Source organism: Vanellus vanellus (assembly GCF_965231255.1).
Source record: "Vanellus vanellus genome assembly, chromosome: 19".
NCBI classification, from domain to species: domain Eukaryota; kingdom Metazoa; phylum Chordata; class Aves; order Charadriiformes; family Charadriidae; genus Vanellus; species Vanellus vanellus.
The window spans coordinates 7340163-7615548 of NC_138924.1; the positions used below are offsets into that span (position 1 = coordinate 7340163).

At 52.0% G+C, this 275386-nt stretch overlaps 20 protein-coding genes across 28 annotated transcripts in view; 6 read left to right on the top strand and 14 right to left on the bottom strand.

Moving 5' to 3' along the window:
• Positions 1-34930: 34930 nt before the first annotated feature.
• Positions 34931-56698, top strand: FOXN1 (forkhead box N1; the record flags this gene model as incomplete). Its single annotated transcript, XM_082493179.1, has 8 exons — positions 34931-35050; positions 36805-37308; positions 39862-39972; positions 45363-45490; positions 46336-46432; positions 52451-52658; positions 53221-53736; positions 56436-56698. The coding sequence occupies 8 exons, from the start codon at positions 34931-34933 to the stop codon at positions 56696-56698; spliced, it is 1947 nt and encodes a 648-aa protein (XP_082349305.1).
• A 15582-nt stretch (positions 56699-72280) lies between these two features.
• On the bottom strand, positions 72281-87504 carry UNC119 (unc-119 lipid binding chaperone; the record flags this gene model as incomplete). 2 transcript variants are annotated; one of them, XM_082493043.1, is made up of 5 exons in its annotated part: positions 72281-72393; positions 73288-73460; positions 75231-75333; positions 76507-76620; positions 87360-87504. In XM_082493043.1, the coding sequence occupies 5 exons, from the start codon at positions 87490-87492 to the stop codon at positions 72281-72283; spliced, it is 636 nt and encodes a 211-aa protein (XP_082349169.1). The 2 variants fall into 2 exon arrangements, with proteins under 2 accessions (XP_082349169.1, XP_082349168.1); XM_082493042.1 differs by having other exon boundaries at positions 75231-75369; positions 87360-87492.
• Positions 87505-88218: 714 nt separating this feature from the next.
• On the bottom strand, positions 88219-92448 carry PIGS (phosphatidylinositol glycan anchor biosynthesis class S). 2 transcript variants are annotated; one of them, XM_082493060.1, is made up of 12 exons: positions 92404-92448; positions 92157-92296; positions 91975-92086; positions 91508-91597; positions 91257-91348; positions 90890-91088; positions 90413-90555; positions 90197-90311; positions 89774-89919; positions 89553-89653; positions 88978-89188; positions 88219-88799 (listed from the first exon to the last, which is right to left on the bottom strand). In XM_082493060.1, the coding sequence occupies exons 1-12, from the start codon at positions 92438-92440 to the stop codon at positions 88524-88526; spliced, it is 1662 nt and encodes a 553-aa protein (XP_082349186.1). In that variant the 5' UTR covers positions 92441-92448; the 3' UTR covers positions 88219-88523. The 2 variants fall into 2 exon arrangements, with proteins under 2 accessions (XP_082349186.1, XP_082349187.1); XM_082493061.1 differs by lacking the exon at positions 88978-89188.
• Positions 92449-92962: 514 nt separating this feature from the next.
• Positions 92963-96962, bottom strand: ALDOC (aldolase, fructose-bisphosphate C). Its single transcript, XM_082493105.1, has 9 exons — positions 96863-96962; positions 95901-96023; positions 95605-95816; positions 95459-95513; positions 95228-95388; positions 94654-94737; positions 94391-94565; positions 94111-94310; positions 92963-93466 (listed from the first exon to the last, which is right to left on the bottom strand). The coding sequence occupies exons 2-9, from the start codon at positions 96010-96012 to the stop codon at positions 93371-93373; spliced, it is 1095 nt and encodes a 364-aa protein (XP_082349231.1). The 5' UTR covers positions 96013-96023; positions 96863-96962; the 3' UTR covers positions 92963-93370.
• A 1888-nt stretch (positions 96963-98850) lies between these two features.
• Positions 98851-107765, bottom strand: SPAG5 (sperm associated antigen 5; the record flags this gene model as incomplete). Its single annotated transcript, XM_082492925.1, has 25 exons — positions 98851-99034; positions 99133-99213; positions 99292-99366; positions 99542-99685; positions 99770-99850; positions 100087-100198; positions 100461-100584; positions 100738-100809; positions 101124-101292; positions 101469-101634; positions 101921-102054; positions 102467-102548; positions 102648-102741; positions 102812-102905; positions 103078-103212; positions 103461-103553; positions 103799-103918; positions 104226-104360; positions 104489-104581; positions 104713-104832; positions 105191-105383; positions 105475-106177; positions 106523-107126; positions 107359-107460; positions 107742-107765. The coding sequence occupies 25 exons, from the start codon at positions 107763-107765 to the stop codon at positions 98921-98923; spliced, it is 3864 nt and encodes a 1287-aa protein (XP_082349051.1). The 3' UTR covers positions 98851-98920.
• A 582-nt stretch (positions 107766-108347) lies between these two features.
• On the bottom strand, positions 108348-111893 carry RSKR (ribosomal protein S6 kinase related; the record flags this gene model as incomplete). The annotated part of the gene is made up of 12 exons (XM_082493150.1): positions 108348-108572; positions 108665-108775; positions 108849-108937; positions 109009-109098; positions 109205-109232; positions 109330-109370; positions 109544-109651; positions 110377-110446; positions 110610-110678; positions 110761-110844; positions 111521-111718; positions 111831-111893. The coding sequence occupies 12 exons, from the start codon at positions 111891-111893 to the stop codon at positions 108348-108350; spliced, it is 1176 nt and encodes a 391-aa protein (XP_082349276.1).
• A 559-nt stretch (positions 111894-112452) lies between these two features.
• Positions 112453-121265, bottom strand: BLTP2 (bridge-like lipid transfer protein family member 2). The gene is made up of 25 exons (XM_082493180.1): positions 121065-121265; positions 119803-120898; positions 119362-119553; positions 119068-119270; positions 118870-118988; positions 118576-118796; positions 118251-118441; positions 118066-118165; positions 117786-117988; positions 117145-117439; positions 116875-117032; positions 116548-116754; positions 116328-116427; positions 115950-116132; positions 115535-115656; positions 115301-115456; positions 115100-115221; positions 114834-115014; positions 114669-114755; positions 114455-114565; positions 114234-114369; positions 113889-114013; positions 113450-113551; positions 113210-113344; positions 112453-113015 (listed from the first exon to the last, which is right to left on the bottom strand). The coding sequence occupies exons 1-25, from the start codon at positions 121194-121196 to the stop codon at positions 112833-112835; spliced, it is 4860 nt and encodes a 1619-aa protein (XP_082349306.1). The 5' UTR covers positions 121197-121265; the 3' UTR covers positions 112453-112832.
• A 118-nt stretch (positions 121266-121383) lies between these two features.
• On the bottom strand, positions 121384-127074 carry LOC309679578 (bridge-like lipid transfer protein family member 2; the record flags this gene model as incomplete). The annotated part of the gene is made up of 14 exons (XM_082492926.1): positions 121384-121656; positions 121797-121960; positions 122199-122317; positions 122570-122718; positions 122813-122880; positions 122966-123090; positions 123438-123561; positions 123725-123923; positions 124136-124196; positions 124572-124690; positions 124777-124939; positions 125223-125269; positions 125541-125670; positions 127004-127074. 14 exons carry the CDS (start codon positions 127072-127074, stop codon positions 121384-121386), a joined length of 1812 nt encoding a protein of 603 aa, XP_082349052.1.
• A 316-nt stretch (positions 127075-127390) lies between these two features.
• SDF2 (stromal cell derived factor 2) lies at positions 127391-129614 on the bottom strand (the record flags this gene model as incomplete). Its single annotated transcript, XM_082493273.1, is given in 5 exon segments — positions 127391-128298; positions 129046-129242; positions 129333-129510; positions 129513-129539; positions 129543-129614. Coding segments are annotated over 5 exon segments (762 nt in total). The 3' UTR covers positions 127391-128010.
• On the top strand, positions 129598-159254 carry SUPT6H (SPT6 homolog, histone chaperone and transcription elongation factor). Its single transcript, XM_082493274.1, has 37 exons — positions 129598-129632; positions 135951-136092; positions 136578-136736; positions 136926-136996; positions 137646-137841; positions 138531-138615; positions 138986-139259; positions 140537-140638; positions 141142-141258; positions 141799-141888; positions 142958-143100; positions 143364-143515; positions 144027-144125; positions 144287-144416; positions 144523-144673; positions 145093-145247; positions 145845-146040; positions 146386-146525; positions 146604-146721; positions 147345-147421; positions 147598-147733; positions 148160-148297; positions 148609-148776; positions 149300-149427; positions 150505-150712; positions 151182-151329; positions 151574-151716; positions 152482-152622; positions 153681-153876; positions 154048-154286; positions 154591-154704; positions 155197-155321; positions 155801-155913; positions 156052-156129; positions 156218-156384; positions 157777-157964; positions 158146-159254. Exons 2-37 carry the CDS (start codon positions 135984-135986, stop codon positions 158330-158332), a joined length of 5181 nt encoding a protein of 1726 aa, XP_082349400.1. The 5' UTR covers positions 129598-129632; positions 135951-135983; the 3' UTR covers positions 158333-159254.
• A 2077-nt stretch (positions 159255-161331) lies between these two features.
• On the bottom strand, positions 161332-163751 carry PROCA1 (protein interacting with cyclin A1; the record flags this gene model as incomplete). The annotated part of the gene is made up of 4 exons (XM_082492927.1): positions 161332-161854; positions 161945-162079; positions 162183-162315; positions 163559-163751. 4 exons carry the CDS (start codon positions 163749-163751, stop codon positions 161332-161334), a joined length of 984 nt encoding a protein of 327 aa, XP_082349053.1.
• Positions 163752-165122: 1371 nt separating this feature from the next.
• On the top strand, positions 165123-166637 carry LOC309679719 (adenine phosphoribosyltransferase-like). The gene is made up of 6 exons (XM_082493106.1): positions 165123-165162; positions 165308-165448; positions 165612-165705; positions 165784-165930; positions 166048-166143; positions 166238-166637. The coding sequence occupies exons 2-6, from the start codon at positions 165326-165328 to the stop codon at positions 166363-166365; spliced, it is 588 nt and encodes a 195-aa protein (XP_082349232.1). The 5' UTR covers positions 165123-165162; positions 165308-165325; the 3' UTR covers positions 166366-166637.
• A 137-nt stretch (positions 166638-166774) lies between these two features.
• On the bottom strand, positions 166775-169628 carry RAB34 (RAB34, member RAS oncogene family). The gene is made up of 11 exons (XM_082493107.1): positions 169610-169628; positions 168860-168976; positions 168682-168773; positions 168229-168294; positions 167903-168004; positions 167764-167828; positions 167639-167690; positions 167383-167464; positions 167196-167286; positions 167002-167109; positions 166775-166919 (listed from the first exon to the last, which is right to left on the bottom strand). The coding sequence occupies exons 2-11, from the start codon at positions 168911-168913 to the stop codon at positions 166852-166854; spliced, it is 780 nt and encodes a 259-aa protein (XP_082349233.1). The 5' UTR covers positions 168914-168976; positions 169610-169628; the 3' UTR covers positions 166775-166851.
• Positions 169629-170034: 406 nt separating this feature from the next.
• On the top strand, positions 170035-172492 carry RPL23A (ribosomal protein L23a). The gene is made up of 5 exons (XM_082493151.1): positions 170035-170070; positions 170543-170723; positions 171038-171214; positions 171612-171681; positions 172426-172492. The coding sequence occupies exons 1-5, from the start codon at positions 170046-170048 to the stop codon at positions 172438-172440; spliced, it is 468 nt and encodes a 155-aa protein (XP_082349277.1). The 5' UTR covers positions 170035-170045; the 3' UTR covers positions 172441-172492.
• A 3494-nt stretch (positions 172493-175986) lies between these two features.
• On the bottom strand, positions 175987-178396 carry TLCD1 (TLC domain containing 1). Its single transcript, XM_082493302.1, has 4 exons — positions 177866-178396; positions 177595-177677; positions 177208-177290; positions 175987-176743 (listed from the first exon to the last, which is right to left on the bottom strand). The coding sequence occupies exons 1-4, from the start codon at positions 178060-178062 to the stop codon at positions 176348-176350; spliced, it is 759 nt and encodes a 252-aa protein (XP_082349428.1). The 5' UTR covers positions 178063-178396; the 3' UTR covers positions 175987-176347.
• A 983-nt stretch (positions 178397-179379) lies between these two features.
• Positions 179380-189887, top strand: NEK8 (NIMA related kinase 8; the record flags this gene model as incomplete). Its single annotated transcript, XM_082492929.1, has 15 exons — positions 179380-179426; positions 179819-180024; positions 181070-181302; positions 182039-182170; positions 182361-182569; positions 182983-183062; positions 183630-183811; positions 184048-184198; positions 185222-185298; positions 186475-186592; positions 186885-187035; positions 187265-187428; positions 187657-187815; positions 187993-188151; positions 189806-189887. 15 exons carry the CDS (start codon positions 179380-179382, stop codon positions 189832-189834), a joined length of 2097 nt encoding a protein of 698 aa, XP_082349055.1. The 3' UTR covers positions 189835-189887.
• Positions 189888-195217: 5330 nt separating this feature from the next.
• On the top strand, positions 195218-200615 carry TRAF4 (TNF receptor associated factor 4; the record flags this gene model as incomplete). Its single annotated transcript, XM_082493063.1, has 7 exons — positions 195218-195360; positions 198062-198113; positions 198447-198551; positions 198627-198788; positions 199184-199345; positions 199420-199575; positions 199983-200615. 7 exons carry the CDS (start codon positions 195218-195220, stop codon positions 200613-200615), a joined length of 1413 nt encoding a protein of 470 aa, XP_082349189.1.
• An 8938-nt stretch (positions 200616-209553) lies between these two features.
• Positions 209554-244021, bottom strand: FAM222B (family with sequence similarity 222 member B; the record flags this gene model as incomplete). 3 transcript variants are annotated; one of them, XM_082493153.1, is made up of 2 exons in its annotated part: positions 209554-211552; positions 243857-244021. In XM_082493153.1, one exon carries the CDS (start codon positions 211533-211535, stop codon positions 209967-209969), a length of 1569 nt encoding a protein of 522 aa, XP_082349279.1. In that variant the 3' UTR covers positions 209554-209966. The 3 variants fall into 3 exon arrangements, with proteins under 3 accessions (XP_082349279.1, XP_082349278.1, XP_082349280.1); XM_082493152.1 differs by lacking the exon at positions 243857-244021 and adding an exon at positions 217215-217296; XM_082493154.1 differs by lacking the exon at positions 243857-244021 and adding an exon at positions 212004-212160 and having other exon boundaries at positions 209877-211552.
• Positions 244022-245026: 1005 nt separating this feature from the next.
• Positions 245027-251385, bottom strand: ERAL1 (Era like 12S mitochondrial rRNA chaperone 1). Of its 3 annotated transcripts, none has more exons than XM_082493182.1 (11): positions 251293-251385; positions 250820-250984; positions 250591-250718; positions 250426-250503; positions 250211-250257; positions 249796-249857; positions 249225-249337; positions 248329-248721; positions 247663-247812; positions 247314-247394; positions 245027-246044 (listed from the first exon to the last, which is right to left on the bottom strand). In XM_082493182.1, the coding sequence occupies exons 1-11, from the start codon at positions 251378-251380 to the stop codon at positions 245979-245981; spliced, it is 1371 nt and encodes a 456-aa protein (XP_082349308.1). In that variant the 5' UTR covers positions 251381-251385; the 3' UTR covers positions 245027-245978. The 3 variants fall into 3 exon arrangements, with proteins under 3 accessions (XP_082349308.1, XP_082349309.1, XP_082349307.1); XM_082493183.1 differs by having other exon boundaries at positions 245027-246501; XM_082493181.1 differs by having other exon boundaries at positions 245027-246987.
• Positions 251386-255838: 4453 nt separating this feature from the next.
• Positions 255839-275386, bottom strand: part of FLOT2 (flotillin 2) — a 23058-nt gene continuing 3510 nt past the window's right edge. Inside the window, exons 2-12 of one of the 3 annotated variants that reach the window (XM_082493215.1) lie at positions 269803-269884; positions 266917-266985; positions 264918-265008; positions 260385-260508; positions 259846-259964; positions 259290-259403; positions 259080-259199; positions 258425-258639; positions 258035-258218; positions 257714-257863; positions 255839-257534 (exon numbers count right to left, since the gene is read on the bottom strand). In XM_082493215.1, coding sequence (XP_082349341.1) covers positions 257496-257534; positions 257714-257863; positions 258035-258218; positions 258425-258639; positions 259080-259199; positions 259290-259403; positions 259846-259964; positions 260385-260508; positions 264918-265008; positions 266917-266985; positions 269803-269884 — 1307 coding nt within the window. In that variant the 3' untranslated portion in view covers positions 255839-257495. Of the gene's footprint in view, positions 257535-257713; positions 257864-258034; positions 258219-258424; positions 258640-259079; positions 259200-259289; positions 259404-259845; positions 259965-260384; positions 260509-264917; positions 265009-266894; positions 266986-269802; positions 269885-275386 lie in introns of all 3 variants that reach the window. The other 2 variants (XM_082493213.1, XM_082493214.1) reach the window with 2 other exon arrangements.

Genomic DNA, 275386 nt, shown 5'->3' on the forward strand with positions numbered 1-275386 from the left:
AGCTTTTGTTCGCTTTTTGTTTTCTTTGAAATACTTGCACCTCGTTTACATGTCCTTCTAAATTACTGCTTAGCTAAGCAGGAAATGTGGAATTCTTATAACATTTCCCATCAGCCTCTCCTTCCAGCCCTTTAAAACTGTGTTATGGTTCTTTGAAGTCTTTTCTATTAGTCTACATTATTCAGAGGCTGTGGTGTGCGTAAGTACATGTAGGAGCACAGGTGCAATCTTTCCGGCGATCTCAAGAAGAAAGAAGAGAGACATCAAGCAGCACAGAGTGTCGTGGGGCCAACGCAGTAACGCTGGGTGTTCCACGTTCGTTAGCATGTATGAGCGTATAAAGGTTAGAGACGTACCAGAAAATGGCTGCAGCGAAAGTTACTCAAGGGGTAGAGCTCAGCTCAGCTTCCAGAAGACGACAGGTGAAAAGCGGTCATCTCTAGAGAGAGAAGAAAAACTAACGATAACACCAGGACATAAAGAGAATGGGGAATTTCATTAATATCTTCCACCTCGAGGTGACGGTAGTAGCAAGTAGGCACCGGGCAGACGATTGCCTCGGGTGTGTCAGAGCGCGGGACCAGTTGAGGTACAGCTAAATACAGTGTGCTTGCGCGAAAACTAGTAACACCATTAAAAACGTTCATAATTTTCTAAGCAAAGCAGGTAGAAAGTGTTTCTAAGCCCCATTATTACACAGATCACCTTTGAAGGGTGGTTCCCCATTATGTTTCCAGATATTGCCCTCAAGGAGTGGCTCTATTTCCCATTGTGCGATCAAATTTCACAATCTTCTGTGAAACTGCCGGCTCAGCACCTGTTGCAGTTAGGTGTGATTTCCAATGCAGCTCTTCATTTCAGAGTTGACACTAAGTTTGTTTTACATAGGACTCGTAAGTGATAAATTTGTTAACGAGGAGGGGACGTCTGCCTTCTTGCCTGCCTTCTCGAAAAAGCAAGTGCTCTACAAAACCACAAAATACAGGTTTCCCACAGCAGATGCCAGTGAGTAAGTGGGTGACTCGCAGTCACCTCCTCCATTTTCCCTGGAGTTACGGCACTGCCTTGCCTTGCCCTGCCCAGACACACACACGAGCTCTACAGGCACATACGTGTACATCGAAGAGAATATGAAGGACTTATCCTGGTAAAACACATTTCTATGGCACGTGACCACACCGGAAAACCAGATGAATGCTAAGCAGGCTAATACAACCATGAAAATGGTCTTCATTTGAGAAAGGCGCTTCACCAGAAACATCTTGACCGAAGTTTGTAAAGTAAGGATCACTTCATCGCTTCATCAAGCGCTGAAATCACAAACAGACTTCACAGAGCACATGGCAAGTTTAAAGCCAAGAGAGGATAAAGCCAGCACGTCTTTTTAATCCTCAAGTTGGTTTGGAGAAACCAAAAATTTGCTCCCAGTCACTTAAAAGCTATTAAAATGAACTTCAAGGAAGCCTTTTTGTATAGCACAGAAACCTTGAAATGTATCCAGATCTTACCATTTAATTCCTAAGCTTTCATTAAGAAGCAGAAAAAAAAAAAAAAACAACCACAAACCCAAAAAACCCACAAACTGCTTTGAAGGAAGCCTTATCGTATAATGGACATAAAATAATTCTCAAAAATATGAAAAATATTTTCAGAAAACAAACTGCAAACCAACAGAGACACGAAGGTCCTGTGTTTTATCCAGTAGTCATCAGCACGTATGTAAATATGGACCTTTCTCCAGAAGCTGTAAGAGCAGTTCCACTCTCGTCCCTGGAGGTAATTCCTCCCTCAGATAACTCGGGCATGTTGGCAGTAGCGTGCATCTTAGTCCAAAGCTCCAACTCTCTCCATTTGGCATATTTATTCCAGGAATACAACCCTTTGCTCTCAATTAGCACGTTGGTTTATAGCGTTTGCAAAGGCAGAGACAGAGTTTAGAATTTCTGCAACGATGAAGAGCCAAATAAAGAACAGAAACTAGAAACACAAGGACTTAGGAAATACGTAACTTTAAATCATCAAGGAATTTAGCAACCCTCAATTTTTTTTCCAACACAGAACCAATAAAACTATTTACAACTTGATTCACTGAACTTTATGATTTGGGTTAGTAATGACTGAGGTGCCAAAGTCTGGAAATGAAGTGGTTTGAATGTACTAATCACCCAGTGTCCAAAATAACAACTGTTTAATAGAACTTAATCACTACTGTCAATGCTGTGCATTTTCTCCTATTAAAGAAACATTTAATATTATTTATCCTTTAATCATACTAACAGACCGAAAACGTGGAGTTGCTATTCAGGAGGTACAGATTCCCTCGCCATGTGCCATCTAGTGGCTGCGGGCTCTCTACCGGGCCATGCCCAAAATTCCCTAATCCAGGCCAAGCACCGAGTCTGGTGTTGCTCTTCCTTGGAAAACACCCTCAAACAGCTAAGGGGAAACTAATGGGACAAGAGGAACACTTTCCAAAGGCAGACGGCGACAGCAAAGCTGCAAAATTAGAAGTATGATAAACAACCCAATTAAACAAAAATCGATTGAAATTGTCAAAAAGGAAAAAAAAAAAGCGCAAACCGAAATGCAAAGAGAGAAGGCACAGAACGCTTAATTCACGGCTTCAGTCCTTATATGTTGTTATGCACCATTTGGATCGGAGCAGATGCGACTGCTTCAAGGCTCAGTCCCTGTGTGCCTGCGTACGGTGTCCTGACAAAGCGTTATCTGTGACCAATGGCGCTGCACTCGTAATGTTAACATTAAGTATCACCATCTAAAGCATCCAAACTTTACTCTGCTTCAGGTTTACGCGATTCAGCCGACCTTAGATTAGTACTCAGGTTCTCTTGCCAACCCAGCCCCGTTACGGGGATTTCCTCATTCCCCCTGATCCCCCTCCAGCCTACGAGAAGCGGAGCGATTTCAAGTTTTCCCAATAGCCGCCACTGGGACCTAGGGCTCTCCATTCTTTGGAAGGGAAGGGAAAGCCATAGGACGCCAAATTTCATTGATTCTGCTGATCACAGAGCTCCTCGTTTCTTTCTATACAGCAAAAGGAAAAGCGGTCGGAGTTGTCCGTGAAGCTAACGCCCATATTACTGTGGAGTTGCCCCGTGTTGGAAGAGCAAGCTGTGCGCAAGGGCAGAAGGGGAACACAGTCGCGGTACAGTTAGCTGTTACGGCACCAGTTTTCCTGGTTCCTATCAAGGGGATCTTTGACGGTGTGCGGTGGTTATTCCGGAGCAGTAGTAGCAACTGCAAAAGGGAAAGTCACATTTCCCTTTTCGCTGTAGGACTATCCTGATGAGACTTGCCAGAAAATTCAAAAGGCTCCTCTTTATTTTTTAAGACGTCTGTCACCCGAAGGGAGTTTGAATTTTCTTCCCCATTCTTACCTCTGGCAACATCATTCCTGCTACGTGAAACACGCAATCATAAATCACTTGTCTGCATTGCAGATAACACGGTTGTACAATGCAGACTTCCTCACACCTGCGCTTTCTCTTTTCTCCTTAGACCTAAGCGAGCGGTGTTGCGGTGTCGGGAGCTACAACCGGTACCGAAGAAATAGTAGTTTCCGGAAGATACTACCCAGCCAGTCTGGGATAACCTCTGCAGTTCCTTTAGTGTTACATCTTTATCATTCGGGCTAGAAAAGAGTAGCGTCATCAGAATTTGTTGGGAGGACTTTGAGAGACTTGCAAAGCGTAGGGAGCGAGAGAGAACAGTTTTTCCTCTAATTAGTGGCCAAAGCCGACGACCGCAGGTAGTGCTGCCGACCCTCCGGAGGGTCACAACTGCAAGATCAGTGGATGGCACAGAAAAAAACAACTTCGTGCTCGTACATCATCTCTTCATTTAAGGTGCTCTGACAGTTGATAGAGAACAAGGTGTATGGACAAGACGAAAATCAATTTGTGAACAATATTGGGAAAAAGAGCGAATGACAGCTGCGGGGGGGGGGGGGGGGGGGCATCATGGCTCCAGAAACAAAAGCCTTTCCCCGCTGCGCGCACAGGGCGTGTGGAAGTGCAGGAGTTCATCCCGTATGTTTCTATATTTTGGCAGAGATACTCTAAGAAAAAAAAAAAAAGGGCAACAAAAAAAAATAACAACAACAAAAAAAAACCCATGCAGCTTATTTGCCTAGAAGAAAAATCTTTGGTCTGTTTACGCCGTAACCACACACCTGTATCTCAGAAACAGGAGACAATTGATGGGGAAAGGGGAGGGGACTGACATCTTTTCGCTTCCTCTGCACCAGGTGCAGGCGAGTATGCAATATCTTTCCAGCCACTATTTTGAACCAGTGCCACTTTTGGCCGACTGTACCTGCTGAACAGCCCCTGCAGGGGACGGCTCCAAAACATGCCCATGCTCTCCGCTCCCGCAGGAGCGGTTTTACCTGGAGCCCTGGCGGGTGCATACCTAAGTCAGCCAAATCCCCCAAACCATCGGAGCCCAGCTGCAGCTCCTCCCGGTCGCAGGGAGACGAAAGCACCAAATCTTGTACCCGACGATTGTATCGATTCGTTTTCCTCACAGGAGGCACCGCTTAATGTCCCGTCGCTGCCAGTTTCACGTTCCGTTTTTACGGGGCATAAATGTGGCATTAAGGAAACTTCTCGTCTCGCCACAGCGCAGCGGTGTCACGAAACATCGGGGCAGGGGACAGGGACAGAGCCGGACAAGGCGTCTGCCCCAACTCCTTTGTTCCTGCAACTACAGTAAAATCCATCTGGATCAACTGTAGCAAATCTGAGTGTTTGATTCTCCTGAATATGATCGTTTGATACTCCCGGGCAAACAGGGAAGGAGCAAAGCAGGCTATATATACAAAGAATAAATTGATTTTTTTATTATTATTTTTTTTTTTTTTTTACCAGGACAACTCGCTTTGTGTCCTGAAAACGACAGAAAAACAGGCTTCGTGTTTGTTAGGATAGCAGCCACGTGAATAAGAGCGAAGTAGCTGCTATGGCAATACTGATTCCGTGAGACCCGACCCGCCGCTGGCCATCACAACAGCAAATTTACTTCCTAACTCCATTCCTCTGGAATAAACAACATCTCTTCAGTAACGGCGTGACCCGAAATCGTTCCGAATTCGCTGAAGCAGAGCAAGCAATGCGAAACCGTTTTAAGAAAGTACGTTTTGCCGCACAAGAGGCGACAAAGCAAAAGGCCTGAGGTGTTTCCTCCACTGCTCCGCACAGGCAGCGCCGGGTGGAACCGCGCGGGGCTCTGCTCACGGGGACTCGCAGGGGCTCGAGGCTGTCGCCTTCGCCCGCACCGAAACGCGCTCAGTACTTCTGTCGCTTCCATTTCTTGAACCGGACTGTGCGCAACCCTACAAATCAGCGAGAGCAAAGCCTCTCTTTAGGAACTCGCATCTTCCTCGGGAAAGGAGCATTTAATATTCTTTGGCGGTGATTAACATGAACTCTGGGTTAGAGTTGATAAATACGGAGAGTCTTTTAATTTACACAACAAGGAGAGTAATAAAGATTAGAGGAAAGAGCTTGAGAGGGAGGGAGAGAGACCTCCATAGCGAACTCAGGCTGCTAACCCACTCTAATGACAATTAGTCTCACGACAGAGTATTTCAGGAGTCAGTACGTTGCGGCGTAAGATTTAAAAATAGGCAGGTGCCGCGTACGCCGTGTCAGCGCAAAGAGTTATCGAACACGTGCGACAGCAGAGTGCCTGGTTTCCCTTTAAATCTTACGCAGGTTATTTTTCGTCATGAAAGAAGTACCTGCATCTTCGGCAGTTGTAAAAATATCATGCATGGCACCACCTGCCAGACTAATAACAATAATTAGAAATGTAATAAACTGTTCATTGGCAAGGTAACAAATTGTCTTATCCTTTGAAAGTCACACTGGCCCGAGGCGATTCCTCACAGACATTTGCCACTGATGTCACAAGAGCCCGAGTGAAAAGCAAACTGTGCAAAAAAACAAGAGAGAAAAAAAAAAACGAGAGAGAGAGAGAAAAAATAAGAGAGAGAGAGAGAGAAAAAATAAGAGAGAAAAAAAAAAAAACAAGAGAGAAAAAAATGAGAGAGAAAAAAATGAGAGAAAAAAAATGAGAGAAAAAAAAAAAAAACAAGAGAGAAAAAAAAATGAGAGAGAAAAAAAAAAAACAACAAAACCCCAGTGGCAAAGAAACATTCAAGCAACATCGAGTAGCTGCAGTGGATTCTCATTTTGCTGAACAAACCATTAAAACCGAGGGCTTACAGGGAGTTGGCAGTGAAGGTGAATTAATCCTATCGCTTCCTACGGAACCTCACAGGCTGGAGCCTTTGGAGAGTCACATGAACTCCTAATACTCACCTAAGAAGATAAAACATTTTGAACTGAATTTAGAATTAACACTTCACTTGCAACTACTTCTTTTTACGCTCCCTAATTCTTTTCATCTTTTGTGCAACAGTCTTCCAAAAGAATAATTTGCATTGAATACCTTCTGTAGGGGGTTGCTCTGACTCTTGTATCTCACGCGTCTAATTTAAAATCTGGCAATCCGAGACCGATATTTCTGTCTCACTGAAGCTCCTCTAAGTGCTAAAGCAATCTTGGACTGTCTGCCAGAGAGAAATGAATGGCCTGTTCGGGGTTTTTACCACCCATTATCATTTTCCATTTGAACAGACCACACAATTTCACGTCGCTTGTTTTCTAAGAGAGTGTTTAAACTCATCCTCAGCAACGAAAATGCGGTTTCATACTTTCATGACCTTATAATGTTTATGACCCCCTCTTCCGTGCAATTTGTTTTATGTCTAAAAATCCATTTGCGGTCTCCGAAACGCGAAAGCCACCCCAGCAATCTCTGAACGTAAAACCTTTGCTTCCGTCCCTGCCCTTCCTCACCCACCTCCTAGAATACAGGCGGGCGCTGGAGAGAACGCAGCTGCCGGTTCCATGCTTACAGACAACTGCAGAGAGGAAAATCAAGTCATAAGCGCTGCGTAAGCACTTCTTTCTGAGGCTTCTGATGATTTCACAGCCCCGGTAAGTCATCTAGGAGGGGCCCATGCCAGGCAGCAGCCTGCTTTTGTTCTTTGCTTTGTACTAAGCAGGGAGGGACGTTGCTGAGGTACAACACTTTGAGTATTTACGTGATTCATTCCTTCTTTCATTGAATCATTTTCTAGTTTCTAAGATAATACCTCTGGGATGATTTCAGCTGCCGTTTGCGGAAGCGCGAGGTTTTCTGTTTTCCACTATTGTGTGTGAAGACAAAGATGAAGGAAGGACTGCCCGAGCAAGACGGGAAAAGCTTTTGGGCAGGATGGGGGAAACCTCTCTTGCATAGCTCTGGTGGCCGACCTGACGGCTCCAAAGCCTCGCGTACACGAGGGAGGAAGGTCGCCCCAGAAGCCTGACTAGCAGCCGGGTACGGCTCCACAGCCTTCCTGCCGAACACGCCGCGTTATGTCCCCAAATCCAAGCGACGCCCCAGATTGTGTCAAAATATTCATCGCAGGCTGTGTTTGCGATATAACCGGTTGGGGAAACCCACATACGCTATTCCTTATGAATGGCCCAGGTACACCTTTCCCACTTTCGGCTTCAAAAATCAAAGCAATGAGAGCTGGTAGAATTTGACTTAACACCTTGGAGTGGTGATATTAAGCTTTGCCTATAAACACTGCAGGTATAACTATGTTCTCTTAACGAGCTCGTAAGAAACTCACGCTTCAAGCACTAAATCGGAGTTGTATTCCTAAAACAGTTTTCCTGCAATACAACTCTACTAATCCTGATGACGCGTCCGTATTTCTCACGTTAATGTGGACGGTGCGTTTTGGGAAGCTGGGGACGAATGTGCCCCCAACGTCTTTGGAAGTGGAGAAACGCTAAAAGGGCGTGCATGTATTGGCACTGGCCGCTTATGGAGCGCTGTAGTTAGGATCATCCCAGCACACTCCAAGAAAGGAAGAAGACAGACCAGTTGTACAGGTTATTAGACATGGTTAAGGGGCTAAAAAAAATAAAAAAAATAAAAAACCAAACCAACACACACACACACACACTTCTGCCGAGCCAGTTATAAGAAGATAATCATGTGCGAGCCTCAGCCTCTGGCAGGAGTAAAACACTGTTAGCTGTCTTCTAGTTAGCTAAATATTAATCATCCTGTTTAGAACCAATCATGTCACTAACTGGTTAGAAACTTGGTTAAAGGTTGTGGTACAGAGGAGGTGTACTGTTTTGTCTCCAGCTGCAGTATTCCTAGACTTCGACGGAAAATACGTAGAGCAAGGCCACCGCGAAAGCGAAATCCCCGTTCACAAATCCACGAGTTTTTTTTTGGAAGGGGCGCAGGAGGTTCTGCGAGCTGAGAAGCGCAGCAGGTCCTGAGCGCGCTCCGCTGTTCCGAGCGCTCCACGAGACATCCTCAAACAGTTCAAAGCAGATGCTCTTCGGCTGTTGCGAAGGACCGGTGCAAGAATACGACGTTGTTTCATCTCGGCTCGCAGAGCGAGTACAGTCAATTGCTGACATGCTTCACCCGCACCACAAAGCAACATCGCATGTCATGCACAAACAAACGCCGGTTCTAAGCTCTGCCACGGCTCCAGAAAGGATGCCGCGTGCTCGTGAGAGAATGCCGGCAAGGAGCAACAGACCAGAAAATAGCCTGAGAACTAAAAGATGCACGCTGTTTGGGGCTGGTGTGGGTTATTCAACACCTTTGAAATCCTCTTGCAGCTTAAACGAAATGGAAAATAAAAAGAGCAGGCAGCAAGCCTTGGAAGCAATAACATGAAGTAATGTAAGAGCCATCGTTTCATTGCTTATGCCTTAGCGCTAAGTGGCCAAACCTGCGTAACGTATTCAAAATCATGAATGTGACAGGCTTGGGTTTGGAAGACTCATACAGTTCAAAGGCCTCACTTGTAGCTCCGCATGTTCTTGAAACTCCCACAGTCCCTCAGGGCCTTAAAACCTGGATGCAATAGCATTCTCCTTTGAATCTCGTGTGGTCTGACCTTTAGAAAGTCCTGTTTAGATAGAGGAGTTAGAGGTGACTAGACAGAGGATCCGCCAACTGTTCTTTTCTCCTCAATATCAGTACCAAAGTTTCCGGGGCCATTGTCAGGTGGCTTAATGAAACACTTCTGGGATGCAGTCATTTGTCTTCTGACGTTGGTCCCACTCTTCTACATTCTTGACTTTGGCAGAGAACGCATTCGTCAAATTCCTGGGCTCCTGAGACCGATGTAAAGTAGAGTTTCTCCTTATTACTGTCATGTCACCAAAACACCCCCAATCATCTCGCTCTGCACAACTCCGCGATGTTAGAAAAAGCCTGGCAGCCAAAAACGAAGGCATAAGACCAAACAAACAAAGACAGCCTGCCAACCTACCACTTATCCAGCAGCTTCAGGCTAGAAAAGCTTTCTCTCCTTCTGCTAACCTTGTAACAAAAAAAAAAGGGAAGAAAATCACAAAAGACTCTTTCTGAAGTGCAATGCCAACAAAGAAGGGAAAGTTGACAGAATGCTGCCAGCTCTTCACGAATCACGTTCTGTGAGACGAGAAGAAAGTTTCTGATACGTTACAGGACATTTCAACCTGGTTCCGAGCTCTGAAACTTTACGTACATACAGTCACCAGCTCCGAGGAGGAACGAGCATCCCTCCCTGAGGACAGGGAAAGGTCCGGCCGCCCCGGAACAATACAGGGTCCTCAACGTGGCATATGATACTGAATAAATAGGAACAAATAACTAAGCATAAGACAAAATAAACCGGTGAGGAGAATCAGAGATTATTACTCCATTAGCCCAGTATCTCCGTCTTAAATTAATTATCTCACTCCTGTATTGGAAGTTGTATACTAACAGCAGTCTTGTCAAAAGAAGCAACCCCAAACCCATTGCTGGATGACACAATAACACGTGTCGAGATCGCCTACCTGCGTTTCACCTAGAGCAGAAAGGCACAGAGTCAAGTCTAACGCCACGTCTTGAGCTCATCCTCGTTTCTAAAACAACAAAACAATAATAGCTTATGGTGGCTGCCACATTGCTACAGATGCTCTGCTTTATAGGCAACACTAAACCACTGGTAAGGAAACGATATTTCATATATAATAATGGTTCTTTATATTTTAATTTAAGATTAAACAATCAACAAACAGAAACTTCTGCAAATGCCAACAAAAGAGCATCTTACGGGCGTGTCAGATTTGGAGGCTATAATTCACATCTCCCCGGCGAATTTCGCCCTTCAGTCTTCCAGCTGAACAGTGCAACTCCCAGCTCCTCTAAGCCACTGCCCCAACAGGGCAAAAGACCGATACAGTTTGTCAAAAGAAGAGAAGAAGAGGCTCAGAAGGGAACGAGAACGATACTCTCCTAAATATTCTGAATGCTAAAATCGATAAGTTCACTTTACCAATGTGTTTTTCCAGACGCGTTAAACTACCAGATAAACGCACTCGGAATTATTTCTTAGGGACCAAAATGGGCTGAAGTGTATGTAGGTTAAACCAAGGTGTGTATTCCCTAGGGATATCTCCGAAGATAAAAAGCAAGCCCTGACTACTATTTAAAGGCAGCGCAGCAGACGGTTAAGTTACACCCAGGTGTGTCTTCCCTCAGGTGATCCCAAGGGAGAGATGCTCGGCCACTTTTCCTATTTAATGGTGGCAGAATAGCTGGTTAGATTACGTCTTAAGTCATTCTGTAAGCTTATCATCCAAATGTTAGGATACAAAAATTGTAAGCCTACAAAGCTATTTATGATAACAAATACTGCTGCCATCACTGCATAATAAAATATAAACAATGTATTAAAAATAAGCAATTATCCCACTACTAAATTAAATAAGAATACTTTATCAAAGGAATGAATTTATGCTCTGGCTGGGCACAAAATGAAGTAAGTTCATAGGGAGAACTCCTCACTGACAAATTTCCAGATCTGCAAGACCGTTCTTGCCAATTTTAAATAGCAAGAGGGGTTTAGAATGAGGTCAACAGTGGTTTTCCGTGTAAGGGAGCCCAAAAGCATTTTAAGCTAAAATTGATCAAACATTCTGAAGTGGACACAAAGCCTCACACGCACCTTTGAGCTCAGCTTATCCGTTTCCAGCGCTCTGCTTTGGAAAGCGGTAGTTAGTCCAGGGAAAAAAAAAAAAAAAAAAAAAAAACTTTTGAGACCAGGATCTAACTGTGGAAAATAAGAAGATAATTGTATTTTCTCAGCTTTTAATACCAAATAACCTCATATACCCTAGACGCCAAAACACACCACTAGAGGAAGCGGATGGTGGGGGATGGCTCCCCCTAGGCAAGGGGAACAAATACAGGAACAAGTTCTTGATCCCCTCATTCCGGACATCTTACGAAGACACCATGCCATGTCAGCTACGCAGACTGTCATTTCTTTGTCCTCTGCCTGCGTAGAAGTACCCGACAGCCCTGCCCCTTTAGTCATCTTCGACAGGCAGCTGAGTGCTCATGAAAGGGGACGGGAGCCATTTCCACCCGCTGACGGTGCTGCTCCAAACCGTAGCCTCAGTCAGACATCGCTGAATCAGTTCCACCGACTTGCATTTTGAATATTTACTTTGCAACTTTGAGGGTTGCGATCTTTTTTATTTTTTTTTTCCCCCCAAAAAAATGAAAGATCAAATCTGGGAACAGCCTTTAACTGTTTGGAACAGCTGCCAGTACACCAAATAAACACCTTTGTCACTAAAAGCTCAGACCAAGAGGAGATCTAAAGTTAACTCATGACAATAGTCTAGTCTGGATCTGACAAAACTAAGTTTATTCTGATGTAAGCCTCTTGATCTGTTCTTTGCTCGTGGCATACGGCTGCATCTCCTCAAGACCAAACTCTCTTAGTTTAATAAATCTCTTCAAGGTGACTATAGGACAGCTGTGAGGGAAAAACAAACAAACAAACAAACAAACGTATTGACTTCAAATTCTACAAACCTATTTTGCCCGTCAAAAGGGGAAACCCTACAAGGCAGTCCTGCAAGGCGGGCTGTGCTCTTTACATCCACAAAAAGGGGACGTTGATATAAGGCCGTGACACACATTGGTAAGAAATAGGAGAAGTCTGCAGCAAATCCTGACACACACACACCCCCCGCCTTTTCCCGAGGTAATTCCTCCTGATAGTTATCCCGGGAGAGGAGAGAGAACGCTTCCCAGTCGGTGGTTCACTTTCATTCAGGATCTTATCTCTGCACTGCGATCGACCTGTGACGCCAGCTCAGGTCAACACACCCAAGACGTTAATGTCAAAGTTCCTAACTTGGGTACCAGTAACTCCGTAGCTGCCGCGGTCGGGATTTCAAGGCAGCTCACTCCAGAGACCGGGTTAGCTCCCAGGCCATCAGCCTACTTTGGTCCTGGGCTATTGCAGTTAGTACCCGAGTTACTGGCATAAAACCATCTCAGATTTGTCTATCTCGGCCATCAGAGCGAGAATTGCAAATTCAATTCAGCACAGAATTTGGGAATAGTTGAGGAAAGACGTCGAGAGTAGCCCAAACCATCTCAGAATCTTCCCTGCCAACTTTAGAGGTATAACCCTGAGGGACGTCAAATGTGAAAGCCATTGGAAAGGACAAGTCATTATCCAGCGCTATCTTTGAGATCTTCCAGACAGGAAAGAGCATATCCACCAACACTCCATGCCCACTGTCTCTGCAAGATCCTGCAGATGAAGGCTTCGTCAGTTTATTTCTAGTATCAGAAGTTCCTGACAGAGCTACTACAATCAAACTGGCAAACTCTTGGTAGGAAATAATTAATCCCAGGCAAAAACATGTCTTTTCTTCCACCGGTCCCATTATCGCGACATGTGGATGCCATGGCAGACCTTCTCTATCACAAGCCTGTGGAATGCATTCTGCAACAGGAATCACAAAAACACTTCATGAATAGCATGAACTTAACGTGACTATAAATATGTCTTCCAAAGCAGAGAGTGTGTTTTTATCAAAGTTTCAAGACCTTATTCAGTATCTTACCATAATCGTGGGAGATAAACATGGGTGTACCTATACAATAACCTGGGGGCCGCAAAGATGTTTCTACTGTTTTGTGGAATGACGATAATTATATTTAGCACTCATTCAAGGCTTTTCATCTTCAAAGCACTTTACAAACATTAATTAATCCTCACAACACCCTATGAGGTAGGTAAGTATTATTACAGTAGGTGTGATCAGGTTTGTGTAGGGGACTGTAGAGTGTGCACAAAGCCAGGGAAGGGCGGCAGAAATACATATCCCTGCGATCGCACATTTAAACTCGTATTCCTCTCCATGTATTTGCACACAAAACCCAAACCTCTCCACATAAATACATATACGTACGTGCCCACACAAATGCGTGCGCTCCGATCTAGGTCTGTTTTTACCTGCGCTAAGGCACTCTGTGTCGGGGAAGGCGTATTACCTTGAGTACTCCGCTCTTGTAAGCGTTCTTCTGACATTTAAATGGTGCAACGCGTTTTGACGTTCTACGGTGGAGCCACAGCTCCTTTCCGCGACGGGAGTTCAGACCGTACAAACGCAAGGCAGACACCCGTTTCTGGTAGCTGAATGCTTTCTGATAGTACGGCAAAAATCCGTGCCAGGAAAGAGTGTTTCTAACAACCGCAGGTGGATAATAGGTTTGCAAAACACGGTAACAGATGGGTATTTTAAATCAAAAGAAAAACAGAGAGGTTGAGAGGGAGCACTCCCTCTCCAGACAGTTAGAGCTCAATACCTGCCCAACTCCTCTGAAGAATTACCAAGAGAACAAGGAAAAAAAAAAAACCCAACAAAAAAAAAAAAACCTGCAGCTTAGTCATATTTGTATTCTTATTAAACGCAGAACTGCCTGGGGCGAACAAGAGCTGATATCATAATTATTGGCTTGCCTAGCCAGCTGCCTTCGCTCACCTGATGTAAGATCAGATCTTTCCAGCCTTTGGAGACTCTGTACCGCTGAGCCTCCACTCTCTCTGCAGGGCTGTTTGAATGACCTAATCCTGTCCTGGAGCAGCAGCACGCCGTTTTGCTTCAGTAGAAAGGTAAGAGGAAACCTCTGACAACTTCATACAGCTTTTTAGAATTCAGCCGTGAAAGCCAAACGGAAGGGGGAGCAGAGCTCTTTTGCCTTGGCTCATCTATTTAATCTGAAGTCCCCGAGGCTGACTTTGAAGAACTTCAAGCTGAGGGAAGAGGAAGGTCAGCACCTACATCCCGTTCCTCAGCAACTCCTATAGGTATTTATCAGCCGCGAGTGGAGAGTAGCGAGAGAAGGAGTCAAGAAAACACCAGGTAAGTTAACAGATGCATTGGTCTAGTTCTGGGAGAAACGAAGACTGTAGGTGATTTCCCAAAGGAAAAAAAAAAAAGCTCTTCTTGTCTCGGGTGTATACCAGCTTAACCTAAGCTACTTTCTGCTCCATAGTTACAAAGAAAGCTGGCAGGGTTCACCAGTACCCGGGGAAAAAAGGAATTAAATAACAGAAAGGCAAACCAAGAAGAGTATTTCTAAAAAAAAAAAAAAAAAAAAAAATGTGGGAAGTCTCATGTCCCACAGATTCATAATAGATTTATTACAAACTTTTCCAATGGCAAGGCGAAAACTTGGGAAGTCATGTGTTTGGAAGCCAAGCTTGCTTTTACTGCGGCCTCTGTTTTAAGCCTGTTACTTTTGCCTCGCGTGTTTTGTAGTAGTGGATGAAAACTTGTTTTAGACTTACTCCTATATTGAAAGGTGACTGAAGTGACGTCCGGACAGAAGCTAGGATGTGTTAGCTGCAGAAATGACTGAGTTTGAGTGCTGCAAATGGAAACTGGCTTCTTGTTTCTTGACATGCGCGGGAAGTATATCGCTTTCTTTTCACTTCTTAGTTTCAGGCTGTTGGGTTTCCAGCAAGAAAGGAACTGTTTGTGTTACAAACACAATAATTATCAAACCTATAAATAACAACGAGCCATCATTCACTCTTGGCCCTCCCGCAAATCTACTGGACATCAGATTAAATCTTGGGGAATTAGACTTTATTCTCTAAACGTTTCGGTTTGGTTTATCTGAATCATATGTTTCTAACTTGAATACTGATATGAGCTAGGTTGAACTGGATGAGGTTTAGGCTGAAAATGTGTGTATTTTGTTCATAACTAATTATGAGCACAGAAAACCAAAAAATATTTAATATCTAGAGCGTGTATTTCTTAAGGAGTAGCGGATCGTGTAGTTTGCTTTCAGCCAGGTGATACCCTGCGTTATATACGCAGCCAAGAAAATACGTAACTAAGGGACTCTCTTTACCCTACATCCCGGTGAGGGGGGATGAAAATGGGTAGAAGTAGTATTACGGTAAATGAAATAAGGGACTACATCCTGGTAATTTGAGCAGCTACATTCTCCTCACACATTATAGTGTGAGAAAGTATCAGCCTGTACCGGAGCACAGCCGCTCGTATAACATTGCCGCCTTCCTGGATATAACCGGGGCCACGTGTGAGTTAGTGAGACAGGAGTCGGTTGCGTACTCCGGGGAGTAAATGGAAATATCTATGTGCCACTGTGAAAGGTGTAGTAGAGGAACCCACCAGGAACACATGAAGACTGTTGCCATCGCTGCAACGCACGGAGCTGAACGGGGGAAGCGTAGAAAAGGGGACATCTACATGAAGCAACGTCTTTCTCGCCCGTTCCTCGTAATAACGGGCTTTTTCTTTTTTAGGAGAATAGCTTGCTGCTCAAATACAGTTTTGAAGGGGATAATGAGAAAGACACATTAAAAAAAAAAACAACAAAACCAGAGAATGCACTATGTCCTCTTAGAGCATCTGTTTTGTAAAAACAGAAATAAAAAGAAAACACAATTGTTTAGGATTCCCCGTAACTAAACATTGACCGCAACAACAATGTTCTGATCTTTTGGGCTGCAAAGCCCAGAAATTTAACACGAGAAGTGGTGTCATGCAGAACTACTTTCACTCCCATAACCTATTTGCACAGGCTGTTAAATGACCAAGGACAGGGAGGCAGCAATGCGGCCTCCAAAAAGTCTGCAACAGAAATTTCCAAGTCCTGCAAAAAAATATTGATAATCGATGCCCATTAGAACCAAAAGGAGCCTTTGATTACAGCCTAGAGTGACCACAGCTAGATCTGGAGGCAGAAGTTCTGCAGTAATACACGCAAGAAAATTTAAAAGGCGTAAAATTGCAAAATAATAATTAAAAAAAAAAAAAGAAATACCAAAACAAACCACCACCCCCTCACCCCTCATGTATTTCCCCTATAAAAAGTAGGCACTCAAAGCACTAAAGAGTATATCATGAAGAATTTTTACACGTACTACTCTGTCCTGCTTACAAACCAATTACAGATGCAAAATATTCCAGCAGCTCACGCCTCACTCATGCAGAAGCTTTGGAATCTGTCTCTTTCGGACCGGCTCCATTGGAAAGTAAGGAAAAACGTTGGTTTGGATGTGGCATAAGTGAAAGAGTAGTTGGTCGGTCAGTCTGTAGGCCGTAGAAATAGTAAATGGAGCTGCCTTCCAAGCAGACAGGATTTACTGTTTGTGGCCAGGTCCCCTCTTGTTGCACAGAAAACCTGAGCTCTGAGATTCGGGTGGAACACACCCCTCTGCTCTCCTGCGCCTCAAAAATTATTAGCTCGAAATACAAAAGAGATTAATTGCGGCGATAAGGCAGCTTAAGCGAGAGGTACGAATAAAAACCCCTCCTCTCGCACATCCGTGAGAGCGGCCGGGTCCGCGCCTCTCCAAGGCAACTCTTCGCCTAGGTGAGATTGGGAAGCAAGGTGGGCAGCTCCCAGAAGCTACACGAGGTTGAACGAGGCTGGAACACCCCGAGCAGGAGCCCACTACTGAATGACCACAAGAATGGCACCATTTGGAGAATGGCATCGTTCCGCCCGCCTTGGGAGGCAGAGCCGTGAGGTGCTGCTCTTTCTCCCGAGTCACTATGGGACCGATGCCCTAACGCGGTGCTAACGACGGGATGCTGCTTACCTTGAGGACTAAAGGCAAAGTCTTGGCCAATTCTATTTCTCAAAGACACCATGCCACTTTTAATAAGATTAGGGAAATAATTAACCCTTTTGCCACGTTTCAAATAGAAATTCGAGTCATGCCCTCGTAATCATAGCCAGCTGCTCATACTGCCCTAACTGGCTCCTCACCCCATAGACGAACTGCTTTTTTGTTGTTTTCTTTTAAATCTATTAAATCCTGCACAACCCAGCCCATTTCTTGCACCCTTCGTGGGCAACTAAGTCTCCTGCTCATACACGAGACGCTACCAGCGGTTCCCTCCGCAGCGCCGAGCGAGCTCAGAGCCCGCACCGTAAGCGGGGACGCCGTGCTTGCCGGCTTCTTGCAAACACCCTCTTCCCCAGGGAGCTATAATGCCACTATTCTTCCTTCCAACCGACCCTTAAGAGAGCCACGTATTCCAAACCACTGCCATAGAATATATTGCTCCTTACTTTATTTGGGATGCAAGGCCTTTAGAGTTATCCACAGAACAGCGTTATCTTTCGCATTATATAAACAAAATAATAACGCATACGATCGTTATATGTGTTTTACCCGAATTCCCTAACATTTTCAAACCAAACTGGCATTCTCGGTGCTCTGTTAAACGTTGACGAGTATTGAGGGGAGCTGCTCAACGCGCGGTTAGCAAAGCCATCCCCGTACAGCCTGTACAAACCTCAGCAGTGTCTTTGGAGGCTCAGTAAATATATGTAAAATCACTTTAAGAGGTTTGGATGAGACAGGGCTACTGCAATCCAGAGCATTATTATCTTTCTGTTGGTGAAGTGCTCAGAAATGAATGAAGCATAGAGGGTGAGGTTCCATCAGAGTCATGTAATGAAGCTAAACATGCTGTCATTTTAACCCAATTTGTTTCCCTCTGTACTGCTGCCTCACCAGTTTGTTAGAGCCTCTCAAAGGAGCTCAGCTGGTGTCAGCTTCCAACTTCCACACCTAGCCCGTACTTTGCTCCTGGAATGGGTAGGTATCCCTGCCCTGCAAACTCTTAACTGCTGGTTCAACAGACCTGCCAGGACAGGTCCCTGCAACATTCCCCTCTGTGGGCAAATGGTAGGATGCCAGAAATATTAGACAGGAACCTGTTCTCCCAGGAATGCAAGTAATTCATAGAAGGAAATAATTTACTATTTTCCCAGCTGGAATAATTAAACAGCTCGGCACTGTCCTCCCGAGCTGCAGAAAAGAAGAACAAATGAGAGGGATAAAAGGAGCTGGGATGGCCTTCAGTATAAATTCTCTACCAGACCAAACAACCTTAATTCTGTAAATCTCTCCTCATCGCCCAGGCCCCTGACCACCCCCACTCCTCTCCCACGGATTCCAAATTGGAGTCCATTGTTTCAAAACGCAGCGACCAAAACTGGACACAAACCTTCAGCTGACACTTTACCGACGCCGAGAGGAGGTAACTTCACAAGTCTCACAGAATATACCTCTGCCAGCACCTTAGACCTGCTCGCGTGTCTGCCTTGTTGGTTATGGCACGACACTGCTGATTTCGACTCAGCTTCTAATCCATTAAAACCTCAGGACCTTCTCATGCAGAACTGCTACCCAGTCCCTCGTCCTCATTCACTGTCTATTACTCCTGCCTCGATGTTGGACTTAGTTACTATTGAACGACACTTTAGTTACTTCAGGTCGTTTTTGCTACCTCCTCTTGAACATTAATCCTGTCCTCTAAATACATATGCAAAGCCTTCCAGCTTCATGCCGTCTCCAAATTTGATTAGTGCTCCTCTCGAGTCTATCACGCAAATCATTAGTGAAAATACCAAGACGTATCAGACTCTTTAAGGAATCCACTCAAAATACCCTTTTAATTCTGACAAGAAACAGTCAGCAACTACACTTGATGTTCTATTCCACCCAGCTTCGCCTCCTCTCTACAAAAGTTTTATCTAAAATAAATTTGCTTAGCTTGCTCATGAGAACGTCGTGGCAGACAGCGTAGAAGCCTCACTCATGTCAGGCTGTATTACCTGGACACCTTCTCCTCTGCTTGCAAGGCCAGTACGCGGGGAAACGGCACCAGTATGGCAATTTCTTCTTAGCAAATTCATAATGGCTTTTAATTTTGCCTTTTTTCCCTTAATTTGTTGCTTTGGTGGGTTTTTTAAAATTTTGTACTTTTCTGGGAATTAAAGTTAAATCTGCCGTCTGTACTTCCCTCATACTTCCCAGTTTCAAGACAGGCACGATATCTATCTCCATTCAGTCTCCTGATACGGCACTCGTACTCGGCGGATTCTCAAAGACCTGCAGCTCTGCAGTGATTTCGGCTGATTCTCTCAATTCGGTAGAATGAAATAATTGGGGCCACTGAACCTGCAGACGTCAAAAAGCCTCAGCCCTGTCCTCTGGGAGGCGAGAACACACGTATTCTTCAATGCGTGAGATCAGAGGCAAACATCATTAATATTCCAGAAGTTCTCATACTCTGACTTGGCATTGCCCCGTTAGTTTTCCATTGTGCTTTAAGGTCACTAATTAACGTATGCCCTACTTTTCCACCCAGGAATAGATTTGGGCTGGGTTTTGGGTTGTTTTTTTTTTTTTTTTTTTTTCCTCTTTGAAATGCAGAGTGTCTAGAGAGCACCTGATCTGCCACGTGGGTTTGGGGTCAGCTTTGTGATAGCTGAATTCTGTTGCGGCAACACACAAGAAATACTGTTGTCCAACATCTTTTACAAGAACCTTTCAAAGCATTGAAAAATTACACGCTAGGACCAATGCTCTCAAGATTAGCCACGAGCACAAGGTACTCTGTTTGGGATAGTTTGCACATAGTCTTCTGAGGTGCTGAGCAATAATACCACTTATTTAAATCTGTTTGAAATTTACTGCCATAGGTATGTATCAGTTCAGTACACAGCATAAAATACCTGTACTCGTAGGGAGAAACTCTGTGCCTCACAAAATTTTCATTCGGCGGTTAAGATTCACTACAAATCCAGTGATGGTTTCCTGGATTTCTGTCCATTCTCACACGGGTGAGAGCACCCTACAGCCTAATTTGACGCCCACTGGGTAGCAGTACTTTTCAGCAGACAAGCTTAACAGCCAGAAAACGAATGGGGCACAGCATAATTCAGTCGCACCTGTTCTTTTTTTCCTCCCTGACCCTATAAAAATACACCGGGGGACTGCTTTTGAAAAAGAAAATAAGTCAGATTTATCGACGCATCCGCGTGCAGAGTGGATCGAGAGGACTGCTAAGGGAACTGCAGGATTTGGCTCAAAGTGGTGGTGTTCCTTAGCACCGAAAGCCTCCGCAGAAAAAGTCATTTTTAAAAAGATATTCAACAAAATTAGGAAAAGATCAGCTATACGCGAATAGAAGATTTTTCCAGATACAAAGACGCTGTTAAGCTAAAAGGTTTGAGAAAGGGTGACAAAGTAAAACTTAAGAGAGAATGAAAATGGGGAAACTGGAAAGACGCATGCACTGAAACTGAAGGTAGCACGTACCAGGAGTGAACTCCTTGCATTTAACAGTACGGATAATCAAACCTTACCGTCACAGAGTTCTGAAAAACAGGCATATGATACACATATGATACTTGCTTAAGGTTTTAGGCACTGTCAGAATCAAGTTTCCACCTTTATTTCAAAACCACCAATGCAAAAATAAGCATTCTTGCCAAAATAAAAATTGGAATTCTTGTGTACTCGCTGCTCCAGCAGCACTGAGTTTCTCAAAAAATGTAAGAGATGCCAAGGATCACGATAAGAAAAGTGACAACCAGCAGTATTTAACTTGGAAAGAGAGAAGGAAAGGAATACTTTACAGAGAACCTTTACGAAGAATTCCTTTGCCCTCGCTTAGCAAGTCAGATTTGATGATGTGTTCATTAGTGATGTCTAATGCTCAAACATGCACGTTTTCTGTAACGGACTTAGGCCCGAGATTTCCCTGACAGAAGAAACTAGGGATGTGCTTTTTATTCTTTTCCGCTGTTTTCCTGCTGATATTCCTCCCTCCGCTTTAAGCGAGCTGACCCTGCGCTGTGCAGGGAGAGTTGCACTGGATGGTCTCCTGAGGTCCCATCCAGCCTCAGCTTTCCTGTGACTCTGAACCTTTCCAACGGTATTTCTGCTAAATAGATCTCATTACGAATTAGAAACAACAGCTGCGAAAACCAGGCACCTTATAGCTCCGCTCTGGAGACTTCCAGCCACGGCCAAAAATGGTCTTCCATGACATCCGCCATAGGAAGCCACCGTCGCCACCAAACCAGTTGACAAAGAAAGCAAAGTATGAGGTTGCTCCCAGCAGCTGAGCGACCTCTTCACCAGCAAAGAATAACGAAAGCTGACAAAAGCTTCTCGTACAGAAATTCATTTCACACAGCCTCAGATAAGACTCGTCCCAAACACAAATCTTCTCCTCGACTATAAAGCCCGTCCCATGCTTCGTAACTGATAGCTACGTTAATATAAAATTCTGGGTTTCGCTGGAAAAGATATTAAATCAGAGGGCACAAACATGTGAATGCAAACAAACTAGTTCTAAAATACAACATGTTAATTCATTTCAAGACGTTACTTTGTGAATAAATACCTAAAAAGTCTCCAAGCAGCGTGCACTTCGCTCAGGACCCTCTTTTCCCTTGCTGATATTTTTTTCATTCTCCTGAATTTGTAACATTATGTTCTGCTCTTGCGTGACAGTCTATAGCCCCCCAAAATTCTGTAATATTATAAATTTAGTCCTAGACTTGTTTAGTCAACCTGAAAAAGCTAAAACACTAGAAAGAGTGAAAAACTGTATTATGCATAGAGGTCCTTGAGAGGAATGAAAATATTGAGCTGTTGCAGGTTTATGAGCGTTTTATAGAATATAAATATGTTTTAATATATAATGTCTCTTTTTTTTTTCTCCTGAAATTGCTATTCTGAAGGCAGAGTTAGCAACAATATAAAACTGTACTTCTAGTCCCTTAATGAATATTCTTTATCAGCTGTGCTTTAAGCGTTGGAAACAAACACCTATAAAAAGTTTAATTTGCATTATTTGTTATGTATAAGAAAACAGAATGGTTTTTGTAATATGTTTAGCTTTACATCTCTTTCTTTAATGTGGTAATCCCCTTGGATCGGTTAATTATGTTTTATGTATCATTGAAATTTAATATTTTAAGAGAAGAAACGAGCACAGTTTCAACCTCTTTATATCTAGCTGCTCCCCAAAATTCAAGATTCTATTTCAATAAGGGATATAATTTTTCACATTAAGGAGAAAATGGATAAAAATCCCCGTTGGGGGGGGGGGGGCAGGAGCATCCCGGGAAGAATCTTTTCTGCTTCATAAGCTGCGTGATGATGTGTGTGTGTGTGTCAAATGCGACATGAGTACAGAGGAAAAACGCAGACCTCCTGTTTCATTTTAGCCTTTTTCTTGTTCCTAATTTTCATCTCTATTAAGAGTTTCGTAACAGCATCAAGTATGTGCATATAATTCCATGCACTTGCTTCAGTGAGGCTCCCTCAATGAAACAGAGGCTTTATTCAGACTGTTTATTGCAAAACTGTGTCTGCACACACAGTTTTTTGGATGTTTGTGCGAAATTCTTTGCCTTTACGTCAGGAGCGTTATCACCTCGTGTTTTGTGGCAAAAGAAATCTCTCTCTTTCGAAAGTCACTGGGGCCTTCCTACAGGCGAGAGGTGGGGAGGGCTACTTATTGCGTAACGGAACTGAATTTCTCCTAAAAAAGCTGTGAAATTCACATTTTCTAGTTTTTGTGCTTTATTTAATCTAGTTTTAATTTATTCTTTTAAAAATACTTTGCTGTAAGATATTTTAATCAACCATAACTTGGAACAGAAAGAATTGAAAGTATATTTGTCATCTGAGTTATCAATAGAGTAGACGTGCTTACCTTAAAGGGATCGCCTCCGTAGATGGACAAACACACAAACAGACAGAATTTCGAATTTGTTAAGAAACAGTGAAAAGTAGATAAACTGTTTTGAATACATATATAGCTACTGAAGGAGATTCTCTGTTGCTTTAGATATTCGTTAAAAGGTCAAAATATTTAAGCACGGAAAAGACTACTGTCGTGGTCTCCATTTCTTGGATACCCTATTGATAGAACAGTTTTGAGATTTAAGCCCTGAAGAGGGATACACATGTCACAAATGTGTGCATTTTATTTTGCGATTTTTTTTTTTGCTGATCACAGCAACCATTAATTACTTAGTGCTGCTCTCCTGTTCCGTCAGATAATGGCCAAAAAAAAAAAAAATTAATATAAGAGCACCTCACATTTCACGAGGCAGATGGAGCTGGCTGAAAAGTTCATCCTAGATGAACAAATCACATTATTTTTGCCAAAATCCTGCACCAAGCATTCAAGTCACACTGGCTTGAACAATGTGCTTTTAAACAATCAGGAATGAAGAGAACGGTGGAAAGAAACTTAGCTTTGTTTCGCTTTTCTTGTAGGAGAAACGGTTTTCACAATACTTGAAGAATTTTTCCCCAAAGAGTTAAAACAGCTTAAGATGAAGAACTAAATAAAATTAACGTGGAAATCAAATAGCTGTTCTCGCTACTTTTGCTACAGGGAGGAAGCAGTGTTTATGGAACGGGAACAGACTTTCGGAATACATTAGGCATTGGGGAAAGAGGTGGGTGTAGCAGAGGAATGAGCACTTGGGCAGCGGGGAGGGTAAAGGGGAAGAGCAATCATTGGAGAGAGGGTTAATTGGGTGAACGAACTTTGGTGCAACTTAGTCGGCCAGATGCGGCCATATTGACAGTTTTTAGAGACTCTTATGCTGCTCTCACGTCTCATAACTGTCAATAGGGATGGGTTCAGCTGTGCCTGTTCTCTCATAACTCCCCTCATTTTCAGATTCGCTTTTCCCCCGGGAACTTCCTTTGTACTTACGTGAGCAGCTGACATTATGTTTTCCAAGACTGACAAAGAACGAACATAATCCTTCCTGGGAAGTTTAATGCCTTCATGCACGACTTCTTGTTTTGTTCACCGTATTAGATTTGCTTTTCCCTCCCCCCTTCTTTTAGTCTTCCTAATTTCAAGTCACTCGTATCTCATCTTGTTCTCGGCAGTTATTCCTTCCCAAAGGATTAACGTATTTGTATGTTACTCATTTGGCAAAACAACGCCAGGCCATATTTTCTCATAGGGTTCTTTAATCTCCAAACTGTCCCTCATTTATTCTTCAGTCTGTCTGTCTCTTGCTCCTCCTGCTATTCCAAAGACGGTGCTTTAAATTACAAAACTCAGCTCTCAACTTGATGCTGGGGTGTGAATGACTTTGTAATTTGGGGGGGCAGGGAGAGAGGAGTGTTGGGATAATCAGGCATTTGCCCTTTTATTTCTTCACCTAATTTTTTTTTCTCTCTCCCATTTCCCCAACTGGAGTGTTGGCCTCTGCGGGTAGGTAGCTATATCTCTCTGGAAATATCTTACCTTTTACACCGCGGAGAATTCATGGCATTGAAACATGAAACATTCTCTGGAATATGTGTTTAAAACAGTGCGCAGTGCAGTGCACGTCATCCTGAAAAGTGTCCGCCCCGGTGGAAACCAAAGGCCCATCTAGCCCAGTATCCTCTTTCCAGCACCGGACAAGACTAAATGCCCGGGGAAAAGTGTAGAAACAGCAAAGAGAGTTTGCAAGTCACAGACCTCTTAAGTCGGAGCTGGTGTCCATCTATTTAATAAGCCGCAATGGATTTTCCTTTCCATGAACTTGCCCAGCCATCCCTCGAATCCATGCAAGCTTTCACACCTGCAGCACCCTGAGGTGAGGCCTCGCACAGCTTCGCTATGCGCTGCATAACAAAACAGCTCGTTCTGCAAGGTTCGGATCTCCTTCCTGTTGCGCTCATTTGATGCTCTGCAACTGTTGAATGAGAAGGAGTCCACCTTCGGTCCCCGCTCACCCTCTCCACACCACCTATGGTTTAATCATAGAATCATACAATGGTTTGGGTTGGAAGGGACCTTAAAGACCATCCAGTGCCACCCCCCTGCCCTGGGCAGGGACACCTCCCCCCAGCCCAGGTTGCCCCCAGCCCCGTCCAACCTGGCCTTGAACACCTCCAGGGATGGGGCAGCCACAGCTTCTCGGGGCAGCCTGGGCCAGGGGCTCACCGCCCGCAGAGTGAAAAACTTTTTCCTGATATCTCAATCTCCCCTCTTTCCGTTTAAAACCAGTCCCTCTCGTCCCATCACTCCCCTCCCTGATCAGGAGTCCCTCCCCAGCTCTCCGGTAGCCCCTTTAGGCACTGGAAGGGGCTCTAAGGTCTCCCCGGAGCCTTCTCTTCTCCAGGCTGAACACCCCCAACTCTCTCAGCCCACTGAGAGAACATCATTCATTCTTTCTCCATCACCAATCATCCTTTTTCCAAGCCAATGCCCACTTACTCCTCACTCCTCATCTGGAAGCTGGTCCAGGCCTTCGACCAGACTTGCAGCCCTTTCCGCAACCTATCCCGTACCACTCTCTCCTTTTCCAGATACGGAGAACCAGAACTGCACGCTGCTCAAGACAGCAAAGCATCATGGTTTATACTGTGGAAAAAAATGTTTATCTGTTTCTTCTGGTTTTCCCTCACAATTCTTAACATTTGACTTCGCTTTTGTGACTGCTAATATCACTGAGCTGATGTTTTCGTGGAACCGACCATCATTATTCTTTCCTGAGTTTTAATAGTCAGCTAAATGTCTTTTCTTTGAAGAAAAAAAAAAAAAGAAAGAAAAAAAAAGAAAAAAGAAAGAAAGAAGGGAGTTAGGATTGCTTTTTGGTAAACAATATTTCTGTGCTTCTCTTTAGGTTTACCTATAAGGTTAATTGCCCCACCTGATTTTTTGTTTTTGCTGTTTCTCCGCCCAATCTTCATCATAACTATTCAGAAAAAGAGTACCATCTGGAAATTTTGTCATGATGCTTTTCACCTCTTTTTTAAGTTGTTTTGTTGTTTGTTTTTTTTTTAATACTTTAAGCAACACAAAGTCCCAGCAGACCCCTAAAGACCACCCCCGGCAGCGGTGACCTCCTTCCTTGTGAAAACCGATCACTTGCCTTTACCTTTCCTTTTCTATCTTTTAACCAAATATTTATCCGTGCAAAGACCTTTTCTGTGGATATTCAGCATTTCAGCGGATATGTCATTCCCTTAAAACCTTGTGATGAAGCATCTTGTCAAAAACTCTTTCTGGTAACCTGTGCAAATAAATTATCAGCCCAATTTCCCCAGTGTACCTCTCTGAAATACTTGAACGTGCTAACCGGTACCGACCGCCGCACATACAGAAACGACGCTTCGGTTTTGTGGACGGAAAGGCTATTGCTAGGGCTGGAGGGTGGGTTCCCTCCCGAGAAATAACGACCAGTCTCCATTACCTGTTCCTCCATCTTTACTACTTTACATGCAACATTTTTCATGCATGCCTGGGAATAGGTGTCAGCAGAATACATCACTCCAAATCAGCTGTGCTGCTGTGAGCTAGCCGAATTAGTTACTACTTGCTAGGTGGATGCTGAAAGACCTTTGATCTTAAGAAGCCAAAGTAAGAGCTTGAGTCTCGGGGTTGGGTTTTTTTTTTGTTTTGTTTTGTTTTTTTTTGTTTTTCCTTTTCAAAGGTTTCTCCAGAAACTAAACGCTTGAACTGGCGCTGCGTTACTTCTGAGTGCACGCAACTCCTTTCCTTCACCCAGAGCTTTAGAGGCCGGTGCAAACCAGACTGCGTAACCCAGGCTAAATACGTGAAGCAAGAACAAACTGTAGTTTGCACTGATTCAGTTGAATTCAATGTAAAACTAACAGAAACCGTTCCAACAAAAAGTGTAACTTACAGCAGCTTTGCCTGCTAACATTAAGGATGTGAAACAGGTGACAGCAGGTAAAATTCCCCGCTGTGTACAGGTACAGTAACCAGACATTTCCAAAGCAAAAACTCCAAAAACACTTCAGTTAAACAGCCCCTGAACTTGGTTATCTGCGTCTCTGCTGCTTCTCCACTTCACACATCACTGCTCGGTGAATCAGTCATTCAAAGATGTTATTTTTTTTTTCAGTGGGTGGTTGGTTTTTTGTTGGTTTTTTTTTTTTGTTGTTGTTGTTGTTTTAACATACTCAGCTTACGACTGTGCAAATAAGATTCCCAAATCCATTCCTCAGATCAAATAAAGGTAATTACAGAGCTTACTGTGGGCGATTCCCAGTGGGAGGGTGGGAGTGGCCGCGGGTGGGGCCGCGAGGTGAATACCGTACGGGCACAACAGAGAAAATGGGAATGTACCGCACCCATCATAAAACATGCTGCCACAGCCAGCAACAGAAACCATTAGGGTGGATCATCATAACACACCTTCTCATAAAGGCAGAAAGATGGCATGAGATCCCAAGATGAACTCTCAAGTCACAGGGAGATGAGCGTGACTCACCGCCAGGGAAAAGGAAGGTAAAACAAATTACGAGGCGGCTGAAGGATCTGTGCCGTGGGTCCCCCCCGCGTTCCCCCTACAGGATGTTCCCCAGAAGGGATTAATAGGGTACACCGCACTGCATAGGGCCCTTAAGCTACCAGTAGGTAATTCATGGGAACAGCTTACTATTAATCACGTTCATTACACCGGCACATGAGAAGGAAGGACCAGGGCCACAACGTGTTAGATGTTGGGTACGGGCAGCTGGCAGCTCCTGACCCGTGTTACTTATTGTATCATGCGGTGGTTCTCACGCTTTTTTGCAACGTTAACCAAATCTCATCTCTTAGCATTTGTCTTTAAAACCGACTGACGTTTGCCTTTCACTTAAAATTTAATGGTGAACTCGAAAAAGAGAGATCTTGTAGAAAATATTGTGGACAGCCCGTAGATCACTTTGGAAACCAGCAACTAGAGTAGCCATAGTCGAAGGGAAAGGGATACACTGGAATACACCACAAGAACTAATAACGTGATAGAAGAGGTTAAAGTGACATGGACTTCATTGCAGGGGAAGGAAAGGAAAGGAAAGAGGTTGGATAAAGCAATATGTAGAAGGAGACAACCTACACAATGACAGGAGAAAGGGACACTGAAGGGAACAAGAGATTATGTGAAACAGGGCTATAGAAAAGGTAAGAGTGAACCACTGGTGCAGGGACTGTGAGGGATACCTGGAGAAGAGCAAGGGGATAATTTCCTACCTCGAACCAGGACTTCAGTATATTCTCCTGGCTTTCAGTAATCTGCGGTTCATGCGTCTTTGAGCCAAAGAAGGTATCTATTTATCTACATTTCAATGCGATGGCTATAGTTGCTTTATCTTTGCTTCTTCCTATGATTTTTTTGTAAATCACATAATTGCACTGAGAGCTCTACTATACTTGCTGCATCTCCGCATTGCCGCTCCCCAGACCGGCTGCAGAGGAAAACTTCTCTCTGAATTCAGCCCGAAGAATTCAGTTACATCCTCGCTACCATCAGCCCGCCAACAGGCTACGCCGTTATCTCGTGTGCTGGTTTGACCTGCCAACCAAGTGGGTTATTCATGAAAGAATCACACAGCTTCTGTATCCTATTAACTACTTCAACTCTTGGAACTGTGTCTGACTTCACACCTAGATGTCTGGTAGAAAGCAATGAAATTTCATACTCCTCGTGCAGGAAAGAGCACAATCGTTCATCCAGAAAACAGGGCAGAGTTTTGAAAATGCCATCAGAGTTGCAGAGCTGGCAGGGAGAGCCGACATCTTTTTTTATTAGGTTAACCGGTGTAGTTGGAGAGATGTATTTGAGTTTATTACGATGAGGATAAAGGCACGGGGAAAACCGAGTCCAAACGACAAGCTCGTTCACCTTCTTCGCTCATTTTTTCCCCCGTGCCCGTCAGCGCCGAGTTCCCTTTCCGCTGAGCCGATTATATCGGTTCAACACCTGTGAGGGACTTCTCCTTATCAAGGGCTTCCCAAGCGACGGGTCTGCCCAGTCTACAAGAAATACGAAAGTTCTTATAGTGGCGTTATCTCAGCCATACCACATGAATTTCTGCCATGTTTTCTATTTCTGCATAAATGAATACTTCAGCATTAGTGATAAAATACAGACCCAAAATGAACAGGATATGCCATGCAGCTGAGGAGAAACCCTGCGGTCTACTTTTCTCTATTTTGAATGAATCGCTGTGTCCTTAGAGAATACCTGCTGTCTAAACACAAGGGTGTGCCTACCTCTTGAACACTACAAGTAGTTTTGGTCCTCCCGTCCCAGAAAGGTGTTGGCAGAACCAGAAGTTGCTCACGGAAGGGCTGCAGGTATAACCTAAGGTCTGCAATGGCCTCAGAATGGGAAACGGTTAAGTTTCAGCCCGGAAAAGAGGAAAATATAATAAAAATGAAGTAAATCACAAACACAAAGTCCTCTGCAGGGATAGATGGGTTCCTCCTTCCTCACAGCGGGTGTCCAAAGTAACACATGCAGGATAAAATATGAACAAAAAAGAAAAGCTAAAATGTCAGTGTAAGGATGGGAACCTGGACTAAAGACCACAGTGATAGCAACGTTGCCTGTATATTTTGCTATGTTCAGCCATGCAAAGAAATGTCCTGGCTCTGCCTCTTAAAGTGTTCCATTCCATACAATAGATTTAGGACAAATGCCTTTTTTTTTTTTTTTTTTTTTAAAAGTTGGTTTATACAGATAGTTTTAGTATTAAACACTCGCTGCGAACACTCCACTTTTCTCTCCACCTACCAGAAGCACCTGGGTGTTTTGGAGCTCCTACCCTCTCCTGCTTGAGAGCACACTCGGCCGTGGTGGCAATTACCCAAAGTCTCTGTATAGTACACAGTATATATATGTATAGATCACTTGCCTACAGGTAGCCCTTAATGAAAAGAAATAAACCATGATAATTCAGGAATGATCTCATCAAAAATGGCATCCTTCTCTTATGGGGGTTCAGTACCTTCGTGTAGGTGACCCGAAATTTTGGTAAACTTCTTAATGGCCCACGATACTGCAGACCATTACACCACCTATTGCTCATATTTCTCAGCGAATTGCTAGATCCAGGCTGCTGCTGCTTCATGATTTTTCCATTTGTCATTACATCTTTTGCTGTTTCATAATGTCACCATGTTTCTAGCATCCAATTGCTTTCAGTAATATTTGTCTTAATGTACAATCTTAATTTACTACTACATGTGGATGTCAATCATTTTACTTTCTCTCAAATCTCTAATGAAAATAATAAATGACATTAGAGTTAATCTGAAACCCTGAAATACCCCGCTAGACAACTTGCTCTGCTTAGATTTACCAAATTAAGTTCATTATTCTAACCAAGCGTCAGTTCACATAACAAGTCTCAAACCCAAACTCATATCGAATTATTCCACAACCAGATCTAATTGAGTAGAACCTACGGTTCTATGGAGTTCTGCAAACCAACGACCTACATGCAAACTTATCCAATGTTGTAACATTCGGGTTATTTATATCACTCTCAGAATAACTATTCCATAGGAATTTATTTGCTTGGGGAGATGTTGCATCATTACGGTGCAAATTATCATTTAAGGCCGGGCTGGATGGGGCTTGGAGCAACCTGGCCCGGGGCGGGAGGTGTCCCTGCCTATGGTGGAGGGGTTGGAACGAGATGATCTCCAAGGTCCCTTCCAACTTACACCATTCTATGATGCTACATCACATCAGGCAAGCTGTAATGCCACCGTAGCCAAACCCTCGTTCCTCCTCGGTCGGTACTATTGAGGGGGTAGCAAACACATCCCGCGTAATATGATGCGGAAAGGGTTCTCGTGGTTGCAAACCTTCTTCACCCATACTTGAGATTATCACTGCTCCGGCCTTGATGAATTAAGCTTGGTTTTCCACGTGCTCCCACTAAATATGCAAAATTTATTACCAGAAATAGCTGAATGTGGGCGGTAACCACTAGCTATCCATGAGAGAACCGAGCTCAGAATCGTTGAATGAGAAAGCAAAAACAGCGTAGCTACATTAAACAAAGACTCACAAACAGATTAAATTCGGAAGAGAAGAAATTGCAATCCTCAGAAGCTCTGTAAAAGCTATTATAGTATGTGTTGGACCTACTCAAAAGAGAAGCAAGAAAGCAGTCAGAAGTGGATGTGGCTAAAGCGGAGTTTGGTGCTGTGCTGTGCAGATTGAAATCCTGCTCCTGAAAATGTCTTTGGAAAACAGGGCAAGCCTTAGTGACGAGAACGTTAGAGGTCAACAAAGCAATCGTAGCTATCGCCAACCACGATCCAGCACAACCTTCGGTGTCAGTCGGGAATAAGCTTAGAAAGAAGGGTTTGCGTTCGTTGTAAGCCGCAAAAATTGTTGATTCTCATTGATAAAGTCCTTTTCTTCTGAAGTTTTCCCACATAAGTAATTACATATAGAAATACTCCTGTCTACATGGCAAGTGTTAGTCACAAAGTTTTGGTCACTTCTACAATATTTGGAACTTGACCTTATTTGGGGCCAGATTTTTAACTATAAACTGAAAGGTGGAATTCTAAAATCTCATGGCTTCTCCAACTCCTTCCTCATAAAAGACTCAGGGGGTGGGGTAAAAAAAAACAAACAAATAGTTACTTCTTTCTCGCATCGGAAAACGCCAGCATGCTTTGCAGAGGAAAACGATGATTTAGTGTTTTGGGGAGGGGGCGGAGAAGGGAGCAGATCCCACACGGCAGCGTGAGGCGAGGATGAGCGGGCTGCCTGCGGCACGCACGCACAACGAGTTATGGACCAGGGAACGTCCAAACACACCTTCCTCCCAAGAAACCTGAGCTCAGCCCCAAGGGACGGAGAGGGCATTTACAGTAACATACGGCGTTTAGAGCAGTTCATGTTCCGCAGACGGCCCAGTGCCGAGCTCTGGTGAAGTGTATCACCGGCAAAACACCCTCCAACATCCAGAAGAGACACAAAACCGAGAATTGTTCGGACGATGGACTGCTGCCACAGGACTCCAGTCATGCAGAGCTAATAGATCAGCTGCTGCTACCTGGCTTATCCGAACGCCCAGCTGAGGTTACACTTTCTCACTCTTTTCTTTCTCGAAAGATAATCATCTTATCGCAGGAGCCTCGGATCGTCACGCAACATTTACAAAAGTAAAAATGACATGGGCTGGGGAGAGGTGGTTCCAGCTACATCTGGGATAATCAGATACCCTTTTCCAAAGCAAAGCATCATTGTTTTCTTTAACACATCCGACAGCCAGGCGACCCACAATTTCCTTAAGCTGTGTGTCTCCCAGGAACAGTTTACTGTAAATGATTTGTTGTAATCCTGATTATTGACAACCTCCACTGACCGTAATTTCTTCTCTCTTAGAGAAGATTTGTCAGTAAGTGGTCTGATTTCCCTTTACTCGAATCTATATTAACAATGCAAACTGGGTTGCAGGGGGGAGTGTTATATTTTCTTTCTGCAAAATAAATTTAGTGTCTCTAAGGGACACTTTAAAAGCAAAAAAAAAAAAAGAGATTTAAAGAACAGTAACAGCAAAGATTTTTCCGTACGTTAATTTTGCAGTTTCTACTTATCTGTATTCCTCACTGGCTGTGACAAACATCAGTGAGAGTAAAGTGGCAAATGGCTTTTAGAGTGAGAAGTTTGGACTCCGTGAAAAAATTAGAAAGTCAGAAGTACGTGGCCAGAGATTTTTCTCTCACAGCAAAACATCTCCCCAGCGTGCCACTTCTAGGATCAGGAGAACTCAGAGAGGCAGATATCACGGAGCTGCTGAAGAACGCTGCCCATCTTAATGTGAAAACCCAAAAGAGCACTGTGATCATAGACTTGGGATTTTTCCCCACGTGGGACATCCCTCTGAAATGCATTCCCGACAAAGGCATTGAATAACCACCACCGAACGCAGACGATCAGCTCGACCTTCTTTTAGTACGAGGCTGCTTCTCATTTAACACTCAGTAAAACACTTTCACTACGCGGGAGGAGGGGGGGTATTTATAGTATTAAAACAGCAGCAAGACACCTCCTTTCCAGCAAAATGAAATTCATAAACAGAACCTGGCAAAAGTCTTGGAGGTGGGGGGACAACAACGATTTGGTCTTCCCGGGCCTTTTGTATTGACTGCCCAAATAGCCACTGCGCGTTGACTTTGTTTTCAGAAAGGAAGTCTGATTGCCTTCAGTAAGCAGAGCCAGACCTCTCTGACCTGTTGAATTAACCCTTTAGATAACGCTTCTTTTCATCTGGTTCTCTCGCGGATCCTAATGGCAAACATGACAAGAACAGAAGAGCTTTGGGCATTATTACACTCTGCAATCAGAGCTTCTTGACTTACCTATTTTCTTCTTTTCATTAATCTCATTTTCTTGAAATCATGCCCCTCCTCCTTCTTTATTTGTGACCATTTGTCAAGTATCTCCTGCACTGCAAGGATCGGAACTGTACAGAAAGCCTTTAATAAAATTCTAATGCTTAAGACCACAAATTTGGCGGCTGGGCTGAAAAATTGCGGTATAAAAGAGAGGGCAGATGCAGCTTTGTACAACCTGAAGATAAGTGGGGAACCAGCACTGCCAGGGCAGACAGCGTGGAACGCTTACACACGCATCTATTCCCTGGTTGTCAGTTTTCCCACCTGCGTCTTTCAAGACGAGCGTCAGTTAGAAGTATATCTCATCATCAGCCCCCAGTTCAGCTACTGGGAGAAGAGACTGTGCCCAAGACATCTCTGAACTTTATCTAACATCATTTTTTTCCTGACATACTACTACAGGTCTCATACTTGATTTCCAAGCCGCATTGTGCTTCATCCCCTCGGGCACTGCAGTCTTGCTCGTCATAAATATAGATTTCTCTTTGAAGTACAAGGGCAAAAAAAAGCTTTTCCACATTTTTAGGTGATATATCTTTGTTAACCAAACCTAATAAACCCCTTCGTTATTTACCTACCAGCCATTTAAGCACGTGGCAAAGACCTTGCAAATTAACTCTTGAAGTAAAGTGGCTTCCCCCCCCCCCCCAACTTGTACACCTTGAAATCTAAACTATGAACAAAAGGCGTCTTTACACAGGTCCACACTTGGTGCGGCATTGTGTGTGTGACACAAGGAGAGGGCGCAAATTCTCCTTTCGCAGTTTTACTGTATGATTACAGCGAACGAGGACTGGGGGGAAAAAACATGGCAGAAAACAAAATACTAGAAGATTAAATTTATTCCTCTTAATCCAAAGAATACCATCAGATATGTCTCGTATATCCCAAGATCAAAGATCGGGAACTCGAGAGGAGATACCACTAACAAAAATAGGTATGGAAGGATGAAGTTATTTGCATCTCTCAGATCCATTTACTCATGAAAAACAGAACGAAAAGGCTGAAGGGATTGGTACCAATAAAAAAAGCAAAAGTGAAAATTTTGTAATAACCATCAGTCTAAGTAACGACAGCAAAACCCCTTTTATTTTATACAGTCCCACTGAAAGCAATTGGGGTGCATTTATATAACAATCAATAAAGCAATATTGGTAAATTTGCATAACCTCAGAGCCATATATTTTTGTTAACTTATGAACCTGGAGAAAACAAAGTAATGACGTATTTTTATAAAAACTGTGTGGCAAATCCACCTAAACTCTGTATCACATCTTCCTTGTAATTGCACCTACGGAACATTTCTTTGAGAGCTAAAAAAAGATTCAACTGTATTAGGAATTCTTCAGGATGGGGTATTGTCCAGCTGCGTTATTTAACACTGTCTCATCATCTGCGTGTAACAAGATGGTTTCTTTTACTGTTTTAGAAAATATTTATTGTAATTTGATTTTGTCGTAACAGGATTTCTATCTGACGTGGATTCGGTAATGGTTTCGCTGCTCCAAGATCAATCTAATATTAAATTTTCTTCTTCGGACACTCTGGAAAGAGACCATCAAGACCTCATGAAGACACAGGGGGGTTCGGCATCCCCCGTTCAGCAAACTGTGAGTAAGATGGACCGGTTCTGTTCTCTTTCTCCAGAGGCACAAGTTCAAATACAATATTCAGCCACTGCTCTACTAAATCTCAGCATAGGTAACTGGTAACAAAGTGAACGCTGAAAGTTTTATTCATGAAGAGTAGAAACGTGAGTTATTCTGAGCTAATCTCAAGCTCCATGCTAAATTGCCTATTCGATTGCTTAAAAATCCTATTACTTTAAAAACAAAACAGGCAATCTATCTAGCTACTAATCCAGTAAACATGCTACATTTAAAGTAATTCTCATCCTGTTTCTACAATAAATAAATAGAAAAGCAGACACACAGAGAGACATCAGAACCTTTTTGTCTACTCCCTGCCAGCAGAGGATGCCTCCTAGCACTCTGGAATTCCTTGGGACTAAAATGATGGCTCTCCTGTTGCCTGTATATTCATCGTGTTTACCTTCCATAACAAAAGCACAACCGAGAATAGTGTTTTTCATGAAACAGCAGGAAAATAACCATTGTCATGCTTATATTATGAAAATTTCAGGTGGGGAATCAACAGTACAGCCATTCATACAGCTTTATATAACTAAATATAGGGGGGTGGGGGGTGTGAAATTCCCGTTTAGCAAAAGATACCATAAACACATGTATTAGGACCACAGAAGAGAGCGAGGAAGAATTAGGAAGTTACAAACTGAGCAAGTTCATGTTCACGTGAGAAGCCAGAAGCGTCATGAGGTCAGATTTGCTTTCTGCAGGAATTTGTGACGGAACAGAACATTAATACTTTGACACGCAGAGCCATGTGCAAGTGAATGAAAAAGCTGTGCCACACTCCACAGAAAGCACTGGCTTTTGTGCTAACATCGCTTTGGGACTTCTTGAAATCTGGTTCTTCCATGAAGGCATTCATTCCTTTACCTGTTCTCCTAAAATACTCTAAGACCAACTTGGATTTGGAGGGGGAAGGAGGAAAGGGACCGCTTTGATAATCTGCTCCGACTTTGCGCGTACCACACAACATTACATTTTCCCCTTCACCGGACACCAAAAGCTGCTCTTGGACTTAAGCACGTCTTCTCAAAGGGCATCCAAGCTGTTACTCACCCTTGATGTCAGGGGAAACACGCATAATGTCTAAGCTGAATGCGTTCAGCTTCAGGATCCAGACAGCAGCTCTTGCTAAGGCTTTCTCTTCTAGATTAAAGAGCGCTTCAGTGGCTTTTATCTTCTTTTTGCTGAAGTGCAAAAGGGAAGGGAGGAGATGAGCCAGGAAGGAGGTTAAAATGTCTGCCCGGAGCCTACCTGTCTGACAGAACGAGGGTGGCTATGGGAAGGAAAGGAAGCGAGGTAACCAGCGACATATCTGGCAGCTCGTAAGGCCAGCAGAGAACGAGCTCAAGCTTATTTGACTAAACTTGCACTGATCAGACTCCTGTCATTTAATCTGTCATCGCTTGATCACGCATCATCTTTTCCCTGGAACTGTCAGACCAAACAGTCAATAGTGAGCTAAGACACCCCGTTCCTCCAAGGTAGCTCAGTCTTCTCAATGCTTTTAACGATTTACCTGTGAACAGTTTTGGATACCCAGTGACCAGAAAACCCTTTAGATCCTTTAGGGCTTCTCTGCGTGAAGGTGGCTAGGATGAGTAATTTTGTACTTCTCATCGATAATATATTTTTAATGTTTTTTTTTTTAATAATAAAAATAATAAAATGTTTGCTCATACTAATCCTAAATAAATGCCGATAATTCATTGCAGGATAATCCCAGTTATAACTGCCAACCATATGAGTCAGACGGGAGGACAGAAAGGAAGAGTTCAGAGTCTTCTCACAGCCCCAGCCCTGCTTCTCCAGCCCAGGATCAAATTCATGGGAGATACCCTACGAGCCAAGGAATACACTGCGGCAAGAACAAATTTAAAGCATCTTTCAGTACTGAAAAATTCAGACGGTACAGTTACGAGGAAAGTACTGTAGGAAATTATGACAGGTTTCTCAAGAGCAGCAGAAACCCCTTTCACCCGTACAAGAGGCAGATCAGCGAAGATGTCTTCCAGGAAGCACATCAAGCCCTCCCGCCGGAAGGTTCACCCTTCAAAAACACTAGAAGCATCGATGGTTTTGAGGGTCTACCAGGATCTACAGGTCCTGACGAGTCAGAGTCATTTCCTACACACATTCCGAACATCTCCACCGAACAGCCCTGGTGTAACAGCCTCCAGTACAGCACCACAGGGCAAGATCACGGTTCACAAGTCATGGTCAGTATTTTTTCTAATTTTTTTTTGCCATTTTCAATGCCAAAAATATACTTTGGGGATTATTTTCTTATCTCTTACTGTGACTACATGGACATTTAATCTCTTGTCAAGTTGCAGGCTGGAGCTCAGGAGAGACATCCACATTTATTCGTTGAAGATCTCTATTTTATAGCCTTTCCCCACCGAAAAACAGTCCTCAGAAAGGTGCACAGGGGCAAATGATTTTCCACTAGACACGATACATGAATCCTAAATATCCAAACTCTTCCTGACAACAGGTAGTTATCATCAACTAGTATTTTCAAGGGACAAAAGGGCCACAAAACAGTATTTTTCAAGCATGAGGACGTGTATCAGGTTTGTTACGACACCTCGGCTGACCTGCATTTTTCTCCATGCAAATAGAAGAGAAACCCTAAGACACCAGTACTACTTAATATTGAATATAAGATGTGTCTATGGTATGTGCAGTGTAAAGGCACTCGGGCTAATTCACATACCGGCTAGAGGCGACTGCCTATTTATGGCATCACAGAGATCCCCGAGAAGCAAGAGAAATTACCCTCCAGAACCTCCAAAAGGTATCTCTGCTGGGATCCAAAGCGTAAAGCCTATCTTCATCATCCAGTGCAGACAAAAACTATGACTACGTCTGCCAGGAGAGGGCCTTACCCACTGGTTCTAAATGTAGGGCAAAGAATTCGTGGGTTACCAAAAGAAAGCGGGGTTAAAAAAAAAAAAAAAAATCTTAATTGGATTAAGACAATTTACCAGGGAATGGAGGGATGTTGCTGGGGTACATACCGGGGGGTTGAAGCCATTCAGGTTAAGGAGGAAATTGATCTAAATCTCTTATTTCCTGGATAAACACTCATCTAGGTCAGATGAGTTTAATGCAAAACCTATAAGCAGTTGACGAAAAAAAATTCCCATTTTCTTCCCAAATCCCCGGGTTGCAAGATGCAGAGAATGTAAAGCTGGCACTGCAGGAGCCCTTTACCAAGTAGGGGGGACTACGCAGGAAAAGACGGGTTCCTTCTTCACGTCTCCCCGCCTTCAGCCAGCACGCGGCTTCAAAGCTCTGAAATAGCTCGCACGCTGCTGGCAAGGTGACACTTCTGAGAAACTTCGTCTCACGGTCACCAGGAGAGCATGGGCATTTATTAATAGTGGATGTGGCATTTGCTCGGTGCCAGCTATCAAATCCAGTCTAATATGTACCCCTACGCTAATCTATACCATAAAAGATGGTCGTTGTGGCCTTGCTTTAAAGCAGAAGGATAAGTGCTACTAGTTCCTTGAAATACTAAGATGTCGACAGCATCAGGTCTCAGAAGGGAATTCCTGGGCACTGCTGTTAAGTGGGGGAAGGTACCAGATGTGTGGATAAGGACACTGCTTAAGACACATCCCGAAAGGAGGTTGAAGAGAGGTGGGGGTAGATCCCTTCTCCCAAGTCACAAGCGGTAGGACAAGAGGAAACGGCCTCAAGTTGCACCAGGAGAGGTTTAGGATGGATATTAGGAAGAGTTTCTTCACCAGACGGGCTGTCAAGCATTGGAACAGGCTGTCCGGGGAAGTGGTGGAGTCGCCATCCCTGGAGGTATTTAAAAGACGTGTAGAGGTGGAGCTGAGGGACACGGTTTAGTGGTGGTTTTGGCAGTCTTAGGCTGATGGTCGGTCCCCTCCAACCTGGACGATTCTATGACTCCCCGCGCTGTTCATGACCCGCCAGAGCTCTACCGAGCGCTCCGCATACCCCGCGCTGCGTTCGAACGGCTGAGCTAAAGCAGACGGCGTTACCACACACCCCGCGTGCCACACGCCGCGTTCTAGCGAAAAGACAGCGACATTTATCCTCCAGGAGCCCGAAGCCTTGGCAGAACCGAGCCCGGTGTGGAACTGGGGACAGGCAGCCGGGCAGACCTCCGAGAAATTAAGACTTGATCAGCTTCTCCCTGTTTGTTTCCACAGCTGCAGGAATAAATCACATTCGTACTCTATTTCCTATACCTTGCTCAAACCGAGCAGTCGGCCTAGTTTGATTCTTCTCCGCCACCTCTTCCCTGCGCGTTACAGACCTCACCCTCTACCTAACGACGGGACTCCAGCTTGAGGCACCGGCAGGCCGCAAGATAAAAATCACGGAGTGTGTGAAAAAGAGCGAGGCACACGCGCACACTCCGGAATGAGAGCTGGAGTATGCAGCCGGTGTGTGTAGGGGAAAAAGATAAACAGAAACCGACATTTTTCTGAATTGCTCTTTGCACGGAATCTGGACGGGGATTTCCTTTCTTAAAGTAGTAATTCTATAAACGTTTGTCCTTGTACCACTAAAATGCAAACCAAATTCTAAGTCACAGCTGTCGCGTGTAAATATAATGTAGTAAATATAATAAAATATATATAAATAATTATATATAAATATATATAATATATATATAAAATATATAAATATAATGAAAGACAAATCAGAACAGTAACTAACAGAATTATTCTTTTTTAAACAACGGAGGCGTTTTCTCTAATAACTCTTCCCTTAAATATTTCCAGCAGGATTCAGACATCAAGCTCAGGACGTCCCCGCTGGAAGGGCAGCCTGGTTTGTATTGCTACCAACCGCCAGTGCAGCAGATGTACTGCCCCTCGCATCCCTTCCACCAGGTCAGTGCAATACGTAGACCAAAATCCCCTCTCTTTCTACCACTATAACGGTGCAGCCGTTAAGGGTAATAATGCAAAAAGACAGATGAAACAGTGCCTGCTAAGTTCGCGTTTGCAGGGCCGTGGTTGTGTACGTACGTTTCGTTTATGACAACGAGATCTTAAAAGAACCAGATCTAAATGCATTTTTAAATGGTAATCTAGAAAAAAAACAAAAAACAAAAACAAACAAAAAAAAACTTGTAAAAATGGGATCTTGGTAATTCTTATTTATATTTTCACCATTACGCTCAAGCAAATTGGCTTTGAAACCAGATAAATTATGAACTTAATTCTCGGCGTTTCAGGATCTGAGGGAATTAACTGTGCTTTAACTCCAGAATAAAAAAAAAAAAAAAAAAAAAAAGTATGTGACTGTCTACTTCCAATTCAGATCAGACAGTGTCAAAGCAAAATTTTAACAGCAAGCTGATGCGCGCTTGCCTTGTGCTTGATGGCACACACGTCTCTTTTGCAATCTCTTCGCTGTTACATCATCCCCAGGGAAAGATTATTCAGCTGAAGCATAACTGACAGTAATGCTGATGCGGCATGAGAATGCACGATATTAAGGCTGTTCTTCCGTACTGTAACTATATTATTAATACTAAAAATGCCCAGGAGTAACCGACACCTTGTTTTTCTTCGCGTGTGTTCAGATGTCGTTTGAATACATGTCGGCTCCTATTTTCAAAGCAGCGCACACACAGTATCTTTGTAAAATCCCACATATACCCCTTAACCTTACGTGTGATCCCGGTACGTATATATAGAGGTTAGCGAGTGGGGTCTGCAGAGCTTTGGAAACTCAGCATAGAGGGAGGGTGTCTGTTACAGAGTAATTTTCACTACTCTGAAATGTCTTTAAATAATTGTCTTTAGATATAAACAGTGGTGCTGCTCAATGCATTGAAATTTTCCTCTTTTATGCTTAGTTATCTGCAATGTACAAAATTTTCATTAAGAAAGATGTTCAAGGAGATAAAAATGTGCTTGAAACACACAATTACAAAAAAAAAAAAAACAACACACACACAAAAAAACAAACCTCCCCCAACCTTATTTAAGCTGAAATTAAGGCAATGAGGATTTCTCAGATATACAGGCAGAAATCCGTATACAAAAATAGCACAACTACCGAAACTCCCAACCATTAGAAGAGAATTAAATTAAACTTACAGGAAATTCATACATATAAAAACATTTGAACACAAAAGCTCACGCCTGAGTGATGACTCCTTTGATCACAGTGGCTGATGAGTGATATAATGGAATCAACTGTACCATCTCATTCAACTTGCTCCAGAAGTATAAAAAAAATGCGACTAACAGAGCAGTGATTTACAAGCGTGCAAAGAAAACAAAAGTCAGGTTACCGTATGATATTTCTTTGGGATCGTTAGCTCATATGGTGTTACTAGTCTGAGTCATTGAAATAGTAATCACGCCAATCATCGTCGGGATTTAGTCCCTCATGAAGAAAAAGAAAGGTTATTTTTGGCATGATTTTCTTTAAGAGGAAATATGGCGAGAGAATAATCTCACTCCTGGCTCCTTCTTTCACTTACCACTCTGGCATCCCACTAGCCAGAATTTCTGAAGCCTTTTTTTTTTCCTCCCCCCTATAACGTAGCAGAAAGATAACCATCTTTTAAGTTCTTATCAACACCATCATAACTCATCTCCTTGTTTGTTCTTGCGAGCCCAAAACTCAGTAGAAGTGATAAAAGGTAACAATAAACTTAACAGAATAAAAAGAAAAGCGGTATTACGCCACCATCCTCACTTACAAATTGATTGGTTTTATTATGGCTATTTTAGAAGCAAAAGGTCCCAGATGAAGGATTAACTCGCCGCAACAGCTCTGCTGCAAATATAAACTCGTTCCCTGCGGGGGCGGCAGTACAGACCCCGTGGACGCGCCGCAGCACCCTTCATCTCACACGCAGCGTAAACGTCAGGTTTGCGTGCTGCTTTAGCAGAAACGCCAGTGAGCTCACTAATTCGTTTGAGTATTTTTTAATTTCTTTATCCGTTCTGAGGCAGGCACCCTCCCCCTGTCACTGCAGCTTCGATACCGGTGCTGTTACTATACATTGGCTTTAACCACATTAAAAAAAAAAAAAGGGGGAGAAAAAAAAAAAACCACCACCCTACAAAATTAAAGCTGAAATACACCTTCTGGGAGTTGCTAGGCAAGACACAACAGGCACTAAGAGGAACGTTTTCCATCCACCTGCCGGCTGGCGCTGGGACAGAGCCCTTCCGTGCGGCAGGTTCCTGTTAGACTTTCCAATATTTGCGCTTCTTAATGTCACTATAATAAAAGTCTGGCAACGTGGTTTACCACTCAGAGGGGGAAAAAAAAATAAAAAACAACGACAGGTACAAACAGCCAAAGCCACGGCAGGTAGAATTGCTGTCTGTGCGCCACAATGAGATACAGAACATGCGACAGAGAACTGGGAAGAAAGGGAATAACACCTTTTGCGTGAAACAGCTCCAGAGTGAACACTTTACGTGTCAAACGCCAGTGGAACAGTGCAGTTTAAATCGCCAGGGAGTCACACTCAAGAGAACGGGCCCCTTAGCCCCAAGTGAAGGATGCCCAAACCGCGCCTCGCTTTTCATTAGAGGGATGAGAGACACCAACTCCTTCCTTAATTTTGTCCGAACGATAAAACGGCCTCACCTTCCCCTTTGCTGGACACAACACAAAGGATGACTCACAAGAAAAATTGCTTCTTACTGACCTGAAAGAAACAGCAGACACTTACTGAAGTCGCTCACCCACCCTCCATAAAACACGGACACCTTTCATGCCAGTTGCGCGACGGTAAAACCAGCTCGAGCCTGTCCTACCGGACCATTCCCCTGCCTCTGCTGCCTCAAAAAGGGCTAATGAAACCAATAAAACAGAAATAATCCTTAAAACGCCCCTTTCCTGCCTTTGGTGATGACATCACAACCAGTCCCATCTCAGTATTCTTTCCTTTCAAAGAGCCACTAAAACCAATAAAATCCAAATTATTGTACGAATTGCCCAGTTTTCTACTCTGGTGAAAAATCGACACCCAATGCAACAAGCGCACATGGGAAGCGGCTCACAGCTGCTCCGGAGACTCCAGTTCGGCCCGGTATTTCGCTTAACGAGGCAGGACACGATTAATTATGTGCGTCTCGTTTCTTTCGCCCTGCAAACAAATGAGCGCATTCGGTGCGTTCTTCCACGTTCCATTTCAGGCAGTTCCATGTTAGAAAGATAAAAAGCGAACAAGGCAAAAAAACTCCAGCAACAACGAGCAAATTATGGCGGAACCGAAATCAATTACTGGGTATCCAGGCTAAATAAATTAACTACGACGGTGCTGCAAGCACGCGATAACCTCTCGCGAGGATTTTAAGGGGCCAAAGACCCAGAGCGACGGAAACGATTGGTCTGAAAATAGGGATGACAGCGAGAAACTGAGGAGATGCGTAAACTGATGACCAAGGAAATTTTCCCAACAAATCTCAACGCTCCGTAATAATCTTTCAGAGGAACCGCAAACACCTCACCGCACGGGACTGCTGGAGGTGAGCGGTAAAGCACTCAAAGGGGGCTCAGCCACCTCCGAGCACGAGGGAAGGCGCGCAGGGAGATTTTTCTAATAGCCGAGGACGTGACTCCCTAATTTTGGCCGTGCCCTAGCCCCGGCATCTGGAAAGCTTCCTCTGTAAGAGAGGCAGAGATTCCTCTCGCACCGAGCTCGGAGGTCACGGAGAGCCGACCGATGGTATCTCACCTGAGCCGGCGTAGTGTCTGTTTGCCCTCGAAAGTTGCCTGCCTGGTTCAAACTGCAATTTGGGGAAGAGAAGTAGGTGACCAACTGCTGTGCTTAAAAACAAACAAACAAACAAAAAAAAAAACCAAGAGCAAACCTGCAGAAACTCTGATGCAATCGAAGATATCTATGTATTATCTCCCCTCTTTCACCTATTTTTGGGGGCATATTCCCAGGCTGGTGACGGCACGCCAGGCCAGCCGGGTCCTCAGTGTGTCTCGGAGCCGGGCAGGCTCAGGGAGCTCCGGAAGAGAGAGTTCGGCGTTCCGGTCTCAGGGAGCGTCTGCGGCTTAGTCGCTGGGGTGAGGGCAGCAAAGATGCGATCTGATTTGAGGTGTCCTGGCTGTTCTTTTTAGCTTTCTGATATAGGAAATGGGAGGGGAAAAAAGAAAAAAGGAGCTGCTTGAGGTGGTGGTTACCAGCGCTTGAACACCCGGGGCTCGTGGAGAGGTCCGGTTCTTGTCACTGAGCGTGAGGGAACCTCACCACTTCAGCAAGAGTCAGGCGATATGAAAACCACCCATGAGAAACATCTCGGATGCCACTCTCCTGACGCCTGGAATGACATTACTAACTTATTCCCTTATAATACATTCTTCTTTTTTTTTTTTTTTTTTTTTTTCTGGTGCCATTCGCTATAGCTTTTGTTGTCATCTTTTTTTGGTTTTGGTTTGTTTTGGGTTTGTTTTGGTTTGGTTTGGTTTTTTTTTTTTTGAGAGCAGCAAAGTGAACGGCTGCTTTGGGCTGCTATTCTTTTGGGAGTAGCTTTTATACATTTGGAATTTTTGCCTTGTTGTATCCCTCTCCACCTAAAAAAAAAAAAAAAAAAACAAACCCAAAAAAAAAAAACACAAACCCCCAAAAAACCCCAAAACCAGCACACAAAGCCAAACAAAGCTCAGTCAAAACTTCCCTGTTTCTTCCTACATTTTTAGCGGCTCTACTTAATAGGCTTATTTTTCTACGGTGCGCGTTGTTTGAAGTACTTTATACCAGGTTTTTATTTATATAAATAAAATTACACCATCAGTTTACTCGTCTGCATAGCGCAATGTTCAGGGGGTGCTGAGCAGGCTCAGATCCTTTAACGGCAAAAGAGATGGCTGAAGGGAGATGTGCTTTAGGTCTATAAAATTGTGAATTATCTGGAGGCAATTAATAGGGTGCAGTCACTCCCGTTTTTCACACGAACTCGGTAGCACAGCGGGCAATAAGAAAAGAAAGGACCTTTTTTTAACATACTTCGGTTTGGAACACACTGCAACGGGGTCTGGTAACGGCCAACACACCGGTGAGCCCCCCCCGTACGTGCCCCATTTCTTCTACTTCTGAAGCGTTAACTGGTAATATTAACGTTTCCCAGTACCACACTTGAAAGACTTTGGGTCTGACTTGGCATAACAGCTATTAAATGTGGGCAGAGGACAACATCCTCAGAACTAAACACGTTACTGCTGTTATTAAGAAAGAAATATTTTTGAGAGCTGGTTGCTAACCCATGGAACGCCTCTTTTATTGTTCCGTCAGTATCCCTCCGGAGGCAGCTACCCCGTGACCTATATCACTTCTTCACACTACCCGTACCAAAGAATCGCGCCTCAAAGCAGTCAGGAATCCCAGCAGCCACTATTTCCCAAACCCATCTACTCCTACAGGTAATAAAATTTTTTTTTTTTCCCCCCCCCCCTCCCCGAGTCCTAATGTTACGGGAAATACACTGTTTACCCGTGGCCTATTTCCAGCATAATTTGCAATATCGTGCTTACTGGTCTTTGTCTTGTTCCCAGTGTGCTCTGTCCCGTTGGTACCAATCACGAGATGTTCCGGGCTCTGGGGCAGAGGGAGATGAAACGCTGTAAAGCATGCGAACGGTCCTGCTCGCCCCCACAAAAGCTATTTGTTTCTCTAATACAAATTCTCAGGTGTTGCAAATTTCATCAGCACGAGACTAATCGCACTCAGCTGCCTTTTCCAGGACCTGCTTTGAAACTAATTGATTTTTTTTTTTTTTCCCTCTGGTTACTAGGGCAAAGCAATGCCTAGAAAATATAGCAGATGTGCCACTCACCACACAGGTTTAGCCCCCCAAATAGCCGCGTAACAAAGTAGATCAGACAATTAAATTTTAATTATACCTTCTGCCACTGTCCGTTTGACGTTCTCTTTGTGGCCTTTACCAGTTTAAGCATTCAAACGCCACCTTAAATAAACACACACTGGCAGCATTTGAAGGCTGTGGTCTTGATTCCACCTGATACCGCTTTATTTTAAACCCGGGTGGGACCTTCTATGTGCACTTTGAGAATTACCTCTGGAAGTTAAGCAGTATAAAGAGATCGCTTATAAACAACTGAGTGGAGACTTAAAGCATTTAAGTATTCCTGCTGGGACAGGGCGAGCCAGAGTCATTACAGGCGCTGTGAAAAACGGGGTGGGTTTTCTTCTGCCTCCGGGGAGCCGAGCGGAACAGGCTGAAATACTTTTCTTTCTCTCCCCGCAGCATCCTGATCTTCATGGCGCTCAAAAACAGCAAGACAGGGAGCCTGCCAGTCAGCGAGATTTACAACTTCATGACGGAACACTTCCCTTACTTTAAGGTGAGTTCCCCAGGGAGTGGGGAATCCTCCCCCCAGTGTGCCCGGCAGCGGAGGGAGGGAGGATTCAGAGGGGATTCAGGCTATGAAAAGGGAAAATGTCTTCAGTAGATTAACGTCAAATTAATTACACGCTCCGTACCCTCACGATCACAAACTACCCGCCATTTTAGGCCTGGGTAGACGCGTGGACGTGACACCCAGTAATATCTCGCGCAAAAAGGTATTAAGAACCATTCCAACTGCGAGTTCGTGCAGGTAACGGTGGCCATTCCTCACAAACAACTCATAAAAAGGACAAACGGTTGGAAAAACCCACCCAGTTCCTTCCTCTCCGATCTCAAAGACAGGCAGGACTGGTCCGGTGGGTTCCTCTGCCATCAGTAGCACCTCTCCGGAGCGGTGCAGGAGCGGAGGTTCACGGTCATCTTGCTCTCTTCCGGAGCTGGGGTGTCCGTCTGAGCCAACTCCAGCACCGGCGTGTACTGTACAAAGCAAAGCCTACGACGCGATGAAAGGCACTAAGCTCATAAGTACTCAGTCGTGCTGGGGAAGGTAAGGGCGTACGGTTTGCAGCAGATACTATCGACATTTAAATCCGCGCTATAAGAGAATGGTTTCCCGCGCTTGGAACGCCGGTGGGAAGAGATGAGTCAGCCCACGATCCAACAGCAGAAGGATTACAGTGAAGATTTTAAAAAGGGCTGTAATAGAACTGTCGACGGAGGCCCCAACACATTGCCCATTCTACAAAAACATCTCACTGAAAGTCCAGATGGGGTGACCCGCCGCTGTTCGCCGAGCCCACGAATGAAAATATAGCGACGGGAGTCTGTCCCGTTTCCCATCGCAAATAAACACGCGGCGACTAAACCAGACTGAAAGCAGCTACAGAAAGGCAATCCAAACATTTGTATTAAGAAAAGAACACCGAGAACAACTAAAAAGAAATGCTCTGATACGATTTTGCAGTGGTTATTGACACTGAGGATAAATAATAACTGGGAAAAAAAAAAATTAAACACGTCAGTAATCAGGGAAAAAGAAACCGCATTATCGTGAAGGAAGAACTGTTGGGATCCGTTACACGTCTGTATTCCCAGATTTCCTCCCAGAGGAATCGCCAGCTCCTCTGCTATTTGTCACAAGCAAGAGAAGGGAGAAAAACTAACGAAACCCACCATCGTAACTCAACAAGTGTCCCATCACACCCTGCCTGGCCATAACCCACTGAACAAATCTGAACCACTCTGACTGTGTTAAGTCACAGGGACACAACCGATTTTTCCGCTACATGCACATGAAATTAAGTAACGACAGTAATCTAAACAGGGAAAGGAAGGGGAGAACGGCACGTGACAAGACCACAGCAGCCGTACACTTTTTTTTTTTTTTTTCATTTTCAAAACAAGAATAAATGTCAAGGTTTGTATTTTGTCCCCAAGAATATCAACTCTGTTTTCCACGCGTTCACCACAAGTTGCAAGAAATATTAATAATCCAAAGGAAATGTCCTGGTTTGAGGATTTGTCATTTGAAGATTGCGAAAAAGCTCCTGGGCCGCAACATCTCGAAATGGATATTTTGCCAAACTACTCTTCTTGGCATTACGCACAAATTATACGATCTGCAGCAAAGCAACGCATTCTTATCGGATCGCTGTTCGCGTGAGTCTCAAGCAGAGAGGGGGGAACATTAAAAAATAAGTTTTACAGGCATTTATTCACCAGGCCAGACTGAAATTCATTCTCCTTTGTCTTACCACACAATTGGTTAATACAATTAATCAGCCGTTCGCCAACCAAACGCTGCCGCCGCTGCCGAGACGCGCAGAATTCCTCAGCCGCAGGTCGGTGGCTCCGCCGGGTGTCACCGTCCCGGTCCTGAAGTTAACGTTACTCTGACACAGGGCGACACGCGTCCTCTCCTCCACTCTAGATTGTGCGGGAATACGGTGTGTTGTCTATGTTGCGATATTTTGTGTGTGTCCGTACGTGTGCCTGTGTGCACGGGTACAGGCGCACAGCAGGTATATTTCTACCGCAGCTTTAAATAACTGGTTTATACCCAATCTAAACTTTTCCCTTCTTACTTACCAAAACTTGCCTGTTCCACAGGGAGTGGGGTTTGGTGGCGTTTCCTTTTTATTTTTCAGCTCCTTGTGTATTTCTCTTCCTTCGTTTAAAAATTGCTGAGAATGAGGTTACTGCTGCCACACGCGTTATAGGAAACGAACGGCGCGGGGGGTACTGCTGGAACATTCACTATTTTGCGACAGCTTAATTTTTGCATTTTCCTTACAAATACAGTCAAATCATTGAACAGTTCCATCTGCAGGGCAGAATAAGCGAGCAAATATCATGCTTTGAGGCTCTAAGCCCCGTCTACCTCTGGTCTTTACAGCAGCCCGCAGAATTGTCAATATACGGCAAAAACGAGTATCCTCTGTCCTTCCTTTTTTGGAGAGCCCTCAGCAAGACAAAGCAATAGAAAAATCAGCAAAGAACATTGCGGTGTTGTTACCAGAAGGCGCTAAACAGCGGGATACAACAGGGGGAGGGGAAGCAATTTAAGTCGGAGAGAAGCGGAGTACAAGCGCGCACAGAGCCTTGCTGGGAGACACGAGGTGGTACAAGCCGAGTCAAATTAACCTGTATTCGCTGCCGCAGCAAATTTAGTTTCTATGATGCAACAATCTCATTTCTAGTTGAAACAGAGCAATCCAACTCCTACGTCCTAAAAAAAAAAACATCTACGCAGCTAAAGTTGAATTACTCTTTGATGTACCTCTCCCTTCTCTTGAGACCTAGATTTAAAGAGAAAGGGTTTTGCAAGATCACTGAACTCTTTAAACTTCAAGAGGCGGTCGGGATCAATGAGTCGGCACAATAATATTTTTTTGCTTGTCATCCTTTTTTTTTTTTTTTTTCCCCCTTTGTAGTGATTAGTGAGTCTAACAGAAAGCTTTAATCTTGTTAATTGGAGTTATTGCCAGCGGTCCGAGAGGTTAGGGAAGGTCTGTGGTCTGGTGGAACTTCCAGCAGCGAGTGTTCTCTTGCGGTGCCCGACTCCGCACAGCTCCGTCCGCACCACGGCGAAAGCGGCGGCGGCGGAAGGGAGCCATGGCGAGGGGATTCCAACCGCCGCAGCCGAAGCTCTGCTCGTTAACAGGCGATCAAACCTGAACTCAAAAATCTGGTGACAGAGCCGTAACGTGAACGCGCTGCTGCCCGCGCGTCCCTTCGGGGCCCAGCTCGCTAAACGACCCTTTTTTCGCCGCTCAGCCATTCCCAGTTTAACGCAAGAACCTGTTCAGCTCCCGGCAGCGCTCTCCACAGTAAATCCGTCTACTTTGTTCCTCTTACATTTCTTAAAACCATCTCCTAGTTTACACCCCCACACATTCTGAAAACCTCCGAGAAACACACGCCGCTCCCGTCCTCTCTGGTGCTGAGCAGGAACGCTCATTACCCCGTCTGGATGAGGCAGAGGTGCGCGTGGCCTCGTGTGCGGGGCAAGAAACGCGAATATTCTTTCGGGTCAGCTCATTCCGTAGCTGAGGTCACATCTCACCCAGGAGGAACGGTTTTATTTACTTTTGGAACTGCCAGAGAGCAACTTGGATACGATCTGTAAGGGAGAAAAACTGAGTCATCGTCTTTAGTATTACCTTATGGCAGAAAGAGTTTTAAAGAGTTTTTTGGGTTTTTTTTTTTTTTTTGCTGTTTTTTAAATTAAATAGGAATGTGCGTTGTCTCACCTACGGGACTGGCTAACAGCATAGGGAAATGCTGACATCAGGTGGGCCAAAAGGGTAGAAACTCTGCTGCTACGGAGGGAAAATAGTTTATTTTTAGTAAATAACACGTTATTTAACCTCCACAATTAATTAACTTTTTAAATGAAGAAAGCAAGTGTCAATATGACCCTCAAAATCTTCCGTAAGGCTTTTAACCCCTTAACCCGCAAGATAGTCCTCCACACGAAGGTAGGAATGAACAGATTTTACATTGCTGATACAAGTAGAATTTTTGTCAAAGCACGTTCAAAAATTCACGGTGTATCATGTGAAAGCAAAAATGCGCACAGGTCCACTTATAAAAGCTCTGTTCCACTAGGCAGCGATTAGGGAAACGGCCGAAAAGCAGGTTTTCTAGGGGAGAAGGATCCTTATTAATCAAGTATAAGACTGGAAAGGAAACTTAATGCGCATAAAAGGGAAATTTTCATTTTTAACCTCTTCAAAAAGACTACGGAAAACCATATTTATTTCCTGCGCTCTCTGTTCAATAATTCTCTGTGGTTGATACAAACAATTGTGAGGATAAATATCTTGCATCCATTATGAAGAGCGGCCCACAGACAACTTCCGCCGCTCGTCAGAGGGTTGTTTCATTTCTTTTGATTCTTATGACACACAGATGAGGATTTGGGGAAACAAGAAAAGAAAAAGCATTCAAAATTGATTTAAAAAAAAAAAAAAAGAAAGAAAAAAGGACTCATGTACACTAGCACTGAAGAAATCCGATGGGCTCTAAAGTCTCTCTCTCTCGAGATTTCTTCTCCCACCTCTGCAAATGCAGATCTTTCGGAAAGAATATCAGTTGACTGACACAGGTGAAGCTGCAATTTATTTATTATTTTATTAACTGGTCGTACAATGTCAGGGGAAGCCTAGCCGGACCAGCAGTTGCTATGATCCTGTTGCAGTGAAGTTGGGTTTCTCAGGTTGATTCCTACCATTACGTAGAGAGGCATTTTTTCCTGCTCCCTTTTTTGTTTTCTTTTTTTTTTTTTTTTTTATAAAGATTACCGTGCCGTGGCGATGAGCTAAGGCAGTTCTGCTCAGATATGCAACAAATCGCATTGCACAGTACCTACCAAAAGAAAAGCAAGGGAGCGACACGTCAGAGATTCACTATAGGAATCTTCCGCTATGAACGCGCGTGCTCGTTTACAAAGCCTGAACGTGACGGGCGGCATCTTCTGGCTGCATGACTGAGGAAGCAGAAATGAGTGAAATCAAATAAGCAAACAGCAGAAAAGCTGATACGGGATAAAAGGATACAGTGCCATCTCTTCAAGATCAGCATTTCAGACTAGCAAGCAAACGGGCACTTCCCATCAGAATCCGAGCAAGACCGCTTTGCTGGGTACCACCCTCCTCATCCCTTACAGCAATATTCATTTTCAAAGTTATTTTACAAGCAATCAGAGAAAAAGGAAAAAATCATAAAAAATAAATCATATAAACAGAGGGTTTGCACTAGGTTCATTCTTTGTTTTCTTGCCGTTGAATGCAAAACCGTCCTCGGGGAAAGGAGGGAATTTTGTTTCCCTCGTTGATCAGAAACGGTCTAAATAAACATAGAGGAATCATTTTAATGAAGCTTATGTGTATTGTTCAGTTTAAAAAAAAACTTCCCAGCTTCCACTACCGAGGTCAAAAGAAATGCAAAGCAAAGAGACGCAGTCATCAGGTGTAGAAACCTGTATCTTGTCTGTAGGGCTCGTGATTAAACCATTTGGTTATAGAACTGGCTGGCATACAAAGTGACACCTACCCTAGCACGCTCAAAGTCTTTTGAAGTCTGCCTGGACACTCAATTTGAGCCCAAGTAGCACGTAGTCCTTCAATTAAGTGTCTGAATTTTTTCTAGGTGTTCCAAAATAGATTAAGATAGATTTCCTGTTAGTTCGCAGATCTAGAATATAATTCTTTACACACTTAATTCTCGTGATTTGCAAATCCGCTCTTAAAAACCCATCAGCCCCTCGGACAAAGCCAACTTTCTTGCTTAGAAGATCGGTTACTATTTTATCTGATTCCTCTCTTCCCACACAACGTGACTGCAACATTTTTGTGTTTTCCTTCTAACGTACAAGTTTTGTATTGTAGAATGTATAATCTAAACGGCACTCCTTGTAATCTCACCAGTCAAAAAAGGGAAATATATTTGGGGTTTGTTTGAGGTTTTTTTTCCGTGAAGTTCCACTCTTAGATTGGATTTGTTTTTCCAGACAGCTCCAGATGGCTGGAAGAATTCTGTGCGCCACAACTTATCTTTGAACAAATGCTTTGAGAAAGTTGAAAACAAGTCAGGCAATTCTTCTCGGAAAGGCTGTTTGTGGGCTCTGAATCCAGCCAAAATTGATAAGATGCAGGAGGAGCTTCAGAAATGGAAGAGGAAAGACCCGGTTGCTGTAAGGAAGAGCATGGCAAAGCCAGGTCAGTAATCTGACAGTCTATTAGTTCTCAAACTGGGGTCCCCAGAACTTTTCTTTGCAGTAGGCACCGAGCTGTGTAAGAGAATTTACACCTGATTTGGGAAAGCATTTAAGATTTTTTCCTGGTTATAAAGTGACTGGGAAAACAAGAGAAAAAATTAAAAGCAGAATTAAATAAGATCTGGTTTTGTGGGAGTGCTTCAAAATAGGCACAAAGAAGCATCACGGAGAAAACATTCTCTGCTGACATCTCTCTAAACTCCAAGATAAAAAGAACACTGAAATAAGTACTATAGAATAAAATTTGAAATTAACTGATAAGCATCCAAACTTTAAACAGAAAAATGCAATTTATTACGTGCTCACTTGGCAATGATAATTTAGAAAAATATTTCAGGCTACGGGAGTTTTTATCACACATGGGGTAGCACTTCCGTGTGCCGTTCCACTCACCCGTTTCCCGAGGAACACTAAAACTCTAGCTGCAAGCTGTGAAAATTAGGGCTCTGTTAGGAATAAGTACGCCACTGACTTCTTTTTTCTTTTCTTTTCTTGTTTTGTAGAAGAACTCGACACACTGATCGGCGACAAAAGCGAAAAGCTGAGATCTTCCATCATGTCCTGCAGCCCGACGGGGGTTGCCAGTGCCTCCCTCTCCAGGCAGATGGCAGTCCAGCCCCATTCCTTGGTGGAACCTTCTCTTTCCTCCGGCATCCCGCAGCCCTTACACAGCATCCCCGCCTCGGGACCTCTACATGTCAAGACCCCGGTACCAAATTTGCTCGGGGGGCAGCAAACCGCCTGCTACCCGTCACCCCAGGGTTTTCCGCACATCTCCTCTACACTGATGCAACAGCCACCTGAGCCTCAGACCCTCTTTCCTTCTGGGGAGGCTCAAAGCGAGCTCGGAACTCAGCCCCGCGCCCCCCAGGACTCGCCGCTGCCAGCGCAGACCCCCCCCGGCTGCGGGGCGAGGGGGTCCCCAGCCCGCACAGCACCAGGCACGCTGCTGCAGGAGGGGGAGCTCAGCAATGACATCGATGCTCTGAATCCATCCCTGACTGATTTTGATCTCCAAGGTAGGTATCGAAGGCATTTCTGTTCTGTGGAGTCAGGTCTGTTACATCCCATCCCAACCTGCACAAGGTCATAGAATCACAGAATGGGTTGGAAGGGACCATAAAGACCATCCAGTTCCACCCCCCTGCCCTGGGCAGGGACACCTCCCCCAGCCTACGTTACTCAGAGACCCGTCCAACCTGGCCTTGAACACCTCCAGGGATGGGGCAGCCACAGCTTCTCAGGGCAACCTGCGCCAGGGGCTCACTGCCCTCAAAGTGACAAATTTCTTCCTGATATCTAATCTAAATCTCCCCTCTCCCAGTTTGAAGCCATTACCCCTCGTCCCACTGCTCCCCTCCCTGATCCAGAGTCCCTCCCCAGCTCTCCTGGAGCCCCTTTAGGCACTGGAAGGGGCTCTGAGGTCTCCCCGGAGCCTTCTCTGCTCCAGGGTGAACCCCCCAACCCTCCCAGCCTGTCCTCCCAGCAGAGGGGCTCCAGCCCTCCCAGCAGCTCCGGGGCCTCCTCTGGCCCTGCTCCAACAGGTCCATGTCCTTCTGCTGTTGGCACCCCCCGAGCCGGAGGCGGCACTGTGGGGGGGGTCTCCCCAGAGCAGAGCAGAGGGGCAGTATCCCCCCCTCGCCCTGCTGGCCGCGCTGCTGGGGGCGCAGTCCAGGAAAATGCATTTATGTCCTTCTTTTTTAATTACTTGTCCTTGCCACCGCGAAAAAGACCAGCTTGCTCAGTAACATTATTTTGCCCAATGTGGAATTTTGCACTGTATCTTTAAAAACTTTCCCAAGAAAGCAACAGATTTACATCCAAGAGTTAAAAAAAAAACAACCCTGCTTACTCTTGACTACAACTGCTGATATTAAATTCTGCAATACAGTATTTAGAATGTATTTTTTAAATTAAGACATATTTTCCACTGAAAACTACTCAAGCACAACTATCTAGTGCATATCAAGAGAATTGTCATGTGAGGGGCACAAAGAGAAACAATTTTGACTGAATTAACGTGTTACTGTTTTTCTTTCTCAATATTTATTCAAACACCTTCCACATCTCTGCTCAAAAGAATGCTATTTACTTCTTCACAGGGCACCGGTATGGTCTATGCCCTGAACAATTATATTTTCTGAGGGGCGTTCTTAAATGCTTAGTTATGTAATGCTGACAGTAAAGTTTTTTATATTAAATAATTGAATCATCTTGAATGGACAGGGGTTTGAACACTAAGAACATAGTTTTCCATGGAAAAAACAAAAAAACAAAAAAACAACAAACCAAACCACCAAGTTTATGTATATGTGTATGTATATATTTTTATATATATGTATACATATAAAATAAAATCTGCGGGTTCCCAGTGATAGAGCTCTTGCTGCAGCAAATACCACGGGAGAATTGCCTTCCTGCACAGACAAAAAGTGGTGTGCAACGCGACCTAAAAGACAGAGGAAAAAAAAAAAAAAAACCAAACCTCAAAACCCAAACACGCAGCCTCAATAACCTCCGTGACTCAGCGAACGCAACTGCCTCGCCGTTGCACTGTCCCAAATACTGCGCCACCCTGCCGTGCCCACATCGCTTCACTAACAACACCGTTGGGTTTGGGTTTGGTTTTTTTTCGAATCCTCAGCTTCTTCCTCTTCCAGGCGGGCGGGTCTCGCATTCCACTCGTTTCTCCCAACCTCTTCCCGTTTCACTCCGTTAACCTGCAGCGCGCTCAGTCGTGCCGCGAATATTCGGTCTGCTTCGCCAACACGGCACGGTTCCAGCTCCCCTCTGCCCTCGCCCTTTGCCTTGAGTTATTTAACCTTATCTAAGCTTTTTACTTTTCTTTTTTTCATAAAATTGCCAAATCTCAAATTAGAGGGCCTAGAACTCCAGACAAGGCCTGCGCGCTCGGAGCAAAATCACTATGCACACGGACTCAAAAAAAAAACCCCAAAACAAACCAAAATACATATATATATAAAATCCCAAATTAAACTTCTAGCAAAAGGGCTAAATATTATCCCATTTGATAGTCTGCAGACGGTGGGTACAGCTTTGGAGCAACAATCTCCATGCCACCACCCCCCCTGAAGAAATCTTCACAGGTGAATATGAAAAATACGGCCCTCCCCCAGTAACTTATTTAACGCTCTCCCTGCGACGGGCACGTTCAACGGCAAGACGGGAAACTTTTTGGTGCACGTTAGAAAAAAGTCACTTTTCGGATCCCCAGGTTTGTCAGGTTAATCACATACCCAGTAATTCAGTTTGCAATTCAGAGAACGCTGCACCATAATGATACGAGGAGGTCAGTCGTAAAGTAATATTATTTGCAGATTTGTCCCACTAAGTGCCTTTAGCTCTTCCGTCTCTTATAAAGATAAAAGAGGCAATTTCCTCTTTCAAAATTAGTGTTGGGTTTTTTTCCAAATTGAAGTTATGCTTCATGAGGATACATTTGCAACAGAATCTTGCCAATTATCACGTGAAATAATTTTCTTAAATTAACGCTGCTTTCCCCCAGGTTTAAATATACTACGGAGGCAGACCAATAATAACTATCCAAACCGCCTTTCTCCCCTCTCCATCCCAAGTGACTCAGAGTACCTACACGCACAGCACGCGCAGCTGTAGAATTACCGACTTCTCCTGCAAAAAAACCCAAACCCCGTTTCCAAAAGCACGTTGAACCCAACCCCTTTTCGTTTTGCTGCAGGAAACCTTTGGGAGGAGCTGAAAGACGACAGCCTCGCCGTGGACCCCCTGGTTCTCATTTCAGCATCCCCAACGTCTTCCCCCTGTTTCCCCCCCCACTGCCAACTGGAGACGGGCGCCAACGGCGGCGTCCAGAGCGGAGCTCCGCACGGCGCTCTGCCCGACCTACAGCTCACCACGCTCTACTCCGCCTTCATGGAGCTGGACACAGTGTCTCCTGCCTACCTAAGCAATCCTGGATCCAAACCTATAGCGCTAATGTGAACCACGCACCAACCGAATTATTATTATTATTGTTATTTTTGTCTAAATACAGTCCTAACCATCACACGCACTTACCTATCTGATTGATGTCAGCTGAAACCGTGTCCGTCGGAATAAGAATAATCTTTTTCCAGAGCTCGCCCGCAGGATATGTAGCTTTACTATGATGATTTTCTACAGAGAGATACTAAAAAGAAAAAGTAAATAAATGTAAAATTATTTAAAGATAATATTGTTAACGGCTGAACTGGTCAACACCATTTACCGGTCAACACCATTTTATCACTCATCTTCTGCATCTTCCAGAAACAAAAGACTACAAGAGGAAACCAAATGACTGACTTTTTTTTTTTTCTTCTTTTTTTTTTTTTTTTAAATGAAAGCTGCTTGTAAATGAACATAGAAGTCAAAGCAAAAAATAATCTAACTTATTTCCTGGAGCCATCAATGTCAACAACATCTGCCACAGACCACTAAAAAAAAAAAAAATAAATACCTGCATACTAAAACATTTATAGTCCCCTCGAAAGAAGTTTGGGGTTTTGAGAAACAAGAACGTAAACTGAAAATTCTGCAAGTATTAGAAGATAAGAGGACTAGCTGCTGACAGACTAAACCAAAGCAACAAATATACTTCAGTGACAAATCTAAGTTTTACTGTGTTTAAAAAGAAATTTAAAACTCTGCTTTTTTAATAAAAAAGAACAAAACAATTTAGTAGAATTTTTGCTTGGCTGGAAATTGTTCACATTCATTCCTCTCTTTTCATCCACGTCGGCTGAACAGTACGATGAATTACTCAACCATTAGATCAAGATTTTGAAAAATGCTAATTAAAAAAAAAAAAAAAAAAAAAACCAAACGGTAATCGTTGCGGTTAGCCAGATGCAGAGAGCATCTCTATTTTAACATCCCGCTGATGTCTGATGCACCCAGCAGGGTTCACGCCGAGGCTGAACCAGCCCTCGCGGTAGGACGGCGTGCGGTTCCTCACACGAACCCCACTAAGGCATGTCGGGAGCCCGTTTCTCAGGAACAGGAGAGAACAGTGTTTTAGTTGAAGCGAAGCAACCTAAACCCAAAGCAATCTGCAGCAGTCTCTAACAACAGTAAGGGAAATGGTCTACAAACCAAAAACAAATATCAAAGCATCTCGACCGACACCTCTATTCACGCGTTAGGGAAACTCGGGAGAAACTAAGGAGGTTAAAATTTGAGTCAGAGTGGGGGATTTACACTGTGAAAAAGCAGCAAGGAAGGACAAAGGAAAATCCAGGGCAGGTAGAACCGCGATCGTACTGGCGAAATAATCGCCGGGGGGTTTGCTCGGCCGCTCTCTCCCAGCGGGGCGGGAGCACTGCCCGCCGAGCGCCGGGCCCAACCCGGGGGCAAATCAGCCATACCTCCCAGCCCGGGCTTACCGCGGAATCAGCTTAGGGGCAGGCGGATAGAGAAGACTTAGGAAGAACGCGTGTGATGCAACTTCGCAATCCCTTTAGGCGGCTGTGGAGAAATCCTCTCTTGACTCCGGCCCCTCTTCCTCCACCTTCCCGCAAACAGGACCCGCGGAGCGAGAAACGGGGCCGGGTTTGCCGGGCTGCTCCACGCGGGAAACCGGCAGGAAGAGTTAGGCAGAGGTACCAGAGAGAGGTGAGGCAATGCTTGAGCATCCCAACATTCAGATAAAGAAAGCAGGGAAAAATTAAGTATGCCACATCACTAGAAGCGTGCGTATTAAATAAGTATAAAGCTGCTAAACATTATATTCAGTATAATTTAAGAGTTGCCAAGTTGCAAATAAATACAGCAATAATATTATTACAGCAATAATATAATAATAATATTATTACAGCAATATTATACAATAATAATATTATCCTAGATACCTTTTTTGGAAAAAAAAATAAAATATATATATATATCCCAATATAACCGTGCACTGAGGAAAAGCAAAGCCAAACGCCCCCCTGCCCTGCCCTTCGGCAGTGGGGTTCGTACCCGGTACGGTCATTAGTTATGGTCATTAAAATATGCAAACATCACTCTTATGCCAAAAATAATAACGCTATTTGGTAAATCACACCATCTGCAAATATTAGACTGCTTGCAACGGGTCTGGCTCGTGCTGAGAGTTCGGCCTCCACAGCCCCGTGCGTTTGTGTGATCTCTCTGGTTTCCACAGAATCACAGGACGGGCGGGGGTGGAGGGGACCTCTAGAGATCGTCCAGTCCAACCCTCTGTTCCACAGAGGACACGCTGCTGTGTCACCTCCCCACCGGGTGGGATCAGCTGCCCCGACCCTCCCCAGCTCCTCACGTACACGTACCTTCTTCGTGTACCTCAAACACACGTAACTTCAGCCAACGGCCACCCTGACGTCAGCAGGAGTCCCGCGCACGGCTACCTCCATCCTTAAGGGCTTTTCAGGCTGAGATTGTCGCCGTCCGGAAGTCCTCCACCGCAAACAGCGAGGAGCTGGTAGGCAGACCCAAATTGTCAGAGGCCTGAGGGAGGGAGATTCTCAGTTCTCAGCTACTTTCGATCACCATTTGCATCAAAACCTTGTTAGCCCTTTTTAAAATCCTCATAACGATCCATACTGAGCAGCACACAGAGAACCAAATTACGGCCGGTCTACGGCACGATACAGACCTGTGCAAGATATTACCCTACAGAATTAACGATCTTCCCAATATTTTATATTTAGCAGAGGGAGGCGATGACAAGAAAACGCATGAGAACATACCAGATGGAGGGCATCGGGAAGGTCCATCGCTCTAAAAACACAGCAAAATTGTAATATTTGTGGTTAAAGCAAACCAGTGGCACGTGAAAAATCCGTTAAAATTAACAGTATGATTCTGAACAACGCTTTACCACGATGAGCTAAATATCTGCTAGAGAAGCCCCCTATTCACAGGTTTTAAATCCAGAAAAGCTAAGCTTGTGTTTCGGCGTTAAAGACTTAGAATTTACGGTCAGAGCAATTCATTCATGATTTGTAAATTCACGTGTCATTCACGTCCTCGGCGACCTGCGTTCAACAGGCTGGGGCATTCGCTCAGGCGCGTCAACACCTTCCACACTTGTGACCGTACACGTGATCACGAGAGGGAGGGGAAGGAAGAAATCTGGAGAGAGAAATCCCAGTGCCATACTCAAGTCTGTATTTTTCTTGGTTACAATTCTTTGAAGAATGATCAGACCCATAGAACAAAAGGGAAAAGGACACTCTTAACATGATTTTCTTGCGTTTTGCTGGACTTTCTTGACATACTGTAGCTACACAAGAGAGGTTTGTCCTCCCTATATAAAGTTATTTATTCTAAGCACCTTAAAGTATTTTCTCCAATGCATTCCGTATTTAAGATGGTTGGACATTTCACAGAAGTTAGCAGTCATCACATGATTTTTCTTATATTAAAAAAGAGTCATGTTTAAAAAAAAAAAGAAAAAAGGCTGCAAGTTATTAAGTAATATAAATTGTCTGTGTTTCCCTTTACCCCCCCTTCCCTCCCGGCTCTTACATCTAGAATTTTATTGTCTCGTCTCAGTTTTGTTTTTTTTTCAGATTCCAGTACACACACAAAAAAAATCCCGTTGGAATGTGGGTGCATGAGGAAAGAGTCATACTAGAAACTACAATTCTGGAACTTTTTTATTTTTTTTTAAGTAAAAAACTATATTAACTACTCTTATTTAAGTTTATATAGAAGAATAATCCTTTTCTTGTGGAAGTACTTTTAACACAATTTTTGACGCAGTTTATACCACAGTAAACACTTTCTTAGAACTTGTAGAGCTGGTGACACCTTACTTTGTACCTACCATAAAATAAGTATTTTGTACACGTTGCAAAACCATTGAAGATACATTTGCATTAAAGACCATTTTAAGTATTACTCTGAAAACAGGGGGAGAAAGGAGGAAAAGAATGAAGTTTTCCCAGTCCAAGGCTAACGATGTTTGCTCAACCAGCCTAAACCAAACACATTATGCAAACTGCTATTTCTGTCTAGGAAAAAAAAATAATAATAATCTTAAGTGCATTTACCATAGAGATATCTTATTACCAAACAGAAGGAAGTATTCACTGTTGCCCTCTCCAATATAACATTAGGAAAAAAGTGCATTCTAAAGTTTGGAATGTCTTTGTTTAACTTTTTCTTATTGTATGTTTCATTCAGAAAATTTAAATAATAGCAATTTCTGCCAGAACGAGGTTTTCAAGGTCTTTTTTCTTTATATGAGCCCAAGTTTACTGTTACAAGACTCCTGGCTAAAGTGGAAGTGTGTGTGTGTGTGTATATATATATATAAAAAATATATAGATATATAAAAAGTATATGTTTTCCTGTTCTGGGTATGATTTCCTGTTCTGGGTATGAAACCATCGCCCCTGAAGCTTCGTTTGCTTTTGTGGATACAGTTCTTTTCAGACACGGTCACATCTTTGCACAACCTTTCCAAACCCCGGCACAGCACTGAGCTACTTCAACCCCACAGCGATTAACAGGTATTACGGAGCAGATAAAGTATTCAGTAGTGCGTCAGTGTTACTTTATGTCTTTGTACACAAAGCTCGAAGAGAAAAGTGCAACTGACTTAGTGGCACTCCCGAATAACTTTAAATCACTGGCTGAAACAAATATCCGGATTCCAGAACTCAGTTAATCCACGCTGATGCTGCACTTTTATACTTTAATCAGACTTCCAGATCTGTGTGTATGTGTTTGCGTTTAGATTACTAAATATCCACGAAGGCAAACACCTCTACAGAAGCTTTTTCTGACCTCTTAACCCATTTCTAGTCTAAGGCGGACAAAACCAAAGCGTTCCCTAGCTGAGGAAGAGCTACAGGGTTCTGCCATAACATAAATAGAAGCCTTAAAGTAGCGTTTCCCACGTCTGCCCATAGCGAAAGTTTACGTGAGAACTACAGATTTGTTCTCCGCTAAAATAATGAAGGATGGAGTTTGTTCATAAAAGAAAACTTAAATCCCGTCCTTTTGAGAAGCAGAAAAGGGCCATTTTTGTGTTGTCCGTGCAAAGAAACAAACACCTACAAACGTGTTTGCACTGAAAATACCGAAAACAAACAGCAGCAGGGACACCACCGATACATCTTGGATTTATTTCCCCTGGCTGCTTCGCGGTCAGCTAGCACTTTGGTGAAAAAAAATCCCAGATACGAGATATCAATACAACAAATTTTGAATGGGTTATGAACCGCCAGATTTAAACAGATACCCACCAGTGCGAAACCATCGCCGACTAAGAGCCCTCCCCGGTGGGCGGCGGGTAGTCACTGCTATTCAGCGCTTTGTGATAATATTTCCTCTGTTGATATCTCCACATCAAGGCTGGATACCTCTCTAGTACCCTTTAGTTACGGATTTCTAAGTAAATTTGGGCTCAATACAGCGTGGGACACAGCGGTAAGTAGAAGCCGGAGAGCCTAGCAGCCTCTTCTAGCATTTATCTCTCCGAATCACGAAGGGCCACAAGACGCCACCGCGCGCTGGCGCTCGGTTCCAAGAACCACTGAGTTCCCACCAACTTGGCCGCCAATTGTTTTTACACATCGACAGCGCGCGACACGCCTCGAGGGCAAGCAATGCCGGTGAGCAGATGGCACTGCTAACAAACCTCCGGAATTCCGCCACCGGAATAACGCAGCGCTGAAACGTTGCGCCGCTTAAGATGTACGGAAGACTTCCCATTCTCCATCTATCCATTGGGGTTTTTTGAGCTGGGCACGGAAGAGGCAAGGAAAGCCGTGGTGCGGTGCCAGGAAAGGCACGTTTTGTGCACCGAAAGTCAAGGCGAAGGGCCCGGCGGCGGGATGGGATGAGTAGTCACAGAATCATAGAGTGGTTTAGGTTGGAAGGGACCTTGAAGACCATCCAGTGCCACCCCCCTGCCCTGGGCAGGGACACCTCCCACCAGCCCAGGGTGCTCCAAGCCAACCTGGTCTTGAGCACCTCCAGGGATGGAGCTACAAAGGCAGCCGCTGTGGCCCTGGGTTTCCCACCGGCTTTGCTCTCCTCTGCAGGGAGGCGGATGCCCGGAAGATTCGTGCTCTTCCACTGAGCGGCTGCGAGCGGCCCCGCACCGAGCTCTCGGGTAGAAGGGGAACCAGTAACAAAAAACACTAGAGGAGGGAGTTTACGTGATTTGGATGAACAAAGAATTTAAGATCTCGCTCATCAGGCAGCTACTGGGGAATTTTAATTCCAACCACATGCATAAGCCCGGCATGCTCGTGCCTGTCTGAGGCACCAGGCTTGGATGGCTACTTAAGGCATTTGTTATACTTACCTTTAACTCCGTGACTTTAGAACATCAAAAGACACCCAAACCAAACCCCAAACCTACGGGAAAATATTTTGTACCAAATATCCAGTTAATCTAAGGAGGTAAACTGCAATGCTTTTAGTGCAAGCTTTTGCTTTGGCTGGGAAATTACTTTTCTCATTTTAACGCATCTTAAAGAAATTTAAATGTTAGCTGAAATGATAGTCTTCAAAGTTATCAAAGCGGTGACACTTGTGCTCGTGTTTCCTGCCAGCGCCTCTTGCCCGATAGCCACGGGAAGCGTACACATCCATTTGTCAGCCGCAAACACCACTCCCGGACTGTTATTTCAAATTTAGTGGATGACGAACGGCAGCGGACGAACCCCAGAGGGGGAACGTCTTCAGAAGGTGCACAACATCTCGGTGCTGAAGAGACCGGGCACGTCTGGGGCAGACAGCTTTATTTCCTCGGAACTTATAATCAGGTCTCCGCGCAGGCTTTAATTTCAGGGGACGTAGCGTACCCTCTGTTCTCCTGACTTATGAAACCGTGCAGACATCAAAGCAGTCAGCAGGTTTAATTAGACACATAATTATATATAAGGGTGGTAAGGCAGGCATTTGGGAAATAAAAACATGATTTTCAAAACTAGCTGAATGCCAGTGAAGAGAGTAGCTGTGGTACACTGCGCTGTACCTGTCACAACATCACCCATAAGGAAAATGTTTTGGGTTTAAGTTTTGGTGGGTTTGTTGTTTTTTGTTTTTTTTTTTTTTAACTAAAATAGGTTCTGGATATTTCTAGCTTTCAGGTCTGCCGCATGTAGCCCCTTTCATAGCTGAAAGAGGGTCTGCGCAGAGTAGCTGAACTATAAAGATTATAAAATAACCATATATATACATACAATTCACTCTGAAGAACCGAAAGCGTTTAGAGCTCTTCTCTCCCGTATGTATTAACTTCCTTTCGTAAAGTAAATTCCATTACGTGTCTTCTATATTACTGTTTGTAACTTCCCCCCGCCTGCTTTTATTTCTTGCTACAAATTACTTTCATATGCAAGCTTCATTAACATGGTTTACGCCCTCGACTGGAATAATTAAATTATTATTAAATAAAACAGGCCTTTGTTATTTAAGGTCCCATGTCAGTTTTCAAAATAATGGCTGGGAATCATCCAAGGGCAATTATGTGCTACCTACCCAAATTCTCTTTGTACCTTTAATTAAAATGCATTATCCAGCATGATTTCATCTCCTATTTAAAGTTCTTGTACAGCACTGGTTAAGGGAAAAAAAGAAAATCTCTCTGTAAAGCAATTACTCCTTTTCGTGGCCTTAAATAGGTAGAATAAATACCTTTGGTTTACGCCATGCAGTGATTGACTTCTGTAATCTCTAACATTTTCTTTAAAAATAAGACACATTGTCTTAAAGGTATACATGGGGAAACTCGGAATAGTTTATCACTGAGAATTGTTCTTACTACAGTTCAAGAACCATTCAGCGAATGCAAGTCGCAGACAGATGAATGCCCTTGAACAACGACAAAGGGATTAGGAGCAGGGCGCGAACACCTAAGAGTTGCCACAATAGCTGAGCAGCTGACAAGTGCCGTAAGTAATAAGGATCTGAGGAGAGGTACAGAACATCCCCAGGATGATTAGGCATATTTATTAATAAATGAGACTGACATATTAGCTAAGGAAAAAAAAAAAACGAAAAAGCATTGGTAATGCAGTATGGTTTTGGCAGACGTTTAACACTGGGAAATTTTCTCTTGAATAAAATTTGGATTTTTTTTTTTTTTTTAAAGTTCTCTTCAACCTCAGAAGTTTTTCAACCAGTCCAGGTAATCATACTCGAGCATCAAAATCAGAGACTGTTTACCTGCCTGATTTGAGTTATTAGGACTGATTTTGTTCTCTCTTCTCTTTAGGTATCCAGTGAAATCAGCACCTCCTCCTTTCAAGAATTCTAAGAAAACAGCCCCGATGCGTACAGTTGTTGGGGTAATTCCGAGAGCAAGGCTTAATCGGGAGAGAGCGTCTAACCACAGAGAGCCTCTACGGCCAAAACCAGAAACCGTCCGCTGATTCAGAAGAGCCTACACGAGAGCCGACGTCAAACTTCGGGTATATCTCCACTGGAGGTGTCAGACGAGCGGCAACAGCCCCATTGCAAACCCGCGCTCGGGCCATCGCTTGGGCATTTCACGCAGTTCCAAGTAACCGTCCAAAAGTTAAAGCCTTGAACGAATACATTTCTTCTGCAAGTTGCAGTCAGAGCAGGCGCTGCGCGGGATGCTGCGCCGCTGGGGCATCCCCAGTCGCTCTGAGCAATCAAAGCGAGTTACAGCAGGTGTTTTAAAACAAAAACATTCTACTTCTTTTCCTCGGCGAGCAGAGAGAGAGAGAGAGAGAGAGAGAGAGAGAGAGAGAGAGAGAGAGATTCCCAGGAATTTTTATCAAAGACAGCAAAAGCATCAAGACGGAATTACCCCAATGCAACTCACTTCGGCCTGAGCCGATGTTCCCCTTTACGCAGTGCGGCAGAGACGGCGATCGCGGGCGGCTCATTAATTTCAAAACCGGATTCTCCACAGCGCAGCCGGCGGATTTCTCAAAAGCAGAACCCGGTGCGTAACTGCCACCTGCGGAACTCCAAAGTTCTGTTAATGCGCTTCGAAAACAATTTATTTTAATTATGCCTCAAGATGTTGTCCCCAATCAGAAAGCTGAATCCCGTTTAAACACTTTTCACGCCATCGTTTTACTCACGTAACCACGCAAACCTCTGCGGAGTTTTCACGTGTGCAGTGCTTAGTCTATAAGCATCAAAAAGTGAAGCTACTTACATAAATTTGCACAAAACTGGAGTTCAAATACTGATGGAAGACATCTAAAAGGAAAATGTGAACGTTTTTCATGTGCTGATATAGATACTTGAATAAAATAGACAATCACCCTCATTTCTAGGATCAATAATTTATTTAGGCTTTTTTTTTTTTTTTTTTTTTTTTTACATTTTGCGATTTGTTACAGGAGAAGAAACACTTGCTAACGAAAGTGACACGTTTGTTTTTTTTTTTAACCATTTTCCGAGGTAATGGAAAAAGTTAAGCATATTCCCTAGTATGCACATTTATGACTAAGCCGCCAATATTAAATCATTTTAAGCAAGTGTACTCCCTATTTAATCCTCGTATGATTTTAGTACCCTCCTTCTCCTACAGGAAGACTAAATTGTAGCATCTAATTTTCTTGACCCCGAAGCCTCCCCCTCCGCTCTCGCTACCCACCGCTCTGCGCACGAGTCCCGCAGAGCAGTGGCTGAAGCCGAAGCCACAGCAGCGGATTCGGTGCCAACGGTCCCTTTCCCTCCTGGCGTCCTCCTCGGTTTCCTACTGTCCCAAAAGGAAACAAAAGACTCCCAGTTTTCCGAAAACCACATTCTCTGCAGGACAGCGCATCGCATCGCCCCTAAACGGCCCACGGTGAATGTTCTTAGAGGAAACAAATCAGGTGACTGACAAGATACAAAGAATTATAAATGAACTTGGTGAAAATGTTCCTAACATTTCCCCAATGGTATATTAACTAGAATCCTACTTTCCTTCCACAAAAAATATATATTTTTTTTTTTATAAATACATTTTAATACAGACAATTCTGACTCTATGCAAAAAAAAAAAACAAAAAACTTAAATGTCACATTCAAACAGGTTTTCTCAAGTGTCGCGTCACGGTACGAGCAGACATCACAGCAGGCGCTAACAGTGCTCCGAGGGAGGGGGTCCGCACAGCCTGGGAACAGGAACAGGGACTCGGACACGCGGCGTCACCCGCCGGCTCAGCCTCTCCCGTCAGTTCGGAAACAGCCGAGCCGCAACTCGAGGCCGAGAGCATCGCGCTCCTCAAATACACTTCCCGGTTTAGAAAATGACACGAGAGGGGATGTCCGACTCGTACGGGAGCATCTGTACACACGGGGGGTACGGAGGAAAAGAGCGGCTGACGGAAGGTACCAGCGATCTCCGGCTCAAGAGAAAAAGCCTTCACCCTTACCAGGGCCTTAAAGCTCTTGGTTCCAATGAGCCGGAATTAACTCTTCTCCTCTCCTTGTCCCTCTCCCTCATCTCTTTTCCCCAAATACAACTTTTCCCCCTAGAGGCAGCGCCTGTAAACCTGCCCGGCTTTTGTGCCATATCCTGGTTGCTCTGCCCCCCCCCCCCCCCCCATTAAGGGATAGCGATAATCTCTATAGTTTCATTCCTAACCGGATCTAATTAAAATTGAGCCGTTAACCATAATTTTTCCAGGTTATGAATAATTAATAGAGCATTTTTATAATACTTATTTAGTACGAGAGCTGGGTATTAGCATTTTCCTACCTCCAGTAATCTTTACACGAATGGGAGTTCCCTTTAACTTTTGTCATGAAAATCGGAATTTAGTTCTTATGGGTCAACATGCAGCTCTATTTCTCGATAAACTTTTAATAGCCTCTTTGCTCACAATGAAGGAATTCGGGACTTGGTTTGCCCCGCAGCCACCCGCCGCTTTCACACCCTCCGCAGGTTTTTGAAAGGCAACTCAAGGGGAGGACGGCGGTGGCAAACAGAGCTGCCTTACCCACCTGCTCAAAAACACGACGGAGAGAGAGACTATGACCAAGAACTGAACCCCAACGCGCTGCTTTCAAACCTTGCGCTGACTTTCTACATTTAAAAAAAAAAATAAAAAAATTCTGAGTGGATTATTCAGTCATTTCATAAAACGTCACCACATAACGGAGACATTCACGGAAACAATTTTGGTTTTTGTCACTGATCTGAGAACAAAGTTTCTGGAATTTAAACCACACTTAGACTCGATATGTTAATTTTAAAAATAAACTGTTCTCTTTTTGCCACTAAAGCCCGTGAATTCTCAGGCCGTGCAGCACAGCAGTTAACCACAAACGTATTACTGTTGCTTTTCATTAAAAAAACTGAAGTTTAGAGGCATCCAAGATTGAGAAAGTGAAAGAATGTGTTATCATTTCCTTGTCTCTCCGAAAAATTGTGTCACTATTAGCGCTCACAGAGACTTAGTTTCTTTTTCCAAGGTTAATTCACTCTGATAACACACACATAATCCTGTCTTATGACCGGCAGCCGCTCGTCACTATTAGCAGATAATCTTGGTTAGCGCTTAGATGTTTTCTTTCACTTTCAGAAAGTCAGATCCCGAATTTCCAGACTGGCTCATTAAAACAGAGCTGTAGTGCTAATTAAAATAATTTTTTAAATGAGACCAATGAAAAAAAAAAACAAAAAAAAAACAAAAAAAACCCAAGAATTATTTTTCCCAAGCCGATATTTGGTGATTTTGTAGATGAGCTTCCAAAGTAAACCCAGTAATGATTAATATTAAAATACAAATTAATAACTAGTCAAGGAGACTAACAAATTCTCCTGTGAACGATGCTGTTAAGATTTGATTTTCGACTGCTTTATCATAAGAATCACCTGCCGATTTAAGGGGAAAAAAAAAAAAATGTGGGTTTCATTTTACGACTGCCCTGGGAGCTCTCGGCTCCCTCCCACACGAACATCAAAGTTGTGCTATACAGAGAGTGGTCTTTAAATATTCCACATAGTTTTAATGCAAAAAAAAAAAAAAAAAAAATTAAGAACGCAGAAGCGGCGTGAGAACAGCAACTTTACTGCGAAAGCTTTTGAAGAAGCGCTCTTCTGGTGCTGTTTGTGTGCGCCATATAAAGTCTCGTGTCAACGCTACACATTGTAGTGCTGCGTGAACAGGTGGAAAAGGAACAGAACCTCTCCCTTGGGAAGCGACTCCCACGCGCTCCTAAACATCGGGGGTGCGGATGACCTTAAGGAAATGCTAACAAAGTGTTCCCGAGAGAAACAGGGAGATAACGGTGGTAACTGCTGCAGCGGAACACAGAAAACTTCCCACAGACAGTTTTGTTACGTGCCTCGGTTTGAGGACCAGAACTTGTTATTAGTCGCAAAACTGCGAGGACTTGGGGGGGAAAAGTAAAATTCCTCAAACCGGAAAGCCAAAGCTAAAATACCTCTCCATTTATTTTGTTGAAAACGCCCAATTTTTCTTTCTGTTTTAAAGTATCCCTAATACTAAAAGACAACAAATTCGCTCAGTAAAATATCTGCGATATGACTCACACTGAGTTTTCTGTTAGCCTGAAGGGATTACCCAGAGAACCTGAATTATCCCAACAATTAGCAGAACTGAGGCGATCCGTAGGGGATAGTTCATCCTCTGATGTTTAACCCCAAACCGACCACAAAACGCGGAGCGTCAGGAAGTCCGTTCAGCAACGCCCCTCACCGCCGGGAACAAGGTCGCCTTCTCGGGGTTCTCTTTCAAAGGGGCGTCTCTACCGCTCACGTCTGCGTTGACTACAGTAATATTTTTATGGGGATACTTTTGGGTTTGAAGTCCAAAGCCTTAAGAGGAGGTAGCTTAACAAAAGAAAAAAAAAAAAAAAAAAAAAGGAGCAGAACAGGTTATTTCAGCTCAGCAGACAGTGATGTGCTCTACGGAGAGGATCCTCACTCCCATAACCCACCAGGGACCAGAGCCTCTACCAAAGCGCAGCCGCTCTCCCCAAAATACACCCAGACGTACATTTTGAAATGTTCAACTGGCAGTCCTGGGCAAGCACTGTGGCTAGAAGTCTTTTTAAAAAAAAAATCTTACAATTCTTACAAATTTTACAAATCACAGAAGTGACTGTTACGAAGGGCAGGTGAGAGCCGAAAGGTACCCCCAAAAAACCTGTACAGGGCGCTAGTTATAGACACGCACACTCTCTTCTGTCTTCAAATCCGTCTATTTTCTCCTCCAAGAGTTGCAACAAAATTCATAAGTACTTAAACTTGCAAAATGTCACTGAATATATCAATAGTTAAATGGCCCTGATGAAAAAAAAAAAGAAAAAAAAGAAAAAAGAAGAAAAAAGAAAAAAGAAGAAAAAAGAAAAAAGAAGAAAAAAGAAAAAAGAAGAAAAAAGAAAAAAGAAGAAAAAAGAAAAAAGAAGAAAAAAGAAAAAAGAAGAAAAAAGAAAAAAGAAGAAAAAAGAAAAAAGAAGAAAAAAGAAAAAAGAAGAAAAAAGAAAAAAGAAGAAAAAAGAAAAAAGAAGAAAAAAGAAAAAAGAAGAAAAAAGAAAAAAGTAGAAAAAAGAAAAAAGAAGAAAAAAGAAAAAAGAAGAAAAAAGAAGAAAAAAGAAAAAAGAAGAAAAAAGAAAAAAGAAGAAAAAAGAAAAAAGAAGAAAAAAGAAAAAAGGGGGTGGGGGCAGACCTAGACTTTTTGAAACTATTTTCACCTTTAGTAATTATTGTGCTATAAAACTTAATGATCGGTAGCTCAAAGCATCGTACAGCTAATGAGGAAATTGTTTGTACCTCTCAAACAGGTAAGTCAGCCGTAGGCTAACTACGATTTAATACACTAGAGACGAAAACCAGTGATAAATACAAGTCTCACTGCGATAATAATTACTACGAGATATTAGCTGTGTAAAATCAGTGAACTTTAGGTACTTTCTTAGCTATCAATCTTAATAGAAAATTCTGTGCTTTAACCTAAACTCGCTGCGTTTTCCTTAGAAAACCGAATCCTCTTTCGGAAGTAAAGCGAGCCCAGCCGAACACAAACGGTGACACATTTAATAGTGACCGCAACCCCAATAAGAGCACAAAACCTCCCTGTTCTCAGGCAGACGGCTACATTTGGAACGATTTGTAGTTCTGTTTGACTTTTAGGCTGCGACTAAGAAAGATGTTAACCACAAACGGGAAATGGGATTTCATAAAAATGATTACAATCACACCTATCTGAGGCTAACATACAATGTTCCACTTAAACTCACAGAATTAGACATGGAGACATCAAGTATTTATAGAGATATCTACAAACCGCAACTGCCTTTTATATATATTTTTTTTTTTAAAGTATCAGTGAACTGACCTTCAGAGTAAGGGTTTCATGACAAGGGGTTACCCCACGCAGCCTTCCCCGGCTTTGTTTCGCGTACACTAGTTTACTCTTTCGGTGCTGCTACTTCTTTGCACGTCTGTTTTTCTAAGCAGCACACGCTGAGAAACTCGGGCAAAATTGGTCTGAAACTTCTTACGGAGTCTGAAGAGAAGCTTTGGCTAAATTTTCGCTGTGCCTTCAAGTCCCGCGTAATGAGACTTACCCTTTCGCCTGTATTAATATGCGATGCGAAACATTTTGAACAACAGGGAAACACTGTCATGACATTCTTCCAATTCAGATAGAAACGGAAAATTGGAAATTCCACTCTCCAACTGCCCCAGACAAATGAAAGCGTTGCTCTCACAAGCAGTGCTGAAGCCCTTATCTTAGTATTGAGCAGAGAGGAAAGAAAACAGACACGGAAAACGTACAGCACGAATAGGCTGAATGTTAGATATGTAAAAGTATTAAATAAAGCTAAAATCCTTCAATTTTTCCCGATTATTCTGCGATCGCTTTGCAAAAACTGCAATTAATGGAAAACGCTTGTGGAGGTTCATAGACCCTCAACGCTATTTTGCCTTCATCTGAAATGTAAAAGGACAGTACCCGCTTAAAAACAGCTCTGTCGTCGAATTACTGTCTTCATTGCGAGTTTCAGCGTTTCCAGGATTAAACAGAATATTACATAGAAGCAACAAAACTAAAGGATGAGGTACTTATTTGGAGAACTAATCTAAAGATGAAACTTGCTTTTGTAAGATGTTACGCTTGACATTTTCAACGGGATGTACAAGTTAAATTGGCCATGCCTTTGAAGCGTCCGCAAAGAGAAACAAACAAACAAAACTCTGCATTTGCATCCCGTCCACTCCCGTGGTTTCTCAGATCACATCCTTTGAGAAAACAATCACGTCCTAAAAGATACTTGAGGGCAAGAACACAAATCCACAGAATTAGGGCAAAATCCCCCACGGTCCCACAAGGCCATTTTCAAAGCAGACGCTTAAAGAACTTAGGGAAGTGGTATCCAAAGATCATTTACCATTGTAGAACCGCTCAGAGTTCTGAAGAACCGGGTCTGCTTCAAAGGTGAGGAAAAGCCGAGACTGGCAAATTTAGTCATGAAACTCCTACTGTGGCAAAGAGTCCTTGGTTTGCGGATCCTTGTCCAGTTGGCGCTGTAGGCAACCGAACGGAAGGTGTTGGTATCCCTGACGACGTCGCTAGGAAAGGGAAGGCCAGCGCAGGTGGGCTGTCCATCCTGTGCTCAAGGTCCTCCACTGTATGAATAATCTGCCTTGTTGTGCATCACGAGCTTGTTGTCTACAAAGTAGAAACTGTCCGACTGTGTCTCGTACGGATGAAGGATCATCTCCCGAACTGCAGGAGGGGGAGGGGGAAGATACAGAAATCAAAATTAACCACGTAGCCCTACTGAGACAACGCTCTGCACTGGGTTGCCGTTACCTTTAATAGCGTTGCCCAGATAGCAGCGAACTCTCAAGTGAGAAACCAAGAACAAAACAGGAACCAACCCAAACCATTCATGGACAGCATCTTTTAAAGAGCTCAAACATAATCCGAATACATTAAGGCACCACTCTCAAAGTGTAAGTGTTATACCTAGCCTCCAAACAATATCCCTCTAGAGTTTGGGGCTTGGGGGGGTTTGTTTTTTTGTTGTTGTTGTTTTTTAAAAAAAAAAAGTGATAAAACAGCAAACTCCAAAGAAATTTGTTCTGGTGTGACAGTGCAGCAGCGCATCACTGTGTTTTCCACAGACTGTAATATTAGTGCTGACATACATGATTAGGGGTTGTGAAGAATATAATTTCGCACGGATCTAGTGCTCCTGCTATTGTATCTTGGCAGAGAGGAGAGGAAATAGAAGTTATGTTCACACTAAAACTAAAACCTCTCAAACTATCAACATAGCACATCAAACAGAACACAACATTTAAGTCACCCATTTATTGTACGTCTTTTTAATCCTAGGTTTTTTTGTTGGTTTATAACACAATTATCTTTTTTCTCCCTGACACTGAAGCTTCCCTTTTATGGATTAAAAAAAAAAAAAAAAAAAGCGCGCAACCATCCGGTGCGTGACAAGATACACGCTTCTAGAAAACAAAACCTGTATTAACACAGACACAAAACTACCTGGAAGTATTCTACCCCACCCACTTTCTACAGACCGCTCTTAAGAAAGGGCTTCTTCAAAACACCTTAGATTAACATCCCTGTGCGGTAACCCCGTAATTAAAGAGAGCTTACTGAGATCCTCGGAGAGCTGGGGGAATTCATAGATGTGCTCACAAGTATTTTTGCTGCTGGGGATGCAGAACCCAAATTCAAAATCAAAACTCTTCAGCAACTGATCGCGGAAGTAGTGCCTCTCGATCATCCGGAAGTTATTAATGGGTTTGTCCCCTACTGTGAATTCCACCCTGAAAAAGAAGGATGAGATTGAGATGAGCTTTCTTCCTGAAGGAAGATTTTCAACCATTCCTGAAAGGTAGAAGAGAGCTCTTCTAAAAAAAGCCGAAAATCTAAAGCAACGGTACTAACCCAATTATCATTCCCTCTTTTTCTTAAAGCGTGCTACAGGGACACAACACAGCATTTCTAATCGTAGATTATACTGTATTTTGGTTCTTTTACCTCAGAAAAAAAGGCCACGCAAGACAATTTTACGGTCTTAACCTCATCTTCGGTGAAGACAACTATACCCGATAGGCACCTCACTAGATGTCCCTCATTGCATTGGATTCTTTATAGAAGTTATGTGAATTCTTCTGGTGGGTACTAAGAAAAGGCCAGGTCTACAGAAAAAGGTCTTTCTTCTGTTCCTGCTTTGTAGGTGATAAAGGGGGACAGGTTTCAGCCAGCACTATGCTCAAGTTTCTCTTACCAAGAAGCATGACCTCTTGGAGAGAGAGAGGTACTAGTTACGTACCACACGCTATGAGTAAGCCAGGAAGACACTGTTACTTGTTTGGCACAAATCAAAAGTTGGGTATTGACCATTTTAACCAAATAGTGGCCAACGAGGTGCTCATTGGTACATAACTTCAATTTTTCTTCCAAAACAAAATCTAAAAGGGGCACATCTTTAAGGTTAGCAGGAAACGGTGACGTGTGACCTTGCTCTAAATGTATTCTCTGACAACAAATTTCAGTTCTTTTTCATGATAACCAAATGCTGAATTTTAATCAAGCTCTCGAAAATACTTTTTTTCCTTTTTTTAAGAAAAGCTACTGTACATCGGTTCTTATGAAATACACATTTGCTTCTGAAGGGATCTATCAAACCGCGCTCCAACACGAATCCAAACTAATGATCTCTGTACGCCTGAATTGAAGAGGTTTGTGCTGGAAACTGACGCTCAATTATAGTGTTACGGACTTAATGACATCGTAGCAATGGGCATAGAGCTCTGGATTAGAAAAACAAAGACAAGAAAGAACCTGCCGTATATGACCCAATATCCTCCCAAAACCTCCCAGTAAAGACAAAGCAGCCCACCAGCCTGCTCTCTGGAGGGTCGGAAGAGGAAACGCAAGCCGAAAATTGCATCTCCCCATGCATGGTATTTAACAGCGGATCAATCTGTAGTTAGTAGTAAGTTAGTAGTAATAGTGTAGTTAGTAGTAATCACTACTAACTTTTACTAAAGACACAATACGCGCTGTCACCTGTATCACCGTAGCCATAACTTTGGCCTAAAGCTTTACAGAAAGGTACTTCAGGTGTCACGTTTTGGTGTGGTTTATTGATGGATGGAGGCAGTACTACCAGGCATGTCAAAGACCGTTCTGCTACATAAAAACGTCAAACATTCCGCCTGCATCTGTAGATTAATGTTTTTGGGCGGGAACGCAATGCGGAAGGCCGCAGACACGACTTCCGAAGGTGGCAGAGCCTCTGACAAACCATAACATGCAGAAAAGAGTTGGAATATCTGGGTAGTCTGTCCACCTTATTTTGCCCCTTTTAGCATTAATCTGTTCAACGCCATGCCTGCTCCCGAGGTAAATAAACAAGCTAAAGGGTTGGAGAAAGGAAGGCATCCAGCAGCGATGTTTGGAGATCCTCATAATAACAAAAGATCCCTATTAAATCACCTTCCTGACAGGATCACCAAGACACACCCACTTTTAAAAAGATTTCAGTTGTTTCCTGTACTAGAAAAAGTAGCACAGAAGCAATTACTTACGTGGCTCCCACTTGCCGAAGTCTGAGAAAAGCTGGGGTAAACTGATAGCGTACAAACCGTCCAGCATTGGGGTCGATGTCCTTCTTGTCGTTGTGTTCACGTTCTGGAAAAGCGCAAAGTAAAGCTCCGTCACAGTCGTCTGAGAAACAGAAACCCAGTGAAAATACTTGCAATCACACTTTATCCAGTCATATAAGCCAGGAAACTGTTCTGAGAAAGCCTGATGATGTGCTCCCCCTCTCCTACCCTCTCCGAGGCATCCACTACTGGTCACTCAGGGACAGAGTATTACAAGAGGGGCCCTTTGGTTTAATGTTCTTCTTATAGAATCATAGAATGGTTGAGGTTGGAAGGAACCTTAAAGACCATCCAGTTCCACCCCCTGCCCTGGGCAGGGACACCTCCCCCCAGCCCAGGTTGCTCCAGGCCCCGTCCAACCGGGCCTTGAACACCTCCAGGGATGGGGCAGCCACAGCTTCTCGGGGCAACCTGTGTCAGGGGCTCACCGCCCTCACAGTGACAAATTTCTTCCTAATATCTAATCTAAATCTCCCCTCTTCCAGTTTAAAACTGTTACCCCTCGTCCCGTCTTCTGGAGTGACTTACTGCTCCCACCTCCCACGCAGGATCACGGTGTGACCCAGAACACGCCGTCTCACCTGAGCACGTCTGGTTTGCTACCGCTGAGCTACAGAAAACTCCCTCTCCCCTGCAGGGAGATGGGGAAGATGAAAAAAAGAGTGCTTGATCAGGGAAAGAGCAGTTGCCCTGGGTTTTTTATTACAACTGGCAACAGGTAACGCTTTGGTAGTTATGAGCAACACCTAAAAATTATGAAGAAAAAAAAAAAATGCAGATTTTCAGTTTGTCTGATTTGTCTAGTTTCTCCCCTTTGGAAACACCATTTTCCTCCCTCCTGAGTGAGAGATGTTAGACCAACAGCTAAACTATGTACGGGGGGACTCTAGCTGATGAGCAGCCAAGAGAGGAGCACGCGGTGACCTCCTCCTCCGCTCCTGTTTATGACATCCATCTGTCCTTTCTCATCACAGATGGCAATCATGAGAACACAGCAGCAACGAGGTCTGTTCACTGTGTCGGTACAGAGGGACACCTGAATAGTCTTTCTGCTGCAAGCTGGGACTCCGCTCTTGCAGTCGAGAGCATCTCCTATTTTTGGGGACACGTATTGAGTAAAAGGAGCGGGAAAAGGCAAAAGGAAGCGGACGTTCACACTCGTTTGTGCATGAAAACAGTGTTTTGTGGGTATGCTCACCTGAAGCTGCTGGTTTGGTAATTTCGAACAAGACCGTGCCAGATTCCATGTCCCGGATTTTGAACCTGGTGAAGTCTATCTTGTAAACATTTTCCTCTGGAGTGCACAAATAATCTGCAGGGGAAAGCAAATTTAAATGAAGGCTGCCCAGAACCACCAGGTATTACTCTTTGGAGGTGACAACCAGCAGCAAGAGCAGCCTAAACGCATCTCCACTACCTACTACTACTTCGTTTAATCCAAAACTGATGTCGACGAAGACAGTCCCAGTCCCGAACACCCACACAGCCGTGCTTGGATGGGACAGAGAAAAGGCATCTCTCCCCCAGCACACGGAGGTCATCACCTTTTTCCAACCCTGTGCCAGCACCTTCTGCATCCATTTCCCCTCCGGGTATTGAGAATAGTCAGCACCTCCATCAAATCCCAGCCTTTTCGGTGTAAGAGGCTTTGCCTCTTTTAAAAACTGCCCTCTGGCAGAACGCGAGTGCTAAGCAGCTTTGCGAGCACTAAGCCTGCACTTAACTGGAACAGGAGTGTCCTCCCTTGTGCCGCCCCCCCCTATCTCCGGCCCTCCCCAGACAAAGGATGGCCTCTTCTCTCCACCATGTCCCATGCAAGGACTTCTTTTCCTCGGCACTGAAAATGGTGGTGAAGCCTTTCCCGTGTATTAGGAAACCGGTCTGGGAACAGAGCCCTTCGCGGTTTCCACCGGAGTCAGTATCTTTGGGATAAAGTCGTCGTTTCGGGCTTCAGCCTTGCTGTGCCCCGAGAGAGCTTCCCAGGCTGGGTCTCAGCCTCCTCTCTGGGGAAAGGGCAGCGCTACTTCATTTTCGCGGCACGTAAGAGCAGCTCCAATAACTTACTTTATCCTGACAACTCTAAACAAACGTTGTATGTGTGCGAGCCAGGTCAGCTTTTGAACAACTGTGCACCTGCCTGTTGCAGGGGACTTGGTTTGGAGGTTCTAAGGTGAAAGTAACACTGGGAACATTCTAATTCTAAGCCCTTTCTCGGCTACTAATTCCTGCTGACAGTCTGAGTTAATCACTTATTTCTGTCTGCTTTCCTGTTTGTAAAATTCAGATGCACCCATCCACCTAAGGCTTACTCATTCATCGACTGGACAAAAACAAGTTAGAGCGTACCCAGAGATCACACCTGCCCGTTATGACCCCTACTTCAGCCCCGGTATAACAAATCGGGCGCCTACGTTATGGTCGGGGGTTACGGCTCACGGGCAGCGGTTTGCACATCCCGTAGACGGGAAGTTCATAAAAGATGACTGCGGTGCAGCAAGAGCACATCCCAAACGCCGCGCGCTGCCGCTCCCAGGCAGCACGGCTCGCGTGCTGGGATCTGTAATTACGGAAATCGGGTCCCTCCGTGGTGAGAGACAAAGCTCGCTCTGGAAGATTGCTCCTGGGCGCTGCTGACCGCGAGCCGCACATCTAGCGCCCGCCCTTTCCCAGGAGCCTTTTATTCTTTGTAAACCTCCTTAACTTGGAGAACTGTCTGAGCGCTCGCTGGTCCAAGGGGCAGAGGTGTTAAACGTCCTCTCTGGACAGTTTTACTGCTCTCCATCGTCACCACCATACGGCGAACGCTCGAAAGAATGGGCTTTAAGAGAGAGGGCTGTGCTGGAAGCATCTCCGGCATTCGGCAGGGAGGTTTCTCTTTCTGTCAACACAGCACAAAGGAAGACCAACAGCAGCACCCCGCTATGAGGAAGAGCAAGATAGAAGCTCAACCTTTTTACTGCCATGAGAAAATGCAAGCCTAACTCTTAGAAAAAATAGCCTAAGAACTGCTCAAAATCTTCTTTTCTCTCTCTAACAGAAACAGGACAGAAGTTTAAACCAACCCCTTGCCTTAAGCCCCGACGCTGAGCAATCCTCAGGTAGACGTCCCGCAATCACATCGGCCAGCCCAAACCCTTAGCCCATCCCACAGCTTCCCCAACTCCAAGCCGCCGCACACAAAACGCAAGTCGACGGCAGCGGGCACAGCCTCCCGCAGTCCCGGCTTCGCCTCCCTCGGCCCGCGGCCACGCTCGGACCAGCAGCTCTCCACCATGGCGAGGGCCGGACCAGGACAGGCTGGTGGTCGCCTGGGAGCCCGGGACACCTTCCCTACAGCACGCAGGCAAAGTCTGAAGCCGGGTTTGTCTGCAAGTTAATTATTAAGCGTTTTTCCCTTCTGCAGAATTCCTGCCCATCCAGCACCATGGCAACAGCTTTATCCCCCTCCTTGGCAGCAGCGTTGCTGCAGTAACAGTGTCCATGACTCATCTGGAGGAGAGGAGCGCCAAGCAGAGCCACCCAAGAGGAGTAAACCCCGGGCAGAATCCCCACCAGGCTCCTGCTCATTGATGTTTGCACCCCTGCGCTATATTTTCCAACTCTTTTTTGCACAGAAAATATTTTAAACCGTTTTTCTTTTTCTTTTTCTTTTTTTAAAATCAACATGCCAGCATCTAACTGGATGACATCTGGGAAGATTAGCTGCCAGAGTACTGCAATCAAGTGTTTTTTCCTCCTCTGGCAGTGCCCGGTCTCCTAGCATGGCAGAAAAAAAAAGAAAAAAAGAAAAAAAGAGAGGGGGGGGTGTGTGTGTGTATATGTGTATATATATATATATATATATATATATATATATATATATATATATATATATATATCAGTCTGTATTAAATTTTCTTGCTGCAATTCCTGTTCAAAAATCAATCAAAGTAGCCACGTGCTGTTTTTTCCCCCTGTACATAACAGAAGCCCGCGGCTACACTGGCAGGTCTTACTGGGAATGAGCTGCTTGCAATTGGCAGATCCTTCTGCTTAGCCGAGCACTGTCAAATTTGCTAATCTCATCCCATACATACTTATTTTTAAATTACTGTAGGGCCCAGTTGCCCACACTTCCGTGACGCACTTAAATGTATCATCTGCTTTCATTATCCTAATTCACCGTCACCACAACTTGGGGAATAGAGGCAGCATCCATGTCTATTTTAGTTAGACATAAGGCAGCTCAAACCTCCATCGAGTGAAGCAGATCATTACAAGAAAAGGGGAGTTCTGGTCTCTCAGGACAGAACATTTTCTTATTTCTTCCACTTCCCCCGAAGCAGGCCGCGTTATTTCCCGTCAGGAACCAAATAATCACAATACACCTCCGAAGAAGCCCTCAGTACTCGCCCCACTCGGGGCTGACAGAGCTCTGAATGAGGGATGGACACATCAGCAGCATCTTAGGAAACCCAACAGATTGGCTTTTGTCCTGAAGTACCCACATTAAGGAGTGCAAAAACAGGTCACAAAAGAGGAGCATTTCCTACTCCTTCCTAAAGCCCAGTGAACCGCCATATCCCAGACCCAAACTCCTCCTGGAAAGAGTGCACCAACCGAGTTGAACTTGTTCTCAAAGCAAAGAGCAAACTTGTCCAACCTGCCCGATCCCAGCATCAGCTGCTACTTCTCACTCACCCATCGCTATTCCTGCAGGTTCCCCTGCAGCTTCTTTCCCATAATCTCTGTCTCGTGCCCAAAGATGCGCAACTCCCCACCATTAGAGATATTTTCTACCTTAAGACCTACCACGGTTTTGAAGAGTCTGGAAGCACAACTAGCACCACCGTGGTGGTCTCAGGAAGCAGCAGAGGCGATGGACCACCTGAGCCACACACAATGGATTCCTTCATGAATTCTCCTATTCCCTTAGTGTGAAAAAGTGCTTAAAAAAAAAAATCCAAACCCACCCCAAACAGCAATCTGTAGCAAGGCATTCATTAAGAGGTGTCTAGCTTTATTATCAGAAACCGTGGATGCTCATTCCCTGTTTACAGTTCTGAGGTGGTACCTCTGCTGTCCAATCCAGTGAAAAGCCGGTTCTCATCCGAGAAACCTTCCTCCCTTCCCAAAAACAACCCAGATTGCAAAAGAAAGGGGCAAAACAGCCTCCGCAATGACAGCAGACACTGCCCATTCTCTTCTGAGCAATGGTACACCGAGAACCCTGGTGCGTATTTCCAGCCATGTATTTTAGCGAGCGGCTGTTACAAAGGAGCACAAAAGGTGAGGGATAATACAATTGTCGTGGTCTGGTAGATAACACAAGAAGAAAGCTAATGAAGGCACTTTCTCTTCCTGCCCTCTCCTTGTTATTTCGGTTATGCAACGGATGAGATTAGGTGTTTGATCCTCCTCAGAGAAAGCTAAAAGTCCATCCTATATTTTCAGATTTCCTTCGCAACCACCCCACCAGGCACATTTTATCACCAGGAGTTCATGGGAGCAACAGGGTTCGCGCTCCTTCCGAGATCCCTCCTCCCTCTCTGCCGTCAGCAGAAAGCACGTGTCCCCTCTCACAGACGTTACGGGAATTTCTGCGGTGCTCATCGGAGCGTCTGAGCTCAGATTGGGCAGTTCCTATTTTAAGGCTTTAATAGCCCACAAAGGAAAGTAGAGTGTACCTGGGGTGAGAAAGAACTCAAAGCCTGGTACTGCAAATGGGTGTAAGTCAGGAGGATGCTGTAGAAGAAACCGATGCAACAGCAGTGACTTGTAATAGGGATGTCTCTCCCCAACACGGGCAATAACAAGAATTTGGGGAATGAGGGGGCTCCTGTAGCTCCGCGGGCCTATTTCTTAACATGCATTAGCCAACAAGGTCAGAAGCTATTTTGAAGACTACTCCCAAAGACATAAACCAGGTATGAAGCAAAGACAAAGTGCAGATGAATTGCCAGGAGCTGGAGATTAGGAGATTATCAGATTGAAGAGTCTCAGGGGGAAGCGGGCAAAAATAGCACCGAACCCCGTGAAGATGCCGAGCAGTGACGCAGGACAGAGTGCCAGACCTCGAGGGGACGGCAGGGCAAGTTTCAAGCCGTATCGATACGCCCGCTTAGACAACCGCAGTGCGACTAAAGACAAAAAAATACACCATTTTTTCCCCATGCCCTCTGCCTCAGCAGTTCCAAGTTCCGTAAAGAGAGGGGCAGAGAAGCAAGCGGAGCCAGGCAGGAGCCCCCTCCATCTCCAAAGCCACGGGTGGTGGGTAAGCCAAGACAGTGGAGGCAAACAGGGAGGGAGGCACCGGCAGCGCCCCCCTCCACCCCCCAGCTCAGTAATTAGGCTGCTGTGAATGTGCCAGAGGAAAAATCTCCCACCAGGAGGACCCCATGGGAGTTTTCCTGCAGCAGCACATTTCCCGACCGACGTTGTGAATGAAGCAGAGGGGTGCCCCCCGGCAGGCTCTGAGCTGGGGCATTTACGGAGGTCCCCATTGCCCACGGGATGATGTACCCACCTGGCAGCGTGCCGTTCTGTGGCAGCCTGCTCGGCTCTTTATTTTTACTAATTTTTTTTTAGCTAGACCTTCCAGACTTCACCCTCCCACAATTAATTTGACCGTGGCCCTCCGGGCCTTGTTAAAGAAGGATGGAGCTGCTCTTCCCCCATCCCCAAGGCCTCCAAACACCTTTCCCCGCCACCTTGTTCATGCTGATGGCACTCGAAGTCCAAAACCACGTGCACAACGTTAACAAAATCGGCTCACTTTGCTCTTAACACAGGTCTAAGGCAAAGCGATCGGGCCCTGCCCAAACCCCCCAGGCTGACTGCCCCGGCTTTCCTCTAACCTTCACCATTTCCACCAGGGATGGCCCAAAACCACAACGCCGGCAGCAGAAGGAACCCACTCAGCTGCCAGCCCGGCACCCTGTGCCACCCACACACCACGTGTGCTGCCCCTGGAAGTCTTAACAGTCCATATTGTGTCCAGCTCTGAGGCCCTCAACATAAGAAGGACGTGGACCTGTTGGACGGGGCCAGAGGAGGACACAAACATGCTCTGAGAGCTGAAGCCCCTCTGCTGTGAAGAGAGGCTGAGAGAGTTGGGGGTGTTCAGCCTGGAGAAGAGAAGGCTCTGGGGAGACCTTAGAGCCCCTTCCAGCGCCTAAAGGGGCTCCAGGAGAGCTGGGGAGGGAAGTTTTACAAGGGCATGGAGTGATAGGATGAGGGGGAATGGCTTCAAACTGGAAGAGGGGAGATTTAGATGAGATATTAGGAAGCAATTCTTTCCTGTGAGGGCGGTGAGCCCCTGGTCCAGGCTGCCCAGAGAAGCTGTGGCTGCCCCATCCCTGGAGGTGCTCAGGGCCAGGTTGGACGGGGCTTGGAGCACCCTGGGCTGGGGGGAGGTGTCCCTGCCCAGGGCAGGGGGGCGGAACTGGATGGTCTTTAAGGTCCCTTCCAACCCAAACCATTCTATGATTCTGTGTTCTATATCATACTGCGAGAATGCTAAAACAACCCTTCATCAACACAACACTGAGTTGCACATTATCACGGAGCCTTGAAAAGGTCCATAATGTACGTGGTGCTGCCAAGGAAAGGAGTCACGGTGAGAGCAGCTTGACACAGCTCTGGGATATTGCTCTGCCACCAGAAATCAGCATACCAAAATGCTTTTACACATCACAGCCCTGGACAATTCAGAACAGCGATTCATTAACCTCCTCAAAAAAAAAAAAAAAAAAAACCCAACCCGAAACAGCTAATCAGAGCTCCTAATACGGTAAGTTATCCCAATTAATTGGGGAAGGAAAGGAAAAGTCATGGTCCAGGAGCAGCTTTGAAGATTGATTTGCACACAGCAGCTTCCCATTAACGCTACAGGGAAACGGGTACCAAAGTCACCCAGGAAGGGTCTGCCGTGACCGAGCCATCGAGGCAGCCCTCTGCCAAGCCGGCCTTGAGCTAAAGCTGCTAAGAGACGTCTCAGAGAAATCCGAAATGACAGCTCGGGGAAGAGATTAGCTTCAGAAATGATTAAGTGCGTGTTCCTTATTTTTAGGTTTTGTTTTGTAATTGTTTCCAACTATGTAATCAATTATTTAACCCTTTGAGTTTGCTAAAATAAAGTAAGCTTTGGAATAAAGCTTAAAGTATAAGCTTTAACCTACTATGGCAGCCAAAGCGTACAGGTGCCTGAAGCCGTGACGAGCGGGGCAGTCTCTGAGGCTGAAGCTCGCCTCGTTACGTGTCTCTCTCAAGCCCGGTCCTATTGCACCCCGGCAAAAGGGGACGGCATTACGGGGGCTGTAATATCATCTTTCTGCCGACGACCCTAACCCCAAAGATGGAGGAAGAAATTAAAGCTCCGCTTGAATTAGCCTTGCCCTGCAGCTAAGGTGGGAGTAGCACAGCGTGACCCAGCAAAGCTGCGAGATGCAGCACGGTCAAAGACACGAGGGACAGTCCCCGGGGACAACAGGTCCCAGCTCCTCAGCTGGCTCCACGAGGCACGACACGGCATTCGCAGACACCGACATCCCAATAACTGCAGACAGACTCCTCTGATCCTCCGGCTGCTTCGGTAATTAATTGCAATTTGAACCCAGCTCTGCCCCCGCTCCTTTGCTAATCACCTAGTAAGGTTTTTCCTCTTTTTGTAAGGGCGGCCGTGTGAGCCAAGCAACAAATCTTGCTAATTGCAAAGGAAACGGTTCGCTCGCCTTACCCCTCACCCAACTGGAGCAGCGCCAGCCCAGCCAAAAAGGCCCCAATATTCCGGGGCAGCGCCCCAGGTCCGTCAGGCTGGACCACCCTGGCGTGCCCTGGAGTTGCCGGAGGATTTAACATTGAAAGGACACAGCGTATGCGGGACAGTTTGCACGACTCCCCCTTTAAGCTTATTAGAAGCCCGTTAAGAGCAGAGCCCAGCTGGCTCTTCTGGCCGGTTCCAGACGGGGTTTCTCCAGGTTAGCAGGACACGGGCTTTTGCCACAGAGCCGCATCCCACACCTCCATCCTCCCAGCCCCAGACATTTAACATTCCGCCATTTATCAGCTGTACCTATAGAAAGAGGAGAAGCCCAGCCATGCCTCCTGCTGCAAAAGCCAGGGCTTTCCCGGTGGCCAGAGCAGGGCTAACAGCCTGCCCACATGCCGCCTGGGCAGCAGGCAGCATCCAGGAGCAGCAGTTTGGCTCCACAGAGCCCCAGTTCCTCCGGGGCTGAAGGGGGAGCAGATTTGCCCAGGGTATCAGGCAGCACCGAGGAGCTCGGCAGCAGGCTGAGCAAGCGCGAGGTGGCAAAGCCCGGCTCTAAAAGAGCATCTGGAAGATCAGCACGGCCCGGGCACGCGCAGGGCTGGAAGGGTCCTCCTGGGCGCAAGCACAGTGCCACTGGCAGCCACGCTAGGGAGTCCCTTCTGTAACTGGGTCCATGCTGTACTCCATACGGCAGCTGGAACTCACAGGCTGGAAGGCCATTGAGAAACACACAGGCTACTCGTGGTGTAAGCACTTCTAAACCACACGCTCCTGCAGTACCAAGCCTGCCTCTAATGTGGTTCATCCTGGGCTCAGTTTGCTGAAGCGACGTTAAGACGTGGCCAGACCACTCCAGGTCCCCAGGCAGCACACAGCTTCTCGGCAGTCCCTCCAAAGTGCGAGCTACCGTCTTCCTAGCCCATGAGTTGGCCTAGAGATGAATTATACCCAACCTGGAAGCAGACAGGATGACCAGGACATTTCTGCTGTGACCCGACCACCAACTCCCACTTCAACTTCAAACTGTCTGGAGCTCCACGACTTTGGGCAAAAAAAAAACAGAATTGCGGAAATAAGGGTGTCACGTCTGCCCCAACTCAGCAGGTCCAAGGGAGAGGTTGGAGCTGGGGTAACCGTGAACTTCTCTCCCATAGTCTGGTCCTTCCTGCTCCCTGCAGCACCCTCCGCTCGGAGCAGAAGACTGGAATGGTTTCACGCTGGTATTTTTGGCAATCTGTTTTTAAGAGCTTGCTGTGGCGCATGGAAATGAGAAAAGGCCACAGAATACCCCAAATAATCGTTATATGTTAAGGATTAGAACAATATTCCTGTACCTTTGCTCTCTGTGTTAAACCCACCAGGTGGAAAACTGAGCTTGAGAAGGGGCGCTGCAAAATACTGCCAGGTAGTAAGATACAGCACGCTCACCGTGGATGCGGTGTATACCTCTATCCCCAAAGGCATACCGAGGATTTTAAGGTGCAGAGAGCATTTGCTGGCTCCCACGGACCCAGCAGGACAGACAAGCACTTCCCAAGGGAAGGCATCACCCAGGGCTCACCGCAGCGCCTGGCTCGTTTGGCACGACCCATCCGCACCCCCTGCGCTACCCTCGTACCAACGAGTCTCATAGCAGGAGGGGAGCAAACCATTTTACTGCCTCTCACACCTTCCCTGTGCTCCAGAGCGCACCGCCCCATGGTTGGAAGAGGCAGGAGACAACCAGCTCTGCTCCCAGCCGGGCTCTGAAGCCTGGGTGACCACCTCACCCCTGGGAACGCAAGCGCCACGCACCATCCACGCTGGCCGGAGAGATGCCGCGTGAGGTCTGGGCGCCCCGGCAGCGAGGGTGCGGGGTGGCCATGTGCCTGCAGCCCCTCCAGACAGCACCGCCGCAGGCAGGGACACGCAGGCTGCCACAAAGCCAGCACGCAAAGCGCTTCAATGCGGCCGTCGCTCGGGTTCACCATCTAACCGCTGTTCCCCGGAGTATGCCGGCAGTACACTTCAGCGCCTCCCGCGCAGCTCTTCCCTGCTACAGGCAGAGGATTTCCGGGCCTGGGCAGTGAATCACAGCGCTGCAGCCCATCAGAGCATCTCAGCTCGGAGAAGGGGACCCGAGGACCCCCCGGCATCAGCAGCCCCTCCTTCAGAGGAGCCTCCAGAACCCCTTCCTGAGGGCGAACACCGGGTCCCCGCAGGGCTTTCCTCCCCCCCTGCCCCACCACACGCAGGCCCACGGGGTGGGGGGGGGGGGGGGGGGGCTGCCGGCACGCACCACCGCTCGCAGCCGCAGCCTTTCTCTCCGGGGCTCGTCACGCCGCACAGCCCTGGCCTGCGCCACGAAACCCGCTCTAACGCCACATCGCAGAGCTCTCCCAAGGCAAAGAGAGGAGCGTGGCCGGACATCCAGGCCAGCCCCCTCCTTTATCCCCCAGCCCAACCCGCTGCCTGCAGAGAGGGGACACAAAGGTTTCCAAAAAAGGCCTTTTTTGGGAGGCAGGGGGGCAGGCCACCCCCGGGTACCGCTACAGCCAGGCGATGCCGACAGGTCCAAAGCAGCTGCCCGGTCCCGACCGAGCTGTTGTGCCAAGCGAGACGAAGCCGCCAGCCGGCACGCTCCCGCGCTTGCCATCCCCTGAGGATGCTCTGATGACCAGCAGGGCTATATCGGGGAAGGGGAAACTGGGGGGGGAAGGGGAAACTGGGGGGGGGAGGGGGGGGGCTGCAGGGTGAGTCGATAGTGAACCCCCCTCCTGCCATGCTGCAGCCATGGATGCAGCCTGGCCCCCCCACACACACCCCCACTGTGGGTGGGCAGAGGTTGGGGGCTCAGCTTGGCCCAGCCCCACGCAAAGGGGCACGGACACAGGAGAGAGGTGATGGGGAGAGCACTGGGGAGCATCTCACCACTGACCTTCGACCCTGGGGGGGGGGGGGGGGGTTGGGGGGGTGTTCTACAGCCTGTGCATCCCTGGGGGATGGGGTTGGTGGGGAGAATGTGCATCCCCAGCCCTGAGCCTCAAGTCCAGGCATCCCCTGGGGAAGGTCCTTATGGTGGTACCCAGACCCCAGGGGGACAGCATCCCCGGGGGGGTGGACCCTCTCCCCTGCGGTACTGCATCCCCACTCCTCACCCCCCGGGAGGGGACACACACACACGGGGGGGAGGGGGGGAGCACCGTCTCCCCTGTCGTGTCCCACCACCCCCCTCCAAAGGGGACACAGTCCCCATCACCCTGCGGACCCGGGTCAGCCCTGGACCTCCCCTCCAGCCTCCCCCCCCCCGCCCCGGTACGCACCGCTGGTGACCCGCTGCAGCCCCAGCACGTCGTCGGGCCCGATGAGCGCTTTGCGGCCCAGTTCCTCCTCGGTCCGCGCCGCCGCCGCCGCCCCGGCCCCGGCCCCGGCCCCGCCGCTCTTCTTCACCTTCATGGCCCCTCCGCCGCCACCGCCGGTGTGAGCGGCCCCGGCCCCGCTGCGCGCCGCCGCCGGCCCCGCCGCACCGGGAGGGGCATGGCCGCCCCGCCCGCCCCGCGGCCCGCCCCCCGCCCGGCCCAGCGCCGCCCGGCCCCGGGGGATGGCGGGGGGTGGGTTTACATCCCCCCCCCTCCTCCTCGGAGTGTTCCGAGGGGCTCTGAGCACCCCCCACACACGTCGTTCATGGGGGTCTGAGCACAGGGGTGTCCCCAGGAGCGCACACACACACCGCCCCCGGGTGTTGTGGGGAACAGACCCTATACCCGCCCCTGGGAGTACCGGGGGGGGAGGGGGGGGAAACACCCATAATTGGGGGGAAGCAATTATGCCCCGCCCCCCCCTCCCCAAGAGCCTCAGGTTAATACACTGAATGGAGGAGCCGGACCCCATTAAGGTAGAACTGCCCCCCCTTCCCCCCCCCAGGAGGGTCTGCCCCAACACCCATCAACAGAAGACAGATCCCCTTAAGTAAGACCAGCCCCCCCCCCCCCCTAGAAAAAGCCAAACCCCCTAACTGTGTTCCCCCCCCCCCCCCCCCCCAACAAGTGATTTGGGCTAAATACCTGTAAGACAGGGTAAGGGAGGGGGGCACAGGGGCAGGTGAGGGGAAGGGAGGGGGCAATGGGCACCTACCGAGGGCTAACAGCAGAGCAGGAGAGGAGGGTGACACAGTCCTACACCACTCCCCCGCACAAGTGGGGTTTCATCCTTTATTTGTACAGCAACTTGTTCCAAAAACACAGTGTAGGGCCACAGGGAGCCCCCTCCCTCCTCTCATATAGGGTAGAGGGCTCAGGACCCAAATTGAGAACATCTCCCACTCCTCAAAGCAACCTCTCTTCCCACTCCTGCATCTTGGCCGTGGCAGACCAAGGCCAGGCTGCTGCACGTAGCCATGACACAGTTCTGGGGCACCTTCTCAGGCCATGGGTCCGTGACAACGCCCAATAACCCCAGCCCCAAGGCAGGGCACCATCGCAATGGGCTCAGTCCATCTTGGTGGGCTCCTTCTTACGTTGCCGGGCCTCCCGGACAATCTTGGCCAGGGAGAGGAGAATGGGGACAGCCATGGGCAAGAAGAGCGGGATGTAGATGGCAAATTTCTGGTCATCAGGGAAGTAAAGGAGATGGAGGAGAGATGGGTCAAAGAAGGCCCGCTCCGAGGAGGTGACTGCCTCCTTGCTGGCCTGGAAAGCCGAGTGCAGGTGGCCTGCAGCAAGCTCAGCCATGGCGTTCTGCGCTGAGGCCACCGCCCGGTACACCTGTGTGGGAACAACACCGATGGTCAGTCCCTGACTAGGGAGGACCACAGGAACAAGGCTGGAGGCCTCGCTTGCTGCCAGGTCCAAGCAGCACCACACCAACAAGAGCTCATGGTCTGCACAGGGACAGCAAGACCTGATCCCCTCTGCTCCCCACCTCAGGGCGCCCCAGCCCTACCTCAGAGGCAACGTCATCTTTGATGACAATGTTCCCAATCTTGTCCAGGAGCTGGGCCAGCGAGGTCAAGGTGGTGGACACAGTGGCAATGTTCTCCACGGTGTGGGCCCAGAGCAGGCGGTCCAGCTCCCAGTCGGCCAGCCCCTCGTTCCCTGGGCTCTCCAGCAGGAGCTCGGGGGGCAGCTCCTCCCGAGATAACCCAAACAGTAACCTGGGAGTAGAGGGGAAGGTCCCAGCCCCACATCAGAAGCCTGCAGTCCCTCAGGCACTCCCTACTCTTCTCCTTCCCTGCTGCATTCGGTCTTGGCAGGGCTCAACCCACACCTGGTGGCCTCCTGCATAAGGGACAGGACAAGACAAGGCTCCCATCCCAGGAGATGGACTAGCATCCCTGGCCAGAGACGAATGCTGGCTGGTGGTCAGCACTTTGAAGGCCACAGAAAGCCACCCTCAGCCTCCCAGAGCCATTGGAGGAGTGAAAGAGCGGCACGGGTAGAGCCTGCTCTGACCCCATTGATTTCCACGTGTGCCAGGAGAGCCCAGGGAAGCCCAAGGAGGGAAGAGCACATCCTCACCGGAGCTGGGCCAGGAAAACCTCCATCACTCGCACCATGTCCACGTCCACATGCAGCGGGAGGGAGGCTTGGGGCGAAGCAGGGGCTTCAACGTTGTAAACCTGCAGAAGAGCATGTCAGTGAGGCACAGACCCTGGAGCTGGCAGGGCCACCAGCACGTGCTGGGGATGGGGAGTCACCGCCTTGTCTGAGCACTGCCAGCACCCCCATGGCCCCCGTACCATGATGCCGCCCCAGCGAGGGCTGTGGAAGGCATTGGTGCTCACTGGGGCCCCGTCCTTGTCCTGGATGTAGAGAGGAGAGTGGGAACGCTCTGGCACATATAGCAGGAAGTTCAGCACAGGGTAGAGCGAGGCAGCGCTGGAGCCTGCGGCAGGACAGAGTCAGAGAAGTCCCCTGCCTGGCAGGGACAGTGAGGGTAGACCACACAGCGCTGGGACAGAGCCCAGCCCTGCTCCTCCTTCCACAGCAAGCCCCAAGCAGAACTGCCAGGCCAGCAGGTCTCAGTCACCCCCACTCCCATCCAGGGCTGGCAGGGCATGGTGCTGCGGGGAGGGAAGTGACACAGGCCATAGGCACGGCTGTCCCCACTCCCTCAGCAGAGCCCGGCCCCATGAGAGCCAGATCAGGAGCGCAGTGCTCACCCAGCCGGGCCTCCACAGGGTTGATGACATGCGGGAGGCTGTGGGCACTCAGGAGAAAGCTGGAGGATTCCTTGTCAAAGCGTGGTGTCACTCCCAGGACAGCATAGTACAGGATCTGCAGGCACACAACAAAGACGTTGCTGGCAGAGAAGCACGTCCCGCAGCACCCAGGACAGCCAGGGCTGGACTCTCCACGCCGCCTCTCCCAGCCCTCACCTGCGAGTCAACAGAGAAGTTGGCCACCAAGCTCAGTTTGTCCAGGACAGGCTGCACGTAGCGGTTCACAGCATCCTCGATGTCCCACTCCACGGCATGGGACTTGGGGTCAGGGTTCAGCAGGCTGAAGGTGATCTCGTACCCTGCCAAGGACCCACAGAGCTTGTGAGGCACTGGCACAGCCACTGCTTGTTGATGCCGAGGCCGGACATGTGGCCACGACAGAGCTCCCAGGAGCAGCAGGACATGAGCCCTTCTCCCTGGCCCAACGCGAGCTCGTGTACCAGTGCCCCAAAACAAAGCAATCGCAGCATGGATCCCAGCCCAAAGCAACAACCAAGGGCAAAGGGAAGACCCCGGGGTCTGTTACCCAAGAAGACATCCAGGGATGCTACAGGTACAGCAAGAACAGCATCTCCCCCACAGCCAGCAGACCTTTCCCGGGTCAGGGAATGGGGCCGGGGCACACGTCCGTACCCAGGCTGGATTTCAAGTGCCGCCGGGCATCAGGGCCGAGCTGGCCATCAGGCACACGGTCCGAGAGGGCAGCAGTGATGGAGCTGGCCGTGAAGGACATCACCTGCGTTAGCTGCTGGAGGCGGATGCGGAGGGCGGCCAGGCCCCCCTCTGCCCTCACCAGGGCACTGCGGTGCTTCCCCACATAGACGCTGATGCCCTGGGGAAGGGGAAGGGATGAGGGCCAGGAGCAGGGCTGGCTCCCACCAACACACCCGAGAACAGCACGGTGCCACCTGTGACAGCCCTGGGGACAGTCGCCTCCCCCCAGGGCACCTTTGAGGGGTGAAGTACACAGATGCTGGCACCCCAGGGTGCTGCTCCCTACCTGAGGCAGGAGAGACGAGTTTTCAGGGACCACATACAGGGTCAGAGAGCCCAACGAGGCATCCTGCAGCGGGTGCAGAGCAGCGTCAGCCTCTGGGGAAGATGGAGGCATTAGCAAGGTTGGGAATTTAACTCCAATCCCTGTCCCACCCTGAGACGCAGCAAAGCCAATCCTCTGCTCAACCAGCTTCAGAAAGAGAAGCCTCCTCCCCACGGAGCTCCCCCAGCTACCACGATCCCTCGTCTTGGTACCTCCTGCAGTAGCCGCCTCCAGCGCTGCCTCCTCCTGAGCCGTGGTGCTGCGATAGACTGTCTCATAGCGGGATGTGACGGTGGTTCTCACTGCCGGGGGAGAAAGCCTGAGTGAAGTCGTTCATCCCGGTCCTTCATCAGAGCCAGGTGCCAAGAGGGACACAGGACAGCCCCACGGGGACACATGGCCACAAGGTACTTTGGGCCCTCCCAGGGCTGCCATCAGCCCTGTCCCCAGAGAGGGGAGCTGATCTCTTGGGACCTTGCTGTTCCCACTGCTCCCCTGTACTGCCAGCTCAGGATAGGACGGTGCTGGCAGATGTGGGTTTGGGAAGCTCTGGGCTGACAGCCAGTGCCAGCCTCCCGGGGACAGGAGCCACAGGCACAGCACACGAGGACACCCCGGGGAAGGACGAGGCCACCCGGGAGGGACAGAGGGGTTGGGGACAGACGGAGGGGTCTCTCACGGTTCACGGAAATCTCCATCTCCTGCACGTCCCTGAACGGCAGCGACCTCGGCAGGTCCCCGGGCACCGACCCCGGGGCGAAGACCACGGCGACGGGCACGGCCAGCTGGAACTGAGCAGAGGGGTCAGCTCGGGCACCCCAGCCCCGGGACCCGCTGTCCCGCTCCCCTCCCGGCGCTCACCGGCAGCTGTCCCAGCCCTTCGATGTCCCCGTAGGGCAGAGCGGCGCGGTAGGTCTCGGTCGTCCTCCACCACAGCGGCAGCCCCAGCACCACGGCGATGGCGGCGAAGGACAGGGCGGCCCGCCGGCCCCGCGCCCGCTCTGCGGGGACAGCGCTCAGCACCGGCCCGGCTCCCCGGGACCGGGCACCCGGGGACAGGGGCCGGGAGAGGGCGAGCGAGCCCCGCGCACCCGGATGCCGCCGATACCTGCTTCATCGGCCGCTGCCGCCGCCGCCGCCGCCATCTTCACTTCCCGGAGCAGGCGGGTGGGGCGGAGCCAGCGCCCCGCTCAGCCATTCAGAGCTCCCAGTCCTCACGATAGCCAATAGGCGCGGAGCTCAGAGGGCGGTGGTGTAGACGGGCGAGCAGGAGCGCCAATCAGAGCGCGGCACCCGCCCTGAGGAGGCGGGCTTTGGCCGCACGGCCTCTACGAGTGCCGCGGAGGGACAAGCGGTGCCTGCGCAGCGCCGAGCACCGCGGCCGAGAACCAGGGGCTGGAAACGTGGGGAGTAACGGGGAACAGGGCCTCCCCAAGGGCTCCTCACCCGCCCCATAGCCCCTAGGGAGAGCCCAGCCACCCCTCCTGGCTCCCAGAGCCCCACGATGGGTGTGGGTGGGCTGAGACCAGGCACAGCTCATTGCGTGGGTGAGCACAACAGGCTGTGGGTGGTGCTCAGAGCCAGCGGAGGGACGGGGCAACCCGGGACCGGGCAGCACACCATCCCTGGGTGCCCAGCGGCGAGGGAGGAGGCGGCACAGCGCTGTCTCTACCGTTTATTTGTTGTTAGGCTATTTGGTACATGGGGTGCACACGGCAAACACAACACAGGCGCCCCAAGGGCAGCAGCGACCGGGACTGCGAAGCTACGGCAGGGCAGGGGCACCCCCAGGCCTCCCCTCCTGCCCCCCACGCGGCCGGGGCTCCCCCCCGCCACGGCTTGGCTGGAGCCCCCCGCCAAAGGGGCACCCGGGTGGCTCCCTCCGGGGGCCGGCTAACCCGGGCCCCCCACTAAATCTGCAGACATGGCGGCGTGGGGGCGGCCCGCGTGGTGCGCTCCCCTTCCCCTCCCCGCGTGGCGGCTCCCCTGGGTGGCTGGGGTGGAAGCGGGGTGTGAGCAGTGGCGGGGAGGGGGCCGGGGCAGGGGCCGGGGCCGGTGGGGCACCCGACCGGGGCTCAGTACGCATGGTTGGCCACGTAGAGGGACTGCCCGGCGGCCCCCGAGTCGTCCCCGCTGCCCTCGTACTTGCCCAGCGCCGCCAGCCCGTTCACCTGCAGAGAAAGAAAATGTCAGCAGCCCCCCTGGGGTATGGCCCTCGAGGTCCCCCAGCCCCTGGGGACACAGCCTTCAGCGTCCCCCAGCCCATGGGGACACGGTCCTTGGTGTCCCTGTGCTCTCGCAACAACACAGCCCACGGCATCCCCCTCCCATGGGGACAGGGGCTTCGCCATCCCCCACCTCACTGGGCACAACCCTTGGTGTCCCTTGTCACCTCACAGGATGTGGCTTTTGGCATCTCTCTTCCCACAGGGACAGAGCCCTGGATGTCCCATAGTCACCCTAGGGGTGGGTGCATGGCCCATCCCGCAGGGACTTGGGCCTTGTCACCCCCCATTCCCCTGTGGGGACACAGCCTTCACTGTCTCCCATGGAGACAGTACTGTGTCTCTCCTCCATGGGGACCGTGGTCCTTGGCATCCCTTGTCCTGTGGGGCACAGCCCTTGGTGTCTCCTCTTGCCCTGTGGGACACGGCCCTCAGCATCCCCTATCCCAAGGGGCACAGTCATCAGTGTACCCCCTCCCACAGGGACACAGCCCTTGGTGTCCCCATCACCCCATTGGGACACAGCCCTTGGTGTCCCCCACAGGACACAGCCCTCAGCACCCCTCTCTCACAGGGGCCATCCCCATCACCTCTGCGCGCTTGACGAACTCCTCGGTGGCGGCGGTGGCGTTGTCCCGCTGCCCGCGCCAGGCGCTGAGTGCTGACGCCTGCAGCGCCCGCCCGTAGGAGAAGGTGAGGGCCCATGGCCGCATCAGCGGGCACGTGTTGATGGCGTTGAGGTTGATGGAAGCCTCCTCCTCACTCTGACCCCCAGACAGGAAGGTGACACCTGCAGAGAGCGGGGTTATGGCATCAGGAAGGTCACTGGGCATCCCCCTCCTGGTCCCCACCATGTCCTGGTGCCAGTACCTGGCACGGCCGGGGGCACAGTGCGGCGCAGGGCAGTCACAGTGGCCATGGCGATCTCCTCAGGGCTGTACTTGGTGGGGCAGGAGTGCCCGGGGGTCACCATGTTGGGTTTCAGCAGGGTCCCCTCCAGGTAGACGTGGTGGTCGCTCAGTGCTTTGTAGACAGCTGCCAGCACCTGGGGACAATGGGCAGCATGGAGTCCCCCGGCACGGCATGGCACAGCGCGGCACAGTGCCCGCCCTGCTGCCCGCTCCACTGCTCACCTTCTCTGTCACGTACTGGCACCTCTTGAGGTCATGGTCACCATCGGGCAGGATCTCCGGCTCCACAATGGGCACGATGCCGTTCTGCAAACACCAGACAGATGCCATCATGGGGATGTCCCTGGGCATCCCCCTGGCCCCATGGTAATGTGGGGCCAATGCCTGGACCTGGATGGCAATGCTCAGCCCCGAGGTTCAACGTCCACCCTTGCTCGTGATGCCCATTCCAGTGGGGTGATGCCCAACCTAAGAAGGTCAATTCTTGGCTCCATAGAGCAACACCCATGTTTGTGGGGTGATGCCCAGCTCCACATTGCAATGCCTCATCCCACGGTTGATACCCACCCCATGGGGCCATGCTTGGTCTGGGGGGTCAATGCCCATCCACAGGAGGTGTCACCTAGACCATGAGTTGATATCCGGCCCCATGGGGTGATACCGAGGCACGGGGACAATGCTGAGCCCCATGGATCTTTGCCCATCCCAGTGGAGCAATACGTGGCCCCTTAAGTCAACACCCACCCTACGGGTCAATGCCCATCCCATGGGGCGATGCCCATCCCCAGACACGTACCTGCTGGCAGATGCTGGCATAGCGGGCCAGGACGTTGGCATTCTCCATGATGGCGAGGGCAGAGGGGGTGTTGTCGCTGATCTTCAGCACGCAGCGCCACTTGGCGAAGTCGGCCCCATCCTTCTTGTACTGGGCACAGCGCTCCGACAGCCCATCCAGACCTGCCGGGCAGCGTGTCAGCCCCACAGCCATGAACCCCACAGCCACCATCCCCCTACCCACTCCACCTACCCTGTGTAGTGGTCTCGCCATCCGTCCCAGCCAGCGGCACAACACCCTTGTCCACCTGTGGAGAGAAAGGGAAGGAGGCGCTGAGACCCACCAGCACCCTCCAAGCACCCTCAACACCCTACATATCCACTGGACACCCCCCACACCTTGATGCCCACGACGATGCCCTTGTCCTTGATCATTTGGACGAAGGGGGTGCCATCATCAGCCTTCTGGTACATGGTCTCGTGGAAGAAGATGACGCCCCCGATGCATTTCTTCACCCGGCTGTCGGCGCTGAAGAGGATCTGGCGGTACAGCCGGCGGTTCTCCTCCGTGTTCTCCACCCCAATCTGGTTGAGGCGCTTCGCCATGCTCCCTGCGGGCACCCAGCACCCTCGTCAGCCTGAGGCGTGGGGGAAAAGGGGTGGCGGGACAGATATCCCCCACCACCACCACTGACCTACGGACTCATCGGCGGCCAGGATGCCCTTGCCCGGGGCCACGATACGCAACGCGATATCCGACAGCTCCTTCTTCTGCTCGGCCGTCAGCGCGGGGTATTGGTGCGTCATGGTGGCGGTGGCTGCGAACAGACGGGGGCTGAGTCACGCGCCGGTGAGGTGGCCCCCCCATCCGCCACGCGCCTGTATCCTGCGGGGACCGGGGACCCCCACGGGGCTGGCACCCCGGTCCTGCCGGTCAGTGGGGCCGAGGAGGATGGGGGGGTGGGGGAGGGCATCAGCAGGCAGCTGCCCTCACCCCGGGACGGGCAGGGCCTCGTGGAGGATGCCGGGGAGCTCCCAGCCATTTTGCTGCCTGCTCGCCCGCCCCCAGCCCAGCCATCTTGAGGGAGCGCAGCTCCGCGGGGGACCGGGACAGGGAACGGGGCGGGGGGGGGATGGAGGTACCCGGGGAGCGGGGAAAGCCCGGGTGGGAGATAACGCGGGGGATGGCCATAGACCGGGGATACCGGGGGGGGGGGGGGGATGGAAATACCCCGGGAATGGCGCTACCTGGGGAGAGTGTGACACCCCCCTCCGCGGGCGGCACAACCGGGGCTGGGGGTACCCGGGGGTTGGGGGTACCCGGGGCTGGAGCCGCCGCGGGGACGGGGATGTCCCGGGAGCCGGTGCTCCCCCCCACCCCGGCCGGCACCGCCTGGGCTCGGGCTGCTCCAGCCCGGGGGGTGTCTCCGGGCTTCCTACCCCCCCCCCAGCACCCCCATGCCCGGGGCTCCATCTGCCCCGGAGCCCCCCAGCCCTGCCCGACCCCCGGGATACCGGCGGCGCCGCATGGAGACACCCCGGAGCCCCGGCGGGGCTGCCGCCTCCCACCGTCGGGGTCCCCTCGGCTGCACCCCCCCCCCGGCCACCCTCCCCTCCCCTCCCCCCCCCCCGCCCCCGGTTCCCGGTTCCCCCTTACCGTGCAGGGCGGGCGGCGGCGGGCGCGGACTGCGGGCTGCGTGCTCCGGTCCCGCGGTAAATGGGGCTGCGGTGCCGCAGAGCTACGTGACCGACGGGGCGGCACCCGGTAAGACCGCCTCCCCCCCCCCCCGGGCCGCTCCTCCCCTCCGCCACCCCCCCCTCCCCCGGCGCCGTCGCACGCACCGCCTCCCCCCCCGGCGAGAATCCCCGCCGCTGGTCGGGACCCCGAGGCGACAACCCCCGGGGCTGCGGACCCCGCTGTGCCCCCCTTTTGCGACCCCCTAACTGCTGGTGGGGACCCCTCTATGCCACCCCCACCCCCCATCCAGGGGTGCAACTGAATTACCCCGTCATGGGTAGGGACCCCCATGCCATCCAGGCACTATGCCACCCCAGTGCCACCCCATGGTGCTACTGGAGACCCCTCTGTGCCACAGGTCCTGGGAGTGGGTAGGGACCCCTCCTGCCACCCCCCTGCCGCTGCTGGGGACACCGCTTTGCCACTGCAAACTAGACAGGGACCTTTCCCCTCACCAACTCTGGGCCAGGGACCCCCCTCTGTGCCACCCCCAGCCTGGGGACCCCACCATGCCACCCCAACCGCTGCTGTACCAGGGACCGCGGCCGCGTCACCTCTGCTACCAAGCTCCAAGCGGCAGCAGCGCAGAGCCCCGGGACCCCTGGGATAGGGTGGGGGCGTCCACAGGAGACTGATCCCCCCCATGAAAAGCCACCCGGAGCCGGCACGGGGACAATAGCGGTGTCCCCGCTCACCCCATGGGGCCAGCTGCCAGGGCCGTGCTCTGCTGAATCCCCACCGTAAAAGGAGGGCTCAGCCACCCGGCATGGCCCTAATCCAGGGAACGCATCTTCCCCCACATCCCAGAACCGAGTGCAACCCGGGGATGGGGGGGGGGGGGGGGGCATTGCCAGCCCTTCATCTCGGGGTGGGGGCCGTATCCCACCCCAACCCCCCTACCAGCAGGGTCACAGCCGCAGCGGGGAGGGAGGCGATGGCAAGGGAGCAGCGAGTGCTGCTTCCCCACAAACCACCCACGCAGCCGGGAAAGAGAGGCGCAACCCTAAACACCTCCATTTCCTGGGTGCGGGGGTAAATAAAGGTGCCAGCAGCCGGGGTGTCACGGCACCCGCCCTGCACAGGGTGGCAAGGCTGGGGCAGAGGGCAGGGGAAGGTGATTTCCCCCCCCCCCCCCCCCAGCAGAAGAAACAGGCCATTAAAAACCAGAGCACTTGTTGGAACGCTGCTATTTTGGGCTGTGTGGGGGGAGGAAGGGAGGTGGCGCATGGCCCCCATGGGGGCAGGGAGCATCCTTGGGGTCGGGAACACCGGGAGGGGGATCCCACAGGAGATGCCCTAAGCAGGGAAAGAGGGAGGCGAGGCTGGAGCTGTGCTGGGAGCAGGGGTGGCCCCTGAGGGAGCCCCCCCTCCTCCCTGATGCAGCAGCGGGTGCCAAGGGGGGGGCTGGGAGCTGGAGCTGGCAGAGCTCCCAGTGCCGGGCAGGCAGAGCTCGCCGCGACCCAGGGGATGCTGCTGCATGCCGGATCCACACCGGGAGGGGAACCATCATCCCCACGCAACAGGCGTGTGGACCCACGGCCCCGTGATGGTGGGGGGGGTAGGGGGGGCAGGATGCAGCCTCCGATACCCTCCGCAGGGGGAGGCAGGAGGGAATCTAGGGCAGGAGGAGGAGCGGGGGGCCCGGGGAGGAAAGCTAGGTCAGCCCGGGTGCTGCCGGGGCTGCGGGGTGGGAGCCTGGGGAACGCGGCGCCTTATTGAGAGCAAGCAGTTGGGGGGGTGGGGGGGGAGTATGTGTGTCCCCCGCCAAGGAGGAGAGGCCCTGAGGTGGCAGGGAGCCGTGCCCGCGGCCCCGTGACGGGGACGGAGCAGGCAGAGCCGGCACAGGCTGGACGAGTTGTCCCCACCCAGGGCACCAGAAGCTTCCTGCATCCACGCACCAGGCAGGGTGAAAAGCCAACAAAACTTTATTCAATGCGTAATTACAGCATTAAGAAGAGGAAGGTTTCAGGCTACAGGCTATAGCGGCTCGGCAGCTTCCCTGCTGCCACTGCCCGGCTTCAGGCCCAAGTACCGCAGCAGGCTGGGGAGCTCCTGGCAGCCCGCTGCCACGTCAGGGATGGCCGACAGGACCTGGGGACGACAGCAGCGTTTAGCGACAGTGTTTGGGATGAGGGTTGGCGTTGCTGCAGTCACAGCGAGGGTGAGAGCGATGAACCACAAAACCTCACCTCTTTCATCTTCTCCTGCATCTCCTCGTGGGTCCTCAGCACTTTCTGAGCGTGACGGAGCCTCAGCTCCAGCCCTCGGACCTGCGGCAGGAGATGCCTTGTCATGAGCCTGCCCCAAAATTGGGCAGAGGGGGACTAGAGCCTCAGGGCTCCCTGTACCTGCTCCTGGTACTTGTCGGAGAGCAGCAGATTCTCATCCTCTTTCTCCAGGAGCAGCAGCCGCAGTTTGTCCACCTGCAAAAAGATGCAGCACCGCTGAGAGCTCACCGTGGGGCAAGAGCCCTGGGGTGGGGTGGGGTGGGGGGTCTCCCCTGCCATCCCGCTGGTTGCCTGCTTGAGGAGCGAGGTCCCCTGTTCACAGGGAGGTGGTGACAAGAAGCCCTCAGCCCCAGTAGCCCCCCTGCCTCACCTCCTGCCGCAGCAGGACTCGTTCCTGGACGTAGGTAGCGTCCACCTTGGGCTCCTGCCCCCGCATCTCCTCCCACAGCACCTTGGCCTCTGTCTCCGCACGCTGGAGCGAGCGCTTCAGCTGGGAGAGCTCTCCCTTCAGCCTCTGCGGGGAGAAAGGAGATGCTGAGAGGCGTCCCATGGCTGGCACCCCCCGGGCACGCAGCCCGGCCAGGCCCCCGTCACACACCGTGACTTCCCCGCTCTTGTCGATGAGTTGCAGCATCTTCTCTTCCTGCTGTTTCACCACGTCCTGCAGCTCCTTCTCATTCTGGGGGGGGAGGGGGGGGGAAAGAAGCAGCATCAGGCAATGCCTGACCCCGCCACCCCTAATACCATGGGGGGGGAGTGGGTTTTCTCATGTTTGAGAAGGTCAGACGAGCCAAGAGCACCCATGGGGCATCACCGGAGCCGGTCACCCAGATTTCTCCGTGTCCTAGATCAGCGTCCGTCCCAGTTCGGCTCTGCCCTGGAGTGAGTGTTGGCCCATTTCTGGCACCGGCTCACCTCTAGCTTGCCCCTCAGTGCCTTGTTCAGCTTGGCGATGGTGGCAGCCTGGGCGTCCATCTTCTCCTGGCTCTCGGCTGTCACTGTCTCCAGCTGGAGCTGCAGGTTGGAGCTGGGAGAGGACAGCGGGGCTGAGCCAGTGGGGAACGTGGTGCCCGGCACCAAACCCCTTCCTGGGCATCCCACCAGCCCCGTGGGCAGGAGAGGCCAACCCACTGGAAAAAGCCCTTCTAGCCATAGCAGGAGAGGTCTAATCCAGAGCTGGGGTGAGAGGCAGACCTCAGACAGGCTTCCCGCAGGAGATACCATGCCCAGGAGAGCATGCCCGGCCATGCCCATGCCCGGCCCTCGATGCCAGCCCCTGCTGAACTCACATCTCTGTCTGCAGCGCCCTGAACTCGCTCTGCTCCAGGTCCTGGATGCGGGAACTCAGCATGGCGAGGTCGGAGACCACTGCTCTCAGCTCCTTCACGCTCTCCAGCAAACCATCCTCGGGCACTGCGGGCAGAGCAAAGGCTCATGAGCGGCACGGAGGGAACATCAGCCCCAGGGGACACAGAGCCAAGCAGGAAGGCATGGCTGCTCCTCCCCCCGTGCAGGCGGCCCTGCAGCTTCGGAGCAGGGTCCAGGGCAGGGTGACAGTCCCAGTACCTGTTGGCTTTGGCGTAGAGGTAGGTTTGTCCCTGGTAAGTGCACTCCCACCTCCGGCGGCTTCATCAGCATCTGCAAGAGGAGAGGGCAGAGGTGCTGTGCGCAGCCCTGCATGACCAGAGCCCACCCACGCACCCATCCACCCCGGGGAGCTCAGAGAAGACCCTGACTGCTCGCAGGACCCGTGACCCAGTCCATGGCCACCATAAGGGAACAACTGGGGAATCCACAAGGAAAGGCACAGGAGTGGTGAAGGCATTGGGATCAGTGAACGGCACTGGGATCTTCTCCTCGCCCAGCACCAGCGCACATCCCCAGCGTGGGAGGGAGCGATGCCCATCCCCGCACAGGGACCCTCAGGAACCAGCCAGCGGGTCCCAGCTCACCTTTCCCCGACACTGCTTTTAGGACACTGCCCACGAAGGAGTCCCCGGCACGGTACGGGGTGCGGCACGCCGGCGTGCGGCATGCCGGGGTCCAGGCACGGTGGGGTGTCTGCCAGCTCGGTGTCCGTGGAGCCGGGGTCCAGGCTCTGCTTCTTGATGGGACATCGTCATCCTTCAGAGGGGAGGGAGAGCACAGCACCGGAGCACGGCTTGTGACAGCTCTGCACTGCCCCGGTGACCAGGAGGGTCCTCAAAGCCACGCCGTGGAGAGCCACAGGGGTCTGACACCACCCCACCACCCCCCAGGCCACCTCCTCGTCCTTGTCCCCGGGGCAGGGATCCTACCTCCTCTTGCAGAGCAGCCCTGAGGCAGTCAGCGAGCTCCTGCAGCCTCATCTTGCTCTCGGTGATGTCCGTGGAGCACCAGGAGACTTTGTCCCTCTTGAGCTGCAAGTCGCGGAGCTCGGCCTTGGTGCTTTCCAGCTCCTGGCTGAGGGCAGCCTGCTCCTCCCTGCGGGGTGGCATCAGCCTCAGTGGGAGCAGCGTTCCCCCTCCCCAGCGTGGCACGGGGACGTTTCACATGCCTGCCTCCCACCGTGACCCAGGGGGGTGCAAACCCCACAGATTTAGGCAGCTTCCCCCAAGATGAGATGTCTGCTGGGCTTCCCCACAGCCTCTTCCACCCGCCTGGGCAGCAGTGACTGGAGCCATGTCCCCCGGGGTGTCCCCAACACGAGGAGGAGCTCGATTTCCCAAAATAGAGGGATTCAAGCGGAGGCGGTGAGCGGGGTCAGTACCGCAGGCGCTGGTAGGAGTCCATCAGCTCCTCATACTGCAGGTTGCGCTCCTGCAGGGCGGCCAACGAGGACTTCTGCTTGGCCTCCACCTCCAGCAGCTGCGTGCGGGACATGCGGTTCTCCTGGTCGAGGAACTGCAAGAGGGTGGGGGGACGCAGCCATGAGCAACCAGCCGGAGACCCAACGGGGGCCACTGGGACCCCCAGCACTGTCCCTCCCACACCTCGGGGTGCTGTTTCCAATTAGGGGCAGCTTTGCCTCTAACAGACCAACCCCAGCGATTTACTGGGGACACAGGACAGCACCATGGCTGCAGTCAGGGGAATTATCCCTGAGAGCTGTCATCCCCCACCCTGCCCGGGAATCGCCGCCGGGCAGGATGGAGAGCAGCGCTACGTGCGGGATGTCAACCGCCCTCGCGGCGCTCATCATCCCCCCCACCGTGGGAGGGCTAATCCCGCTCCTGGCCGGCCGCCAGCGATCCCGCCAGGCCGTGACGGGGACCGGCGGCGCGTGATGGCGTGGGCAGGGTCAGGCAGCTCCTACCTCCCGGCACTCGGTCGCCTCCCGCAGCTCCTGGAACAGCCCGTTGCACTCCCGCTGCAGGTTGTCCCTCTGCTGCGCCAGCCTGTGGGGACGGGACGGGGTCAGGGGGTGTCGCGTTTTGGGGACAAGGGGTGGCAGGAGGTGGGGAGGGCAATGCCATGCCCCGAGGGCTCAGACCCACCAGGCCATCTCCTCCCACTGCTTCTCGTTCTCCTGCTGCAGCGCGTCCCGCTCCTGCTCCAGGTTGGCCAAATTTGTCATCAGGGAGCTCAAGTCTGCGAAGGGCAGAGCCATCAGCACGGTGGGGACGGGGGCAGCTTCAGCTCCATGTCACACCCCTCCTACCTGTGCTGAGGCGCGAGTTGGCCACCGTCAGCTGCTCCAGCTGAGCCACCGCGTCCCGCAGGGCCACAGATGTCTCCTCCAGCTGGCAGGACGCCTGCAGAGACACCATCCCCTCTGGGCTCACTTTGGGCTGCTCTTCCCCATGGGGTGTTCCCACACCAAGCGATCCCCCCCATCCAAGTCACTCTGTGCCTGGGGTCAGTCAGGATGCAGGAGGAGCATTCCAGACACCCCCAGGCACAGCTCAGCACTGGGCAACCCCATACCTCCTCCTTGGCTTGAAGAGCTTCATCCGCTTGTTGCCTCATGGCATCCCGCTCCTCCAGGCAGCCCCGCAGCTTGCCGGGCACGTTCTCCAGCACAGCCCGGCACCGTGACACCAGGGTCCTCACCTCCTCCCGCTGCGAGGGGGGGTAAGATGGCACCAGGCAGAGCTTAGCATGGCACTGCCAGCCCCAGAGCCGGGGCACCACAGCCGTGCCAGCTGGTGGCACTGTCCCACTGCGTGGCCAAGGATGGGTCTGGTGCCCACCATACCCGGGGCACAAAGGGCTCCGAGGCAGAGTGAAGCGGCACCAGCCTACACCGCACTGGCAGGGAGGTGAGGGGCTCCGAGCCCACCTCCGGCCCCCACGGGGCCACCCCTCACCTCCGTGTCCAGGGCTCTCCTTTCCTCCTCCAAGTTTTCAAAGGTGACATCTATGAATTCCCGGAAAGACTGAGCCTCGGCAGCCAGGGATGCCTGTGGGGCGGGAGAGACAGGTCAGAGCTGCCATGGTGGAAATGCCACATTCTACGGCTGTAGAGGGAGGTGAGCGCCAGCCCCGAGGGCAGATCCGCGGCAGCTTCCCAGCAGCAGCACCAAGAAACCTCTGGTGGACCCAAGCCCATCACAGACCATTGCTCAGAGCATCACCCAAGCTCAGGACAATGGGGATGCCCTTCCAGCCCCCCCAGGTGGGACGCAGCTGGAGGTGCCCTCTGTACCTGCTGGTCGATGGTGTCCACCAGCAGCGTGCCCAGCTCTCGCTGAGAGGCCAGGCTCTGGTCGCGGGCGCTGATCTGGGCACTGGCATGGGCACGGAAGGCCTCCAGGAAGCGATCTCCCTGCCGAGGGAAGAATGCTGCTCTGGGCACGGTGTCTCAACGAGGAGCAACTCCCAGGAGCCATCTCCACATGCTGCTGTTCCCACTCCCAGCAGGACACAGCCTGAGCCAAAAACCCATCCCGAGAGCTCCAGCCACCCCCAGGCAGCCACAAGCACTTCCAGAGCCACACGGGGCTTTTCCCCCAGGATGCCAGGGAGACCTTCACCCTCAAGAGATGGGCAGACACAGGATGCCCCACCAAAGGCGTGGGGACAGCAGAGCCTGCCCTGACCCCCCCCCACCACCCAACTGGCTGCCCCCATACCTCCTCCTTGGCTCGGAGGGCTTCGTCCGCTCGCTGCCTCATGGCATCCCGCTCCTCCAGGCAGCTCCGCAGCTTGCCAGGCACGCTCTCCAGCACAGCCCGGCACCGTGACACCAGGGTCCTCGCCTGCTCCTGCTGCGAGGGGAGACAGCACCATGAGGCACCGGGTATAGCCGATGGCTGCCGTGTGTGCCGGCAGCGCCAGTGTCTCCCGAAACCCAGGGGAGGTGGGGGGGGGTCAGCCTGGCTGCACCAGGGCTCACCTCCTGGGAGAGGGCTTCCTGCTCATCCTGCAAGCTTTGAAAGGTGGCATCTGCGAGACCCCGAAACAAGACGCACTGTCTGCTCCAGGCGCTCTGGGGAAGGGACGAGGGCATCGGCGCTCAGGCAGCGCTCCCGGGGCTGGAGCAGACAGCGCCGGGCACATGTGTGCCCTGCCCGGCTGAGACCCGGCGCACTCATCGCACGCCAGCCAGCCAAGACGCACCATCCCCGCAGCGGCCACCGCCAGCTCCCGCTGCAGGTCCTGCTCTGCTCCCCGCTGCCGCTGCAGAGCCTCTGTTTTCCTCCGCAGCTCAAGGTAGAGGTTGCGGTAGATCTCCTCCTCCTAAGGGCATCCCGGCAGAGCAGAGGGGGCTTCGCACCGGCCCCACTCCACCCTGGGGTCCAGCGAGAGCCACTTGGCTGTGACACCTCCCCCTGACACGTGTGCCAGGGATGTTTCCCCGCACAAAGGGTTCAATCCAGCAAACTCAGCGGGTTGAGCCGAGCGCGATAACGCGGCTGGAGCAGCACCGAGCGCGTGATGCTGTGCGCCATGCTGTGCCGCAGCAGCACCGCTTTTACTTCTGCTCCGCCGGGCTGCGGTGCAGCCAGGGCCACCGTCCTGCCGGCGGTACACGGGCACCGTCACGGCACCGAGGCCGCAGGGAACAGGGTGGCACCGCCCTGGCAAGGACTCTTACCCCTTTGGGGTGGGTGACATCCGTCTGCGTGAGCGCGTCCCTCTGCTCTGCCGGCCCCACACCGGCCAGTGGCCGCTGGCTCTCCTGCCAGTCACGCAGCCGGAGGGAGAGGGCTTCCATGATGATGAGGGTGCTCTCCAGCCGCCCCTCCAGCTCTGCCCGCGGCAGGGACTTCAGCTGCTCCCGGGGACAACTGGGGACAGAGAGAGACGGAGCTTGGGGAAGGGACAGCCTGCGGGTGCCACAGCCCCATCCCGGGGCGGGGGACAGGTCCCCACACTTACTGCCAGAGCAGGGAGTCCGTTTCGGCAGCGCTGTCCTTGGCGCAGGGGGGGCCACCCACAGACGTGTTCGTGCTCCTCTCCCGTAGGTCCCGGGGGGTCATGAAGGTGCCAGTGACCGCAGTGGGCATGGGGGTGATGCTGGTGCCGGTGGCCATGGTGACCACGGGGGTGATGCTGGTGCCAGCAACAGTGGTGGCCACGGGGGTGACGCTGGTGCCAGCGACTGCGGTGGCCACGGGGGTGACGCTGGTGCTGGCATCCCGCCACGGCACGGGCAGGGGCAGGCTGTGCCGCAGGGACTCCAGGAGGGACGAGGCATTGAGGCTCTTCTCCAGCCAGACCAGCGGCAACACCCAGGACACAGCACCCGGGGCCACCTCGGGCGAGGGGACGGGGGTGGCCGTTGCCTCCAATCTGGCATGCTCCGACCTACCGGCCTCGGTGGGAGGAGGTTCGGGGGGACCCTGCTCTGGGGGGGCAGGAGCTGGGGACTGGGCCCCCTCAGGGGTGTCTTGGCAAGGTGAGAGACCCGCACTCCCACCTCCAGCCGAGGGGTCGGTGGCCACGGGGCTACAGGAAAGGTCGGTGGGCACCATGCGCCAGCCATGGAAGGGAGCTTCCTGCGGGGTGGAGCTCGTACCGGGGGGTCCTGGGGTGCAGGAGGCCAGGCTGGCACTGCCAGGGGCGGCAGGGGTGCAGGGTGCTAGAGTGATGCTGCTCAAGGAGTTTGGGGTGCAAGGCACCGAGCTGATGGTGCCAGGGGGCCCAGGGGTGCAGAGAGCTGGGGTGATGCTGCCGGGGGGCTCCGGGGTGCTGGGCCTGGGGATGGGGCTGCACAGGAGAGCCGGCACGGCGCTATCGGGGGGGTCAGGTGTGCACGGCCCCAGGATGGAGCTACACGTGGGGGCTGCCACGGGGCTGTCAGGAGACTCCGGGGCGCTGAGCCCTGGGACAGGGCTGCATGGGGCAGCTGGCACGGTGCTGCTGGGGGGCTCAGGGGTGCTGGGCAGTGGGATGGGGCTGCATAGGGGCGCTGGCACGGGGCTGCCAGGGGGCTCAGGGGTGCACAGCCCCAGGATGGAACTACACATGGGGACTGCCACGGGGCTGCCAGGGGACTCCGAGGTGCTGGGCCCTGGGATGGGGCTGCATGGGGCAGCTGGCATGGTGCTGCTGGGGGGCTCCGGGGTGCTGGGCAGTGGGATGGGGCTGCATAGGGGCGCTGGCACGGGGCTGCCGGGGGGCTCAGGGGTGCTGGGCCCTGGGACAGGGCTGCTTGGGGCAGCTGGCACAGTGCTGCTGGGGGGCTCCGGGGTGCTGGGCCCTGGGATGGGGCTGCATGGGGTGCCTGGCACGGGGCTGCTGGGGCACTCCGGGGTGCTGGGCCCTGGGATGGGGCTGCATGGGGCAGCTGGCATAGTGTTGCTGGGGGGCTCTGGGGTGCTGGGCCCTGGAGTGGAACAGCCAGGGGGCTCCAGGCTGGTGCTGCTGGGGGGCTCCAGGGCATCGGCCACCAGGCTGGGATTGCTGGGGGGCTCGGGGGCACCAGGCTTCAGGGTGGGATTCCCAGGGGTCTCTGAGGTTCTGGGCCCCAGAGCGGTAGTCCTAGGGGGCCTCGGGGTGCAGGACACTGGGGTGGCACAGTCATGGTCCTACAGGGCATTTAGAGGGGGTGGGGGGTCAGGGCCGCCCTGCCCTTCCCCCCAGCATCCCGTCGCCGTTTCCCCTCGGTCTCCCCACATCCCTCACCCCAGTGCTTATACCCGCCCCCCCCCAGTATCCCCGGTTCCTTTACACCCCAGCATCCCCTCCTATTACTCCACCCTCCCCCCGCCCCAACTCTTCGTGTCACCCCCCGGTTCCCCCCCCCGTCCCCACACCGACCTTGAGCCGCAGGCGGCGGAGCAGCGGGGTGAGGCTGGTGCGGTCGGCGCCCGGCTGCAGCCGCAGCTCCTGCAGGGGGGCGCGCCGGGGCCGCTGCTGCGCCTGAAGGGGGGGGGGGGAGCACCGGGGGTCACCGGCGGCACCACCGGCAGCACAGACACACCCCACACACCCCCCAACACACATATCTACCAGGAGCGCTGCGGTCCCCACGGGACCCGCCACCCCCCAGCCACCTCCGGCCAACCGCGCACGGTCGGGGCCGCCCCGCCGGGACTTCCCCCGCCGCCACACCGGGACGCCCAAACCGGTGCTCCCACCACCACCCGTCGCCTGCCCTGTGCCGAACCCCCCTCCCCCCCCCCCCCCGGGGCCGCACTCACAGCGGGGGTCTGGGCCGCCCGCATGGCCCGGTCCGTCTCTCGGCCTCGGTCCCGCTCCCGGTTTCGGCTCCGGTCCGGTCCCGCCCACTCCCCGCGCGCTGCCGCCACCGCCCGTTTGAAAACGACGCGCCGCTCCGATTGGCTGCTGCGCGCACGCGTCACTCCTCCGGGGCGGTTGTTAGAGGCGGGGCTATGACCGATGGTGGGCGGGGATAGTGGGCGTGGCCTCGAGCGAGGCCCCGCCCCAACGGCGCTTGTGCAGCGCCGAGCACGGCGCGCAGCGCTTGAGGCCGGGGGGGAAACGGGGAAGGGCTCAGCTCTGTCCCGGGGGAAACCAGCACTGCACCGTCCCCCAGACCCACCCCGCCCCCTACCCGAGGGAAGGGGGGGATCAGTCCCACACACCCCCCGGGGGTCCCTCAAGGATTCAGCACAGCACCCGCAGCGGTGCCCGCGGCTGTTGGGTTTATTGCTCCCGCGGGGAGAGGTACAGCGTGGGGGTCAGGGGGACCCGGCCCAGCAGGGTCTGACCCGCTGCCGGGGTGTGTGTGTGTGGGGGGAGGGGGGATGTCCCTGAGCGATGCCGGGGGTCCCGGCCGTGGCGGCTCAGCCAGGCCAGGGCCGGCCCGGGGGGGCGGCAGCGAGGTCGCAGTCGAAGTCGGCGAAGGTGGCGGGATCGGGTGGGGGCTGCTCAGGGGGACGGGGGACCATGGCCACGGCCACCGGGTCCTTCTGCAGCAGGTCAGCGTCGAAGGCCACCCCGCGGAAGAAGGGATGGCCCTGGAAGTGGTGGAGGTAGCGCAGGCGGTGCAGGGGGTTGTGGCACAGCAGCTGGGGACAGAGAGAGGACAGTGAGTGGCAGGGACCCCGGCATCCAGCCTGGGGGGGCAGTGAGGACCCTGAAACCCAGGTGGGAGGGTTACCTCGGCAAGCAGCCGGGCCAGTGCGGGGCTGACCGTGGGTGGGCTCTCGTAGCTGCTCTGCTTGACACGCTCCAGCATGGCCACGTGGTCCCCCGCTGGCGCCACAGGGAACTGGGGGTGCAGGGAGCAAATTCAGGGGCTCCACAGGGTGCCTCTATTCCCGCCCCCCTGCCCCAGTCCTCACCTCCCCACTAGCCAGGGCAAAGAGCAGGACTCCTAGGGACCACCAGTCGGCCGCATGGCTGTAGGGCCCCCCGCTCAGCACCTCTGGGGCTGTGGGGATGAGCAGATGAGCGCCTGGGGGGGGCTGTGCCCCCCACCACAGCCCCCCACTGTCCCCTTACCCATGTACTGCAGGGTGCCACAGATGGTGTGGGCTCGCTCGCCCCACCGCAGGTGCCGGGAGAGGCCGAAGTCGGTGAGCTTGAGGTGTCCTGTGGGATGAGACACTGCGTGGGGGCCCCCATGGATGGGATACCCCCTTGGACAGGGCATCCCCATGGATGGGATGGCCCCACACCAGTGCCACCAGACTCTTACCTCTCTCATCCAGGAGGATGTTCTCCATCTGAAATGAGACAGGTACTGGGGTGGCCTCTCCATGCCGGCGGTTTCAGAGACCCTCCCACCCCATCCTACAGCCCTCCAGCCCCACTACCACCCACCTTCACGTCCCTGTGCACGATGCCCAGGTCATGGAGATACACTGGGGAGAAAACGGAGCCATCAGAGTGGTGTGTCACCTCCTGGCATGGTGCCCACTGTCACCCCTGCAGCACCCAGCAGGCAGCTGCCCACCCCCGGGGATGGCTGACCCCGCCTGCAGGTCCCTGTTGGCGGGGACAGCGGTGGCTGTCCCCAGTGTGGCAGGCCACTCACCCAGCACCAGCACCAGCTCGGCGGCAAACAGGCGGACGGTGGCCTCGGCGAAGCACCCGGCGGCACGCCACAGTGCGTGAAGGTCTCCGGTGCTGCAGTAGGTGCACACTGCCAGGACGGTCGACGTGCTTTACCGATGGGCTGGCACGAGGGGCCAGGCTGGCGCGAGGGGCACGGGCACCAGGGTGGCATAGGTACAGGGGGGCAGGTAGGTCACTGGAGCCACACGCCAAGGTGACATGGGCACCAGGGCCACATACCAAGGTGATGCAAACACCAGGGCCATAAGGGCTGCGAGGTGGCACAAGAACCAGGACCACACTCACATCAAGGTGGCACAAGATATAATATGGGCACCAGAACCACGTACGCAGGTGACATGGGGTCATGTATCACAGTGACACAGGCACCAGAGCCATATGGGTACTGGGAACACACAATCACCAGGGCCATGTGAGCTCCAAGGTGGCACAGGCACTGTGGCCATACAGGTACCAAAGTGACATGGTCCCTGGGGTCACACAGGCACTGGCAACACGCAAGCTACGTGGGCACCGAGGTGGCACGGCCATCGGGGACACTGGGGCCAGGCAGGCACCAGGGCCTCATCCACCCCGACACCGGTCCCTGCCCCACCGCAGCTCGTCCCCATCCCTGTCCCCTTGTCCCCATGGTGGGAGCCAGCAGCTGAGCGCCCGGATCCCCGCAGGGCAGCGGGCAGCGCGGGGGGAGCGTGCGCGTGTGCGGGGACACGTGTGCGGGCGGCAAGGACACGTGCGCCAGTGAGGAGGGGGGGGGGGCTGCGGCGAGCCCACGGGCAGATGGTCACTCACTGATGAAGAGGTGGCGCTGGCCCTGCCAGCTGTCCCCCAGCCCGTGGACAAACGGGTGCCTGACCTGTCTCTGGGGACACAAAGCAGAGAGGGTGAGCGGCCCCTGGGGGGGGGGGGGCAGGGGGGGTGCTGGGGACCCTGCTCCTGCCACCCTCCCTCTGCAGACCCAACCGCCTCCACGGCCACCCCAACCCCCCCTCCATGGGCTGGGGTCCCCCCTGGACCCCCCTCACCTGGATGCTGACTTCTTCCTTGCACTGCTTGAGGGTGTCACGGCGCAGCACCTCCACTTTGGGCACGACCTGGGGGACGGGGGGCGAGGGGCTGTCAGTGGGGTCAGAGGCGGGTGGGGGGGCACCCATGGGCCCTGGGGACAGTACCCACCTTCACGGCGCAGACCTTCTCCCGCCCGCAGTCCAGCACTTTGAGGATGGTCCCGAAGGAGCCTTTGGCCACGAATCCCAGGATCTGGGGGAGGGGGGGAGGGGTGTGAGGGGGGAGAGTAGGGTCTGAGCACCCCACAGAGACAGGATCAGGGTGGGACAGGGTGTGGGGTCCCGCGTGGGGTGGCACAGGGCACCCAGGCCAAGCAGTGGGGACCCATGGGGAGCAGGAGGACCCAAGAGGGACCCCAGTGGGATGCATGGGGACCCAGTATGAGGGGAATGGGGGACAGTGACACAGGGACCCCAGCACGGCGGCTGTGGGTGCCGGCAGGGTGAACGGGACCCCGGTAGGATGCACGGGGACCCCGGTAGGGTACAGAGGGACCACGGTAGGACGCACAGAGACTCGACACGGGGCACGGGGACCCGGCGGGGGTAGAAGGGGACCCGATGGGACGGACGGGAACGCCGGTAGGATGCGCGGGGACCCCGGCACAGCGTGCGAGGAGAGCTCCGGTAAGACGGTCGGTGGTCCCGGGATGGCGGCGCGGGATGCACGGACGGCGCGGGACGCACGGAGCGCTGGGGGGGAGACCCCGGTAAGACGTGCAGGGACCCCGGTACGGGCTGCGAGGGGACCCGTTAGGGCGCTCGGGGCTGCCGGGGCGGGATGCACCGGCGCCCCGATAGGACAGTCGGGGACCCCGTTAGGATGCACCGGGACCCCGGTAAAAGGGTGGGGGTCCCCGGGACGGCACCTTGAGCTGCTGCTGGCGGGCGGAGGGGCGGACGGGGAACTCCGGCAGGAAAAGCGAGACGAGCTGCGGCAGCGGCCACCCGGGCAGCGGCGGCTCCTCGGCGGGGCCCCGCGGGGCCAGGGCGAGCCCCGACCCCGGTACCGGTACCGTCCCGGCGCGGCCCAGCAGCGCCCGCACCCACGACCCCACGGCACGGCCCTGCAGAACCGGAGGGGGGGGGGGGGGGGGGCGGACAGCGTCAGCGGGGCGGTGGGACCCCGGGGCGGGGGACGCCCGGAGCGATGGGGACCCCCGGGGCCGCCGCACGCACCTGGGGGCGCCGCACCGGAGCCGGAGCCGGGGCCGGCCCGGGGCCGCTGCTCGTTGCTCCCATCACGGCGCCGCCCGGCCGCGCCCCGGGACCGGGCCCCGGTAATCCGCCGCTTTACATAACCCCGCCGCCCCGCCCCGCCCCGCCCCGCCGCGACCACCCCCCCGCCCCGGGGACGGGCACCGGGCCTCGTCCTTGCACCGGCTGCCCGCCCCGAGACACCCACCCGTGACTGATCACCCCCCACTTCTGGGGCAGGGGACACCCACCGGGACCCCCCCTCCGCCCCTCTTGCACACTTTGGGGTTCCCCCTTCAACCAGTCATCCTCCCTTTGAACTCCGCTCGCCGCAGCCCCCCTGCCATGGGGCAGCTGGTGGGGTACCGGCAGCCCCCGCTGAGCCCCGGGAACCAACGGGATCGGGACAAGCACAGCGGCTGAGCCCAGGGACACGGAGGACGGTGCCAGGGAGCCCCGAGCCCCCAAAGCGGGTGTCCCCGGGGAAGAGCAGGGGGGGATGCCACAGTAAGGAGGGGTGCTGCTGCCCTGAGAGGGGGGACGGCGCCGAGTGCAGCACTGCAACACAAACGAGGAGGTGAGTAATGAGCCACTGGCCCAAGGCTGTTCCAAATTAAAAATTCTTTTTATTTAAACTCTCTCCCGTTCCCCTTTCTCCCAGCCTGGAGCGATCCTGCTGCTTCGCCGAGCCCAAGGGCCGGGCCCAGCACCCACACAGCAGGGAGGGGGGAAGCTCACGGGAGCCCTTGGCACGGGGGTCTGTGCCCCACAAAGCGGCCCCAGAGCACGCTGCACCCCACAACCCCATGCTGCTGCACTCCTGTCCCGCAGTGACAGGGCTAATGAGGGCCTGCACATGGCTAACCCCAGCCTCGGGCTTCACCGCGCCGAGCAGCGTGGCCTCCCCCCCCGCCATAGGGGTGCTCCTCCGGAGAGGGGAGCATGGGGCACCCCGGTCCCTTCCCGGCCTGCCGGGTGCTGCCCTCATTTGCGCCTGCCGAAGATCGACTTCTTGCTGGGGTTCTTCTCGCCCACGCTCAGCCCGATGAGCAGACGCGCCTTCTCGTCCTCCTCCTGCTGCTGGATGGTCCCGTCTGATTTGTTCTCCAGCTTCCCCCGGGCTTCCGTGCCCGCCGCCGGCTTCAAGCGTAGCTTCTCTTTAATCACCTGCCCCAGAATTTAGGGGGCTCAGCACCCCACGGCCACACCCAGGCCCCTTGGCGTGGGCGAGAGCCTGAGCTGCTGAGCCAGTGCGGCTGCTTCCCACTATGGAGAACGTGCCACCTCCATCCTGGGCAGAGCAGCTCCAGCAGCCTCCCTGTGAGCGGGACGGAGGCACTGCAGGATGGGATCCCACGTACCTGTGCCACCAAGGCTTTGCGGCTGTCCCTCTTCACCGCCATGGCAAAGTCCAGCCACGTCCATGTGTTGTTGTGGTACTCCAGGCACGGCAGCACCAGGTTCAGGTCGCCCCAGTCCACACTGTTCTTCTCACCCTGGGTGAGAGGGGTACCAGGCAGCGTGGGACGATGGCCCGGGCCACCCCCCGCCACAGGGGCCATGCCCTATCCCCAGCACACCCCATCCCACCGGTTCCGCACCTTGTAGCTGACACAGAGTGGCACCTGCGGGATCTTGATGTAGATGAAGGAGTTGTTCATGGCCGCGCGCTCCTTCATCTTGTCGATGTCATCCACAGGATGCTGGGGACAGAGCAGGAGCCATGAGCAGAAGGGAAGGAGAGGGGACACAGCCAGGAACCAGCAGGGAAAGGAGAGCTGGGCACTACGCCATGGCATTGCTTCACTGGGGGGAGGTGAGAGCTGGCATGGTGTTAGGAAAATGAGATGCTGCAGGGATCCCACCAAGTGTGCAGGTGCTTGGTTGTAAAGGATGCAAATCCTCATGGTAGGAGGGAGCAGGAGAAAATGGACAGGCAAGTGGGGGAGGACATGGCTGCCCAGCCCTGCAGCCAAAGGAAAACAGAGCGGCTCTGCAGCAGAGCTCTCCCAGATTCCCCCTCAAGGCAGCAGCGGGTACCTCGGGTGCTTTACGGAATGATCTTCTGACCCCTGATGTCCGATTCAGTCCCTGAGTGACTCCCTTCCCTGGGCCCAGCGAGTCATCGGCCACGATCAGCTGCCGCGGCTTCACCACGGGGATCCCTGGGACAAACAGTGGGAGGCGGTGGCTGGTGTCCGGCTGGGGGTCAGCCATGACCCAGATCCCCCCACAACGTCTCCCTGCCCACAGGGGAGACCACAAGTCCCTGGTTCCTCAACACGTGGACCGCCAGCAGCTGCCCACAAACATAGGACAGGCAACCAGAGCTGCTCAGGGACATCCCTCAGGTGCCAGGGAGGACAGTGACCATGAGCCTCTCACCTGTTGTCACCAGCTTGGACTTGTCTTCCTCATCCCCCACCTCCTCCTCTTCCACATTGCGGCCGGGGAAGAAGAAACCCATCATCCTGTGGAAGAACTGGTGGGTGAGCTGGATGGTGAGGGGTACCACGTTCACCTGCGGGAGAGAGGTGTGTCAGAGCTGGGCACATGCTGTCTGCACCCCGCGGGGACCCTGCCACCTCCCGGCGTGGCCCTGACACCTCAAAGTGCTCCTTGATGGAGATGCCTCCCACGGGTGGCCGGACTTTGCTGAAGATCCTCAGTGCCAGCTGCCGGCCAGACTGGCAGGAGCTCTGGGGACGTAGCACCACCTGCAGGGAAGAGGATGGGTGGCTGAGGTGAGGACAGGCCATCCTGGCCAGGCCACTCGAGGGTCCCCAGGGTGCAGGGCTGCTCCCCCAGTCTGCCACTTGCCTTGTACACAGCGTTGGGCAGGAGGTTGTTCATCGTGACCCAGCCCAGTTCCAGCAGATGCTCAGCCGTGTCATCAGATTTGTTGACCTGCGCAAACAGAGCCATCAGCATGGCACGTCCCAGGTCCCACTCAGGGGCTGCAGGTGCCACCGCCCAGCTTGGTACCTTGCTGTAGAGGAAACGCTGGAGCTCCAGCTCGGCTATGCCCAGCTGCCCGTCCTCCTCAGTCAGGCGCCAGCGTGCCTGGGCAAAGTAAAACTCAGTCCGCCGTGCCACGCTCACGTCCTCCGGCTGCTTTCGCAGCTCCATCTTGTTGGCTCGCTGCAGCTGGAAGTCCTTGAAGCACCTGCAGCAGAGAGGGGAGCGCTGGGATGTGGGAGCCCTGGAATAAGGGGGACACAACGCTTGGGGAAGCCAGAGATGGCCCCTACCTGATCAGTATGTTCAGCTCCTCGCTCTCCAGCTGCAGGTCAGCTTTCTCCTGGCTCAGCTGCTGCTGCAGCCTGTGGTTAAGGTCAAGCAGGCTCTCGTTTTTGCTGTCATCCTGCAGGGACTGAAGGACAGACAACTCTCAGCACCCTCTGCCCCAGAGCAGGGACCCTGGGGAGGGTCCTGCCTGGATGCAGGCCCACCTTCACATTGGAGTACATCTGCTTCTCCAGCTGCCGGATCTGGGCAACGTGCTGCCTCACGGCCTCTTGCAAGTGTAGGATGCTGCTGCGCTGCTCCTCGGGGTTGCTGGAGATTTCCAGCTGGAAGCGCACCCGTTGTTTCTTCTCACTATGCTCCTGGGCACGGGGATAGGAGAAGGTTAGGATTGCCTGAGGTGCAGTGAGTGACACGGTGACCTGAAGCCTCATGAGTACCTTGCGTTTGGGCTCCACGTGCAGCAGCAGGTTGTTGACTATGTCAAGGATCATGGCATACTGTGCAGGGTTGGTGGAGATCTCCAGGTCGTGGTGGATCAGCGTGAACGTATCCACAGCTCCTGCAGGGACACAAAAAGAGCAAGCGGGACCTCAGCATGGCCAGAAATGGGATGCATGTAGGGGCCAGCCAGAGATGGAGAGGGATGGGGAATGAGCCAAGGTGGCTACACTGGCTCCAGTAAGCACAGTATGTCCAGTATCATCTGGTGCACTGCCACGTGGCTGGGGACCCCTCCTGTATGCACCCCTCCGATCTCAGCAGGGACAAGACAGAGCATCCCTGGATTCAGCTGGCACCTGTGGGTCAGCCTAGAGCTCCACCCCCTGCGACACACTGCTTGGAGGTACCCACCCTCCTGCTTCTTCAGCAGATCCTCCTTCTCCTGGTTGGCGGGAGTCTCAGGGGGCTTTATCTGCGTGGCCAGCTCAGGGTCAATGTCATGGCTGTAGCTGATATAGTACATGCGGCAGCTGCAGCGAGAGATGATCCTCTGCACCTGCTGGGTCTGCTGGGCTTCTGAGGGCTGGTTCCAGTCTGGGGACAGGCAGGGGGACCACAGTCAAAGCCCCACGTTCTGGCACTTGGGGGACCCCACGGTGCAGGGCTCAGAGCATCAGCCAGCTCCTGGAGCCATCCAGGGACAGGCCAGGGGCCCTCAGCTTCACCAGCCGGGGGGTCACAAACAAGTGGGATTGGGGTAGGCACAGCAGCCGGCTCTGAAGGCAGTACCTGTGGTGGTGCTGACCATGCCCCCCACTGCCTGCCCGCTCTCCATCAGCTCCTGCACCGAGTCCAGGCTCCGTTGCCGATGCTCCTCAATATTTTTCACCTGGGGACACAAGGAGACACCACTGGCTGTCCCTGCTCTCCCTGCCCTTGCCAGGACACCAACAGTGCTGCCTGCCCCTGCCATATCTCACCCATCACAGCCCCTCCCTCAGCCACTCACCTCCAACCAAAGCTGCCCGTGCTCCCTCTCAGTGGGACCGCTCTCTGTCGTGGCAAAGTACTGCATGCCGTCCAGCAAGCAGGTCCAGGATGTCTTCTGCTTCAGCGTGTCCCCATACCAGGCGGGATGGTGCTGGCACTGGAGCAGCTGTGCCTTTGCGGCAGACACAATCACACAGCCCTCCGTCTCCGCACCACGCAGCACCATCTGCGGGGGAAGAGACCCCGGGGGTCAGACGAGCCCTTCTGGGGCAAAGCCATTCTTGCAGCAAAGCCATGGGGAATGGAGAGCATGGGGACAGGCAGGCTGGCCGAGGGGCGCAGGTACCTGGCAGTTGACCAGCTCGATGAGGCAGTTGCGGTTGTAGATGTCGTCGGTTTGACAGGCGGCGATGCCGCACAGCTGCTCGCTCGCCCCCGACTCCTCCTCCGTGAAGACCACAAACTTGTCCGTCTCCTCAATGAGCTTCTGCAGCATGTAGGCCCCTGGGGAAGGAAAAAGGGTCAGTGCGAGGCTGCGGAGGGCTGACTGGGGGCAACAGGGTGAAGGCAGGCATGGCTTTGGGTTTCCCATTGCCCCCTTCCCTGCTGTACTCACCACCCGATGAGGCTCTCTCAGGACGACCACTGGTGATGGGAGCAGTCACTCTGGCAGGAATGGAGTGAGCAGAAAGCGGTCCCCGCTTCAGCTTTTTGGCTTGTAGCTGCGTGTCGATCTTCAGCCCCTTCAGGGCCTCGGTGGACAGGTTGCGCTTGAGCACAGCCGCTTTCTTGTAGCCATCGTAGAGGCCAAAGGCGATGTCCCGGTTGGTGGTGGTCCAGGACGCCCGCAGGTCCACCAAGTGCAGCTGGTGCGTGTGGAAACCATCGTCCCCGTCCCGCAGGGGCAGCTCCTGGGCACAGAGGGTCAGAGCCTCAGCACGGCAAAGCCATCCCCAGCCCACGGGCCTCACACACAGGGGCTGGGAGCCCTACCAGTCCCTGCAGGCAGAGCGTGGGGACCAGAGCCTGGGGGACAACCCCAGAGCCCTCAGCAGGGACCCATACCAGGGATGCTGTGGCTGGAACAAGGCATCCCTTTGACCTCAAGGGAAGTCAGGAGATCAGAGGCCCTGCAGGTCTGTCTCCTCTCCAGCCAAATCCCTCCCCCGCTGCACCCAAAGACTGAGGTCCCCTTGTCCCAGGCGGATGCCATCAGGTCACCGCAGACTGCCATGCCCTATGTGTTTGCAGCGGTACCTCCTCAGCTGTGCGGTTGCTGTGCCGCTGGTAGGTGAGGGAGGACAGGCTCAGCAGATGGGTTTTCTTCACCAGGGTGTCGAGCCGGTGGTCCGCACTCTCATCGCAAGTGGAGGCCATGAGGTGCACAGTGACCTGGCTAAGGTCGCTCACCATCTGTGTGATGCTCCACTCCGAAATAAGGCGTCGCATCACTGTGCCAGCTGGGGGACAAGGAGAGAGGGGTCAGCCAGGGCCCTGCCCTGCCAGGAAGCACTGCCAGCAGGGTGCCCCTGCTCACCTTGTGGGATGAGCCGCTGGGTGCCACGAGTGAAGATGTGCCCCTGGCAGCACTCCACCTGAATCCCCCGCTGCTGAGCAAAGGAGGCCCAGTAATGTACCTGCAAGGGAACAGACAGCAGAGGCTGAGAGCCCAGTGCAGCCAGGACGGGGAGGTAGCACCAAACCCGCATTCCCAGGACTTGCCTGCAGCCGGGGGAAGAGCGCAGTGTAAGAGAGCTGTTTGTAATGCTGCCCCAGCTTCTTCTTACTGGGTTTCATGTTGTTGAAGAGCTTCCCACGGCAGATGGGGCGCGTCACGCTGGTCCACGTGGCCCAGAAGTTCTGCATCCAGCGGAGGGTGCTGCTGTAGAGCAGGATCCGGGGCTGGGAGTGCTCTGAGAATATACCTGGCGTCAGCCAGCACTGCGGGGCAGGAACACGGCAGCACCCAACCCACAACCGGTAAGGATCGCTAAAACCAGTAAGCACTGCCATGGCCCCGAGGGATCCCCGGGGCGCTGTCACCCACCCTCACTGGGACGTGTCAGGTCCATCCGGATGGAGAGGTTGAGGTTCTCGGAGCGGAAGGCACGGTAGGAATCATATTGTTGCCCCACCGGCACCTCAGGCAGGAACTCGGGGGAGCGCAGCACCACGCCGTGGTGGTCATGGGGGTTCCCATGGCACAGCCACTGCAGGTCCAGCGTCATGCACAGGTCAGGCAGGTGTAGGAAGCAGCAGTCGTCATACCTGAATGGAGAAAAGGACCCTGGTTACCCCCCGGCACCGGTGTCAGCCCCCATGCTCCCAGGCCCACACTCACTTGGAGGCTGTCCGGACATTGATGTCCAGGTTGCCCTTGAAGACGAACTGCCCAGGCTTCCAGTGGAAGGAGAGGTGGTTCCACTCCCAGTGCATGTTCTCTGTGGTGTTGTAGGGGTCCTGTAAGGACAAACATAGGGAGAGGAAGGTGTGAGCCAGCCCCACGCCACGCTCTGCTCCCTACCTCGGCAACACCCACCTCGGTGGCTAGCTGGTGCAGATTGGCCTGTTCAATGTCCATGTGCCAGTCCCCGTGGAAGAGAAGGCGGCTTTTGTCCCACCAGGGCAATGGGGCGCTGGGGTCCTCTGAGGGCTTGGTGAGGAGATCCACACACTGGCCGATCAGGGTCCAGGCTGGGTCCCAGCAGGGCCCCCACACGATGGTGTACTGGGAGATCTCAGCTGGGGACACAGAGGTTGGCTCAGCCCTTTGCATGTCCCACGCAGCCCCGTCCCCACCCCAGCAGAGTCCTCCTGCCGCTTCAGCTCTTACAGTGGAAGTCGTGGTAGAATTTCAAAGGTGGCATGTTTCTCTCCACTGTTGCATCCCCCCAGGGCAGCCCCAGCTTCAGGACCTGGCGGCGCCGGGAGCAGGCCTGGCCACACTGCTCGGCTCCGATCAGCCGGCCCGAGAGCTGCCAGTTCCGGATCTCAAAAAGGTAGCGAGGGTAGTCACGGATCCGCACTGCAGGGCAGAGGAAGGGCTGAGAGATGGGGCAGCAACATGACACTGTACCGCTCCCCCACTCTGGGCCACGGCAGGAGCCACTGTCCTGTCACATCTCTGCTCCCTTCCCAGTCCCTCAAACCTCCAAAACCCATTTCCTCTGCTTGGTTACACATCTCGTGGCACCAGTAGGTCCCTGTCCTGGAAGCCCAGACCACACAGCCACCGTGCTGTCCTCCACAGGCACCCTCACACGAAGCAACTCACCAAAGAAGCTGCCAACTCTGCCCTTCATCATGCGGCACCACTGGGTGACCATCTCCAGACCCTCAGGGGGGAACGGGCTGACACTGTCCAGGTCCCTCATCTGCTCCAACACACGCTCCGTGCCGTGGAAGGACTCGTCAGCCATGGCCACCAGCTCCAAGTGGGCCAGAGTCCAGGTGAGGAGGGCCCTCCGCATTGGCGTGTTGGCATAGAGGCGTCGTGAGCGCTGGATGTAGATCTCTATGTTCTTCTTCTCCAGCGAGGCATAGAGCTCCTCGATCTTGCGGGCAGGCAGCAGCTCACCATGCTGCTTGCGCAGTGCAGCCACCTTGGCGTCCAGCAGCTGCAAACGCTTGGCGCTCTCCTTGCTCTCATCCTTCATCAGTTCATAGTTGTCTCGTAACTTGACCTCGAAGACGTCATCCAAGAAAACCCAGGAGAAGTGCGTCACTTTGAGCAGGAGGTCGGGGGGAAGCGCTGTGCTGGCAGGGCGCCCACGCCGGTGCAGACCTTTAAGCCACTTCTGCACACCCACAGCAGCGTCCAGTGTGCGGGAGAAGTCATACTGGTAGGGGAACTCAATGGTCACGCTGGCAAAGGAGAAGGCCCAGCCGCGGTTGCGGAGGGTGCGGAGGGTGGGGAAGGCGCAGCGGTGCAAGATGACCTCCTCCAGCTCTGGCAGCAGCTTCACCTCCACCTCCTTGAAGCTGAAGATGCTGTGTCCATCAAAGCCGGCAGCCAGCTCGGGGCAGTAACCATGCAGGGCACCACCGTGCCAGCTCACAGAGGTCCTTTCGGCAGCCAGGCTGATGTAGTTGGCCTCAGAGACAAAGGCTGTGAGCTTGGCAGAGCTCAGCTCCAGTGACAGGGACAGGAGTCTTTTGGGGGGGGTCCCATCTGGTTGAGGGGGCCCTGCTGTCTCAGCAGGGGTGGCCGGGTGGGATGCTGGGCTCTCCGGAGGCAGGGAGGGAGGCGTCCCGTGGCCAAGGGCACTCCGCAAGGCTTCATGGCACTGCAGGGTTGCCAGGGTGTGATGGTACAAGTGCATGTGGTCGGGCGGGCTCCACAGCACTGCCAGCCCCTCGCCGCACTGCACCTACAGTGGAGAGAGCGAGAGGCACCAAGTCACTGCCTGGTCCAGCACAGCACCGTCCCACTCTCCTCTCCAGGAGCTTTCGGTGCCAACCAATCCTTCCCCCTGCCCCATCCATCCCAGTCCCACCAGTACATGATAAAGCAGAGAACCCAAGACCCATGCCAACCTCCAGAGAGCGGATGCTGCTGTGGTAGGTGACGGAGAGCATGGAGAGGTTGGCCACTGGGTTGGGGATGGCAGGAGCTTTGCAGCATGGCTGCATTTTCTCCGTGATGCTCTTCACCAAGGCCAGCACCATGCCCTGGACGCTGACCGTGCAGCTCTCAGCACTCCCCAAGACGGTCAGTGTGTCCAGCCGCAGCTCGAGGGCACCTAGAGAGATGGTACATCAGTGCTGGAGGTACAGAGGAGGCACACCACGACAGGCCAGGTTCCTCTGACTGCAGGGGCTCTTCCAGTACAGCCATCTGGGTTCAGCCTGGGTGCTACTTACCCACTAGGGCCGAAAGTGTGAAAAGGTTCACATCCTCCACCTTCAGATCCACCTTCCAGAGCAGCCCCCAGGGCTCACTTGAGGCAGAGGGCGGCTGCTTGACAAGCTCAGCTCCGCTGGGCTGTGGGCAGAACAGGGGCAGGACCCTGGCCAGGCACTCGGTGCAGGTGTCCGACGACTCCACTTGCAACCCCCGGATGGTGCAGTCCAGGAAGAGCGTGTCCGACTGGGCGCTGGACATGCCCAAGGGCTGGTTGTAGCTGCCCTGCAGGATAAACAAGACAATCACTCTTAGGCTGCAGGGTGACCCCATGCCACCACGTGTCCATGTGCCATCTGCGTGGTGTTGCAGACAGGTAGCTCCGCACTGAGAGCCACCCCTCACCCCCTCGGCTCATCCCTCACCTGCAGGTTGAAGGAGTCGAGGATGAGGGCTTCTCCCCACACGTGCATGTTAGGGGGATGCGGGGCACGCTGGATGTGTGAGTCGTTACCCACACGCCAGCAGAGATGGTCCACGGCCAGCACCGCTCGCTGGTGCACGCTCTGTGGCCGCAGGTGCTGGTAGTCTGCAGGCAGAGGGAAGGGGCGAGTGCAGGCAGGGCTCGCCGCTGCCTGCTCAGCTGCCCCCGAACAGGGCAACCCAGACACAACCAGGCAGGGGTCCACATCCCCTGGGCAGACAGACATGGGCAAGCACAGAGGTGGCACAGCCCTCCCCATTCCCATCCTGGCGCCTCTCTGGCAGAGCCGTTGACCCCCAGGAAGAGGCCAGCAGCCCCCCTGGTGCCAGCTGCCAGCCCGTACCTGCAGAGATGGAGTTGAAGCCCAAGGCGAAGGGTGGCGTGTCCCCCAGCTGCACTGACACATTGACGTTGGAGAGCGAGGCACACAAGATGATGGGTGCTATGATTTGGGGATAGCTCCTGCGTGGGACAAGCAGGGACAGGCTGTTACTGGGGCACTGTGTTATTGGGGAACTGCCAGGGAGCAGGGCCAGAGGTATGCCCTCTCCACAGGGGCCACCCAACCGCCCGCTGCCCTCTGTACCAGCCTCCCCATCCCACCCGCTGTGCACAGGGCAGAAAAGGTGCTGGGTGCCCAGGCACCCTGCCAGAGCACAGCAGGCAAGAGGAAACAAGCTGCGATAACAGCAGCTGCGCTGAGCCTGAGTTTACCTTCCCTTGTGCCCTTGGCTGGGGACAGGCACCGGTCGGCACCTGTATTCCTGTGCCAACAGGCCCAGCCAGTGTGAAAACTCTTGGTGGCGGTAGTGGATGATGCAGGTATTGAGCAGCACAGCAGCTGAGAGGTCAATGGCTGTGACCTAGAGCAGGGAGAGGGCCAGGTGGCAAAAAGCTCGTGCCAGGAGCCAAACCAGCCACCCCCGGGGGACAGGAGTGTGCCCAGCACTCACTCACCTGCACGCTAGTCTTCAGGGAGTTGAGGCACACGATGCGCTGGCGGCTCTGGGATAGGAGAAGGCCATCTGGAGAGAGAGAGGAACAAAAGCGAGGGGTGGCGGAGTGCAGCGATGGTAGCCCTGTCCCACAGGCACCCTCCTGACTACTGACCCTCCAGCTGGAGGTCTACACTCATTTGGTCCAGGTCTGAGGCAGGTGTGAAGTTGCGCAGTGGGATCTGCTCCTCTTCACGCTGATATAGAAACTGCAGCAGCTTCAGGCTCCAGGTGAGGTGCCTGTGAGAAACACGGAGTCACTGCCAGAAGGGAACTGCACCATCATGTCCTCCATCTCCCCGTCTCTCATCCCCAGCTGACCGGCACAGACAAAGACATCAGCCAGTGCCCAGCTGCAGCCCAGCCCAGCGCTCTCATCCCATCAGCAGAAGATCCCATCAGGCCGTTCTACTGGAGAACCAGCTCACGTGCCTTCCTCCTTCCCCAAGAGCCGAGCCTCAGGCCAAGCTCAGTCCTTCCCTTTGGCAGAGCAGGGGATGAGCAGGGAATGGCACAACTGTCCCCACGTCCTTGTCCCCAGCACCGATCAGGGCTAAGACAGCCTCCCCCTCCACCTGTCTCCTTACCTCTTCTGGCTGTTCATAGACAGCACCACGCTAGTGTTCTCCAGCTTCACCTCCACCCTCCTGGGGATGAGCTGCAGCGTGTCCCTGCTCAGCAGAGACGGGGACTTCAGCGGCTCCCCTGTGCCTGTACAGGGACACAAAGAGTCACGGGAAGGCTCCTGCCCAGACCCCCAAGCCCTGCAGTGGGCAGCAGTGATAGCACAGCCAAACCCCTCTGGTTTCAGTGCAAGTACAGGGGCTGCCAGTCCCTGCCCTGCCCAGAGCTCGTCCCTGTCCCCGTCCCTCACCTGCACTGGGCTGCTCCCCTGCACTGCTGCGCTGTGCCCTGGCAGTGACATGGTGCAGCAACGGGCTGCAGAAGAGCCCTTCATGCAGCTCTGCCTGCAGGGTCCGGATGCGCAGCCTGACGCCCACCAGCCGCCGCTTGCTGCTGATCTCCAGTGAGAGGGAGAGTGCCAGGGCCAGCTCCGCCAGGCAGGTGTCATCCTGTATGGGGACACAGGCAAGGAGTGCACAGGGAGTCACACAACTCCCTGCCGGTGACACTGCAGGTGAAGCGCTGGGCACAACACAGAGCACAGAGCCTTGCAGGAGCCTTGTAGCATTGCTCAGCCTTAGGGATGTGCTGGAACAGGTCCTTGGGGGGGTCCCAGTGCCAGGGCCCAAAGCGCTGAATTTCTCCCTTCCCCAGCACTCACCAGCTGGCTGCTCCGGAGCACTTTGCTGTTCACCTTTGTCAGGCTCACCTCGCAGGTCAGGCTGGGGAGAGCAGAGAACAGATGGAGGCTGCAGGCCCTGCTGCCTCCAAACCAAGCTCCTGCCCTCTCTTTTCTGTGGGACACAGGGACCCCAAGTCCCTGCTCCAAGTCCTCCCAAAAGCAGAGCACATCCTAACTCTGTGCACAGTGCAGTAACCCATAATTTCGAGAACACATAACTCGAGCTTCCCGCACAGGGAAAAGGGACTAGGCCAGCCTCTGAGGATGTTAACGTGTCACATCACAGGTGACAAGGGATGCTACTGAGTGGGACAGAGAGAGGTGAGAGACCAGGTTGGGGTTGGAGGAGCGTCTCTGCCCCCTGGGACCTGGGGCCAGGCTGAGGAAGCAGAGCAAGGCATGAACACAGCGCTACCTCTTCCCGTTGCCATTCAGGAGGAGACGGGTCTTGCTGGCCTGGATATGCCAGAGAGACTCTGAGGTGGCCACGTGCAGAACCATGATGTTGATGGAGTCGACGTGGATGGAAAACAGCTGGGGGGAAGGTGCTATCGTGAGGGATGTCTGACAGCAGTGCAGCCCACAACAACCAAGTGCCTCTCACCAAGCTAGTGCCTCACCTGGCTAAGAAGCCTCAGCAGGGAGGGTTTAAGAGTCAGGTCTGCCCTGCTTTCATTTCTATCAGCTTCTCTGGAAGCCTCTGGGATGGACGGCTGGAACACAGGGCCCTTCTGGAGATCCGTGCGGATTCGCACCTCGCCAAAACACAGCTCAAAGTAGCGCCTGCAGAAGAACAGCACAGGCAACTCTTACAACAGCTCGCACATGGCACACCCTGCCCCATCACCAGGGGTGCCCCCCACCCTGGGGACATGCAGGACCAGCACAAGGGCATCCACAAGACACTGCCACCTCAAAGAAGAGTGATTCACTCCCACACAGAGCAGATCATGGGGAAATTGGGACTGCAGAAAGGTATAATGGCAACAGAACCACAGTCAGTGGGTCCAGGGATGAGCCAGACCCCCGAAGAGAACAGGGAGAAAGCTGGGGTGGGGGTACATACGGCAGCTCCCGGCTCAGTTTACTGGAGATCCAGATGTTGTCAATCTCCTGCAAGGACACACAGGTTGGTCAGAGAACAAATAATCTGGCTCTGCCTTGTGACGCTCATCCTGATGTTCCCGCTCTGCTCCCAGTGCCTGTCATCATGCAGGGAGCAGCCAAAACCCCCAAGTTTGGCCATGGGAGGAAGGGCTTGGCACCAGCTATGGGGCTGCACGACAGGAGCTTGGCTGCAGGGACTTGCTGCCAGCCTGGAGGTGACCGCAGCCACCCTGCCTGCCCTCGTCTGCCAGTGACTGCCCCTTGCCCGGGTACCCACCACAGTCTGCTGCTCCTGCTGGAACTTGAGGCTGATGTTCTGGGCCCAGAAGAAGCCGAAGGAGCCGATCTTCAGCTCCGCATGAAGCTTCTGCCGGCACCAGGTGACAGCCAGGCGACATGCCAGCCACCTGCAGGGACAGGCAGAAGGTCAGGGAAAGCCTCCCCACTGGGGCTGGGAACCCTCCATGCCCTTTGAACACCAGCTCCAGCACCCACAGCTGGATGGGAGCTTCCAGGGCCCAGTCCTGCCAACACAGGTGCCCCAAACTGGGGCAGGGACCCTGCAGGGTCACCCCCCCACAAGCCCTGACAACCCCCCCGCCCCCAAGCCCCAAGGACCCTCTTTGACACCCGACACCCCCCTGACACCCATGCCCACCCCTGCAGGCTCCCCTGGACTCCTGGAAGCCCCCAAGCCCCTGACACCCTCCCACCCAGCCCCGTGGGCCCTCCCAAAGCCCCACAGCCACACCACGCCCTATACACTGCTCCCCACACCCTTAGGACACCCCCCCCAAACCCCTGCAGGTTCCCACACACACCTCGACACCTCTCCCCCAGCTCTGTGAGCCACCCCAAAATCTCGACACCCCCCCAAGCCCTCTTTGTCCCCCTTAACTCCTGCTGCCCTCCCCACAAACCCCTGACACCTCACCCTCAGCCCCGGGGGTCCCCCACACACCCTGGCAGCCCTCATGCAGCCCCATGCCCCCCCATGACTCCCATGGGTCTCCTCCACCCCTGACATGACCCCAGCCAGCCCTACCATCCCCCAAAACCCCTGCAGGTCTGCAGAACCCCCTGACACCTCACTGCCAGTCCCATGAGCCCCCCCAAACCCCTATAGGCCCCCAGAACCCCCTGATACTTCACAGCCAGCCCCATAGGACCTCCTTTCATCCTTGCAACCTCTCCCCACCCCAGTAGAGCCTCCCCAAACCCCTACAGGCCCCCCAAACCCCCTGACACCCCACAGCCAGCACTGTGGGTTCTCTCTTGACCCCTGCGCCTACACCCGTCACCCCACTGCCACCCAATCCCATGGGCCCCCTGTTCACCCTTGCAATCCCCCTCCAAACCCCTGCAGGCCCCCCGAACCCCCTGACACCCCACTGCCAGCCCCGTGGGCCCCCTCTTCACCCTTGTGAGCTCCCCCCACCCCACCAGAGCCCCCCCCAAACCCCTGCAGGCCCCCAAAACCCCCTGACACCCCACAGCCAGCACTGTGGGTTCTCTCTTGACCCCTGCGCCTACACCCGTCACCCCACTGCCAGCCCCATGGACCCCCCCCTTGACCCTTGCAGGCCCCCCTCAGCCCTGTCACCCCCCCAAAACCCCTGCGCCACCCTCGACCACCCCTTTGCCAACCCCATACCCCTCCCCACGACCCTCCCCCAGTCTTGTCACAAACACACCCCCCCCCCCCCCCCCAAACCCCCAGGCCCCGCCCCAGGCCCTGACCGCGCCAGCAGCCCGGCGAGCAGCGCCACGACGACGAGGCCGAGCAGCACGGCGGGCAGCGGCGGCGGCATGGCGGCCCCCGGCCCCCGGCCCCGGTGTGTGTATGTGTCCCCCCCCTCCCTCCCGCCCGCCCCTGCCCCGGCGCCACCGCCGCCGCTGCCGCCCGTGAGGGCCAACCGCCCGCACACCCGGAGTGGCGGTTGGGAGGGGCGGGGCGGAGCGGGGCCGGCGGCGGGGCCGAGCGGCGCTTTCCCGGAGTGAGCGGCAGCAGCAGCGCCCCGCCGGGGCCGGCACCGGGATGTGGCACGAAGGGGGGCACCGGGTCCGCTCATCCCCACGCCCCCATCCCCCCCACCCCCTCCCAGCACAAACAGCCACACCACAGGGGAGGATTCAACTCTTTTATGGCCCCAGGACCCCGCTGGGTGCGGGTTGGGGTACACCGTATTGGGGGGGTACAGGGGCGCAGCTCCCGGGGGACAATAGCCCTTTGGGGGGTCCTCAGCCAGAGGGGATGGGGATGGAACAGGGAGCTACAAGGGAAGGGCTGGAGAATTTGGGAATCTGCTCTGGGTCGGGTCTGGATGTTCAGCTCAGCTTTGGGTCAGGTCTGGGTGTTGGGCTCAACTTTGCGCTGGATTTGGGACATGGGGACCTGTGTCGTGCTGGATCTCAGATGCTGGGCTCTGCTTTGGGTCAGGTCTGGACACGAGGATCTGCTTTGGGCTGGATTTAGGACATGGGGACCTGTTTCGTGTTGGACCTTGGGTGCAGGGCTCTGCTTTGGGTCAGGTTTGGACAGCGGGATCTGCTTCATGTTGAATTTGGGACAGTGGGCTCTGCTCCACATCACATTCAGGACGTTAAGATCTGCTTTGTGTTGGATCTGGGGCTCTGTGTCCTGGTGTGTGTCAAAATCACATGGGGACAGGGGCTGTCCCCTGGGTTGAGTGGCCCCGAACACTGCAGGGCAGCGCCCAGAGGCTCAGTGGCAGTCTGTCTGTCCATCACAATTCAGCGTGGTACCGCTCCGCTTTGAAGACCTCACTGGGCTGCATGAAGATGCCCTCCATCACCTTCCAGTAGTTATTCTGGCTGGAGGCGGCCATGCCATGCACCTCCTTCTGCCCATGGATAGGCCGTCCGTACTGCTCCCCCGTCACTGAGAGGAAGACGTCAGTGGAGGCGTGCTGGAAGCGCACCTCACTGTCCCGTGACCAGTAGGTCCCGCTGCACACCACCGTCCAGTCATCCAGGTAGTCACCCTCGCCAGCCTCCCCAAAAGCGCTCACCTCCTGCAGGTGAAAAGGAGCTCATTTGGGGGCTAGGATGAAGGGGGGGGTGGGGGTGGGGTGCTCAGGGGTGTTGAGTTTGGCCCAGAGGGCAAGGAAGGGCCGGGGCAAAGGGCTGGGGGACAAGGTGGAGGACCTGGTTGGGACTGAGGATCTATTAGGACTTGGAGGGTCTGGTTGGGACTGGGGGCCTGGAGGGGCAAGGGGAAGCTGGTAGGGTCTGGGGAACAAGGTGGGACTGGTAGGGACCCAGTTGGGACCAGGGAACAAGGCAGTGCTGGTAGGGACTTGTGGGACAAGGGGGACCTAGTTGGGACTTGTAGGGACAGGGAGAACCCAGTAGGGACATGGGGGCCAAGGGAGACCCAGCAGGGACTAAAAGGGACAGGGAGAACCTGGTAGGGACTGGGGAACAAGGTGGGGCTGGTAGGGACATGGGGGACCTGGTCAGGACCAGGGAACAAGGTGGTGCTGGCAGGAACACGGGTGACAAGGGGGACCCAGTTAGGACTGGTAGGGAAAGGGAAAACCTGGCAGGGACACGAGGGACAAGGTGGGACTGGTAGCAACCTGGAGGACTGGGGAGCGAGGCAGGGCTGGGACATGGGGGACAAGGGGGACTTAGTCAGGACAGGGAGAACCCGGTTGAGGCCCAGCAAGGACAGGGTGACAAGGGGGACCCGGTTGTGCCTAGGGAAGGGGGCTGGGTCTGGGGGCCAAGAGGGTGTCCCGGCCGTGCCCGGTGGGTACCTGGTTTCCGGAGAGCGGGGAGGCGAAGCGGTGGCTGTGGAGGTTGCGGCCGGTGCCCAGGTGGGTGAGGCGGATGGCCTGCCCGCAGCGCACCGGCGTGCCCCGCTCACACACGGCCGCCGTCCGGCCCCGCACCCGCCAGTAGCTATTCCCGTCATCCGCCGCCGACACCCCGGTCACCGACTGCTGCCCGCTGCCTGCGGAGGGGGAAAACCGCGCTTAGGCCCGTCCCGGTACCAATACCGGGGAGGAAGGGCCGGTGGGGGGTTGGGGGGGTGTCCCGTTACCGGAGCCGTAGCGCACGTCGTGTGAGTGCAGGCGGACATTGTGCCGCACGTTGAGCAGTTTCACCACCGAACCGCAGGTGACGGGCCCGGGACCGCCGCGCACCGCCGCGCCCAGCGCCAGCACTAACACCGGTACCACAACCGGCACCCACCGCCCCGCCACCGCCGGCCCCATCCCGCCGCCGCCGGAAGCGGAAATGGCGCCGCTCACGCCCGCCCGGAGGTCGCCGCTCGTCTGCTCCGCCCCCCCTCGCTCGCCGCCGCCGCCGCGGAGGCCTCCATTTTCCCTCGGCGCCTCGGGTAAGGCCGCGACGGGCGGGACGGGGGCTGCGACGGGCCGGGTGGGGGGGAGTGGAGGCGGGGGGGAGGGGTCGTAAGGCTCCGCGTCACCCCGGTACGAGCCGGGGGGGGAGCGTTGCCAGGGGAACGGCGGGCCGCGCAGGGCCTGGGGCGGCTCCGAGGCCTCCTGGGTTGGGCGGGCCTGGGCCCCGGTAAGGGCGTCCCGGTGCTTGGTGTGGGTCTGGGCCGTGAACCCCGGTTGGGCCTCTCCGCTCCCGGTTGCTGGCCGCGGGGAGGGGGGGGGAGGGTGTGGGCTGGCGGCAGAAGGAGTCTCCCGGGGCGGAGACCCCGGCTGGGGACCCGGGCGGGCAGCGCCCCGAGGGGGGGGGGGGAGTACGAGGGAGAAGGCTCGGCGGTGGGCAGGGGGCCCGCGACCGGAGTGGGGGGGCTGCTCCTCCGGGGACGGGAGAGTGTCGGAGCCCCCCACCCGCCGGAGCGGCCCCGGGGGCTGCGGAACATAACCGACACGGTAGGAAAAGCTGTGGTGGTGATGGATATGGCGAGCGTCGGCCTGTTTTTCGGGGAGGGGGTGGGGTGTCTGACCTTCGTTTCTCAGGTACGCAGGCAGCCTGGATCGCCCCGCTCCGCGGGTGTGATTCCCAGAGCACCGCGTTTGGTTTTGGCAAACTTCTGACAAGGGTCCTCCATGAAAAGCCGAAGGGCCTTTTGGGGATTAATAACTGACTAAAGGGTGGCAAAGAAAGGGTACGGAGTGAGGTTACTGTGGAATTTCACAGTCATCTCTGCTGCTTTATTTTTTTTCTGAATATGGTGATGGTGATGTGGGGAAGGAAAATTTAATGCTAAATTACTTAGGATAGCTAAACCGGACTGTGGGAAGTTGCAGAGACCAGTAATGCTGAGTGCTGGTGTGGTAAATGAGATACAACAGCAATGGGTGTAACGAAGGTAACAAACACCGCAGCAATTGACTCTACATCAGCTTTGACTATTCACGAAAGAGCTGTTGGTGTCTCAGCAATTGTTTCTTTTAAAACATCACTTCGACACCCTGCCATAGCTTAAAAAGTATATTTTGGAATTACTTTAAAGGAGCAGAGAACAAAGCGGAAAACATCATTATGCTGCTGCATAAATCATTGGCAGTTTGTGCCCTGACTACTGCTGGCAGTTCTGGTTAGCCTGTCTCAAAAGGGGAGCACTGGAAAACGTAGGGGCAGGAGCAGCGCAGACGAGCAGGTTTCTGGGCAAGCGAAGCCTCCGTTTCCTCACCTTAGGGGAGAAGCTTGCTGACAGGAGATACGATGCAGGTGTGTGAAGTCATGGGCAGGTCAGGGGAAGCAAGGAGGGAACGTCAATTTTCTGTTTCTTACAGGAAATTATGATGCAGCACGTCTAAAATAAACAGGCGGAAGTGCTTTTTCACACACAACATGCTATTAAACTGTGGCAGTCTGCCACAGTATGTTCCACCACCCGATAGCATCAGGGGTGGTGGGACTGACGGGGAGCGTTAAAACTAATGAAGCAGGTATGGGAAGTTCCTGAACGACAGTGGCTGGCTGCCTGGACTTTCCCTGTCACACTGTCGTTCGTCTCCAGTCGTCGTTTCGTCCCTATGCTCCTTCACACATGTACCACCAAGAAGGGTGGGCGTGTCTGGTTTAGGTCCTGACTTCAGAAATTTGTAAAGCAGCTATAAAAGCTAGATAAAAACTTACATGTTGCTGATACCATACCAGGCCTGGCAGGCCTCAGCGGGGATAGGCTCTACAGTTGTCCCTGCCTGTACCACGGAGAGGCTCTGAGGAAGAGCTCAGTGCTGACGAGGTGCCCATGAGGGTAGTTTGTTCTGGTGTGAGTGCCATACAGTGCTTCACGGGGATGTTTTTGTTAGGCTCATAAGCTTCAAATTAAAAGATGCCAATATGATCTTGTCTGAATTCTGTGGTGGGACGCAGCCTGGAGATCATTGCTTAGTGATTAGTGTTAAATGCACACATTCTGGCTCAACCGTGGCTTTTTTTCTTTTTTTTTTTCCTTAAGAAAACCAAAATTGATTTCATTTTGAGAGCTTCAGGGAGTGAACGGTGGCGTTACCTTTGCAGTTCGTTTGCGTTTTTCCTAATGAGCCATTTGTCAGTCTTTTACTCCTGTGGATGTATTCAGGCCATGCTAAAATTAATTTTGTGAGCATTTCATTGACAAAATGAATAGATTGGGCTTCCTTAGGCTCTACATTTTAACTGCCTTCCCAGCCTTCTTATTCTCAAAGAGCTTTCTGAATTCGCTCCAATTTAACTTTTCTCTTTGAAGTGTAGACATGAGAACTGAACAAAACTGTTCAGTGGTGGGTTTGGTAATGTGGTTCCATGGACCTATATGATCTTAAGTGGACTGTGAGTTGAACCATGAAATGGCAGATGTTAAAAACATGCCTGTCCAAACCCTCTCTACCCCCAAAATAAAAACCCACAAAACCAGTATTAGCGTGTGTCAGGGCCTTGATATATTTTCTCCCATGAAGGATGGGGAGAAGTCAGGACTTGCTTCTCTTCAGCACCTGTGCTGTAGTAAAGCCTAGATTAGGACTTGTTTTTGCTGTTTTGTGCATTGACATTGATATCCTAGGATTGATTGCTGAATAATAAATGTACCTCACTACGGGGACACTCCTTAGTTATTCTGGAGCAGCGCTGAGATCTCATGCCTTAGTTGTCGTCCCTGTGCCTGGACAGCATGAGATGCTTCTGGTTTCCCTCAGCCCACACCTGCTCAGGCCGTGGAGCTCCTGTGGGGCACTGTCATTTCCGATGCCGTCCTGCATGCAATGGTGTCCCTGCCTCGCAAGAGTTGCCACCATAGCTGGGAAGGCACAGGAGCTTTTCCTGTAACATATTCTGATATTTTGCTGGCACTCGCTGTGTATTTCCATTTCTAAACCTGATGAGTTAAATTTTGCTGGTGTATGGTGTACAAAGCTGTGTCTGCCTCCAGTACTGTGATGTTTTGCAGTCCTGAGCAGCCAGCAGGTATCTGGATGCATGGCCAAGGCTTTACAGGTATTTGAACGTCTGGTTTTCAGAATTCTCGGGTCCATTACAAAGCAGCGCTTGTTTTAAAGGTGCTGCCTCGCCTAATGAGGGAGACAACCTGCAGTGCCTGCAGCCGATGGCCAGCCCAGTCCTGCTGATCTGATCAGAGATCTACAGTCGCGGTATTGACAGCGAAGGGAGGTATCTGCTCAGGGTCATCCCGGTTAAAAGGAGCTGCGGACTCTGTACAATTGCCATTGTGCCCTTGAGCTGAGCAAAGTGCGGATGCCCCTGGTTGAAAGCAGAGGTCATTGCTCAGCCCTCAGCTGCTCTAGTGTTGCTGCCGATCGGGAGAGGCTGTGCTCGAGGTGCCTGGCTCGGTGCGGAGGCACTCGTACTCCCTTCAGCTGCTGCCTTGGTGCCGTTGCGGCACTGCTCGCTGCATTGCCGTAGTCTTTGGTCCATCTTGGTCAGTGTCTAGTAGCTGTAGGGTATCTTTGGGGTAAAGCTGCGTATGTATCACCTACAGGAGCATATCTGCTTGTGTACAAGTGAACATGCAGGATTAGGCACGGTATCCCTGCCTTTTTGGTGCTCTAGTGCAATTTAGTACTTGCTCCCGTGCTGCAGCAATCTCTGATCCTCTCCTGGGAGTGTTACAGGAGCAGGGATGCTGCTGAGCTGCTCAAAGGAAGGGCCCATAGTGTGATACAGCTGGGCTGGCCCAACACTCCTCAGTCTGGAGACTCTTAAACCCTCCCCAAGCCAGAAGAGCAGTGCTGCTTGAGCAGGGCTTTCCTGGTGTAACCAACTGCTCAGGGGTCTCCCTCCGGGCAGCAGTGCTGGTCTGAGCCCTGCCTCTGCACCTCCACCTGCACTGGCTGCAGTCCCTGCCTGCCTCCCTGCCCTGTTTTATTTCAAATGAAGGCATCTCTGGTGCAGAGGGTGGGAGAGGCATCTTTAGTCCATATCTGATTCAACATCTCCTTGGTAATAGCTACTCTTGCTTCCGTTTGCTGTGCGAAGTGACATCCCCGCTGTCCTGAGGTGGATTTCACTGGAGCTGAAAGCACCCGGTTTTGTGGGTGGTTGCCTCGTGTGGAACCTGCTCGGCTGGATTATTAAATGAGATGGGTTTCCTAAGTCATAGCTGTTCCCTGTGTCCAGACAAATTTGATTTGACATGAACTGAAGTTGCCAGGAAATGGTAGAACAAGTGATGAGGAACAAAGTTGGAATTGTGAGCGAAATGCTTCCCTGGCAGAGCATAGTAAAATCGCATGTGGTGCTGTGATGAGGGGTTTTCTTTCTTGCTGGATTTGTGTGTTGATCATGGACAGGACAGAGGTGAGGTTATTAGACTTAGAAATGGAAATGGTCTAGTAAAAGCCACTTAGCCTGCAGTTTTATGCATGTTAATACACCCTGATGGGTATGTGTAGAAGAAGAATTGGTGAGAAAGTGTGAAGTTGACATACACAGGCTGGTAAACATAACAATTCCCCTTCCTTTACTGTGCATAGTTACACAATTCATCAGTGGCATTTGTTTCGGGAACAAATTTGTTTATTTCTGAGCAGGACGCTTAAATCAATGTGTGTGGCTTCTACAGTGTCCTCTCAAGGACGGGGATCACCCCATGCCCATGCACCCAGCCAGGGCAGCGATGTCCTGTCTGGGTGCAGAGCAGTAGCCTTGGCCTGCCACGATTTCTGCCTGTCTGGAGCATTGTAGATAGATGTTGGCCACAGCCATGTAGTCAGCAGCCAAGGAGCATGAGGCTTGTGTCTGAAATCTGGCGGAGGTCTGTCCCTTGTCTTTGTTGTGGGTTTTCTTTAATGAGATATGGCCGACACATTCCTTTGGAGCTATTAGTATTTTAAGACTTGAAAGATTATCCAAAATCGGCCTTGTGCTTTTTTTTTTTTTTTTTTTTTTAACTGAGAGGTCCCTGTTTGTGTACCAGATGTGTGGATCTCGGGGCAGAACAATAAGTCCTGCACACGAGAAATATCATGGCAAAGCCTTGATCAGGTTGTCCCGTGTGGGAATAATTTCCTTCAGCTGTTTGTTTGCAGTGGGGAAATGATTCTGGGAACATTTTGAAGCGTGTTTGTTTAGATATCGATCCCTGGCATATGGAATTGTTTTCCCATATTTTCTCTCTTTTTTTTTTTTTTTTTTTTTGGTGTTAAATTACATCAGATGTAATTTAACATGGAGGGTTTGGCTTTAGATCTGACACCTCCTCTGAGCTTCTTTTTGTACCTTCTTAAAGGCTGGTTCTTCTTCCTGAGCTGGCGTTTTCATCTTCACAGCCATTTGAGGAATTGATTTGTTTTTTTTCTTGAAGCTGACTTTTGTAAGCTTCTGTTGTTTTGGAATATGTAAAAAGGAACTAAAAAAAAATCCTTTGAAAATTTTAAAAATGACAGCAAGTTTTGTAACCACAAGAGTTACAGTGTGAAGTTACAGAAGTGAAAGGCTCAGAGAGACAGAACTTGAGCCATGTCTTTATGGACACACACGGTTCATTGTGCCAAGCTTGATTTATATTGCTTCCAGAAACCCCAGTTGGGGAAAAGCATCAAACAGAAAGTTCTGGATATAAAAACCACCCAATTTCTGTAGTCTCTTGTTACTTCCTAACAAGAGAGGTCTCTGGCCTGGAACGTCCCTGCTGTGGCTTCAGCCATACAGGGCAGTGGAGTCGGGCAGCTCCGACCCCGCAGGACCCCCCAGGCCTCTCTCCTGTTTGCTCTGTGGGGGTCCGCAGAGCCTCGCTAACACTCTGCAGTTGCAGCTCAGCCAAGGCCCTTTTCAGGGTTGCCCTGGCTTCATTAACTGAGTGAGGATTAATCATATTAAGATCCTAATTGGTTGGACTGTGTCCCTGACACTGTGCAGCGTCAGTGGCAGCGTGGAGTTGCTTTCCTGGCCGCGTGGGAGGGTATGGACAGGATGAAGGGCTTTGGCTGTGTGCACCATTTCAGCCACAGCCGGGAGCTCAGCTGTGTAACAAATGCTGCTGTGACAGGTCCTGTCCTGCTCGCTGAGACACGGGTTGACAGGAGCTAGCGGTACTCGGCTGCTGGCTACACTTGCCTAATCTCTGGTGACAGGGATGTCCAGGCAAGGTGGACACTGGGTAATTCAGAGCCTTGATAGATAATTTTAAACCCTCTTGCCTTAACTGCCTTCTCTCCAAAACCCAGTAGGGGGATGAGCTTGTGTTTTGCTTGCTTAGCTCATACAATGGATGTCTCGTCTCCTCTTTCCTCAGTTCCTGTGGAGCTGTGTGTGAGACGCTGCAGTCATGTCTGACTTCGTAGAAAGTGAAGCGGAGGAGTCGGAGGAGGAGTACAACCAAGATGGGGAGGTTGTGCCCAGAGTAACCAAGAAGTTTGTAGAGGAAGATGAGGACGGTGAGTCTGTCTGTCTGTTCTGAGTTTGCTGAACTGTTTGTGTGCCTTGCTGCTCTATTTTAAATCCTATGACTCTGCAGATGGAGCAATAACTGTGCTATAATAGCATGGCCATCTGTAGTCGATAATCTCAGCTGTTTAAGTGCTTCCCTTCCTCAAAGTGCTTAGGTGGTTTTTATATTTGGCAATAGAAAGTACACTGCCTCACCCCAGTGGGACTTCCAGTCTCACAATTTGATAGTAAACAGTAAAAGCAGAGGAATTCTCCCAGTGCGACCACTCCACCTGTTCCCTCTGCAGAGAGCGCATGAGACAATAAGTGGGGTTCTGGCAAGAGCAGCTGGCTGGGTTCTGTGTCAGTAAATGTGTTCCATTAAAACTCTGCATTTATAATGTGAAGGAAGATACCATTTGCACAGAGCTGAGAAGGAGTCTCGGCAGATAACCAATGAGTAAATATCTTAACACTTGCTGCTCTCCACCAGATGAGGAAGAGGAGGAGGAGAATCTTGATGATCAAGATGAGCAGGGGAACCTGAAAGGATTCATTAACGATGACGACGATGAGGAAGAGGAAGAGGAGGAAGAAGCCAGCGACTCTGGAGACTCCGAAGACGATGTTGGCCACAAAAAGAGAAAGCGCAGTAAGTTTTATGATGATTGTTCATAGCAGGCCACAGGGTAATGCTCTCACACTGCCCTGCCGGAGACCAGAGCTCTCCCTCTGCCCTGGGTGTCTGCATGAGCTGGATAAACTATTCCCTTCTCACTGGTTGGTCCATTCCCAGATTAGTGAAGGGAGAGCGCAACTCATCTCTGCTTTCTTCTCTTAGCTTTTGATGACCGCCTGGAGGATGATGATTTTGACCTCATTGAAGAGAACTTGGGCGTTAAAGTCAAAAGAGTGAGTTGTGTTCCCATGCTGCTGTTAACGGTGTGGTGTGCCTTTGCACGAAGCAGGGTGGGTTCCCACCTGGAGGGAGCGAGTAGTGCCTCCCGTCTGCTCCTGCCCTCTTGGAAAGGGTGAGCTGAGTGCTTAAAGGAAGCAGGATCTCTCCCTGCCCAGACAACTGGGAACTGGCTTCCTAGAGCTTGCAAACCACTTTCTTCTGGTTCCTAAAGTCTGCTGTACACCTCCCCTCCCACCTCTGCAAGACAGTCTCAGAGGAGCCCATCTTCCAATAACTTTCTCCTGCATGGTGCTAACTTCAAAGTCAGCACAGGCTGTTACGGGCTCTGAAGCTCCTTCTGTCACACTTGCTAGAGGCACATGAAGCCAGGCTAACGCTGGTGGTGACAGCATGCAGGTGACACAGGCCTGGACGCGGCACAGTCCTCAGCAGGCAGTTATGTTGTGTGCACGCTGTGCCCAATGAGCACGGCTGCTGAGGGGGTGGCTTTTCTCCCCTGTGTGCCTGTGCTGGGCTCCATCCTGCTCCTTCTCAGGTGCCACCTGGGGAGCAGAAATGCAGTTCTGGCCTGGCAGAGGCCACACTGAGCTTGAGTGTCTGCGCCAGGAATTATGTGCACTAGCAAGCCATTTTTACTTGCAGCAAAAATTCAGGCGTGTGCGAAAAATGTCCGACGATGAGGATGACGAAGAGGAAGACTATGGAAAAGAAGAACATGAGAAAGAAGCCATTGCTGAAGAAATCTTTCAGGATGGCGAAGGCGAGGAAGGAGGGGAAGCTGTTGAAGCACCTGTTGCTCCGCCAGAAGAGGAGGAGGAGGAGGAGGAAGATGAATCTGGTGAGTATGGATGGTCAATTACATCCAAAGTTTGTCCTAGGATTAAAGCACAGGAACCAAGTTAAGACTTTCCCTGAGTAACCAAAGGCTGTAGCCCTGTTGTGGTCAAGCTCTTGCTGGTCTGATTAGCAAAATCTCTAGAATTAAATGTTTCTGGGTGGCAGGTTTAGTTTGGCTGTCTAAACCACTTTGTCCAGAAGCACATTACATGTGCTGAGGTGTTGAACATCTCCTCTAAGCTGCCTCCAAAATAGAAATGCTTCAAAGGGAGGAAATCGAGGCACTGTTTAGGACCTGGTAGCACAGTGCATGCCTGCCCTGCTTCTCTTCAGCATCAGCCTGTTACCACTGCTAGTACCATACTGAAAGAGTTTCAAGAATTCTTTGTCTACTGTCCAAAGGCAGCAAGGCCTTTTCTGACTGTATTTTCACTGCACTGAGCTTCACATAGTTGCCAGATGGCTTTGCCTGTGTTTAGAAGTTCATTCTAGCTTGTTATTGTGGTTCAGACTCCTGGAATGTCTGAGGTTGGTGTAGGAGATGCTGTGGGTAGCTGGGCAGACTGACAGCCAGTGGCAGCCTAAGTCTGTGGTGGAAACTTATAGTTGCACTGGCTCAGCTGAGCTTTGTCAGAGGTACCAGTTTAATATATGAGTGTTCTGAGCATTAAATTGTTTCTCAATGTCCAGACATCGATGACTTCATTGTGGATGACGATGGACAACCTCTGAAGAAGCCAAAATGGCGAAAGAAGCTCCCTGGATACACAGATGCGTAAGTATTGATTGGAAGTTGGCCTTGAAAACAGTGCTCAGCGTACTTGATTCTTGCAACTGCAGCGTGATTCAGCTTGTGGTTGGATACCGCTGGGCTTTTTCCCCAAAGGAACATGATAAATTTAAACACGGGGCTTTTGGCCTGTTATTTTTTAAATGTCTGACTCCTTCCTTTGTCCCCTGGATTTTTTACAGGGATACGAAAACCAGTCTCTTAAGAGAAGTATTTGCGTATAAAGCTCAGAGTTGTGTACCTTTCCATGAGTTTTTAGTGTAGGTGCAAAACTAAAGCTTAGACTTAGGTGCTCTGGCCACCAGAAAGTCTCTGAACTGCACTGTGGGGCTGAACTATAGTTTTTGCCTTCCAGTGCTTTGCAGGAAGCCCAGGAAATCTTTGGTGTGGACTTCGACTATGATGAGTTTGAGAAGTACAATGAGTACGATGAGGAGATGGAGGAGGAATATGAGTATGAGGATGAAGAAGCCGAAGGGGAGACCCGTGTACGACCCAAAAAGACTGCCAAGAAGCGTGTCAGTCGGCGTAGCATCTTTGAGATGTATGAGCCCAGTGAGCTGGAGAGCAGTCACCTAACGGACCAGGATAACGAGATCCGCATGACAGACATGCCTGAGAGGTTCCAGGTGAGAGAAGAGGGTGCTGGTGTGCAGGCAGAAAGCATTTCAGCTCCCACTGAGTACAGCAGGCCTGGGACCTGCAAGCCGACTTTCTTACCTGGCTGCTGGATGGATTTTGGCATCTCTTTTTTCCTCTTTGAAGATCCCACCTGTCAAATGTATAGGCTGAACCCCTGCATTCACACATCAGTGACATTGTGATCTGTTCTAGCTGTGCAAGCCCGTTTTTAGCACTGGTCAGAGTTTCTCTTTGGCCACTGGGTGCCAGTGTTGCACTCCTGGGAGTGGTGGAGGGTTTGTGCTCTGCTGAGATGTCCGTTATGCTGGGTGCTGTTAGTAGTCCCATGAGTTGTATCTCTAGATTGCAAGAGTGAAGCTGCAGTGCCGGAGAAGGTTTGCTAGGGTTTTCTACCCTAGCCGTGTGCAGCCAAGATATAACTTTTTTGTACAAGGTGTTTCTGTAACACACTTTAATCCAAGCACTTGGGATTTGTACTGCTCTCGATGTGGAGTCTTGTTTGTGCTGCTAGGAATTGTTCTAGTATCTCATATTTTTGTCTTAATTTTACCCTGTAATCAGGTTTTCCTTGAACAGTGTGTTCTTCAATCTCCCTTAAGTGTATGTTAATGTAATTCTGTGCAGAGGTTTGTTACCCTGCTTTGTAAAGTGGGACGTCTGAAGCTGCCAGCTTTTCCAAAGGACCTTTTTTCCCCATGCCAGTGTGCACAGCACAAGGAAACGCTGTGTGTAATGTCTTCTGGCCATATGTAGCCTGTTCAGACATTTTGTCGTCTTCATGGATGTCAGTGATGATTAGAGCAGGCCTCCTGAAAGAGAATTGGCTGGGCCTAAATTCCCAGAGAGGGTTTGGAGCTGCTTTATGTTCTGTTATTCTATGGCCGCAGCAAGAAAAGTGATACCAAGGCTAGAACGGACACAGATAGAGTGAAACTGCAGAGGGTTCTGTAGCTGCAGAGGGTTTGGGAGTCTGGTAGGAACTTGACTTGATCATCATGGAAGATTTCTCACTATTGCAGGCCTTTCCACAAGCCTCTGACAGAATTGTTAGCTGCCTTTACCTAGTGTAAAGCTGATGTAGGTTTCCTTTATGGTCAGAAGATGCAGACGTTGAAGTGCTGTCCTCAGCAAAGCCATGTGGGAGGTACTGAGACCTCATAAGCAACCTGCAGCTCAAAACAATAATTTCCAGGCTTCTTGAAGACATGGTAGCACAAGCCCTGGTGTTGCACATGCCTCTGCTCATCCTATTGTGTTTTCACAGTTGCGATCCATCCCAGTGAAGAGTGCTGAAGATGATGAGCTGGAGGAAGAAGCTGACTGGATTTACAGGAACGCATTTGCGACACCCACCATCTCCTTGCAGGTAAAGGACTATGCCTGGAACTTCTGTCCTAAGAGGACTGAAAGGTGCTGCAGATTTCCAGCCTGGAGATAATTGTTCCAGGAGTCTGCTCAGAGGAATGTGGTGCGCAATGTACCTTTCTTTCTGGTTTTGAGCAGGTCATTTAACATGCACTTGTCTTCATTTTCACATCCATAAAACATGACAAAAAGGAACTCAGAGAAGTTGCAAGAATAATTGTCAAGAATGACTGAAAGATCTCTGAGCCACTGTGCTCTTAGGGCTAAACTGGTATTAGCCATAATCTGCTTTTAGCCATCAGTTACCTTGTCCAGATGCTGCTTCTCCGTTATCCTTAAGCCAGTGAGGGCTAGGATGATTTTCTGTGGTCTAAAATCAGAGCGTGTACCCTAAGCCTGTGTTCCCAGCTAACAAAAGGACCATCATTTTCCAGCCTTAGCTTGGGCTGCTCTTTTGGGGGTCAGCTCAGGAATACAATCAACACAATGTGTTTCTCCTTTTAGGAGAGTTCTGACTACCTCGACCGTGGGCAAGCCAGCAGCAGCTTCAGCCGCAAGGGGCCCAGCACCATCCAGAAGATTAAAGAAGCCCTAAATTTCATGAGAAATCAACATTTTGAGGTAATTCGCAACTCGGCTTCATTGCCAAGATAAGGATGCTGTCATCTTATCCTGACAGGATTAGCAGAGGGGCTGCTGGAAGTGTTTAGGGTAGCAAACTAGAAGGGGCTGAGATACCATACCTGGTTGCCTCTCCTGTGACAAAATGGTGCTTCATTGGAAAGTGCAGCTCATCCTATGTGAGCTGTGGCAGCGTGGGTTTTTAAGGCCTGTTTGTTGGGCTTGCTGTCGTTGTATTTCCCTGATCCTGGACAAATTGCTGCTAAATGAGGTGCAGGAATTTCAGAGTATCCTGAGCTTTGCTTGGTCCGTTCAACCTATTCTCTGAGGTGTGCCTGATGTTGCAGCAACTTTTTGGTGTATGTGGTGTATTCTTTGGTGGAATGGTCTCAAGAGCTGGGGCATGGCTTGGTACATCTCCCACACTGCTGCCCTGTTAGCTTGTTCTCCCACATGGAACAGAAGCACTCTCTGGACTCCTGACTGCCAAGAACAACCCGGTCTCCTGCATGGTGGTGATGAGTCTCATTTCTGACCCAGGTCCCATTCATCGCCTTCTACAGAAAGGAGTATGTGGAGCCAGAGCTGCACATTAACGACCTGTGGAGGGTCTGGCAGTGGGATGAGAAGGTGAGGGGTGTTTTCACTGGTTGTTATCCATCAATATTTAACATGTTGTGGTTTAACCCCAGCTGGCAGCTGGAACCATGATACCGCTCACTAACCTCCCAGTCAGATGGGGGAGAGAATCATAAGAGTAAAAGTGAGAGGAAAAAAAAAAAAAAACCAACTTGTGGATTGAGATAAAGGCAGTTTAATAGGTAAAGCAAAAGCTGCGCATGCAAGCAAAACAAATCAAGGAATTCCCTGCTTCCCATCAGCAGGCAGGTGTTCAGCCAACTCCAGGAAAGCAGGGCTCCATCACATGTAACCATTACTTGGGAAGACAAAAGCCATCACTCCAAATGTCCCCACCTCTTCCTTCTTCTTCCCCCAGCTTTATATGCTGAGCATGACGTCACATGGTATGTAACAGCCCTTTGGTCAGTTGGGGTCAGCTGTCCCGGCTGTGTCCCCTCCCAGCTTCTTGTGCCCTCCCAGCCTGCTCACTGGCAGGGCAGCGTGAGGAGCAGAAAAGGCCTTGAGTGCTTAGCAACAACTAAAACCATCAGTATGCTATCAACACTATTTCTCATCCCAAATCCAAAACAGAGCACTACACCAGCTTCTAGCAAAAAGATTAACTCCATCCCAGCTGAAACTATGACACACGTCTTCCCACCTAGCCTGATACAGCAGATTTTGTATTGGCTGTGGAGACCTTGTGTGCTTTTTTTTGCATGCTTGGTATCATCTGGTGGTAAAGGGTTATCTGACAAAAGAGGGTTCAACACAGTACTTTCCCTTCACCAAGTTCCTTTTGTGTAGTTACCTTTCCTGCAAGGAGTGCATGTTCCTTCTCTACTGTCAGGTAGATCCAAACCTTGATTATTTTTTTTTTTCTGTTAATATAATCCATCTCTAAGATGAGACCTGCCACACGTGTCACATCTGGGTTTGGCTGTGGATGAAGATTTTGATGATTATTTCTATATGACAAATATCTCAAGGTCCTGGGAGCCCCTGTTTGGGAAGGGAGGAGTCAGATGTGACACACAGCTATGGTGCATTTCACTGGAAGTCTTTGTTCTCATATTAGTGGACCCAGCTGAAGATCCGCAAGCAGAACCTGACGCGTCTCTTTGAGAAGATGCAGGCCTATCAGTACGAACAAATCTCTGCTGACCCAGACAAGCCCTTGGCGGATGGAATAAGGGCCCTGGATACTACTGACATGGAGAGGTATGGTGCCATGACTTTCTTATATTCGTTTCAAAATGACTTAAAATGTGCCTTAACTTGCCCAAACAGCACAGGCTCTCTGGCCACTGTAGTGCATTGACTTTAGCTTCCCCACAAAGACAGTAATGAGAAATATTTAAAACTTTCGGAAGGTGAGCCCAAGTGCTCACTCTGCCTGACCTGTACCAGAGCAGGTTCCTTGAGTGCTCTGACCACAGCTCAGCTGCAAGCGGGGTGTAACATGCTGGCTTTGCATGCCATAGGCTGAAGGACGTGCAGTCCATGGACGAGCTGAAGGACGTGTATAATCACTTCCTGCTGTACTATGGGCGAGACATCCCCAAGATGCAGAATGCTGCCAAGGCTGCTCGAAAGAAGCAAAAGCGTATCCGAGAGGATGGTGAAGAGGAGGAAGGTTTGTCCCCAGACTTGATAGTCTCCTAATTGTGGGCTGTTTGAAAATCCTGGTTTAAATGAGTAGTAAGAAAGTTTGTTGAAAAGTCCATTTGTTTGCACAGAGCATCTCTGCTGTTTGCTTCCACCTCAAGTTAGTCCCAGGTCTTCCAGGCATCTCTGAAAATGCTTAAAGTTTGCCACACAAGGTGCTGATTTTCCAATGGACTGAATACCACCCCTTATGGCAGGGGCCAAAGCAAGGATCAGCCACCTTGATGTGTGTTTTAATGTGCAGAGATACTGCTATTAAAACTGCTAAAGAGTGAAACTGAAGAGAAGATAACCTTTTCAGGGTGTTTTCTAACCTTGAATAATTTTAAGGCTATTGTGACCTTTGAGGTGTATTTGTGGAATTTAGGGACTCTTTGGACAATGTAGGTTGTGTTTGATCCCTTTGCTGTGCTTCTGATACCCTGCAGCTGTCTGAATGCCTCTGTAAAGAGGCCTTGCTAAACATATCCTTCCTATAGGTGAAGGGGAGGATGCAGAAGATGATGAGCAGAAAGGGCCTGAGCTGAAGCAGGCTTCCCGTCGGGATATGTACACCATCTGTCAGACAGCTGGGCTGGGTAAGGGCTGTGCTCTGTCACACTGACCTTGCAGTGGCCTAGCCCATGTGCTCTTCTGGGTGGTGTGCCTTACCTGTAGAAGGAAGACTGGTATTTTTGCTCAATATAAGGTACAGTACCCCATCCTCATCGTTTTTGTGTTTTTTTTTTTTTTTCCACAGACGGCCTGGCTAAGAAGTTTGGTCTGACACCTGAGCAGTTTGGAGAGAATCTCCGAGACAGTTATCAGCGTCACGAGACAGAGCAGTTCCCTGCAGAGCCCCTGGAGCTCGCCAAGGATTATGTGTGTAGGTCAGTGGGGGAGGATCTTTGTGGAGGTTCTGCAAATGTGACACAGGGGAGGGGATCTGGGGGCATTCTCAAGTCCTAAGTCTTCATGTTGCCTTTTTTCTTTTAGTCAATTCCCAAGCCCTGAAGCTGTGCTGGAAGGAGCCCGGTACATGGTGGCTTTGCAGATAGCCAGGGAACCTTTAGTCAGGCAGGTCCTGAGACAGACTTTCCAAGAAAGAGCTAAAATCAACATTTCGCCAACCAAAAAGGGGAAGAAGGTAAGGAAGGGAGCTCTGACTCTGTGGGTCAATTCAGGGAAGGATCTAAATAACATACAAATGCTCATTTTTGCATCTGAAAACTTCTCACATGTCACTGGCAACCCTGAATAAATCTTAGAGCAGCATGTGAGCTAGGCTGTTGCAGAAGCCAGCTCAGCAGCGTGTTGCGTTTTTAGTCTCAGCATTTTATCAGACCCGATTCTTGCTGTTGAGGTGTTGCCTTCAATTACTGGAACAGTCTCTGTTTCTCTGGGACTGGGAATGAGTTCCACTGTGTCCTGCTGGGGAAGCAAATGCAGACTGGCAGGCATAGGGGTGAGGGTGTATTGAATAAAAACCATTGTCTGGTACGGTATACAGAAGGGTCTTTCTTCATGAACACACTGCATGCATGCTGACTCTGTCCTCTCTCCCAGGATATTGATGAAGCCCACTATGCCTATTCCTTTAAATACTTGAAGAACAAGCCTGTGAAGGAGCTGCGAGATGACCAGTTCCTGAAAATGAGCCTGGCAGAGGAGGAGGCACTGCTCACGATAGATATCAGCATTGACATGAAAGGAGTGGAGGGGTGAGTCCTCACTGGCTGTGCCATCCATGCCTCGGCAGAGCTCGTTCATCCAGTGCCGCCATGCTATTAGAGTTCCTCTGTAATCCAAACTGCTCCTGGAAGTCATGGCCTGGTGGTTTCCTGCACCTTAAAGCCAAGCAGCCTCTCAGGGTCTTGCTTTTTTCTTCATCTTAATGAAGACTTAAGAAGACATCTGGCTTATTCATTTGAAGGCAAACTCTGAAGCCTTCAGGATTTTTGTGAAAGACGATGCTTGTTTCCCAATCCCCCTCACTGCGTGGCTCCTTGGTTCCTTTGCTGCATATCTGAGTAGCCACACTGTGCAATATGGGTGTGCTGGAGTGGCTGTGGGCTGTCCAGTGTTGCACTGATCAGGCCTCTCTGTGCTGCCAGCACGGCATTCAGCTGCAATTTGTCTAGCAGCATAGCTTTTGCAGCTAATGGAGTGTTTGATGGGAGGACTGGCTCTTCTCTAAATTTTCCAGGCAGCTCACTGAATCTGAGGTGCTGCTATCACATCTCTGTGCAGGAATCTGCCAGTGGTGGTGTCAATGCGGATGTTTGGAGCTGTTCTGTATCTCCTTTCATTTTTTACAGTTATGGTAGCGACCAGACGTACTTTGAGGAAATCAAACAGTTCTATTATCGGGATGAGTTCAGCCACCAGGTTCAGGAGTGGAATCGGCAGCGTACGATGGCTATTGAGCGGTCCCTCAACCAGTTCCTCTATGTGCAGATGGCTAAAGAGTTGAAGAACAAGCTGTTGGTGGAGGCCAAGGAGTATGTCCTCAAGGTGAGATGAGGGACAAGTGGGTTTGAGTCACAGCTGGGTTACAAATGCTAACAGTCCTGCAGCATGCTGGGGACAGCTACTGACAGGCCATACACAGGCTTTTGGGAAGAAGGAGGATGCAGGCAGGGGTCTGAGTCTGGTTCTTTTCCAAGGATGGAGAGAAGAGCAGATACCTCAGTGGCAGGGAGGATGGGCTCCATGGTTCTGGAAAGCTTGTCCCAATCCTGGCAGAATATACTGTCATGCTGCCTTGAGCAGTCCATGAACTTTCCTCTGGAGAAGGGCTATGCCAAAGCACCTACAGTTCATTTTCTCACTCCTCTCTCCCTTTCTCTGTTCTACCAGGCTTGCAGCCGGAAACTGTACAACTGGCTAAAAGTAGCTTCATACCGTCCTGATCAGCAGGTGGAGGAAGATGATGATTTCATGGATGAAAACCAAGGGAAGGGAATTCGGGTACTAGGCATTGCATTTTCCTCAGCCAGGTAGGAGGAAAGGAATTGCCTCTGGATCCGTGTTCAGCTTTAGCAGTCCTCCATGTCTGAGTGATCTCTGTTTCGCAGGGACCACCCTGTGTTTTGCGCCCTTGTTAATGGAGAGGGTGAGGTTACAGACTTCCTCCGATTGCCACATTTCACAAAGAGAAGGAATGCCTGGCGTGAGGAAGAGAGGGAAAAGAAGGTGAGCCTTGGTGCACCTATTGTTGAGATGAATGCCTGCTTTTGGTACTGTGCAGTCCACTGTGGGCTGGAGAGGAATAGTCAGTCTGAAGACAGCTCAGGCCTTCTCACTCTTGCGTGCAGGAATACTGCCTTTTTCCCACCCTGTAATTACTCTGATGGGACAGTTGCTTCCAGTTAGATTCTACTTCGTCTCTTCTGCTCCTATTATGGGGAGTGACAGGGCCTTGCCATTCCTGAGTTCTGTCAGTTTTGGGGTTTTGTGAGTTTCTGTGGTCCCAGCTACAGAAACTTTCTCCCCTTTCCCTGATAACATTATAATAGCAAGAGGTTGTGGGACCTGCTGGAGCTTGGAGCAAGCTTTTGACTTCCATTCCCTACCTGTGCTGATTTCCTGTAACGCCAGACCATGAGGCCATCAGTGCTCCCTCTGCAGAGCCTTCCTGTTTGTCCTTACAGTAGTCAGGCGCTGCAAATCTGTGGAGAAGGCATTTAGCCATGGTCCTGTCGTGGTAGCAGTGGGGGAGGATTTGCCCTATGAAATAGGAACCCAGGAATGGTTGCTAGCTCAGTACAGAAACTCTCTAGCTTTTTCACTCTGACCTGCCTCACTTTCCTTTCCAGGCCCAGGATATTGAAACTTTGAAAAAATTCCTCCTGAACAAGAAGCCTCACGTGGTGACAATCGCAGGCGAGAACAGGTCAGCCTTTGTGTTCCTTCCACTTCCCAGTCTCTTTGCAGTCCTTTCCTCATGCCTGTCCACATCTCACTGTTTCTGTTTATGGTGCGAGGTAACCCATTGGGGTTATCTCCCTAAATGATTCCAGGATCCAGCTTTGCACTCTTCCCTCAATTCCCTTGGCTGTATCTCCCTAGGGATGCTCAGATGCTGATGGAGGATGTAAAGAGAATTGTTCATGAGCTGGATCAAGGGCAGCAGCTGTCCTCTATTGGAGTGGAGCTGGTAGACAATGAACTGGCCATCCTCTACATGAACAGCAAGAAGTCTGAGGTGAACCTTCTGTTATTCCAGCTATCCCTTAGCCTGTTGCTCATTTGTGCTGTCTCATCCTCCATTTGTTGCTCTGGCCCTGCCTTCTGTCATCCGCTGCCTCACGTAATCCATCTAGATAGTGATGTACTGATCTTTGGGTCAAGGCAAAATATCTTATTTAGGCTCCCCTGAAGAGAACAGCACCAGCAGATGTACAAAGTAGATATTGATGTAGTCTGAAATGAATCTGGCTGAGCTGAGTGGATGGGGTTGTCTCATGCCTAGTTGCAGCAGAGTTCCTGGGAGCATTTGACCTCAGCTCTCTTTCCCCTGAGCACCAAATACTTCCCTTGTTCCAGTCTCTGTCTGATGTGTCTTTGCTACTTGTGCTACAAAGTGTGAAAACACCATCAGGGTTCCCCCTGTTCCTCTGGCCTCTTGCAGAATGAGTTCCGTGATTACCCACCTCTGCTGCGTCAAGCTGTCTCCCTTGCTCGCCGCATTCAGGACCCCCTCATAGAGTTTGCCCAGGTCTGCAGCTCCGATGAGGATATTCTCTGCCTAAAACTCCACCCTCTGCAGGTAACTTTGCCTTGTGGGATCCTTCTCTGCAAGAGAAAGTGGCCTGGGAGGCCTAAGACTAAGTTTACTGTCGCAGAAAAGTATTCCAAGTTGAACTGGTGCAAGTTCTGCCTGTTCTATGCCATACTCAGTCTACAAAGCGCTTTTTTTTTGCCTCCTTTAGCTCATCTGCCTCCTGCCTTTAGGCTGTTCTCAGGGGTAACTCTGAGGTGCAGTACAGCTCCTGAGAGCTGTTGTTTTTGGCTCGGCTTCCTTATGGCAAAGCTTTGCACCCGTCTTCTTGCAAGGCTAACACCTCTGCTTTCTGTCAGGAGCACGTGGTGAAGGAGGAACTGCTGAATGCCCTCTACTGCGAATTCATAAACCGTGTGAACGAGGTGGGAGTGGATGTCAATCGGGCGATTGCTCACCCTCACAGCCAGGCTTTGCTGCAGTACGTGTGTGGCCTGGGACCACGCAAAGGCACTCATCTGCTAAAGGTAAGGAGGCTTCTTATGGAATGAAGCAATTCATCACCAATAATGTGCGAGTTGGCTTGATGGCAGTTCTGTTACAAGATGAGTCAGGGTCCCATGTGCCAGATGCAGCTGACAGCTCCATTGACGTGTATTTTAGTATGTGTTATCTCACTGCGCTTAACCCTGAAGCTGTGCATGGACTTATGTCCTTGATAGACCCAAGCAACTCAGCAGATCTGTCAATCCTAGCTAGCTCCTGAACCCACGGGAACAGGTGTGCTGTTACAGTATCAAGACACCTCTATACTGTAGAAAACACAAGGCCAAAAGCCAACGCTTTTCCTGAGAGTTGGAGCTGTTCCATGTGGAGTCATTTTCTTTCATACAATGTTGAGACACAGGCAGGGGGCAACGATTTATGAGTTGTGATGGGCTTGATTATGTCAGATGCTTTGAACACTGCGGTGTCTGGTGTGAGTCCTCTACTCTTCCTGGAGAACCCTTGTGTTTGAATAACAGGGTTTATACTGTTACCTTTCTCCAGATCTTAAAACAAAACAACACGCGTCTGGAGAACAGGACTCAGCTGGTTACGATGTGTCACATGGGACCCAAGGTGTTTATCAACTGTGCTGGCTTCATCAAAATTGACACAGCGTCGCTGGGCGACAGGTGGGTATTGGGTTGCATTTGATGTCATATGGGTATGGAGTTAGCATGAGCAGCAGGCTGGAGCAATCTTGTTCTGCGGTGTCCATGTTCCCAGGAGCTTCTGTGTGGCCTCTCTGATGACTGGCCAAGTTCAGGTATTGCTGGTTATTAATCTGATTCTTGTGGGCAGCTAAACTCGCACAGCGATGTCAGCTGCAGAACATTAATTATATAACTTGCTATGGTTTGAAAGGCCCTTTGTGGTCAAGAGGAATTAAACTAAAAACAGTTGTTCCCTAACATAGTCGTCATGTATGTTTGTCGTGTGCTTTTTCATAGTTTTTGCCTAGTCCCACCATCAGTATTTTATTTTCCTGAAGTTTCAAACTTGAGGCATAACTTGACAATTTAGCTTCCTCTTAAACTAGTAGCAATATTGGGAGGTTTGTAGAGCATTAGGTTACTGATAACTAAACAAGAGATGTGTGTTTGGAGGATAGTGGTAACCTAGTTTCTAAATCTCTAGCTGCCTGCTTTGTGTGTAAGGGTGACCTGTTGGAAACGTGCTTTCTCTGCGGCTGACACGGTATCCTTCTTGCCTTTGAAAAGCAGTCTGAAAAAGCACACCTGGCCGAATCCTTACGCTCAATGAACCAGCCCCACTAGGTGCCTGGTTCTTGCAGGATACAAATCCCAGACATGCAGGGGGCAAAGTGTAGATTCCTCCGAACAGCTGGATGCAGATGGCTGCACTGCCAGTTGGCAACACTTAATTTGTATGAGGAGAGAAACTGTAAAGAGCTGTGTGCTCATAGAGTCATCAAATCTGGATAGCATCCAGAATGCCTGGCTGTATCTTTGCTGTGCAGGAGCTGCAGACTGGAATTTGTCATGTCTTGCCTTGAATCCTGTTGACTGAGCAGTGAAGAATTCATTGGGTCCTTTTTAGAGTAGTTTGTTCCACTGAGGGCAGTGGTGGCAAAAGCAGCCACACAGCCAATAGTGATGCTCAACAACGTGATTTGTTGTTGAGCTAAAGGAGGTGACTCTGGAACTCTGCAGAGTCCTTGTCTGAACATTGCTTTGGTTTTATTTCAGTACCGATTCCTACATCGAAGTCCTAGATGGGTCTAGGGTCCATCCTGAAACCTATGAATGGGCAAGAAAAATGGCAGTGGATGCCTTAGAATACGATGAGTCAGCAGAGGACGCTAATCCCGCAGGAGCTCTAGAGGAGATCTTGGAAAACCCTGAGCGTCTGAAAGACCTGGATCTCGATGCCTTTGCTGAGGAACTGGAAAGACAGGTGCGCTGAGGTTCCTGGTGCTGAGAAGCAGAGGGGAAGCTCTACTGTCCAGTTCTGTTTCTTAAGTTTTATAGCTGGTGACCCTTATCCTTTTTAGGAGCGGAGCATTTAGCTGTTGCTGTTGTAAAATGTATAAACAGCCATGATGAGTATTCAGTGTCTGACAATGGCATGTAGTAAATGCTTACAGAAAGTACACTTAGGGCAGAGGGAGGAAGGAGGCAGGAGACAGTAATTAGACCGTTTAAGCTGTCCGCCCTGAACTGATCTAACTTTTTTCTGAACATATCAGTACTTTTGACGACTTCAACACCCTGTAACTGAGTTCCACAGGTTGATGGTACCCCGTGCATTCCTCTTTTTTTAAAGTTGCTGTTTGATAAGTTCCTTGAGTTCTTTCACAACTTATGCTGGATTCCCTGTTCGCCTTCTTCCACTCATGTCTTTATAACCTTTGAATACCATACAGGGCTACGGTGACAAGCATATCACTTTATATGACATTCGAGCTGAACTAAGCTGCAGGTACAAGGACCTAAGAACCCCATACCGTTCTCCAAACACAGAAGAGGTCTTCAATATGCTGACCAAAGAAACTCCAGAGACTTTTTATATAGGTACATCCCTGGTTTCTGTCATCCTAAGTTGACTGAGGATGTGTAAAGTGGGGCTGTGAGGGGTCTTGGTGAGGATAGTGTTGGGACCGTGCAATGTTTGCATGTATGTGGAGCAGCTTTTCAAGTACCTGGGTAGTCTCCTAACACCTTCTTGCACAACTACCTTAGATCGAGGGAACTGCCCAGCTCTGTAGTTGGCTTTCAGTTTTTCATCCTTTCCTTCTCTTCTTCCATCACACCACAGGTAAAATGATCATCTGCAATGTGACTGGGATAGCCCACAGGCGGCCACAAGGAGAAAGCTACGACCAGGCAATACGGAATGACGAAACTGGCCTTTGGCAGTGTCCTTTCTGTCAGCAGGATAACTTCCCAGAGCTCAGCGAGGTGGGGCTGCTTCTCCTAATGGGCCTGACTTTGTCAGGAGTCTGTTATCTGCAGGCTTGAGCGTTTTATAGGGTTTTGGGGAGACAAGGTATCAGAGCCAAGATTGTGTCTGCAGTGCCCCAGGATCCCAGACTGAATGTGGCCTTTGGCTGCAAATATAATCTGTTCCATTTTTGACTAATTGCTTCAGTATAGATTTGGCAAGTCCTTTATAGCTACGTTATAGATTTTAGTGAACTGGGCTACAAATAAAATGGACCTGGGGCTAAGCTGACCAGTTGTTTGCAGATACATAAAGCAGGCTTGTTTGTGGTCTAGGATTGTGTTTTACGCAGAGAAACTGCCCGTGACGCTGAGAACAGAAGCTTGTTTTGCCACCTGCTCAATTTTAAGAACTTATCTGGCCTCCCTGCTGCTTAATGCAGCTGTACTTTAGGTCTCTTCTAAACATTGCTGAATTCCAGCCTTGATAATCCGTGACTTTAAAACCCTATAGCGTTCAAAAAGCCCTAGCTGCAGGCTTGTGTTCAGCGTCTAAAAATGTTCTGACCTTCCTGGTTGCAAAGCCCCATAAGCTGAGCAGGACTGAAGCAGGAAGACTGCATTACTGGGTAGCATTCGTTGAAGTCCTCTGTCCCTTGCCCTTCCACATGTCTCTGTCGGCTGCAGCGGTTTGCTGACACAGCTTTTAGACTTGTTTGAGTGTGAGCTGCCGAGGCTATTTTGTTTCCATGCTGAATGACTTTTACTTTTGCCTTGCTCAAGGTTTGGAACCACTTTGACAGCGGTTCCTGCCCAGGTCAGGCCATTGGAGTGAAGACCCGTCTGGATAATGGCGTCGCTGGCTTCATCCCAACAAAATTTCTTAGTGATAAGGTGGTCAAGCGACCAGAAGAAAGGGTGAAGGTATGAAAGCAGTGGATTTTCACGTATCCAGCAAGAGCTGGAAGAGCGCAGAGCCAATACCAGAGTCAGAGTTTGGTTAATAACACTGTTCCCTAAATGACTTTTCAAACCTTGTTTTCATTTAAGGACTTTAAATCAGCAGCAAGTTCAGGTTCTGGTTAGTGTCCTCCCACAGTGCAAATCTCTTTTGGCAGCTGGTGGGAACCATGTTAATCAGTTAACATGTTGTACTGCGGGAGGATTTATTATAGTCTGGCTGAAGTCTGGGTTTAGGAGACCAGAAGGCATTCTAATGCAGAGCTGCCCTTTGTTTCTGGCTTTCTAAAGAGTTCACGGAACTGCTGTTAGATATGCAAGGGTCACTTTCCTTCTCTCATAGCTTTTTCTTCTGTCTCAATTCCTTTGTGGAGGTCATCGGAGTTACTGCTCTTGCTCAGGCCAGGGATTGGGGTTCTGAAAGAAAGAGAATCATATTTTTATCACATGATAAAATAGAGGTTTAACATCTTTGCTGTCTTTTGGGGTCCCCCTGACAATCCATGCAGGTGATGGATAATCCTGTAAGCTCAGAGGTCTCAGCATTTCTTTAAAGAGTCATTAACTTCAGCATGGTTAGCTGGACTAAGACACTGCAGTTTTTGTGGTGGTATTTTCTGTTTCCCATTTAATTAGAGCAGTCCTTTGGGTGACTTCCACTCTTGTTTCTGAACAGACTTAACTGTTATCTTGCACATCATGAAGTCCAGTTTTGCTGCTGTCATTGTTAAAGATACATAAAATAGCAAACTTAGTTGTCCTCAGCCTCCAGACATGCAGTTTACTGTGTAGTATGGGGCATAGGGAGTAGACATGCTGGAGAACTGCCCACTTTTCCTTTCATCTCTTTTGATTCTAGTCATCTTGGGGGTAATTTGTAAAGGTTGTATCAGTCTGAAGCAGGTGAGGTAATTTGTACTTCCTTCCTGGCAGTGTGACCCCTCACATATTGCTCTGTAGCGCAGGGAGGCTGGCGTATCAGCCCAACCTGCTGATCAGCTTTGCCTGCCCCTCTCCTGTAGGTGGGAATGACTGTTCACTGCAGGATTATGAAGATCGACATTGAGAAGTTCAGTGCAGACCTGACCTGCAGGACCTCAGACCTGATGGATAAGAACAATGAGTGGAAACTGCCTAAAGACACCTACTATGACTTTGACTCCGAGGCAGCAGATCACAAACAGGAAGAAGACCTGAAAAGAAAGCAGCAGCGGACAAGTGAGTCTCTCTTTTTTTTTTTTTTTTTTCTTTTTTTTTTTTTTTTTTTTTTTCCTCTGCCTTGTAATGCCAGCCTTCTCAGGGTGCTTCAGGAGAATAAGCACAATTAGACATATACGTGGAATAAAGCAGTTCCTCTTGGAAGCCTAAACACCCCTTTTTGTCCTCTAGCGTACATCAAGAGAGTAATTGCTCACCCGTCATTCCACAACATTAGCTTCAAGCAAGCTGAGAAGATGATGGAGACCATGGACCAAGGGGATGTGATTATTCGGCCAAGTAGCAAAGGGGAGAACCACCTGACTGTCACCTGGAAGGTGAACGATGGGATTTACCAACATGTGGATGTCCGAGAAGAGGGCAAGGAGAATGCCTTCAGCCTCGGCTCCACACTTTGGATTAACACAGAGGTAAGAGCCTTGCAGAGCATGCCTGGCAAGGAGTTGGTGGGGAAGAAGTACTTATTTGGCAGGGACAGGTTGGCACAGCTTTCCTGTCCTTGCAGCTGCCTTCAGGCTGTTGGAGACTAACTTCCACCGCAGATCCCAGATTCTTAGACAATATTCAGCTCTTCTTTTTCTTCTTTTTTTTTTTTTTTCCTCCCTCAAAGCATCTAGCCTTGCTGTGCAGAATGTATGACTGAGCTGCATACTAGAATCAGAGTTCCTTATTATTAAATACCTCTTCAAATGTTTTAAATGTGTTTGTTCAAAGGAGTTTGAAGACCTGGATGAAATTGTTGCTCGCTATGTCCAGCCAATGGCTTCTTTTGCCAGAGACCTGTTGAATCACAAATACTATCAGGACTGCAATGGTGGAGACAAGAAGGTGAGCCTGTCCCAGGCTGTGGTAGGCTGTGTGGGAGATAAAGGAGCATAGTATAAGTTTCTTTAATCAGAGTCGTAAACTCTGAGTCTGGCATGAGCTGCTGCTGGACTGAGCTCTCTGATCTTTCTCTTGTTGCTTGGGGCTTGGCAGTCACTTTCCAGCTGTAGATCTTAGGGAGATTCTGTGTGGGAGCAGTGGAGTTAGGACATGGGAGTGTGGTGTGCTCCAGTGGTGCGCCAGAGTAGCAGAGGGTTGCCCTGCCAGCAGGTATCGCTGAAGGGAGAGTATTGGCTTTCTCTGACCTGGTGACATTTGTGCACCAACCCTGTGCAGAAACAGCACAGTTGGTGGTCCTCGTTGGATCACTGGCATCAGGGCTGGGAGGAAAAAGGGCTGACCACAGCACAGAGGGAGATATCCGTAGGCCCAGTGTGTTGCTAAAAATGCAGGCTCTCCTTGAGCATTTCTCTTCCCCTTTCTCTCTCTAATTAGAAGCTGGAAGAGCTGCTGATAAAGACCAAGAAAGAGAAGCCAACATTTATTCCCTACTTTATCAGTGCCTGTAAAGATCTACCTGGCAAATTCCTCTTGGGATATCAGCCTCGAGGCAAACCGAGGTAAGTGAGAAGCAAGCCCAACAGTACTGCCAGTACCACACCTCAGCTTATTGCTGCCAGTTTTTCTTCCAGCTCTGTCAGTATCGCCATAAATCGTGCCTCCCCTTACCCAGGGTTTGGCTTCTTGACACTAGAGGACCCGTGTCTAGGAGTAAATCTCACTCAGGAGACTCCCGTGTTTCTAACCAGCTGGCTGCCACAAGCAGCACTGCCCCGTGCCGGGGCTGTCACTGGGGTATGGGCAATGATTGATAGATTTTGCATGGGAAGGCATGGTATTTTGGAGCACTTGTTTGAAAACAAAATTAAAGTGACTTAGGTAGGTCTATCTGTTTATTACCAGTATGGCCATTGCCTGAGTATGTAGGTCTTGCCTGTTGTGACTGACCTGTTTGTGTGAGGGTGCTGTACAGTGGCAGGTATGGCCCTGAAGCAGTCTGTCATCTCTTGTGCTCTCCTGCATCCGCTGCTCCTCACAGGATAGAGTATGTGACAGTGACGCCAGAAGGATTCCGCTACCGGGGCCAGGTCTTCCCTACTGTGAACGGACTCTTCCGATGGTTTAAGGATCATTATCAGGACCCTGTTCCAGGTGAGCACCCCAAAATCTGAGTGCCTCAGCTGTTTGTTTCATAGGTGTTACACAGTAGGAGCAGTTAGTAAAGGACAATTCCGCATTCTTTGTCCCTGAAATTTTATGCAGGTTCTTTGTCCCTTATATTTTATGCAGGTATTACCCCCAGCAGTAGCAGTCGGACCAGGACTCCAGCCTCCATTAATGCTACTCCAGCTAATATTAACCTGGCAGGTCAGTGCAGGCCTTTCATGGTTGGAACTGGGACACAAGCTCCTTTTCCAGACTCTGCTTTGTCTAATGTGATGGGTTTTTCTTGCAGACCTGACCCGTGCAGTGAATGCTCTACCGCAGAACATGACCTCCCAGATGTTCAGCGCCATCGCTGCTGTGACAGGCCAGGGGCAGAACCCAAATGCCACCCCTGCGCAGTGGGCGTCCAGTCAGTACGGCTATGGAGGCAGTGGAGGTGGCAGCAGCGCGTACCACGTAAGCATCACGTAAATTTCTGAGAGGAGGTGCTGCATGGCTTCTCCTGGCTGCTAGAAACTATGCCATGGGCGCTCCACTGGGAGCCTGAGGAGTTACTTATTACCTGGGATCATCCAGTCGTAGTTGTGTACCTGTGGTGCTGCACAGGGGAGCCTGGCTGGATTCTTGGACCAGGTTTCTTCTTGCCTGCTGTGGCTGAGGAAATGAAGCACATTAATACAGCCCTGCGCTGGGGAGAGTTGAAGCGAGTAGCAAATTGGTCTGGCCCCCCAAGGAATGTGGCAGGGTGGAGAGGCGGGATCCAGCGGTGAGGGCGCACAACCTTCTGATTGTACCCCTGAATTGGCAACGTGAGCTGCCAGTGGAAGAGATTAGCTGTGAAACTATGCGCTGAGTTTGCAGGGCTTTTCAGATCAGCGTGCTAATCTCCAAGCTGCACCGGCAGGTGAACACCTCAGCCTGACCGAACACCCAGAGGCTTTGCAGGGAGTAAGATGGAATTGGACAGTTTCGGCTCATGCTGAAGCTTTTCCTCATGTGTGTTGGTGCCTACCTCCTCCCAGCCCATGCTCCCAGCTCCCCAGCTGATCCCGAGGCTAAATCCAGCTGCAGAAGGACTGAGGTGCCTGCGTACAAAAAACGCACCCAGCCATTAGAGACCTACCTAATGAAGAGGTGCTGCAAGACAGGGCTTGCAGGGAGGAGTGATCCTCTTTTAGACCACCTTGGGAGGCTTTCATGGAGTTTGGCATGGTAACACTGAGCTGGGGATAGGCAGGGACTGTGGATAACCCAATGTATTAATCATCAAGACAATCTGAAGGAAAAGGGAGGTGAGCACCAGGAGGCAAAGAGACTAAGCAAAAAGACAGTGAGCCAGCCAGCTTGGGGTGTAGGAGGGAGCCATCTCAGGAGCTGCTGCACCTTCTCTGCAGCCCACAGGGGAAGAATTCATCTGTTCTTCATGCCCACTGCAGGATGTCATTTCTGCTAACTTGCCCCAGGTGTCTCATGTGCCCACCTCTTGCAGCCCTTACCTGTGCTTGGTTTAAGATTCTCCCCTTGTACCCTGTGGGGGGAGAACAAGGAAGGCAGGCTGTGGCGGTCCTGCTGGCCCAGGTTGGGTGGGCCATCAGGGGCGATCAGGGGAACAAATGTCTGTGCTCGGCAGGGTGTTGCTCCTTTTGCCATGCAGCCCCCTATTCCCTGGGCAGTGGTCATGGCAAATCTCTCCTTGCCCAGATGAGGGGCTCCAGCAGGGCTGGGAGTGTGCAGCAAGGCTGGGCACCAGCCTCCTGGGCGAGTAGGGCAATGAGAGCGTGCCAGACCTATGCCCCACAGCCTGGCAGGGTTTGCCCTCTGTCCCTTAACACTCTCTGCTCTCTGCAGGTCTTCACGACTCCAGCACAGCAACCGGTGGCCACCCCTTTGATGACCCCCAGTTACTCCTACACTACCCCCAGCCAGCCGATTACAACGCCCCAGTACCAGCTCCAGGCCAACACCACACCCCAGTCCACCCAGTCCCAGACACAGTCACAGCCATCGTCCAGCTCCAGGCAGAGGCAGCAGCCAAAGTGAGTGACTCCGGTGCCGGGTGCATGTGTCCATCTGTGTCCCATCTTGATTGCTTTCGTTGATTTTTGTGGACCCAGTGTGGCGGGGTTGCCTTGCACCTTCCCGCATGGGATGCTTGGGGAGGGAGGTCAGGGAAGCTGTCCCGCTAGCGTGACTCACCTTCTGCCTGTGTCACTGCAGGACCAACAGTCATGCTGCAATCGACTGGGGGAAGATGGCCGAGCAGTGGCTCCAGGAGAAGGAGGCTGAACGGAGGAAACAGAAGCAGAGGTTGACTCCTCGCCCATCTCCCAGCCCCATGATCGAGAGCACGCCCATGTCCATCGCTGGGGACGCCACACCGCTGCTGGATGAGATGGATCGATAGGCCATGCTGGACCTGACCCATAACCTCCGCTCTCTCCTCTAGGAAGGGGAAGGGAGAGTGAACAGTTGAAAGCAACTTTCCTTCCCTTAGCCACATAACTCCTGTTATATATGTCGTGAGATAGTGGGAAATGACTCTTGGTGACGTGCACCTGAGCGAATGAATGGACTTGACGGGGCTGGTCTAAATATACATACTATATATATATAAATATATCATAGGAAGGGATGCTGCAGCGGCCTCTGTGCTCCAGGCCCTGGTTCACCACTTCGGAAGCTTGGCAAAGTAATTATGAGGTCAAACGAGTCTGTCCTTGTACAAGCACAGCAATCTGCTTTCACCGTGAAGACTAGGAAGCAAGCGTAGCGAAAGTGCAGACCATCAGCCTGGAGTGAGCCGGTTCCATTTGGATTCTCCCAAACCCTGGCTGTCAGCTCTCCTTGTCCTGAGAGCACAAAGCAAAGTAACAGGGGTTGTGAAAAGCAAACCGGAGTTCTCAAAAAGCTTATGTTGTTGTTTGCTCCATGTTTTCGTGAGTAACGGGCTCTGCAGAGTCTGTGCCGACCCCCAGCTGTGTTCCTAGGGCTCTAGCACAGCAGCTCTGGGACTGGGGGGGGTCTTGCCGGAGAGAAATGCAGCTGTCGTACCGAAGACTTGCTCTCTCCTCTGGCTTCTTTTGGAACAATATTTATTTAGTTTTGATTATTATTTTTTTTTAATCAGACTGCGAAACAGAATGCCAGCCAACAGCAGCTTTCCCGAGCGCGGGACAGACACGTGGGCTAAAAACGCTGCAAAAGCAGCCGCTCCTATGGTCGGAGAATGCGAAGCAGATGGGAGCGCATGGCATCCTCCTCTGTATCCGCTTAACCCTGCCCGGTTGTAACCAAGAGGGGTGAATAAATAACAGTGTTTCTACTGAGCGCTAGTTGAGAGGTTTTCTGCCTGCATCGCGTGCTGCCTGCCTGCCCTCTCCTCTGCCTGCCCTCTCCTCTTAGCGATGGATTTGCTGAGAAACAGAGTTCAGTGGTGAAAGTCGATGCTCCTTCTTCCTTTGTTGCTTGGAGTTGGCCTCTGTGTGCTGAAACTTTCACAGAGAAGCTGATTGCTGTTGAGCTGATAAAGAATAATGTTTTGGTTTGAATGCATCACATAGAGACATCTCACCGCCATCCCGGGCACCTCCGGGAGGTCCACCTCTCTCACTGGCTGGGAGAGGTACCGGGGACTTGGGAGGGAGAGGGGGGCAGATAATGCAGATCATTCCGGTCATGTCAGAAAGAGCCCACTGCAGCACTGCAGAGTGACTGCCAGCGCTCGGAGCCGGATCTGAACTGAAAAAGTTCCTGCTGCACACATTTTCCTCTCTCCTGCTTTGTTAGTAGGGATTTTCTATGGAAGCAGAGTCTTTGTTCCTTCCCAGTGCTCCGGGTTAGCCTCCTCTCCTAGGAAATGAGCAAGAACAGCAGATCTTAAGAAACAAAGGTCTTTTTTGCATGTAAATGCTCCTGAAGAATGGCGGCAACCCGGGAGACAAAGCAAAGCTGTTTCCACAGAGAAATACAGGTTCTGGCTTCCACGCCATCTCCTCAGCCCTACTGGGGGGCTGATGCAGTCCTGTTCCTCCCCTACAACCGTGCGGGTCGGGCCGGAGGACCCGCCGAAGGTTGCAGGTGTACTAACCTTATGTTATTTGTTTTATTTTATGAAACTCTGTATGATGGGAATTTGACTGGGAGCAGCTCCTTACATCGGACCCGTAGGGGGAGGGGTTAGTTGTGCGTCGTCGGCTCCTTTTTGGCTGTCTTTGTTTTTAGTTTTCCCTTACTGTCAATAAAAATTCTACTTTTGGGAAGCTGCCCGCATGCCACACGTCTGTGCTTCCTGTGGTGACGCTGTGGTTGCCGCAAGGACTTTGCACCCATTGGCAATGCTCGAGAGGGTGCGATGCCTCACTACAACCTTGGTATTCCCCCCCCTTCCCCCCCCCCCCGGGCTCTTGTGGTCTGCTTATTTCAGGGATTTGGGATTGCACCGCACACTTCTCTGGGAACAGTGGGGTTTGCGTGGGGCAGCTCCAACTCTCCGGGTCTCGGTGTTCTCTGATCTCCTGACGCTGTGTTGTGGCAAAACAGGAGACAGCGCTCAGCTCCTCTCGCTCCAGCTTTTTCCCATTCTGGAATTGGGGGCTGGTGTGGGAAGATCTTTCTACCAGCCTCAGCAGGGAGGAGAGGGGACACTGTGCCATGCTCCTCACTCAGAAGTTGGTGGTGGCCGTGCCCTGCCTCTGGGCACTGCTCTCAAACTCTTTGCTGCGGGAGCCCAGTTATTGGCGAGGGGAACGAGTTGGACTGTGATCACCGACCGCCAGGCAGGGACACAGCAGCATCTGCCTTTGTCCCAGGGCTGGAAAAGCTTCTATTGTCCTACTCCAAAGAACTCTAGTATGGTATTTGAGGAGCCACTGGGGAGGGACAAGGTCCCTGCTCCTCCCCGAGCAGCCCCCGCTGGTTGCTGCCATTGCTGGGGGCTGGAGAAGGAGTCAGTGCTGGCGTGGGAGCACTGTGCTTCTCCAAGCCTGGGAAAAGGCAGTGGAGGGAGTTGGGATAATGCAATTCATTAACTGGTCCTCCAGAGAAATACACCCCTGGGGAGCTGGAGCTCAACCATCTGCAGCAACGGAGCTAAAATTGGGGCTCTGCTCCATGCCAGCATGGGGACAGGAGCTGTGTCCCCAGCCAGAGCAGTGGCTCAGCCATCCCTGGTGCCCAGGAAGATGACATGAGCCGGTGGGAGCGGAGCTCAAACCCACTCTATACCCACCCGCCTCCAGGCTTTTCCCCTCCGGTGCCCCTACAAGCAGGATCCGCCCCGGGATTCCCCCTGGAAGCTGCCGCCCGCTGGTGCAATCCTTCCTTCCCCATGGACACGGGGCCAAGGCTGCGCTATCTGCTCAAGCGACCAACTTTATTACACAGCCAAGACCCGCGAGGGGGGAGTCAGGGCCGCAGCTCTCCTGCGGGCTCTGCCTCAGCTTTGCTTTTCAGCCTCTTCTTTCTGTTTCTTTCCTTCCTCCTCCTCTTCCCGCTGGCGGTGGGGACCGGGGATGGGGGGGCCGGGGCCACCTCCCTGCCCAAGCCCTCCCGCACCGGGGCATCGCTCAGGACGGTGTTGGCTGCTTCCCCCAAGTCCGGCAGCAGGGCCCGTGGGTCCTGCCCCATGGAGAGAGGGGCTGCGGAATGGCTCAGTTCCCCATTTTTGGAAGGGCCTTTCTTTTTCAGACCTTTCCCCTTCTTTTTCTTGTCTTTCTTCTTCCTCTCTTTCTTGGCTGCCTTGGGGGGAGGTAGCGGGCGGGCGGGCACCTGATACTCCGCTGGGACGGCTTCTCCACCCACACTGCTCCATGGGGGGCTCAAAGGGAACCCCCCGGGTCTCGCTGCCCTGTCGATCAGCTCCCCACCGAACTCATACAGCACCGGCTCCTTGGGCACCGCGATGGCCACCGTGTTGTACGCCTTGCACCTGCAGAGAGTGAGGGGGCACGGGGTGAGCTGAGCCCCGGTGGGGCTGAGCGGGGGGTCAGTCCCCACGGCGGAAGGGGGGGGCACTCACCAGACGTAGAGGTAGGGCTCCACGCACTCCTCCTTGTAGGTGAACTCGAAGCAGGGCACCTGGATGACGTTGAAGAAGGCCTGGCCCACCACCCGCGAGGCCGTGTCATTCACCTGCCGCAGGCACTCCTTCAACCTGCCGCGGGGCACAGCCGGGGTGAGGGGGGACAGAGGGGCTGCCCCCCCCCTCCCAGGATGGAGGGATGCTTCAGGGCACGGCCGGGCACGGGGCTGCTCACCTGCGGTCACAGTCGCAGTGGCTGATGGTGTGCCAGCGCAGGTTGCGGTACCCGTAGCGGGCGGTGAAGGGGTGGATGACGTGCTGGCAGTGGTCATGGTCCCGGCAGCACCGGTCCGTGTCCCGGTGTTCCCCTGCAGGGAAGGCATGGGGTGCAGGCAGGGCTGGGGGGGGCACACGCATGGGCTGGGGCCAGATGGGGTTGGGATCAGGGCTGGGGCTGCACTGGGCTAGGACTGGGATCAGAATTAGGTCGGACTGAGACAGGACTGGGATCAGGCTGGGATGGGTAGGGGCTGGGACTAGACCAGCACTGGGATGGGGACTGGGGCTGCACCAGCACCACAGTGGGGAAGAGATTGGAACTAGGCTGGGACCGGAATGGGCACCAGGAATGGACCAGGAACAAAAGAGGGATTAGGCTGGGATCGGGATATGGACTGGGAGTGGAACAGGTTGGACCAGCACCAGGATGGGGAGCAGAATGGACCAGGGACCAGGCTGAGGACAGAGAGTGAATCAGGACTGGACCAGCACCAGGGTGGGGACAGTGACCGGACCAGTGTGGGGACTAGGATGTACCAGCCCTGTGATGGGGACTAGACAGAGGTGAACTGGTGGACTGGGACAGGACCAGTACTGAGGTGGGGTCTGGACTGGAACCGACAGGGACTGAACTAGCACGGGGATGGGGATGGGAGTGGACCAGCACGGGGATGGGATTGGACTAGGATTGGTGGGGAGTGACTCGGGACTGGGATGGGAACTGGGACTGGGCTGGGGTGGAGCAGCACTAGGCACGGGAAGGGAAGGGAAGGGAAGGGAAGGGAAGGGAAGGGAAGGGAAGGGAAGGGAAGGGAAGGGAAGGGAAGGGAAGGGAAGGGAAGGGAAGGGAAGGGAAGGGAAGGGAAGGGAAGGGAAGGGAAGGGAAGGGAAGGGAAGGGAAGGGAAGGGAAGGGAAGGGAAGGGAAGGGAAGGGAAGGGAAGGGAAGGGAAGGGAAGGGAAGGGAAGGGAAGGGAAGGGAAGGGAAGGGAAGGGAAGGGAAGGGAAGGGAAGGGAAGGGAAGGGAAGGGAAGGGAAGGGAAGGGAAGGGAAGGGAAGGGAAGGGAAGGGATGAGGTGGGAAGGGATGAGGTGGAAAGGGATGGGGTGGAAAGGGATGGGGTGGAAAGGGATGGGATGGGATGGGATGGGATGGGATGGGATGGGATGGGATGGGAAGGGAAGGGATGGGATGGGATGGGATGGGATGGGAAGGGATGGGATGGGATGGGATGGGATGGGATGGGATGGGATGGGATGGGATGGGATGGGATGGGATGGGATGGGATGGGATGGGATGGGGGGTACAGGTAGCAGTGGCCCTGCCGCCCTTACCCAGTTGCTCGTAGTCATCCGCATTGCTGCCCGCGCCGCACCACAGCGTCCCGGGATAGGTGAGCCCGCGGCGGGCACGGGGCCGTGCCGGTGGGGTCGCTCCGGTGCCGGGGGCCGCTCCGGGAGCGGCTGCCAGCGGCAGCAGGAGGAGGAGGAGGAGGAGGAGGCGGCAGAGCAGCCCCGGGGCGCACATGGCACCGCGCCGCCCGCCGCCGTGGGGCCGCCTTATAGCTCCGCGCAGCCCGCCCACGCGGGGCGGCTCGCCACGGCACGGCACGGCACGGCACGGCACGGCACGGCACACGGTGCGGAGGGTCCCGGAGGACCGGGGTGCTGGAGCCGCTCCCCGGAGCCGTGGCTCACCCCGCGCCCCGCAGCCCGCGGGGAAGGGGTTACCCCTCCCGGTGGGGCCGGGCCCCGTTGCTGTGGCAGCCGGTGGGGTGATGTGCCGGGACCGGTAACGCGCCGGCCCCAACGCGCCCGCCCCGTGACGCGCCGGCCCCCGCACGGCCCCGGAGCGGCCCCCGACGGGAGAAGGATTCTCCCTGCGGCACCGTGTCCCGTCCCACGGATGCTCCCTGCAGCCCTGCGTCTCATTCCATGGATGCTCCCTGCAGCCCTATGTCCCCGTCCCACAGATGCTCCCTGCAGCCCCGTGTCCTATCCCATGGATGCTCCCTGTGTCCCAGCCCACAGATGCTCCCTGTGGCCCTGTGGCCCATCCCATGGATGCTCTCTGCAGCCCTGTGTCTCATTCCATGGATGCTCCCTGCTGCCCCATGTCCCCATCCCACTGATGCTCCCTGTGGCCCATGTCCCCATCTCACGGATGCTCCCTGTGACCCTGTGGCCCATCCCACAGATGCTCCCTGCAGCCCTGTGTCTCATTCCATGGATGCTCCCTGCAACTCCACGTCCCATCCCATAGATGCTCACTTGCAGCCCCATGTCCCCATCCCACAGATGCCCCACGGTGCCTTTCACAGGGGCAGCCCCAGTCTGCCGTGCCCGGCCCGGGCTGGCAGCCCACAGGCACCCGGCAGCTCCCAGCACAGCTGCCAGCGCTCGCTCCCCTTGGCCGGCTCCCCGGTCATGGAGCCCATTGGCAATCCGGACACGGCTCTGGTACGCTGTGTGGCCAAGAGAGCCAGTGCTCAGAGGGACAGGACAGTGCCCGGACACCCCAACGGGGACGTGCATCACCTCAGAAGGTCCCTGCGCTGCCCAAGACCCCAAAGACCACGGGACTGCACCCTGAGCATCACCCTGGCTCGCTGACCCTTGCACCCACGGGGGTGCCAAGGGCACCGTGCCTCCCGCACCGCTCCCTGGCACCGCTGGTGGAGGCAGCTGGGTGCTGGGGACACCCACGCAAGGTCCAAGCACCCCAGCCCTGGTGCTCCCCACCACGCAACCGCCTGGCCGGGACAGCGGAGCCCGCTGCGGGCACGTCGCTGGCCCCACCTGGCACCGGCCCAGTGCCCGTCTGGCCGAGGGTGCTGGCGGGGCCCCAGCACTGCGGGGGCTGTCCCTGCTCAGCTGTTGCTGTCTGTGACGCTCCCCGTGACGGTCCCGCTCGGATCAGCCTTGCCGCCGGCACCCAGGTACGGAGCCGACCCAGGCGTGCTGGACCCCAGTGTGCCCACATGGGGGGTGCAGACGGGGAGGGTGGGGGGCACTGACCCGAGGGAGCCTTGTGGGGACAGCGGGTGGGGAATCTCACCCTCGTTACATGCTCGGTGCTCACAGCGCCTGCGGTCCCTGCACATGGACCTGTGCCACGTCCCCACCAGCCGAGAGAAGGGCTGGTACCTGGCGCTGATGGCCCCCAACGTCAAGGGTCCCAACTACGCCTGGCTGGACCCCTCCCGGCTCTACTGCCACCCGCAAGTACACAGTGCCCAGGGCTGGAGGGTACCTACGGGGGTGCCCGGGTGGGCTGCAGCTCCGCGGGGCTGTCAGGGACACCCGGCCGTACCCACAGGCACCTGCACATGGGCTGCAGGTGCCCGTGATGGGCTGCGGGCACCCAGCACCTCCCCTCTCTCCCCAGGGCTTGCAGGACTGCCTGGCCGACCTGCTGCAGCCCTTCCAGGGAGACCCCATCGACATGGTGGCAGGTATCGACGCCATGGGATTCATCCTGGGTGAGCATGGATGCGGGTGAGCACAGGGTCCCTAACCCTCACCCCCGCGGGGCTTGACTGCGCCATGCCCACCCCCAGGTGCTGCCGCTGCGGCCGTGCTGCGGAAAGGCTTCCTGGCCATCCGCAAAGCCGGGCACCTCTGTGTACAGACGCTGACTCAGCCCTACACCGACTACTCAGGCAGAGAGAAGGTGATGGAGGTCCGCACCGATGCCATCTCACCGGGTGAGCCAGAGGGGTGCTCCCGTCGGGGGTGGTGGTGGGGGGAATGCTGCCAGCATGGGCACCAGGCACTGGGCACCGGGAACTGGGCACTCAGCCGCAGCCTCTGCCTCCTCCCAGGTCTGCGCATCCTCCTCGTGGACCAGTGGGTCGAAACTGGGGGCACCATGCGAGCGGCCATCCAGCTGGTGGAGCGGATGGGGGGGGTTGTGGCAGGTAGGAGGGGGTGCACCCATGGGTGCAGTAGCAGCATTGTCCCCGTACCCCACAGTGGTCGGTGCTGAGCCCCCCACCCCACCTTGTCCTGCAGGCATCGCTGCCATCTGCATCGAGGACAGCGAGGGCGGGCGGTGGATCCGGGAGCGCTACAAGTGCACCCACTGCGTGCCCCCCGGCTTGCAGCCCCGCTTCGACCGCCACCAGTTCGTCTGGGACTGACAGGGGGCTGCCACCCCCCGTGTCCCCCCATGGGGAGCAGGGCTGCCGGCTCTCCAGGGCAGGGATGCCCAGGACATCCACCACCGGGTTTGGCTTTCACCGTACCCAAGATGCTCACCCCTCCTCGGCAGCAGCCAACCTCCCCTGGCTCCATCCTCCTACCTGCCCGCAAGCCTTGGGGGGAAGCTGTGCCCGGGGGGCAGGGGGAGCCGCAGCCAGTCCTGGCCCCCAGCCCCAAATCTTTCTTAAAAAGCATAAAAAAAGTTTTATTAAGAAAAATGCAAGCCCAGGGGCATCTCCCCCTGGAAGCAGTACCTGGATTTGCATAGCTATGGGAGCCGCACGGGCGCTCCTGCCCGCTCCGGCTGTGGGTACCTGGGCAGGCGGGGGGCCGGGGGGGGCGGGGGCAGCTCCTCGGGGCCGGCCGAGGCCACCCCTCTTTGGTCCAGAGGTGTGAGCACAGGGGGGAGCTGGGGGGCTGCCACCTCACTGGCAGCACTTGGGTTTCTTGCGAGGCGCCGACAGGTACAGGTCGCTCTCGTTGCTGCTGATGCCTGGAGGGACAGAGGGGTGGGAGGGGGGAGGGTGGGGGGTAAAGGGGGGGACACCTGCGTGGAGCCAGCCGGGGGTACTCACGCACGGTGTCGCCGATCTTGCGGGCGCTGCTGCGCTCCAGCTCGGCCAGCACGCTGCTCTCGAAGGTCAGTGCCGCCACGCGGAAGAAGAAATCCCGCACGTTCTCCCCTGCCCCGTGGGATGAGACCCCCTGAGTGTCCCCTCACCCAGCCGCACACTGGGGTCCACATCCCCCCACCCGACCAGGGACCCACCAGTGAGTGAAGAAACAGCCCAGTACTCCGCCTGCATCTCCTGGGCCACCTTCAGAGCATCCTTCTCCATCAGGCTGTACTGTGCTGGCGTCTGCCAACCGAGCCAGAGGGGTGCGTGGGTGGGTGGTGGGGATGACCCCCTCGAGCTGGGGTGCAGGGAGCCCATGGGAAAGGGGCCATAACTCACGCTCAGGTCCTTCTTGGAGCCCACCAAGAAGAGGATCACGTTGGATGGGTCGTTCTCCTTCAGAGCATCAGCCAGCCACTGCCTGAGGGGACCACAGTCACCAGCCAGTGGCCAAGCACTACCCTCTTGCTCGCACACCACAGTGTTGCCAGCAGCCCCATGACTTCCTGCCTGGCTCCCACCTCTCTAACCAGCCCCACCACCTCCTGTGCTTGTCCCCAGTCCCACCTGGGGCCCTTGGCCATGCATCACCTACCGTGTGTGCTCCAGAGACGCCACATCATTGACATCGAAGACGATCACGATGGCTGGAGGGGGTGGAAGGAGGAGTAAGATGGGGATGGGGACAGACGGCATGGTGGGACGCGGCGGAGACCTCACCTTGTGCTCCCCGGTAGTAGGTGGAGGCGATGCACTTGAAGCGCTCCTGGCCGGCTGTGTCCCACCTGGGGAGGGTGCAGGCGGTGAGGGGGGGGTGCAGGGGTGCGGGGAGGGGTGTGGGGGGCTGGCACCTACTCACAGCTGCAGGCTGAAGGGCACCCCCAGCACCTCGAAGCGCTCCATCTCAAAATCCACCCCGATGGTCGCCTTGTAGTTCTTGTCGAAGGTGTCCTTGCAAAAGCTCGGGGAGGGGGGAGGGGGGTGTCAGCAGCCCCCACACCGCCCACACCGCCCCACCCACAGGGGCTCAGTGCCCCCCACTCTGGGAGATGCCCAACACCAGAGAACGGCTGGAGCCAGGATCAGCCCAAGGCACTGCTGCCCTTTTTGGGGGGGTAGGGGGTGTCTCTCCCCCTGCCCCCCCCGCAGAGTCTCTCCCCTCCCAGGGTGGGGGGGTCCTGTTACCGGTTGATCAGGCAGGTCTTCCCCACCGAGAGGTCCCCCACCACGATGATCTTGGAGATCTTGAACCTGCAGGGCAGGGGGATGCGCGGCTGCTCAGCAGGGTGGGGGGGTCCCTGCCTGCACCCCCCCGCCCCGAGCCAGCCCCCCAGGCAGGGGGGGTTCGTGCTGTGCGTGGGGGGTGTCACCCCCACAGCCCCCCGTGTCCAGCAGCACCCTGCAGCCCTCCTCTCCCACCCCACCGCCAGCCACAGCCCAGACCCCCGCGTTCCCCCCGCGTTGCATTCCTGCGCCGTGACGCAGAGCTCGGCACACGGGCAGCGCCGGCAGCCACGCGGCGCCCGCGCCGGGGACCCCCCACCCGGGGCTGGCGGGGCCGTGGGCTCCTTGTCACACACACCACCCCACATTCCCCCCAGCCCTGGGGTAGGGGTCCCCGAATCGCCCCAGACTCACCCCACAGTGCCCGTCCGCTGCTCCTGGCAAGCGTTGGCCACCGTGGGGTGGAAGGCGGAGCGGGTGTGCAGGGCGGCCTCCTTCCGAAAACACTGGGGGGGGGACAAAGGGGGACACTGGTGAGCACAGGGCTCGGCGAGGTCACCCCAGGGCCAGTGTTGTCCCCCCATCCGCTCACCAGGGGCAGGTCGGCGATGACCCTGTCCCTCCGGACCGGAGCCAGCACGTTCATCGTCCCGCAGGGCCGCCTGGGTGGCCGGGGGGAGCGGGGACGGGCCGAGAGCCACCACGAGACCTGGCGACAGAGGGAGCAGGGACCGGCGATGTCCCTGTGTCCCAGCTGTCCCCACATCCCCAAGCACAGCATCACGGAATACGGCTGCCCCAGTGTCCCCAAGCATGGCTGTCCCAGCCACCCCGAGATCCCCGAGTGTGGCTGTCCCCATACCCTGGGGTGTAGCTGTCCCCGTGTCCCAGCCATCCCTATGTCCCTGTGCACAGTTGTCCCCTTGTCCCCACATCCCAAGTGTGGCATGCCAGGGTATGGCTTTCCCCATGTCCCCAGCCATTGCCACGTCCCTGCACCCCGAGGTACCACTGTCTCCATGTCCCAAGTGTCCCCACATCCCGAGTGTGGCATCCCAGTACACAGCCATCCCCGTGTCCCACTGATCCCCACATCCCTGAGTGTGGCTGTCCCCATGTCCCACCCATCCCCACACCCCCGTGCACGGCTGTCCCTGTGTCCTACGGGTCCCCACGTCCCCCCGTGTGCCTGTCCCCGTGTCCCCACCCCGTGTCCCCCACCGTCCCCAAGCACGTCCCGCCCCCCCCGCCGCATTCCCGTCCACGGCCAAGCCCTCCCCGCCCCGTCCCGGTCCCCTCCGCGGGGGAATGGGGTGTGGGGTCGGGGAGGGGTCCCCGTTACCGTGAACCTCCCGGCTCCGGTAGCGGTGCTCGGCGCTGCACGCCCCAGCCCCGGAGGAACCGGCGTCCTCGCTCCTTTCCCGCCCCTCGGGGAGGGGCCAGGGCGCCGGTTCCTCCGGGGATGGACCACCGCGCTGCGACCCACTCGACGGAATCCCGGTAAGCCCCCCACACCCCGGGGCTAATCCCGGCCCCCCGCCGTCGGGGCGGCGGCGGCGGGGGGGGCAGCGCGCAGGACTACAACTCCCATGAGGCCCTGCGGCTGCGGGAGGCATTTGCGCATGCGTAGATGAGGCAGACAACGACTACTACCATTCCCGTCGGGCCTCGCGGCGCCGCGAGAGTTGGGGCGCAGGGAGGAAACTCTCGCGAGATTTGGGGCTATAAGCCCGTGCGGTGCGGCGTGGGCAGCCCCTTTCGGCTTCCGCCTGGCCAAGATGGCGCCCAAGGCGAAGAAGGAAGGTGAGGGCTGGGGGCGGCGTGGTCTGTGTCGGGGGAAGATCGTGCTGAGGCGTCCCCTGGGGTGCAGGTGTAGGAGGGGGAGCCGGGCTGAGTGGTGGGGGGGGAGCTGCGGCCCGGTGCTGGGCCGCGGGCACGTGGAGGTGGCGGGAGAGGCCTGCACCGGCGGGCCCGGCCCGGTTATCTGAGGGAGGGAGTTGGGACTCTTGGGGTCTGCGGAGAGTGAGGGAGCTGGGGAGGGAATGAGTTCCCCCGTCCGTTGGTGAGGTGGGAGACTGGTTTGTTATGGGGGAAACGGGAATTTTCAACCCCGTTGGGCGTTTTAGGGTTGCTTTTGGTTGGATGAGGGAGGGCGGACGCGTGGAGGAGTCCTGTTGAGTTGTGTGGCAGGGGAAGCCATGGCTCGTTGGAGCGGGCAGGGGAGTGTATATTGGTCCTGCAGAACCTGGTTGTGCTGACTGAGTTCTTGTCGTAGCTGTGCCTCCGAAGACAGAGGCAAAGGCTAAGGCGCTGAAGGCCAAGAAGGCCGTCCTGAAGGGGGTACACAGTCACAAGAAAAAGAAGATCCGCACATCACCCACCTTCCGCAGGCCCAAGACCCTGCGACTGCACCGGCAGCCCAAGTACCCCCGGAAGAGCGCTCCACGGAGAAACAAGTACGTGTGGGGTGCTGGGCTTTGCCCTGCTGGAGGGCTTGCAGGTTGGGAGCAGCCCCATACATTGGCTGGTATGGGGACCTGTGCCCCGCTTCAGGGTGACGCTTTGCCAGCATGTTGCCCTGTGAGCTGAGTCCGCACCTTGGTGGCAAAGTGGTGGGCATTTGGGGTGCAGGTGATGATTTCAAGCGACCAAAGCCTGAGAGTTCATGATTATAGCTTTTATAGCAACTGATGCACCCTATAGAAAACCCCTGAAGTGCAGGGACAGCTTCTGCCAGCCTTCTGTTAACCACAGGGTCTCTCTCCTACAGGCTGGACCATTATGCCATTATCAAGTTCCCTTTGACCACAGAGTCAGCAATGAAGAAGATAGAGGATAACAATACTCTGGTTTTCATCGTCGATGTCAAGGCAAACAAGCACCAGATCAAACAGGCTGTTAAGAAGCTGTATGATATTGATGTGGCCAAGGTCAACACATTGATTAGGTGAGAAGTGGGGGACAATAGGTCACCAGTGGGTGTGAGATGCTTCAAGAGCCTGGAATGGTTTTTATCAGAACATGTGAGTTTCAGAGTTGTGGGTACTCTCAAGAGGTGTGGGATTAAGCTCTGTGGTGTTTTCAGTGTTAAAGTTTTGAGAAATGCAACTTGTGACTGAGCACATCTTTGTGGAAGTGGGAAATGTTGGCAGACCAGAGGGTCAGCTTCATCAGGGAGCTCTTCTAACACCCAGGGAGTGTTGTGCAAATGATGTGAACTTTTTTTACCACTGAGTAAAGTGATGTTTCCAAAGGAACCACTGATGCACACTGCTGTAGGAGGAACATGGAGCAGGTGGGAGGAGTTGTGTGCCTCTGTACTGATGCCTCCTCTTCCTCTCTAGGCCTGATGGAGAGAAGAAGGCTTATGTCCGACTGGCTCCAGATTACGATGCGCTGGATGTAGCCAACAAGGTGAGAAATCTTTGAAACTTTGCAGCTCCCTTTGTCTTATATCTCCTGCGCCTGGCTGTTCTTCCTGATATACGGGTGAGATCCTTGTGCTTCAAGCACTGTGGAGTGTCCTTGTAGTTAGACAGGATCCAAATGTTCAGAAGCTAGACTACATTGTCTAGCAGAATGCAATTCTGCCTGGGAGATAGTGCAGTTGGGTGGGAAAAGTTACTGAGAGAGAATTGCTGCTGTTCTTCAACTCCTCCAGGGAGGGGCTCCACTCAGTAAGACTACAAGAGCTCCAGAGCATTAGTGGGGAGAAAGCAGAAACCGCCCTGCAGCTTCTTGGTTGACACAGTGTTTATCCTAACAGCGTTCTTGGCCAGTGCTGTTTGTAGCTCATTTAACAGGGGCAAATTATGCCGAGGCACTGCTCTGCTGTTACCTGGGTGAAGGAGAGGTTTCTGCAGTGCAGGTGGCTGGAAGCAGCAAGCAGTTTAGTCCTCGATGTGGTTGAGGTAGACAGGAGGCAGTGGTGGTACATACTGGAGCAGGGGAATGTGGCTGTGGATTAGCACAAGGATCACCATGGAGTAAGTGTTTAAAGGAGTTGTGAAAAGCACCTGGGCAGGTCTAGGAGGATGAAGCCTGTCCTCAGAGGACAGGAATCCTGGGGAGATGCAGCCTGAGCAGTGATGTCTCTGGTGGAGGCTGTACCTTTCTGCCACCATAACATCTGTTTTAACATGCTTTGCTTCTTTCCAGATTGGAATCATCTAAACTGCATCTACCAAGGACTGTACAGACAGGATAATAAACCCTGTGACACCACTGAGGGGCTCTTGTGTTTTGTGACAGCGTGGACCGTGCGAAAGAGAGCACCCAGGAAACTTTTGGGGCTTCCTTTCAGTAAAGGGGTCCCTCCATCCCTCCCTCCCTCCCACTGTAGCCTGGTACTAGGTGGGCAGATCTGACTGTCCTATGAGAGTCTCATCCCTTGGGTCTCCTGGATCACTGACCTGTTCTCTTGGCTGTCAGTAAACATGAGGTGACACTGCCCCAAATCTCAAATATCTCTGTTTACCCGAGACCTCTGGTATCCTGCATTTGGTTGCCCTGTGTAATTAGCAAGTGTTTGTGATCAGTGTTCTCAGTGTCCTACATAGCTTCCTTCTGGAGCGTACCGCAGGCTGATGAGTGCCCAGGAGGTAGGTAGAAACCACAACAAAAACCTGTTTATGGTTCAGATCTGGCATGAGTGGAGTGTCACACCATTTTGCGAGCGTGTCAGCCATTTGCTGATGCTGCAAGCTTCATGTGAGGAAGCCCTCAAGCTAATGCCGTCGCAGGGGGCTTTGTGTGTTTTTTTCTGACACAATCCCTATTCCCCGTGCTGCAGCATGCGATTTGCAGTCTGGTTTCCCTGACACCATTCCTGTTAACTTTGCCTGTAACTTCACGGGGGTTCATGGCCCTCATCAGAGCTGTTTCCAAACTAGCTGCTGTTGCTTCCTCAAATTTGTAGATAAATGTGGCTTTTCGGAGCACTTGGAGAGTCACAAGTGTGTGGAGCACTGGGTGAGTGGGGAATGGAGGTGAAGTATAGATAAGCCTTCAGGGGTACTTGATCTTAAGTATGAAGTTACACTCGACTGAGATGGTGAAAGCTGTGACCAAATATTGATCAGGGTAATTGAGCTCTTGGGCAGTGGGACAGTGAGTTCCTTTGAGTCTCTTGCAGAGGGTGGCAGGGTCCTGCAGTGGTGGTTGGTGAAGGACGGTGGTGTAAAGCTCATGGGGACCGTGGGGTAAAGATCTGTGCTGGGTTGCATTGCTCTTGGCTTGAGACTCTTCACCTGGTGCTCACAGCTCCAGGCGCTGGGGAAGCGTGCCACAATCTGTTGGGCACACCGCAAGCTGCTGGTGACAGGATGGTAGTGCGAAGGCACCAGGCAGGCTGTGGAGCGGCTGTAGGCGTGGGAGGACCCAGGGCTGTGGTGATGGTGGTGTGGGAGAGGCCGGCTGCCATCACAGCCTTGCCCTGTCCGAGGAGGGTGGCTTGTGGGTATCACAAAGTCTGTGTGCACATCTTCATGTAGGCAGAGCTTGGCTGCTCCCAGCTGGCTTCTGAAACTGGTGTTGGAATTGGGGGCTGCCTGGATGAACCCCTCCTTCTCCCTGGGCCCCACGGGATGCTCATCTGGGAGGGGAGGCAGGAGATGTTCCCTCCCTCCCTGCTGTACGGGGTGAAAACTGCCTGGAGAAACTGCTTCCCTGGGTGCCAGTCCCTCCCGATCAGAGGGTGCTGTGCAGAGCTCTGCTGGCACCCTGGGCACAGGCCAGTTCAGGCTCTCGCCCCCCACCCTGTCCAAGCCCACTTCAGCGACTTGCAATTTGGAGAGCCGAGGGCTGTGGGCAAGCTGTGCGGGGCCAGATAAAGCTGCCTGTGACAGCCCCGCTGCTGGGAGTACAGTGATGTGAGGAGCTGGGACAGCCCTGCCCTGGGAAAGCCACATTTATCTACGAATTTGAGGAAGCAAAACACTGCTGAGGCAGCAACAGTAGCTAGTTTGGGTTTGATGTTCTGCTGGTCTATGGGCTTCAGGGCACCAACCCAACCTCCTGCCCTTGGCCTGGGCTCAGGCTGGGAAGGGGATGAGCAGCGGCAGCAGCCGGGGCTCTGTGCAGGTACGTGCCGCAGCGTGGAGGCTGGGGAGGGATTTCACATCAGCATGACTTGCAGTCTTGCCCTGACCCTGCCTCAACTTAGCTCGGCGGCTGCTGCTGTCTGGCACTTTGCTTCCCCGCGCTTGCCTCTTGCTCCGGGCTGGCAGCCGGCCCGACCCACAGCTGCCCCAGCCCGGCCAGCGCTGCGCTGCTGGGAGATGCTCCGGCTGGAAGCCAGGAGGGGAGAGGGAGCTGGGCTCTCCGTGCTTTGGGAAGCTTTGTCATGCCTGACCCTTCCATGCCGCTGGAAGGGCGGTGGGAGCGTGGGCTGATCCCCCTGAGCCTGTGACCTGCTGGGGCAGAGAGACAAGGGGAAAGGTGCAGCGATTGGGGTGAGGGGAGACCAAGATTAGGGCTGATGGTGTGGGGCATTTGCAGACGGAGTCAGTGCACAGAGGCCACAGGGTTTAAGCTGCAGCTGGGAAGATGTGTAGCTGTTGAGATGTGCTGCTGAGGGTACGGCTGTGCCCTGCTGGGTCTGAGCTCTGCTTTGGGAGAGGGGGGGGTGAGGCAGATGGTTTGAAGCTGATGTAGGTCCCTGCCCACGCAGCATCCCAAGTATTGCATCTCCGCTCTGGCTGCCAGGCTGTTCCCGGCACGCACCCTCTGCGCTGTTGGTGTGAACTGGGGAGCCCCAGCAGGATCCTGGCCCTGTGGGCTGTTTCCCGGCTCTCTGGAGGGAGAGAGGGTGATTCCCCCACCGCTTCCACATAATCACCAGCTTATTTCAACCGCAGCGCCTGTCTCTGCCTGAGCTGGGCTGGTGGTGGGGTTGGTAGGATGGATCCTGCCCCAGAGCAGGGGCTGGGCAGGAGTCCCTCTAAGCCACACTGTTTTCTGCCAGCCCGGTAGGATCCCAGAGCTGTCACGTAGGCAGGATTTGCCTTCCCAGTGCTCCGGTGCTCTACAGGACCGGCTGGGCCGGTTCTGGCCCTGCTCCCCCAGGGAGCTGAGCCCCCCTCTTTCCTCCCACTGCGAGGGGGAGAGGGGGGGGCTGCTGGAGGCAGCTTGGTCCTGCTGCTGCAGGAGAGGGCTCAGCACGCTCACAGGAGGCTGAAGCTGCCCTGTGCCAGTGAAGATTGTGCCGGGGGGATGTGAGCATGGAGCAGTCTTCCAGGAAGAGCCCATGGCCTCACATGGCTTTCCCATGCCAGCTCCACTTCACGTGGCTGCCGGGTGAGTCATGCAGCCCTGCCAGGCTCCTTGCCGCCAGGCTGGAGACAGGCAGGTCAGGGACTGCAGTAAGGCTTGGTACCTCTCCTGGCTCCCTTCCCCTGCTCCCTACACAGCCCTGGCTCTTGGGAAGAGCAGATGAGTGAGGAGGAGCGGAGTGACCCGTCCGTGGGAGGGATAGGGTCTTGCTATTCGAGGCTCAGCACGGTGCAGCTGGGCTGGTAGGACCCAACAGGTTTGAGTGTATCCCTGGAGGGTCCCTAGAACAAAGCAAGTGGCAGAAATGTGCCCTCTCCCTCCCTGAGGACCGCCAGCCCTTCACTGGGAAGGGGGGCACATCCTTTCCCATGGCCCTGTCCCCCCCCCCCATGCTCCTCCCGATCCTGCTCTGCCCCACAGAAAGGCCAGCCCAGGCGTGCTGCGGCAGCAGTAAACAGACCAATTTTAATGCACATAACACCCAACATCACCACAGGAAGGACTCGTCCCTTCCCTTGCAACCCTCTCAAGCCATCAGCTGCGAAATGCAGCCACCCCTGGCCCTCCAGCTGCCTGCGCGGAAGCTGGCTTGGGCTGCTTCTCCATTGGCCATGCCCCTGGCTTCAGCGGTGTCCCCGCAGCTCGGCGAGGCTGTCAGGCTGGTCCAGCAGGGAAGCACTTTTAGGCAGCAGAGCGGGTGAAGGCAGGCCCCGGGGCCAGGGAGCGAGCCCTAAGGCACATCAGAGCAGGTTTGGAGAGCCCAAGACCTCCAGGAGCCACAGCCCGAGTCTTCCTCGGCGCGCACATCTCAGTCTATCAGAAACTTCTCACCATCCACATCTCTTTCCGCAGAGCCCTTGCGCAAGGAGGGGAAGAAATCGGAGCGGAGGAGGCGGGAGAAGTACATGAGGATCATGGCGTCGAGCATCAGGAGGTTGGCGGTGAGGAAGGCACCCTGGCCCTGCACCTCCACATAGCGGAGGAAGTACCAGGTGAGGTAAGCCTGGGGCGCCAGGCGGAAGGCGAAGTACATCACCAGGTTGACATACTTGTTGGCCTCGTAGAGCGCCGGGGAAGGCACGTTACTCATCTTCAGCAGCATGCGGACGGTGAGGAAGATGTTGCTCACCTCCACCAGCAGCAGCAGCATTGCCGCCACCAGGAAACGACCCGTGATGATGAGTGAGACGAAGGCAGAGATAGCCTGTGAGTGGGGGACACACACACAGCAGGGTCAACTCCTTGCCCCGGTGAAGGTAAGTCCTTCCCCACCAAGGTTTGGGCATACGTGGCATGGCTCCCTGCCACCCAGATATCTCAGCAGCCTCCCAGGCACCTGGGCCAAGGGAAAACCAGTCTGGAGAGCCAGTTTCCCTGGGTACCGTCACACCTCCCTGTGTGAGGAGCTGAGACCAGCCTCCGGCTCTTTCCTTGCCCAGCGTGGCAGCCTGTCTGGCTCCTGGTGCTTGGAGCTGACGCTGGCAGGTGTCCTGCCCCGCTGGGTGCCCTTGCCTTGTTGATGTGCAGCCTACCTGGCAGCCAGGGCAAAGTGGAGGGAAGGGCTTGGGCTTGCCCCGCTGCAGTGCATGAAACCTGCATGGGCTGAGCACCAGGATGCATGGTAGCCCCCACCATGCTGGCCCCTTGCTTCCCCAGGGCCGTACTCACCATGGCATGGTGCACCAGGTACTCCCAGGACGAGCGGGACTGGTGGTTGAAGATGATGTCAAGGCTGTCATGGATGAAGTAGCCTGCGGGATGAGGGAGAGCATTGACAGGGGTCCAGCTTGTGCACCGTCACCCGCTGCGGTAAGGGGGGGGCAGCAAGGAGGGGCAGGGTGGTGTGACTGTGCTGCAGGTGTCGGAAATGCCTCTGCCCTGGCTGGGCGTGGGGAGACAGCCAGGCCCCAGGGGCTGGCAGCCTGTGGGCTCCACGCTCGTGATTAAGGCGGGAGGCACGGAGAGTTGCCGGGGGCTCATCCCGGGCGAGGCTGAAGCAGGAGCGGGCAGAGCCCAGTGTGGTAGCCATGGCCATTGCCCTCCCTGGCTTCTTACCCGAGGAGAAGCAGACCAGCAGGTGCCCTGAGATGCTGTAACCGTCCTGGATGTCGGAGAGCAGCTCCGGGGAGTGCCAGAGGCTGGGGGGAGAGGAGAGGAGGGAAGGGGGTCAGCCTGGGTGCTGGGACGGGGGGGGAATACGGGGATCCCCAGCATCCCACCCTGTACCATCTCCCCCGGGGTCGTGATCCCACGGGGTCTCGGAGCCCCCCTCCCGCTTCTCAGGGTGTGCACCATGTCCCTACCCCGTTCCCTCCCTCCCCGGTACCTGAAGAGGGCCCATAGCCCGGCCAGCACGGAGTGTGCGAAAGAGACGAGGAGGTTCCGCCAACGCCAGGCGCGGCCGGGGCGGTTCCGCACGGCGGCGGGCCGGGGCACGGCCAGTGCCGCTCGCCGCAACCCCCCGAAGATCGCCACGCTGCCGCCCACCAGAGCCGCCGAGGCCGCCCGCCAGCCCGGGCCCATCGCGCCCAGCTCCGGCGCACCGGAGCCGAGGGGCGGGGCGGGGGATGGCCACGCCTCCTCTCTGGCCACGCCTCCCCACGCTAGCAACACCACCCCTATGACCACGCCTCATCATTGGCCACGCCTTCCCGCGTCAGTCACACCTCCCAGTGACCACGCCCCCTCCTCTGACCACGCCCCCGCGCCTGCGCGGGGCTCGCACGTGTGTGCGCCTCTACGCGCCGGAACGGCCACATCTTTCCCAGTGCTGCACATCTGTCCGGGGCACCCTGTGCGTGTTCCGGCCACGGTGTGGCTGCCCCCGGGGCGGGCAGCACCTGGCATGGCGGGGATACCGGGAAAACTGTCGTGCCCGGGAGAAAATTGGCACCGAAGGGACGGGGACCGCCGCAGCGAGCACCCGCAAACAGCCCGCGCGAAGCCGGGGGGGGGGGGGGGGGGCCGGGAATGAGGAGGGTGGGCAGATGTGTGTCGTGTCCCCCCCTCAAAAAAAAACCTCAGCCGGGGTGAGGCCGGCTCTGTGCGCACTGCGACGCGGCTGAGTGCTGTTTACTGCTGGGGGGGGGGGGGGGGGGTGTCCTGCCCCATCGCTGCCCCCCTCCTCGGTGCAGGACACTGGGCGCTGGCTGGCGGAGGGGGGTGTGTGTGAGTGTGAGACACCCCACCCCCCATACTCCGGTGAGCCGGGCTCCGTGTCGCTAGATGGCAGCATGGCCACGTGGTGTGGCCTGGGGGTGGCACTGCCACCGCTGTCCCTGTCCCCTCTCCACGACAGGGGCAGCCACCCCTGGGTGCAGGGCACGGAACCCCTTCCATGCCACCATGGCCGGCCCCAGGGTTGCTGGTGGTCCCGGGGGTCTAAAGCGGGTCTGGGGGGGCAAGGAGGGGACCCGCGCCCCTTGTCCCTGGCCGTACAGCAGCACAGCCCCCCCGGGATAAGTGCTCCCCCAGACTCGGGGCTGCGGGGCAGGAGGCTGCTGCGGGCACCGCCGCTCTCTGAGGGTGCGGGGGGTCCTGCGGGCACCCCCCAGCCTGAGGGCGGATGGCTCGGGGCACCCCAAACCCCTCTCCCGGGGTGCTGCCCTGGTGGACATGGCTCCCTGTGGGACTGGGGGGGGCACCCAAACGGGGGGCCCAGCCAGGGCCCCTCGGGGTGCCGTTACCCTCTCTCCCAGCCCCCCTCCCCCGCAGGCCTTACACACAGGGAAGGGGGGAACGGGCGCGGCCCACGGTATTTTGTCCGCCGGCGGTCGCCGTAGCGGCTCCCGGAAGTGTCTCCATGGAGACGGGAGGAGCCCGGGCCCGGCCGGGGTAGTGATGGAGAAATACGAGCGGATTCGGGTGGTGGGGAGAGGGGCCTTCGGGTGAGGGGGGCACCGGGCAAGGGGGGGCCACCAGGCCTTTTTATGGTGGCAACGCGGGGGGGTGGTGGGTGGGCGCCGGGCGTATGGCACCCGCGGGGTGGGGTGGGAGACCGCAGGCCGCGTTACCGTGGCAACAAGGTGCACAGGCCCTGTCGCCATGGCAACACGGGGGTCAGCCGGCGTGTGGCACCCTGAGGGGGGGGGGGGAGAACAGGCCCTGGCTGTTGCCATGGCGATGGGGGTGACACAGCACTGGGTGTGTGACACGCGGGTGGGGAGGGGGGGATTGCAGGCCCTGTTACCGTGGCAACATGGGGAGTAGAGGCCATGTGTCACCCCAGGGTGGTGGCCATGCCCTGTCCGCTCACTGGGGCCCTGTCCCCATCCCACAGCATTGTGCACCTGTGCCTGCGTAAGGCCGACCAGAAGCTGGTGATCCTGAAGCAGATCCCGGTGGAGCAGATGAGCAAGGACGAGCGGCTGGCAGCACAGAACGAGTGCCAGGTCCTCAAGCTGCTCAGCCACCCCAATGTCATCGAGTACTACGAGAACTTCCTGGAGGACAAGGCGCTCATGATCGCCATGGAGTATGCCCCAGGTGGGCCCTGGTCTCCCCCAGCCCCTGTTAGCTGGTTCCTCGGCAGGTCCAGGTCATGCAAGCCCTCAGCTGTCCTTGGGTCAGGCTGCTGTGGCCCCATGTTGTGCTCCTTGTAAAGTTCATGTGCTTCGGACCCCCAAAGGGTCCAAACACATCTGTCTTGAACAGACATTTTCACAGAAGAGCATCTGAGGGTCCTGGTGGACACCAAGTTGACCATGAGCCAAGTGACCAAGCACTGGCACAGGTTGCCCAGAGAGGTTGTGGAGTTACCATCCTTGGAGATATTCAAAAGACAGGTCATGGTCCTGGGTAACCAGCTGTTGGTGGCCCTGCTTGAGCAGGGGGTTGGACCAGATGACTTCTCGAGGTCCCTTCCGACCTCAACCATTCTGTGATTATTTGCCTTATGCCTACTAATCATATCCGAAACAAAGAGATTTCTAACACCTCTGTTGCTGATAAGTGTGCTACCATCTGCCCTTGGCTTAGGTTTCACATACATTTCCCTGTGTCAGCTCCTGGCCATGCTGTTGGTCCCACGGCTCTGTGTGGGAAGGTGTGATTTCCAACAAGATTTGCTGTGGAGTTTAAGATTAAATCAACGTTTGCATGAGGGTTTGTTAAAAGTTGTACGGGAGCCCTGAATCTGGACTTCCCTTTCTCGATAGGGGCCTCTCCATGCCACGTGGCCTCTTGGACTGCAAGAATTCTCTTTTGCAGAACAGGCTTATCTTGTTCTGCCATCGAGGTTTATGTCCTCCTCCAAGAGCTGTAATTTTAGTGTTTCTTTTCCTGCTGCCTTTGACAATATGTCAACAGTAACTTCTCTCTTGCTGTTTCTTCGTCCCACCAACTGTGCTGCCATTGTTCTCCGCACAGTCTTGGGAGCATTAGAGGACGTGCTGCATATCCCCCGAGGATGTACTTTTTCCCATGCACTTGGCTTGTTAAGATACCGTGGCTAAATCCCCTGGCTTTTAGGCCGGGTTTGCACTGCCCTGTGCAGCCATCCTTGCCGATAGCCCTTCGTTGTTCTTTGCAGGGGGCACGCTAGCGGAGTTTATTCATAAGCGTTGTAACTCCTTGCTGGATGAGGATACCATCCTGCACTTCTTCGTGCAGATCCTCCTGGCTCTTCACCATGTGCACACCAAGCAGATCCTGCACCGCGACCTGAAGACTCAGAACATCCTCTTGGACAAGCATCGCATGATTGTCAAGATCGGAGACTTTGGCATCTCCAAAATCTTGAGCAGCAAGAGTAAAGCCTACACGGTGGGTGGCCTGGCTTTGCAGGGGAGCTACTTACCACCATGGCAGCAGGCTGGAAACTCTGGATTTGCCTCACGATAGTTTCTTGGAAGCTGCTGAGGCAGCAAGGTTGGATGTAGTATGTTTGCAGCAGGTCACATCCGCATGCCACAATGCTGCTTTGCTTCTTGGAGTTTATCCAGGCTGATGTCTTCACGCCCAAGTTTGTTACAGCTCTGTGGACTGCAAAAAGGTGACAAAGACCTGCCTGCCCAAGCTGGGGAGAGCCTCGGTGTCTGGGCCCACTGGTGAGGGTAGCCAGGGTTCCTCCCACTGTCCCAGTGGGAGGGGTGGTGTTTGTGCACTCGTCTGACACATACTTGGCAACTGAATTCCTGTGTGTGCCCCACCGTCCTGCCTTGTCTCTGCTTGAGACTTGGGTATCATTCCCCACCTGGTCTAATCTGACTAGACGTTTCTATCACGCTTGTTGCTCTGGGCTCTGATTCTCTCAAGTGGATAGGAGCAAAATTAGACGTAATCTCTGTATGTGTGAGGAAGGTCACCGGAAAGACAAATCCTCATGTTTTTTACTGAGATTGTCAGGCAGATGTTGACACCAGTGGAAAAAAAGCTCCACTAAGCTTTGGTTGGTAGTGTTCTAGCCAGCCTGTGCACTGAGCTCTAAATTGAGCCTTTCTCTTTCCACCTTGCTGCCCCAGTTTCACAGCATCATGGTAAATTTCTTTGTCGCTTCTAGGTTGTGGGAACTCCTTGCTACATCTCCCCAGAGCTCTGTGAAGGGAAGCCTTACAACCAGAAGAGTGACATCTGGGCTTTGGGCTGTGTGCTGTACGAACTCGCCAGCCTCAAGAGGGCTTTCGAAGCTGCGGTAAGAGAAATATGGTTTACACGTAGCGCAGGGAGCCGTGGCCTCTTACAGAGGTGAAAATGTATGCTTGGATCACTCTTCTCACTGAGCCTGGAGGTGTGAAGGCCGAGGGCAGTGCTGATGCTCTTGCTCCTTGGTCTCACCTCTGACTGCCCAGCCACTGTATGTCTCCCTCTTGTTTTCTCTCCAGAATCTTCCTGCCTTAGTATTGAAGATCATGAGCGGGACGTTTGCCCCGATATCAGATAGATACAGCCCTGACCTGCGCCAGCTCATCCTCAGCATGCTGAACCTGGATCCTTCCAAGCGGCCCCAGCTGAATGAGATCATGGCCCAGGCCATCTGCATTCGGCCCCTTCTGAACCTCTACACCGATGTGGGCAGTGTCAAAATGAGAAGGCAAGTGATACTGCCACCTTAGCGTCCCTTGGGAGGGCCTGCTGCAGCCCACAATGTGTCTGACTGGCTCACTGTCTCTGTTACAAGCTCCAAAGAGAGCATCGTCCCCATGCAACTCTCCTGTGTTATCCAACATGCAGCTGCTGTGGGCCGAGCCTGGCCCAGTGGCTCAGGGCCACAGCAGGTGTGGGCTTGTCATCGCAGTAACAGCGAGTAGAGAGTTGTGAACTTAGGGGGAAGCGAACCGATGCCAACTCCCCTCTATCAGGTGGTTTAAAACACCTACTGAGGCAATTCTGTGAGCTATTCAGATGTAGCTTATGCTGTAGCTCTGCCCAGACCTTCTGTGATCCAGGGCTCCACAGGACCTCTGGGCCTGAGCTGACATTAAGGACTGGATTTTGGTTTGGCAGGCCTGAAAAACCCTTGGCTCCAGTGCCAACAGTGACCCACAGCCGGACGGGGGGACGAGTGAGCAGTGCCAGGCCGAGGGGTGAGTCCTGGCACAGTGTGTTCAACACAGCTCCAAATGGAAGGACCCTTTTCCTTGGATTTCAGGGGGTCAGAGAGGCACCCGAGCTTCTGGAGAGAGGAAGTTAAGAGACGTCACCTTCCCTGTGCCCTGGAGGAGCCCATGGGCACCTTGGCTCTGGGGACGAAGCAGTGCTCCTTCTCCAGCTGCCTCTTCTAGGTTTTGAACCTTTGAATCAAGTTTCTGCTGTTCCCAGCAAAGGCTGGGAACCAGCTGGGGATGCTGAGGGGGGATGTCCCAGCGCAGGGCAATGCAGCTGGCACTGGTAACAATTAGCTAGAGCTGTCGTGGTGCCACTTCCCCCAGTTCTGGGATAAAATACAAGGAGCTGTTCCCATGTGCTTCTCTCAGCCCTGGCTGGGAGCTCCCCAGCAGCCCCTTGCCAGCCTTGGACCGGTGCTGGTCTGGCTCTGCTAGCCGGCAGGCAGCTCTGCTGGCACCCAGACTGGGTGGCTGCTGTCATTTCCCTTCCTGTGGGAGGAGTCAGGGCTCTGTGTTCATGATTTCTGTGTTCTCTTTGACCCATAGGTGTTCGAGGTGGTTCAGCCAGGACAGGAATCCCTCCTCCGCTGTCGTCCATCTACACTTGGGGGAGCGGGATCACCACCCCCCTCCGCCTGCCCATGCTTAACACCGAAGTGGTACAGGTGTCTGCTGGCAGGACACAGAAGGCTGGGGTCACCAAATCGGGGCGGCTCATTATGTGGGAGGTGAGTAACAGGGAACCTGGGGCAGGCAGTGGCTGTGGAAGGCTGGGGTATGAGATTTCTGAGGAGGAGACGTTTCTACTCACTGTATAGGCCCTGCTGCTGCATGCGCCAGGACCACAGTCCAGTCCAGGGTGTGGGTAACACTGCTCAGCCTGTGGGAAGGGGCTCATCTGTGTTCTCCAACTCAGCTCTTGCTGCACAGAGATGCAGCAGCTGATATGGCTTCTCTCTGCCAGGCTCCCCCGATGGGTGCTGCAGGAGGCCCTTCTCTCCCAGGAGCCACCGAGCAGCTTCAGCCTCAGTTTGTGTCCCGCTTTCTGGAGGGCCAGTCTGGCGTGACCATCAAACACGTGTCCTGCGGTGATCTCTTCACAGCTTGCCTCACAGGTGAGCTGCTGCCTCCTGCCTTCGCCTGGCTGTGTCCCATACCCCTCTGCATGGCAGCTGGCTTGCAAATGCAGCGTGACTGCCTGGGGAGCCTGCTCAGAGAGGAACCCGAGAGATGCACTGGGCTGGGGTGACACGAAGGCCTCCGTGGCCTCTCACGTAACATCAGGTGGGGGTCAGAAATGGCAGGCATGGTCCTCCTATGATGCCACCCTGGTCAGCTTGGTCCTAGAGGTCTGTCTGGTGTGGGAAGGGCCACAAATCTCCCGTTTATTGTCCTGGCTGCACTGGTGTCACCTGAAGCCAGAACTGGGCTTTACAGTGGGGACTGCAGTGTAAGGAGTGTCTGGGGAGTTCAGCCTTTCTCTGTCACATACTCTGTGAGTGTGACGCAGACACAAGCAGTGACCAGTGGTGACTGGCATTGCAATGAGTAGTCAGCGTGAGCTCCTGCATGGCCGGTTGTCCTCAGCTGCAGGAAGGCAGGGTCTGAATCCCCCTTAAAGTGGGCCAGGAGGCGTTCTAGCTGGGAGTGGAGCACGCACACCAGCCTGAGGCTGTGTTTGTGGGGCAAAGCCCTCCCAATGGTCCTCTGGGAGCCCTGTTTGCACTTCTGCTGGGGATCAGGGCAGCAAATGATAGATATGCAACTGGCAAACTTTGTAGGTATGTGGTTTTCCTACCTCTCCATGGCGTTTCCTGCCACCCCTCCGCTGGGCTGCTTCTCAGTGAGTGCCTCTGTGTATTTAACACCTTGACAGACCGTGGAGTTAGCAGCTCCTGCGTACACAGCTGCAATAATGTTATCTCAGCGCTCTCCTATCATCTGCTGTTTGTTTGGTGAGTTGTTGCAGCACATCAAGGCTGCTGCTCTCTGGAAGCTCGATGAACGCCTCTGGCCCCCTCAGCAAGTTATGAGTCAGAGTGGGTCCAAGCAGAGCCGCTGTCCTGGGAGCCACGGGCTGTGCGTGCCTTGCAGGGCCTCACGTGTGCCAGTAGCATGACTTCTTTCTGCTTTTCCAGACAGGGGGATAATCATGACTTTCGGCAGCGGCAGCAATGGCTGTTTGGGGCACGGAAACTTCACGGACGTAAGCCAGGTTTGTCGTGAGGGTGCTGGGCGCGCTGCTCCCCCAAGGTAGAATATGGATCTTCTGCTTCACGTGAGAGGGCTCATCCCAGCTCCAGGGATGTGCATCCCAGGCATGCTGTGGCATCCGACCCCCTCCCCCTCCTCTCCCTGTCACTGCGGGTTTTAAAAGACCCAACCTGCCTCTCTCTTTCTCTCTCCCCCCCTACACAATGATCCCTTTGAGCGTGGGGGAAGTCAAGAGCTGCCTTGTGGTTGCTCTTGGCAGGCACCCAGCTTGGAGGCTGCCTCCAATCACACACCTGCCTGCTTCACTCTTGGCCTGCAGCTGCCAGGGTTCACTGAGAAAAGTTATTTTTCAAAAGAGCCAGTATTTAAAGAAGAGCTGTGTGTTTCCGATTGGCTCGGAGCACTAGGGCTGAGGGCCTGTTGCTCCCTTCCAGCTTCTTCCTTGCCTGCCCTCGGACGTGGCAGCAGCCGATGGCTTCCAGCCGAGCTTGGGGACTGGTGCCATTTGTCACAGTGGTCAGCTTGCTCGTTTATTCCTGCTCCGTCCGGAGCTGAGCTGCTCTGTGCTTATTGCTGGCAGGAGGGAGGAGAGCAGTTGGGAACAGCAGCCAGGTCCCAACAAATGGTGCTTTTCACTTGAAGAAGATAATGAGAATGAGACTCACTGTGGCAAGGTGTCAGATCTAACAGCAGGTCACAGCAGGGGCTGGGCAAAATGTGAAGATCCTGGTCTCTCCACACCCTAACGAATATGCAGCCGATAGCTCACAGCTCCTCTGCACAAGAGCCTTTCAGCCAACGCATCCTGCACCAAGCCCCTGCCTGCTCAGAGCGTGCGTTAACAGCCCCTGGCACTTCCCACATGGGCAGGGGGGCGAATCCCAACCCTTCGGCTGAACCTATTCCCTCTCCAAACCATTGTGCTGGCTGCTTTCTTCCGCCCCAGAGATGTTTGCATTATCTTCTGTGCTATGTGCACGTAGCCTCTAAACCCTTTGAAGACTGTTTGGAACAAAAAAAACCCAAACAACAAACCAGCTTCTCTGGTGTTTGTGTTGGATAAAAACTGGGATGCTGCCAGCGTTGTGTTGAGACTGGGGGGGACGGGTGGGAGGGATGGGAGCAGCCGGGCAGGCTGGGAGGTCTCGGCTGACGGCTGCTGCTCTTCCCCTGCCAGCCCAAGATCGTGGAGGCCCTGCTGGGCTACGAGATGGTGCAGGTGGCCTGTGGCGCGTCTCATGTCCTGGCGGTTTCCAATGAACGGGAAGTGTTTGCCTGGGGCAGGGGGGATAATGGTAAGAGATGTCTGCTTTGCAAAAGAGGGCTTGTGCTTTCCATTGCTTGTTCCCGCTCCCCTTGCTGGCCCTGCTTGCCCACAGTCCTTTCCAGATGTGCTAGGCTAGGTGGGTGTGGAAGAGTTGCAGCTGCTTCACTGCATACCAGGGCCCCCGTGCTTTGGGTTTCACTGCCTTCTGTGGCGATAGGTCCCAGGCTGGGCTCTTGCGGCAGCTATGTCAATGCCATTGCTCATGGGGTTTGCTCAGTTTATGTGTTGCCATCAGCATCCCGCTCTGTTCCTCCTGCCAGGTCGGCTTGGGCTAGGTACCTTGGAGTGCCACAACTCCCCCCAGCAGGTCACAGTCCCGCCAGAGCATGAGGCTCAGAGGGTCATCTGCGGCATCGATTCCTCCATGGTCCTCACAGTGAAGAACCAGATTCTTGCTTGTGGGAGCAACAGGTAAAGGGGTGAGGGTCTGTGTGCCAGAGCTTGCCTACAGCCTCCTGGGACTGTCTATCTGTGTCCAGCCCAGGAAGAGGGAGCAAGGGGCCTTAGAAGACATCTGTGTGATCCTGCTCCTCAGCATCTTGCTGGTGGTTGTGCGGTTATGCTAGGGCAGGATTTGTCTGGGGGGTATCTGTGCCAGGCTGCATTCGGCCAGCTCTGAACTGTGCTTTTCTCCGTGCAGGTGTAACAAGCTGGGCCTAGATCGGATCAGCTCAGCAGAAGAGCCTTCCCCAGAGGACCAGGTGGAAGAAGCCACCGTGTTCACATGTGCCCAGTCAGCCCCCCTGAACCAAGAGCCGATCGTGTGTGCTGACATCGGTACAGCGCACTCGGCTGCAGTCACAGGTGAGGGCTGTGTGCCCAAATCCCTGAGGGGGGACCTGCATTTTCGCTGTCCTTCTCCTGCCTCCGTTTCCTGTGGGCAGAGGCCTCAGAGAGGCTCAAGAGACACCCTGCTCCTGTTGTTGGAGCTCTGTGGAGCAGGATGTTCCGCATGGTAGGTAGCAAAGAGCTTCAGGGGCTTCAGTGAATCCTTAGGTGGCACCCAGTTGTTTCTCTCATCTCTGTTGTCAGCTTCTGGCCAGTGTTACACCTTCGGGAGCAACCAGCACGGGCAGCTGGGCACCAACTCCTGCCGCAACAGCCGCGTACCCCACCTGGTTGTGGGGCTCCAGGCAATGAAGGTCACCGTGGTGGCTTGTGGGGATGCCTTCACTGTGGCCATTGGAGCAGGTGAGGCTGAAGCCCCCGTGTCCTGGGCTGCAGCAGACCCTGGTTTTCCTCTGCCTGCAGTCCATGCTGTGGCCAAGGCAAGCCAAGGGCAAGATAGCCCAGGGCAGAACTGGGGAGATGAGAGGCCTGTTTGCTGGTGAGCTCTGCGTGCAGCAAGGGGTGTCTATCCCTCTGCAGATGGCGAGGTGTGCACGTGGGGGAAAGGAGCCAGGGGACGCCTGGGCAGGAAAGACAAGGAAACGGGAGCACCAAGGCCAGTGCAGCTGGAGGAGACACATCCATACCTGGTGACCTCCGTAGCCTGCTGCCACGGGAACACACTGCTGGCAGTAAAGCGTGAGTAGAGGCTTTGTTACTGTGATTCCTGCTATGAGGGCCCAGCCAGACACAACGCCTTGTGACTGGAGCTGTACCAAGTAACCCTGGCACATAAGCTCTGTGTTATTCTAGTCCCTCTACAGCTGTAGATGAATAGAAATAACTTGAAGCCCATAAAAACTCCCCTTCCACTGCCGCTTCCACTGGGCTGGGGGAGCAGAAGGACAGCAGAAGCGGTCTTGCGCACTCCCAGGCAAGTGGGCTGGCCAAGCTGTGGGCAGTGGCGAGCTGGTGTGCTGGCGGTCCACTGAGTATCCAAAAAGAGCAGCTCTCTAATTGGTGCTGCTGAAATAGAAGCTGAGATTTGAGGCGTCATTTTGGCTGCTGGCTTTCCATTGTGGTTTGGAAAAGATAGCGATGGTTTTGTGGTTCTTCTCTCCTTGGGCCAAAGGCAGCATCGTTGCGTGGTTAAAACGTGCCCATGGGGTGACCTGCCCTTCCGTTGCCTGGATGTACGATGGGAGCCTGGCCCAGATTGCTGGAGGGGCCTTTCTTCCTCCTCTGCAGGGCTGATTATGGCCTCAGTGCTGGGCTGAGGGATTCCAGTCCCAGCCCACTTCAAGGAGGCTAATTACACCCTGGAGGGGAGGAGGCCCAGCTGACTGCCCCAGCACAGCAGAATCAGCTGTGGCTCCCGTTCCTGCCCCGCCAGTGCCGAGCTCTCACGTGATGTGCACTGCCACGTGCAGGGGACAGGGAATGGCTGAGTCCCTGGGCTCGGGAACAAGTAAGGCATTTGTCACGGGAGTAAAAGGGTTTTGTTTCTGCAGGAAGGCTGCAGGCTGCTCTCCCCTTCCGCTGCCGGAGTCACCCTGCACTCCGTGGCAGCTGGTTTGTGGGCTCCCACCTGCAGCACTGTAAGAGCAGAGACTGAGTGCGTAGCCCCCACCGTAGCCCGACTGCTGTCCCTCTGCACTGCCCAGTCCAAAACTTCGACCTGCCTGTCCCGGTACAAACTCGGCAGCAGTGGTGTCAGGGCAGCAGCCTTGCCTGCTCCAGTGTCCCTCAGTAACCAGAGCACAAAACACACTGAGAGCTCTGTAAAAAGCTGAGGTCTGACTTTGGGCTTTCACGCAGCTCAGTCTGCCTGGAAACTTCTCCAGAGAGAACACAAGAGCCAGTGACACATTTAATGTCATTGCTGCTGTCAGCTCTGGCTGTGATCTGGCCCGGAGAGGGTGCTGGCACAGGCGAGCAGTGCTCCACCTTTGGGGCAGCAGTTCTGCACCGCTCTGCGGTTTTCTCCCATGCGGACAACAGTTTTTGACTGGCTCGGGCTTCTGCCCACTTTATCATGAGGTTGCTGCTGCGCCCTTCTCTCAGTCCCACTGCAAACACAGGAATAACTGAGAGAAGCCACGTGTGATGGAGAGGAGGAGGGCACAAGCCTTGAAAGATTGCATTTCCTCCTGCTTGGGCTGTGTTTGCTGGGCATTGCCTCCTGCTTGTGCCACTACTGAGGCCTTGCAGCCGCTTCCTGAGGGTACGGGACAGGGATTGCAGTGCCCGTCTGTTGGGTATCTGGCCTGTGCGGGGCAGGGCACTGCTCCCTGTAGCTTCATCAAGATGGTGGCTTACAGCTTATTCTTGGTCCTTGCCCTTTGTGTTTCAGCTGCCGTGGAAGAGTCGCCTTCCCAGTGAGTTTGAGTTGAGAGGGGCCGTATCCAGCCTCATCGTACAGATGTGGGAGCACCTCTGGCTGCCTGGCATGCCTGTCCTCTCGCTGCTGCCCGCTGCGGCCTGGCTCGGACCTGCATCCCCGAACACAGGAGCTCCTCAGCTGCGCTCTGAAGGCAGCAGTCTGGAAACAGTGAGCTCTTAACGATGGTTCCCACGGAACCGGAGCTGGTCTCATTTACCGAAGCAATGAGGGTCACTGTGAACCACCAGTGCCCGAGAGCTGCTACCCTGGACATGCCACGGGGCAGATGTCCCCAGAGCTCTGGGGCTGCATGCAGGGGGTCACACTGGGGCTCTGCCCCTCCCCGCTAGAAGTGCCTGTGTAGAAGGGTGAGGAGCACAGAGGTTGTTTTTCTCCGTGGAAACTGTCTCTGGTTACAAAGCCCAGGCTGACAGCTTGGTGTCTGAGAGAGCTGTCAGCCTTTGCACAGCAGTGTCTGGAGTTAGGGCCCCAGGCGCTACGCTGGGTGACTAAGTGCAAACCTCTTTTCTAATTAGAGAAGTCTGTCCTTTCCCATCCCCCCCTTAAAATATTTCGCCCATTTGTTGAGCTGTTCATCAGGCTTTTGAGGGTCCTGGCCTGCATGGCTGGCTGAACCCGGCACGAGCAGCATCTCTGTGCGGTGCAGCCCGGCTCGCTCTCCTGAAATGCTGCCCGGAGCTTTCCAATTACAGCCTCCCCCAGCCCCAGGAGCTCACTGGAGGATCCTCCAGCTGACATTTGTCCTCAGGCCCCTAAATCCTACTGCTGACCAGCTCGCTGGCTCCCGGCTGAGCTGGTGGAAGGCAGCAAAACACAGTGAGCCATTGTCAGTAATTGAAGTTTTTTAACCCAGATCTCTCCAGGGAGATGATGAATTTTCACCGGGGATCCTTTCTGCACACGGGAGGGGGTATATCACCATGTCACAGGCAGGAGTTATGTTTTTTATCTCCAGAAGGGTCGTTTCCTTTCCTTTTTTTTTCCCTCCTCTTCTTTTTTTAACTTACATCTGCCCTGGGCCATTTTTTGATGAGCTTCTGTCTCTGATCTGTCTGACATTGCAAATGCTCTTGCCTTTCACATCCATCTTTGTGCTGTTGCCAATCTGTTGTGTATAAAGTCAGGGCTTTCATAAGCTGGCTGAGATGAAATCTCTCTAATTATTTTTGTGATTCTTTCCTGTTTTCAATGAGGGAAACCTCGACGGGCTCTGCTAGAAGCTGACTGATCCCTCTGTCATGTGAAAGGTAATGAATTTCTGCAGGTCTCCTGCTCTTTCCTCCCTCGCCTCCCAGGCTCCGGCTGGGGAAGGGAGCAGGTCCCGTCCAGCCAGGAGAGGCGTGTGCGGCCCTGACTGCAGACGCGGCCTCCCTTTTTGGCTCCTGGCAGGGTGGGTGCATGGGTTTTTCCCTGCCGTTTTTGTTTCTTGTGGAGCTGCCTTTTGGGGCGGTTACACCCTGCTATCCCAGGAAGCTGACTTGCATTCAAAGGCTCTGCTAGTCCCTTGGCACTCGCCTTGTGCTGCAGGTTATGGGGACGGCTCCGTCAGCCCGGTATTGGCGGAGGGGAAGGTGTTCTCCTCTCCCAGAACAACCTGGGCACCACAATAATTGCAGGGCTGGGTTAAATTGCCTTGAAGCCCCTCTGGGCCGCTGCCTCTCCTCCCTGCGCTGAGCTGGCGGCATTATCATCAGCTCTTACAGCAACAGGCTCCCCTCGCCCCGTACCACGTGTGAATACACCCCATAAGAAGGGGCTGGTGTTCCTGCCACAGCCTTGCCGGGGCTGAGGGCTGGTTGGGACAGCAGGCAGGCAGGACAGAGGTCTCTCCCACCTTTCACCTTGTCACCAAAATGCCACCGCTCTAGGGGACATGTGCAGCCCCAAGAGCCAGGCTCTCCCTGCTCCAGCTGGGCTGCCAAATGCAGGGGTGAACCCACTGGCGTTAGGTGGGTTGTTTTATGTCTTAATGATGCCTTTGCATGGCACTGCTGGGGCAGGAGGTGTCACCAGCTTGAATATCGGGACCCTTCGCTCTGGGCAGGGGAAACCAGTATGGACCAGTGTGCCAGTGTGCTTTGTGCTGGGCTGGGGGCTCGTGGTGAGGGCTGGAGCCCTCGGGATTTCACAGCCTGCGCGCTCTGGTGCAGGAGTTCAGCTGTGAAGCCCAGCGAGATGATTTGAATAATTTAATACCGGGCTGTGACCAAGCCTGGCGAAAGGGTAAAGGAAACAAAGAGGCCCCCAGCCCCGAGCAACAATAGCTCTTGAAACGACAAGCCGAGGCATGTCCGTGCTGCCGGAGGCAGAAAGCAGCCCGGGCAAATAGGCCAGTTGCATTCCTCACGTCTGCTGCTTTGTTTCCCTGCAGAAGCTCCCGGTGAAAACTGCAGGTCTCGGGGCTTCTCCTTGTTTTGTTCCCGTGTCCTGCGGAGCTGATGGTGGATCAGCCCCGTCCCTGTGGCTCTTCCCGCTAAGGAAGTCAGGGCTGAAGGGAGCGGGTAGCAGAGGTGATGAGGGGATGAGGCTGCCTGGTGCATCCCCACCGGTGCAGGTCCCCTCTGGTCATTGTCACCCAAGGAAAGCCCATCCCCATTCCCGTGCTTGATAACATCCCGCTGACCTGGGGCCAGCACTGTCAGCAGGAAACAGCCCAAACCGCCTGCTGATCCCAGAGCTGATTTGATTTGATTTGATTCCGGCACCTCTGTTGTGGTCGTATCCCCGTTCCCACGAGGCTTGGCAGAAGGTGCGGCTGCCGTCCGTCTGTCCAGCCAGCTCGTTGCCCTTACCCCCCCCCCCTTTCCCTGGGCACAGTCCCCAGAAGTCACCTCCTTTCCCTGGGGCGAAACGCTCCACCTTAACTTCTTTAGAAGCCGGAGCGCCGGTTTTCTGTCCCTCCAGTTTAAATTAAACACAAGGCAGAAGGATGGAGCCGGGGTACAGGGCAGGGAGAGGCCGGGGGAAGAAGGCAGGAGGTCTCCCCGAGCCCAGATGGGTTCAAGGACTGATCTGTCATGGGGGACGGAGAACATATCGCCTGCACAAAGGGAATTGCCCTGCCCGGAGGTTGAGCGTCGCCTTTGTGTGAGACAAACGCCTGGCTGTGATGTTGAGTGCAAGGAGGGCGTTCGTTAGAGCGAGGGGAAAAGGAGGGGATCTTTGTTTGCAGGGTCTGACACCTCCCAGCTGTCCTGCTGGCACAGCCAGCGCCTTCTGATGGCTTTGTCAGCTCCTGGCTAATTAGCGGAGATGCTCTTTAGTGAGGTTAGGAAAGCAAAATTTTTAAAACATCAAAGAGAAGCAGTAAATAGTGATAAAACTCAGCTCTGTTTCATGCCTGTCATTGGAGACACGGCCTTTCCAAGCTGGCAGGAGTGCTGTGTCCAATGCTTGCTGCGGGGGAGGCCTTGGGAGTCCCACCGCCCCGCAGAATGCTGACACGTGGGGCCGAGGGCCTGTCCTTTTGGCTCAAACCCGGCCCCGTAGTGGTGCCCAGCGATGGTTTTTAGACAGGGCCAGCTCACAGCGTGTTGGGGCGGGTGTCTGGCGTAGTGCCGTTCCCTTGTTGGGAGGCGAGCCTGGCTCCGGGGCGTGCTGTGACTTAGCGGCAGAACCAGACGGACAGCGGGGGCTTCTTGTAGATCCTGCCCGGGGGGGTGTGTGTGTGTCACAGCTCTGAGCAAACCCGGCCAGGAGCATGGCAACCCCAGGCTGTCCACCCCCATGACAGCTCAGAGGTGCCTGGTGCACCCCACTGCTCTCTGGACGGTTGCCCACTGTCATTTGATTTTACATTTTGTGTTTCCAGCCTCTCTGGGAGCTGGTTAAAGTTTAGCTGGCTGCTCTCTGCCGTCCGAGCAGGCTGCCGGCTAGTCACATCCCTCGGAAAAGACCCCGCGGTGGCTGTTGACGCTCGACGTACACCGGTACAAGCTTCCCCGCTACTTGGGTGTCAGGAGCTAGAGCCCTGTTACAGCTCAGGCTGTGGTAACATGTTATCCCTCAGGGTAACCCCAGAAATCAGCCACCCATCCCCTTCTTGGCGGCTCCAGCAGCAAGAGCGGGCAGGCTGCCTGCCTTTTCCCCCCTCGGGCTGCTGGAGGATTTTATTTTAAGCAGAGCCTCTCGGGGAGAAGAGTAACGTGAGCTCCTTGAGTGACAAGTGATAGAGCTTGACTTGCTTAGCGTGTCCCCCAGGAATCCCTCTCCTCTGCCATTTGCTAATTGAAAACTGCTAACATTTGGGTCTGGAGCAACTGCCGCCCTTAATGGGGAGCTGGCTGGAGCGTGCGTTGGTGGGACTAACACATGCTCGCAGGCTGTCATCTGCTCGTCTCCATCTCTAGGGAAAGGGGCAAATACTCCCATATGCTGCTCTGGTTTCTGAAAGAGTGAAGTGGGGGCTGGAGCCAGACAGCTTGTTGTTGTTATTTTCTTTTATTCTCCCTCCTCCAAGCCCCTGTTAGGAGGTTAGAAACCACGGGCCGGAGGGCTGCTGTTGGCGGCAGCCTGGGGCATGAGCGCAGAGCAAGATGAAGCCACGGGAGCACACAGTCCCCCTCTGCCTGCAGCATGGGGGGGGGGGGGGGGGGGGTGTGTCATGGCAGACCTTCCATGTCCGCTCCACCGTTGCCCAGCCCAGACCCTACCGTGGGTGGTGGCTGGGACACGGGTCCCTCTGCGTGGCAGGGGCGGGTATGGGAGCCGTGTCCCCCCCCCAGGCCTCGTGTGGTACCCCCTGGGACACCCCACTGCCAAGGAGAGGACTCAGGGTCAGCAAGGACAGCGTGCTGTGTGCCCCCCACCCCGGAGACAGAGCCCAGCCCTGGGTCAGGGGAGACTGCGGCCAGGCAAAGGGGGGGTCTGCAGGTTGTGTGTGAGCCCCCGGGGTGGCTGTGCCCGATGTGATGCTCCCCAAACCCCCGGGTGGCTGTCCCTGGTGTGGAGAGTCCCAAAGCCCTCCTGGGCAGCTGTCCCCAGTGCGGTGGGTCCCAAACCCCCCTGGGATGGCTGTGCCCGATGTGATGCTCCCCGGATCCCCGGGGTGGCTGTCCCCGGTGCAAGAGGGTCCCAAAGTCCCCCGGGGTGGCTGTCGCCTGTGCGGTGGGTCCCAACTGCCCCCGGGGTGGCCGTGCCCGAGGCGCTGCCCCCCGAGCCCACGGGGTGTCGGGGTCGCCCCAGCCCGGTGGCAGCGGGGCGGGGAGGCGGAGCCCGTCGGGAGGCGGTGCCGGTGCCCGTCCCCCGGGTGCGGGGCGGTGTCAGGCCGGTTCCACCGCCCCGTCCGGCCCCCGGGCGGAGCCGGGCGCGGAGCGCGGAGGAGGCGAGCGGGGAGCGGAGGAGGGCGAGCGGGGCGGCGGGATGCCGGGCTACGACTACAAGCTGCTGGAGCGGCCCCGGCGGCGGGTGCTGTGCCCGCTCTGCGGGAAGCCCATGCGGGAGCCCGTCCGCGTCTCCACCTGCGGCCACCGCTTCTGCGACACCTGCCTGCAGGAGTTCCTCAGGTGAGCCCCGACGTGAGGCCACGGCCGCCCCGTCATGGCGACACGCCGCGTACCCCTTCCCTTGTGGAGCCACCCCCCGTCACCCCCCGATCCGGGGGTCCGCATACGACGGGGGGGCAGCGGATGCTTCATCATTCCCCCCCCCCCAACCACCACCCCCGCCGGACCGGAGTGCGGGGTGCCCCGAGGGTGCGGGGGCCCCGGGGGTGCCCCGGACCGGGGAGGGGGTGCGGGGCTCGCCCAGCCCGTGACAGCCGCCCCACGGGGTGCAGCGGCCCGTGGCCCCTCTCGGTGAGGAGGAGGAGGAGGAAGAGGAGGGCCGGCTGAAGCCCGGAGCGGCGAGTTTCGAGCGCTTGCAAAGATTTGTGCTTAACCCCTTCCTGCCCCGACCCCGCCGGTGGAAACGACCGGGTGGGGGAAATGGGGCTCCGGCCACCCCCGTGCCCACGGGTGAGCGCGACCGGGCCGTGGGAGCTCGGTGGGACCGAGAGGACGGGACCCTTCCCCCCCCTCCCCTCCCCCCGCGTTTTGGCAGCCCCGGCCCAGCTACCGGTAGCCGACGGGGCTGCCAAAACGCGGGGCATATACCGGAGCCGGTGCTGCCGGGTTTTTGGCCACCGTACCCGGTGCGGGGTCGGGGGATCTCACGGTGGCACAGCGTAGGGGGTGTCCGTGCCCCCCCCCCCCCCCCAACCGGGGCGGGCGGGCGGTGGTTCCAAGCGCCACCCCCTCCCCCGTGGCCCCGGTTTCCGCCGCCGCCTCCGGCTGCGCCTCGCCCCGCCGAGGAGACCTTTGCCCGGGCCGGGGGCCCCGCGGGCACGGCCGCCACCGGCTGGTTTCTGCGAAACCGGGCGTTCCCCGGGGACCGTGCCAGGCAGCGCCTCCGCTCCCCTCCCGCAGCCGCCCCGCGGGCACCTCGGCTCTACCGGGACGGCCGGACAGTGAGGGGTCCCCTCCCCCCCGACAGCGAGCCCCCCGCCCCGTTTGCACCGGATCAGGTTTGGGGATCTCATGGGTTGAGCCGTCCAGTCCCGGGGTGGCTGCCGGGGGGGTCCCCCGCCCCATCCCCTCGGGGTGCCGGGGGGGTCCCCCGCCCCATCACCTCACTGCGCCCCAACACGCCACGAAGGTCAGAGGCAAAGACGGTCCCCCCGGGCGCTGCCTCAGCACATTCCCTGCCCGGCCGAGCGTGAGGAATGGGGAGGCTTTGTCGGGGATTACGCGCTGCCTTTGGGTCATCGTCCCACTTCCCTGCCAGCCCCGGCACCCCGACACCATGCACGGGGTGCAGGCAGGGCCGGCTGCCCCCAGAAAGGTGGCAGGGTGATGCCAGCCGTGGGGCGATGCTGTGGGGTGATGCCAACCATGGGGCAATGCCAGCCGTGGGCTCCCCGGAAAGGGCTGGGTGCCCAGCCCTGTCCGGGAGCAGCCTTATCTCAGCGGGTGCCTGGTGACTCCCATGGAAACACCCGTGGCAAACAGATCGGGCACGTGGCAGGGCTGGATACGGCCGTGCCCTGCGGGCTCGCACCCCACAGCACTGGGCTGTTTTTTCCTAGGGGTCCCTTGGCACCCCAGCACAGGCATGGTGGCTACAGGGGATGTCACTGCGCTGTGCCGGGGCATCCCGAGCCAGCACGTGCTGGGTGGCACTGCTGGCTCTGTCGTGCCGTCTCGCATCCACTTGGCAGCCCCGGTGGAGGCTGCGCCGGTGCCTGCCAAGGGCGCGCGGCGCTTAAACGTGCAGGAGCTGTGCACGGGCAGGGTGACCTGGTAGCCTTGTCCAGAGCCACCTCAGGGACACCAGAGCCCTGGAGTCCCTGCATGTCCCTGCTGTGCATCCCCGTGGGCAGCACCCACAGCTTCTCACTCCAATGTCCGTCGGGGCTGGCATATCAAGTGCCACCATCGTCTGTCCCCAGGCATGGTGTCGTGGGGGCCGGGGGTGATGGTAGCTTCTGGTCAGCCGTGTCACAGACTGGGCTGCCCGTTCGGCTCCATCCTCATCCCTCCACCCTACGCTGCCCCTCTGCAGGTCAGGGCTGAGCGGGACCATTCCCACCTCGGGGACGGGTCTCAGGAGGAGGACCCCGTCCTGGGGGTCCAGCAGGATGGGGCCCCCTCTAGGGCAGCTGTTCGTCCCCTGTCCTGGCTCACCGCAGTGGCTGGTGGGGCCATTTCCTGCGCAGCGGGAGCCCCCAGGGTTGTGCATCCGGGCTGCACATCTGGCATCCAGCTGTTGCCCCCCCACCCCCGGCCTTGGCCAGAGCACCTGGGGCTGTGGGTGCCCGTGGCTGCTGCCGGCACCGCTCCTGGCCAGCTGCCGGCACCCTGCCTTAATCCCAAGGGACCGGGCTGGGCGAGGGGGCTGCCGGGGCTCCAGATGGTGCCACGCTCATGGCGGCTGGCCCAGGCCCCCGGGGACCACGGCTGCCGTGCCTGGCTCGGGCGGGGGGAGGACTGCCTGGGGGGTGTCTGGCGGGGGCATTTCCCAGCTCAGACAGATGGAGCGGGATTAGAGCTGCAGTTCCCAAAGGGCCGCGGGTGGATTTGGCGCAGGGTGAGCGCTCGGCGGTGGAGGGGCAGCACTGACGCCCTGGGGTGGGATGGAAGGGGACCCCATGGGACATCATAGCTGTGTCACTGGTGACACACCGTTCCCCAGTCCCGAGTGGTCCTGACCCCTCTCTGTGTCTTGCAGCGAAGGCGTCTTCAAGTGCCCGGAGGACCAGCTGCCCCTGGACTATGCCAAGGTGAGCGCGGCACATGGATGGGGTACCCCGTTCCGAGGGGACGTCCCCATCACCTGTGCCCCCCCGCCAAGGGACTGGCCCCGCGCTCCGCACACCCGCCTGGCACAGCCGCGCCAGCCTGGCACGGGCGCCCGTGCGGAAGCAAGAGCCCTTTGTGCTGCGGGACCGGGGAACGGAAACCCGCTCCCGACAAAGGGCACTTGTTCGTGTGCCAGCGGGGGGGATCCGGCCCCGGGCAACGTGCCTGCGGCTCCCGGCCAGGCTGGGGTGGGGGGTCCCTGTGCCCCCGCAGCCCGGTCTGGGATGCTGATGCCCCTGGTGCCGCCTCCCCAGATCTACCCCGACCCGGAGCTGGAGGCGCAGGTGCTGAGCTTGGCCATCCGCTGCATCCACAGCGAGGAGGGCTGCCGCTGGACCGGGCTCATCAAGCACCTCCAGGTATGGTCCGGCAGGGTGGAGGGGGGGCCAAGGCTGTACCCCACGGCTGCCCCTCACTGTCTCTGTGGTCCCCAGGCCCATCTCGGCACCTGCGGCTTCAACGTCATCCCCTGCCCCAACCGGTGCAGCGCCAAGCTGAGCCGCCGCGACCTGCCCGAGCACGTCCAGCACGGCTGCCCCAAGCGCCGGGTCAAGTGCGAGTTCTGCGCCAGCGACTTCACGGGGGAGGCCTTCGAGGTGGGCAACGGGGACGCGGGTGGGGGGCACGCTGCCAGGGGTCATGGCTGCGGTGGGGGACACTGTTGGGTGCGATGTGGGGTGCAGTGTGGGGACCTACGTGGGCTGCAGGGCATCATGGGGACGCAGCCTGGCCATGGGGACAGAGCCTGGATGGAGGACACCATGGGGGGACAGCATCGCCATGGGGACAGCCTGAATAGGGGACACCATGGGGGGACAGCCTGGGGACAGTACAAGACACTATGGGGGAGGGCACAACTTGGGGACAGAATCTGAGTGGTGGACACTATGGGGGCCACAGCCTGGCCATGGGGGGCACCATATGGCCCCATCCCTGGCAGGGGTGGCCCATGCGGGCAGCTGGAGGGTGACGGTGCTGCTGCGGTCCCCAGGGCCACCAGGGCACGTGTCCCCAGGAGAGCGTGTACTGTGAGAACAAGTGTGGGGCCCGCATGATGCGGCGCCTGCTGTCCCAGCACACTCTGGCCGAGTGCCCCAAGCGTACCCAGCCCTGCACCTACTGCTCCAAGGAGTTCGTCTTCGACACCATCCAGGTGAGGTGGGGCCCATGGGGACCCCTCGTCCCACCAGCTCCCAGCCCAGGCTGACAGACACTCTCTGTCCCCAGAACCACCAGTACCAGTGTCCCCGGTACCCCGTGCCCTGCCCCAACCAGTGCGGGACACCCAGCATCGCCCGGGAGGATGTGCCCACCCACCTCAAGGAGAGCTGCAACACTGCCATGCTGTTGTGCCCCTTCAAGGAAGCTGGCTGTAAGCACCGGGTGAGTGTGTCCCTGTCCCCATCCCGCCATGGCATCCTTGTGCTGTCCCCACCATGGCGTGCCTGTGCCCCGTGGCATCCCCACACCTCTGCCCTGCCATCTGACCCATCCCTTGTGGTGTCCCTGTTCTGTTCCATCCCATCCATGTGGCGCCATGGTGTCCCCGTCCTTGTCCCGCCTCACCCCTGTATCGCTTTGCCACCCGAGTGTCCTCACGCCATCTCAACCAGGTGTCCCATTGTACCCATGGCATCCCTGTGCCATCCTCCTCCGGTACCCCCATGCTCCAACGACATCTCCATGACATCTCCACAGCATTCTTCTCCTGTCCTGTCCCACCTTGTGTCCTCCCCCACTGTCCCATGGCCCTGGCATCACCCCGGCTGATGGTCCTGTTGTCCCCACAGTGCCCCAAGCTGGCCATGGGCCGGCACCTGGAGGAGAGCACCAAGGTGCACCTGGGCATGGTGTGCGCCCTGGTGAGCCGGCAGCGGCAGGAGATCCTGGAGCTGCGGCGGGACGTGGAGGAGCTGTCGGTGAGCAGCGACGGGACCCTCATCTGGAAGATCGCCGACTACGCCCGCAAGCTGCAGGAGGCCAAAGCCCGCAGCAACTACGAGTTCTTCAGCCCCCCTTTCTACACCCACAAATACGGCTACAAGCTCCAGGTCTCGGCTTTCCTCAACGGCAACGGGAGCGGGGAGAGCAGCCACCTCTCCGTCTACATCCGCGTGCTGCCGGGCGAGTATGACAACCTGCTGGAGTGGCCCTTCTCCTACCGCGTCACCTTCTCCTTGCTGGACCAGAGCGACCCTTCGCTCTCCAAGCCCCAGCACATCACCGAGACCTTCCACCCCGATCCCAACTGGAAAAACTTCCAGAAGCCGGGAGCTTCGCGCAGCTCCCTGGACGAGAGCACCCTGGGCTTCGGCTACCCCAAGTTCATCTCCCATGAGGACATCAAGAAGCGGAACTACGTGCGGGACAACGCCATCTTCATCAAAGCCTCGGTGGAGATCCCTCAGAAGATCCTGGCCTGAGCCCCGGTGCTCCCGGGGGTGACAGGACGTGAGCCGGGCACCCATCCAGGGGTGCCCCAGATGGTGCTGAGCCCCTGCCCGCAGCCGGTGCCCCCGGCTTGGGGACGCCGCCGTGACCGCAGCCGGTGGCTCTCAAGTAGGCAGGGGCTGGGGCTGCTCCCCCACGTCCCTCCCGGGGCTGGGACCCCCCCTGCAGCCCCGGCTGCCCCCCCCCCCCTCAGGGCAGCCCCTTCTCAGGTGCCTGGGGGTGCTGGGGGGCTGGGCCCCCCCAAGCCCCTCACCGGGGGGGGGCCTGGCAGCCCCCGCCGGCCTCGCTGGGGACCCCGCAGGACCCCGCAGCCCAGAGCCATATTTTGTAAGCTGGTGCCCCCCCTGCGGGAGCGCTGTTATTTATTACCCCGGGCCGGGGCCCGCTGCCCCCTCCCCGTCTCTTTTTGTTGTTTTGGTTTTTGTTTTTGTTTTTTCTTTTTTCAATAAACTTTTCTTGTATTTATTACGGCCGCCTCAACATCCTTCCTCCGCCTGGCCGGGGATGGGATGGCGGGGGGGGGACGGGGACACAGGGCAGGGGGGGTGTCACACTGCAGCTGTGGGTGCTGGGGACGGGGGAGAGCCGGGGCTGGGCTGGGGGGCACGGGCGGGGGGCGGGGGGGGGGTGGGTAATCCCTGACCCACATCCCGACAGCAGACGGGCTCAGATGGAGCCGGTTAATTCGGTAATCGCCGGCAGAGGGGCTGTGCTGGGGGCTGGGGGGGGTGGCACCAGCCCCGGGGTGCTGTTGTCCTGCAGCCCCCCCCCCCCCTCCCCCCCAGCCTCTCATTAGCTCTGCGGTAATTACAGCCCCGGGGGGAGGCAGAGATTCAGAGCAGACGGGGGGGGGGCACTGGGGCTGTTTTGGGGGGGGGGGCCGGCTGGGTCAGACCTCAGCTGTGTGTTCCACCACCCCACCCCCCCCCCCACCCCCCCCAAAATCACCCTGGCAGCGATGGGGGTTGGGGGGTGTCGCCGTCTCTGCAGGCTAATCCCACAATTGCATTAGTGCTACCCCGGCTTAACACAATTAGCCCCTAATTAGCTGCACCCCGGAGGCTCGGGGGGGGTGTGGTGGGGACAGTGCTCCCGGGGTGTCCCCCCCCCCCCCCGAATGTCCCCCTGGGTGGGTCCCAGCCCAAGCTGGGGGTGGCCCATCGCTGCCCGGGGTGGTGGCACAGCCCTGGGCTGGGGGGCACCGTGGGACCCCGCGGGCACCAGTCGGCCCTGGGGAATGGGGAGAGCCGCCTGCCCAAACTGGGGCCCAGTGCCAGCCCCAAACGATGCCCGGTTCTCGCCCATACTGGTGCCCAGTGCCACTTCTACACTGGAGCCAAATGCAAGCTCATACTGGTGCCTGATGCCAGCCAATTCTGGTGCCCAGCATCAGTCTGTACTGGTGCCCAGTGCCAGCTCATACTGGTGCCCAGTGACAGCCCATACTGGTGGCTGTTGCCAGTCCTACGCTGGCGCCAAATGCAAGTCCATACTGGTGCCTCATGCCCAGTGCCAGCCTGTACTGGTGCCCAGTATCAGCCTATACTGGTGTCCATACTGGCACCCAGTGCCACCCTATACCAGTGCCCATTCCGAGCCTTATAACTGGTGTCCAGTGCCAGCTCCTACTGATGCCCAGTTCTTGCCCGTACTGGTGCCCAGTGCTAGCTCGTACCGCTGCCCAGTGTAAGCCCATACTGTTGCTTGACTCCAACTGTATGCTGGAGCAAAATACACAGCCCATACTGGTGTCCAGTGCCTGCCCAAACTGGTGACCAATAACAGCCAATTCTGGTGCCTTGTATCAGCCTGTACTGGTGCCCAGTGCCAGCTTATATTGGTGCCCAGTGCCAGCCTGTACTGGTGCCCAGTGCCAGCCCCTACTGAAGCCCAGTTCTTGCCCATACTGGTGCCCAGTGCCAGCCCCTATTCATGCCCAGCTCTTACCCATACTGGTGCCCAGTGCCAGCCCGTACTGGTGCCTGCCGCCACCGGAGCCCGCTGCCGCTGCCGGTGCTCGGCTCGGGGGCGCCGCCGCGCGGTGTGTGCGGGGCCGTTCCCGCACCGGACCGGCCGGGGGGAGGGCGGCTCTCACCCCGGGAGGGGTCGGGCGGACCCCAGTCTGTGCCGTGGGTCCCGCACCCCCCCGCCCCATTCGCTGCTGCCAAACCCAAACTCGGCAGCACTTTCCCTCCCCCCCTCCCCCCCTCCCCCCACCCCCACCCCCACCCCCCGCTTTTTTAAGGCTTTTTCTCCTACAGAGCCTTAACCCCCCCGTTTGCCCGGCTCGGGCTGAGCTACATAAGGGTAAAAGCATCAGCCAACGCCTGCCCTGCATACGTTTTATTTATAGATGTGTATATATATATTTTTATATTTATTATATACATTTTATTTATATATGTATGTGCATACACACACAAAGACTGTACAGGACCTGTCCTGTTCCCAGAGCCAGGCCCTACAGCGGGGGGTGTGTGTGTGGGGGGTGGCAGCCTCTTCGTGCACACCATTTACCTTAAAAAACCCAAAACAATACAAAAAAAAAAAAAAAACCAAAAAAAACCCCACCAACAAAACCCCCTCGCCTATAGATTATTTAAGAACTAAAAGCTTTGGCTGTTGTGGCAAAGCAACACTGGGGACGGTCTATGCGGCAGCTCCCGACTGTGCTCATCAAAAAACCCAGTGCCGGGAAGCCGAGAGGGAAAACAACCCCGTGGAGCCAGGGACGGTGGTCCTGCTGTGCCGCGTCCTCCACCCGGGGACCTATTTAGAGCTCTCTGCTTTCCCTGCTTGGGGTGGTTTTTATTTTTCTTTTCTTCCTTTTTCTTTTCCCCTCTCCAACCACAAATGTGAAATTTGCCATCAGGTGCCGCTCTCCAGTAGCTCCCAGTGCCGACGAGCACCGCACACCGCCTCCATTTACCCCGGCACTTTGCCACCGGAGCCCCGGCGCGCACGTCTCCGCGCGGTGCCTGGCTAGAAATGTCAGCCGGATCCTCAAGCACCTCTTGACCTTCACGTCTTCGCATAAAACAGGGGAGCAAATTCCCCCCCCCACCCCGCAAGACCCGGGCGGTGAAGCGGGAGGTGATGCTCTTAATAATCACGGAGGAGAGGGAGGGAGAAAAAAAAATATAATCGATTTGCTACTAAATTTAGCCTCAAATATCAAATTTAAAAATAAACTTCCCGGAAACTTGTTGGTTTGAAGATTTATTCTAAAAGCCCAGAACCTGTCAGCTTTTCCCTGGCTCCGTCGGGGCAGCGCGGCGTGAGCACTGCCGGCGTGGACACGTCCCGCGTGTTCCACAGGGGGCTCAAACCAGAGACGAAAGCGTTATTAAATGCCCTATAAATGGAGGAAGCCCCCATCTGGCCGGCAGAGGCCGGACCTTGGCTTGTTGAAGACCCCAACCACATGGGAGATGCCCTTATCTACCCAACCGCCGCAGCCTTCGAACACCTTTACAAAACCTTTGGGCTGCAGACTGGGAGAATTTTTGGCAAAACCGCATCGGTAAAGCCCCGATTTGTGCCGATCGTTGACGCTTCTTAAGCCAAGACGGTGAAACCAGACGTTAATAGTTCATCGGGACAAAAACGCAAGACAAATTTCTTCTTCACATCCTTTATTATAAAGACCCATCGGGGCTCCCCGCCAGCCCCAGCCCTTTGCCTCCCCAGGACGGAGGGGTTCGAGGGGACCACTGAAATCCCGGTGTGACGTCCCCACTCCGGGTCCAGCGCATCTCTCAGGCTCACCGCCAGCCCCGCTGAATTAACGGTTTGTACCCAATTGCCTTGAAATTAACTTAAAACTAATTAGATAAAATACTCCAGTAATTTCATTGCAATTTGGCCTCGTTGAGCACTGGAAGAGCATCCGAAAGGCGGCTGTTGCTAGAGGATGTCAAACACGAGGGCCCCCCCCGCCCCTTGAAGACCTGAGGAGCTGACTTCAATGTGCCTCTTTCCTTTGGCTCCTCCACCCCCATGGGACCCTCCAGGACCCCCCCTGAATCGAGCAGGACTTTTTTTCAGCTCTGATTTTTTTTTGCAGCATCTGCAGCAGGTGCTCCTCTCCAAACGGTGTCCATCACGAGACAGCGATTTTCAGCAGAGAACATCTCAGCGCATCGTTGGGTGAAACTCAAACGTTTGCATCCTCCCACCACCTACCAGGGTACGGTGAGCTCAGCGCAGGGGGAAAAGAGCAAATACAGCAATTAAATCTTTGGAAGAAACCCCTTATTTGGCCCTAAAGGAGAAGTTTTAAAAGGTTATATCTTACTCCGCCATCTGCCAGGAGCCTTCAGCTTAGCTGTGGCTGCAGGTAACTCCTCGGCGGAGGCAGCAGCTGCTCACGCCGAAGTCCCCGCTGGCTCATTATCGCACCAGATCTTCACTCCAGTAAACAGGTCTAACTGGGGCAAAGATGATGTAGAAGTCTCCTGAAGAAGTTTTGCAGAAGGGATTCCTCCTGTTGGGGGGAGACAGATGAAGACACCACATACCAAAGGAGCTCCAGCAACGCCGAGTCAAAGGAGAGGAGGACCCCGAAGCTGCGTCTCCTCAGGGCGGATGGACGGAGCGGAGTGGCTGCTCTCGGCACGGCCTTTCTGGATGCTGGAGCCGGGACGCGGCAGTGCCCGAGGGCAAACAGCGCTCTTCCCAGCTGAGCTTAGCGGGACTAAGCCGCCCAGTTTAGCCCAAATTCCTGGAAAAGCACGCGGGAACTGAATACGTTTCTTAGTATCTGGGGAACAGGAAACGGTATGAAAGGCATTAGTTCGCCATCAGAGGGATTCTGACACTCAGGTGTTTGCAGCAAAGGCAGAGGAGATGGGGTTTGTGGTGGTGTGTCACTCTTGGAGATGAAAGCGCACAGGTTAAATTAATGCACAGTCACTGGAAAGGGGAGAAAACCCTCACGGCTCCTGTCTTCCAGAACGGGTCTACAAATGTTACGAATCCCTTTTAAAATTTTGTATTTACTATTATATTAATAAGGAAAACTCCGAATTTATTACCCACGCTATTAGGCCAGCACTTTGAAGGGGCAGTAGGTTCTAGGTCCAGCTCTTGGAGCAGCCCTACATCTCCCCAAGGTTCTTCCCTCCCAGTCAGAGACAGCAGAGCTGTAGGGCGTGGGACAGCCCTGACCCTCACAGACAGTGTCAAAAATCTCTCTGAGTTCACCTTGACAGGACATAAACCACCTCCTCCTCTCCTTTCGAATAATTATATCAGCACCTTTCCAGCTCCGAGATTTTGTATCTCTTCCATTTTCCCAAACCTTCTCAGCGCTGCTATTGGAGAAGGGCAGCCAGGCTGTGCCCGATGCAGTTGTACCCCAGAAATCCACCGAGACCCTTCCCCAAATTCCCTTTGGGACACGCACCCACCCTGTGCTGCAGACCACAGCCACACAAGCCCCACGCACTCACGCTGCATAAAACCAGCAGAAGGGGCAGAGGGACAAGGTCTCTCTCTCTTTTTGTTTTGTTTTTTTATTTTTCCTGCAGACAAAACCAAAAAATAATAAAAAAAAAAATTCTAGTTCATACCCGTAGCAAATAAGCAGCAGCGTTTATCATCAGTCTGTGGTTTAATGAAATACAGCAGCAGTTCCCAGTTCTTTCCCCAGTGAGCCCCAGCAAACATTTCTGTTTGGTTTCTACGGGAGTGGCCGAGTCCCACGGAGACATCTTTCACATCGGAAGCTTAAAGAAAATTCACAAGCGTCTTTATAAAATGTTAACTTTGGGCTGTAACAAACTGGGCTTGCGATTTAACACCTTCAAAGCTTCTGCTCGAAAGACGCGTCAGAGACGGAAGCTTCCTCGAGGAAGGGTTTACACCACTTTCATGTTTAGCTCTCCTAGGATCTACCCAGCGTCCACCTCCGGCTGGCGAGGGAGGTGCCAGGAACCATTAGAATAACAATATTCTGCCAAACGAGTGTGGCACTGCAAAGGGGACAGATTTAGGTGCTGACGAGGCAGCGTAAATAGTTCAGGAAAACATCTGCAAATACCTTACTCTTTCCTCAAGGAGCAGAACTGGCACTGCCAAGTGCCCAGGATCCACCAGGGGACCAGAAGCCTCGTGCCAGAGACAGAGGTCAGGAAGCCACCGACAGCCAGAAAGGGAAGCTGAGCCAGCGAGGGGAGCAGCGGTGTGAACCCCAAAGGCAAGCGGCGATCTCCCAGGGTGAAAGTGCATCCCTGGCCTTTAGGTTAATCTTATATTTGCACCGGGCAGGGCATGCAATAAAACTGCGTGTGGACAAATGTTTCGAGGAGAGCACAGCTCCCACCACACACCGGACCACGGGCCTCTGGCTCGCGCCTCGGCTGCTCTTCCCCTTGTCACCTCGGTGAGTGACAGGGCCATGTCCGCATGCCCTCACCAGGTGCCCGCACGGCGTATTCGGCATTTGCTCTCAAATGTTGTACCCGGGAGCGAGGCAGGTCAGCCTCTGTGTTTCTCTTTACAGAGGAGGTAGTGGGGATGGAGAAGGAAGGAGAGCCCACCAGCACCAGGCTGCAGCAGAAGTGAAAAGGGTTGGTTTGAAGACAAATCTCACTCCTACAACAACAGGAAATATTTCAGTGTATTTTAATAGTAAAACGATTCCCATTTTTCAAGCGACGTCCCACCTGATGCGTCTTGGGAGTATTTTTGCTTCCCGGTCCTGCCCTACCGGGGCAAAGTCTCAGAGGTCGTGGCTCTACCTGCGTCTGCCCGCGCAGAACGATCCCCAACAACTCACCGCGTGCTGCCATGGCTAACGCAAACACCTCCCCGCCCTCGAAACCACTTCCACAAACAGCGCACCACGGGACTCGACTCAGTCTCTCTCTCGGGAGAAGAGCAGGAGGAAAATATTAGCTTTTAATAACAGTCTGGGTTGAGATTTGTAGCAGGCTACGGAACAGAGGAGATGCCAATATTTTATTTAGTAAAAAGGTATGTATTCAGGTAGCAGAACACCTTACAGTAACTAACTCGGCAGGAAAGGTTAAAGTCATAGCACAGCCCTAGATCGATTTGGGGGAGTAGGATGGGGAAGACGACGGGGAGACTGTAAGGGAAGCAGCTTCAGACTCGAACCTTGGCTTCCAATAGAGTGTGTTCAGAAAAATATTGCATGAAAAGCCTCAGGGTTTTAGTTCTTTCATAGATGTATATTTACCAGTTTTCACAAAGACTGCAGGAATACGATTATAAACAATAAATTAGGACTTCATGTTGCTATCATTTGGCATAACACAATCAGGCAATTTTTCCTTTTTAAATATAAGGCAACACAAGCCAACACATAATTTAATCCGTCTTTAGTCAAATTGCTTAACTTTGCTAAAGAGTTACCACTAAAGAACGGTTTATAGTACACTTAAAAGAATTTAAATAATGACATGATATAAGTGTACTAACTTACGCAAGGAGTCAGAAAACGTACTCTGCTAAGCTTTGAAACCTAAATATTTGTTACAGCCCAGGACTACACGTCTAAATTAAAAAAATACAAATAAATGTTTTCTAATTTTTCCATTTACGAAAAACTTTTAAGAATCTCTAGCCAACTATGACGTCACTTCAAAACTTGTTATTTTTTTTGTTTTTTCAATTTTGTATGATGTCTTAAGATTTTAAACCATGCTCATTAAGGAAAGTTCAAGGAGCAAATACTTAAGGCTTTGTTTTTCAAAGGGCTGTGAGGGAGGCCAGTGGATGGCAGAGGCCAGTGGGTTCACCCATACACAATGCTACTCAAACCCACACTACCAGGCGACATTCATACAGAAATATTACACTTAAAAGTTACAGTGTAGAGCAATATTTTTAGCCAGTGTACATATAAAGAATCAATGCATTTATTTTTTTTATTTTTTTTTTTTAATTTCCAAACTTGATTGTGATCATTATGTTCAAGTATTAGTCTCATTAACAGAGATGAGAAATTTTCTACTTACAACAAATTCGGCTGTTAGAAAGGAAAGGTGTGTTTCAGTACACTGAGGAGAGAACAAGACGCTGAGGTTACCCAATAGTTAGTGTCCTACAGTCACTGACTCGACTAGCTGCTGGAAGCAACGTGGGAAAGGAACAGGAGTTAGGCACCGAGACCCTGGGAAAAAGGGATGTTATAAATAGCTTCGCTAATTCCCAGAGAGGAGAATTGTTCCATTAAATCTGCCGTGGCGTTTGGATGGAGAGGAATATGGGACCGATGGTCCCACAGTGGCTCGTGAGCAGAGCTTCACTTCAGATCAACCACCTCCCGACCCGTCAGTACTGCTGCTGCAACGGGACCGTGCCAAACCACCCCGCCGTGCGCATCGCTCATTGCACCGGAGACGAGCTTGAGTTACGTCTCCTCGCCCTGAAATGAATTCTAGCTACCGGAGAAACGACTGAACCCTTTTTGGAGTTGTCAGTGGGTCTGGATTCCCTTCACGTCAGGACAGCCAGACTCCTAGCAGCGAGGGGTTCATACAAAGTTAGCTCTTACGCTGGCGAAAGGGGAGCGGAGAAGGGAAATGCAATGCAGAAAAAAAGGCAGCTACCTACAGCAGCTACGCTGCCTACGTCCTAAAACCACCATTTCCCCCCTCCCCCCCATACCCTGTCCGCAAAAAAAAAAAAAAAAAGTGTCAGAAAAATCTGCCAGAGACTTTTGACTTTGGACAAAGTCTAAACGATAAATGTGGGCATCTCTGCAAGAAAGAGCTGAAAAGCTTCTTCCTATATTAATGCCTAAATACATACCCTACTAGCTCTTTTCAAATGTAGGCTTCTTTTTCAATTAAATAGGCCTCTAGACAGTGCAAATGGTCAATGTTTAATGCATTAATGAAATGGGCTTTGGAGTTGAAAATAAGCCCTGCTTCCTGACAAATTCTGTTGCTCTTAATCTTCAGAGGAAATTGAGATGGAAATTTAAGCAGCTACGCTACCTCGCTCTTGACGGAGCTGGCGAACAGATGCAACTGCGAAACCCTGCAGCAACTCAACATCAGTCCAGCAAGTAGCTACTAAGCAGAAGGCAAAAGCTGCACAAAGGGGATTCTGCGGTGAGGAAACAGCTGTGGCGTGAAGTAGTGTAATGAAATTCTTTGAAACAAAAGGCATGTTAAATATTTGATGCATAAAAGAGATAGATAACACGTAGGCAAAGCTTTTAAATATACAGTATGTCTTCTTCCAATGGTTACTATAATGATCACACAAGTTTGCAAGTTAAAAATGCCTTGCTTATTAATTAAAATTAAGACTAAACCTATAATTTTGTCTGTGAAAGTGACTGCAGCCTATCTATACCCTGGGTGTTGAATATGAAGATTTCGACTATCGGTTGGTTCAGGTGCTCGGTTCATGGGAGGCCGATGGACTTTTCCCAGCACGGCCACGCTCTGATCTCTGAAGCAGGACTGCTGGAAGTCCCCGCTTAGGTAATCCATGGTCTGCATCACATTATTCTGGCTGGACGGGCCAGCTCCAGCTCTGTAATGAGTTCCTCCTGCACAATCTAGCGGCGCTCCTGCCGGCTGTCCCCCGTGGAAAGGCATGGCGAGGTCCTGGGACCCAGAGCTGTCACTGTTGGGCGTGGGCAGAATGTTATTCCAGATGGGCTGGAAATAGTGCCCATTGGTATATGGCAAGGGTCCCTGCAACCCATTCACAGGCGGAGAAGGGGTAGGCTTCTCGATGGGGGGCTTCAAGCTGAACGACTGGCCCATGCACAGTTCTTGAGGGTAGTTTGAAGTTTTGCCAGGAAAACTCTGCCCTGCGATCTCTCTCTGAGGGTGCTTCCCTGCGAGTCCAGCAGGCCCAGCAGCATCCCCACACATTTGCTGCAGATGTGCAAGCTGGTGCTGGTTCCACGCAACCGATTTGATTTCGTTCTGGTACGCGGGCGGCACCCTGTTAATATTCACCATGGGCACATTAACAGAGGCAGGAGGAATAGCAGCAGCAGCATGATCTACAGGGTTTACTACACAGGAAGGCATGGGTGTAGGGACATTGTGAGTAGATACCCTGGTACTTGCATTGATAAGCAGGTTGCGACTTATAGGGCTGGGGTTTGCAATCTGTCCCTCACATACTGAGGTAGTGCTAATGCCAGCTCTGGCCTGGCAGAACTGGTTAATCTGGTGCACAATGCTGCTCAGGTCCGGTGGCTGGTTCTGCTGCAGGGTGGCAGCCATAGAGAGGGGAATGGTTGAGGTAGACACGGTCACATTCGGCGGCGCATCTGCATCCGGCATCTTTCTGCTTCCATGTAAACCTGGCTGCAGCAAAGGATTCGGGGGGTGCTGCAGAGTCTGGTGTGCCATGGTCTGAGGATGCTGCAAGCCCTGCGGCTGCTGCATATTCTGAGGGTGCGGCAGCGTCTGCGGCTGCGGTATCCCCTGAGGGTGCGGTAAGCTTTGTGGCTGTGGTATACCCTGAGGGTGCTGCAAAGTCTGTGGCTGCGGTATACTCTGGGGGTGCGGCAAAGTCTGTGCATGCTGGAGAGCCTGCTGGCGAGCAAGCGCCTGGGGGTGGGTTAAAGTGCTAGGTGCAACGTATGGTGTGGAAGGGGGATTCATCATCGCTTCCGGCAGCAGACGTGTGCGTGTCCCGTCAAAGTCTTTGATAATTCCTTTTGCTGGAGATTTGACTATCGCCAGCAGGCCTGTTTTCGTGGTGGCCTGAGACGGGTAGGGACTGTACCTCTGGCCCGAAGTATCAAGTCCGTTCACAGTACGGCGTATGTGTTTCCTCTGGGGAACCTTGACACTGTTTGGAAAAATTTTTATAGTCAGTGGATTGTTGGCGACCTTCTTAGCATAAGCATCCAATTCTGCTGGGGTAGGATACTGTGCAGATCTCATTTTCTGTGTAGTGTCCCCTGTGGAGAAAGGAAATTCGTCAATAGCGACTCTGGTAAGCAAGGGATCAACCCCAGGGCAAGACAACCGCACAACAAGGGTAGAAAATCTCCAAGGAATCAAGAGGCAAGAACTTCATCTTCCCAGACCAGCAGACTGTGTACCAGGTACCTCATTCCCTTTATTACCTGGTGACCAACACAACCCCCAGTTCAGCTTAAGGCAAGACCTGCCCAGGAGAGCAAACCGAAACCAGTGTTTTGATCAGAGTATGTTTACAGTTGGACAAAAACAGGTAACATGCTATAAACATCAGATTGTCTCCAGCTTGAAATATTTCTTACGGCTTGCGGTGGTGGGTTAGTTTCTATTCTCTTAATTTAAGGCTGCCTCCCCATGGCTCTTCAAGACATTCTCAGTATCTTTACTGTGTAATTCAGAAATCAGAAAGTTATGAATTAAACATTAAACGCGTGTAATGCTGAGGTGGGAACCATCCAAAGCACTTCAGCTCAAGCCTCCATTTACATCTGAGTTCTTTTCTAGACATCTGAAAGCACTCTGAGTGTCTTTTTGTCCATTAGGAAGCCCTTGTCAGTCCAAGTTCAGCAAATGGAAGGAGGCTACACGTGCATTATTTTATGGATTCCAATTATTTCTTCAGCCGAATTTTCAGTGTGGCACCTTGCTAAGGATAGCACCCTCCTATCACACAGCAAAATCACGTGATTACTCCACAAGATTAAAAACATGCCACTCTCCAGACGCAGACAAAAGACTTCTGGAGACAGGGTTGTGGTTTCACTTACTCCGATTTAGCAGATACCTACCTTGCCTACAAGCTCAAACTGCTTCAGCAGCTTCAGAAATCTAGGGAAATGCTTGGGCCTCTCTCGCTATAATCGCATTCCAGGCGGAGAGCCGGGCCGTTTCCCTGCCACAGCTCTGCTGCTTAACTCCTATGGGACTACTGCTTTAGAAGTGATTTTATAATCTTCAAATAACGGCTTGTAGCTTTGACAATCCGATTTTGCTTTTGCTTGATTCCCCCCCCCCAACCTTACAAACAGTTTACTGGAAAAACACACCCATTCTTTTTGCGTAAATTTTCAGCGTCCCCATGCCATCTGCTGCTGTGCTCAAAGAATTGGAAACACATCGGCCAGCTCCTCCAGAGCCCAAGAGCGCCCCAGCCCCACATCTGGCCCTCTGACCCAAGGAAATCTAATGCTCTAGTAAAGAGCTTGATGCTCGCAGGCAAACAGCCCTTCCTCTTGAAAATTCACCTCTGATTCTTTTAAGCAAATTGCCTCCAAAAGGCTCAAGTCTGAGCACCACCCATCTCTCCCCTCTTTGCACCCTGCAGCTTCCAGTCTTCGCAGGTGAAGGAGAGCAGTACTGCTCTAAGAGCACTCCCTTTCAGAAAGTAAGGGTCAGAAAATGGAAAATAGGATGGCTACCAAAAGAAAGGATAATTATAGAAATAATAAAAATATCTTCTGTGAAATAAAAAGCTTTGCAAGCAGGCTGTCTTGCATCTCTAGCACAGCACGTACCACAGCCCTGGTTACACTCTTACCTCTCTGTGCTGTCCAAACACCGGCACATACCACCCTTTCTCTTAATCAAAGGAAACACTCATTTGATATCAACCTGAACATCCTCTCTGTTCACATCCCTGTACCTGCTGCTGCAGGCAGGTGGTTTCTGTCTGTCCTTTTGAGCGAGCTGCTATGTTCCTAACGGAGAGGAGAGCCTCTAAATGGAGTTTGCCAGTACTACCTTGCCTCAACAGCCAAGGCCTTCATGAACTCCCAACCTTTGTTTTTAGCATTGCCCACACTCATCCAATTCCGTTTCTTCCCCAAGAAATGACCCTTGCAACTCACCATGAATCAGAGTAGAACCATCAACAACGGACAAGGGAACCCACTCCTCATGTGTATTATGGTTTATGTTACAGTTGTGACCATTGTCACATACAGCTTTTCTTTTCAAATGAAAAATTAGGTAGATACTTTAAGACACCTTTACCATCAAAATTTCCCAGCCTGGTTTACATTTCTATAGGTATGTTAGCAAATTAGGTGGTAAATATAAACACAGAAACAGATAAACTAAATATTCTTTTATCCAAGCATCTATTTTTCTGTTACATGGGAACTGCGATGGAAGCTTTTAGAAAGCAGATAGAACACCAACGTTTGAACAGGCTGTGCCTATTGGTTACAAACACATCTGTAAGCCCAACTGTGGAGGAACTCCTTCCTCTGAAGAGAGAAAACAACCCCTCAGTTAAACTTAAATGATGCACCAACATCAAGTTTGGTATCCTACCAAATGGCAAACCATATTTTAAATCCCTTGGATAGGATCTTCTGAAACCAACCACTGTTTCAAACAGAGCCCGTTTTGCGTACAGCTGAGATTATGCTCCTTTTACTATGGATGTTCTACTTAGGCCTGACCATGGTTATGTGTTTCTGAGTGCCCCAACGTGCTGCTTAAAATGTGCTTTTCTAGTAGTTCCACAGGCAGGATTCAATGACTGGACTAATTAAGGCAGCAAAAAATTAGGAGAAAGGAGAAAGGCATTACAGGGCGAGCAAGAGTCTGAATATTCCACACAAATATCCTACAAACCAGCAAAGAACAATTAGGTCTGGTTACTAAGCGAATGGAAAACCATCTAGAATAGACCAAAAGATAATGCTGGTATTAGAATACCACAAGTGCAAGAATTCTGCATCAGGCCATAAAATGATGAGGAGGATGGCAGATGAACAGGAAACATTAAGAAAACAATGGTATGAGCTCTACAAAGTTACCTAATGGTAAATGCAAGGCAGATTATTTTTGTTCTAAAGCAATTATTTCATGTTTACTATAAGGTAAAGCATGCATATGAGCAATTACTCCAATAAATTGGTGTGCTGCAAGTTCACACTCCTGCTAATCCCGTGGCAACCAATTCATCTGGTCACATTCCTGTGCGCATCTCACCGCTGGAGCTATTTTTATCATGAAATGAGATATATTTCTCTGCCTTACCTCAGCATTAATGTAACATCTTTTAAGCACATTTCACATTAGGGCTTTAACCCCCCCCCGCTTTTAAAACTGCCTACGGTTAAATTTTTATTAACATTAAACAAAACACAAACAGGCCTTCAGGATTCCTACCCTAATGAGAGCATCCGCATCGGGACAAGTGAAAAACAGCTGTGCCCGTCTTTCACATAAAAATCTCAACTGCAGCGGTTTCTCTACCATCACCCCTAGAAAAGACTCGGATTTTAGCTGATGACCCCATAATTCAGTCCCAACCTGCTCTTTTCTCTTTTGTCCCTCACCCCCAGAGCTCTCCAAGAAGCACCTTTCACCTTGACTTTGCACTACTGTCGCAAAAAATCACCCTTTTTCTCCCAGGAACTGCTGCTACATCCAAAAGCAGCTGCAGACAATGCCCAAACAGTCTTGCCTCAAGTATCCCGACTGACTGCTCAGATTTGTACTGGAGTTACTGGGAGGAAGGAGAGAATATCAATACGGAGTCAGCGAGAAATCCCCTGTGCGCATAAGGACAAATTTCAGGGCTAGCCTTTCCTGTGATGCAGGTTGGAATTCAAATAAAAATACTGAGATTGGAAGTCCTGTAGTGATCAGTTTCTAAGGGGGAAAATATGTGCACATTAATCTACAAAACTCCTACTGCACAGATCATCTTTAAGAAGAATGCCTCTTATTTGCAAATGAACAAGAAAAAAAAACAACCATAATTGAGCTAATGTAGATTTAAGTGTTAATAAAAAGTCTGATCCAGAAAACTACACTTAAAAAAATATTAATACAAACACTGTAAGTCTGAATAAAGGCTATCATGTGGAGTTCTGTGCCTTTTATAAAAGCAACAGCACTATTATTAAAGCCCACTTCCAACCCCCCATCAAAAGTCACAAGTCACCATTCATTAAAAATGCTCATTAACTCAGCTTTCCTTTGGCCAGGGGCTAGACTACTTGTGCATATACAGTATGGAGAGAAATGCACCAATTAATCTTACACACATCTGCAGCAGGGGTGAGCAAGGTCTGTATGAGCAGTTTCATTTTCCACATAAATCAGAACAAACTGGAACAGCTGAGCATTACCACTGCCAGCCAGTGCCTGCCAGCTACTTTATGTCCTAAATTCTTTTAAATGCAGTACCCGAAGCTCTTCACTAAGCAGGATACAGCAATGCTTTCAGCATGGGGATAAGCAGTTCTCAGAAACAGCATCAGGTACCATCAGGTTTAAGAAACTGCCCACATACCAGCACGCTGCCTCGTAAAAGTGTAATTAGCAAATACCTGACTTACGTACAGCTACCCTCACATGAACCTCAACAATTTGCTTTCAGAACTAAGCCTTCCGATCCACCAAAGAAACTTCACGAGATGCAAGGACCTCGTCATGTTCTGGACACAACAGCCTACCTTTTGAAAAAGCACGTTTCGGTCAGCAAAGCTTGAACTGGAAATGGAAAAGAGAAAGGAGGGGAACGTCCAGTTTCACGCCATCTAAGGAAGTCCATTTGTGAGTAAAGATTTTTACTAATGCTGAAAGCATTGTTACAATTACCGAGCCCGTGGAGTCAGCAAAAGTGCTACGCAAGTGCTGTGGGGGAGCACACATGTGTACGTGAACAGCATCATTCACCTCTGGCAGGACTTAACCATGTTAGCCGTAATTGGAAAATTATCTTACCTATTTTCAGTAGCACCACAAGTCTTAACATAATAACAATTTTAGCTATAACTGCAGTGTAAATTACTTGCTTTTGAAGAGCAACGAGTCCATCAGCAGACTGAGGGTACAGAGATCTCCCAATGCACATTTCAGATACAAGAGACAGGTCACAGCCCTGAGAACCAAGTACACAGATCTTTCATAGAAACCTTGGTATTTCTGAAATATCAGCTGAACAATCAATGTGCAACTGCAGTGATAAAGAGGAGAGACAGAGTATGATTTAAAAAAATCCCTAGCCAGTAAACTTACATTCCCAAGCTTAAGTTCTTCTTAAAAATACTAGTACAACTATCAAAAACATGACTAAAGTTATCAAAAAAAGAATTGTCAGAGTACTCTGCAGACGTATTTTCAGAGGCACCAAAGAGACATCAGAAAGAAGACAGAAACGTTGAACTTTAATAATTTGGGCTAGATCACTAATATTTGCAGTATATGCCCCAGGTATGTAGAACAACAGAGCTGCTGACCTCAAAAGGTTTGCATTAGCCTGATCCAACTTTTATTGGTGTCTACAAGTAATTAAACAAATGGAAGTGAAGAAGAGTCAGGAAAAAGTTGTGTTAAGAAAACGAGTCAGCTGACACACTTTTAGCACAAAATGTTTGCAGCAAAGAGGCACGAATCTCACAGAAACCTCACTTGCATTTCATCTTGCTGTGGTTAAAATTAACCTTTATAAAGCCAGGAAGGGGGGAGAGCTTGCTGCACACACGTGAACCTCCACAGCGATTTCTCAGAGCCATTATTGATGGATGCCTTGAAGGCATAACAAAAGAAAGACTAACATTAAATAGTTTTTCCACTGTATCCTAAATGTTTATGTCACAGCTGTACCAGAGCCAGATTTAACAGTTAACCACATCCTGCAGACAAAACGTCACTCACATTTCTGAAGTCCAGTGTTCATCTGCGTGTAAGAAAGAAGCTGAAAGGAGAGGTCACCTGGTCCTGGCAGACAGGCCAGCATGGCAGACAGGCACTAACACAACATGGGGCATTCACTCCTCTGCACACTGCAACAACAGAGAGACAATTCAAAGTTATAATACAAGGAGGAACACAGAAAAGAAAGCGGCAAAGAGCCATCTCTGGGTGAAGACCTGACCAAGCACAGATACGCAACCGCTGCTCTGGCCCTTACTGCATCTCGTAACGGCAGCCAAAAAACTTCAAGAAGTGGGTCATCTGCAGGGTTAAAACTAAAATAGGCATCTCGCTCTCCTCTGCCGCTTGACACACAGAGCATAGTCCATAACTCTGTCCTCAAATTTCAAAGGTGGCTGTTAGGAATGGTAAAGAAACCACCATCATTTATTTTACTATATATTGAAATGCGCTGGCTATCTATGAGGTATAGCCAAAGCAAGTCCTCTGGAGAAATCCTGTCAACTGCTCTTTTACATTTAATAAAAAGGCACGGCATGCATAAATTGAAGGCAAAGTATGCAGCACTCTGCCTTGTGGCAAGATTAAGCTGCATGCTACAGCTTGTAATTTCTGTGGTCCATTAGGCTGAAAGATGAATGGCTACAACTTCCTTCATTTCACAGGAGACTCGCTAACCTGTGCGGCTCTGGGTTAGACAAACAGCAAGACGCGCCTTCTGCACAAAGGAGCTGCAGAGGTGCCACCATCCTCTGCTGCAGAGGTTCGGCATTATTAAATCAAACCTCTAAATGAATGCACGGAGCACTAAAGCTCTTTTGTATATAGACACTGCGCTGCTGCCCTCAAATCCCGTCATCGGCGTACAGATACATGGGGGGTTTCCAGCAACAAAGCTAACTCAGGCTCCAAGTCTCCCAACGTTACTAGGATTACGGAGAGAAACTTGAGTTGGAACAAGGTCTCTAGAGGCCACCTGGTCCAAGCCCTGGCTCAAATCCCCCCTGCCGCAGCTACTGGACACAGCCAGCCACAAGCACTTCAGAAAGCTCTAGGAAACAGGGTGGCTGAGCCAAGCTGGAGAAATCAGTTGACTTCTCCTCCTTGCCCAGATCTCCACAAGCACCAGTACAGCTGCAGAAACCCCACAGAGGTCACTTCTGAAAGAGTGGCACTGTTGAGGACTGCCTAAGCGATGTGAATGAAACCTGCAGATGACACCTGACACAGCAACGTCCTGGATAGTACCACTGCCTTCATGCTCCAGAAAGCTCCAAAAGCTGATTTCTCTGCAGGGACGTTTTACAGACTTCAATTTGAAACCTAATCTCAGACCACCGTCACAAGTCAGACAGCCTAAGGAGTACCTGTGCCAATACAGTGAACAGCTTACACGCAGCACAGCAATTACTCACTGTGCGTAATTCATTAGCTCCATGTTCGTATGCACCTTCTCGGTTCAACATGCAAAGGCTGATCAAACCAACGGCCAAGAAATCTTGTGCAAATATTGATTTATGAAAACTTCTGCATCTTCACTGTGAGAGTGCTCTCAAAAGCTGACTGAGTGTTGCCGACCGAGCCCGTTGGGTGACAGTGTGACTAACAATTCAAAATAATTTTGGACACTGAATGTCAGCTTGACCGCTCCATGCCATTGCCCATTCACCCTAACTACTCAAAGTAACAGTGACTCAGTGCCATGAGAAACAACACACCACCTCACTGAGCCACAGGGATGACAGCGCAACCCCTGAGAGAACAAGCGTACATTCATTCTCCATTTCACCCCTAGGAGATCTGCACTACTATAAACTCAAGATTTGTAGTTGTAAAGGTCAAAACCTGGATTTTCTTCTCACCCTCTGTAGCAGGTGGAGTTCTTGGAGTCTTTCAGAAGGTGTTCAGAAATGATGACAGAAGATCTGTCACATCCGCAACTTAAAGGAGTTGCTTTAGGAACTGAAAAGTCGCTCGACCTTTGTAGATGAGATTCACTCATGACTATAAGTATGCAATGTTCAAACAGCCTGAGGGCAGCAGTTTCTTACCCGAAATCACGCCCAGCAAGACCAAAAAGACAAACCAAGAATCCAGCTCCTTTTTATCAGAAGACAAAACCACTATGAGTTGCCAGAGCATTACCTGAGTAAGCAACAGAAACACTCATAGTCAGCAAGAAAAAATAGTAATTGCATTTTCCTTTTTTCCTCATTTCATCGACTTCAGAAGACTGGCAAAAACAAGACCCATTTCTCAGTGAAAAGCAGACAAACAAAATTAAGAGCCTTCACTGTAGTCAGAAAACCATCAGAACACACCATTCCCACATTCACCTAAGCATCTACCTTTTACTCCAGTAATGTCTGACGCCAGCCCAACCCTGCACGGCCAAAGGAGCTCCATGTCTAAAACATTACTTAACTGATGGCAAGTTTGTGTGCAGCCTCAAAAGACAGAAAAGCGCTCTGCAGCGCAGCACTGCACTCAACACACTCTTCGACTGAAGAAGTAGCATTTCTGACAGCAAGATATGCGGAGGCTTTGCTCACCTGCTCCATCATTAACGCTCATTATAGCCTGAACACTGTGACTCTTTGAGCAAGTCTCTTACTGAAGTGCCACGGAGAGGCTCAGCGCCACGCACACAGCAATAAACAGGATAATGGCACATTAGGAGAGAGAACAAATGATTAAGGGTGGTCACAGCATTCAATTCAGAATAGTCAGGCTTCTGCGATAAGACGACACTATTTCCTTGAAGGTCAAAACATGTATTTACAGAAGCTTTAGCTCCAATACGGAGAGTAATGTTCTAGGGAGCGCTATAAAGGCAAGTTGTTCCCGCAGATGAATAATTATTTTAGGCAATGCCAAAGGTTCATAGAAGACTGGTCTGGCGGTAATAATTTTAAAGGAAATACTGGACTTACAAAAATAATTTTAAGTAGAAGCATAAAATCATTCTTTTAGCTTGATTTGCAATAACAAAATTGATGCCATCTAGGTCACTGCTGAGCATTAAAAAAAAAAAGAAATTCAGACTCATACAGAAGTGCTGACCATAACTCCATTGCTGAATTCCATATTAGAATTAAAATCCTGCTCCAATTTTTGTTCTCTATGAAATGAATAGTTTTTCAAAATCAAGATCTCAGTATTTGAAAACGAGTGCATGTGAAATATCTTTACAAACAAGCCCGTTCATTTCCCTTTGAGATACGCAGCAGCTCACTGCTTCTTTCTGTCCTGACTTATCTTCGGCACAAGCAGACAACTCCAGCATACCACCCAGCTAAAATAATCTGAAATCCCCGGCATGGACTGCATTTGGGATTGAGGTGAGCATTAATGCTGTCTCAAACTGTCGTTACCCTCAGTCTCAGGTCGGCAGCGCAGGGTCCTGACACAAAGGCAGCTGGGCCCATCATCCCCTCCTGCGCTTGGCTTTATTGCTTCTAATTAGGCCAGAGCAGGAGATAAACTGAACTTGGCACGCCAAGACTTCTCACCAGCAGACTTGGTTCCATGGCGACAACTTGTGTGGGCACCAACACCTGCAAAGCTCCCCTGTGCCCCAGCCCCTGTGCGGATGGGTAGCATGTTACTGGGGGAACTGGTATGGACACAGCGAGTCAAGAACTGATTTCTTGCACTGTACCAGGCTCAGCAACACTGTCATCTAAACCAGTCAGCTGCAAACTGGAGAGCAAGCTGACCATTAGGCTTTGGCACCCAGCAATGAAGGGCAGCTGTAAACCCCTTACCTTTAAAATTTTTAAATTGTATTTTAAACTGATTCTGTGTATTGCCAAACACAGCATAATGAGCTCTGTCTTGAAAATATATATAAAAAAAATAAAGTACCTTTCTAGAGGAAAACAATCATTAGATTGGAATAAATAAATAAATACCCCTCTCTGAAGTGATTTGAATCTAATCTGGCTGCAGGATATAGTCTTAACAGTGCACGTACTGTAGGACGCTCTATGAAATAGTTAGCAGGTTTAGATGCACAATCAGATTTTTTTTCTCCTAAGATTTATTAATAATAAAATCAAAGCACGTTAAGCTTAAGAGGGATTTGCAGTGCTTGGGATTTGGGGGTAAATGTCACATCCCCACAATGACTATTATGTTCAGACTTACTTGCACATGAGGGTGTTTTTTGGTCCAGGCAGCGCAGCGTCCCCTGCACTGATTTTCAGAGTAAGTCCTGTCACCACCAAGGCTCATGGGGTAAGACGGAACAACTCACCTCCACCCATCGCCCAGGGACATTATATATTATATATATTTTCTGGCTGATATTCAAAGATTAATATTGCCTCTCCTAGACCTAGTGCTCCTCAGGCCAGGAGAGACTGTTACAAGCTAGAGTAAAACCTAGGTGTAAAGCAACTCGGTACTACTAGGAAATTTCTAATACTCTAACACAGCTTTATCATTATATAAACAGACCACATATGCAGAGTTATTGCCAAGTTTTTAAATACACCAGTCTCTGAAGCTCCCAAGAGGCCTTACAGGGTAAGCACACAAAGGAAACACTCCCCACAAACCATCGCCAGCCAGTGAAATATGGGAAACTGAGCTGGTTTAGACGAAAGCGAGCTGGTGAAGTTTAAAGTTAGGTTCCTGAAAGTAAACACGCATGTTTGAAATTCCACGACTAACTGCGGGCTTGTTCACAAAGCTCGGGGCTGGGAGGAAGCCGGAGCATCTACCCACACACAAAAGAAAAGCTCCAAACTATTCCAAGTTTCCAGCACCCTGGGGTCCCGTAAGCCGTGCGAGGGTTGTTAAGCGCTTGCGGCTGACTGATACGCTTCACTTCTCCTCGTTATTCACAAGGTAGCCCCGTGAAATTCCATAACCGCTGGTGGGATTTATGGCAACCCCCAAGTGCACGCGGCACATTCCAAGTTCAGCATATATAAACGTTGCAACAAAACCAAAAACTAACTTGGGTTGTGAAGTTTCTTTGGTACAAATGTCTGTAAGAGCTTGCCAGGAAACATAATTGAATCCGGGCCAATTTTCATGCTCCAAGGGAAACTCAGTGTCTCATTTACCCCCTGGCAGGCTGCTCAAGACCAAATGAAACTCATTCCTTTTCCCTCTCCCAAAGTAACCTAAAATCTAGGGGTTTCAAAGATTTGTTCGTGTCAACTGCAGATGCTGAACCCCCCACCAACCTCAGCGTTCAATACAATTCCTACCAGTCAGCCGTGCCTCGCTTGACAGCGTCTAGACCGATCCTGCAGGCTTCCTGCCTTTCTCCAGCCCTAAAACCTCCCTTTATTCTCAGGCACTTACCAGAATGGCCCTTTCCCAGGACTGCTGAAGAGCCAGAGATAAATCTTACCGTTTCCTGGAACAAAATTACCAAACTAGCACTGTATTCATCGCCAGCCGGTATCACATCCTCTTAATGTTTTATAAATGGAAAACTGCAAAATAATGCACAGAGAGGTAGTCTTTTGAAATGGCAATAAATCACAATAGCATTGAGTGTGCTTGGGGATAAATAAATAGGAAGACTGAACAATAGAAAGTCGCCTTTTGTAACAAGTGGAGTGCACCGTCAGCATCTGCCGGCACAGGACCTTTTGGCTTTCTGCATTCAGGTGGACCTTTTGTAGAGCCCTGCAACAGTTCCCATCAAAACCAATTTTTGCTTCTTGCAGTATAATTAACTATGATTTTGCTTATAAACCATTTCACCTTTTAGGCTGACCTCCATTTATAATGTTACTCAGGCAACAAAATTAAATAGTTTGGAGGGGAAGACAGAGAGAATTTGAATGTAGGTGGGGTGCTTCGGGAGAGAGAAGGCACCCGCTGCAGCACAGCTCTGCTCCCCTCCCTGAGCCGGGATAGCACTGCTCAACAAGGAAGAAAATGAAGAAGCTTTGGGGTAACAGCACTTAAATGGAATATTGTTCATATCACACTCCTCATGCCCAAGGGCTACCACTAAAGGCTTCCAGGTGAGCAATTCTGAACAGGATGTAGCGCAGTAAAAAAAGTCAAGGCAGTAGCTCTCGACTCCCAGCGGGTAGGTACTGCCACACGTGACATCAGCTCCATCAAATTCACTCTTTGGATAAAGCAGCAGCAAGCTCAAGGTTATGATCTTAGAGTTTAAAAGGCCTTTTTTTAGGTCGGTCCCAAGAGATTATTTTAAAACACAGTACTACGCATCTGCTGAAGAGTAGAACAGTTGGCTTTAATTGTAAGATGGATTTTTACATAGCTTCTGACCTTTCATCTAATTGAGGCCTAAAGAAGAAAAAAAAGAGGAAAAGCTATACGTCACTTCAGTTATTAAAATCCATCAAGCTCAGGCTTTAGCCTTGGGATAACCACAGCCAAAAAATTGACTTGCAAGTAATTATCACTGCTATCTGCAATAAAAGTTAATTGGACATAATTGAACTAAAGCCCTAATCTGAATGAAGCTGTTGCTGGCAAGAAGCCTGCTCCTGCTTGCACTTTGCAAATGAAACTGCTAGCAGTAAAATGGACAAACACAAGGCTGTTCTTACAGTCTGCCCACTGCAAATCACAGCGCAATTCTGCAAACAGCTCGTTAGCTGGGCCAAGATAAAGCCATTAAGAGGGCCCGTCCTCACCAAACACACCCTTCAACAATACCCAAACACCATGAAGGCATAGAGTTTCAAAAACAAGTTTCAGTTTTACCGACCTCTTAATTACATGGACTGAAACCTAATATTGATGTCACGAGACGCTGGTTTCATCAGACCCTGAACGCTGTAAATACCAGTACAAATAATGTACTTTTTGAGAACGTAAAGACACCAACTCAAAAGGTTTTCAGTGCTGATAATTTACCACCTTCATGTAGTTCAATAGCCTTTCCCGTTATAGGATCAGCTTCTTTCATCTCCGCTGTGGAGCGGACAATTAGCTGCTTTCTATGCTCAGCCCATGCAGGTGGCTGGGGGAAGGGAGCGTTAAACTAAATTCCTGCTGATTCATCCATTTCTATTTTGCATTTTTGTTAACTAACAGACCAGAAAGCAGCCGTCAACCCCCATACTACTATAGAACTTCCTTCCAATTTTAATTATTAACACTCTGCCCTTCACCAAAGCATATCAGAGCACTTAACAAACATTACTGAAGCCACATAACCACTCTGAAACAGGAAAAAATTGCACACAACTCCTTTCACAGAGGCTGAAGGTTTTTTGACCAGATATATGTTAGAACACTGGCCTCCTGATTATGGGCTAGCCTACGACAGAAGAGATCGAGGGCTGTATCCGGCTCACCACAGGTTCCTGACGTAATTTTGGATGAAGCATTTAATCACCCGATGCCATGGTTGCTCCTTGTTAAAAGGACAGCAGTGGGTGACAGGTTTCTACCACTGAAGAAGACCGTGAAGATAAATGAAACTGTGGAGCATTCAATACCACCTTGACTGCTCGCGTCAGGCTTACAAGGTCATGGTGTGGGCAGTCTCATGGGGAGAACTGGAAGCAGACCATTTCCCTCTCCTGAGCGCCATTTGCTCACCACCGCTCCTCCGCATTTTCACAGCTCAGAACAGAACTTCTTAGCTCAAGAAAGCTGCAACGGAGAACCAGTGACATCAATTCCCTTTCATGACCCAAATCAGTGGCTCATTTTACTTTGCTCAAAGCCCTCACCTCTTTTTAAGCCTATTTTTAGATTTAACTCCGTATTCTGCAACGTGGTAGGAGCTGACAGACAACACAGGCGTAAGTAGGTCTTGCCAGGTGTTGCAGGCCGCTTCTAAGGCAAAGGAAAGATGTAGAAAAGACAAGTCAGGACTATTGTAGGGCCTGGCCAAAGCTTCAAAGAGTATTTCTGGCTGTGCTTGAAACATATAAGCTAGTGGTCAGTTACGAGACAAATGAGATACTACTTTTACCATGGGAACATATGAGAGAAATAGGAAAATTAACCTGCCTGAAGTCAAAAGGGATTTGAATAACTTTGTATCTGCTTCCTCTGAATTTTCACTACACTAAAGCACTCTGACCTTTAATTAATTTTCTTTCTCCTTTTATATGGTAACTTCCAACTCAAGTTTTTAATGCTGTACTGGTGGGAAACTGGGATGAAGAAACAGTCTGGGATGTTAGTGACGTTTCACAGCACATTAATCTGCACGGTCATTTAGGAGAGGGAGCAAAGGATGCTACAGTTGAACTGCAGCAGTTCAGAGCAGAGGCCAGGTAAATACAGCGTTGTCATCAAAAATATAACTCGCCCAGGATATTAAACTTACATTTGTATTTTCAAAATGCAAAACAGACTCCCTACCCATCACCGTAACATTCAGAGATTATACCATTTTCTTCAGCAAGATACTGAGAAGTGCAAACAAACATTTCAAAGTATCCATTATCCTTGGGGCAAACTAAAACCACCTTCTTCCTATGTGCTCCAGCAGCATCCATTGCATCGCAGCAGCTACTACAAAATATGGAACAGATGTACAGATATGAGTGTTCATGTTTTCATGTGAACATGATGGTATTGAGGTTAGCTGAGATGACTGCAACCTGAAGCAAACCCGGAACAGCCCAGCGACTACCAAACTACAGGATGTTGCTAACACATACCCCAATGGAGGCACCACGCATTCCCACCAACTGACATTCTCCATCCTTGTACACAACTTCCTTCTGCCTTCAAGTGATAAGAAACCAAAATACACATCCACCCCTTTCCCATGGCAGAGAGTCTGCAGTTATAACCTCAACATCATCAGCAAGAACGTGCACTGCTTCGGTGTTATGTGCAGCTTTTCTATGTGTTTGATGTCTGGGAGAAGCATGAGGTTGTAATTCTGAGCTTTACTTTACCACAATGGACATGCAACAGCTGTGGGCTTCCTCATGCCACTCTTGGCCAGAATTCCTCCCTCTCAACTTTCCTGCCTTCCCAGATCTGAAAAGGAAGCTTTTTCTTAAGTACAGCAAACAGCTGCCTAGGCAAAGGGGAAAAGGAAACATGAAAAACTTCCCTCTCCAGTGGCTGCTTCGCACAGATCACCGTTATCATTATCTTCTCTCATTCCACACTTACTCTATAAAAGCCCAGAATTAAGTCTTAATCATGACTTACAGAAATCCTTGTGGCTGCACATGACAGAAGGATGACAGTTTTTCCTTCTAAAATGTTGTTAGAAGTTACAGATTATGACAGTTACCCAAGTAGGAAAGTAGGTATCTTTCCGTGTTTATTACAAGCTGATTATTTCAAAAACCATTTTTTCAGAGCTAACTTTGAACAAATTTTACCTCAATGCAACACACAAACAACAAACCAGACATTTGTTAGATATTGAAAAATATGCTTTGAGCCCTGTTTTAAAAATAGATTCACTTGAAAATGAGAAATATTTGCAAATAAGATGAGGCAGAATGAATTAGACTTCATACAAAACAAAAAACTGAACTCGCATATTAAGAAAAATAAAAAACAAAAAGTGACTCACTTGCGGACCAGGTGTGCCGGTGGTGTGTGAACACAGGCGGGCAGGCTCACAGGGGGGCCTTAGCTTGCATTGGTCATGCATGTGTACCACTTTTAACATGTACAATTACACTAACAGTTGTTTGGTTTAGTATTTAGCTCTGGATACTGAATTAAGGTCCCACCTATGGTGAAATTTTAACAACCTATTTGCAAAGCAAGCAGAGAAATATATGGCCGGGGTTTATTTAAGATACAAAATTGGAGATCTCTGTCTAATTGTGCACAGTGCCAGAAATTCCTGCCGGACCATGAACACATCAGCCCTTAGATACACATTCTACCATTTGTAAGGGCAAGATAAGACCTTCTTCTGTAGCTGGAGATATTGTGCAGTCTACTGTAAAGATGAAAAGCGTTCTAAGAACCTCAAACAGAAGCTGCAACACAAGTACAAAACACACACCAGCAGAAAATACAAGCCATCAGGCGAATACCAAAGAGCTGGACCAGACACCAGGACAGCATTTTCCCATCAGCCTTCAGAATGAGGTGCTGGTGCCGTGCTGGCTTGTCCTGACACAGACCTAGTGTCCTTATCAGTCTTCCAAGAAACTCAAAAGGCCATCTTACAGCAACTCAACAGAAAATGGGACAAGAAATACATTATTTGCCAGCAGCTGTAAAAAGCCTTTGCTATTCCGTGCTTTCCCGAGAAGCATGAAAACCATCCAGTTGCACGACTGGCAGTTCAAAACAGCCACGGGGAAAGCAACAGAAGTGTGCAAGATGTTTTCAAAACCTCTGCACACCACAAGCATCAGCGATTTTTGTCTGCAGGCCTGATAAAACACTTCAGTGCAATCTCACCTGATTCCTTTAGTAGCCGCCAACACATTGCCTTTATCCAAAGTTCACATTCACAAAATATTTCTTTTTTCACAGTAAGTTTTACTAACTACAGGTGAGCAGGAGATTTGTGTTTGCTTTTGTGTGTACTTCTTCCTCTGGACTTGGCTTTTTCTTTTAAAAGACACCCCCCACCTCCATGGCAATACATAAATCGGACAGGACACAGAGGCAGTTGTAACTGTACTACAGTGCGGGAGACATCCCTTTGCATGGTAAACACAACCCGGCTGCGTGGGCGAGAAGAGAACAAATGCTGCTACCACAGCCCGTACGACTATAACTCAACAGCAAACACAGCACAAACCCACCTGCGTGAACGCTGAGCTCCCAATAACCTGGGCTGTAACAGCCACAGGCAGCCCTGACCTCCACAGTGCATCTCACCCTAAAAGGCAGCATATCCCCTCTGAACGCCATGCGAGAGTCTGATCAAGTGTATACTTGAGACAGTGACTCAGGCAATCCCTTGATTTTAATTTCCAGACAATTTGTCTTTCCAACCACGGAATTGCTACAGTCAACAAATTCAAAAGGTAATTTTTTCTACCTTCAATTAACTGCATTAGTACTGTTTATAACTATGTGATTGATAAATGCTCTACAGAAGCTGTAATTAATGTATTTTTTTCCTTGGAACATATACCGAACCCCTTGGCGCTCAGACTCTTAATGAAAAGCAATTTATCAACTGGCTTTGAGTAGCTGAATCTGACTCCTTAATGCAGAGAGAAACACACTTTGCTTTAAGCACTACTACTACAAAAAAGAAACACATACAGCAACATTACGAATGTCATCAGACACGGTTCAGATTTTGATTGGGACGACAGCGACCAGAGTGCTCATCTCGCTGAGAACTGGGTATGATTTAGTAGGGCTTAGATGGGATCCTCTCCCACGGGATGCAGTCGAGCAGGAGATTTGCAGATGTGCTTTTCCAGGACAGAGGTCAGGGGTGTCTTTTCAGGACATCGGACAAAGTTCCAAATTCTGCCGCGCCTGCGCAGCCGGGAGCCTTCTCACCTCTCCTTGTGCCGAGCGGCACTGGCAGGGGCTCACAGGGAAGCAGCAGCTCAGCATATTTCAGCCTGGACATGTGTTCAGCTGCTCACAAAGCAGACAAAAATAAAGAGTGCTTACAGAGTGTTTGAATGTTAATTTCTCAAATTGAGTGTTGCTTTGTAGAGTTGACATATGTGGAAAAAAAAAAAAAAAAAAAAGGCATTTAGGGAGAAAGGCTTGACATCACAGAATTTTATGTTGGTATTAACCGCTGGAGGGATTAACCAACCTTCAAAGTCTAAAATCTAAACTCACATTTCTAGGAGTATAGGCTACAGATTTCCAATATAGAATATAGAAACTGGTCTGTACTCCATGTGGCAGACTGAACGTAAGGATTACATATTTCCATTGCACATGTAAGTCTGTTTCCCATTCCTGCGGTGTCTTGCTCTCTTCCATTTGTCTTTTGATGCAGATAAAAGCCAATGCAGATTGCAACTGCTGATACAGAGAAAGGCGCAAGACACAGCGCGCCTTTGGACTAAGGAAAAAAAAAAAAACACTCAGGTCCAGACGGCTAGAGCATGTCAAGAGATTGTCTTTGAAACTACAAAACTAGAAATGAAAGCGCTGCGTTTTTATTTGATTTGATCAAAGCGACTGGAGGGGAGGGGGAGAAATCACATCCCACAGATGCAGGCAAAAATTTAACTGCTTCACACATAATGTGGGACCAGCTGATCCCATACAGACATAAATAAAGAGAGAAAAAGAGGTAAGCAAAGTCACTCTAGCTCTGAATATGCCGCTTCCACAGATCACTGCTTCAGGGTCTGCCAAAGAGCAACAGGAACCCATTTCAAAGCCAGAAAGACAGAGGAAGCACATACCCAGCACTCTCGTTGTGGGCACACAATTTCGGTCTCCAGTGAAGAGTAGAGGAGTGAGCTCCTGTCAAATCAGAGAAAACATACTGCAAACGTAATGGCTATTTGAATAAATAACCAATTACTCCCTGTGTGACACTGCTCCACCAACCTCACTGCGGGATACCAGCAAACCGTGGCAGTCTTCTGGGGGAGGGCTTTGCACTGCAAGCTGCAAAGGGACAAGACCATAATTCTCTTTGAATGGAGTACCAGGAGAACCAGGCTTTGCAGAAGTAGAAACCACACTACAGGTAGCAGCCTTGCAGATCCCAAATAGCAGCACAGAAGAAGCAGATACCTCTAGCTGCCATGCTCCCTAAGAAAGGATTTTAAATATCTGCCGGATAAGGTGCATGCGCATGGAAATTTTTAACTGCAGAGGTGAACCATTTAGATCGCCTCTGGGCTGAAGTGATCTAGGTCTTTGCCTTTCACTAAAAATTAAGCAGAAGTCATTTTAACGAGTGAGGCAAACAGTCTTGCACAGGAGATCAAAAAGCTCTCCTCCAGATGTTTATTTTAAATGAAATTCAGAAGCCAGCATAAACCAGATTTTAAACACTGAATAATCCTTACCACAATTTGCATGAGAAAAACAGGAAAAAAGGTTCCATCCTGCCGCTCTGAAACTCTCCATGAACGTGCAGGGTTAGATTCTGTTCCTAGACTCTTTAGATGAGAATTTGAAATATGAACAGCCCCACGCCGCAATCTGATGCCTGTTAAGCCTGTTTCTCCCCTGCGCTACACACTCTGATGGATTCTCAACACACACATACGGGGGCATCCCACGTGAAGGAAGCCTTTGACCCTCCTCACCAAGACTAGTCAAAATTATGGATTGAAAAGTGTCTAAAAACGTCAGCCCTAAACCTTAATCTTCTTCTCATCTTGCTACTTCATTGAATGCCTCCTGATTGTGCAAAAGCAGAATATTCAGGCATCAATCTAAGCAGCTTGGGTGTTACGCTGACAATGTCTCTGGAGAGAGGAAGAGAAGAGAGGACAGATTTCCAATAGCTCAGACGCTTCTCTGTAAGGAAAGCTGCTACACAGCAAGAGGGATAAATAAAGAGGGAAAGTAACACGCTGGAGAACTTTCACCAAGGTCACATCAGGATGGTGAACGCTACCCATCTGCAGGGGAAGATTTAGATGCCTATTCCACTACATATATCCATTCGCTTGTTGGCAACCACAGTCCTCATTAAACCAAACCGGTTCTAACCATGAAAGGAGGACATTGGGAAGACGACATTAGCTAACAAATACAAAAGGAAAACCAACAGAATCAGTCCTGGATGAGTGCCCTTTGCAGGAAAACACAGCCTCATGGTGTTTGCAGAGCCCCTGCACGACTCGGGAACAGGCAACACAGGCTCTCCCAGCCAAAAGGATGGGCAACTCTGCTCTAACCAACGCCGATGGCTTCTAGCTTGCAGAGAAGAGGAGATTCTGTACCCATTCAGGCAACAGCAGAACTGGGATCCCATCAGGAACAGGAGCTTTTATGACTCTGGTGCTACACGGGGTCACCTACACGTTGCAGTTCCTCATTGCTTTGAAATCAGGGCTGTGGACACGTGGCAGATCACTGCAGACAGACGGTACCGTGAAGAAAAAGCCCTGCCCCCAAAATATCATATCAGTTACTGCTGTGCCCTTAACAAGAGTGTTTCTTGCCCGTTTCAGCGATCTGAAAGACACGCTGGGCAAAATTTCAAGCTATGACAAAGTGATCTTATCGCTTCTGTGCTGTTCTCGCTACACAAGCCCCTGATTCAGCAGCATGTAATAAAATCTTCATTTGCATGAAAAGCACTCTCTGATCACAAAGTCTTCTGTTCGACAGTCCTCTTCCCATCTACAGCATAAAGATGCAAGCACCACCGTCATTTGGCTGGTGACTGAGGTGGAATATTTTATTGATGCTTTACTTGGAGAGGCTCTCCACGTTTTAATATAATCTTTTCCTAAAAATGTAATAGTATTCTTGAACAACACAAAAGCTGCACACATCCAAACCACGCAAACACTACAAAGTTCACAGGCTACGCTCTTACCTGCACTTTTAATAACCGTGCCACATGAAGGACATTTCATATCAGCACACGGTGACCATAAACAGTTCTAAAACGTCTTTAGCATACAAGTAGTCCAGTCTTTTCCAGTTTGCATTTACAGTGTTCAGTGTCATGACATACAGCGCCCACAAAGGATATATTTCAAAGGAAAGGAAGGCGTAGCCATGCAAAGAACAATGCTCTGCCTGCAACAAGATTCATTGCTGTCATGGGAAACCAATAAAAACAAGTACCTTGTTATCTTTCTTTACAAAGAGACTGTTAAAGCTTAACTATGTTAGGAAACTTTTTTCCTTTGGACTAAATCATGAGCCTAATGTATGTGAGTAACACACACCAGTGTATGCAATTAATTGGCTCTCTCCTGATGCTACGGGAGAAAGTCCACCCTTTCAGAAGCAGACTGAAACCTTCATACAAGCAGCACGTGCCCTCTCCCAATTAGAGATCTCTCACCAAGGCCAGCCCCAGCTCCTTGCCCCGTGCCAGCTGGCACCACCTCCCACTTCCAACCGTTTGCCCAAGTTAATCATGTCCCACCTATATGCCCTGAAATCACAGCGGGCTCTGAGCAAACTCAGTCAAAACCAAAATACCTTCCTTCTCATCCGCAGTGCAGTCCCCATTTAGAAACGTTATCTTTCACGTTAATCCAGTGCCAAAACGTTATGATCTGTGCTGTGCTGATCCAGAAACAGTGCTAATGCTGCTGCTGCCTCCTGTCTATCACTGAGCATCTAATCTAGCGCATGGCCATGCAATCACAGCCCTGCAACAACAGGCACTTTAAATTGGGCAGCTCAGCAACACATGTACGCTGAATTTTTGAACAAGCTATTCTAAGCTGCTTTGCTAGCAATTTCTGGCCTGTACAGTTTGAAAGCACACGGTTCTGGCCCTCACAAAGAGCAGACCTGTAAATGACATCTTGAGGATTAAGCTGATTGAGATGCAATTTGCCTAGCAACCATTCATTAAGCAGAGTTCAGAAACAGGCCAGCAATCTATTCCACCTCCTTATCTGAGCAGTAAACAGATAACAGTCTCTACTGTGTCCTCTATCCTCCGGTTCAGACACATTGTAAACAGATTTTTCAGAAGTTTAAACTCCTACAGTAAATCTCAGAGAACAATCCTGCTCTCCAAACACGAGGGATTCGGTTTCACCAAGAGCCTTACAAGCGCGAAACAGCTCTAGAAGGAGGGTAATGCAAATCAAATTGTGAATGCATTTGCAGTTCCCGTGCCTCCAATATTTTCTCATGTCAAGCACTAAGAGCCCATCCTAGTCGTTAAGAAAACCCAACCTTAATCACACAAGCACTTGGCATTGCTATTCTGATCACTGAAAAAAACTCAATAAAAATCTTATTCCCTTCCTTCATCTTCTGGAAGGAATCGATTGCCACTTCCAAAGTCTTTGATAGAGGTTCCCCCCTTCAGAGAAGAAAACAAAAGTCACGTCCTCCCTCCCATTAAGCATTTTTTCCTCACAGAATAAGCAAGACAACATAAACGTTATCAGTGAAAATCAAACCAGCTATTTCAGCTTGAAGAATTTAGCTGAAAAGATTAAGTGAAATCATGATTTTGTGTAATTGTTTCCCCACAAGAAACATCTGATAATATCCTATTCTGCTCCAAAATTAAAGAACAAAGATTAGCATGGACATATTTAAGACTATATACCTGAATGGTTTTCCTTTGGTGTACAGTTCTTCTGGGAAATCACTGTGACATACAGCACGCTATTACAATTAAATATGCAAGAAAGAAGAATTAAACTGAGTATGAATAATTAATACCCTATAATACTACTTCATAAGGAAAGTCTGACTGAATATTCCTGCAGATGAGCTATACCTAAATACAAGGCACATCAGAGCTGGTAGATTTACTTTTATGATGGAGTCTAAAACACAGAGTAACTTTATGGCTGCTACTCAATCCAAGAGAAGGTGCCAGCCATCCCTGCCTCCCTTCTCCTGCTCGCTGTCGTCGAGCTCCAGAAAAGCCGGGAGAAATGCAAGTGTTGCAATAGTTGCCACACTGGTCATTGACACCACGGAGGTACCAGGCTGCCCAAACACTTCCCATTAAAAGGTATAAAGCAATTATCTGACTTCCCAGTAGATAGAATAAAGCAAATGTGATGCAACAATTACTTACATGATAAGATCAGGCTAAGGTTGTGAGAAAAAACAATTAAAAAGGTTTGCAAGAGCTAAGGAATGCGGCTTACTTTCCCAGAATCTTTCTTAACAAGAAAGATACCATCAACTCACAGAGCAGACCTTCCTGTTTCAAATTTACTGTTTTGGAGGCCACAGAACATCAACTGTAGCAAAGCCACAGTTGGGTGGCTGCGTACAAACTCTCCATCTCCAGCACAACTCTGCTTTACTAGCTCCTAGTGAAAACAGCAATTAAAAATATGCCTTTTTTTTTTTACCAATAGAAACCTTAAATCTCTTAAAATTGTATTTACCAAAGTCCCCATAAAATTGGTATTCAACTCTTGGCATTTTCCACTAGACACCGGTCAGGTCAGCTCTGCGCTAATCAACACACAATAGACTTGTTGCACACATTTAGCTGGAAATCCCCTGTTCCCCTCAGTTTATCCAAGCAGCACGGCATACAAACAACACCCCACCGCAGAGCGCTACTTTTAGAGATATATATATTTGAAATCCAACCAACGTTTGTGATCACTGAAGCAGAACAGGGCACTACTACTGTATTTGCTGAAGGTGACAGCCCTACAAAGACGCGTCCCCCAGATCAAAGCCCCACTCCAGCTGCCGGCTTCGCCAGGAGGGTCTGGCAGGATCCAACACTCTTCTCCTCCAAAGCAAACACAAACCGGGGGTCTTTCTGTGCACAGGCAAAGTCATGTTAGAAGTATGCTAGCTTAATATTAATTTTCTATTAAAAATTAATAGGATTAAATGAAGCTCACGAGCCGGCAGGCACCAAGACAGTTATTTTGCTGACGCGATCGTTGCCCGGAGGAGCAGGATGCGAAGGACGGGCTGCGGTGTTTCTGCAGGATGGTGGCTGCGGGATCCACATGCCGGCCAGGAAGGGGTAGCGGGGGGTTCTTCCCCACATCCCCAGTGGGACCTCATGTTCCACCAGTGCCATGTAACTCTGCCTGGCGAGTGGCTTGTCCCCCTGGCCAGAAACTGATGGCGAAGGTGGAGTCCATGAAGAGATCATCTTGGTGAAAACCCCAGCATCTTCTCACTGGAGATCCAGTCTACTGGGCACTGGCTCTGATCCTCGCCCACTCTCACTGCCAGAATTAACCCCCCTTGCCAATAAGCATCCTGCAAATATCCAGAGTTTGCATAAACCAAGTTTAACCTTCAGTCCCTATTAATGTTAACAGAAGAGAAAAAATTAACCACAGTGCAACAAAAAAGTCTGTATCCGCATTTCTAATTATACCACAAAACACACCACGTGGCAGTATTTCCAAGCACCTTGCTGGGAATAAAATAGCCAACGGACTACGGCTTCCATTTTGAGCAGTGGATGCAAGAGCAACTAGTATCAAGGTTGTCAGTGTTAAGGGATGAGGATGTGAGAATCAATGAAAAAAGTGACGTACGATATCGATGATAAGAAAAATGTTAGTAATTAGAAGAACAGTCACCTTAAAAATCTAAAATTTCACAATCTCTCCTACTTTTTCATGGCTTAGCCTACTTTTTCCAACCTAATTTGCATGATCAAAATAGGCCTCCTGCCAGGAAGCATTAAAATGGCGGCCCCCCATTGAGACAAGACTCCCTTCACCATATGAGACCGAAGGACTAATAACTATTCCTAAAAACATTTTAAATCCATTAAATGTTGTTTAGTAAACATTTATTTAGAATCAGTGCAACTATCAGAATTTTCTTTATCACGCTCCACTAAAGCGTTTTATAAAAGCCTTTGATGGAGGAACAGGTACCCCCCAAACGCCTGTACCATCTCCAACCCTCTCCAAAAAGCCGAGCGCCCTCACGCTCCTGCTCTGCACCGCTCTGAACATTTTCCACCCAAAACCCCCAAAGCATTCTCCGATATCAACCAGATAATCACAACAGCTCTTCAGGATACCAGGCTGGGCAGCTGGAAGCACCCCACAAAAATGTACGGAGCAGCCAGACCGGAGTACACAAACCCCACCGACCTCTACATGTGGCAATTAATTCTATTTGCTGAAAAAAAAAAAAAAAACCACCACACCAAACAGACTAGTACGATAGTAGTATAAATCTCAATATTACTGATGCACTGAAGATTTGGATTCTGGTACAAATATACTGTGCTTTATACAAATTTGTCTGAGCTATGTTATCCTTTCAGTGCCATCTGCACAAAAACAGAGTTTTATCTAAGCATTGGAAACTAAAATAAATCATTTTCTCCATATCTGTGATCTTGTCGGAGACAGACACCACAAACCTGAGAGCTGACTAGTGCAGGCTTGTCTAGTTAGGAATAAAATTATATCCGCATCAATAGGATTTATTTTCAACGAAAAAATAAGGCAAACCAGACCCTTAGTATTGAAACAGTCTCAGCCTACACCCTCCCAGCCCACAGAAGACATAATATATGGTGTTGAATTGTCAAACTAAAACTGGGGTTGGCATTGTCATTTCCCCTAATAAGAAATGCCATAATCAAGGGATACATTTTAACTGCCACGCATAACGAAAAGGACTTGCTCCTTCTCCACTTGTTGTAGTTATTGCTAACAAAACACAGGACTGTAAGGCTCAGTAGGGTACTTTCTGGTGCCGTTAGTTTTTTGGTGTGTCTGCGCCCCACAAGATCATTAAGGGTGTACGTGGCTCCCCAACCCCATGCAACAAACCACGCATCTCTGTCTGGCCTGCATCAACCGCTCAAGGTTCTTGGGCTGCATTTCTCAAAGCATCTCGTCCTGAGCGTCCCCCTGTGAGCGGTGGACCTCAGAGTAATTAGCACATTCTGATACTGCAAACTCAACTAATATAAACGCTGATCCCTCAAGCCCATGATTTGAGAAACGTTAGTCCCAGAAGACCCATTGTTTTTACCTTTGAAAGTCACCAAAGGCTAGTAAATAAATTATACTCTCCAAAAGCACTGCAAACAAGAGAAATTCATTTCTCCTGGTTGAATATATTCTCCAACCAGTCGCCGTGGCTAAAGCATCACTGAAAACACCAAAACTGTTTTATTTTCTTATCTAGAGGGACTTTTAACATCAAACTCACTGTTGTGAGATTGCAATGGATTTTATTTGGCAAGTCAAACCATCTAAAGCACACAGATTATAAAAAATAAACACTAAACATTTTTAGATCTAACTTGCCTCCACAGACCGCATTTTAAGCGCTTTCATTGGAAATGTTACATCAGAATCAAATCAGATTTAATTGGCTCTTAAATAACTGAACAGCCACTTTAATTTTATTTCAATGGCAATAATTCATAAATCAAGCAGCTGAAATTCTAGCACAGAATGACAAGTAAATAGAGCAGAACACACTGAATGAGAGTATGAACACCACACTGTGAAAGGTGATTTTTCTTAAACTTCGTGCGTCGCCATTTTATGGACACCACAAAGCTACTGCCACATAAATACTCAGAGCTAAAATCTGTCAGCCCTGGGATACTACACAGTTTATCAGCAGCAACTGCTTAACAAAGCCCAACGGATGAGATGATCCTTGCCCAACTGGAACTGCCAGGAGAATGGCTGGGATTTTAACCATGGATGCAATTTCCCTCACGCACACTAGATGGAAGTAGGTAAAATCTTAATTCTTTCCTGCCTTGACTTAAATTTAAGCAGTTGAAACGTTAAGTTGTACTGTCACATTTTGAGAAGCCTTTTTTTTGGTTCTTCATCGGCGACTTCACTCATTAATAATATGTAAGTAAGATGACGCCCTGAAATATTAAATGAAGCTGTGTTGGAAAAGGATAGTAAATATGAGAGAATATACATCAGAAATATTAGAAATTAGTCTGAATAATATATTTAAAGTACACACATTCCATTTCTAGAATATTTAAATAATAGCACTAATGAGATCCTTCAGAGAAACTGAAGTTACTTTTTTTTTTTAAACATTCAGGCTATTTTAACAAAATAACAATTCTAAAAATACCACCTTGCCAATGAATAAAAACAGGGAATAGAAAAGGTATAAAAGGCTTTGTAAATGCTGTTGTAGTTTTGACTGGAAAAAAAACCCCAAATTTCTAGAAAATACTGGGAGAGGTATAGGGAGAAAGAGCAACCTGAAGTCTCACAGAACAAGCAGAACACAGATCAGAGCAGCAAACCTGAATGGGATTAAATTACACACAAATCTTCTGGAAAGGATCTTAAAAGTGACTTGTTCCAAAACAAGCCATTTCTAAATTTAAACACTGAAGAGTTCACAGACAGGAAAACTAAAAATCAGGCAATGGTGTGACCAAGAAAAAGGCGCTGGAAGAGCTGTTTTCCCTTGCCTGCTGTGGCCTTTTCACATATTGATTTTCCTCCACGCTCATTCACAAATGCTCAGCATAGTTGCAAACAATTTAAAGTCAAAGGATGCATGAATTACCAGCTCTAGGAACACATTACCCATTCCAGGCAAAAGATGAGGGTTTTCTGTAGCTGAAGAAAAAAAAAACAATGCAGAATTAGAATAGACTGATGAGCTGGAAGAGAAGGGCAAGCAAATACTCAGCTTTCCCCATCCACAATGAAGCCAAAGCACACGATATTCCTCTACCTTTAGAAGACCAGAAACTATGAAAAACAATGACAGAATAGAAGGATGAATGAAGAGCAATGCTGGATAGAAGAATAATAAAGTAGGCATGAAGGGCTCTCCTTTCCAGATGTTAAAAATGTATGCGTTTTCCATTCCAGATTTAAAAAAAGATTAGCAGAGGAGGAAGTTTACTTTGGAGAGTGGGAGCATCTGTGTCATTTTTTTTGAAAAAGGCTCATACAATGCTATTTCCATCCAACAGAATTTAAACTATATATATACATGGTTATTGGCTCAAGACAGTAATCGTACGACATTTTTCAAAGCATTCTGCGTGCAGAAACTGCCTACAGAGAGGAACAAAATGAGTGACAAGGCATCAGCCACAGGAAAGGGCAGGACTGTGATATGCAAGTCCTCTAAAATGCACGCTCAAAGTTTAACAACATGAAGGCAAGACGAGGGAGAGCAGGATACAGCAAAGGATACACTGGAGTCAGGAAATTAAAAAAAAAAAAAATCCACAGCACTGAACACTGACTTATGCAATATTTTACCAAGTAAAAACACGCACAATTTTTCCTCTTCCACTGTCCTGTGCTCCCCTATAGCAGCAAATCATTTTTCTCTGCCAGGAACCCCACACTCACCATATAGGAAGAAGTCACCTGGAGGAGGCTGCGCACAGCTACCATCTTAGCTGCGATGCACAGGACAGGGAGATTGCCCAAGTATGAGAAGTCAAATTACAGAAAACAACTGGATGCGAGATCCACTCCGAAGAGCAAAGCATGTCGTTTCACCTATTTCTACTTGCTCTCACGTGGTTCCCAAATTAGAAACAATCAGAACCCTGCTGGAAACAGTATACGCCACCTTAATTGGGTTGGCTGCACTACAGACGTCAGCAACGTATCAGTTGGTAGATAATATTTTTTACTTTTTTTTTTTTTTAAATACTAAGAATAGCTTCACTTTCATGGTTCACCTTTTCTGCATCACATTACTACAGACATTGTAAGAAATTAACAAACCGTCTCACTCATTGCACACCAAAGATGCTACAGAGTCTGTTCCCACTGGAGGTAGGATCTGTCACCTAATTCAAGAGAATTTTACTTAAAGGTTTGCCTCAGATGCGTTGCATTTACAGAAAACCTGTTTTCTAACACATTTCCCTATAGCATACCCATCAATGCATCTATTTAAAAGCCTGAAGCAGTTCAGTTATCTCTAAATACATCAATAACCCAGACGCTCAACTGCTCCACGCATTCCAAGCACAACACCATGCACACTCAGCAACGCTGCACGGGACTTGAAATCTTACATTAAAAATCCCTCCTAGTTTACACCCCAGCACACCCCAAGAACTACACCCCCACTATTCCGTACCATGGCCAGACTGCAGCCAAACTACATTCTTGTGAAATTATTCCAATAACGAAATATCGCCATTTTCTTCACAGACCCTGGAAACTTGGACTGATCTTCAAACACAGTATAAACAAGTTAAGCAATGGGAATACATAAACTATGCTTAATTCCTGAGCGCAACGGGAGAGTAATTATAGCAACAACATACCAAATACAAAATGAGCAGGGAGGCATGAAGACACATCCAGATAGAACGTACCAAATTAAGGAAAAGGGGTCTATAGAGTCTATATAAAGCAAGATCAGCCATGGACCGTAGTCGTCCTTGGTTTTTTCAAGTGCTCATTTAAATCAAATTACTAAAACCGTAGAAACTGGCAGCCAACGAACATGCCGGCCTCTGTCAGTTCCAGATGTAGGCAAGACTGAGGCCAAGCTATGCCTATTTGGGACAGTAAGCTTAGCTTTTGAGGAATACAACCCACTGGAAAAATATCTTTGGGCAAAGTTAAAAACAACTTTTCTGGATGCCAGTCAGCAGAATGCCTTTTCAGGAGCTCTGCTGCTCAGCGGCTGAATCAGTACTTGGAAAGCAATTTTTTTTAGAGAGAAAAAAGATGAACAGCGTGACAAACTCATTTTAGCATTCATATTCAAACTAACGATCTGCAATTAAAAGAAAAATTGCTCAAAGACCATTATGGTTAAGATTTTAATACGAGTCACAAAATACAATGAGAAAAGGGGAATATGGCATACCACACAAGGAATAAAAATTTAAATTATTCACTTAACTTCCCAGTTCGAAAACATTTAAAATGCTGAAAATTGAAAGTGGTGGGGTGATACACTTCATTACAGATGCAGAAAACTGTGAAACCTTTACTCATCTTCAGGAGCATCTTACCCCATAAACAGCCTTACAAGAGTCAGCAGGCCCTGGTTACAGCCTACAACGCGACACAATGACCTGTTACTCAATTGTTGGGTGTAGTATTTCAATGAACTACATGTTCCTAAAGCAATTATTTAAAAATTGTGATCATCTGTTAAATAAATCAAGCAAGTCAGGCTGTGGCTATGTTCTCTCTGGTGTATTTAGTAATTCCATAAATCCCAGAATCCTGGAAATTACCAAGCTTTAGAGAAATACAGAATGGACATTACTTCATCTCCCATCTTCATAAATCAGTGACTCCCCTCAGTATTACCTCGCTGAAGATGAGCGAGCCAGCAATATAAAGGATGCAAAATGTTTCAGCGATGGAGGCTTTGAGGTGGGAGCAGTCAGAACAAAAATGCAGAAGAATAACCATGAATGGACAAATCAAGGCGAAAAAGAAAAGTACTGCACCAGGGAGGAAACACCTACTGAAGTTTCTATCCCACGCCCAGGCATTTCAGCGAGTGCCAGTGAGGATACAAGCTAAGGCTCCTGTACATGGTACAGCAGTCTGCGCTTCTGGAAATACAGACACCTCAGTCCTTCACAAAATCCTTACTTCGCCTCTTGATCTGGTAAGAGTTCCCAGAAGCAAAGGTAGATATAAAAGCCTATCTATCAGAGGACAACTTGAAACAAATAAGACTTAAATGAAGGCAAATATCCAAGTTACAGAGAATATCAGGGTTCCTTAATTCTACATTTGGAGAAAAAAACAATAGTATGTGTACTATGTGGACATTCTCCAACATATTTTTTGATGTTATTAACAGAAATGGCACCCCAGGCTGTGCTTAAGCAGAAAAAGTGTGAATCTGTTTGCAATGTGAAGTGAAAGGGTGATCAAAAATACCATCTTATTAAAAGGTATTTATTTGGTACTAAGTGCATTATTTATTCTATTGAGAAATTCACAAAATGACAGAGGGGTAACTGCAAGTAAGGTCACTACTTAATGTCAGTATCAAAGCTGATCCTTAACAGAATTCAAGCACCTGCCTTTTCTTTTATCTCAGCACAAAATGAGGTTTTGGTTTTTTTGTGTTTTTTTTTTTTTTTTTTTTTTTTTTTTACACTTCAAAAGCCATGTAACCCAACAAAATATACACCAAGCATGAAGGAACAGAGAGCATGCCAGCATCTTTCAGCAATCATCTTTCCCTTGTCATCCATTATGTCAGATTTATCTATTTTTGCTTAATTCTTGTTCCAGCAATACGCATCCTTCCTGTCTCTAGACTATCAGGCGGATTGGGATTGAACCCAATATGGCTTCTTAAAATAGTTGAGAAATATTTTCAATATTTGAAGCGATGCTCGTAAATTGCAGACTATTCATCAACCCATCTTCTATCTCCAGCTCCACCTGTGACTCTCCCAGAAAAGGGTCAATCTCCGATTTCTTCACCTCAGAAATTCTACCCTACTGCACAGTGTAAATATAATTGAAAAAATAAATAGCCTTTCTTTTATGGAAGCATTTTTCCCCGAAAGCTGTAGATCCTGTACTTATTGCAAATCTTGGCCTCTGTTCTGGCTCTTACTTGCTTTTGATCCAGACCTTTCTCTGCTAAAAAGTACCAATCAGTTAATTTGCTGCTGCTTGCTTTCTGTTGTTGCTGCTTCCACCTCCCCCCCCCTCCCCCCCCCCCCCCGAGTTTTCCAGCCCTCTGGACTGGCTTTACAGGACACCAGACCCACCTGTACGCTCTCCCTGCACCCTCCACTCCCCAGGCTGCGGTTTGTGAGAGCCCGCTCTCTCCACCTCTAATATCTGTAATATGCTTCAACAGCATCTTTCTCCACTGCTTTATGTATTTACTTAAATGGACTCTTAACAGGCTCAAATTCTTTAGGTGGAGAAAATACAGAAACACACGCGCTGAAAGGGAAAAGCGACTATCATCACTATATTCCCTCACTGCCTACGTAGCACCGATCACAGAATTTTCTCAGTCGGCTGCTGAATCAGACGAAGTTTCTGCAGCGCACACACACAAAATCACGAAGCCCGACACATCCAGCAGGATTTATTCAATCACAAAGTCATCACCGTTGCTCCAGCACAAATGACATCACCCGGGAACCCAACCTCATCTACTGAGAGCGTGCTCTCCTGCAGCTACCAGTGCAACAAAGAACTGGGTTTGGGCAATAAAGAAGTAAAAGTATTGTCGCAAAAAGTTTTCCAAATAAACTTACGTTTTCTTAAGATGTTCGATGCGACTGAAGAAAGAAATAATTAAGGACTACAATAAGAAGTGAGTGCAATGAATGATTATTGAACTAACTAACCTACATCTGCAATTTATCCTAAAACTTGTACCAAGCAATTAGAGGCGATACCGAGAGGAGGATAAAACATGTCCGTAAGCCCTCGCAGGTGCTGCTCTGGGAAGATCATATGCTGCATAACCAAAAAGCATTTAAGCACTTTGCTTGTGCGAGTGGACTGAAATCAGACAAGTCAAGCTCCGCCGTTTTCTTCACACCTGTGTTAAGATGCTTGGAAAAAAAAAAATGGTTGGTAGGAAATCGCAACGACCAGAAATCTATTAATGACTCCTCTTGCAAAAGGAAAAAAAAAATATAAATAAAAAAGACACTTTTCTTAGGAGAGAATTACACAAAGGGTTTGCACACATCGCGACCGCAAAGCTCCCCCCCCCACCCCTCCTCCCCACCTCGCCGCCTTTTCCCCCTGGAGGCATTTCTCTGTCGCCACCCCTGACGTACTATCGCGATTCCCGCCGCCTATTCGACACGCGAGGCAAAGGTATTGAAAGCTCCGGGTGGCGGGGTTGCAGGCGGGCTGCCTGCTCCCTCCCTCGTCTCCTCACAAGGACGAGCCGGGGAGCTCCGGGGGAGGCGGGTGGGCCGGGGCCGCTCCCGGGAGGCGGCTGAGGGACGGGACGCGGCGACGGCTCTGCCGTCGCCGCGTCCCGTCCCTCAGCCGCCTCCCGGGAGCGGCCCCGCAGCGCTGTCGCGACAGAGGGAGGGTCGCGACAGCGGGGTTACCTCACGCCGCCTCACAGGATGGGGGGAGGGGACACCCGGGAAGGACAATGAGGGGGGGGGGGGGTGTGGGCCGCGCCGGTCCGACCACCCCGCGTAAGACGGCTGAACTGACCCGCCCCGTACTTACTCTCGGTGCCCCTGCCCGGGCCTCATGGCGCCGCCGCCGCTGTGCCCGTTACCGGCGCCCCGCCGTTCTTCTTCTTCTTAGTCGCCGCCACCGCCCGCCGCCCGCTCTCGCCGTGGTGGCTGCGCCAGCCGCTGACCGCGCACGCGCGCCGCCCGCCAACGGCCCCCCGCCGCCCCGCCCACCGCGCATGCGCGGTTGGGCTCCGGAGGGGAGGGGAGCGCCGCGCCGCGGCGCCCCCTGGCGGTGCCCGGTAAGAACGTACAGCGCCGAGCACCGCCGGGGGGGTGGGGGGAGGTAGCCCGGCTGCCGGGATGCCCGGACCAAGCAAGCTTCAACACACAACCCCCCGCGCCTTCCTGAAGTCAATTAAAACACCTCCCCGCTGCAGGAAAGCAGCAGTTTCCAGCGATGCGGTTGGTTTGACATGTGTTAAGCTAATTATCAAACCTCATTTAACAGGAGAAGGAAAGAGTCTCTGCTCCTTCCCATGTGTGGAGCATTTCTCATCGGCCCCAGGCCCAGCCGTGGTTCTGGGCGCTCAGCTCCATCTGGACAGAGCCCGGGATGAGGCTCTGCGGAAGGTGGTCTACAAGGTGGCTGGAGAGGGACTTTTTACACTGGCAGGGAGTGATGGGACGAGGGGGAACAGTTTTAAACTGAAAGAGGGGAGATTTAGATTAGATATCAGGAAGAAGTTTTTCAGTCTGAGGGTGGTGAGCCCCTGGTGCAGGCTGCCCAGAGAAGCTGTGGCTGCCCCATCCCTGGAGGTGTTCAAGGCCCGGTTGGACGGGGCTTGGAGCAACCTGGGCTGGTGGGAGGTGTCCCTGCCCAGGGCAGGGGGGTGGAACTAGATCGTCTTTATGGTCCCTTCCAACTCGAACCATTCTATGATTCCAACCTCCACCTGCACAGAGGGAATGGCCCCTCCTTGTACCCCCACCCCATGAAATGCCTCCGAGCCCTCAAAGCACGCTTACCCAGGCTTTCTTCCCCACAAGGTGTAACCTTCAGAAGCCACGGGTTGGGAAATGGGATCTAAGCTCAGATGGGAGGAAAGGAGGAAAGACATTAAAGTGTCCTGGTTTTAGCTGGAATAAAACGGATGGAAGGTGGCGGCTGCGAGGTCTGGCTGATGGGGAGGAAGAAAGGAGATGAGAACAATCATTTGTGCTGGGACCTCATTTTATTGCAAGGAAAACACAAAAGTCGCATAGAAGCATTCAAGGGACCACAGCATCCCCTGCCCAGAAGAAACAAGGCAGGCCACGCTCTGGAGGCTTCTCAACCCGGCTTTCAGGTGATCCTGCATTCCTGACAGTAGAATCCTCCAGCAGCCCAGACGCAGGCTTTTGCCAGTGCCGGTAAAGCATCTCCTTGACGTTGCACCGGAGAGGGATGGCGGGCACAGGATTTGCTCAACAGGTTTGGGTCCCAGGCAGGAGCAGAGAGTCCCCAGCAGACCCTGCCAGATCTCCTCATTTAACTGTTGCATGACCTGCCCGGGTTCTCCTCGCTCAGGGATGTTAATTTATAACAGCACATGGGGATTTACTTGAATTTCTGGCAGGAAACTACCCAGTGCTCCAAACGCCTGAGCACAGTGGTGTACAGAGACAAAACTCAAGCCCCCAGACACCAGGTTCCACTGCTCCTCCCACTTCGGGCTTTTCTTCAGCTGCAACAGCCTCTATGTTTGTATCTACAACCCTGGTGCAAAGAGTAATGACTTTACAGTAACATCGGTCCAATAAACTATACAAATTCCTAATAAAGGGGGTCCATTCTGGTTTTGCATGACAAACAAACCATTCTGAAGACGTAAGCATCTATGAGATGCTGCTAGTGGCACCTTCAGACCAAACCACTAAACATTCATTCATTAGTGAAATATCCAGAGGGGTGGAAAGGCAGGACCCCAGCGGGCACCAGAAACAAGATGTGGAGAGGTAGAAGGACACCTGTTCCCAGCTCCGTTTCCCTTTCTAATTAATATGCTCCAGCAAATGCTCATAAGCCCATTCTCTGACCTCCCTGCCCCTCTCACCGGAGGTAAGGGAAGCAGCTCATTATACACACCAAGAACAGATCACAGCTCCATTTCTCTGCTTCTCCAGGAATCCACTCAGAAGAGTTTGTGACCAGACTCATCCCTCCGGCGTGAGTACCACGTGCCGGGAGCAGTGAACTGCTGAGGAGGTTTGAGAAGAAGGGGAAGAAGAAGGAACAAGCATTTTTATGAACTACCACACAGAAGAGGTCAAAATGAAAGCACCAGTAAGGCAGTCATCGAAGAGGATGGTGCATGCAAGCCTGCAGGCAGGGCCTCCACACTGCAGTTGGAGGCCACTGGCCTTCACGATCTACAGAGAGTTCAAGAGCTCCCTCTGTCACACCCAGTCATTACAGAGTGTTTCTGCTAGCCAGCAAACCCGTCAGCTCAGGCTGCCTGGGAAACATTGACTCCCTACATGGTCACACGCTCACACCCATGAATTTCACCAGGGCAGGGAGCAAAGACGATGCGAGACCACCGTGCGGGCAGGGGTGGCTTCTTCCTCCTGCACGACCACCGCTGGAGTCATTCAGTCTTCAGAAGAGATGATAAATGCGTGCTGATAATTCTTCACTACAATCCCTTTTGTCTGCTAGAAGACAGGAGATGCTCCTGAGCTGCCAGGCACAAACACTTGGCAGCAAGGACACAGAACATGGCCCAAAAGTGGATGACAGCTCTGTAAACCCAGTACTAAAGTAACATGTACAGCTGGTTCTCTGATGTCCGCTCCCAGCTTTCATAAGATAAGGTGCCATAGAAGGTCTGAAGATTTTATTTCAGTTTGGGCCATTGCCCCAAAGAATAATATATTCTACTTCACCCTGCTATATTGATTCCATCATCCTCTGTTTCTGGCTTGAACAAAGGTGCCAAGATATCCGCAGGGGAAAACAGGACCGATTTCTCCACATGACCAGAAAGCTTAAGGGCTGTTAAAACACACGCAAAGAGCTCAACTCTTCACATCCACCTTGAGCTTCAAGCGGACGTCACACAGGAAAACGTTCATCAGGTCCTGGCTAGCCTCTTGAGCAATCCTGCTGATAACCTTACCTCCTCTTCCAATCAACATCATCTGTATTAAAACCCAGAGAGAAGATCATCATACTCATCCTTATATCCCTTAACTGCGGGGAGCAATCACCCAACAGTGCAGCTGCAGAAGCAATTAAAGGGGATACAGCAGTTAGGGAAATCCCAAGATCAAACCGCGGACAAGTGACCGCTTCAGAAAGGTGTAAGCTGTTACTGAACAGCCTGTGACTGTGTCAGGCACCTCACTCTTCCCAACAGAGACCCCACAACTGATGGGGAGGGGATCACAGCAAGGATGCCCATGAGCTGGACCTAGGGAACCTCATTTCATGCTCCCCACAGCCCCATCTCTCTTCTGTTACTCACCATATGAGACTTCCTTGGGACCAAGAGGTTCTGCACAATGAGGAGTTCCCCACTTGGTCCTTCCTCCCACATCTCAGTCACCTGCAACAGCAAGCGCACACTCAGCAATTCCGCAAAGCTCCTCAGGAACAGCAATTGCCACTCCCTCAGAGAGGCCAGCTCAGCTCCCTGACACGAGCATGCAAAGGTGACCCCCTTTCACACACACAAAGGGTCTCACAGCAAGTCCCAAGCCACCCCCACCAGGCCTGCAGAGAGCTTCAAATTCAAACAAAGGGATTCTCATCGCATAGTCCGATATTGCCAATAAAATAGCTCAAAGGCAAGTCTGCTTGCATGAGCTTCGCACCTGAATCACGCCGTAGGGCACCTCCTGTGGCAAGTACTCCAGTATCTTCTCCCTGATGATATTATCACAGATCTCTTGAGGTGACTGGCTGGTCAAGACCCCGCTGTGAAACTCCCAAGGGCCTGGCTTGGCTTGCATCAGGAGGTACCGCTGTCAGCACAAAACACACAGCACACCCATCAGCTGTCACGTACCGCTCTCGCGGTGCCACCAACCCCTGCATTCATCTTACAGCAAGTCACTATGAGGACGCTGCTGCTAGTCAGGCATCAGGGCAGTAGTTTAGTACCTTTAGCAGGAAAGGAGAAAGGGAAGCTTCTGAAATTTAAACCCTGCCAAATGAGCACACCTTCCTAGAGACATTTATTAGTTATAAAAGCCCATAGCATCACTTGTAGCTGAAAGATAATGCGTTGGGTGGCTTCATCACTACGAACAGGCTGCTGTTTGGCAAGCCCCAAATAAGAGTTCTGTACAGAAAACTCTGCAGATACAGTACAGACGTACTTCACGTCGACAGATGACACTGCCCCCCACACCCCAGGCCAAGAACAGCAGCTCTGCTACTTCCTCGCAGGAGTGGAAGCTCAGTATGAAGTACCAGGGTCCCACAAGGGTAAGAGCACACCAGCCTCAAAGCACAACAGAAGCTCAGGATGCAGTTACCTTGAGTGTATCCACCTCCTCCCCATGGAGAGCTGCCAGCATGAAGATCTCCTGGAAGCACGGCCAGCCTTTCATATTTTTCAGATCTCTGGGTCCATTGCACTTTGGCACTTGTACTTCTTCTGTGACAAGACTGGACTCAGAAGCCCTCGTATAACTGCTGTTGTCCAAGCTACAGCCTTCTTGGTCTTGCTCTGTTTCCTGCACACAGTGAGACTCACAGGCCCTATTCTCAGGTGGAGAAGCCTGAGTGATTTGAAGGGGAGACTTTGCTGAAGAACTGGAGTTATGTTTAAATTCAGATCTCACTTCCAGTTTCCTTCCATTTACAATTCCCTCTGTTAGCTCAGTTGCTAGTTCCAGCAGGATGAATTTCTTCTTTAGCAGATCCACCTAACATGAGAGAGAGGTGTCAGGAATTTGTCCCAAATGAGGTTGGCAGCTGGGCCCTGGATCCAAAGGAGCCAGAAAAAACCATCCAGGGGAAGCAGCTGCTGCAGGACAAGGCTTCTTGTCCAGACAGTTTTCCAACCAGAGGCCAAACCAGAGTGTGTCAGCAGTTCCAGTACAGTTTGTCCAAACACTGTTAACTTGACAGCAACACCTACTCTGTCAGCTCTGCTGAGATTCTTGCTGGCTAACCCCACTGTGGTATCAGCTCCTCTTTCCAGGCTGATTTAAACCCCAGCCTGTAGCATATAGCTCCAGGGATGTGGGACCACATAACACGTATCCATATATACACACTTAAATATTCTGGAGTAGAGGGGGAAAACGGTCTTTAACACCTTCAGACTCAGTGACCTGAAAACACATCCCTGCTGATGCCAGGTACTGACTGAAAACACTGGCGTAACGTACTGTAGAAGGCAGGAAAAAACAAGCTCCTCATTTACCTTGTTCAGAACCAGGACACTGGGGATATGGGGAAACTGAGAAAGACACTTCAGCACCTCCTTGCTAAGACAGTTTCGTGTCCAGTGATCCGATACGTCCACCAAAACCAGAACTGCCAGAAAAGAAGGAGGGAAAGATGATGAATCTGCATTTTCCAAAACGTTTGTTTTTCAGCTTCTCTACAGCCTGTGGTTGGATCGCTTTGCTCCTGCTGCTACTTCTCTCTTCTACAGGACAGCATGCAGATGCAACCAAAAAGAAGCATTTTAATTGATAAAACAATAAAATTCAGTTTATACTTGTCCTCCTAATGACATCACACATACTAAACCTCAACATCCAAGCCCAATTATAAACCTAAGCTGCCTCCCCTCAGCACCAGGCAATTCTTATCCCCTCCTCAGCTCAATATTTCAAATATTTTCACTGCTTTTCCCTCCTCCCCCCAAGTCCACACTCCTAGGGCTGCCTTTGCTGCCCAGTAAACATCCAGATACCACAGCTATAGGGTTGTAAACTTCTGTGGCAGATAAATGGTTTGGCTTGATCCAAGAGTAGTTGAGTACCCACCTAAATCCGCATGTTTCATGCTGTCCCATGGGTCTGTCAGCATGGCTTCATCTAATTTATGTCTGAAAGACAAATGCAAATAAGTAAGCCAGACACACAACCACAATCATTTTCCTTCCCCTCAAAAGGGGGGGAAACAGTGTTTTCCATCATCCCAGCTGACATAAAGCTGCTTTATGGGCTGTGACATCCCTTGTTACATGCACATATGCAGAAATAAAAACCACAACAAGGCTCCAGGGATGCCACAGTCTCTGCGTGCTACTGAAATTGCAACAATAAAACACATAGAGACAAAAAATAAGGCTAAAAATACAGATTCCCGTCACCCCTATTTTTACAAGCTTTTCACAGTGGAAATCACTCTCTGGTTTTATCAAACCCTGCCCCACTCTCTCCACAACAGCAGTGATACCTTTTGGCTTTAAAGGGACTAGTAAGGCCAGGTGTGTCCAGAATGATCTAAAAAGAGGAAAGACAAATCCTGTTAAGTTTGCCTGCAGTTAGTGGCCACACTAAACCTTATATTCATGCAATTAAAAGTGACCCCACTGGATACAATGAGAAAATCCTGCACTTTCTGCCTAACACTCCTCACTGCCCCAGGCAGGAGCAGGTCTGGAAGCTTACCAGTTGTGTGTCCTCGTATGTGATGACACCTCGGGCTTTGCATCGGGTTGTGTGGACTTTCTGAGAGACAGGGAAAACCTGTAAGAAATTAAACATGTTACACAGCCAGAATACGTCAAATAAGCTATTTAGCAGCCTGAACTTGTTGCTCCACCCCAGTTTTACCTTTCTACCCAAGAGCTGATTAGAGAGCGTGGACTTCCCAGCGTTGGGTGCTCCGATGATGGCAATTCTTAAAACCTTGGGGTTCTGGGGCTGGTCGGGCTGATTCTGTAACAGATGGTCTTGCTCCTCTGCCAGGAGAAAGAAGGAGCTTGAATACTGCTAAATCCCACAGAAGGTCAGGACCATCCATCCCAGCGCAAGGACCCAGGTGGCAGCTGGTACCACTCACTTTTGCTGGTGGCAACGGGCGGCGGGTGCTGGCCCAGGGTATCGCTCGGCTTCTCGGTGGGGATGCCCAGGATGCTGCCCAGTGCAGAGCTGCTCCCGCTCCAGCGGGCAGGAAGCAGGGCGGCCCGCGGGGCGCAGCTCTCCAGGAAGGAAGCTGCTGGAAGGGCTGGAAGGACAACAGCAGCAAACGCTGCATAAATCGAAGATCTGCATGTACTGAAAACGCCCCAAAATCGTGCCGTTCCCTTTCTTCCCACCCTGCAGCGCCCGTCCACCGCTCCCCCTCACCCAAGGCCTCTAGGCCAGCCCCAGAGCACCGATCTCGGCCCGTCCCGGCCTCACGCCCACGCTCCGCAGCAGCCCCGCCACCAGGCTCGCCTCAGAAACGCGCCCCGGCCCTCGGCCCCCGCCCCGCCGCCTCACGGCCCCGACCACCCCCGGAGCAAGGCTCGACCCCAGCCACGCCCGCCCCACCTCGGCCCAGCAGCAGCGGCCCCGCCGAGGCGGCCCTCAGGGCCCAGCGCACGACCCGGGCCGCCGCCACTGCTACGGGCGCCGCCATGTTGCCCCGCTGCGGGGCAGGCTGGGAGCGCGAGCGACGGCCGCCCTCATTGGCGGAACGCGGGGGAGCATAGAGAGTAGGCGGGCGGGACTAGCGCGCCGCTCTCCGCCGCAGGGGGTTGTGGGAAGGAAGCGGGCCGTTCCGGCTGGGGTGGGCGGGGCAGGGGCGGGGAGTGGGCGGGGACTCGTGCGTGTCTGCGAGAGCGCCCCCCGCCGGCCCCGCCACGCAGCCCCGTGCTCCCAGTGCCCCACCACGCAGCCCAATGCTCCCAGTGCTCCAGCCCCTGCTGCGCAGCCCTGTGCTTCCAGTGAGCCCTGGTGCCCTCTGCAGCACACTCCGGTGTGCCCAGTGTGTCCCAGTGCCCCCCCGCAACATACCCCAGTGTGCCCGGTGCCCTCTACAACACTTCCCAGTGTCTCCCAGTCCTCCCTACAACACTCTCCAGTCCAGCCCAGTGCACCCCAGGCTGCCCAGTGGCCCCACAACCCACTCTGTGTATCCGGCTACTCCTCCATGCTCCCCAGAGAGCCCCAGTGCTCCCAGTTCCCCCCCTGCAATGCAACCCTGTGCATCCCCATGCTCCCCATGCAATACACCCTAATGCTCCCCAAGTCTCCCCATCCCCCCACAACACACCCCAGTGCCTCCCAGTTCTCCCCAGTACTCCCTTCCATACACCCCGATGCACTCCAGTGCCCCCTGCACCCCATGCCCCCCTGTGTTGCACCCCAAGGGACCCCCGTACCCCCCTACACCCAAATGCACCCCAAGGGTGCCCGTCCTGCCATGCAACCCCTGACCCCCCCAGCACCCCGGTACACACAGTGACCCAGCCCCGCCGCTGGGCCTGGAGCCCCCAGGGGACGCGGTGAGGAAGGAGAGCCAGAGCCGCAGTGCCATAACCCCCTTTATTGCCCCATGCCCAGTTCCTGGGCTCCATCGCTGTGTCCATGCCATGCCGTGCCGTGCCGTGCCGTGCCGTGCCGTGCCGTGTGCCCAACCGTCAGCAGAACCGTTACCATTACTAAACTCAGTAATGGTAACGGTTTCCCCGCCGGCTGCGGGTCCCTGGCTGCGCCTGGAGCTGCCCGCAACTTGGGGTGTCCCCGTCCCCCCAACCCCATACACCCTCCGAGCCCGTCCCCCCTCTCCCGTGTCCCACGTCCCAGCCCCATGTCCCCCAGCCCTCCGTGCCCCGCATCGTCAAGGTCCCACGTCGCAGCCCGTCTGTGGGCCCGTTGGTGGGTGCAGCCCGGGGGAGTACATCATCTATACTGTAGTGTCTCATAGCGAACTTACAGTATACGATGATATCCTGCCCGGGGCGGCGGGCAGCGTGCCACGGGGCGAACAGAGAGCAGCGCCTGCACGGGGGGAGAGAACCGTTAGGGAGCACAGCACCAGGGCCACCACCCCTTCACCGCGGTGTCCCCCCCTACCCTATCCCTGTCCCCCCGGTCCCACTGCCCCAGAGCAGGACGGAGACTCCTGAGGGTCTCCCCTTCACAGCATCCCCCTACCCCATCCCTGTGCCCCCCAGTCCTGCTGCCCCCGAGCAGGATGGAGGTTTCCAATAGCCTTCCCACCCCGGCATCCCCCCATTCCCTCTTTATCCCCCCAGTCCCACCACCCCATAGCACGATGGAGGCTCCCAATACCCCCTGACCCCAGCATCCCCCAACCCCGTCCCTGTCCCCCTGGTCCTGCTGTCCCAGAGCAGGATGAAGGTTCCCAAAAGTCTCCCCACCCAAGCACCTCCCTAACCCCTCCTTATCCCCTCCAACCCCCCCACCCTGGAGCAGGACAGAGGTTCCTAATAGCCCCCTGACCCCAATATCTCCCCTATCCCCTCTTTGTCCCCCCCCAATCCCACCAGCCTGGAGCAGGACAGCAGCTCCCCAAGAGGTGGCACTTACCTATGGGGGTGGCACTGAGTCTTTGCGGGGTGGTGGGTCTGCACCCGCCTTATAAAACCTGCTCTGCCTCATCTGCATATCTCACATCTGCACTGCACAGCTGGACGGGGCCCCTTAACCCCTTCATGCCTGGGGGGGCACAGCCCAAAGCAGCAACCCCTAGCCTGGCATAGCCCATGGGGGGGCTTGGGGACAGGGGGGCTGCAGGGGGCCATCCCCTATGCCTTGGCACGGGGGGTGGCCCTCCAACAAGCCCCCTGTCCTCCTGCCTTGACCCCTGTGTTCACCAGGATGGTCCCTCCCCATAGGTTGGGGACCCCGAACTGGGAGCTACCCATTGCAAACTGGTTCCCAGTTGCTGGACAGGAGCTTTGGACACGGCAGAGTGGCAGCCTGATGGGGACAGGGCCTATGGTGGTGGTGGGGGTACATGTGGGTGCAGGAGCCACCCTGCACAGGCACCCCCAGATGTGTCACATGAGTGTGGGTGCAGGGAACTTGTGTCCCCCCACGGTGGGTGGCCATATATGCTCCCCTGAGGGACATGTCCCCTGGCAGCATGTCCATCCCACCCCAGAAGGATGTGTCCCCCAGCCCTGAGTGAGCCTGGAGGGACATGTCCCTTGGGATGTGTCCCAGGGGACATGTCTCCTGCATGTGTCACCCTCAGGGAACAGTGTCCTCTGGAGGGATGTATCCCCCAGTTGTGTGTCCCCAAAGGACATTCTCCCCTGGCCATGTGTGTCCCCAAGACAGTTGTGTCACCTTATAGCACATGACCCAGGTCATACATGTCCACTGGCCACGTGTGTCCCCAAATGGCTGCAGCCCCTGACTACGTGTGTCACCTGCCTGTGCATGACCCTGGTCATACGTGTCCCCCAGCCATGCATGTCCCCAGACCTGTCTGTCCCCACAGGGCCACATCCTGCAGCGAGCCGTGCCATCGTGCCTGGTTGTTTGCACCGACGTTCCTGGAAGCCGCCTGCGGGGAGGCGATAACCCCCCACTGGGGACTGTCTGCACGGGGGCCCCGATAAGCAGCAGCGTCCCACTATCAGGGACCCTGCCCTACCACGCGAGGTGTCCCCAGGCCCGCTGTTACCTCTGGGTGACAGAAACAGGGGCAGCATCACCCACACTGCCCCCAGCCTGGCCAGACCCTGGCAGAAGGTGGCACAGGGTCAAGCCCTGGCACCAGCCTGTCCCCAGGCAAGAGGATGCCAGGACTTGGGGGCTGCAAGGGACTGTCCCCTCCTGTCTTCAGCCTCTGCTGTGACCCAGAGGTGTCCTCGGGGACGCCTGTAGTGCTCCCCAAACGGCGGCACAGGCACCCCAGCACCTAGAGCTGTGACACAGGCAAAGTGTCCCCCAAAGCCCCCCAAGCCTGGCCATCCCCAGGTGAGCCCCATGGGACTGTCCCCACCCGTGCTGGCCCCTGCGCCTACTCAGCACCCATGGTGCGTGGGGGCAGCCCTGCCCCATGGCCCCGCACCCTCCTGCACCCCACAGGGCAGGAGGGGGCCCAAGTGTCCCCCCAGGCCAACACTGTGGAGCTGGCGTGGGGACCCCTGGTGTCTGCAGCCCTCCCGCCAGCCGTGCAGCTCCAGGGCAGCGTGCCAGGCTGCAGATAAGGGGGGGCTGCCGAGCTGTCCCCACCCAGGCTATCGGCAGGGCCACCCTGCTGTGGGGCATATGGGATGGAGCACTTTGTCCTGCCTGTGGCCCTGCCCAGCCCTGGGGGGGCACGGAGGGTCCTGACGGCAGGAGGGAACCATCTTTGCCCTGGGTGAGCCCCGTTGCTGGCTGTCACTGCTCCTGCTCACAGGTGACCCCAAGAAGGACAGGTACCCCCAGAGTTACCCCACTGTCCCCAGTGCAGGGAAGGGTGAGGGGCTGGGACGGGGCTACCAGGCCCTTGGGGTGCTACAGGACATGGGTGCTGGCTGGTCCCCACGGGGTGCGGGGGCTCTGGCAGCAGGGCAAGGGGACGGAGCAGCTCAGACCTGGCAGCAGAGCAGGGGGAGATGGTGGTAGCACGAGTTGCTGCCACCAGCCCGGCTGCTGGGACACAGAGCCTTTGGTCCACATCAACCCTGCTCCAAGCCCTGGGGTGCCACTGGTTGGGGTGCCCCCACAGTGACCAACTCCCTGGGTTAACGAGGGCGATGCAACTGGGGCTGACCAGCCACCCTCGGTGGCTCCTGGCTCTGTACACACGTGTGGGAGAGCAGGACAAGGCTCTACCACACCTAGGGCTGGCCAGGAGCTGCCCTAGGGATGGGGCAAGGAACCCATGGGGACATGGTGACCACGGGGAGGCCACAAGCTCCCAGGAGCGGCATGAGCCGAAACGTCACTTACATGCACCCTCGTTCCCCCATCCCAGTGGGAACACTTGCCCGCTCCTGGGCCAGCAGCCCCTGGGCCAGCCCATGCCACAGCTGGTCAAGCACCGGCTCTGACACTGCCCCAGGCCTGGGGGTGCTCCGTTGGGAAGATGGGTGCAGGAGGCACAAGACGAGAGCCAAGGCAGGTGGCGACAAGGCTTTATTATCATACAGCAGTGACGGTCGCAGGGACGCAGGCATGCACACGCACATGCAGATAGGGCGCCTCGCCCGGCACACCCGCTGGCAAGCACCACATCTGTGCCGGCCGCCTCACGGCACAAGCCCAAGCCGGTGGCTGATAAGACCCGCCCTCCCCACCCCAGTGGCAGGGAGGGGGACAGGGTGCCGGCAGCCCCACAGCACCCATCTGCCGCAGCGGGTCACTCCTGGCAAAGGGACTGGCCAGTACCGGGGACACTGCCAGGATGGTGGAGGGGGATTTGGGTCCCTGTGCCCACCCTATGGCAATGGGGAGCGTGGCACCGAGCTGTGGGTGAAGAAGCCAGGAGGGACCCCCAGCACCCCGCAGTGTCTGGGCAGGTCACCAACCCCACCACTCATGGCAGTGCCAGGCTTATTTCACGTGCAGGTTTGGTGGCTACAGCCACACTGAGCACAGACGACAGGTAGGGAAGGGGCACAGGCCAGCGCAGGGCTCTGGTGGCACTGTGGGGAGTATGGGACACATAGAGGGGACCACCTCTTTCACATTGTTACTCAGGGCAGCAAAGCCACTGGCCCTAAAAGGCAGGGGGACCGAGCGAGGCAGGGGCTTGTGCACTGCCTGCTGGGGCATCCCCCAGCCAACACGGCTGCTTGCCACAGCCTCCTGGCTACTGCACCAGCCCCAGGAGCACTGGTCCCCGGCCAGCTGTACAAGCCACAGTGCCGGAGGACCCTGTCCCCAGTGCCCTGCCTGGCCACCCATGTCCCTCTCACGAATGGCTTTAGTAGTTGTGGCAGGTTGAGATGTACCGTGGCCCTTGGCGGTCTCAAGTCCCTCTCGGAGGACAGGGTGGCTTTGGTACAACGCTACTTTTTGGCATTCCTGGTGGTGGGACCTCGCCAAGCCTGGCTCAATGCAGGGCTGAGCTGGGCTCCCTCCACTTACACTCCATCAGCCTCCCCGAGCTCCTCCAGATCCCAGAAGGAAACTTGCCCAAGAGAAGGTGGCATGGGAGCAGGCACCGACTGCAGCACCCGCTGGCAGTGCCCAATTGTCACCCTCCCAGGGCTGCGACTGTCACCTCCAGGAAGCCCAGCCTGGGTAGGATTGCTACCACTGCAGAGGCCCTGTGGACGAGACACTCAGACAGGGAAAGCCAGCCACAAAAACAGCTTGTGGGCAGAGGCAGGGGTCGGGCAGTGCCCAAGAGGGTGGCTGCGGGAGGGCAAGGAGCCCAGGAGAGGTGGGTCCTGGCTGTTCTCTTCCTCCAGCTCCACACTCCAGGCTCTGTCCCACCGAGCCTCTGCTCCGGAGCTCTGGGTGGCCGCCTGAGGACAGAGAACAGCAAGGCACCGGGACTGCAACACCAGACAAGCTGCCAGTCCTAACTGGGGATCGGATCCAAACCCCGGCTTGATACAATATACAGTTAATTACAAAATAAATCCCCTCCCACCCTTTGTAATAAAAAGAGCGGCTGATTGGACATGCATCTTTCTGGCCCTACAAAATAAGGCACCAGAGCTTAAAAATGAAACTCCAATTGTCTTTGATATAAAAGGAATTCCCACGTGTTGAAGGCAGTTGATGTCTGAGTGCATAAGAGGGATTGATCTTCACTAGCTTTGGGTTGGCCAGCCTCACGCCTGGGCCCCAGTGACTTTCTGGATCAGGGGAATCTGTAGGAGGGGAAGAGAGAAGCTGTTAGGGCTGGAGGAGGGGGAGGCAGGGAGCTGCCTGCACTCTGCGGCCAGGCAGGGCTGGGGAAGGAGAGGCTCCCTCGGAGCCTGAAAGTTTTCAGGCAAGTCCCTGTGCCCTATGAGCCACAGGAATTGCCAGCTGCCACTGCGCAGCTCACCTTTGTGAGATCCACACCAGTGATGGCACGCACGGAGGCGGGGATCTCAGCCAGCAGACGGTTCACGTCAGACGTTGTGTTGCTGCTCTCTCCGCTGAGAATAACAATCTCGTCCACTTTGGAGAGGGGAGCAGCCACTTTGGCAGCAATCTAGGGAGGCAGGGGAGGGTGGGATGAGCAGAGTCAAGGAGCTGCTCACCAGCCTGTTGGGTAAGGTCCCTACACACCACATAGGGCCTCTCTGTGCCCCCAGGAGACCTGGCCCAGCCTGGGAACTCTCCACCACTTGCCCAGAGCAGGGGAAAGCTTCTCCCTCCTCACCTCAGGTAGCGCATCCAGCACTAGAGCCAGCTGGGCAGCTTCTCCGTACCGCTGGAGTGCTTCAGCCTTCAGTTTCATCCTCTCAGCCTCTGCCATCCCGATGGCCTCAATCACAAAGGCCTCCGCTTCTCCGAGCTTGCGAATCTTTTCTGCTTCCGCCTGAGCAATGAGGACTTGCTTCACCCTGGAGAGGGAAACCCAGCCCTCCAGCAGCCCAGATCCCCGCAGCATACCCAGCATTGCTTCCCTCCCTCCGTCAGCCACGTCCCTGCCCCGCAGAGAGCCCATGAGCCGTGTCTCAGTGCAGCACTCACTGCACTTTGCTCCCACCTCACCCCAGCCCAGGGTGCAGGCGGGCTCAGGGCTGGACCAGGTCATGAGCTCACTCACTTCTCGCCCTCGGCGATCTGCTGGATACGGTAGGCTTCGGCCTCAGCTGGCCGCTTCACAGTGGCTATCAGCTCCTTCTCCATCCGGATGATCTCTTTCTCTTCAACATCAATCTGCTTCTTGCGCTGCACCACCTCAATTTCAATTTCCTCCTGGCGGATCTTCTGCTGCTCCCGGGCACTCTGGAGCTCATAGGCCAGCTGGGCCTCTGCAGTCTGCATATGGGAGAGATGAGAAGAGGGGTCTTGGCCATGATCCCCTGTGCACAGACATAAGGACCCTTGGCAGGCCCTGAAAACAGATGTGGCCCCTGCTCTGGACCAAACCTCCACCCAGAGGTGATGTCCCTATCCTCAGAGCTGCACTTGCTGTCCTTCCCTGCTTGCTCTTCCCACAGCACTTGAGCCCAACCAGCTCCGGGTTCAACTTGGATGACCCTCCCCATCCTTCCACCTCTTCCTAGTCCACCTAACTGTCGCAAACAGGACAGGAGAGGAATCTGCTGCAAGAAGCTCATGCTGTGACGTCGAAACCTGTGTTCTCCACCTCCGGCTCTCCTAACACATGCAGGAAGAGGAAGCTGGCAAGTCCCAGAGCTACCACCACCATCACAAACCAGACAGGGAACAGCAGCGGGCTGTTGGATATATCTCACCTTAATGTTGACCTCCTCACTGAAGGCAGCTTTCTGCAATTCAAAAGCCCGTTTGGAATCTGCTATTTTGGTATCTGCCATGAACTTGACATCCAGCATTTCTTTCTTGCACTCTGCCTCCTGTGGAGAGGAAACAGAGTGGAGCTCCAGGGCGTGCAGCTGGAGCAAAACAGGCTGCTTTGGGGAAGCCCAGCTCATCTCTGGACTCACCCGAATGCCAGCATCTCGCTCGGCTTCTGCCACACCAATGTCTGCATCCCTTCGGACAGCTGCAGTCTGAGTCTTTCCCAGGGAGCTCAGGTAATCCACTTTATCATAGACATCCTGGAGAGGGGAAGATAAGTCACAACTGCTTCAATTAACTCCATCTTGTTCCCTTCCCATTGAAGCTCAGAGTAACCATTTGCGTGGTTAGACCAGGGTCAGAAAGAGCCATGTCAGCCTGCTGCCAAGCGGAAACAGGCATAACAAGGAGAGACGGGCTCTCCTGACATCTTCCCTCTGACTCCCTGGAGGCTCAGTTATCAGTGAGCTCTCTCCTCAAGCTGAGCTGTTTACAGCAGCAGCTAACTGGGGGCTCTTTGCCCAGCTGCCTGGATACAGGACACGCTGCGGCGGCTGTCATGGAAACTCCTGGAGGGCTGGGGCAGGCTGTCAGCCGGAGCCTTTCAGCCAGCTGCAGCAGAGAAGCCAGGGCCAGGCTCTGCTGTGCTGCTTCTACAGCGCTGCCGGGTGCCCCATAGCGCTGCACTAGTCTTGGGTGTACCTTGATGGTGAAGCTCAGGATCTCGATACCCATGCGACCCACGTCAGGAGCTGCCACCTCCCGCACCAGCTTGGCAAACTGATCCCTGTCCTGGTAGATCTGCTCCACTGTCAGGGTACCTGCGGCAGGATGGAAGGCAAAGCACTTTATTTGGAACAAGTAATACACAATGGCGTGGGCCTAAGCTCAGCAACATCCTCGTTGCCCCTAATCTCTTCAGGTCTGGGCACAAGGGTGTGTAATCCTCTGCCCAGACCCTGCAGTGCAAACTGACATCTCGGTCTCACAAGTGCAAACACCACACACACCTGGAACCCACAAGGACTCAGACATCTCTTAGCGCAGGCACCAAAAACTCACTTATCACAACACCCAGCAACACAGCAGAAGCTGCTGCAGGGGAGGAACAATCTAAGATGCCACCTCTGCAGTCAGCAGCCATTGGGGCTGCTGCAGTAGCAGCAATACTGCTGGGACCTGCTAGCAGAGAAGGGAGAAAGCTACTCAAGATGCCTTCAAGAATATGAACCCCTCCGCACCTAGGATGGAGCGCAGATGCCCTTCCAGTGTCTGAAGGACCACGTTCTTCACATCCTGCACGTTCTTCCCCAAGAACTGCTCACAGGCCACAGCCAGGAGCTCCTTCTCAGTCATTATTTTCACCTAGAGACAAGAGACAAAACCAAAGGGATTGAAGGTGCCTATCCAAAGAGCGACAGGCAGCCAACAGCAGCAGCAGCAGAAGCAGCAGTACCACCACCAGGCTGCCAGGCCCCTGTGCTACCATTGCTCCAAGGGGACCATGCTGAGCTGTCCCCACACTGAGCCAGGCCACCAGACCAGACAGCAAGCCCTCGCTCACTGCTGCTGGGGAGAGCCCTGCTGCAGGCTCGTGCAGCAGCACCAGCATCTGGGGCAGACACCTCTCCAAACCCTGACTGCAGCTCAGCATAGAGAGGTGCTCCCTGCAGCTCCCACAGCAGCAGCCTCTGGGTGATGTGGGGACAAAGCCTGGCCCTACAAATACCACCTGATGAAAAGTCTACCAAAGAGCCCTGAACTACCCGTTCAGCCACCGTACCAATACCAGACCTAGGAGAGAGGGGGTTTCTATTACTACTCCTGGCCAAAAACCATTTCATTACCTTTCTCTTCCTCCTCCTTCACTAGAATTAATTTTTCCAACATAGGAAGGGCAGAGAACAAGGAAGACTCAAATGCCCAAGGAGCAGCTTGGGAACAGGGACTCCATTTGGCGTTCCCTGCAAGGAGAGATGAGACAAGATGGCTGCACCACACTGGTTTGTCCTGCTCATGGCTGGGAGCTCCCAGCCATGCTCTGTGGTGACACCAGCGTGCCACGGCCAGGATCTGGTTGTCCTACTCCACATGAGCAGTCTGATAATGATCCCCAGAGGTGGGACACAGCCACCCCAGCACCGCTTTCACCTCCCACAGTCAGGGACAGATGTAAAAGCATCCCCTGGTCCCGACAAGCCAGGGTCTTAAGATGGTCCTGTTGGTCACGGGGCTTCTTTTTAAAGGCAAGGTGGGTTCAAAATCCCTATGGGGTATGTTAGCCAGTGGAGATGTTCACCCATGGAGCTCTGTAGGAAGCAGCTATGAGGAGCTACAACCCACCAAGGTGACAGCTCCTGGTGGCCGGGTCCAGTCTGAGGGCTCAGGCAAAGCCAGGACACAGGGATGCCTGTGTGTCTGGCAGCACTGGAGAAGGAAGCAGGGCCATACCAGTGCCTCTGGGCGATAAGCGGGTCCCACAGCACCCTCTCATGGAGACATCTGGGCTGGGCAGTGCCTCCTGTCCCATGAGATGCCGGTGGCACGCTGTGTTCTGCCCCAAGGGCCCTGGACAGACCTGTTGCTACCTGCAATGCCAACGTAGTCCTGGCTTAAAGACCTCTGAAGCTTCAGGCGCTGCACAGGGGCCCTCCAAGGGTCCCAATACACGCTCCTGATGGGCTCACAGCCTACAGACCTCATCCTGCCACCTACAAGACTGCTTTTCAGGGTCAAACTGCTGTCATAAGCAACACAACTATTTCTTGAGAAAGCCCAGTCTGATAGCCTGTGAGTCTGAAACACAGCCTAACCTCCAGAGCCGAACAGCAGCACCCGGCACTGCCAGAGCGTGGGAAGACTGGGACTGGTCACCACCCTCTGAGGGGACCAGATGTGGACCACATTAGATGCAGCAAGCTGACCAAGACTAAGTTGCCACAACTCTACCTCTAGCAACATGAAGAAACACCAACCTGGGCTGAGCCTATTTCCTACCTTTGCTTCTCAGGCTGGGTCTCCCAGTCAAAATGCAACCCAAATGTCAGGCAAGTACGGCAACCCTTTTTCTGCTTTCTTTGGGCTCCTTTCGGGGCCAGGCCACAGCAGTTTCTTGTCCCTGCACCCCCGGCCAGCAGTGTGCACTTTCTACACAAGGGGGAGTTGGGAGAGCTGCTCATGCAGCTGCACCCGGGAGCGTGGGCCTTGCACAAGGCTCATCTTGCTGCAAATGGGGACGTTTTTTGCAAAATACCCAAACCAATAGACTCAGCAGCAACGTTTGTGGTGTGCATCTGCCAGCAATTCCACCTCTCTAAACAATCCCCAACCTTCGGGAGCTATGGAGAGGACAGTCAGAGCACGGAGTGGGATGTTCATTAAGAGAGTCCCCGTGGTACTTAACAGGAGCAAGGAACGATTCAGCCTCTGTGAATAAAGCCAGCCAGCAGCCTGCCCGCACCAGTAAACCCAGGACAGCCTGAACAAACCTGGCTATCCGCTGAATACAGATGTCAACCTACAATGCAAAGGTTGCACAAAACAAAACAGAGTTGAGCAATTTGCGCTCAGCTTGTTTCCAGTATTTCAGACAGGGCACTGTGACACTTGGTGCGTCTTCAAATGTCATTCCCATCAGAGAGAGAGTTTAGCCAGCAGGAAATCAGGGAGCCTCCATAAAACAATCCCATCTAGAGGATCGATACCACTGCACCCAGCTCCAGCCAGCTGCAATCACAGCGAGGGGCGAGCAAAGACAATCCAATTAGCTTGAGGCTCAGAAAAATGGTACTGAAGGATACGAAGCCCAGCGTGGCCTAAGGCAGCAGCATCCCAGCGCACCCCAAGCACCCAGCCAACACAGGAAGGAGGATACTGGTGAGTACTCATTACATCCCTCTTCAAAAAAAGAACAACATCCCTATGCACATTAAGCACTCCTATTATTACAGGAAACATTTTAAAAGGTGTTTCTTTAGTAACATTTTTTTTTTCTTTTTTTTTCACAAGCCCTTAGAAGAAAAACGTTTGCCTCAAAAGTACTTCTGCAAAATGAACGTCCCCAGCTGCCTCAAGCCTGCCTTCTGCATGGTAATTCCTTGCATCTCACAAGCCTAAACCTTTAAAATTGGTGGACAGTGATAAAAATGAACAGTGACAAGAGAGAATAACATGAATGAGATGAATTGGGAGCTGCATTTTTAAATCAAGGCACCTGGTGATTCTGCCTTCTGCTAGCACGTGCTGCGCAGCCTAGACCATTTTGCAAGGAATGGGAGGATGTCCCAAAACTAGGCCAAAAAGGAATGCTGGCTTCACAGAATTACCTTTTTCAAATACAGAAGGAAAAGCCTACAGATTTATGAAACATGTGAGGGGCGACATGAGTGCATGCATTTTGTCAACCATGCAAAGACCACTGTGGTTATGTGACAAATTAGCAGCTAAATGGATATAAAGAACTCAAAAATTGAAAACAAGGATGCTGGTTCACACCATTAGAGCCATGAAGAGCCCAAGACACTGGCTCCCGTGCTGGTATTCTTGCACGTAGCCCTGTTCCCCAACAGCAGTGGGGCAATGGATTATCCGCTGTTGAGTCACAGTTGTGCCCAGCCCTTCTGCCATGTGTGACAATCCAGAAACTGCTCCTGGCTACATTCATATCCTCCGTTACACACAGACACAGCACACAGCTCCTCTGCAACGTCAGTTCAGAGCAAATCAATGAACCTAGGGAGGAATCCGCTGCTCTGGAAAGCACTAGGTGAAATCTGTCAAGCACTTGGTCTTAAAAGGGCTGCAGCAGCCACGGTGCTCTTCCCTGGGGGGAGCCTTTTGACGCACGTGGGATTTTGGTCACATCACTGCGTCACTAAGCAGCTCCCCTCAGCTCCACTGCTCAGTGCAAGGAACGTGGCAGTCACCTCTCCTGCAACTACAGACCTGGACATGCCTTGGACACACGGTGACCACAGCCTTGTGTGCACTCTGAGAATCGCTTTCTTGGTTTTATGCACCCAGAATGAGCTGTCAGGAGCAATTTTCAATCAAAGCATCCAGCTGCCTATTTGAGGAATCAAATTCAGTTGAAAGCTAGCAACATTTTCTTCCCAGCATCCTCCCCAAGGCAGAACCTGCTCACAAGGACAAACTCTGTATCAGAGCAGCAGACCTCGAAGTCTAAGAAGTGCAGGTGGTTAAGTGTACTATCACAAGCAGCAAGAGCTGGTTTTCACATATGAAGAAGGCTCAAGAGAATCAAAATTCAATTCAAGCCAGAAATTTTACACACAAATTTTAGTTCCTGGAGGGACTAAATTCTTTCTTTAAGCTTTAACTCACCATGAAGAATTGCAAGGTCCACATGCTAATAATAATAATAATAATAATACAAAGCAATATAATGTTCGATACCATTTCAGGAGTGAATGGCTCAGTCCTGCAGGGTCACACACAGCTCCAAGGGCACTGCGGTACATCAGCATCTCACAAACAGATGGAGCTACCCACACACACCTCATTTGCCACGTGGACAAATGAGACACCAGAAAAAGAGGAATGATTTTGGGGAGAGGGGGAGAGGTCACAACCCCCTTCACAATACAGGACATGCTGTAGTGTGGTTGAACCAATGAGGACAGTGTGGTTTTGTACAAGAACTTGTTTCAGAGCAGTTGGCTTCTGTTCCTGGACAACAGCAACCTCTTAAGGGGGAAAACCAGATGTAAGTTAGAGACATGCATTCCTGAAATGATGTTTTGGAGTTACTGTACCTGTGCCACACCTGTGACAGTTAAAGCTACCCCCTCCGCCGTCTCTACGTCCTCACACCTGGGCTGTAACGTCATTATCTCTAGGGAAATCCTGCCAAAAAACGTAAAATATTTGCACGTTTCCAGGTAACACACACTCAGCTCTTTCCTTTGCATCTCCTGCCCCGGGCTACCTGCCGCACTCATCACAGGTAATGTAAGACAGGCGCAGAATGCAGCTGAGGGACTACATCTGTGACGGGAGACAGACAAGTCACTTTGGCCAAGAAATAGATTTTCAGATAACACTTAAAGGCAATTTATCAGCAGAGAAAGGCTGGGAGCCAGACTGGAAATGATACTGTGACCCTTTCCTTTCTGCTGGGCTAGCAAGGTGGCCAGAAGCTAGCAGCATTGGGACCACAAAGGGCCCTCCATCAGAGGCTTGCTCTGCCACACTGCCCAACGCAGGGGCAGCATGTGCTCTTGCTGGCTGGTGTCACTGGTTTAAAAGCACAGCATGGACCCGGGATGCTCCCGCCTGCCCCATGTTGCCACCCCCACAGGAGACCTGGTGCTTGGCAAAATCTGGAGCTGATGCTGCAAGAAGCAGCCCTGCCTTTGCCTCTGCTGGGTCAGCATTAACACAGACCTACCCTCTGATCTGGTTCACCTCTCCCTCTATTTTTGCTATGTCCCATGACCCAAAGGCAGCTAGAGGTGAGTCTCCAGCTCTTTAGGGCCATGTCCGTATGGTATCAAGCACCCAGAAACAGATCTTGCAGCTCCAGAGCTTTCTCAATCACCCAAGGTGGGCAGAAGGTACTTTGGTCAGACCCACCAATCTGCAGATCATGATTTGCTCAAACAAGACACATGCTTGGCCGTGGCAGGTTCTACTTCAGGAAGCAAAGCCTGGCTCTAGCATCAGCCATAACAAGCCAGGAAGGCATTGCGAGACAGGACAGGGAGCCACAGGGCAGAGAACTCGTGTCAGTGAACATTAGGTCAAACATCTGAACCATGAAGGGGCTGTGCTGGGCTGCTGCGTGCATGCCGAGTCGCTCCAGGATTGGCTGGAGGTGCTCAAACATATCTCTGCAAGTTCATGCCTGCCTTGGCCGCTGTCCTAATTAAACTGGCACGCAAGCCGGGAGCTGATAAAACAGATCCCCCTGTCCAGGATGTACACAGGCATTTTTTGCCATATGCATTCACAGCTTTAATCAGCTAGTGCAGGATTTTAGCCTTCTGACAACCTAATCTAATACTTTGAATTTAATTTCAATACTGTGCTGCTTCTTAGCCGGCAAGTCACAGGGATGTTTAGTAATTACTGTTACACGGATGTTTAGTAATTACTGTTACACTAGTTCATAACTGCTCACAGTGCAAACGCTAGTCCTGTATGTTGAAACTCATCCAAGGTGTCTATGCTGTACTTTCAAACATGACAACATCCACAATGGGCACTGTCTCCACGTGGAGGAAGAAGGGCTGAGTGGAAACCCATATTCAAAACTGCAGAGCCAGGTACAGTTGCAATTTCCCCATGCATGTACAGGTTTCCTTTTGAAACGGTACAAAACTTGCCTTTCCACCTGCCCCAAGTCCTCCACAGGACCTGACCTGGCCTGACTGTGGCTCCGCACAAAAGCAGATGCCCTTCTGCTCTCCAGGAAGCATGCAATGGAAACAGTGCTGCGGAGGAAAGGGTTACAGCTGGAGCAAATGTCTGTAGCATTATCAGAAGGAGCCAGTACATTGACGCTGAATTTGGAATTTGCCAAGTATGCATCTGTCTGCATTACCTATGAACTGTGGAGTGCGCCCCAGGGTAAGTGCCACAGAAGGGGAAGGAGAGGAGGGTATTGAGATTTCAGCTGTCCCATTAGAAAACCATTAGTTTTTATGTTATCCTGCTGCTGCTGCTGTTGCTGCTGCTCAAAACAGAGGGATAAAGTTAGACATGATGTTAGAAAGCTAGTGGATTATTACCTGTGCAACCCCTGTTACGTACAGTGGGACCCCCTCCGACGTCTCAATATTCTCACAGCGACAGAGGATGGTCATAACCTCCAAAGACAGTCTGAGCAGCGAGGAATAAGGGTAGGACAGCAAATACACAAAGCAGTTATCAGAGAGTAAGACACTCATTGCAAAGGACAGACGAGACTTTCAAGTTTTGGCTTTTCCCTGTTCAGTTTGCCTTTCTCACACTGCCCGCTCCCAGGGCTCTGTAACACTGGGCCAGACCACCCTCCCTTGTCACGGCAGGGAGTTAAAAGAAGTAGCTGGATGCTGTAAATGAGAAAAGCCAGGCTGGGGGCTCGTCTCTACCCTGCATCCTGTAAGTCACCACAGATGAAACGGAACCATGTATCCCACCTGGACTGCCATCCTGGAGTCAGCTGGAATTCTCTGTTGGGAGTAATCTTCACACACAGAATATTCCTTTTTGTATAGTTTAGATGATTCTATGCCAACACTTAACAGGGGCCAGAAAAATGAAAATGCCAGGGACATGGCTACCCCCCTGGCTAAGGCATTGATGAGAGAAGGTGCTTCCAACTGCTGTCCTGAGAAGCTGAATAATACCATTTGGTTTCCCCAGAGGCATGTAAGACCGTGCTGCCTCTCTCACTGCTTTTATTTCTGACCCTTAAACAGGGACAGGATTTTTTTTTTTCCAGTCCTCAAGGTTGCAGCAGGATAAGAGCCCAGCACCCTGCCAGCTCTAACTGTTCCTTTTGTTCCCAGGTTAGTGCTACCTGGCGGGATGCTGCTGACAGCAACACAATTGCTGCTGTCTCTCTTGCTTTCAGCACTGGTAGTTCCAGAAAAGATGTCCTAATTTCAGAGGAGGAAATCTGCCTCAGTCTTCATGTTAATACAGGAGGCTCCATCTGTGGCATGGCTTAGGGTATTTGGAAAAGGCTCTGTTCTCAAAAGGAGAATTAAGCCGCATATCCCACGGCATGAACTGAGGGTATAGATTTTAAAGTAAAATATTTGTTTGGGTGCTGGCATTCCTGTCAAGAGCCCTATTTGCTAAATAACGCACAGACCTCTATCATATGACAGCTCATTCCTGGCAAGCAGTTCTTGGCCCTGGACTCAGCCTTTGCTTAATTTAATAAGTCAGCCTCCCAAATACATCTGTTATCTCCTGCACATGGCAGGTCAAGGTCCCGCGCTGTTCTCTGAGCTTCTCACACAACAAAAGGAGGAGCAGAAACCATTTGTTTAAATCAACAGTTCTCCCAATGAGATGACTCACAAAAATTCAGGAATGAAGCTTGTCTGGATCAAACGTAGTTCTTAAGTGCTGAGCCCACAAGCTGGGTCTTTCTTTCCCCTCCCACCTTGTACGAGCATCACTGGAGAGCCCAGGCTAAAGCAGCAGACGTTAGCTGAGACCTCTTCATGCAGCCGGAGCGCTACGGTAGGCTCTCGTAGAAATCCCGAGTACCAGCCACCTGGGAGAGGACCTGAGAGCTGTCGTGAGTCAGTTGCCAGCAGCAGCCAGAACCTCCTCGAACAAGGCAAGCTGCCTGACCCCCAGGTGAAGAGCAGCTACGGTAGTGTATCATCTGCAGAGTGAGGGCAGCAACATGCTCACTTTGTCTGCTGGTGGCAACACATGAACAGGGAAAAGAGGTGGAAAGATTAGGCAGTAAGGGTTAACTACAACCTCTGGCCGTCACTCGGTGCAAAAACCCAAAAGTCACGTCTTTATCCTTTTTCCCCTATTATTGTTTACACAGACTGAGGAAACCTGCTTTGGTGAGCATGAGGGAGGTGTTAGGACAGAGTAACATTCCCACAGATCCTAAAGATGAAGAGCTACGTTAGCAGGACAGCAGCACTATCACAGCATGTTAGTTCAGAGACCAGCGCAGTAAGAAGCTGCAAGCAAAATCCACGACTGAGGAAAGGGAGAGAAAGTAAATCCCGTGGTTTTAAAAAGGAACACAGTCTGCTCCCAAAGTGACAGCAGTCAGCACATCTTCAGAAAAAGAGACTTGAGGAACAGGAGGGTGCGCTGGCCCACCACATGCCACAAACGTGTTTGTTACTGGGTGAGGGTTTGGGCCATACTGTGCAGAACTCAGGTCCTCTTGTGAACTCATGGATGAGCCAGCCCAGTGGCCACGCTGCCCAGCACCTCTGCGAGAGCCTTGTAGCTGCGGAGTGTTGCAAAAGCAGCAGTAGAGGAGAGCGGGGCTCTTGCCTATCTCAGCACTCACTGCACCAGCACAGGAAGAAACACACTGACCAGCCAGGCTATAGCCCTCTCAGCTTGGTGGGTATTATGTAAATAAAAAACAACCAAAAAAGAAATAAGAAAAAAAAAATCTGATTGCCTTGGGTTTGAGGAGAGGTGTGGACAGAGAGGCCATCAGAAAAGTACTTCAGCTGAAGCACGGACTGACTTCTCTTTTTTGTCTTTTGCACTGCGATACTCAACTGTCTTCATGCAAATAGTCAGTATAGAACTCTCCCATCCTGTGATTTTATTTTGTACATCATCATTTACTGTCAGGTAAGCCTGAAAAGACAGGATTACCTCCTGGAGAGCCCCGGACAACCTCAGCCCCTAACACTCAAATCAGAGGATGGCCAGAAGCTGTGTGGTTGTGAGTGACCCTACATTCCTCATGCTTCAAGGCACTACACAGGGCACATAGAGGTCTTTCCAACTTACAGTGCTGTACACAAGGCAGCCTTCCTTCAAAAGACCAGGGGCTGGTCACAGCCACAGGCAGCAGGCTGGGCTGATGCTCATCCATGGTTTCATACGCAGTGCCCAGTCCCATGTTCCTAAAGATACTGCTGACAGCCCCACTGGGATGGCTTTGCCTAACTCGTACTCCAAAACCACAAATAACGGGGGTCTCCTTACCTTTGGGTGTCAGTAATGCACCACCAAGCCCAGGCCCAGCCTCCGTATACATACTGCTTTACATCAGAGCCACAGCAGCCACCTGCAGCACATCAGAGAGATGTAGGGATTACACATATGCACGTTGCTCTCAGCCAGGAAAAAAACCTGCATGCAGACTGAGTCACAAACAGAACTTCACAGCAAGCCTGCCCAGCCTCTGGGTGCTGAGGAAAGGGCATCCTGGGGGGTCATCTGTTCCCCCAGCCCCTCAGAGCAGGGGAAGCACCTCGGCTCGGCCGCATTACAGCAACGGGTGCTACCAAGCCAAGCTCTGTAACATGACCCAGAAGAATCCAATCATTCTTGCAGTGTCTGATAAATAATGAACACAGAAAACTCTTTCCAAGATCCACAGCAGCCCTGGAACACCCTTCAGTTGGCCATAACGCAGCCAGCCACCAGGGAACCCACTGCTCTCCTCACCTCCGTGGGCTTCACGCGGCAATTTTCCAAAGGCAACCTTTTGTTAGAATTGTCTTAGAAAATTAGAAAATAGTATTTGTAATAATTCAGTATGATGAACAGTAACACACAGAAAGAGACTGTTATTTCAAACCAGGATTTTATTTTATTTTTGTTAAGCAGTTTAAGCACTTTTAGCAACCAGAATCATTGTTAAGTATGTGCTTCAGTATCTTTAACCATGATGCACCAGCTCTGTTACGGAAAGCCATGTAAGAAATCCATCTCCTTTCCCTCACCTACACTGCAAACCACTCTTAAACCCACCAAAATGCTAGCAGGTGAGTGCTGGAGGAGGGAAGAACCCTTGAGCTCCCAAAAAATATCTCCTAGTTCTGGCTTGTGCAAGTGCTACAGTGCCTGAGGCTTTGATGGCCCACCACAGAGCTGGCTGGCCCCAGAGTTCGGGATGCCTCTAGAACTCCTCTGACACAACTAAGATTTGACCCCAGTGAAGCCAGAAAATGCTGTCTGTATTTTCACATCTTTGATTCAAGGAATAAGACGTCCGCTACTTTTCAAGTGAACACTCTGCCAGTCACCAACCCTAGGTTTCAAGCCTGGCAAGGGAGGAGCTCTGCAGCTCCCCGGCTCAGCTCGGACCAGGGCTGCGAGCTGCCATCTCTCATGCAGATCAAGCCAGCGGTCCCTCCCTAGTCTGTTACCCATAATCACACTTATTACAGCAATGCCTGAGGGCCTCAGCAAGGCAAGCGCTGTACCAACAAAGCAACAGACAGTTTCAGCCCTGCGGGACATATCTACGCAGGCAAGACAGAGCCAGCGCAGAAGAAGAGCAGGCACTGAGGAAAACAGCGTGGCTGCAGCGCCGTGGGAGCTTCACACTGTGGGAGGGGAAAGGGAGAACTATGAAGCCAGCAGACAGAAGCCACAGAAGACAGCTCTTGAAAGCGAGGCGATGTTTATTAAGTTTATTGCAATAGGTCAAAAGGAAGAAGCAAAAGCAGCACACGTTCAGGCCAGTGTGCTGACAGGGCCCTCTGGGCCACAGGATGGGACTCTCTCCTTCCCATCCTCCTCCTTCTCCCCATCATTAAGTGTTTGGCCATCTTCTGCTAGCAGCTAAAGATACTACCTGCTCCACCAGCTTTCACACAATGCCTTTCATAAAACAGCAGATCAGTCCCATCTACAATTCTCCACCCTCAGTAGGAAGTAAACACAAATGGGAAATGGATTTACACACTTTTTCAGGTCTCTTGTGCTCCACAGCCTAGAGGAATATTGTCCCACCACCTCTGAGACAGCCTCTGGATGGCTTCTTCCTGTAGCTTGAAGACTCTTTCAGCCAGAAAAGGAGTTACAGAAGCTGATGATACAATATCCTGCAGCATATTAACCGCAGTGCCTTTTAACATTTCTTGGAGGACGTCAGCCCAGTTAGCTCAGCCTTTTAGCCGGGCCCTTGTTTTCCAAGAACAGGAAGGGAGGTTTTCCTGGCAGTAGGGAAAAGCAGCTCCACGTGGAAAGGTATTTTATTTCACAGGGTCTATGTGGTCTTTACCAAACCTCTGGTTATTGTTTCATAATGTTCTGAGAAAACTCTGCACTGTAAACCCACTGTTGTTACAAAAATGTTCCTCTCCACACAGATGTTTCTTTTCTTCTGCAGGAAATGCAAGGAAATACCTTATTTAGTATCACACCCAAAGCCAGCCACATGTTTGCTTCCTAGCGCTACACAACATTGCTGCACAACACAGTTTACTAAGCTAGATTATATGTCAAAAAGTGTTCAAAGCATAAGAAAAAACAGGGAAAAGCAACACATTAAACAGGAGCCAGATGCCAGCTGGTTGCTTTCATGCAAGCCGGACGTCTGAGCTCAGCAGAGCTCCGTCCTGGTAACGCAAGTCAGATGAGCTGAACACTCATTTTCCATTGCAGTCCTGCAGCCTCTTTCCCAAGTCTCAGAGAGCAAGTGAAAAAGTAACCAACAAAGCCAAATCTTTGCAAGGCTAAAGAATAAACCCTCTTGCACAATGAGATTTGGCAGAGAAATTGCCTTTTCCAGCTATAATACACCCACTGTTCTAGCAGTCCGGGTCTCACAGCCGCTTGGCCATCGCTTCCACAAACATCCACCGTGCCTCTTCCGGGGCAGTGTACAGTGGCCAGGCACACTACAAACGGAGGATTCATAGCCGGGAAGCTGCCATCCAGCTTGGCCTCTTCCCAAACGAAGGGGTCCCATGTTCAAGCAAGAATTCCCAGAGCCAGTAGAAAGCAAGTTGTCTGGTTTTGTGCTTTGTTGTTTGTTTTGTTTTTTTTTTTTTTTTTTAATGAAATGAGATCAGTCGCTCAGGAGTTTGTAGATAAATGGAGCTCTCAGCAGATGCAGGAAGCTACTGATGGACAAGGCAAGAAAGAACAGGAGCCCCAACATTTATGGGGAAACAGGGCTCAAAACATCAAAGCTGGGACAATTTCAGGTTGCGAACAAGCTCTGTGTTGTTTGCTCTCCCAAGGTAACTCGAGGCAATGACCTTGTATTCTGGCAGGAAGCAATGAGAGTTCAAAAATCAGGTTGCAGTAAACAGGCTGCTACGATAACTTGATAACTATATTTCTTCCCAGAGACCGAACACAAGAACAGCGCAGACACCGCTGCCCTTGCCTGCAGAGAAAGCTGCCACCTTCATGCCTCAGTTCAGGGCAATCTGGTGCTGGGCTCTCCTCCTCCAGGAGGACCCACCGCCCAAGTTGGGAATAAACAGCTTGGTCCAGTTAGACAGAAGCTGGGTTTGTTAGAGAAATGGCCCTGTGCTGGGAAATGTCACGGGGTGCTAACAAGTGAGTGCAGAAATACAAGGAAAAAATTGATAATTGAAAACAGTTACTGACAAAAGACATAATGGAGAGGAGAGAAGGCAGCAAAGGCATACATAAAGAAAATCACGTAATAAAAGCAGGGTCTAGACCAAAATCAGTGTCTGGTTCTTAGGCCCTGCTGTGCATATAAATTAGGCTTTGTCCACATGCAGAAATGGCATGAGGTTAACAAAAATTAATTTAAAATGATGTAGGGTTCTGAGTTGAATCCATAAAATCCTTTGATGGTCACTACAGCAGATGAAAGCAGATTATGCTGGCTAGCTTGTTTTGGATGTAATCTATATCAAAATGACTTGATTTAAGCTACGAGTATTGATGCTACAGAGCGAGTTTAAAAACACACGTTCAGTTTAACTCATCTTGTAAGCAGAAACCCGGAGAAGACAAACCACAATGAAGTTAGACGAAAAGAAAGACTACCCCAGAGTTTCTCCTGGAAAACAAAAGGAAAGCCCTGAGGCTACTCTGCCCACCTCCTCCTGCTCTGCTTTCTGAACAGTAATTTACAAGTCTCAGAGATTTAACAAGCACCTGCCAAGGGAAATCTTGAGCCCCACCACCTGCATAAAGCTGAAGAACTACCTCCTGAGAAGGAAACACCACAGAGTGTATAAATGGCCTTTTGTGCAAGTGGTGAATAGCTGTATTGAGCACCACCGGCAATCTCATGCTACAGACTTGAGACAAGCTGCTATGCTGCACTCTGGACAGCAACCACTGAGTATCACAAGCAGCATGAAACCAACCGCAGCAATAGATTTTTGGCTAGCCAAAAGGAAGAACCTAACTGTGCAGGAGCACTGAGTTAAACCTGGCAGATGACAATCAGTGCCACTAGAAGCTTTCTGCACGGTTTGCCTGCTGCAAGGGGTAGAATACCTCCATCTCAACCCTGGAGAATGGTTCTGAACTCTGCTCCAAAAGCACAGACCAGGACAAAACCTCACATGAAACCCAGCTGAAGCTGCCTACTCCTTCCCACAAACTCATATTGCTTATGAGGCTGGAGAACTGGATCACAACCAGCCAGCTTACACAGGCCTGTAGCTGGAAGTGGAGGGATGAACCTGACGCCATCAGCCCCACCACAAGCGTTACCTCTCAGATGGCTCTTGCTGCTCACCATGTCTTTCTGCAGGACACGGCCTGGACCATCTCCATCTCCTCCCCTTCCATTTTCATGCAATCTACTGTTCTCACCTAAGTGTAGCTCTCTGCATATCTCCTTATTGAACTGCATCGTATTTCTTTCAGACCACTTGGTCAATTTGTCAAGTTCATTTTGATTCTAATACAGCTCTTCAAAGCTCTCAAACCCAGTACCGTCTGCAAATTCAATAAGCACATTCTCAATTCCATTATCCAAGCCAAAACAAGGAACTTGACAAATCCTTTCATCTGAACAGTGAGCCACTGTCAAGTTCCCTGGCAACGGTTTTCCAGGCAGTTTCATATTAATTTTATAGTATCTGAGAAACCAGTTCCTCCTTGCACTGTGGACTGTAGGCCCCTTGCAGGCAGGTCTTGTAAAGCTTCAAGAAGCCTTTATTTCAGGCTTTCAAAACTTAGAGAAGCACCATAAAAACAGTATAGCCACACTAGCTCAAAATCATGACCAGTTCCTCTTGCAGGATTAAAAAGGCTGCAGTAGCAGTGTGTGAGAGCTTAGAGCAGCTCGGGAAGGGTTAACTACCCCTGACTGCTGGGGTGAGGCAGGAAATGTTTACACAAAACTGGAATTAACTGCTAGCTCTTCTTTTACTTTGAAAGGAGTCCCAAAGGGCGCCACACTGAAGTAAAGTTTGAGAAACTGGGCTGGACTGTATTTCTCAAAATGACTTTCAAGAAATTATAAGAGTATAAAAGAAGCCTTAGTAAAGGCAAGGTGTACACTATCTGCTGCTTCTCCTCATGCCTGAGAGTGCTAACTCACCTGAGAGGGAAGTCAGATGAGCTGGGCACAGCTCATACTCGACAAATACGTGCAGTTGTTTTCTTTTAGGTGTTTACGGGCAATGTATCTGTTTCAGTATTCAGTATTCTCCTAGGCTGCAACTCCCCTCACTTCTTTTCCTCCTTTCACATCCTGAACCTTTGCTGAAACAGTAGTTTGTTCTGACCCAGGAACACAGTGGGCTGTGCCAACCTTCCCCCTGTCACATAGCTCCAGGTGCTTGCCTTGAAGCTGGGTGGTGGACCATTGCTGTTGCATGGTGTCACCCTG

Excerpts from the sequence above, each read along its gene's own strand:
- BLTP2 (XM_082493180.1), bottom strand. The coding sequence starts at position 121,196 with ATGGTGCTGGCCTTGGTGAAGAGCATCACGGAGAAAATGCAGCCATGC. Across the intron at positions 117,033-117,144 it reads TGAGAGAGCCTCATCGGGTG|GGGCCTACATGCTGCAGAAG; the intron begins GTGAGTACAGCA and ends TTCCTTCCCCAG. Across the intron at positions 114,566-114,668 it reads TGCCCAACGCTGTGTACAAG|GTGGTGCTACGTCCCCAGAG; the intron begins GCAAGTGGCAGA and ends TCTTCCCTGCAG.
- PIGS (XM_082493060.1), bottom strand. The coding sequence starts at position 92,440 with ATGGCGGCGGCGGCGGCGGCAGCGGCCGATGAAGCAG. Across the intron at positions 91,089-91,256 it reads ACTCGTCTCTCCTGCCTCAG|GGCATCAGCGTCTATGTGGG; the intron begins GTAGGGAGCAGC and ends CCCCTTCCCCAG. Across the intron at positions 88,800-88,977 it reads AAGATGACGTTGCCTCTGAG|GTGTACCGGGCGGTGGCCTC; the intron begins GTAGGGCTGGGG and ends GTTCCCACACAG.
- RPL23A (XM_082493151.1), top strand. The coding sequence starts at position 170,046 with ATGGCGCCCAAGGCGAAGAAGGAAG. Across the intron at positions 170,724-171,037 it reads AGCGCTCCACGGAGAAACAA|GCTGGACCATTATGCCATTA; the intron begins GTACGTGTGGGG and ends TCTCTCCTACAG. Across the intron at positions 171,215-171,611 it reads AAGGTCAACACATTGATTAG|GCCTGATGGAGAGAAGAAGG; the intron begins GTGAGAAGTGGG and ends CTTCCTCTCTAG.
- ALDOC (XM_082493105.1), bottom strand. The coding sequence starts at position 96,012 with ATGACGCACCAATACCCCGCGCTGACGGCCGAGCAGAAGAAGGAGCTG. Across the intron at positions 95,817-95,900 it reads GGCCGCCGATGAGTCCGTAG|GGAGCATGGCGAAGCGCCTC; the intron begins GTCAGTGGTGGT and ends GGGTGCCCGCAG. Across the intron at positions 94,566-94,653 it reads GCCAGTACGTGACAGAGAAG|GTGCTGGCAGCTGTCTACAA; the intron begins GTGAGCAGTGGA and ends CATTGTCCCCAG.
- TLCD1 (XM_082493302.1), bottom strand. The coding sequence starts at position 178,062 with ATGGGCCCGGGCTGGCGGGCGGCCTCGGCGGCTCTGGTGGGCGGCAGC. Across the intron at positions 177,291-177,594 it reads GCTGGTCTGCTTCTCCTCGG|GCTACTTCATCCATGACAGC; the intron begins GTAAGAAGCCAG and ends CTCATCCCGCAG. Across the intron at positions 176,744-177,207 it reads ACCTGGTGCACCATGCCATG|GCTATCTCTGCCTTCGTCTC; the intron begins GTGAGTACGGCC and ends CCCCACTCACAG.
- SUPT6H (XM_082493274.1), top strand. The coding sequence starts at position 135,984 with ATGTCTGACTTCGTAGAAAGTGAAGCGGAGGAGTCGGAGGAGGAGTAC. Across the intron at positions 139,260-140,536 it reads ACATGCCTGAGAGGTTCCAG|TTGCGATCCATCCCAGTGAA; the intron begins GTGAGAGAAGAG and ends GTGTTTTCACAG. Across the intron at positions 144,126-144,286 it reads CTGTCAGACAGCTGGGCTGG|ACGGCCTGGCTAAGAAGTTT; the intron begins GTAAGGGCTGTG and ends TTTTTTCCACAG.
- LOC309679719 (XM_082493106.1), top strand. The coding sequence starts at position 165,326 with ATGGACCTGTGCCACGTCCCCACCAGCCGAGAGAAGGGCTGGTACCTG. Across the intron at positions 165,449-165,611 it reads GGCTCTACTGCCACCCGCAA|GGCTTGCAGGACTGCCTGGC; the intron begins GTACACAGTGCC and ends CTCTCTCCCCAG. Across the intron at positions 165,931-166,047 it reads CACCGATGCCATCTCACCGG|GTCTGCGCATCCTCCTCGTG; the intron begins GTGAGCCAGAGG and ends GCCTCCTCCCAG.
- RAB34 (XM_082493107.1), bottom strand. The coding sequence starts at position 168,913 with ATGAACGTGCTGGCTCCGGTCCGGAGGGACAGGGTCATCGCCGACCTG. Across the intron at positions 167,287-167,382 it reads GCTCCAAGAAGGACCTGAGC|ACGCCAGCACAGTACAGCCT; the intron begins GTGAGTTATGGC and ends CTCGGTTGGCAG. Across the intron at positions 167,110-167,195 it reads GGCTGTTTCTTCACTCACTG|GGGAGAACGTGCGGGATTTC; the intron begins GTGGGTCCCTGG and ends CCCACGGGGCAG.
- ERAL1 (XM_082493181.1), bottom strand. The coding sequence starts at position 251,380 with ATGGCGGCGCCCGTAGCAGTGGCGGCGGCCCGGGTCGTGCGCTGGGCC. Across the intron at positions 250,258-250,425 it reads CATACGAGGACACACAACTG|ATCATTCTGGACACACCTGG; the intron begins GTAAGCTTCCAG and ends TCCTCTTTTTAG. Across the intron at positions 247,813-248,328 it reads AGGAGGTGGATACACTCAAG|CGGTACCTCCTGATGCAAGC; the intron begins GTAACTGCATCC and ends TTGTGCTGACAG.